Source organism: Carassius auratus, chromosome 6 (assembly GCF_003368295.1).
Source record: "Carassius auratus strain Wakin chromosome 6, ASM336829v1, whole genome shotgun sequence".
Taxonomy (NCBI): domain Eukaryota; kingdom Metazoa; phylum Chordata; class Actinopteri; order Cypriniformes; family Cyprinidae; genus Carassius; species Carassius auratus.
The window spans coordinates 27,766,727-28,028,866 of record NC_039248.1 but is presented as its reverse complement, the minus strand read 5'-3'; the positions used below and the strand labels follow the sequence as shown (position 1 = coordinate 28,028,866).

At 36.6% G+C, this 262,140-nt stretch overlaps 9 protein-coding genes and 1 pseudogene across 12 annotated transcripts; 5 read left to right on the top strand and 5 right to left on the bottom strand.

Moving 5' to 3' along the window:
- Nucleotides 1–14,912, bottom strand: part of LOC113105133 (solute carrier family 2, facilitated glucose transporter member 1-like) — an 18,934-nt pseudogene extending 4,022 nt beyond the window's left edge.
- Nucleotides 14,913–32,565: 17,653 nt separating this feature from the next.
- On the top strand, nucleotides 32,566–59,829 carry LOC113105131 (polyhomeotic-like protein 2). Of its 3 annotated transcripts, none has more exons than XM_026266264.1 (15): nucleotides 32,566–32,687; nucleotides 43,349–43,595; nucleotides 46,257–46,415; nucleotides 46,502–46,573; nucleotides 46,689–46,850; nucleotides 47,866–48,015; nucleotides 48,568–48,838; nucleotides 52,409–52,788; nucleotides 53,622–53,781; nucleotides 55,826–56,034; nucleotides 56,853–56,985; nucleotides 57,274–57,394; nucleotides 57,603–57,729; nucleotides 57,836–58,112; nucleotides 58,723–59,829. In XM_026266264.1, the coding sequence occupies exons 2-15, from the start codon at nucleotides 43,410–43,412 to the stop codon at nucleotides 58,881–58,883; spliced, it is 2,568 nt and encodes an 855-aa protein (XP_026122049.1). In that variant the 5' UTR covers nucleotides 32,566–32,687; nucleotides 43,349–43,409; the 3' UTR covers nucleotides 58,884–59,829. The 3 variants fall into 3 exon arrangements, with proteins under 3 accessions (XP_026122049.1, XP_026122048.1, XP_026122047.1); XM_026266263.1 differs by lacking the exon at nucleotides 32,566–32,687 and adding an exon at nucleotides 39,646–39,856 and having other exon boundaries at nucleotides 47,866–47,955; XM_026266262.1 differs by lacking the exon at nucleotides 32,566–32,687 and adding an exon at nucleotides 39,646–39,856.
- A 720-nt stretch (nucleotides 59,830–60,549) lies between these two features.
- On the top strand, nucleotides 60,550–73,404 carry cttnbp2nla (CTTNBP2 N-terminal like a). Its single transcript, XM_026266261.1, has 5 exons — nucleotides 60,550–60,677; nucleotides 64,023–64,130; nucleotides 70,585–70,857; nucleotides 71,013–71,120; nucleotides 71,384–73,404. The coding sequence occupies exons 1-5, from the start codon at nucleotides 60,663–60,665 to the stop codon at nucleotides 72,443–72,445; spliced, it is 1,566 nt and encodes a 521-aa protein (XP_026122046.1). The 5' UTR covers nucleotides 60,550–60,662; the 3' UTR covers nucleotides 72,446–73,404.
- Nucleotides 73,405–76,177: 2,773 nt separating this feature from the next.
- wnt2ba (wingless-type MMTV integration site family, member 2Ba) lies at nucleotides 76,178–84,736 on the top strand. The gene is made up of 5 exons (XM_026266259.1): nucleotides 76,178–76,556; nucleotides 79,932–80,152; nucleotides 81,478–81,755; nucleotides 81,861–82,125; nucleotides 83,149–84,736. The coding sequence occupies exons 1-5, from the start codon at nucleotides 76,441–76,443 to the stop codon at nucleotides 83,376–83,378; spliced, it is 1,110 nt and encodes a 369-aa protein (XP_026122044.1). The 5' UTR covers nucleotides 76,178–76,440; the 3' UTR covers nucleotides 83,379–84,736.
- An 8,996-nt stretch (nucleotides 84,737–93,732) lies between these two features.
- st7l (suppression of tumorigenicity 7 like) lies at nucleotides 93,733–108,688 on the bottom strand. The gene is made up of 15 exons (XM_026266258.1): nucleotides 108,419–108,688; nucleotides 106,825–106,907; nucleotides 106,563–106,722; nucleotides 106,424–106,478; nucleotides 106,190–106,305; nucleotides 106,021–106,099; nucleotides 105,121–105,209; nucleotides 104,939–105,039; nucleotides 103,640–103,754; nucleotides 103,468–103,540; nucleotides 103,247–103,349; nucleotides 98,264–98,414; nucleotides 97,938–98,030; nucleotides 97,383–97,522; nucleotides 93,733–93,933 (listed from the first exon to the last, which is right to left on the bottom strand). The coding sequence occupies exons 1-15, from the start codon at nucleotides 108,585–108,587 to the stop codon at nucleotides 93,838–93,840; spliced, it is 1,623 nt and encodes a 540-aa protein (XP_026122043.1). The 5' UTR covers nucleotides 108,588–108,688; the 3' UTR covers nucleotides 93,733–93,837.
- A 737-nt stretch (nucleotides 108,689–109,425) lies between these two features.
- Nucleotides 109,426–116,817, bottom strand: capza1a (capping actin protein of muscle Z-line subunit alpha 1a). Its single transcript, XM_026266257.1, has 9 exons — nucleotides 116,679–116,817; nucleotides 114,716–114,779; nucleotides 114,053–114,104; nucleotides 113,660–113,723; nucleotides 113,242–113,448; nucleotides 113,068–113,147; nucleotides 111,294–111,444; nucleotides 110,551–110,613; nucleotides 109,426–110,409 (listed from the first exon to the last, which is right to left on the bottom strand). Exons 1-9 carry the CDS (start codon nucleotides 116,715–116,717, stop codon nucleotides 110,269–110,271), a joined length of 861 nt encoding a protein of 286 aa, XP_026122042.1. The 5' UTR covers nucleotides 116,718–116,817; the 3' UTR covers nucleotides 109,426–110,268.
- Nucleotides 116,818–117,641: 824 nt separating this feature from the next.
- On the top strand, nucleotides 117,642–126,407 carry LOC113105126 (putative helicase mov-10-B.1). Its single transcript, XM_026266256.1, has 22 exons — nucleotides 117,642–117,835; nucleotides 118,098–118,203; nucleotides 118,300–118,457; nucleotides 118,616–118,857; nucleotides 118,983–119,238; nucleotides 119,959–120,099; nucleotides 120,209–120,371; nucleotides 120,476–120,627; nucleotides 121,211–121,381; nucleotides 121,563–121,710; nucleotides 121,806–121,967; nucleotides 122,478–122,581; nucleotides 122,716–122,813; nucleotides 122,896–122,994; nucleotides 123,113–123,224; nucleotides 123,309–123,426; nucleotides 123,796–123,987; nucleotides 124,193–124,255; nucleotides 124,352–124,477; nucleotides 125,277–125,365; nucleotides 125,782–125,894; nucleotides 125,978–126,407. Exons 1-22 carry the CDS (start codon nucleotides 117,717–117,719, stop codon nucleotides 126,034–126,036), a joined length of 2,991 nt encoding a protein of 996 aa, XP_026122041.1. The 5' UTR covers nucleotides 117,642–117,716; the 3' UTR covers nucleotides 126,037–126,407.
- Nucleotides 126,408–126,764: 357 nt separating this feature from the next.
- Nucleotides 126,765–140,706, bottom strand: LOC113105125 (rho-related GTP-binding protein RhoA-D-like). Its single transcript, XM_026266255.1, has 5 exons — nucleotides 140,554–140,706; nucleotides 134,982–135,139; nucleotides 131,712–131,832; nucleotides 129,244–129,374; nucleotides 126,765–128,875 (listed from the first exon to the last, which is right to left on the bottom strand). Exons 2-5 carry the CDS (start codon nucleotides 135,135–135,137, stop codon nucleotides 128,702–128,704), a joined length of 582 nt encoding a protein of 193 aa, XP_026122040.1. The 5' UTR covers nucleotides 135,138–135,139; nucleotides 140,554–140,706; the 3' UTR covers nucleotides 126,765–128,701.
- Nucleotides 140,707–141,349: 643 nt separating this feature from the next.
- LOC113105124 (protein phosphatase 1H-like) lies at nucleotides 141,350–157,593 on the bottom strand. Its single transcript, XM_026266254.1, has 10 exons — nucleotides 157,337–157,593; nucleotides 150,615–150,732; nucleotides 146,371–146,697; nucleotides 145,605–145,717; nucleotides 144,608–144,692; nucleotides 144,346–144,464; nucleotides 144,170–144,233; nucleotides 143,730–143,837; nucleotides 143,384–143,535; nucleotides 141,350–142,434 (listed from the first exon to the last, which is right to left on the bottom strand). Exons 1-10 carry the CDS (start codon nucleotides 157,591–157,593, stop codon nucleotides 142,287–142,289), a joined length of 1,491 nt encoding a protein of 496 aa, XP_026122039.1. The 3' UTR covers nucleotides 141,350–142,286.
- An 8,574-nt stretch (nucleotides 157,594–166,167) lies between these two features.
- Nucleotides 166,168–241,237, top strand: LOC113105123 (protein FAM19A2-like). Of its 2 annotated transcripts, XM_026266253.1 has the most exons (6): nucleotides 166,168–166,308; nucleotides 166,506–166,638; nucleotides 215,813–215,925; nucleotides 234,502–234,651; nucleotides 236,807–236,931; nucleotides 240,187–241,237. In XM_026266253.1, exons 3-6 carry the CDS (start codon nucleotides 215,814–215,816, stop codon nucleotides 240,196–240,198), a joined length of 399 nt encoding a protein of 132 aa, XP_026122038.1. In that variant the 5' UTR covers nucleotides 166,168–166,308; nucleotides 166,506–166,638; nucleotide 215,813; the 3' UTR covers nucleotides 240,199–241,237. The 2 variants fall into 2 exon arrangements, with proteins under 2 accessions (XP_026122038.1, XP_026122036.1); XM_026266251.1 differs by having other exon boundaries at nucleotides 166,168–166,638.
- Nucleotides 241,238–262,140: the final 20,903 nt, after the last annotated feature.

Below are 262,140 nucleotides of genomic sequence, written 5' to 3'. Positions count from 1 at the left end.
CACGCAGCTTTTTAAGCACTAAAGGCAAATGAAAACATTAGTTTACACAGATAAAAACATTCCTACGCTGGATGAATGGAGATGTTTAGGTGCTGTGGGTCTGTGCTCACCTGCTCTGGCTTTGTCTTCCTCGTTGCGCATGATGAGGAGAAATCGTGGGCTTTCGGGGCAGAAGGGCAGTAAACAGCACTGCGCCAGGGCTGGGATAAAGGTAAAGCCAAGGAGGAACGGCCACATGGTGGCATTACCCATGACTACGTCCATACCAAAGATCTACAATACAATAAACGGCACATAAATATGGAGAAACACCCAAACGGTGACTAAAGCAGCAATAACTTCCCGAGTATGTATGTACCTGAGCCATTAGGATGCCAACAACGATTCCCAGCTGATGAAGGGTGCCCAGGGCTCCTCTGAGGGCTGTGGGGACACTTCACCCACATACATGGGCACAAAGCCAGTGGACAGACCGGAGTAAAGGCCCACCACGAACCGCCCAATAATGAGCATCTCCCAGGATGCCCCAATCTTAGAGAAGCCCATCAGTGCTGCAGCGACAAAAGCCAGGACATTGGCCATGAGCATGGAGTTCCTCCTGAAATGAGAAAAATAGAACGAGATTTAGAATACAACATTAACATCAACAGAAACAAGGACTGAATAGTATACAAGGAATTAAAAAATGTAAAAGACAATGCCATAGTTAATGTTAAAACAATATCAGTGGTTACAACTGTATTTCACCTTCCAAAGCGGTTGACGAACAGCCCGACGGAGAAGGATCCAATGATGCCACCCACAGAGAAGATGGCCACAGACAGAGACCACAGGGTAGTCAAGGTTGTTTTTGAGATGCTTTCCTTATATCGATCAAACCATGTCTCATTGAGGAAGTTCTCAATGATCTACAAGACAAATACAGTCACTTATTCCCAAGGTTGATATAGTTACTAAAACTGAGACTTCCTTGAAATAAGACAAATGTTTACTCATTTTATTTTAGTTTAAGATGATTTTTTTAAATTGCAAAAACTATATAGGACTTTACAGGAAAACAAAAATATACAGGGATATACAGAGGGGGGGAGACACTACTAACAACAAAATTACAAACAACAAAAATAAAAAGAAAATGGAAAATATAAAACTAATTTGAACTAATAAAACTGATTCAAAATATGAAAAAAACATGACTGCTTATGACTGCACATAATTTACAGCAAAAACCTGTTCTTTATATATTATATAGTTATTGTTATAATTCTGACAATGTAGTTAAGAGGTTTTGTTTTTGTTAATAAAAATCTGAGAGCAAAACATCAAAATTTGAATCATCAAAAAATTGTTAAATCGCATATAAAGTATTCTGACTCTTAATCATTAAAGTGTGACTTATTAATTTTTAATTGTAAATTTAATTCTTTACTTTTTATTTATTTATTTTACGTCAGGACTAACACATCAACAAAATGTAAGTTCTGGAGAATATTGTTGTACTGAGCACTTGTGTCCAGCAGGTGGCACGGTCTCGTTCAGTGTTAGGTAACAAGGTTTTATGATGGAAACCGAGACCCATGGAGAGAGTCCGATTTCTCCGGGATCTTTGCGTCCCTGTGACTGTCTGCTGTGGAGTTAAAAGGAATGTCCCCCAGTAAGATTCAAGCTGCGTTATTAAGGGTAAGAAATTAAGTTTGTTCTGTATAATCCGTTGGCTCATTGAGGTCAGGAAGCCAGTTCTCTGTACTACTTCCTGTCTCTCCTTTCTCGTCATCAGCTGTCTGACACCTTAATTATGCAAAAAGCCCTCCAGCACATCAGCATGACTAATATCATTCATGGTTAAAGTCATGTGCCTCAAGGTCATTATACAAACCTGTTACGCAACACCTATTTGTTTGTTTTTATAGATTCACTATTAGAGTTGTCCACAGTCCCAATCCACTGCCAGTGTATGAAAAAAGAAAGCCAAATGGGTTTGGAAAAACAATGAGTGTGCCAAACAGATAACATTGTTCATTCTGATGAGACCTTTAATGGATTATTATCCGAATTAACTCCTGCATTGAGGAGTGCAGAAAGCTCCACCCGGTCAGAAATAATACAGCCTATTCATTGAGGAGTTTCACGCTAAATAGTGCATTATAACACAGTATAGTCATGCTGATTTGCGAGTGCAGTCTCAGTAAGGGACTGTGGACAACGGCAGTAATCTTATCGAAGCGATTATTTATAGAGAGGGTCTGCGTCAGACCCACACCCACACATCTTACTCCTACTAAGGCATCAGCACAGCCCTATCTCATTTGCTAAAACTATCGGTACAACCATCAGAAACGCAAACAGTAAAAGCAAACACACCATTCTTTGCAAAAGGCCAGTACGTACAGAGTCTGGTGGTATTTAAGTAGTTTAAACACCGTCTATGATAATAAAACTCTGGCAGGTATTGATAAGTCAAATTCTCCTCTGGTTTTTCTAGACAGGAAGAGGAGTGTGAGTATTTAGTAAGAATATAGGATCTATACAGTCCATATAGAGTTAAAGTCAGAAAAGCTCCATTTACATCCTAGTTCAACACGCATGTCTGAACAAGCTGTGCTATGTGTGCGAGACAGTTAGTCGATTATTATTTAACACATGTAAATTGCCTTATAATATGTGAATGAAAGGCAAAATCTCCCTGAGGAGATAGAGTAACTCTGCAGTGCCTCTGGAGTTTAGGACAGGAGACATTTGTGTTATGTTGATGTGCGTGTGTCTACTGACAGACATGGATTTGGAAACAGCTGCAGCAGTACAGACTGAGTGAAGGGGCAGCTTTTGATAATGTCAAAGTTCAAAGGCACACCTGGGATACTGGAGTGAACAGAGTTTGTGCATGTGTTTGTATGTGCTCGTCACTCACCTTTTGCGGGGCATTGATGACACCCGTGTTGTAGCCGAACTGAAGGGAGCCGATCACAGCCGTCCCGACAGTCAGCATCAGCGGCAAGGTCAGTTGCTGTTGAGGGAAGAATATAACCGAGTGAGTCATTTTGTGCTACTCAGTTAATTATTTTGAATCTCCATCATCTCTCAATGTCCAATAGAGCTCTATTAAACTCAGGACAAAAGTGAAGATTGGCCAGACCTGACTGCAATAATCTGAACTATTCTCAGAGGAGTGGCGACCTATTGTTTGACATTCTGATGATAAGTGTCATGGTAGCTGTAGAGCTTGTTTTCATTCTGTACTTCCTTAAAATTGAAAAACAGCACATCATTTTAGCCAAACTGTGCTAACTGCTAGGCTACCGCTCAGATGACAACGGTTGTCTCACAGCTGTTTGAGAGTCTTTTGTCTGAAAGATTAAAAAGAACCATATAAATATTTATTCTCCAGTATTCTCAAAAGAATTCTATTGTTCAAATATCCAGCATCACCCCCTACCTGGAGGACTTTAAAGATTTGTGTTGTGCAAAATGCCAAGCATTTCCTTTGCTTTTTAATACAATAGAAGTATTCACTCGCACGGATGCCCTCCTGAGAGGTTTTGTTTATATGTCTGAAGATTTGGAAGATTTATTTTAATACATTTTTAAGGGAAGCGCTCAGAGAATAAATAACTTTCCTCATTCCTACGGGGAAAAAACAAGCTGAATTAGATTTGTTTTCAGACTGGTTGGTTTAAAAAATGACTGGACAAAATGTGCTGAAATATGTTTGCAACCCAGGAAACTTTGAGGGTAAAAGGGAACTGAAAGTTCATTAAATCAGTATCGTCTGATAATGCAATGCTACTTAGTCATTCCGGAGTAAATCAAATGATATTATAATAAAAATAATAATAAGAATAAGAATACAAGAAAAAAAAACATTATTGATACAAATAAGATTTTTTTTTTTACAAATGTGATTTAGGATTTAATATTGTTCTACATTATTGTCATTAACTTAAGCAAATAATTTACTTACTACAAAAAAACAGGAGGTTTAATTATCATGAAAATATATGTCACAGTGCATATGTATATGTCTTCAGGTACAAAAATAGCTTTTATTTTCTTATGAAAAATATAATTACCTATTTTTAGAGGCAAAATTTGACTGGGAAATGAAAGGGTTCACATGATTCAGTCTCTTACTATATTTGTTTCAACATTATCAACCCAAGTTTGGGTGAAATGACATTAGAGCGAGGCTGTGCCTCTTGACCTGAAACAAACTGTTCCTGCAAACTACAAAGACTGAACCCGAACTTGTGAAAGTCTATGATGCAAGTCTATTAGACTACTTAGGGAAGACTTTCTAATGGTTTAATCAAATTTACAATTTGTGTAAACCCTCCTCTCCTCTGAAGGCACATCGTCATTGTTTGGGTTCCAATTACACAAAAACAAAAATCACTGGATTGGATTATTCACATGGAGAGGATTTTGGATGTACATTTTCTTCCACATGGTAAACCATCAACATCTTTAAAACAAAATCATCTAAAGCTTGCTGTTTAGTTTCCTGTTTAAAAGCCACTTGACCCATCAGCCAAGCCTTTAACAGCTTTGAAAATATGAATGTATGATGACAAACTCACGCTCAAATACTGTTGTTGCATCACTGATACATACAGAAGTCATAAAGAGCCTCGAGCACTCCTTAAAATAAAGTTTACTCAAACCTGAAAGACATAGCATCAACAGGTTCTACACTTTTTGTATTCCTTTTAAGGAAATCAACCTAAAAAGTAATTACTTAAGAATTTTAAAAGTCTAAATTTGAAAATGGGATCTGTTAAAGTTCTCTGATTCATTTAAAAAGCTAAAAGAACTCTAAAAGAAGCTTTAAATGTCAGGCTATTCTTATTCGAGCTAGCATTTAGCATGCTAGATGAGACTATAAACAGATCTCCATTCTGAAAATTTTTCAAAGCTTGTATTCCTCTTTTTATGTGATGAGAAAGCAGTTGTTCACTCCTTTCATTTGCACACGCATGCATATTGTGTACACTCCTCTGCACAAGACACAAGAGCTTACAGGAGGAGTGAAGTGGACACACCCCTTCACTTCATGTTGGTGTACAGAGCCTGCAGTTCAACAGAGGTCATGACTGTGCTGTTTAACCAGCCCTGAAACAGGAAGCCAAATACACACAATCACAAAACCTCTAGGAGGTTTTTAAATATTCATTCTGTAGTTTAAATGAAGTCAGAATCACACGCATAGGAACATGTTAACCAAGCCAAGGCCGCACAAATGAAAAGGCAACAAACAGTAGCCTCGTCACAACCGACTTCATTCAGGAGTTAACTACATCCTTCCTGCTATTGAAACATTAGTTCTGATGGCAAACACAACTCAGAACAGATGCAGGGTCTGTATCTCTTTAAGAAAGATGAAACCTCGAATTATGAAAGATTTGGCTTCGGTCTCACTTGAGGGTAGGGTGTTGGTTTGGCTATGAAACCTTTCTCTTGAGATTCCTTCCTTTACCCTATACTACTACGCAGACATGCCTAGTTACACACTGCATACCTGACTACATGAACACGGAGTAAAAAGATATATAAAGTTGGCCTGTCCCTCTCCACAAAATATATTAATGTGTGTTTTACTTGGACAATTTTGTAAAAGTTATAATGGTTAATGGTTTAGGTGCTACCTATGAAAATAATTTTAGCTTTGTCATTCTGAATTCATGCCACTCACACCATAAACAGTCACACCCTTCTGCTGATACACATACTGATAGTTGACTGGGACACATATGTTGGCTCAAGGCTTTCATTCTATGTAAGTGTATTATATTGAGGTTAGGGCAAAGTTAGGACTTATTTTCGCTGTTCAAATAATAAGAGTGAAAATTAACTATTTTAAATGTCACCATTGCATAAAATACTAAAGTGAGAAGAAGATTACATGAACAGTAGAGGCAAAATAACTTGTTCATTTCCTGTAGAAAAAGATGCAAACACAATTTTCCACAACAGGCAATTGGATGCTGGCTCTGTTGTAGCAACCAAACTGGCATGCAAATAAACCTCGCTATTCATTGAGACATTTTTCTGGGGGGGGGGGCTCTGAGTTACATAACATTTGAACTGATCTTCGCATTCCTTAAGACATTTAACGCCTTAGATTCTAGACTACAGCTGATGCTGAAGCTGGGTTCAAATTGAATTGATTAAATTTTTTTATACATTGTATTTTACATGAAAAAAAATTGAATTATACGTTTTATTTTGATTTAATTTTACCCTCTCAAAAAAGTGTGTCTTTGAGTGCTAAAATAAAACGAGGTTTAGTAAATAAATCCACGGAATGCCAAACTGCGAGACAACTATGTATTGCATAGACAATACCAGACAAATGAAAGATCACACAGCAGCAACTTAAATGCAAGACAAATAAGGGCCATAACGATGAATACCCGTGTAAATTAAATGAATTACCGTGACAACTAAAGAGTGGCGGGAAAACTGAACAATAGGAAGACATGGGACTGAAGAAAACCAATGACAAGTCCATGAAAACACAACTAAGTCCAGGATAAAACTAAACAGAACTGTGACATAACGCCCCCTCCTGGAAGGCGCAACCTTGCGCCGCTGATGAAGAGGTAAGGAAGGGATGGTGGGGGCTTTGGAGGAGTGTGAGGAGTTGGATAAGGGCTGGAAAGGAGGAGCAGGCAGAGGGGTGGTGAGAATAGGCAGGCAGATAGGCAGAAACTCCATGGTGGCACAGATGGTGGGATAGGGCTGGGCAATATAACAATATTTAAAATACATCGAGATATTTTTTAAACACAATATGGATTTTGACATATCGTATATATCGATATAGTGTTTTTATTTAATTCTGATTCCGCCACTTTGCTTGTTTGCCTTCTCTGTGTTGTGTTCGCCCCCGCCTCCTTGATTTTGTTCCCCCTCCACTCGCATGTTTTCTCATTGAACATGGCGTCATCCGCAACCACCCCGGAACTAGTCTCAAAAAAAGGGCAATTGTATCCATTATATGGAGATACTTCGGTTTTAAGGCGTCGGACAAACAGCAGGCAGATGTCTACTGTAGGGCCCTATGATTTTCCGCAATGCAGAAAACACATTTGTCAAATTTTGAATTAATTAATCAAAAGTAGGTCATTGCACTCACATCAAATCGCGATATGGACTAATATCTGTAAATACATTTATGGTGGGAGCAACCATAGGAGCATTTGATGGGAGTTGTGGCCCGATGTTGCAGCCCCAGAATTCAGCAAGAATGACGGAGTCTATGGAGGAAGGAGCCTAGGTGTTTTCCGCATGGCCGACAACATCTGCAGGATGACCGAAGGAGACAGAGCTGATGTGAGGGGATCCCAGGGCAACGACAGAGAGTTTATGGAACCAAGCGACAACGCTGGCACTAAAAACCTAGGTGGAGCCGTGGTGACGAGCATCCGAGGTGGCGCCTGAGTGCCCGAGGAATAAGGCTGAGCTGGTGTGACCGAGGACTGAGGTGTAGTCATAGGGAAGGAGGAGCACACCGAAGCCGTAGGGGTGGAGAGACAGATCACAGCGGAGGGCTTGTAATTCCGTGGCACAGGCAGAGGGATGACTGAACAAGGTGGAGCCGGAGGGACAATGGAACCCAGTGAAGTCGTAAGGCTGAGGGTCTCTGGTGGATCCGAGGGAGGGAGGAGCCATGGTGAAACCGAAAGGTTGACGGGCCAAGGTGGATGGAAGGGATCAGAGGCCAGAGGCGGAGCCAAAAGATCCACTGGCTCAACCGAGGCTGATGACTGCATGACCTGAGGCTTTACGTCCATGCAAGCCATCACTAGGGAAGACAAAGGGCTGCAGGCATCCAGCTGAGGAAGGGCTGGAGGACTGGCTGGGATTGGTGGTGGTCGTAGGAGAGTGAGGTTGGCTGGGATCCCAGATAATAATTTGCAGTTCATACCGGATGAAGAATCAGTCTTAGTGCTGGCTAAAACTGGTGGTGATGAAGAAAGTGTAGCAATATCAGGGTGGGGTAGGGTGGGAAGCAGTGCCTCTGTGTCCCAGACAATGAGCCAATCCTCCCCAGAATCAATGTCCACCAAAATTCCCACAGGGACGGCTGTTGCCGGCTCTCACCCCTGGTCAGACTTACATAGGGGCTTCGGCTCTTGTGAGAGGTTTTGGTGGGCTGTGCTCTGGGTCTGAGTTTGTGATGCCTGTGTGATTGGACAAGGCTGTTATCATCCTCCACTTCACCCACTGTGAACCTGGATCCATATGTCCACAGCGCAAAGTTAATAAGACTCAAGGGTCCAGCTGCGAGCATCGCGGGGCATGACAAAGCAGAGATCTTCATCCAGTCCACACCTAAATTCCTCCATTAGACAGACATCATCACAGGTGGCAAGATGGCAGATGTCGAGGAACTCCTCCACGTACACAGTTCCAAGACTCTACCTTGCTGGAACACAAACACTGTTCCTCCTTCCAGTAACTTGTTACCCCACGTAGGGGCAACATTAATGGAAGCAATGTCCATTGTTCTTCTCATTCTTTTGGGTCTGGTATTCTGTCACGAATATTCCAAGAATGAAGACAATGGTGAAAAGTAAACTAGGTTTATTAAATAAAGCCACAGAATGACAAACTGCGAAACAGCTGTGTATTACACAGACAATTCCAGACAAATGCAAGATCATACAGCAGCAACTTAAATGCAAGACAAGTAAAGGCCATAACGATGAACAACAAAGTAAATTAAATGAATTACCATGACAACAAGACAAGAGTGGTGGGAAAACTGAACAAAAGGAAGTCACGTGATCATGATCAAGTCCATGAAAACACAACTAAGTCCAGGATGAAACTAAACAGAACCATGACAATAGCCTCAATAACATTAATACCAGTAGCGTGAGGATCTGTGCGTTTAGTTAAACAAACAACAAAAAAAAAGTATCTTGTAGCATGTTTTGTAGCAAAAGTATCATGAAATAAAGCCACAACAACACATCTATCTCTGATCAGGTAAAGAACACAATAAACTACATACTAAGGGTATAACAGTACACCTATTCTTACAGAAAATCTGTAAGAAAATCAAACTAAAATCAAACTTCCTGAGCGCAAGGAATTGTAGCTAGATTATTAATTTTATTTTATTTAAACGTAACATTGTCCTAAAATAGTTTTTTCAACGTGTACCACTTGCATAAACACTGCATCCGTAGGCAATATTATTCGTAGGGGTTGCCATTGTTGTTTCGCTTGCTGTGTGATGTCATAACTCGGAGTACATCGATCTAGTACGAGTTCACGGGTGGGAAGTCACGGGTTTGACTGCCATTCCAGTGCACTTTCACGGGATTAAGGTTGGAAAAACACGGGTTATGGGTTGCCTGGAACACGGCATAAGTCTTTTGTTATTTTAATTGTGATGACTTTTTGCTCACATTTAACAAAAACCCACCAATTCATGATTTCAAATTAGAAACAAATTTGAAAATGATGACATGCCAATCAGCTAATCAACTAAAGTCTTCAAAATGGTCTCTGACAATCATTGACACCCTTCACAAGGAACATAGGTCCCAAAAATTAATTGCCAATAAGCTGGCTGTTCACAGAGTGATGTGCATGTTAACAAAGCTGAAAAGGGTAAAAAAAAAAAAAAAAAAAAATAGTGTGGAAGAAAAAGATGCACAACCAACCGAGAGAACCGCAGCCTTATGAGGATTGTCTAGCAAACTGGATTCAAGAATTTAAGTAAACTTCACAAGGAATGGACTGATGCTGGGGTCAAGGCATCAAGAGAAAGATTTCTTTAGAATCCCTAGTGGATTGGCTACAGTTGTCGTATTCCTCTTATTAAGCCACTCTTGTACCACAGACAATGTCAGAGGCGTCTTCCCAGGGCTAAGGACAAGAAGAACTGGACTGTTGCCCAGTGGTCCAAAGTCCTCTTTTCAGATGAGAGCAAGTTTTGTATTTCATTTGGAAACCAAGGTCCTAGAATCTGGAGGAAGGGTGAAGAAGTTCATAGCCCAAGTTGCTTGTGTCCAGTGTTGTCTGTGATGATTTGGGGTGCAATGTCATCTGCTGTTGGTCCATTGTGTTTTTGGAAAACCAAAGTCACCGCACCCATTTACAAAGAAATTTTGGAGCACTTCATGCTTCCTTCTGCTAACCAGCTTTTTGAAGATGCCGATTTCATTTCCTCAGCAGTGCCACAAACTGATCACTTCCATGCCATCCCGAATTGAGCCAGTAATTAAAGCAAAATGAGCCCCTACCAAGTATTGAGTAGATGTACAGAAAATGAACATACTTTCCAGAAGGCCAACAATTCACTAAAAAATTTTTTTTTATTGGTCTTATGAAGTATTCTAATTTGTTGAGAAGGAATTGGTCGGGTTTTGATAAATGTAGGCCAAAAAGAACCAAAGGTTTAAACGACTTCTATTTTTTCATTTATTATGCAATTGTGTGTGTGTTTGTTTGTGTGTGTGTGTATGTATGTATATGTATATGTATATGTATATGTATATGTATATGTATATATATATATATATATATATATATATATATATATATACACACACACATATATATATATATATATATATATCTATCTGTATATCATAGCTTTACTTACTCTGCACTTTTATGTATATAAAACACTATATTCTTGCACTTCTGGTTAGATGCTAACTGCATTTCATTAGCTCTGTACTTGTACTCTGCATAATGACAATAAAGTTGAATCTAATCTAATCTAATCTAATATATATATATATATATATATATATATATATATATATATATATATATATATATATGCGTGTGTGTGTGTGTAAAGCCCTCTAACACTAGCTTGTTCTATTCGGTTTTGTTTTTATTTATTTAATTATCTAAAAACCCATGCTACGTGTACTGTGTTAAACTAACTGAGACTTGTTATAGCACTTAGTGCATTGCTCTTTTTGTTGTTTTTGATTGCTTCCACTGTCCTCATTTGTAAGTCGCTGTTAGTGATGTCTTAATTATGTAATGTATACGTTTAAAGAAATACATTATGTAACAAGTTGAAACAACACAGAACAGGACACAGTGCAGGATTTTGCCAGAAATGCATTCATAGCCGATGAGAATATTAAAATATATTATGCCTGCCGGACAAGCTTTGTTTGTTCTCCCAATAAACTATGGCACAACGATTCCCATCATAACTTCAATAACATTATTATAAGCTGAACTAATCATTGTCTGTGCTGGCACTTACTGTCAATTCACCCATTTATTCTTCTATTTATTTAATGGTTAATTAATAATCATGTGTAACACACCTATGTTCATCTAGTTCGAACTTGTTCATTTGTCTGGTCTGGGTTAAACGTTTAGATTTTATCGGACTACTAAAACTTTTCAACACAATATTTTGTGCATTCTACATTATTTCTTACTTAAAGAAAGAAATATAGTTTTAAACAATGAAACAATAAATATACTGTTTAAAGTATTAGAACACTTTCTTGCTGGCAAACTTGATGTGTCAATGGGGAACTAACTTGCCACTAAAAATCACTCAAATCAACTAAGACTATTGGTGAGAAGGTATATTAGATCTGAGAAATCCAGCATTTGTCATGTCACTTTGGTTTTGCATTCCTATAACATTTTAACGAATTTAGTCAAATTAAGTGTCCAAATATATTTTGAACCAATTAATGATGAATATAGGCCTGCAAGATGAGGAAGATAAGCTGTCTGGTTCGTATTCAAGGAGAAGAGCCAGCAACAAAGATCTCTCTCTTTCTGCCTCTCTCTGAGGTGATGCTCTGACTGGCACATCCTCTTTCTCAAGCAGCATCTACTTCTGTTAAGTCTGGGAGTCACTCCACTAATATCATGGTTTCACATAAGCCACTCACGACTACACTGAATTACTTTTACATACTGCAACACATAGATTTCTGTATTTTTTTGTCAGTGCTAACAATGCTATCCTTCACTGGAATGGGGCCACTCAAGGATTTAACCCTGCTGTATTAAAAACAATATTACATAACCTACAGTAAATGACCTCAAGCAAAAACTTTGCCATCTCTTTTAAATGTCTGGTATTAAAAATAACTCTGCACCGATTCGCTCCTTGATTTTTCAAGGAAATAAATTACCTTACTAGAATTCTATCATACCATAATCCGATTCCGCTTAAAAATGCCTTTATTAGCACCCATTAGGCTGAAAGGACATTGACAGGGAAGTACATACAAGAGACGCAGTCATGCAGGGGTGAATAAGAAAATGAGACCGACCTGAGAGAGTGAAATAGAATTAAGTCTTTTGACAGTCTGATTTAGGTTTAATCCTTAATCAAAAGCATTAAATGTCTTTCCAAAAATCGTAATTTCCGCTAAAAGCTTGTTAGTTCTGCTTGATACAGTACAGGTCAACTGTACACCTGCCCCCAATTACTTGATTTTAAGTTTGTTCTGGTGCTCAGCAGTCATTTTTCAACAGTTTGAAGAGATTAGATCAAATAACATGTTTTGAACCATATCTGAAATCTGAATAACACTGCTTTCGTACAAAGTATATGATGGTAAAGATATCAAATCACGTCTCAAATTAATGTCTTTCTAACTCGGATGCCTTAATCTGGTTGGTTTAATGTTTTTAGCCAATAATATCCCACAGTCTTATGCATGCAGTTCAGTGACTGGGAGAATTAAAAGAATGAAATTCTTAAATTATCAGATCTTTACCTGGAAATAATCTTTGTTTAGTCATTAAATATTTGCTTGGTTATCTAGAATGCCTTGTAGATCATTAGATACGACATTGTGCCTGGGAAGTCTGTATGAAACAAATTTCCTGGTGAGATACATTCATAAAAGCAAAAATGCTTCCTTCAATTTAGAACACAACCACGGTATCTGGGGAAAAAGTAGTAGAAAATAAATAGATAGAATGACAAAGTTGTCCTCCTACACAAATAATAGAAACCTGACAGGTGAGTGACAGGTGTGGCACTGCTGTCTATTCATACAAGAGAGTGATAAATGTACATTAAATGTCTAAGCAAGTTTTCTATGGTCGGTTGTAATATCTAAAACCTTCCCATCAAGCCTACGTTCTTCACATGTTGTTTAATATCAGAAGCTGGTTTGGTATGAAAAGACTAAGCACGAGGGATGTCTTAACAAACAACAATGCGTGTGCATGTTTCTCTGGCATTAGAGAGGCACGCAAGTGTGCACGTTGAATGAACAGCCCTGTACAACACAGGCAATATACTAGGCAGTGTGCTGGGAACAGGTCAAGAACACGACCTTACTGGCGGGGTTATATTAAATGTTCCCTAGCTTGAAGCCAGTTGTAGCTCTCCTTTCCCTAGAGACATCTCCATTGTTTCCAGCACGTCAACCAAACACTAGACTACAACATAAAACAGCTGAATTTATTTCTTAATACTTTAGGTCTAATTTAACTAAAGAAACTTGCTACATTTACTATAAAACCAATGCATTTCAGTCATCTTCAATTCTAAAGCATCTCAATTTTTTTTTTCTTCTATGGTTTGCTTTATCATGACAAAAGAACAAATAAAACCCTCAAGATCATGTAAAGATACTGAGTGCAGGAAGACTGACAAGACACTTGATCTATCATGGGTTATCATTATGCAGCAGTGGTTAGGTTAGCCATGTATAACAGCCTACTAGTCACGTATGAGTCTCTAGATCTAGCAGTGTTAGTCACTAGTTTGGATGGTGCCCAAAATAAAGCCAGAGATGCCTTCAAATTAAAACATTATTATCAATTTTAAGGTGAATTTTAAGATGAATTTAGTCAAGAAATGCAAAATGCAAACCAATGTATTATATAGAAAATAGTATATTTTTGATTTTTATAATGTTGTAATAAATGGTAATATTGTGTGTAAACCCAAAAATGCCAACAAAGTACTTGAAATTAAAGAAAAGAAAAAAGTAAAGTAAAACAAAAGAAAAAAAAGAAAAGCGCTGGCCACTGATGGATTAAAGAGGGCACGTACACCACGGATCTCTGGCTGTGTGAAAACCCAGTATGTTACCTACAAAGACAGCACTTTAGGGCATCACAGGCGCCACCACTGATACCTAAAGATGTCTTAACAGGCAGCTCATTGTGCTACAGAGACGTAGCCAGAAAACGCGCTGCCCACAATTGCTGTCTATGTAGGCAGCTTAACTGGTTTTTAGAACACAGCCTTTGTCTTCAAACAAACGAGTTCCATGTATTGACTGATTAATTTCGACCCACACCTACTAGTATTTAGGACACTAACGCGTTGATAAGTGTTCATCACAACTCTCTTACCCACCTGACAGCTCTCGTCACGTGGTACGGGTTTATTTTGGCTTTTTTTTTGTCACGTAACTTGTTTGTCAACTTTTTTAGAGTTCGAGATTAAGGCTCGCGAACAACCGAACAACCAAACTACACAGAAATACCATTACAGACAAATAACATTTTCCACATAATGTCTTGTTAGGATATAATATGAAATAAACAAAGTTTTTTTGTTTGTTTTTGCGTTACCTTTCCGTCCCCCATCACGTCTTGTCAAATGTTCGATGTCGTCTCGACGTACGTTGACTCGGTTGAAATTTCGCCCTTTTCCCACGGTTTTCCTCAGAATTCGACTTTTAAATAAAATGAACGATAAAAAACTATAAATAAATAAATATAGCTTCGCCAAGTACGGTGTAGCTTAAAAGGGAGACCTAGTAAATGCCTTCAGATGCCTCTCTTCAACCACTTCTGACAGCTCCCTAAGTTCTTAAATAAGTTTATTTCTCCCCCTTTTTCTTATCTGGTCTATTTTAACAAAACTAAACTTATCAGCTCGGCCCGGTGAGTCTGAGATGCCGCCTGTGTTGACCGGGTATATGTATGACGCAACAAACTCGGGTGTGATGTGGGCTGGACGGGAATAGTGATCTGTGATTGGCTCATACCGAATGCGTAAAAGAGCGTGCAGAACTAACGTTACACATCAAGAATCATTCTTTTATAATAATAACTATAGTACGCTTCTGTTTTAAAACGTATAAGAGTTAGCATGCCCTTGGAGAATGCAGTCAGTATTTCTGATAATATTTTAGTTTTACATTTTTTGTTTATTTTATTATCATTATTTTCAGTGTTGGGGCTAGTTACTCAAAAAAGTAATATATTACATATTACATATTACTCTCAAAAATAGTAATGCCTTACTTTACTTTATTACTCCCTGGAGAAAGTAACTAGTTATATTACTAGTTATATTACTAGTTACATCTTTTTTTCTTAATTACTCTATGATTGCCTGAGATGCATCAGATGGAGGGAGAACATACAAAGGAGGAGTGTTCTTTAGGGTCTTTATCAGTGGCGGCTCCTGCCAATTCTCTCAGGGGGGGCAAATGTTTGCTCTATTAATGAGGATAGGTCACCCATTCAATTGATAAATTAACGGGTAGTTAAAGATGTAAAGGGAACCAAACTACTGTAGTATTAATTAAAAATAAACTGACATTAGGAATCAATCTCTTGCACTCCTTATTTTTCTATATCCGTGTTAACACTATTCAGCAGCATATGAAGACTAACACCAGGATGTGGTTTTTCCAAAAAATACTTTTTACTTTTCGATTTCAGTTTAATAAGAAATAATTGAAGTCACATAAATCACTGTTTACACAACTCACTTATATTACTGCTCGTCAGTACACCTGTTCTCTAATCAGCGGTTAATTCCATCAGGTGCGTGATTTCACATAGAGCAGCTGTTACTACACAGAGCCGTTATTAACTGAGAAGATGCGCAAATCCACGTTCATTTTCAGCGTTTATTGGCACGGTTGTATGAACATATGGTTCACGCACCTGATGGAATAAACCGCTGATTAGAGAACCGGCTTTACTGAGATGCGCATTAACGAGCGGCCGATCGTGATCGGAGCACTCCTACAAAATAATTACTGAATCTCCACCCGTCGAAACTAGCTTTCTGTTGCTGGGAACCTTCCTCTGAAAAAGAGCTTGCCGTTGTTGACGCTTCCATTTTCCCCATCTGTCTGAGCGTGCCGCTCTGCTGCCGGCTGTCGACCAATCAGTGATGGTAAATTATACCTCGTGCCAAACCCAGACCAATCACTGTTCCATTCACGCCCTCCTTCCCTTCCCTTCTGTTCTCTGTGTTGTGTGCCTTGTGTGTGATGAAGGTGCTACTGGCAAATGTAACGCAAGTAACTAGCTTGGGAAAACTGTAATAATATTACCATTTTCAGACGAGTAATGCCTTACACTACTAGTTACTGAAAAAAGTAATATTATTACAGTAACGCGTTACTTTGTAACGCGTTACACCCAACACTGATTATTTTACAAACAACTGCATTTTAAAAACTCTTGATACAAACTTCATCAATATCCACTAAGCCACGATTCAGCAGTGTTAAAAATATGCTCTCATTAATGTTGAGTTGCGTTTCATAATAAGATTTTTATAACTTAATAGACTAGAATAATATATAGAACAAAAATAATTGTGTGGCATGCTAAAAATATTTAGCAAATGCATCCCAAAATAGAACAAAAATACGGTTTCATTGCAAAAAATGCAGTGCATGATAGAAAATCTCTGATTCTTAAAAAAAAATGTTTTGTTTTTTTAAACATTTGAGGAAGTGTGTAAGGAGAAAACTCTTCGCATAATCAAAATAGAAAGAAACCTTTCATGTGTTGTTCCTTTGAAATCTAATGAAAACAAAAGTAGGTACTGGCGACAGAAAAGTCTGGGTATCCAGGAAAAAGAAAACTAAAATACAAACAAAATGCTAATTATTGCTGTTATAATTGTTGCATCCTAATATTTGATAATGGCTTAACACCTTTTCTCAACTCTTAAACTTATTTATATAGCATAGTAAAAAAAAAAAAGATTCTAAAGATAAAAAAAAATACTGATCCCAGATCCACTCTAGGTTAGAGGTGTTGGCAAATAAATATAAACAATTTTTTTTTTAAAGTCTTAGATATACAGGCTTATACGGCAGAATCATTATGCGAAGACATCATATCCTGCCAAGAGAGGAAACGGGTGTCCAGGTAACTATGTGCTGCGTGGGCTGCCTACTCAGGACCCTTTGTACCAGATCAACGATTAAACCAGTCAGACTGAACAAGTGTTTGTAGAGAAGCTCAAAGAGCGATTGTGTCTCACTCCTACAGACAATTCCTTTTGGATCGTGGGAAAGCCAGAGATGAGAGGGGGGTAATACGTAACAACTCATTACGAAACAGAGGTTTTGTTCGAGATGGTGGGGAAGTATCTGCTTATCGCATAAGTAAAATAATCAACCTGCAAGAGCAAGAAAAACAAAGCATTGGCACAGTAATCAAAAGAAATGTTACATTTCTTTGATATGCTAAGAAAAACAAAAACAGACATTTCTGAACAATCAATGATAGATGTTCTAAACCTGGGAGACAGAAAAGAAAATAAGAAAATAAGCGTGACAGTCCAGGATGTTCGTCATCTCAAGTCTTCAGAAGAGCGTAAAAGGAGTGAATCATGTTCTGAAACAATACAATGCAGGAAGGTGCTAAAATTAAAAGATTTCCAATCAGAATATACTCTTGTTACATAATGTTCATGGAATGAATGCTATTCATACTACTGAAATTTGAAAAATTATATATATATAATTATAGAATTTTGCATATATATATATATATACTTTAAATCAGAACATACAAACCCCTTGTCATTTGTTTATTTATAGCCAACTAATATTTCTAGTAACATACAGTTTAAGTTAAATGGTGACACTTAATATTTAAGTTTTAAGAATTAAAATGTTAATATTAGTTATTATTTTTTCGTTGTTCCTAAAATCTGTGCCTGCTTGGATTTCCCTTTGCAGCTATCATGCAGTGGTGTGTTGGCCTCATTCAGAAATACTGCCCAGTCAATCTGTCAAAGGCAGAACAAGCAGCCATAGGCAGGGTTTGTGGACTCCTGCACGTAAAGGGCTAGCTAATGTGCTCTTTTGTTGCGCTAATGTGCTTAGACGGCATCTACACTCATTCCATAGTGCTTATCAACTGCACCAACCAGCAACCCTGTGCTTCATTCACTAGGAGAAGTCCGGTTAGGAGTAAGCAGGGTATTTCTGGGAATTTGAACACTGTTTGTTTATCTTCGTGAGTAAACAACAGTGCTCAGTTGTAGGACAACCTTGCCTCGTATTTCATTCTCCTCGTCAAACAACAGGCAGGGCAATCTCAGACTGTTGTCAAAACAAAAAAGCTGCTCATGAGGGTGATATAACTTCATATTTTAGATAATAAACATGATCTGTGAATCAGCTGACAACTAAATGTTTCCTTACAGATCCGCAGGCCTGGATGGAGAAAGCCATGTGTTTAATATAAATCAGCTTGGGGTTGTTTTTATTTTCCACCTCATTCATGCATGTTTGGATTCATTTAACATAAATGTAAAAAAAAAATTTACAGTAGACACCATTATCTTGGAGGGATCTGAATATCTACCGTGTGTTGGGTTTTCAGTAAGTCGCAAGTGGTGAAGGGTTTCATTGACTGAGTTGTGAAAATTGACCGCTGAATACGGAAACTGGACAATAGTAAAGTATGTATCTTACAACATCGAGATACAACAGACAAATAATCATACCTTGCATCTAAGCGGGTGGTTTTCCTTCAGCTCTGCTGGAACACATGTTCTTGGGACCCCCTCAGGCCTGGGTTCAGGTCTTCAAAAGAGGATGTTTTATTATAAAACAAGTATCAAAAGGCCTTTCTCAGTCCCCCATGATAGGGCATTTTAGTTTACAATAACATGTAATGAATTAAGCAATCAAGAAGAAGATGACTTTAAGAGTTACTTAAGGAAAATATATATTTAATGCTGACTCAATCTAAACGTCATCATGACTACAGTTGAAAAGAAATGCTACACTATGCAACAGAAATACAAATAATAAAACAGAATAATGCATGTATAACTGTGAAAAAGGGTGCTCCTTGTCTGACCTTTTGCCTCCAGTCAATGCTAAAAGAAAAGCCAATACACAGTTTAGCTAGCAATCTAGTGTTACTGGCAAAGAAATGGTTCTGGTAAGTGTTAGAAACAAAGTGCTAAATTTGCACCAGTCACTTCAAAATCAGAAAGAAATAGCAAATTTTAATTATTTATTTCGGCTTGTGTAAAAATAAAAATAAATAAATCAAGTAATAAAATGTTGACCTTTTTCTCCCAAAAAAATAAAAAAAAATAAAAAAATAAAACAAATTAAAACAAATTACTGTGGCAATCCAACATCAAACAGATGCAAAAACAACAAAGTATCATAAAAGTAGTCCATAATACAATAGTCCAATAAGTAGTCCAACAGCACTATATTCCAAGTCTTCTGAAACTATACAAGATTTGTGTGAAAAACTGACATTTAAGAGGGTTTTAACCAAACATCTACATCTATCATCATGTTATTGTTTGTTTTGTGGCATTTGATATAATTTTAGAATGCAGAAGTCACTAAATGCACTGATCTTTAATGATTATTGTAAGCTTTGATAGTAGTGGTTAAGAGGTCAGAAAATAAGTGGCACTCCCCAGCCCTAAAGACAAGTGATGAAAAAGGTTCATTCATTTGGGAAATCTTAACTTTACTTTGAATCACTTCTAGCTTTGAATCACTTCTACTGTAGCTGTAGCATTTAATTGCAATTTGCAAAAAAAAAAAAAAAAAACTTTAGAGGAGGAGTTACTGGAGTGCATATAATACAGACATCTATTTTGATACGGGTAACAGCTTTATTTAGAACCAAAAACAATGTGTAGCTAAAATCAAAAGGTCGTATAGCTGAATTAGCATAGCAACATGCCAGAAAATCTGGGCGGTCAAGGCCACAGACTGACCTTTAATCTATATATTTTAGCTGTCCAAACTAATGCCCAGTCCACTGGCATCCTTTGCCTTTATGCACAGGATGGAGGAATGGCCTGGTCAGTATGTCTTTGTGTCGTTTGAGTCACTGGGAGTGAATCCAGACACAGCCCTGGCCAGCTCATACTTTGGCCTTGCATTTGCACGTTCTTACTGGTAATCTAAACTACACTCTACCTATGACATTTTAGCACCAGGACAGTTGAGGCAAGGGCTTTCATAGCTGTGAAATCTGATACATTGGTTGCAGAACTGACAAGCCTGTTACAACAGCACCAAAATGTCTAATGCCTTCTCTGCCAGTCACTGCCCCATTTAGGCCAGCTGGAGAAGGCCCGGAGTGTTTTGTGTTACTGTAGAATGTGTAATATTGCAACAAAAATTCCCACAAGACATCTCATATCCGCTGTCTGAGAGAATGCAAACCAAGCCATGCTGCATTCTCATATAGCAAAGTTCATTTCGTAGAGCTTAAAAACTCTAAAAGGGGATTTGTCACATGGTCTTGACAGGTGCCCCATTGCCAAAGTTTAATTCTATTGTAAATAATACTCATGTAAAAACATGTATAATCTAAACAGTAACCTAACAGCAGTAGTTCTATATATATAAAAAAGGTCTGAGAAAATTCTCAAATGCATTCACCCTTGACAGTTCCTATCAACAAACAGTACAGTAATCCATAAGGTCAAACAGCCTCCTAAAATGGTCCTGCTGGCTTTATGCCATTATCTATTATTATGTTATCTAATGCCAGCATACCTCAAATTCAACCAATCAGAAACTGACTGCAAAATAAATGTTGTTTTTGTACTTTGAGAAACATAGCAGTATGTTAAATATTAATACTAGTATGATTTGATTTTAAAATTCCTATGTGAAGTGTTTCACTTTGTAAACGATGACCATAACTTATTTATTAGGTCAATCTAGTGCAAATACTGAACAATGACATAACAGTAAAAGTGCTTTGCTCAAAGGATTTTTAATGGTTTAGTGAAATCCTTACACAGTTGCCAGATCTTCTCTGATTCAGAATGAATGTGGTGGAGTCCAAATAGGTGGTGCACTTTTAGTATGGTCGTTCATAACTAACTTGTTCTGAGCCACCATAGACTCAGGATTGCCTGGTATCAATAAAAAAAATGTCTGATTGTTTTACTGCCATAGTATTTCCTTGATTCAATTAAAGAGATGCAAGATAACTCAATAAGGCAGGCTTCTGCTAACAATGACTCACCTTGTATATTGATATCAGCTGGAAATGCCTGGCTGATGCAATGGTTACTTTAGTAGCTGTACAGATGTGAACTGTAATTGTATGACCCCTGAACTATAAATGACTACATTGCTTATTTACTCAATCCACTTTGAGCAGTGTCAGCCTCAGACGGCACACCAGTATGATGCACAGGTTTATCAGTTCACTGGGGTGCAAAGTTTTGTTGACAAGTTACCTGGTTGCAGTGAGCACTTCTGAGGGAGAATGACACTTTTCTGCAAGGTTCCTTTCAACAAATCCCTGAAAGATAAAGAGTTAGGAGCAAGTAAACAAGATATCCTCAAGCACAACTCTATATGACCCTGGACCACAAAATCAGTCTTAAGTCTCTGGGGTATATTTTTAGCAATAGCCAAAAAAACATTGTATGGATCAAAATGATACATTTGTCTTTTAAGGCAAAAATCATAAAATATATAAAGATAATGCTCCATGAATATATTTAGGAAGTTTTCTACTGTAAATGTATCAAAATGTAATTTTTATTAGTAATATGCATTGCTAAGAACTTCATTTGGACAACTTTAAAGGCGATTTTCTCAGTATTTAGATTTTTAAATAGTTGTATCTTGGCCAAATATTGTCCTATCCTAACAGACCATACTTCAACGAAAATCTTATTTATTCAGCTTTCAGATGATGTATAAATCTCAGTTCTGAAAAATGTACACCTAAGACTGGTTTTGTGGTCCAGGGTCACATATATTCTGCTTTGTTTTGTCCACAGACAGAGAAATATGTGAACAATTTAATAAACTGCGCTTGCCAACTTTTTCTTTCTCTCATGGAGAGTGCTGTATTTAATATGAGCTACAGCTTACAGTGCTGCCATCTGTTTATCTCTCTCTCTCTATATAAAATGTTACGAGTTTTTTTTAATGGACAAAAGCACTCATGCAGGTTTGGAATGATACAAACAAAACAAAACATTAATTTCTGGATGAACAATTCCTTTAAATAGGTTTAATGTATCATTTTTTAATAATTAATAATAATAATAATAAAACACTCCTAACTGCATATCAGCAGCTGACACCTGTCACTACAGACGAACAGTAACCCATGAGGATTACTTTTTGTGGCAGTGTAAACAGGAGCCTATAGCGACTGCAACTATGGAGGAAATACTTAACTGGAACATGCCTGGAGCAAACAGGGCCTGAATTGTTAATGATCGTCCAGGCTGGCTGATAGAAAGAAGCTTGGAAGGTGACCATGGGTTACTATATCAACTGCCTGGCGTATAATACTGGATATTGTGTTTAGAAATGTGAATTACTAAGATCATTTAGGGGCTCAGCTGTGATAAGTGTACTTGCATTCATACATCGATTGCTACTGTTGTTTATTAAAGAGCTTGTTCAGTAGGGATCTTTGTGAGACCTCAATTCCACAGATTCTTGATTATAATCCACAAATCTTCATGTGCAGAATGGTAATCCAATGACTTTCAATCCCTTGGGACCGGGGGGCCCACTTTGATTGATTGAGAGGGGTTTACAGGCAACATTTAATCTCACAGTAACTAAAAAGCGGCATTAGAAAGGGGACAGTCAGAAATAAACAGGTCTATTGTAAACATGCAACCCTTTTATAGATTTTCCCAGGGTTCCTTTGCTATGTGCAGCCATTTTTTGGGGGGTAGTGTGCCATTTTTCTTGGCTCCAACTTAAATATAAAGGATTCTGTAATACAAGCTTTCTTCAATCGGTTCATCTCCATGGAGCATCATCAGGTTCTCTGTGGATTCCTTAAGACTTTCTGGTAAAACTATAAAAAGGTAGTGCCTGGTAAGGGTGGTATACAGAAAGCCGTAACTTATTCTTGGCTGGGCCACTAAAGATCCATCCTACCTGACATTAAGTAGGTAGATGCCACCCTTCTGAAAAAGTAACCTTGGTTACAACATTTTCTATTGGCTGATGCAATTGTAAAGAGTTTTTATAGCATTTGACTGTAGAGAGGTGAGAATATATAGACACTACCAAACACAGCATTGCACACAAATTATCTTTAAAAAAGGTTTAATCTAATAAATTCCAACTTTATTTACTGTAAATTAGATTTTTAAAAATGAATTTATATATTATATAAATATTTAAATGTCAAAATACATTTATTCCTTTGTTTATTCAATGGTTAATTATTGCTAGGCCCTATTCACTGCCTTGAAATGTGAAACAGCACAGTCAGTGTCAACAGGCCTATACATTTTACCTTCACTGAAGAATGCCATTATATGCCTGTTAGCTCTGACAGGAATTTATAGACCGAAAAATGTATGAAAGTTATTGCAATGCAAAATAAAATATTAAACCAAAAGAATCCAAAAGAAACCAAAAAAAAATAAAAAGTACCACAAACCTTTCAAAACAAGAAGGTTTTACAGCTGGATAGTTTGGGGTAAATAAATAGCTTTTTTGAAAGAAATTAATAATATTATTCAGCAAGGATACATTCAATTGTTTAAAATGGACAAAGATGTTAACAATGATGCAAAAAAGTTAGGCCTAAATTTGCTGTTTTGAACTTTCTATTCATCAAAGAATCCAAAAACATGCATGACAATATCCACAAAAATATTAAGCAGCACAATTGGTTTCATGAGCACCAAATCAGCATATTGGAAGGATTTCTGAAGATCATGTGACATTAAAGACTAGAAAAATAACAATAATAATAATAATAATAAATATAATAATAATAATAAATATATTGTAATTAAGTACAAATATATCAAAACTGCTATTTTACATTTCAACAATATTTTACAACATTATTATTTTTAGTGTATTTTGTCCAAAAATCCTAGCATCGCTGAGCATTTCTTTCAAAAACATAAAAAATACTTTACCGACCCCAAACCTTTGAATCATAGTGCACTTTTCAAAAGATGATAATCTTTTTGGCACCACTGAACATCTTTATTTATTTTTAATAAAACTGAATAAGTAAAACTGATGAGGAAATAGTGAGCGAGCACTGAACCTAGTCATGTTTCATCCGCTCTGGCATTCATTATGTCCCATTAAGCATCTGCCACTCCAGCTTTTCCCTGCAACTGGGCACAATATAAAAACAGGCTGTCAGCCAGAGTTAAGCCAAAGCACTTTCAAACCAGCAGAGCATCAGCGTACCATTCTGCCTCGGTCGAAAGAACACTTTGTAGTCCAAACAACCTGGTTTTCTTAAAAGCATGCAGACAGACTAAACAAATGTAAAAAATAGTTGCATTTTCCATTCAGTTGATTGAATATTTGAATTCCACATATCTGTTTGTGTAGAGTCTATATGTTTTCTCCAGGTGTTGAGCATAATTCAAAATGCTTGTCAATGTCGCTAATAAACCAGAATTTTCATCAGATCAATTTGACAGAGGAAGATCTACAACTCCTTCCCTTTAGACAAGCACAGGACGAATGAGAGCATTTATAAGCTTTCATTACAAACATATTAGCATTCCACTAGTAAACAGAATATTTTTGTGACGTGTTTTGGATATACCAGAAAATATAAGTCAGGTTTATTAATGCAAAGTAGTCAAGTGAATATATAGGAAGTAACATACTTTATCATTTGAGTCATTAGGTGTCACCGTCTCTCCGTGTGGGAGACATAGTATTTCATTAGAACTGGGTTTGAATACGTGTGTGTTTGTGTTTGCAGTCTGGATCAGACTGGTTTAGAAGCACATGATGCTGAGGTGTAACGCTTGTGTGCCACCTATCACATCTCTTTTTCTTTTACTCTCCTTCTATTACAACCCCCAGTGATCCTACTATCTCACCATCAAAGCCTTTCAGTCTGAAATCTTCTCTCATGATGGCCCCCTCCATGGACTATGAGAGATTTAGGATTGTATTTAGAATAAAACGTGCATCTATTTTTAAGGTTACACTTTGCTGAATGTATAAAGATTTTATACATTTATACATTTATTTTATACTTTTAAGATTTTAACAATTTGTAATCCCATGTAATCCCTTTTATTTACTATATAACATGTTTAATCTTCTAATTAATATAAGAAAAAACTGCAAATACAACCAAAATAAATGACTAAAAAATATAATAAAAGTGAATCTGCATGTGGATGCATTTGATAATATGCATCACATATGTTTTTTATTCATTCAAATTGCATGTTCAATATTTATAGATTGATCAAAATACAACATTTAAAACTGTCGTAGATTTTTATTTTGCATGTGCAATGATTATAAAAGAATTAACAAAGTGCATTTTTATTAAAAATATATATTTTAATTCATAAACATTATACATTTTTTGACCAAAATGCTGACTAATTTTATCATTCTGTTTTAATTTCATTCATAAAAATTACATTTGAAATAGCTATAAACATACTTTTTTATATAAAATAAAAAAAATAAATGACACCTCCAATCATACAACTAGTTTTTTATGCATTAAGACTTACTCTATTCGCCTTGGGAAGTCAAGCGCAATTCACATTTTCTTCATAAAGAATAAAAAAAGAAAAGAAATTGCTATTATTATTTTTAGTTTTGGTTTTGGTTTACTTCCATTACTGGTCCCTCTCTTTCTTTCAGTTCTCATTAATTTGAAAAACTCTCAGCCTCTTTTATACTCTATCACACACACACTCACAAACACTCTTTCTTTCTACCTAAACCTAATTCCCATTACTGGGGAAGCGAATACTCTCTCACTGACACATAAACACCCTGAAAACCAAACCCGGTAGATGTGTGCGTGTCTGCGAGCATGCACTTCTGCCATCTGATGGCACGTCCCACCTCACATCTATTTGTTTAAACAGGAATTTGAATGAAACAGCAGCTCAGCTTCTGAAGTGCTAACCACAACCTGTTATGACTGTTAATCCTGCTTTATAGAGCCATGGAAAAATGTAATGACCTCGTAGCATCAGCCCAGCTTCAGTCAAAATCAGCTGAATGGAAACAGTGAGGTTTTCATGGTAGCATCACATACTATATCGTTCTGTTTTCTTAAAACCTTTTGTCACTGGAATAGTCAGCAGTTCTAAGCTACACTACGGCTTACAAATTAAGATTTACTGACTAAATAAAACCTTCTGCAAGTCAAGGTTCTGCATTTAATTTTACATGTGTGGCTTTCACATGCACATACATGTCTATTTCAGTTGCTTTGTTTTCATTGAAATAGCAGATTAAGTACTGTACAGTCAAAACATTGCTTTAGAGAATGAATTAAAATAATAAATTCAACCAATAATGACAATTCTGTCATAAATTACTCACCCTCATGTCGTTCCAGACTTGTATCACTGATAGGAGAAGAGACTTTAAAGATGGTGCTGGTTGCTCTTTTCCATGCAATTCTTATAAAATAAAATAAAAAGGACACAAAGCATTTTTTAAAAATAGTCACAAAAGCATTCAATACAACTTCGTTTGAGAGCATTTATTTCTTAATTAACTAAATGCTTAATTAAGACAAAAGTAAATAAATGAAATAACCATATCAATAAATAATATGATTTATAAATAATTTGCCAATTTACGATTACAGCAGCAAATAAAGAATGTGGAAAGCTATTCAGAGAAAGTATGGCAACAAAAAGCAAAAAAAAAAAAAAAAAAAAAAAATTATTTTTGTATTTGTATTTTTCATCACTATATAATTCAATAATTTCATAAATAGATTTAGTGATTTATTAAGTTCATATTTTGTTATTCAAATTAAGTAAAAGTAATATCTTTAATAATCTCATATTATTTGCAAAAGGGGATGCACAACCATAATTCATTATTGTACACAAATGTTGTCTAAGGACACAGTCACACTTCTGAAAGTGAAAATGAGAACTCAGGATGTAGAAATGCAAAACGTATAACCACCACGGGGGAAATGTGCAGCATAGTGTGTAAGACAGTCTGTGTTAGATGGCATGGGCACGAACCGCCTGATACTGGTTCAAATGCAGAATACCCTGCTCACAAACACATTCACTAGAAAGGGGAGGATTGGGTTTCGCTTTCAAGCACACAAACACATATCCAAAAAACAAACTCAAAGCTCACTGAATCTCTGCAAAACTTCACATTCAGACCAGAAGCCAAGAGACTGAATAAAAAGCATTCAGTGAGTGTTAGTACTTGCTCAATGATCCTTGCAGAAGCTTAGAGAGCATGCCGTGAATGCTTTAATACTTTGTTAATTTCCACTGTGACTGTGGAAACTGCATAGCCAGAAAAACGCAGCTTAATATTAGCTCATCATTGGCCAGTTCACATTACATCATTTTAATCTCACTCTTTGTTAATACACTGTTCTTTTTTATTTAGTGGGTAAAATGTTGCAGTGTGGACTGACTGGCTCCACAGGTACAGCGGGATCTTTTCCCTCTCCTATGCCATGTACTTTATTTATTCTATATATGATATTAATGAATTATGAATAATATTCTATATACTATAGATTTGTTTAGCTATTTATTTTGAGTTTAAAAGTCAGGAAATCTTTTACTAAGAGTCACGTAACAATATTAAATCAGTTAACAGAAATGAAAAATGTTAAAACATTGAAATAAAAATTCTAATAAAGCGTTACTCTGAAAAAACTGCAGGGTCTCATTGTAAAAAATGTGATGTGGTTCAATGATCAATAATTTTCCTAGGCAATAATTATTTAAATATTCATTCGATTTCTTGCATTTATGAATAATACATCAATATAATGTAGTATAATAACTATTATTCTCAGATCCAGGAACTTTAGTTTAATAATAGATAAGATAATATTATTTTGGTCACTTTGTGTGAATACTTTTGGTCAGCCTGCACTTGAAATAAACTCCAACACCAAATCCCACCTGGAAACAGTCCTTTCTAAATCACCATGCAAAGAATCAAACAAGCTCTTTGAAGAACATACATGGCCATTCAAGCTACAGGGAAAAGGGAACCGTCTTCTCGCGTCAGACTAAATATCCTGAATGCAAAGGTCACAAGTCAGTCACGTAACTAGACAAATAAACAAGTAACAATGAGTGAGGAATACTGACAACTATTATGTAAATATACAACCTCAGTGAATAATCCGAATCAAAGCACCATCCACACTTCCTTTGAGAGAGACTTCCTTGCAATTTTGATAAAGGAAGAGAAAACGAACTGAAATGTAATAATATGTGTTCAAATTAATGTTATTATATTTTTGCATAGATGACTGGAACTAACTTTATATGTATGTGACTTAACCACTTCCTACTGACAGATTAACCCTTTAGAGAACACACACACACACACACACACACACATACACACATATTATATTATATTAAATTAGATCAAATTATTTATAACGTATTTTTCGGACTATAAGTCGCACCTGAGTATAAGTCGCATCAGTCCAAAAATGCGTCATGAGGAAAAAAACATATATAATTCGCACTGGACTATAAGTCGCATTTATTTAGAAACAAGAGAAAACATTACCGTCTCCAGCCGCGAGAGGGCGCTCTATGCTGCTCAGTGTAGACTACAGGAACACTGAGCAGCATAGAGCGCCCTCTCGCGGCTGGAGACGGTAATGTTTTCTCTTGGTTCAGGTCTCTTAGTTAATTTCTCTTGGTTGATGTCAAATTAATTTTGAGAAATAAGTCTCACCTGACTATAAGTCGCAGGACCAGCCAAACTATGAAAAAAAAAGTGCGACTTATAGTCCGGAAAATACAGTAAGTAGTCAACATTTGAAGTGAATCAAAACCTTACAAAGTTGTCCTACAACCTAAAACCAAAACTTTTTTGATCCACTTCAAATGCGGACTACTGTATGTACACGCGCGCGCACACACACACACACACACACACACACAAATATGTACATGTATTTATATGTGTGTTTGTGTGTGTATACAGTATATATCTTATATCATATGAGCTCAGTCGGCAGGAAGAGGTTAAGTCACTGACATTAGATGAAAAGAAGGGAGAGTTTTTTCATTTGTGGTTAAATCTGATGTTTTATAGTGTTACTATTTCAAAGCGCATCTAGACGGAAACACATACACACAGATTGTCTTATTTTTTGCGGTTTTCATCTGTTCAACTAATGTTTGATTGTTTTACATTATTGTATAAATACTATACACTATACTATCTAAAAAAGCTATTGCTAAAAAGCTTTAACAGAGATTTTTATTTTATTTTATGCACAGCAACTTACAAAAGATCAAAAGTTAGAGTGTAATTTTTTCAGGCAATATTCAATAGCTTTTTTTTGTAAAATAGATGGTCAAGATACAAACAGATTCAAAATTAAACTCGTCCTGAGAAATGTTCACTGAAGTAACTATGCACCACTATTATATCCATTTCCACTGCACAGAAATGCTCACAGTTGATTACATATTTCAGTTACTGTATGAAGTCTTGGTTGTGCATAAGAACTGAAAAGGACCCATGCAAGCCCCCTTGTGGAAGAATGAGTTTTTTGTTCTTTTTTTAACAATGCCTTATTCTGCTGAACAGAATAAAGCATGTTAGGACAAATCTTTTGTTAGGATAAAAGATTCAGATCTTCAGATTCCTACAACCTCGTGAGCCAGCGGCCTTCTGAGACTTGCCTGTTCATTTCTGACCCATGTCCTCACTAACGTCACATCTTTCCTCTGTTGTACATCTGGTATTTCACACTAGACCATTAGAGGGCACAGTGTTGCCACATCCATCCCACAATGCCACAGACGGCAGAGGGAGGAGCTTAGCATGCACTACCAGACTAGAACCTGCCACATTAATGCAATGATGGATTACAGTTTTACAGAACACATGCAATATAAATAATGGCACCTGTCAGAGACCTGTCACATCCGAGAATGGGAGACAACATAATTTATCAATTAAAAAATGTTTTAAAATGAAAAACCAATGGTGTCCTCTACTATATGTAATATGGATCAAGTGAATCAGGTTAGTGGAATGTAAAAATGTTGGTTGTGATGAATGTCTAATCCAGACAGCAAAGCACAGTGGTTAAATGTATAAGTGTATTTATTTTCAAACTATACAATATTTATAATCATTATACTGTAGAAAAGCAGGCATATCAATATTCCAGCTCACTTTCTTATGAAAATAGCTCAAAATGTCAAACTAATTATGACCACTAGATGGCAGCCATAACATATTTTAAGTAAGTGTTTTCTTGCACTGACCTACTTTTGTAGGTATCACACCAATCCACACAAGACTCCATCCTTAATCAACATACAGAAAAACGATACGAATTTAAATTAGCCGACAGTGTGGAGAAGCTTTATGCTAAATAAATCGGTCTTTCTTTCAAGATTAGGAATGGCAGAACACTTTTGCTAGCTGTGATCTCATTTAATGGTACATTTCCTCTTTGCTTTGAGGTCAAATGAGGTGATGACATACCAAGCAAATAATATACCCCCGCTTGCAAAGGTTCGACCAAACAGTATAAAAATAGCTACTTACTAATTTGATTAACAAATTAAACCCGTAGTTCTCCTCAATTAAAAGCCTATTGTGTTCCACACACGATCAAACCGCGGAAAATACTCAGGGGACATCAAAGGAACCATTGCAGGTATTTCTCAGTGCTACAACAGGACATCAGCAGCACAGAGGGACCCCACATAAATATTTCATCTTCTCGCCCATGAATTATGCATATTCTATTACACGCCCACATAATATGATGCTCGTGTCAATTTGGAGGTCCATTGCTCTACAGGGTGACGGCTATGAAATCCACCTCTCAGGTGAAATGTGATATAGCGCCGGATGCCTCTGCTTCTCCGCTGTGGGGCTTATGGGAATTACTGTTTTACTGGAAAACAGGTTAAGGCGGTGGGTCACTGTGTCTGGAAGCAGAGTATCAGGGGAGCTGTTGGGGACCAGATAATTAAGTGCTGGTCAAATCAGATAAGTCATATTGCAGATTAATTATTTAAGAATAATCCTTATGATGCATGCAGAGATTTGTGAATATCAGACATCTGATGCTAGATAGGGAGGTGTGTGAAATTAAAATAAAGTGTAAAATATGGTTTGTACATAGCAATCATATTGCTGAATTATAATAATGATTTCCAAGAGAATGATAAAAAGACAAGGCATGTAATACACAAACTCTTCTCATTAGCTACAATCAATTTAATTTTATGTTAAATAAATTGCTATTTTGGATCCATCTGCTCTGCCTTATGATAAATCATAAGTGTTGAAAAATACACAAGATTTAAAAATGTTCTTAAGAACATATAAGCAGTGCTTTTTGGTCTAAAACTCAACACCTTAAGGTACAACACTAGGGTAGCAGTTGCTAAGCTGTTCATATCAGGGTATATAAATGTACTGTATTTTTTGGTAATAAAATATTGCAGCCTTGCATTTAAAAATACATGGACATGCTAGATATTTTCCAGTGGCTTCCACCTCCCCCCATGATGAGGAACAAACACATGACCACTGACATTAAGGCCAATCACCCTCTGGACCAATCAAGACACTCGGAATTAGCCTTGCAACCAATCAGCTTAACCCCAGGGCCCCGAGGACTGTGTTTTACTGTGATCTCGGTGCTCCATTATTTGAATATATTTGCATATATTGCAACCCAATTGCCTACACAGAAGCCAGCGGCTCATGGGATGTTAGCATTGTCTTTATCTAAAAAAAAACTGAGATAGAGATTGAAGAAAAAATTACTTAAGATGATACAATATCAAACATGGGATAAAGTCAAAAGATTTTATGCGTCATTATTTCATTATTTGGCAACCCTTTAAAACAAGGTTCAATTAGTTAATATTAGGACATGCATTGCGAACAAAGAACAGCTATTTTTACAGTAATTATTAATCTTTTAAATAAATAATTATTGTTATTATGCATTATGTTAATTCATAATACACTAGCTTAGGTTAGTTAACATAACTCCAGATGTTTATCTATTAGTATTTACAAAAGTAACATTAACCAAGATTAATAAATCCTTAAAATGTAACCAAACAGGTCACAGGTCAAACAATTAATGAGTAAACAGATCATTATTGAAGGCATCATTCATACACTTCTCGCTTGCGTCAGTAAACTTTTCAACATGCATTTCAAGCGAGCCGCCATGAAATCCTAAAGAGGCATTAAAGCCCTTTGTGTTGCCATGGTGCTGGTAGACTGACAGAACAAGAAGCAGGGGAGGGATTTAGGAAGAAGGGGGAGGGTCATGAAAGCATAACGTCCAGTGATTGGCTGAAGCCGTGTCACATGTGACTTTTGGAATGCTAATGCCCAGATTCACCCCCTACTTTCTCTCGCTCTGCTCTGCGGTAAAGCTTACAGCACAAACACAACCCAGAAATGGTGTAGGATAGCAGGAAAGCAGGACGTAATCCAATTCTAGGAAGAAAAGGAAAGGCAAAACCAAAGCGTAAGGTAGGGATTATTTATATGCATGTTGTGAAATTCCTTCTTTCTGGTGGTTCTTAAACAAGGCGGAAGGATTTAGGCAGAGGGAATGTGTTTGTTTTCTTACTGCATGCTTCCAGACCGGTTTCAAAGCCAGCCAGCCCAGATCTGACAGCTCGAGGGACGTCAATGTGGATGTGAGGGCACTGGCCTGCCGGCTGGCAAACCTGTACAGACAAAACACACTTTTAATAAGACAGCAATCCTATTTCGTAACACAAAACCTGCCATTCTTGTGTATAGTGATAAGCTTGAATGCATAACACATTACATACCTTAGATTAACTGCAAATGTTAAGGATGGAAGGAATATTATCAGCCTTTTCAAAAGCATAAAGAACTGGTTTCAAATCAGTCTATCTGAAGGATATTTCTTTAAAAGGTCAGTTTTCATCACACCATGTACAGTATGTATGTGAATCGAGTCTGGGGTCAGGGCCGGGTCATTGTGCCCTTGGCATTCCATGTGACCCACATTAGGACAGATTATATAGAATGGATAGCATGTGAATGAGTGCGCCAGACCACAGTGCAATTGGATGATTGTGTGCATGTGCATGTGTGTGTACGTTTAAACTGCTCCTCTCTTTAGTACTTCCAAGTTGGTGATTCAGCCAAATAACAACACAGCTGGATTAGAGCGAGAAGCGCAAAGCACTCCAAACCAGATCCTGTGACCAAAAAAAAAAAAACCAAAAAAAAAAAAAACAACTTCTGCATCGTATTAAATCCATAATGTTCTTATCTGCAGATTCCCAAACATGCAAACTCCATTCTGCCTCATGGAATTAGAATGGTGCCACTTGGTTCAGGTTGTTTGCCTTTATAATAAACAAGCTCGCCTTATTTTGATTACTTCGTTGAGAATTTATGGTAGGTGGGTTTGGGCCTTTTTTTGTTGTCGCAGTACATGAACAAGTTTCACATGGTGCAAAGCATCTGCCTCGCCATTCCATCAATCTCTGATGGGACAGTTTTATTTAAGTTTTAATTAGTGACTAATTGAGACTAAACTCATTATAAAATCATGCATATAGATTCAAAGCAACAAATCTCACAAATGAGATTGAAAATACAACATCTTTTAATAGGCTAATATGTGATTGGAGTCATCTCATGACTATAAATCTATTAACTGTAGACAAAAACAGTAAATTACTCAGTGCACCTTTAATTTAAATGCTGGTGCGTTTATTAAGGTGATGAACAAACAAAACTAGGCTAGCCAAATGAAAGAATAAAATAAACATCATTACACTGTTTTTTCAATCATAATAAGGTTTGCAGCTCCAGAGGACAGTGTTGTTTACATTCTGACTGGTTGTTGTAAAGTGAATGAAATCATTGTCTAAATGATTAAAATTACTCTTACAGATTCAAACCAATGAATTTAAACTTGCTATACATTTTCAGAAGGAAATGTGAGAGCTGATTTGCCATGCAAAACTCACCACTTTGTTGCTAGCGTGTTCTGGACTTTCACGAGGTGCATTTATACTAGTTTTGCGATATTCTATGATATTCTAGTCATTACATATGGCTCGAGTCCCTCTTAATGATTTTTCCACCCACTTTTTTTTTTGTCTGACAGATGTAAATCGTTAGTCTGAATGTTTAGAAAATAAATAGCAAACCTCTCCTCAACAAGACACGTGATTTGACGTATCATTCACGTCGATAACACAACTAATATGAGCAATAATAGCTATGCTTGTCTTAGAAAATACAGTGGAAGAATCTGTCTGTCTGCCCATCCACCCATACTTTAATACAAAAGCTTTTTCTCAAGCTGTCTGTTAAAGTGCTATTTTATTAAATAAACCATCTTACCTCCCTCCTCTGTGCAGTGACCCAGAATTCTTGTGAGTGGGACTGAAGGTTAATTGCACCGGGAGCCTGATTGTGTGCGCTTACTCTAACGTGCCGATTACTTGAAGGAATTAGAGTTTCGAGTGTCTCAGTTTTAACCCAGAGTCAAAGACGGATCCCTCGGTGTGCATATAAACGTGCATTTCCCCGGCTTAAATTATGGGTTTGTGCAGTCCATGCTGTCCCCCCAGATATGATCGCCTAGCTTAATTAAAGTAGTCCAAATGTAACTTACGTGCTCTTGGATTCACTGACAAGTCTAAGTGTCCACATGATGTCCAGTGTGTGCTGCGTTGTCTACATTCTCCAGGATAGCCATAGAGGTCTTCTGCTTTGTAGCATTGTGACACTGAAGACAACAAATGGGCTGATTTTTCAAACACTTGCCCAAAATCTTTGAAAAAAAAAAAAAGTGCTCAGTTTTTCCATAAACTACTTTTTTGGCAGGACATTTTGAATTCAAATGTATTAATACTGGCATCTTAAGTAGGACTTTTAAAAAGAGCTGCCTGGAGCAACATTTATTTATTTTTATAACTAAAAGTGCTATTTCTCACAACTGAAACACACACATACCTGCAACATCAGGCAAGAATGTTCATTTACTGTAGAAAGCCATGGCACAAATGTGGTATTTGCATGCACTGAAATTAATTTACTACAAAAGTGTCCAATAACAGGGGGGTAACTAAGACAAAGTAATATTTGGCTGCTCATATCTTCATCTTATGTTGGTTCAAATGAAATTAAAAAATACAGTAACTTTAAATAGGCTAATATGATTGGAATCTTCCTCTAATGACAGTATATTATTATTGAAAAATTACTCAAGTGTGTCTATAATTAAAATTTTGATAAATAGCCAAAACTATGCGGGCTATATTAAAAAAAAAAAAAAAAAAAAAAAAAATCAATGAATGCCTAAGAACCAATGCCAACATCATTATTCTTTTTTTTTTTTTTTGGTTCCAAAGGTGCTCATTACTGACATTCATATCCTCCTTTGTATTAATAAGTATGAGGGGCCCCCTCTGTAGCTCATCTCAGTGGTCATCATCAGTGTACTATATTCACAACCTTCTAAGGGAGAGTTAATCCATGTCTGCTGCATTGATGCTGCAGCTCTGCAGAGGGAAACAGAGTCACTTGGGAATGTCTGTCTGGGGCCGTACCGGCTCTTCTGCCACAGAACGGGGTACCAAAGGGACACCAATTAACGGCGTCTCAGAGGAGAAAGAAAAGAGAGCAGGATAGGAAGAAGGTGAAAAAGGGTTACAGTGAGACTTTTCACTGTCATGCACTGCCATTAGTCAAGTGAAGCCCACCGGCAAGTGTTCTATAGCTGTGATTTTTTGTTCAGGCCATATAGCATGGTGTACATATCTCAACTGCTTAATTGCTTGTATTGCTGCATGTAAAGTATATTATCACCCAACTCTAAACTGCTTAATGCAACTATAAAGCATGAAGATATAAACATTAACCATGATTTTTCCAAATGAAATCTTAATTGAAGTTGAATAGCATGCAACATAATGGATACAGTCAGATTGATGCTTGATTTCAATTTAATTTAAACACAGTTAATAGGTGACCATTTCTTATCCATCATTAATTTATTGGCACCAGTGTTTTTTCTTTTCTTTTTTTTTTCAGTGCAGGCTTTCATATTTGAAGTTATCTAAAATAAAATAGCTTAAGATTATAACAAAAATGTAAAACATATAATAAAAGCTACTTTTATTAAAAAACATTTACATAAACAAAAATACTAAGTATATGATTAAAGTAAAAAATATAATATAAAAATACAACTATTATAAAATATAATAAAATAAGCATACATGTAAAATATAAAAATAAAAAGTATATTTTAATCATTTATTTAATTTAAAAATTAAAAAAATCATAAAAAATAAGTAGAATTATTTTTTATAAAAATTCTGCAACTGTCAGTAAACTCACTAACCAACACAGCAGGCTGATAAAAGCATTTAAGGGATAAAGTAGCAAAAAAAAAAACTTGTTGATGAGATGCACGGTTATGAACATAATAACCGGACTAGTTACTACTGACAGACTGATTGTTACTATGAGTATTTACTGCAGTTAATTAAAATGTGCTAAATAAGGCCAAATTTAGTGATGGGAGAGACCATAAAATAAGCATTCCTCCATCTCTCAATGCTCTCGCATCTGTCCTCACCCCCTCCGCCGCTCCCGGTGGCTGCCCACCCCCGCCTCATTTCCCTGCCCCCCATTCATTTCATGCTGAGTGGATGAGTGAGTAACTAATATGGATCAGACCCAGACCAGACAGACAGCAGCACCCCCATCCCATCTCATCCCATCCCATCCCAGTTTACTGCCTCTTCCTCATCTGTCCATCTTGATTTTCCCATCTATATCTTTGCCTGTATCATCGCTTATTCCCAGTTTGTCTTTTTCTCGGTTTACTCTCATTCTTTCTGTCCTATGTCTTCTGAATGGATGAAGCACATGTGAAAATGACAATGAAACAAGAGGGAGGTGATAGACAACATAAAAAAAAGGAATGAATTAAACAATCATGCCAAAAATAATAATAAAAAAGAAATGGATAGACTAAAAACATTGACTAGAGTAAATTTTCTCTTTACTTACATCCCTTGTATATATAAAAATCTTGTGTTTGCAGTCACCTTGCTCTGTCCGTTACTTCTCTTCATGCTGTTTCCACCTTGCCTATCTTCTTTCATCCTCCCAATTCCTTCTCTAACCTTCCTTCTTCCACCTTAATTTATCCAGCCCCACCAGAAGCTAATCTATATGCTAATAAGTAGATGGCAATCAATGACGTTCATGCCCATCTGTGTGCAATCAATATGAGAGAGTACATTTCAGAATCACACAGCCCAAAGGTGTTACACGATAAGTACCTCAATTTACTTTTCAGGACAGTGCCGTTCTTATCTCCTCCTCCAAGGTCAGAAAGACCCCCTTGTATGTATATTTTCAATTTAGTAGGGCCTCTTCAGAATGACCAGAATGGTCTTTTGTTGTGCCCCGATTTAAGCGGGTCCCAAAACCCTATTTTACTTCCTGTAGCAGACACAATCTGAATAACACATCAGCCACATGCAGTCTGTTTCTCATGAGTGCGTGGTTTCATTGTGATTGCCACAGCGGTTGGGGGTTTATACCCTTTGCTAAGTGATGCTCTAAGCACTGATTATTAAGAGGCAGCCTCATCAGCACAACACTTCATCAACCAACACTGAGAACTGCAGTGTTTTCTGACTTCACTGTGTCTGTTCTTGGTGTCTTTTCTTTGTTTTTAGCACTGCCATTAAAGGTGCTGTATGTAATTATTTGACTGTACTAAAGCATAAAAATACTGTTTGCGATTTCTCTGAAAAACAATGCTATAGCCAGTTATTCTGGTTTCATACGTGTGTTCCGTTTCAGAATGTCTGTTTTTGTTTTGGTCTGTTTGACTCCACCCACTACCCATTTAACCAACAGTATTTCGACACCCCGGGTTGCCAGTTGTCTAAAAACATAGCATTTTGCTGCCATCGAAGTGAGAAAACCATCTGGATCAGAGATCGCAGATTGTACCTAGCAGCGCATTAAAACTCAATTTAAAGTTAAAATTAAAAAATTACAAAATTAATTTAAAGGGTTCATATGATGCTTTTTTAAAAGATCATTATTTTGTGTATTGGTGTAACAGAATATGTTGACATGCTTTAATGTTCAAAAAACACATTATTTTTAAATACTGTACATTATTGTAGGTCCTCTATGCCCCGCCTCTCTCAAATGCATAGTTTTCTACAAAGCCCCTCCTTCCACAAGAGCAGTCTGCTCTGATTGGCCAACTGGCCCAGTGCGTTGTGATTGGCCAAACACTGCAAGCACTCTTGGAAATGTAACACCCCTTTCCATAATGGCGAGCTTCATCTTTTAAAATAAATGTAAAGACAGTAAATTAAGTCCTTAGTTTTACCATCAGTTCAAGCTGAAAGGGGAACAGAGTTGCGTGACAGACACAGTGATGAAGCTCGTATTTGTTAGCAGTACACAAGCCACGGACGTACAGTATCTGATTCAGAAGCGCCAGATTGTCGTAGCAAAGTCAGAATGACCTCCTCTCCTAGGTTCACAAAAGGATCATCCATAAAATGCGTTGCTGTTCTGTTGTAAGTAATCTTAAAGATTCCTAAATGCATCTACTTTCGGAATGCCAAATAAAGTGCTTTTGCTTTCACCTAGATGCACACAGCATCTCCCTGACATGGCTGCTTCAACCCTTACTGTGGTTACTGAAACCATGCCTTCTTGCATGCATGAACATTTGGGCTGGCATTATACAAATAAAATTGCATCGTATGACCTCTTTATCTAATCAATTTACAGTGTAAAGCCGGTCTCCTTCTATTGTAACTTCGATCATTCCTGTTGCGTATCCTTAGTCTGGCAACCCACATGAGTGACGAGTCTGAGTGGGAGGGGACAGGAGAAACTAGGCTCTCCAATATTTCGAATTTGGACTGCAGTTCCCATTTCAACTGTCCATTTTACATACTGCACCTTTAATAACAACTTATCTTGATAAAACGTATATAAAAAAAAGATAGCTGTTGCTCCATAATTTGCTGCCGCAATGCCAGGATGTTGCTATGTGGTTGCTAGGGCTAGGGTGTTTTAATGTAGGATCATGCTACATTGATGATTTGAGCTGCCCAATTTTATTACTCAGAATTGAGGTTCATTGAAGTCCACAACCTTAAGTATCATGAAAACAGCATTTCTAAATACATTTATTACAACACTAAATATAAGTATGACTTCCATCAAAGTCTAATTTTCCGGGACTGGCCTTCTCCTCTGTTTTGGCAGGATGAGCATCACCAGTGAATATTCTGAAAGGGGGCGGTGGTGGCGCTTATAGAGGGGGATAAAAAATCATTACCATCATCCTCATTAGAGAAGAACCAATTGTCCAATCAGCACACAGCTCTGCAATAGGGCTCCAAAAGGCACCCCCAGTTGGCTGTTGCTAGGAAACCACAGAACCGGGGGTGTTCGCATGTGTGCGTTAGATGGAGAGAAACAGGGAGAGAGAGAGAGTACGTCTGTGCCTGACGACTGGGACAGTGGATGCTAGCGGTGATCTGGCAGGATTGGGGTACAGAACACACACTAGACAAAGAAGCATTAGGGTCCTGAGGCATGGGGCTCACCACGGGGCCAAACGGAGCTCGTGCTGCCCCTCAGAAAAGGTAGGAGCTGGGCTTTTGTCTGGGAGGTGGGCCCTTGGCTAACCTGGATGTCTGTGAAATCTCTCAGTGCATGCATATTGATGCACGTCTGTCTTCCATTTCCATCCTCATCCTTCCATCTTACCTAACATCCTTGTAACTTTTTTTGATTTTTGGAACAGATTGTTAGTTTGTTCTCTGTTTTGGAATTACTGACAGACTTATTTTTTTAGCTCTACTAAAGGTGACAGTGCATTTAATAGTAGTTTAAACTATACGCTGTAGAGAGCCTCTTACTGGCTGGATACATATGGTTGGTTGGACCGGAAGCCTCAGAGGGGCCCGGGACTTGGACTCAACATAAGAGCTTCCCTCTCATTAGTAGACCCACTCAAGTGCTAAATATGAACCAAGCAGGCTTTAATCATGAGTGTATGGCATTCCACGATGCATTTCCACCATAGCACATTCTAGTGTTTATAAGGAACACAGCTGGTAACATCTAAAAAGATTGCGATAGAGTACTACCATAGTACTATGTGTACTATTTATGCAGTATATAGTATGCATACAAGTATGCAGTATACAAACTCTGAAGATGCATGATATACCTACATTCTTTCCAAAATTACCCAATTTCACTTTCCAGTTTCAAATTATGAATTCATCAACATCAAATGCATGTATAAATGACACAAAAATAGATAAAAACTGATTATTTGCTGAATTAAACATGCAAAGTAGGGTGGTCATGTGACATTTAGCACACTGTTTGATATTATTGTCATTATTGTACTGTATACTTATATGAGCACAGTTTGCAGTAATCATCATTCTAGGATGCCACTGCATACACACTAAACTAAACTTGTGCAAAACCAAGTGTCTTCGCGTTTGTACAATGTTTAGTAATATTCTAATTCTGTAACCATGTTCCCAGATATCCCTATGGTCCTTCCATTAATGCATATTAATGAGACTCAGGACTTATATTTAGATTATCTAATTATAATGCTCAACTCCATTAGTTCTTTGGAGTGCAGGAAATGGCTTAGGGGGAGGGCCCATTGATATTACACCATTTCTTGGCGTAATAACAGACAGAGAAAGAGGGGAGGCATAATGGTTTGTTGTGGGTAAAGAGGGGGTGATTCGGGGTAGATAGGGAGGGGGTGAAGAGTGTGGGGTTAGTGGCTCTAAACCATGTGCGTGAGTAATTAAATGAGTATAATTGAAACCATGCCACACTTCCCCTCTAAACCCCCCCAGCCCCGTCCTTGCACTCGTTCTCTTTCTGTCCCCCATCTCAATCCCATTAACACTTTCTGTCCCTGAATAACAAACCCCAGAATACAGAAAGGAAAGGAGAGAAGTCATTTAAACATTAGTGCCTATCGAACCCTCAGCCCAGGCACCTATTTTTCATTCATTAGCCCTGATTACATGCTTCATGTTTATATGATGGGATGAACCGACATAGGACTCTTTGTACATATGTCTAAGTTTAAACAATGTTTCAGATTCAAAACAAGCTCTGTCCACCGCACTCATGCTATTGATTATCACAGAAAATTAGTTGGACTAAAAACAGGCATCATGTTTCTAGAATGCACTTATAAAATAATTCTAGAAAAGTGGGGTTGGTAGTGTTTTCAAAATACTTTTCTCTTATTTTTACCAAATCTGCATTTATCTGATCAAGTGAATCAGTAATATTGTGAAATATTATTACGATGCAAAATAACTATTATCTTTGATATTTATTAAAATGTTATTTATTCCTGTGATGCAAAGCAGAATTGTGTTGCTTCATATTATTATGTAAACTGTGATACCTTTTCAGAATTCTGATGAATAGAGTTTGAAAGAACAGATTTTACTTGGAAACTTTTGTAACAATAGTAATTGAACAACTTTTGATCAACATTCTCAACATCATCTTTCTCCAAAAATAATAATAATAATTACATACCCTAAATTATATATATAATCCTATATATATATATATATATATATATATATATATATATATATATATATATATATATATATATATATATATATATAGTGTATATATATATATATATATATATAGAGAGAGAGAGAGAGAGAGAGGGAAATAAACAAATGTGCAATTATCTTGGCCCAATGAATAAGTGCATTACTGTAAACAGAACTAAAAGATGAAATTATTGTCTGTGGCAATCAAGAGCATGCTGAAAAAGCTTAACCAATATAATTTATTTGATCACTCTGTATAAAAGCAGACTGAACCAAAAAAGAAACTGTTTTGATGCAAGTATTGTTTGACAACCTTTAGCGTGGCTCTGTATCGCATATTGACATGGGAAACTCTTCTGACTGGATGTGTAATCCATCTTCCATGGCCGTTCATGTACTGGGTAACTGGAGACTGCTGAGAAAAAAAGGTTTACTGAAATGTAACACTCAAATGTCCGGGATGAACTCAAATGCAACTATACTATCATTTACTGAAAAGTACACTATGCAAATAAAGTGATGTTTACATCTTAGGCTACCAACTTGGACCTTCTTTTATAAATTAACTTTATAAAAAAGCACTGAGATGGTATCAAATGGTAACACCATGATACTCTGCTATTTACCATGATACTGAATGACTGCTGTATTTATAGATCATGGTATTTACATGATACTTCAAAGTATTTCAAGGAACACTATGGTACTACCATTAGGGATGCACTATAAATCAGAAAGTAAAACAGAAACCCTGATATGGCTAATTGTGATTTTCAAGGACTTGATTTCATGAAAAAAAGTGTATATATAAATGATAATTGCATAGATTAGTTGTTGTTTTTTTTTTACCATTATTAAAGGGATACTCCACCCCAAAATGAAAATGTTGTAATTAATCACTTACCTCATGTCATTCCAAACCGGTAAAAGCTTTGTTTGTCTTTGTAACACAACTCAAGATACTTCGGATGAAAACCGGGAGGCTTGTGACTGTCCCATAGACTGAAGTAAATTACACTGTCAAGGTCAAAAGTATAAAAAGCATCGCCAGAATAGTCCATCTGCCATCAGTGATTCAACCGTGACATTATGAACTGACGAGAATACTCTTTGTATGTGAAGAAAAAAAATAAGGACTATTCAACAATTCGTCTCCTCTGTGTCTCTCCGCATCACCATTTTGGAGCATACCATCTGAATGCAAGCAGTGTACAATCTTCTGGCCAAAGATTCTGGCCAAATTGTGCAGCACAGTAAAAAAAAAAAAACTTGCATTTTCAATTGCTATTTAATTTTTTAATGAAAAAAAAAAAACTTTTTTCCAACCAAATCATGTAGCGATAAAAAAAAGGCATTACCTTGGTACTGTGTAAATAACATGATAGTACTTTGGTACTATTTTTGTTAACATCAAATTTCATAACTACCAGGTAGAAATTACATCAGTGTCTCAACAATATCAACAAAAGAAGGCAATTTTAGTAACTGTAATTTACCAATTCTTATTCCCAGCTTGCGTCGAGTGTGGCAGCGGGGTGGTCGTGGTTCAAAGGTGAGGCATCGGGGTGGCACAATGGAGGGCGAGCAGAGCACTCCTGCCTCCAGTGCCAGCAGCAGTACAGGTACCAGTACCTCCACCACAAACTCCACAGGCACCACCAGTGCCTCCACTGCCAGCACTGTCAGCTCCAGCAGCGGAAGAGCAGCCATTCCACAGATATCTGTATACAGCGGCATACCTGACCGACAGACTGTGCAGGTGCGCATCACACTCACACTAAAACATTACCATCACTTCAAACATTGACAACTGAGTTCAGGAGTTCAACATAGTTACTGTGTTGATAATATTGCATGCATGTTTGCGATTCACCACATATCTCTTTATCAAAATTTCTTGTATAATGACTCACTGCATTGCACCATCACTTTTTTATTGCTTAGATTTTTAATAATTGGACTTTTAATCCATACTGCCATCTGCTGGTGTGTTTATTACTACAGTCAGAAGAGGAAAGACAATGATTTCCATGCTTCATTTTCATATTTTTTCCTCAGTTGTGAAGTGTTATTTTTTATTATTGACTCAGTGATTGACCTTTGACCTCTCCCTAATAATAAATTAAGAGGCTGGGGAATCAGACACTGTTGCAAGATTCCAGTCGAATGTAATATTAATAATCTTTTATACTATTTAAACACAGTAATAGCAGTACATTTATGAGTAAGTCTTTGATTTTTTTGTTCTTTAAAAAAATTTTAAAAAATTAGAGCAATATGAAGGGTCCTATACACGTTGCTGTTGTTGTTATTATTATTAAAGGGGTCAAATGACGTTGCTAAAAAGAACATTATTTGGTGTAATGCAATGTTTATGTGGTTTAAAGTTAAAAAACACATTATTTTTCACACAATGTACATTATTGTTGCTCCTATATGCCCTGCCTTTCTGAAACGCTTTGATTTTTACAAAGCGCATCGTTTTTGAAGGGTGAAGTGTATGCTGATTGGCCAGCTTTCCAGTGCATTGTGATTGGCTTTATATCTCAAGCGTATGATGGAAATGTTATGCCCCATACTGCCATACTGTGATGCCATGTCCTGGCACGACGAGACAAAGCCAATAAAACCTGAGGCATTTGTTGTATCCAGTGGGGACATAATTCTGAATTATAATGACTTATACTGTATTTTTACGCATTGTGTTGCGTATCACACCGCGCAAACATAAAACCATGTCGCCATTATTTGTGATCGGAGAAATAACAAACGCAACTCTACACTGATTAATACTCATGTTTAAATCATCAGTGGCAAGTTCTTTAAATATGAAAACATACAGGCTGTGAGTCAGAAGTGCCACACTGTCCTTGCAAAGTTGGAATTGCCCCACTTTATAGAAACAGCCTTTGTGCACAGACGGCATTGTAGGCTACTCTACCAGGTTTGGGTTTGAGACTTTATTCTTTGCAACTTTAGGAATCTTATCTATTCACAAACAGCTTCTAACAGCATCATATGACCCCTTTAATATTAATATTGTTATTAATAATGATGATGATGTAGTATAACACACAATTGATTCGCATGACATGAGTTAATGGCAAAAATGGCAACATCCGATCAATCAAAAGTAAAGTAGTTAAATTTTTAAACTGCACCCACTTTGTTCACTTAATTGTGTAAAGAAACCTAACTACATTTCTATCTGTAAAAATTGTGGTGCATAATATGTAGTGACATAAAATGTACTGGAAAAAGGTAAGACCCAGCTGCAGTTTTCTCAGTTCGTGAAAATGATCAGACACAAGCAGCACTGCTCATTAAACTCAGTTCAAGCTGCACTTTACTCACACCAAGACCAGGGGTCAGGAATACTGTTGCCTAGCAACTGTGCGGTTGTGGGCAGTTCAGTGAGGACATAAAGGAAGTGCAGGATGACGGAGAACATATTATAGCTGGGAGAAAAAGATAGGAAGGTATCATTAGTGATGAGAGCGATGCACTTATCTACACTGTCATGTAATACAGAACATGTTTTTTTGAATGTCTGCTCTTTTTCAGGTATTCTGGCATCTCGTTTTGATTTTGTGCTGAATGTTTTCATCTTTTTATGGCATGCTAGAGCAGAATCAGTAGTAACTCTTAATCTATTCCTTGTCCAAAAGGGTTGCAATCTTTGTTAAGTAACATTATTATTAGCGATTATGACAATGCAACCTTTTATTTTTATATTGGATGCTTAAGTATCTATTTAGTTGTCATTAAACAAATACAGTGTAAAATGTAACTGTTAGCCTATACAATGTCAATGTATTATTGTTGTTATTATGCGTTATTAGACTTGCAATGGCATATGTGCATAAAGAAGCCTTGTAATATAGTGGTTAATATTAAACATCTTCTTATTAATATTAATATTATGATAATATAACCATATTAAACATCAAGGCTGACCTTGAAAGCAATATGGGAATAAAAACAACAGAATAATTCGAGATCTGCTTCTTTTTCTTGTTGCAGTTCATTTTCAGACCAAAAGGAGGAGACAAATGCATATTATGAAAGAAAAAGTTGCTAAATAAACATTAAAAGATTAGGATTGTAATCTGACCTATAACATTGAATCACAGCTTGCAACTTGCAGGTACTTATGATTTAAATATCAACTTTGTCGCATTTTTTTTTTTTATCAAAGATGAATACAATTAGAAATGTGAGACAATTGTTGACACAAAGCAAAGGTTCAGACAGAGCTATAAAAAAGCAGACACATCTCCATATATATATTGAAATCTCTGACTTTATTAGTATCTTGGCAAATATGAACAGAGTTTGAGACACTACTGATATTGCGATTACAAAAAAAAAAAAAGAGAATCAGGTTTCTCACTTTTCTTCTGTCTCTGTTGAATGGTAGGTGATCCAGCAGGCTCTACACAGGCAGCCCAGCACAGCGGCGCAGTACCTGCAGCAGATGTATGCAGCTCAGCAGCAGCATCTGATGCTGCAAACAGCAGCTCTACAGCAGCAGCACCTCAGCACAGCGCAGCTCCAGAGCCTCGCAGCAGTGCAGCAGGTCACTTAGCATCCATAGTCTCCTACAGTGAGCATAATGCTCCCAAATATACTCTTAACTCTCTCTGTCATGTTACTCCCGCGCAGGCCAGTTTAGCAGCCGGCAGACAAAACCAGAATGGGACCTCATCTACGCAGAATGGGCCATCACAGACCACAGTAAGCTTTTATTTGGAAGCAGCCTCTAAAAACGAGCACATTATAATCACTTCAAGATCTTTGTTTGCATGTGACAGAACATTCAAGCTGCTCATGTCACAACTCTGTCTCTCAGATTAATTTAACCACGTCCCCTGCCGCTGCTCAGCTGATCAGTCGTGCCCAGAGTGTAAGCTCCACCCCCTCTGGGATCTCCCAGCAAGCTGTGTTGCTAGGCAACGCCTCAAGCTCCACCCTGACAGCCAGCCAAGCTCAAATGTACCTGCGAGCACAGATGGTGAGCACACCTGTATAGCCACAAACACAAGTTGCTTTCCCTATTTTATCTATATTTAAGGAGTGAAATACTCCCTTTTAATCAGTCATTGCTTTTTTGCTAAATGCTAGAAATAAGTAGGATGAATTCAGCTAAATTAAGCCACTGATAACTGGTGTGAACATCATTTTGTCTGTGTTTTTAAAGTAACATTAAATGTACTGTCTAGATAATTACTCCAAACTTTTTCAACGTACACAATAAAACAGTACAAAATGAAAATACATTTGCAACTATTTTACATTTATTGAACAAATATAATGGCATAAACAACAGTTCTAATAATTAATAAACATATGCGTAATGCATGTTTATACTGTTGTAGTCTAATTAATGATTACATAGCTATTTTAGTGTCAAAAGGAAGAAATTTAATTTAATTTAATACTAACTAATCTACTGATTGTTAAACCTGTAGAAAATATAAAGCATTAAAACTCATGACAAACAAATCTTCAAATATTATAATGCATTTTATCTTTGGTTACAATTATTTATAAAAAGATATCATGCATTAGGATGTACATTATGAATAGCTTTATAATGTGTTACATACATAAAGGCTTTAAGTAAAGTGGTACCACAGTTTTTCTAGGGATAATCTGTTTGATCAATAATGGTGATTCCAGTTATTTTTGTGTTATAGCCAGTAACTCATGCTATCAATGTACTACAGAAAATGGCTGATATTTGGCTGTTTTCGGTAATTAATAGTTTGTTAAAAATGAAAATCCTGAAAAGGAATCCTAATATATATATATATATATATATATATATATATATTTTTTTTTTTTTTTTTTTTTTTGTAGTATTAACCAGCGGACCGTGATAATTAAAACTGCTATACATATGATGGTTGATGCTGCATAAGCATTTGTTGGCCCCTGTGAACACTCTCTCTAGACCAACCGCAGTATGATGGAGAGTTTCCTGAGGACGTGGTGTTAATGAGCGTCTTTATGTGTGATTATTTTAGGCTCAGCAGAGTAATCTTGTGCATGTAGCCAGGAGCCTGGGCCGAGCCGTTCCTCTGTCCCCTCAGCTGATCCTGGCTCCTACAGCTACAGTAACTGCTCTACAGTCTGACACTAACACAGCCAATAACACACAGTCTGCCTCTGCACAGGTACACACAGCTATGCTGATATACACTACTGTAATACATGCACATTAAAAAGTGCACCCACAATTTTACAAACATTCCTTATTTGCATTCATGAATATGCTGTGCTTAAAACTATTTATCTTCATGAAACAATCATAAATTTGTGGATTTCTTGAATCACAAATCCTAAAAGAACATTTAAATCGAACATTTATTGTACATATATTGATTCAGCAGACTTTTTATCCAGAAATACTTTAAGGAATCAACGCTAAAAGATCCTAAAAGGAATATTATACATTACCAATATACCTTAACACAAAATTATATTTTATGTTTTGATCTTTTAGTTTGTCAGAAGGATGAGATGCTTCTCATCTGATTAGGATTACAATCATTATGACTGGCTCCAAATTATAAAAACAATTCCAAAAGGAATATTGTGCATATTACTTTAGGATCTTTAACCTATGTGATTCGGTGCACAATATAACTTTAAATAGGCTACTACAGTTCAAATGTTTTGTTGTAGTCTAATTTAAAGGTTTATTGCCTGATTTATGACTGTCACAGGTGCAGAACCTTGCCCTTCGCAACCAGCAGGGGGCGTCTTCCACCTCTCAGTCCTCAGGCCTCCAGGCACTGAGTTTAAAGCAGACCCCTGTCTCCATTCAGCCCACCCCGCTCATCAAGACACCCAGCCAGAGTGCTTCCAGCTCAGACACTGGGAAAAGCAACGTGAACGCTGCTTCCTCGGATGGAGTGAAGACGGGAGAGCAAACAGAGATGAAAGCAGTTAACATGAGTCGTAATGTGTCCTCTTCACATCCCTTGATTGCACCAGGTAAGCTCAGACCCATATGGCTTATGCTGCCAAAAATATTGCAACACTTACGCTATTTACAAAACCTAAAGTAAATTATTCCACTTTGCTGAGGCATTTCTTGCAATGACGAGTGTTTTTTAGTGGATTTAAGAAGTTACAGTGACATCTCTCAGTTTGGTTAACATTTGAGCCAGTGATGTTGCCATCAAGCACCTTTTGTCAGAAGTGGTCCAGAAATTGTTGTATGCACACATTTGGCCTTTAAACAAACTAAAAAGTTTCAATCTACTTTGCACTCTAATAAGATCCAGGTTTACTCGTCTGTCCATCATGTCACACACCAAGTACTAAAGAAAGGAGAAATGCACCTAAGGCTACATTTCTTCTACATGGCTTATGCTCAGGAGCATTAAAGCATGCATTGCATTTGAAGGGCAAACACTTTCTCAGATAAGTCTTTCAGTGCATGTCAACATCTGACATACACACCATCCATCACTCCACTGGTCTCTAATCATAACAGCTCACACAGGGCAATTATCCTGCACATTTAGAAGCAGGTACTTGTGCGTGTCAAGGCCAGTAGAGACTTTGCTATGTGTTTAGTTGTACTTTGGTAAAAGCCTCAGATTTTGTTTACAAAAAATTAAAAGTATCTTAGCTCCAGGGTCTAATATTAACACTAGTCAAGTGCCAAAAGAAGTAAAAAACAAAAACAAATAAGCCTTTTGTGGAGTATTGTGTGATCAAATTAAATACAAGCCATTAAAGAACTTGTAATAAAACCTTAAAACTACTGATGCAAAATATATTTTTACATCAGTCAACACGCTTCATTTCAGTTTCTCATTAGAGAGCTGCATTTCTTTCACATTATACCATGTCAGTGATTGTTTGCAGGTTAAAGGTTTACGCCACTGTTTATACACACAAATAACCAGAATGAATGAAGTTCAAACAAGCTTCAACTTGACTGAACAAGTGTGTTTGAGAGGGTCCAAGTGAGCCTCAGTGGAGAGGAAGGGTAAAAACCTGACATGTGTGTTGGGATGTAGTTTCCATAGCAGTGTGCTCCAGAGAGTTGATGTGATGCGTGTTATGATTCACTGTTTTCCCCTTGTGCATTACCAATATTCACAAACTCATCCTGAATTATTCTCTTCGATGAATCATTTAGTTTGCTTTTAAGAAATGCCCAATGTTATAAAAATCTGAATATTAGATTAAAAATTATGTGAATGTGGATACTGGAGGAGACTGGACTGGAGATTTTGCTATAAAAAGTCTAACTACTTGCTTACACATCTCTTTAGAATATGATTCCCAACTGACTGTCAGATTTCACTCATTGCTTTTGTTTGGTAGGAACTGGCAAAGTCAAAACCAGTAAAAATAACTTGTTGTGAAGTTGAAGTTGAATGTATTCTCTATTTTGATACTTTTGTTTGTATCAAATTATTGAAATTATTCTATTGAATACAACCACACACTAGAGGGCTTGTTAAAAGAAAGTAGGAAATAAAAGAGCCACAGATATTAACATACCCAATACTGCACTGCACTCAAATTACTAAAGTAAAAGCGACATTACTTAATGTAGAGAAAATGCACCCACACAGGAAAATCTTGCTCATAAATGGCTTCTCATGGCTTAGGGAACTGATGATTGTGATTGATGAAACATATGATGAGATTTGGCCCAACGTGTGAGAAAAAAAAACAGATATTGTATGTCTTCAAGCATATATGTCATTGTTTTAATGTGTTATGTGTTGTGGCTTTGCATATAGCTGAACGTTCGGCAGGAAATTTCGGGGTTTTCCAGGGTTGCGCTATGCAAGGAGTAACTCATCAACTCCTTATTCTGAACATCCGGGAGAAAGACAGAGTGAGAGAAAGTGAGCACAGAGGATTGAGTCATCTGAACACACCATCCCACACCATTCACATTAAGATGGAAGAACATTCCCACACTGAACCTTTTCTGTTTGCTATTAAGAGTTTTAAAGAAAGACTGTAGTTGTTCCTGACGTCTGCTTCCCATATCCGGTGTGCATTTCATGTGACAGGACACACACACGTACATATATATAAACATAAAAACCACATGCTAGCTAACTTTCCAGCCAGTTGGAGTTCTTCAAATTCTTTTACCGCTCATAAACTTTGAGGTTGTGATCTCAACTTGCCCAACTCTTAAGGTTTTGTGTTTGAATGTTCTCCTGCTGAGTTAATATTATATTTTAACACACTTTCCTGCAAGTCCTCCAGTCAAACACCTAATCATAGTTTTAAAACTCATCCAGTTTCCAATGTCGTAGTCCTGGATACAGGATTTGTACTGGAAAACCCAAGCACAGAGACAAATGTTATTAGATACAGCAAAAAGGACAACTGAATTAATAAATGTATTGAGATGTAATCAAGGTTCCCACACATTGGACTCAAGGAATTGCAATGACTTTTCCATGTTCTTTACAGATGTTTTTTTGATTTCCTGCATAATTATTTTAAAGAATCATTTATATTCAGACTGATTCACAACTGAATCAATCAGATGGATTTGTGAACTGGTTCGAAATGGATTCATGGCCACGTTCACACAGCAGCAGAATACGGTTGTCAGTCCTGTATTTGAGTCCTTAATATGATTATGTTCACACACAGTTTGATTATTTACAGGTGTGACAACCGCATTCTGTAACTGAACTCACAGGTGTAAATTTTCAGGACTCACAACCACATTCTCAGAACACACGAGCTGTGTGAACGGAACAGGACTTGACAAACTGTGTGTTGTGTGTTTTCATGTGTGTTTACGGTAATTTACAGTGACAGAGAAAAGAGCTGTGAGTCATCTGAAAGTTTAATCTGAAAGTTTAATTTAGATGCCGTCAGTTTTCCACCCAAGCTGTTCCTGTCAGTTTTGTCTTCTGCACGCGATTCAAATGCTCTGCTCTCCACCCAAATTTAAAAGTGGCTGTCTGTTAATGAAGATTTGATGGATAAACTCATGGCTCGATTGGACTCTTCTAGAAAATGATAAGACTTTCAGTTTTATGGACATCACCATCTTCAATTTTACTTTGATCACTGTCGCTATGGTTAATGTTAAGGAATACAGGCTTGACTCCCATTGCACGTTCATACAGACTGTATTCTAAACACAACTGCATGCTGCTGTGTGAGCGGGACATTTCAAGACTCATACCTGAAAAGAAAATGAGGTTGTCAGTCCCAAAATCTGACAGTGAAAACGTAGCTTAAATGAATTCCCTTATGGCTTGCAATGTCATTTTAACAAGAGCATTATTTAATTAAAAATAAGAGTATACTGATAATAACGTTTAAAGAAACTGTGTTTTAGAAAACACAATTTTAATATTCCCATTACTGAGGGAAACCTGTGCAGTTTAAGGAGCTTACCTATGCAATTAAAAAAAAATATATATATTTACATATTGTCCAAATGCATGAAATTCCATGCAAACTTTACTGTCGTTTAAATTTGGAACTGTCAGTGTAATGTGTAGTCATGTCAAACAGTATATGTAATAGTAAGTGTTTGTCTGTGGTTTCTCCTTCCAGCATATGCCCAAATCCAGCCGCAGGCCCTGATCAAGCAACAGCCGCAACAGTTTGTCATTCAACCCCAAGCCCCACCCACCTCAAGAACCCAGCCTCAGTTACTGCAGACCGCCTCGGTCCAGCCCCACCAACAGACAGCCTCACTGGCCATCCAGAGCTCTGCCCAGACCTCATCGGTAGCAGGGATCATTCCGGTTTTGCCTAAACCAGCACTTCACAACCAGGGATCGGCTCAAAATCAACAGGCCACCATCTTCCATTCAACCATAAGCCACCATGCACTCAGCCAGCACTGCTCACACACAGGCCTGGCCCATGCTAAAGCTCAACCGGTCCAACTGACAGCCATCAATCTCCAAATCCAACCAGCACAACGCCAGGTAAGCGACTCACTTACTAGAGCCAGATTGTAGATTATGATGATAATGGGCCTCACAAGGGTTTCACAAGTTTGTATGCCCCGTCTTTTTTATTTAAATTTTTTTTTTGTAACCGAGAATTGAAAAGTGTTGTCACTGTCATTTACTAGCCAGCCAATCAATGTCGGAGGAGTGGGACGAACACTTCACCGACCATCTATCCTTCTGAACAACGACTGAACGTCAGTGAAGAAGCTAATTTTGCTGGTTACAGCATTTTTATACTCTGTAATATTCTTCAAAATGAGATCCTAGTAATATGTAACTGCTGTGGATATTACAAATCATAGCAACCAAAGCGCCTTGAAAAATGCGCCAACAAAGTGTTCTCAAACACCACCAACTGGCCATTTTCAGAAGAGTGCCAGGCTAAACATGATTTAGTGGACTTATGTTAATTAAATATTAATTGTTAGGCAAATGGCCTATTAGTCTTTTTTGCATTTATGAAACGTACTGGATCCAAACCTGAGAAGGGAGTCCATAATATTCTACTTAGTTCCTGGACATAACTTACGTGTAACTTGCGTAGTTGTAATTCATAGGCGGCGATTATGCTAACTGTGAATGAGCGTGCACATGCACCCCATTTACGAAGGATTGGAATTCATTAACATATGCATGTTTAACTATCAAATATGATGCTTATGAAGCATTTGTGAATCCTGGGGAGACTTTTAGGGAAGGTCTGTTTTAGGGCCGAATTACTCCGAATTTACTCATATATGTACATTTCATGAATGAGGCCCAATTTATAAAGTTCAGAAGCAACTAACTTCTTCCATAATATTTAGGCTTCAAGACTTGCTCAGGATGACAAGGAGAAGCCCACCTCTTTGGTGGTGAGAGAGATTTGTCCGCCAGTACAAATGCAGCCAACCACTGCAACCCAAGGCACGGACCCCCCTGGACAATCCAAAATCGACACTGTTAACACTACATCTCAAACTCAAGGTACAGTGGCCAAAGAGTCTAAATATGCAAGTTTACAAGTACAGTTTCATAATCAAACAATGCAGTCATAAAGAATTAAAGATACAGAGATGATGATAAATTACAAGGCGCAAGACCTCATGAAAATATACACACACAATTAATCAGTTTAGACTTCTGTGCTCATTAAAAAGGTGGATACCTCTTTAATGAGCACAGAAGTCTAAATTGATTAATTGTGTATGTTATAATCCAACAAAAAATTTTTATTATAATATATATTTTGGAGAGATCAATAAAGACTGAGTGTAATACAATAACCAGTAAAACTAAATACAGTTGGAATACAAATGTTTACATTTCAATGCATCAAATCACTTTTTGTACAGCGTTTTGCTTGAAATGTGTGCTTGTGCTGCTGTTTGACTTCAAACTGACTTTAGTGTGTTTTGTATTTCCTTCTCATCTAATATAGTGACATTCATACATTGTGTGTAGGCTATAACTTAAGTGTCCCAATATTTTCTGAGTGCACTGTATTAAATACCACGCAGCTGGCAGGAATTAAGGAATCACAGCTTCATTAAAATATGAAGCTTTTGACACCCACACTGAGAACCAGAATTGCCAAAAAAGAATGCAGTAGGATGAGGGGTGCCATGCAGTTCCCACATACAGTAATATAGACCAGAATTGACTCCGGGCCAGTCACATGACTTCCTTGCCTGGCAAAAGGCACTTGCAGCCTTGCTGTCTAATCTGTCAGTAACTTAACAGATAAACTGGTTTTGGACCAAGGTGCTTTCCTACCATCAGATAATGCCCAATATAGCCTGCATAGAAGACTCAACCGCTGCCAGCCTGTGAAAGATTTACTGAACCTCTGGTCTACAGAGTCATGTGACCTGCCTCTTCCAGGGAAAGAGTGAACCGCCTCTCTGGCAGAATGTGCCGTGCTCGTGCGTGGGAGTGGAGTGCTAGAAAAGGAGCAGCGCACACTGCATGTTGCGTAGAATCGCACGCGTGGCGGACTCTGGATATTCTGTCATTAATATAATTACAACAGGCGTGTGGGAATGAGGCTCCCCCCGTGTTTTGAGACGGAATTGAAGAGCGCCCCTGGGGGAAATGACTTTTTATTGCGCTTTGTCGGTAAGCAACAGCACGTCTTGACAGTCTTGTGTTTTGGAGCCAGTTGTTTTGGTTAACGTTAGTGGACTTGAGACAAAAACGCAGCGGTCTCTAGGCGCGTTTCTTTGAACTGTGTACGTTAGACTTGACGCGCTGTTTTAAAACGCGACGCAGTTGACGCCAACAGTGTGTACATGGTCCATTGAAACAGCGCAGACTGAATGCAGTACAAAATACAACGGGAGATGTATTCTTGTGTAAGTGATTTAAGTTTCAGACGCCTAACGATGATGGGATGTTTCTTAAAGTAACAGTTCTCACAAAATGAAATAATTTCCTCACCCTCATGTCGTTGTCCTTTCTTCACTGAACTTGGTTATGTCATTTGTCATCTTGTCCATACGGTGACGGTGGATGCCATTACAAACACTTCAAATAAGTACTCCATACTTCAAGATTTTAAGTATTCTGATGTTAGAATATACTAATAACATCTAGTTATGAAAATAATATTTAGTTTTTGTCTAAGGAACAGAAAACTTTTGTCTTTATTGGCTGATAATCTTCCCCTCAGATATCACTGCGTCAAGATATTAAAAATGGCGCGCCGCTCTAATTGGACGTCATTGACGTCAAACGCCAATTGTCATTGATTGATTTTACGCGATTTACGTTCAAAAGTCAATTGTCTGATGTTCTACATACAAAGCAACTGCATACATAAAAAAACTGTGGCATACATAGTAATAATGATGATGATGATGATGATGATAGGTTGTAATGGCATGGTAGTGTAAATAATTGCGATATTTTAGAGAGATATTATTTTTACAGCAGTATTTCCAGCAGCTGTTTTTCCCCACTGATGTTTGTGCTGCCGATGTTGTTGTTGCTATGGTGATGAGCCGACGCTTTGTTTCTGTACCGCCGCCAGGCTCTGTGGAGACAGCGCGCGAGCCCACGGGAGCACCGGTGACACCGACCATGACCTCGGCAGCCCCCAGCGAGCCGCCCCCGGCAGCTGTGACGGGAAGTGTGTCACAAAACGGCGAGAACAAGCCACCCCAAGCCATTGTGAAGCCTCACGTCCTCACCCACGTCATCGAGGGTTTTGTCATTCAGGAGGGAGCTGAGCCATTCCCTGTGAGTTGTAATAAAATTACTACTACTACTACTACTAATACTTTTAGAATAGCTGACTATTTTAGAATCATTTATAATAGTAATTCTAATATAATAATCACAGTAATAATAATAACAACAACAACAACAACTAAATAATAATAATGAATTCATTATTATTATTAATAAAAATGAATTGTTCATTATAATGTTAAATTTTAACGAATATAAATAACAATTAAATCTGATAATAATACAACACCAACAATAATAATAAATGTATTATTATTATTTGTTTAGTTTTTCTTTATGAATTATAAATATATACTCATGTAAATTTAAACAGGAAAATTCACTCAATAATTATAGCAATTGCTATTATTGTTAATAAGAATTATTGTTGTTCTAAAATATAATATTATTATTCATAATCATTTTAATGCAACACAATAAAACATTATTATTTTTTCAAAGGATTGTAAAAAAATTATACAATTGTATTAATTTAATGATAATAATAACAACTGTTATTGTTGTAGTTCCAAAATTAATATTATTCACTAATTTAGTGCTACGGTAATAATTATCATCATCATTGTATTATTATTATTATTCATTTATGAATTTATGATTTTTTATTTGTTTTTTACATCATGTATTTGATTGTATGTTAGTGTAGAAAAAAATATTGTCTCTTACAGTACATTTAGCCATTTAGCAGACACTTTTATCCAAATGATTACAAATGTCTGTTGATTTGCTTATTCCACCCAACACAAGGGCCCGCAGTATTCCAGTAATCAGCCTGACATCATTACGTTTGTATACTGTATTTTCAGGTGGAGAGACCACCGGTGCAAGCAGACAGCCCCAAGAAACCAGACATGCAGCTTCCCTCAGATCCAGAGAAAACGGCCAGCAGTAATTCCCTCAGTGCCACAAACTCAGACATGGAGGAGGCTGGACAACAAGGTAGGCATTTAATTTAGCAGATTCAAATAAATACTGTTTTTCTAAAATGCTTGACCTTTTTAAGTGTAAGGATTTCCAGTTTTGAAAGATTGAAAACCTGCATTGTTATGAACAAGGGAGTGTCATAAGATATGTAATTTCCTGTTTGTGAACTTTACCATTGAAACTTTGTGTAATCAAGGTACAGCATAGTATTGCCTCACCATTCCAACGGTTACACACAAACTCTGTTTCAGAGTCATAAATAAAATGTAACTTAATACATAAAATTGTATAATTTTTCATCAGGCACGAGGACCCAGGAGGAACCGGAGGAGCCCAAGCTCACATGTGAGCTCTGTGGATGGGTCGGTTTTGCCTACAAGTTCAAACGTTCAAAACGCTTCTGTTCCATGGTCTGTGCTAAAAGGTTAGAGATTCAAAATCATTTTTATATAATGAAAATATATAGAAATGCATCATTAATATATATATATATATATATATATATATATATATATATATATATATATACATAGACTTATTCAGTCAGCTGCTACCCAACTGATAACTAATAATACATTTCTGTGATGTGCAATATTTTTATCTGTATTGTAATTTATAACCCTCTTGAACAGATACAGTGTAAGTTGCACAAAGCGGGTTGGTCTTTTCCACCCTGATAGAACTAAAACAACCAATCAGATAAATCAGTGGAGAAGGAGGAGGTCTCATAGTCCCAGAGGCAGAGAGGCCAAAAAGCAGGTGAACAGCTACTTCAGTACAATGTGCTAGTGGTTCATCCCACAATGTTTTTGTGTAAATATATAAAGTAAATCCTCCTCATACAGTCTCTTGTTTTATCCCACAGCGGCTCTCTGTGTCTCAGCAATCTCAGGGAGAATCCATATCCTCACCGCTCCAATCTCAGCCTAGTCAAGGAGAGTCCAGCCCATGCTCGGATATCTCCAGCTATGAGGAAGCAACTTCCCCGCTCTCTGCAGCCAGTTCTGGCCCAATCGTTTCTCAAGGTGGGGTCGCTGCTAACGATCCCGAAGAGCTTCCTCTCATCAGTCAGCACTTCCTGCCAATTGACCCCACCAAATGGAATGTGCAGGAGGTGTTTGAGTTCATTCACTCTTTGCCAGGTAAGTCGCTCATATCATTTGGGTATATGTATATTCTGTACTATATTCCAAGTGCTCTTAAGACATTACTATTCAAAAGTTTGTACTCAGTTTGATCTTTCTTAAGGAAAATAAAAAAATGTTAAACAAATAAAAAAAAAATTAAAAAAATAAGCAGCACAATCGTTTTCAACATAATGATAGGAAATGTTTCTTAAGCAGCAAATCAGCATATTATAATGTTTTCTGAAGGATCATGTGACACTGAAGACTGGAGTAATGATGCTGAAAATTTTACTTTGCATCAACGGAATAAATTACATTTTAAAATATATTAAAATAGTTATTTTAAACTGTAATAATATTTCACAGTATTGCGGTTTTTACTACTGTTTTTTTTATTCAAATAAATGCAGCCTGGTGAGCATGAGAGACTCCTTATAAAAAATTGGTATATCTTTTGAACAGTAGTGTATATACACATGTATGCATGTGCACTTGATATGATATTCTTTCATTAAATATTACAATATAATATAAAGATAAATGGAAATTTATGATGAAAACCAGGTTTTAAGTGACTGAAAAATATGCTGTTTAATGGTGCAAATTTATTTGACTTCACAATTAGGTTGCCAGGAGATTGCAGATGAGTTTCGTGCTCAGGAGATTGATGGACAGGCCATGCTGCTTCTGAAGGAAGATCACCTAATGAGTGCCATGAATATTAAATTAGGACCCGCCCTCAAGATCTTTGCTCGCATAAACATGCTGAAAGATTCCAAGCCTTGAAAAGGCAGCAAGTGTGTGTGTGTGTGTGTGTGTGTCCTCTGATGTCACTGACCTCAACCTAGTGACTACAATACCCCAACTGCACTACAAAATTTTTTTTTATCAATATCAATATTTAAAAACTTAATACATATTGGGGCTAAAGCCCAAAACTGCACCTCTTCAAGAAAAGAACTGAAATAAATTCAGCTGGATCAGAAAATTACCCAACTACCTATGAAAATCATACAATAGCGACTTACACCAAAAGAAAGGCATTATGAATCAGTGATTTGGAATTCTGACTGGGACTCACAGATGACTGGACTTAACTACTAGGATCGGTTCTTGGAAGAAATCTTTGGACAATGTATCAAAACAATTCTGTCCAAACAGAACTTATATTATCATGTGGTTTTACAGTCCCACATCTCGGCCCAGATTTTTCTGGATTGAACATTTGTTGTATTCAGGTATAATTTTGTCCTATTGTACATGTGAGATGATTTTGTACAGTACAAATATGTTTAAAAGTAAGTAAATTATTCTTACCTTTGTGTGTGAGTATTTGTAACGGAGTTGAATCACAAAAAACTGGTGCTATTTCACTGTCACATTTACTTTGAGAAGACTTGAATAACAGAAGCACAGTAACCGAATATTCAACTTTAAACCTGAAAAACGATACAACCTGTCAGAAGGGATCCAGTCTGAAAAGTTCCTGTCAACAGCGCCTTAATCAATGTGTGTCCGTACAGACGCTCTGGTTTTGAGATGCACATTCAATTGTATTTGTCTTGGATATTGGGAATGACGCTACGTTTAATTTTAATTGTGCCCAGATTTGTCATTGTATGTTGCTAGAAAAGATTGTGATGATGAATTGGGTTTTTTGTACAATGCTTTGCGAAATGCCTGTATTTATCAGATGAATGAAATTTGTAATATAACATTTTTTAAGGAAGGATTCTTGTGTCCGCTTGTTTAATTTGTTGACCCTATATCACATTTTCCTTGCATGGCTTAACTTATTAATTTAATTTATTATTAACTCTTTTTTTTTTTCATAAAATACCCAACCAAGCCTGAAAAGAAATATATATTTTTGCAATTTAAAACCTAACACACTTATTTTTGTGAAACATTCTGCTTTATTTTTTCTTCAAATAAAATGTCACCCAGTTTGATATTTTAAAGGCATTTATCTACAGTAGTCAGCATTTGAAGTGGATCACAAAGTTGTCCAAAGACAAGAACGCATTTTGGTTTTAGAACAACTTTTGATCCACTTCAAATGTTTACTACTGTACTTTAAACCCTGACATGAATGTCCAAATACTTTTTGGGGCTGCCTTTATTTTGTGTGCTTGGAATTACAATAGGACACCACTAGGTGGCACACGTGCATTTCGTCAAATTTAACCAACCGTCTACATATTTTCAACATTAAGGATGAATTTAAGAGTGGTTATTCATCTTACTCGACCCTGATACCATAAAAACTTTGTTTTCACAGAAATCCGTCCAAATATGTCGTGATTAAGGCGTGTTGGTAACTCTTGACTGAAGAGTGCTTTCACCGCTGCACAAAGAATCCCATTTCATAAAACTTTTCCTGTTACGTCCCGCCTCCTATCCCTGCGTCTCGTTTCTAATTGGTCTATTGAGTTAAAACGCTTACACCCTATTGGCTACGTAGGATGTCTGTTAGCGTTCCTTTACACAGATGAGCTTCGGTGAAGCCGATCTTAAACAACGGTGCTGCTCGATGAGCGATATTGGAAACTGATCAAACCTGGCATGGCACCCACAACGGTGAGAACGTTATCTTTATATTATATCGCTTTATACTTATAAAGTAAGAAAGGTGGAGAAAATGAGCACGAGAGCAGAAAGTATTTTTTTCTTCCTATGATTGTATGAATAGGTTGAATCCATAATGCGAATTAGTTTTAAATAGCCAACAGTTCTGACAGCAGCTTAAGCCAGTAACTTACACGTCCTTACTACATGGAGTTTCTTTAGTTATATGAGAAGCATACGTAAAAAATAATACAGTCGAAAAATCGCTTTTTAAAGTAGCCTAAGCAGTATTATTTTACTGCTTTTAGCTTGTGAGGTCTGCATAAATGTAACATTTTACCAGATAGCCAGATGCTGTGTCTCAAAACGTAGTGTGACTGTTACCTAAGTAGCGTTTCTGCATCAATAGGCGTTCATCATTTTTGGGCATCATATATATTCCGCGTTCCGAGTCTGATAAACTCTAATGAGCCCAAAACTGCAGTACATTAGGTTTAGATGCATGACATCCCAGAAAGTCAGGGGAAAAATCAACCTGAAAAAAATAGGATTTTGAAATATGTAAGACAATAAAACAGAATCTATGAGAATATTCTATTTAACTGCTTAAATGCTTAAAACAGGAAAATATATGACACTTTATGAAGTCTGTCCAGCTGATCACATCAACAGGCAGTTGACTTTGGGCCATCTGTTTTGTAGCTCACAAGCAGCTTGAGGATTAAATTAATTACCCTCTGACATGTCGGGTGAGCTTGGACTCAAACACTGCCTGCTTCAGTCTAGCTCCAGGGAGAAATGCTGGGTAATTTAAGAAGCATTCAGGCCGATGTTGAATAGTGTAGCACCCTTTAATTCAGAAAGGCATGGGCACCATTACAAAGGAAATGCCAAATTAGTCAACCATGAAGAACACCATTGGCTAATCCTCAAGTGTGCACATAAAAGAAAGGGTTTGAAGACATATAATGATCTCTAAGAATGTTTTGACTCTTTTTATCACCTTTTCCTATAATGTTTCATTCTAAATCACAAGTTTTAGTAAAGAGACACATGCATGAAAAAAAAAAAAAAAAAAAAGCAAGTGTATCCACTGTATTTTTCACGTGATCTATATAACTGTTAGTTAGTTGAAAGCACTTACTGAAGCATGAAATAATTTTCTTTGGGTTTTATGAAAGGCGAAGTGAAGTTGTGAAATTAGCACGTCTATAAAGTATGGCTTTGCTTAGGAACACGCTTCAAATTAGCACGGTTTGAACGGGGAAACCACAAACCATGAAAGCTTTCTTGCATAGTCACGGCCTCAGATCTAGTACGCAGTTCCCATCGGTGCACAATACATCGATAGACATGTGACGGCTTTTTACAAGCACAGATTGACTGAAGGTTGCACGACAGCACAGATGAAAAGGAGAATTTGAATTCATTCACTGCAAAGTACAGTAATGCGATTTATTCAGCTCTGACGTGGAAGTCGAGCTTCCAAATTTCAGCTGGCGCACAGTAGCTGGACGTCTTCCGTCTCTGGCATATTATGTAACACTCTGAGACTCCTCCGCGACTTGATGATGTGGAAACTTTGGCTAACCACACAAATCTCGACACGAAGCGCCATTAAAGTGGGGTCAGAAGGCAGAAATCGAGATTGAGTTTCATAAGATTATTTCAGTTGAAGTTTGCAGCGCAGGGTCAAAGCATTTATGTTTGCGAAGGTATATGGGAAAGTGCAATTCGATACTCTCAGGGTTATCCATGCACAATTACTAGTAGTATTTAGAAGCAAGAGCTCAGGAAGGAATTTCAGTCTACCAACAAGAAGTTTCTTTCTCTAGCTGTCTATCAATAGAAAAGTCGTGGAATGCTGCTTTAGCTTTGATGTGTGACAGATGCTTTGACTCATAAGAGTAAAATGGAAAAAAATGACCTGCTTTTTCTTTTCCTGTGAACTGCACTGAAAGAAACACAACATGGGAATGGGAGTTTTTCTGAGATCACAGCTGTGATCTATAGCCATTATGTTCTCGGACAAGCCTGTTAACCCTTTGATTGCTCCAGGAGGACTGGTTTAAAATAAATAGCTTTTGATGAAGCATAATGGCTGCAAACAAACCTCTCGAAGATAAAGAGGCGAAAAATTGTGATGGGTTTAATTCAGTCTGTTGATTTAGTGCACATTGTTATGAAAGATGAAAGCAAAAATGCATTTAATCATGGCCTTATTGGTATGTAATTTTTTAATAATCAAAGCTAGTGTTTATTATGGAAGTCACTGAATAAAAAAATAAAAGTCAATTGTGACTTTTAATCTTTGCGAGATAATCTTCTTTTTTTTTTCTTTTTTTTTTACATAATTCCATAATATATATTCAGAAATACGAGAAATGGAGTCAGAATTGCAAGATAAAAATACAATACACAATACTTTATTTTCCTCACAATTATGACATATTTCCATTTTTGTTCCTCATAATTGTGAGATATAAATTAGCAATTGGCAGTTATACACCCCCCCCCCCCCCCAAAAAAAAAACGGCTGTAAAAAAATTCTACCAATTCTGACATAACTCGCAGTTGCGTGTTTTAAAGTCAGAATTGTGAGCTATAAACTCAAAATTCTAAGAAAAAATACTATTCTTAACTCTATTTTTATAGCTTTTATAACTATTTTTTACTCAGAATTGTGAGATATAAAAAGTCAGAATTGTGTGTTTGTATCATGCAATTCTGAGAAGAAAAAAAGTCCCAATTCATAGTTTGGCTGGTCCTGCGACTTATAGTCCAGTGCGACTTATATATGTTTTTTTCCTCATCATGATGTATTTTTGGATTGATGCGACTTATACTCAGGTGCGACTTATAGTCCAAAAAATACAGTATTTTTATTCTGCAAGGATGCATTAAATGTTGCTTCCAAAAACCTTAAAAAATCTTACTGACCCAAAACTTTTGAATGATAGTGTGTGTGTGTGTGTGTGTGTGTGTGTGTTTGTGCATGCATGCATGTCAAAAATGCCTGCAAGTGATATTGATGTTTAATTGCATGGTGCATCCATACTGGAAACATAAAGAAACAATTATTTACTGTGGGTTTGTATTGTTTATTTTATGATCCCATGCACTGAATAAGCAGCACACTGTATAATCAAGACAAGCACATGGAGAATACAGCAGACTGCAGTCATTTGGTCTGCAGATGGAAAGAGGGGGAGAAGATTTGTGGACATGGAGATTGTTGCCTGACTGCATGTTCTCCAAACTATTTAGAATAGACTTTGTGCTAATGTTGTGTATAGTTTGCTGAAGTTATATTTCGTATTTAGTCACCCACTCATGCTCCATTTTTTGTCTTTTCAGGAGTCGAGGCTGTATGTGGAGGCTCTGAGTAAGAGAGATGTGCTGCTGCTCTTCAGTGTTCTTGAGGGAGAGCTGGAGGCCAGAGACTTTGTCATACAGGCACTCAAGGTTAGTCCAGTCCCGTCGATGGATAATAATGTTTTTCAGAGTTTCTTTGTAAGCAGCAGTCTATAGCAGAACAGGCAAATCATGCTACTCTTGGTTCTAAAAGCAATACTTTGCCAAAATGAAGGTTCTGTCATTATTTATGCAGCCACATGTCATTCTAAACACATATGGTGTTATTTTGTTCTGTGGAAGTTTTGGAGAATCTTCATACAGCCCTTAAAAACACTTTTAAATGACCATAAGAGAGCACTACAAATGAGCTGTGCGCTACATATCTAAGTCTTACTAAGCTATAGGATAGTTTTGTGAGAAACAGAAAGAAAATTGGCTTGGTGGGCCAGTAGTGAACTTGACAAAATAAAAAGAAAATCATTCATGTGTCATGTACAATTTATTCAGGAGCATCTGGACTAATTTATCCGTTCAAGATGTTTAGATGTTCAGCTTTGTACAGCGCTGTTGCTGCATGTTTATCCAAGCAGCTGCGACCCAAGTCATACATCAGTTTACACCATTAGGGAGCTAATACGCGGCTCTTATGATCTTGTGGTGTGTATTCTTTTGGTATTCCTTGGAGAGTTCCCATCAACCAAATATATAAACAAGCCCAGATTGTCCTGAATACATTTTACAATGACCTAGATAGTTGAGATTGATTAAGTCCATCTCTGGTTCTCGTGCTGGTTTTACTGCTGGGGTTTTGCTTGTTAATGAGAAATTACATCAATGTTAATAAGTCAATACTTCAGTAATAGTATGCTTCAGTAATTGTGTACTGGCAGTCAGTAGTTTGCTGTCAAACACATTTAACTCTTTGCACAGCAGACTAGATACCCATGAGAGACATTATAGCTGTATCACTCAACGAAAGCCAGATGTCTGCTGGCTCAGAGCTCAATCGCGCACGCTAACACAATAAAAACTAGTATATTAAACACTAAGAAACCTCAGTGTACAAATCATCTTGGACAAAACTCAAGACATGTAAAGGCTATACATTTATTAAAAAAACAACAACAAAACAACTTTAGCTTTTGTAAACCTTGTCCTTATGCTAAAAATGCTGCTGCTGGTGTAAAATGATTCCGAATTCACACGTTTTAGAATTGTTGCCAAGAACCAACACTAAATGCAAAAATGATTGATATTTGATCATAACTGCTGTTAAAACTTGGTTTGTTGTACTTCCTGTGTTTTGCTATGTTCCCAGTTCAACTGCGTTCAGCAGGATTTAATTAGAGTTTACTGGATTCTCATTTACTTTGCTTTTTCAGCAAACTCTTTTCTGCTTAATTTTTATTTATTTATTTTGTTCTATGAGTCTCCTACTACATTCCAGCGCTGTTGCTGGGCCTCATCCCACACTTCTGGTGGACACCGGGCTTCCAAACGGCATACAGATCCAGCAGGCTGAACTAAACTCAGGATGAACAATCAAATCTGCCTCACTTTTTTTTAAAAAGCACTTTTGAGTACTATGTAAATACATAGCAATCATTCAGCACCATTATAATGGTGCAATTCACAAAAATCCTGTAAAGAACATGTTGAATTCTTATTTTAGTCCTCTAAATCATATTTCAGTCACAATAAGTATGAACATTTAATGCTCTAATAAATTCATTTGTTAAATTATTTAAATGAAGTTGTTAAATGAGATGTGGTGAAATGTAGCCTGAAACTATGTTTTGAGTTTTCTTTAAATTTATAAATACCACAGTTGCTTCTAAAACACTGATTTGGCAATGTAGGAGTGACTCAGAATCAGCCAGACAGTGAGCAAGACAACTTCCCTTTTGAGCATACCATTTGCGTCCATACAAACGCCAGTTCTCTGGGCCCCGACCAAGCCTTTGAATGTTGTTTGTTCTCTTCAAAGCCACACATAAACATGTCAAACATTATTACGCACATTTCCTTTTGTCTAGTTTTAGCTTTAAACTCTATTGTAGTGTCGTCTGTTCATCTGATCATGTTAGCATGGTGATAAAATACAACATCTGTGCTCTCAGATCATGTTTTTGTGGTAAATCTCTATGGAAGGCTGAACTGATATAATCTGCTGCATTCCTGTTCTTGAAAGCATTGGACTGGGGCTATGTCAGCATCACAGACTGTAGATTTGGGGTTTTAACCATTCCTCTGAAACACTTTAGGTGACTTAGGTAGAAAGCTTATATTTAACCCAACTGCATATTTCTTCTAAAGCTCTCTGTGGTTTTTAGGGGCGATGTTCTGGCATGCTGGGATTACAATCTCTGTCACTCATTGCCTGCTTTGAATGAGGTCATTAAGGCATGACTTTTCTGTTTTGACTCTCTCACACACATACACATTGCAAATTTCCCTTATGCATTTTGGTCAAACGTAAAGGGGGAAATCAACAGGAGGGCAGAAGTCACATTAGAAGGCAGCTTCTAATTTCTGTATAACTTCATTAGTCATGCTAATCGTACATGCAAACACTATTCATAATTTGTTCATGGTGCTTTTTCTGAAGATAGAGGGGAACTAAATGGTATTTTGCTCAAATAATCATTTCCATGCTTATTTCTGCCCCCCAGCAGCTGTTGACTTTTGCAGGAAAACTTGAAAACATTTAATGACTAAGAAGTGCATAGACTTTGAGTTTCAAAAGGAATGCCTTCCAGGTGTTCAGCTCAAAGTTAAGCAAGTAAATGTATTATCAAAAATAGTTTTTTATATTGTACTATCAAATGAGTGGTTAGTATGATTTTGAGAGTGCAGGTAACAGATACCAACAGTATCTCACTATTTTATCCCTGGTCTCTCTAATGTTCTCAGTGAAGATACTCTTTATGGTATCTTTATCTATCAGATAACTAACACACACACATAGAGTTTGTTTGAAGGCACCAGACTGGCTGACTTATCTTAAGTCATTAGTAAGGTTAATCTTCCCAAGGCCCCCATAATTGCTCAAGCTATTAGCCTAAACACACACACACAAAATTTAAAACATCATAAATATAGAATGGAAAGCAGACCTCCATTAACTTGATAAACAAAAGGTTTTACACACAGTACATGCAGCTGTTGATTGTTTGGGCTATTTGAAGCTTAAATTACTATGTTATTAGCTTGAATACAATACTTTTAAGTCCTTTTATTTTAGTTTACATTTTGTGCCAAATGGATCTTTTTTAAAGATCATTATTTTGTGTATTTGGTGTAACAGAATATTCTGACATGCTTTAATGTTCAAAAAACACATTATTTTTAAATACTATACATTATTGTAGGTCCTCTATGCCCCGCCTCTCTCATTGGAACCACATCTTCTTTCTTTGCGTGAACATTTGGGCAGCATTACACAAATATTTCCACATAGTGACGTATACGTGGAGGCGTGTTTAAATATGCAGTTTTTTGTTGGGGGGGGGGGGGGAGGAGGGGGGGCAGAGTCTTAACTTTGATAAAGAATATCTCTTTGGATTTGAGACTTTAGTCTTTGCAACTTTACAGATCTTCTTCATGCACCAAGAGCTTGTAACACTCCAAAGAGAAAGGAAAATACTTTAAAGAAGTTATATAATATAAAAAGATTTGACTTATTATATAACAACTCCTAGATACCTATCTTTAAGATGTCTACTTCAGAAATGCATTCCCTTAAATTATATGTTTCCCCTTGAAGTTTACTGCTTTTTTTTTTTTTTTTTTTTTTACATAATTCACAGGATGTTTCCTAAAACAAGGAATTAACTCAGTGAAAGTTTATTTATTTCCAGTTTGTCATTGGATACCTTGGTGAAAACTATGAAATCCCACAAATCCCAGGACATGCATTTTTGTTACAGGTTGCATGCAACAAATAACATTAATTTTTAAAGCTGCTGTGTGTCACTTTTACAGTGTTTTTAAAACCCCAAGCTTTCATTAAAGTATTGGTGGTAATGTCACCCACCATCATTCTCATTTTCTTGTTAAGCACCTCCAGCAGGCCTCCTCTAGACAAAAACATAGCCTTTACTCTATTTCTTTCTCACCACTTCTGCTTCAGACTATAAAACACTCATTCATTGTGTCACGTCTGCACGGCACGTTTATCTGCTCCAGCATCAGTGCCAAAGAGGTTCACAAAGAGTCAAAGTGTACTGACTTACACTCATTTACCGCTTTCATCATGGCTAATGTGTGAGTTTCTGATAATCTCAAGTTCCTGGAGAAGCAGAATCTTAGAAGATTTTATGTTGCTGAACTTGAGTAAACCATTAAACAGCAAAAACTCTAACACACACTTACCAGACGGACATGCATGTTCCAAACTGAATCTGTCACTAAAGAGCATATGAGCCGAGTGATTTGACAATGCAGTGAACCTGTGGTGTATCAGTCATTCTGTCAGGCATCTCTGTGTTAGTTTAGCATCGAGCCATGTATTCTATCTACGTTTCTTTGACTTTTTTATTTCAACATGGTATATGCACGTTATATACTAGGGCTGCTGGATTTTGGCTCAAATTTCACAATTAAATTTGGATTCACTAACTTGCGACTCTATTCGATTTCTGATTTGATGCACTATCGATTATTTGGGATATTTATCAGGTGCAGTACATGCTAAATGTTCTCAAGGAAAAAATTAACTCAACTAATGCAGTAAAATGAACATGAGAGTCAGTTTGTAGTACTGCAATTCTATTATATTGAAGTTTTAAATGAACTAATTTGTATACAAGCACTTTAATTACACTCAATTAAGTTTTTATGATAACAAAGTTAAGTAACAAAGTAAAAAAAAAAAGTAACAAAGCACAATCATTTCGTAAAAAAATGACAATCGATTTAAATGAGAGAGAAATGTTTTTTTACCCAGCCCTTGTATATACTCCCTTCTTTGGGAGTTGTCTTAACAACATCAATGCGTATAGGGTAATAATGGAAAATACAGTTTTTGTGGCTGCTAATGATTATTTACAGTCAATAAATTTTCATCCTTTATTGACCGGTGTGGCAAAACGTTAATTTTGGACCCTTAGTATGTGTTTTGATGTGTGTCCATCTGTGTGTCTTTACCCTCCTCCTGAGATTCATTTTCATACTACTATTCCCTGTAGACGTCTAGTCATTTTTTCAGAAGCTCCCAGTCTTACAGCTTTCAGCTGGACTCATAAAACCTACTCACTCATTCCAAACTACCCTGTATGAGGTTGGAGTGTTTCATCACGCCTTTCTCTTTATGTTTAAGCTTCAACCTCTTTTGTTGCAAACAAGTACATTTGTTAGTTTGAGTAATCACCCAGAACACTCAGAACTGCTCAGAACACTCTAGTAACTCCTTAGTAACCACCCAGGATACCTATGCAGCCATAACCTGGCAACACTATTTGAATGCTGTAATTTAAGACTGTCTTTAGCAATCAGCTACTCTCTCTTCACTGTTCAACAGTTCCGTTCGGTTCCTTATCCTTGTGGGGGTTTTTTCTGGGTCAAATGAGCTCTTTTAGTCATTTCAGGAGTCATTTCAGGAGTTATTAAATTACTCCAGCTGGAACTTTTTTTGGTGTCCTATTCGCTGCATTGACCCTACCTAAACTGTAGCGATTGTTTCACCTCTATATGCAACCCTTGCGTGACCTCCTACTTAAAACAACAAACACCAGGAGCTGAACATGAACACACACACACACACACACACATACACACAGAGCCTAAGAGGATGGTTTATGTTGCTTTTGGCAGGGTCATGTGCTCTGTATCATCTCATTTCCTGTTTAGAAAGCAAGTATGTAGCGAGTGTGTCTGTGAAAGAGAAAAGTGGAGGCCGCTTTACAAGGCTTGCAGAGATGTTTTGAATAGAAGCTACAAAAATGAGTCGCAAACTACCAAGACAATAAAAAAATATTGAATTATGAACATTAATTTCACATTCAATCTTCAAATTAATGTAGAAACAACATAAAGACAGTATAATTGTAGTATTTGTTTAAAGGCATCTTTTTTATGACTGAAGGCCAATATCACCGATACCGATACTACTGATGTCTCTAGGAAATTGTTATTTTTTTCATTATACAATTATACTCATTTATCATTACAGTATAATTGTGAGCTATCAATTAAAAAAAAAAAATTTCTAATTTAAATTAACTTAAAACAATCTTCACATAAAACCATTATATTAAATGTCATATTTACCTTTGCCCTTCAGCAAGTAGGAAATATTCAAAAATTGAATAAGCTTTATCAAACATTAAGTTCTAAATTAAAAATAGATGAATCCTTAAAGCTACAAAAGTTATTGATTTCCTCTTTTTTCTTTTGTTCTGTGATTTACAGACATCACATCAGCCAACCCTAGCTCCGTCCCTGTGTTAACGCACTTATTTTGACAGCACTAATCAAAATTATGCAAAATTAGATTTAATCGTTTAGAGTGAAATGTGCAGAAATCCATCTAAAATAATCCAATAAATCCCTCTTTCTACAGGCCCAGCGTAGAGATTCCTACATGTTGGAGCGATATGGCAAATACAACCTGAGCGACCCATTCCTGGCCCTGCAGAGAGACAGTGAGGTCCTCCAGAGCTCCGGCCAGACCAGGGGCGATGGAGGAAGTTCCTCCCAGAGACGAGAGGGGGTCTGTGGGGCCACGGCTCGCTCGGATCCTTTGACGGTGCTGAAACTGGTGGTCGGACACTGCAGGAGGATGCAGGAGAAGATGCTGAAACAGCTAGCAGCTGCTGAGAACAGACACAGGAGGGTGAGTTTATGCTGTATAACAACTGAAAGCCACTTACATCGATACTGATGCGAGCATCATATCATTTAAATTGGATTTATCAGGTCAAGCTGAGATTGGATTGGTTTATAGGCTAATCTTTATCTCATTCTGTCGCCCCTTTGTGGTGGTTTCAGGTCATTGCTGATCTGGAGGAGGAGAAGAGGAAGCACGCTGAGGATACTGCAGAAGGAGATGATGTCACTTACATTCTGGAGAAGGAGAGAGAGCGCCTCCTGCATCAGGTATAAAGAACTGAAAATATTATAGTGATCTTAATTTGAGGTACTATAGGGGAACGGGCTACAGTTTGTATTGTCTTAATCAAAATTAGTGTTTGCTTTGTTATTATAGCAAAGCAAAGAACAAATAAATGCATCCTTGGGGTGCATAAAATACTTAAAAACAACTCCAAACTTCCAAATCAAACATTTTAGAAATATTTTTTCTATCAGTCTATCAGTGTCTATTTCTTACTAATTTGTGTATATTTTATACTTGTGTTTAGTTGGAGTTTGAGAAGGCAAAGGTGTCCCGAATAGAGAGGGAGAACAAACGACTGAATGATCAGTTAGAAGAGCAGCGAACCCAGCATAAACAGCTCATGACGGCGCTGAGACGGGAATGCAAACGCTCCAGCACGCGGGCACACGAGGAGTCCCAGCGTGCCGGCGAACTCAGCCATCGCCTCGATCGTGAACGAGCTTCAAATCAGGCTCTGAGAGCGGAGATCGAGGAGGAAAAGAAGCGGGCTATGCAAATGGAGGCGAGGCGAGAGGAGCTGCTGGCTGAGTTTGACACTGAACGGGAGCAGCTTGGGCTGAGATTACGAAAGGAGGAAGCACGTTGTAGAGCACTACAGGAAGAACTGGAGAAACTGAGGAGAGAGAAGAACAAAGCAGAGGAGAACTCAAACAAGACCCAAATAAACGGACACCACATTCCTGCGGAGGAAGATGAAAACGTTGAGAAGCAAGGCTTGTTAACCAATGGGAGCTCTCAGACCAATCCACAAGCTCATAGCCCTACAAGCAGCAATAATTCACTCGACATACCCAGTATACAAGCGGCGTACCAGGCTGGCATCAACCAGCGCTTCCATGCAGCCCGTCACAAGTTCCAAGGCACCTTTGACCAAGATTCTCAGATCGTCTCTTCTCCTCCAAATTCTCCATGTGACCTCTCACCCTGTGCAGCCCATGTGGTTCCACTAGACAGCATTTCTAAACAAGTACCCCGCAGCACTGTCACACAAGCCCTGAATCGTCTCAGCTCTCCGCAAAGTCCCAGCAAACCAACTTCTCCCAACAGTTCCTCTTTCGGCACAGATTACCACACATTGGCCCACTCTGGGATGCTGTCTCCCACTCTCAGGTCTCCAACTATTCCCAGAGTCGACAGAGGGAACCCACCTCCCATCCCACCCAAGAAACCAGGCCTCGCCGACACGCCGCCTTCACCAGCCACACTCCGAGCTGCTCGCTTGGCTCAAACGGTGGCCAGTTGCGGACGCAGCAGCAACTCCGAGAACGGCAAAGAACCAGACCTGGTGCTGTCTTCTAGCGGCTAGCAAGCACAAATAATGAACTTGATCGTGTCAAACACTGTTGAATTTTTTGTGAGGGACATTTCAGGTTTTTAAAATAATTTTAGAAGTTTTGAAACATATTTTCGAAGTAATTTTGCAATGTTACCATATTTCAGTCAGATGCATGTTGATTGTGTGCATGAATACATTATGTATTCTGTATTTTACCATGAGAAAACTCATTTTTCATGTTTATCACTGACAATCACCAGCTTCTATAAATAGTTTTATATACTGTTATTCAGACAAATATTTATATAAAAACTGCCATTCAAAAGTTTGGGGTCTGTACAGTAAAAAAAAAATAGATTTCAGTTATTTTAAATTGTAAAAATATTTTACAATAATGCTGTTTCACTGTATTGTTAATAATATAATAAATGCAGCCATGGTGAGCATAAAAGACATGAAAACAATTTTACCAACCCCAAAATCTTGAACAATAGTTCACATGATTGTGTAACTGAACATTTTACCGTCATCTAGTTTTTACACTGAATTATATATTTAACAAATTTCATGTGCGAATAATCCTTTGCTTTCTCACATAGCAGTTTGTTTTGTATATCTAAATGTATTGGATATTTAGCCTAATATTTACATCTCGCTCAGAATCATATTACAAATGTTTGTATCACATTATAATGTTCTGTTTTGTTTATCTTTTAAGTTTGTATTCTTTTTGTGATCTGATATGAATGTTATTTTTATAACCAGTATAATTTTTAATTTTTTTGATACACTTGTAGACATGGGCTGGAGCAAAAGATTTGAATATTTGTACTGCCTAAATCCAGCCAGCAGAGGGCATAGTATCACCCATCCTCAGCCATTCATAGGCTATATTTTTGGAAAGGAATACTAGTAGACTAGCTTACTGCACAGTATACCCTGCATTTTAAAAATAGTATGTGAAATAAAGTTATTTTGAGATATAATCAATTTCTGTGTATAAATGTGGTAGTTTTGTGATAGTCTGCTCAAAAAATGGTGGTTATGTAAAAAAAAAAAAAAGAATTCAGAAACCTATTTATTTGTCACACTAAAAATGTCATTATTGCATTGCAGTATTAATTTTAACATTAAACTGACCAATCAGAATCAAGATGTCTAGTAATGAATGTTATTATAAAGTTTTAACCTTTAATGAACAGATAACATTAAATCCTAACTACAAGCTCAAAAGCACAAAAATTAGTCAATGTATGATTCTCATTTTGATGTTACAAATGAAAGCACAACCGACGCTTAGATCTTAAAGCATCTGCTGTCTCAAACTCGGGGCAAAGTGTTTGAAAAATGTGTGTGCATCACAAGCATCCATGTGAGACTAACAGGAGCGGGGATCACAGTTTAACCAGCCAGGAGCCTCTCCCTAAATCCTAAATCCCTTCTTTATGTGTGTGTATATGTGTGTGAGTGTGTGTGGCCCGGGAAACAGAGAGGCAAACACGCATGAAGTATGTGCCACTCTGCCCCCCGGTCACAATGGTCTTACCAGGTTCCAATCAAGCGCAAACTCACAGCTTACACAGTGTAGAGCTGGACTTCACTTGAAAAATCCCATTTGAATCTTTAAAAAAATATATAAATAAAATTAAAATAATATAAATTAAATATAAAATTTAAAACAAATTACTTAAAAATTTAAATTATTTTTTTATATATATAAAATAGAAAAATGAAAATTCTGTCATTATTTACATGTACTGAAAATTCACAGCAAAGTCTGATACAACAAGTGGAATAAATAATTAGGGCTAGTGTTTAACAATTTGTTATGAAAAATTATATATTATGAAATGTACATTATACAGAACATACATTATGTTCCTTAAATTCAAAATATTGGGTCAAAAAATGCCCCTATGAGTTTTTGTCACAATATATATCATATGATAAGCAATACCACAAGAGCAATATTAGTATATCGATATTGCTATAATATACAAACCTTTTCATATAATAATATATTCATGAACTTTAATCCATTTTATTACTTGTATATAATAATTATGTATTTAAATTTTTTGTGAACTACTCATTTAATGTGCCCTAAAATATCAGTGCTGCTATTTCTGCTGACTACACTGGTTTATCTGTAGATGTCCTGTGTGTCAGTGGATGGTCACCCCCTCTGGTGGATGCTGCTAATTAACATTCCTGTTTGGGACAGTAGGTCGAGGTTGCGAGGCCGACAGGGACGCATGCCTGGCCTGGTGAAATCTGTCTCCCACACACTGCTATAATCACCAGCTCCTCTAAATCAGGGGAGGGGAGGGCACTGACCTCTCAGTACAGAATGGACACTTCACTAATTATTGGTGCCAATGGGTTAAGTATTCTAGTCACACACTGTTTAGAGACAACAAAAGGTGATGCTCTCCACTGTATGAGCCCCAGTGGTGGTTAGATTTGGCATTTATTCGTGTTTAGTAATGGTTGCTAAGGCATGAATCAGTGTTACTATTAAGCACTTATTCTGCCTGACAATATTCTACATCCCTAATCCTACCCAATAACTAAACTTAACAACTACCTTACTAACTATTAATAAACAATAAATAAATAACAAAGAGTAACAGAGAGAGAGAGAGAGTATATATATGTGTGTGTCTGTTTTCAAGACTCTAAGTTCATTATTATATTAATTCAATATGAGTAAATAAATGGCAAGCAAACAAAGTGGATTCTCCGACATCTTATCTCCTAATGCGCGTATTTCCTCCTTTAATGATCTTTGGCAGGAAGCTAAAGGACAGAGTGTGAGTCAAAGTGACCAGATACATTCTTTCTGGAGCTCTTTGTTGTTTACTTTGTATTACTGTGTGAAAAGCAGTCCCCCCTCCGTCCAATACCAGTGGTCTATATTTTATGAGCAAGCTGGGGTGATTATGTACATTGACAATGTCACGTCCCAAAATATATGAGCAATGGCTTCTATCTTTGTTTAGAAGGTATTCATTGAGTTATACATAGACTAGCATAAACCAGTCTGGCATGTTGACACCTAAACAAACACTGGACATCTGGCCTGATATTATATTATAATGAAGCATGTGATAGATAGATAGATAGATAGATAGATAGATAGATAGATAGATAGATAGATAGATAGATAGATAGATAGATAGATAGATAGATAGATAGATAGATAGATAGATAGCCTATTTGTAGGCTTTTGTACAAGTACTTTAGCCTTGTATATATCGTTTTATCATTTAAAACCTATCCAACCATCAATTTTTGGCTTTAAAATTGTACTTATGCTGTCTTAAAAGTAAATGAAACCTGTTTTGATATTTTTTATGAACCTAAAACTCTTTTTAAATATAAGTGTCTAAATAGACTTTGGGACAGTTAACGTTAGCCTGTCGGAGGCATAAGTCACTGCATACCAGGGTAGAGAACAATTACCTCACTAAAATAGACATAAAATTATATATTTTTTATGTTAATCTAAGGTACTACAATAAACATGGTATTACCATCGTGTTTGTGTCCAAAAACGATGGTTTACTTCTTTGTAAGCTGTCAGAGTAATGCGTGTTGAGAAGCGCAGATTTTATCTGTGACAGCATCGCGCGCGCCGCTCATTCATCTCGTCTCCTCGTGCTGACTTCAGCCAATGAGCGCGCAGACTCCCCCACCAATCAGAGACCTGCCTCTGGATCTAATTCTGCGGGACAGATACTGTACCTCACTCACTGGACTATAAACCACCACATTCAGATTCGACCTAAAGGAACTCAATTTGGATACGCATGAATGCTCAGTATTTTATATGGATGCGTCTGTTTTCATTCTGAGTGATTTAATCGATTATATCGTGGAAAGATAAACTATTTGAATTATGAAGGATAAAGTATCTCAAGAGCTGTTATGAACCTGTGACTTTTTCTATTCTTTTCCTTTCTTTTCATTTTTTTTTTATTTATTTTTTTATTGGATGTGTTTATATACTGACCGAGTAAATCATGCGAGGCTTTGCTGGAGTTCAGTCACGCCGTGAACCTAGCGGCTCTGCTCCCAGGATCTACCTGCCCTTCATCTTACTGCTCACGTTCACTCCCAGTGTGGACTCGTCCTGGTGGTAGGTGTTTCTAAAGTGTTTTACTCATTGGCTCATCTTCATTTTCTTTTAGAAATCGAATTTAGGTGCATACAGACTTAAATTAAACCAACAGAACTGTTCCCAATAACAAGTAGCCTACGCGCATTTAATTTGTGTCCAATATGTGACTAATCATGTGATTAATGGTAATAATTAATTTCGAATCAAATAAAACACTAAAAAAAAGAGATTTCAGTGTAATAGCTCGTTTAATTCAGGTATGGTTCCAAATTATGACTGCAGATCAGATAATTTCTTATGACTGTAACTAGAAAAGCAAAGTTTTTTGGGACGAAACCATATAATTTTTTTTTACATTTGAATTTAGTTTATATAGTAAACCTACATACATTCACTTTTGTACAAGGGTGGGAAACACGTATTTTTCCTTAATGCAGTATATGGCATGGCTGAATAAACTAATTCCAACTTTTGTCCATCACTATAGATATGACTCAGGTCCCCTTTAATTATGTGATTATGATATATTTTTTCTGGCAGGAGGATCAAGCATTTGATCATCTAGAAAAGTAGAATACAAAATAAAAAAAGCATTTCAGACTACAGTAGAGAAATAATGGATTAAAAGTTTGGGGAAAAAAAGCCTATGTCAAAATAATATTATTACAAATTTTCAGCAAATATAAATATACATTTGAGATTCTAAATTGACTTTAAATTGAAAAAGTACAGTATATAATGTGTGTGTATTGTGCAGCATATATATATATATATATATATATATATATATATATATATATATATATATATATATATATATATATGTATATGTATATGTATATGTATATATATATATGTGTGTGTGTGTGTGTGTGTCATGTAATTCAGTCCTCTTTAAATATATATTTTTTCATTCATAGACCAATTTGTTACAAAGCACGATAAAAGGAATAGCAGTTAGTATTTTACAGTTAGTGAAGTATGACACAGATGAAAAGTACTAAAATAGCAAATAAATTGTAATAAATAGCAAAAAGATAAGTATAATCAGACCAATATTACTGAAAAAAAAAGATAAAATGATACAATCAGAAAGAAAAAAATAGCTCTAGATGGCAGGTGATGGCAGAAATCCATAAACCACGTTTAATCATTTCTCAGGACAATTGTTAGTAAAGACAGAGAAGTCTGATGTCTTAAAGTGACATTGATCAACACATTCTAGACTGTTCTATGACAGGTCTTGGCTGGATCAGCAGACCTACTTGTGTGCTAAACGCACCATATAAACACACTTGCTAGGGTGATAGAGATTTGAAGTGACTTAGTTCTGAAGTTATTGCTTTTCATCTCCATTTCTTCACTGCATAACACCAGACATGATGACACAATGGCAGCCTTCGCCTTTAAAAATGTCTCTAATTGCAGCATTCATAAGTTCCCCATCACGTCTCAGAGGTAGCAATATCAACATAGTCAGCGCACTGCCTAGTGCCCCACAGCTGAGTAAACAGCATAATCTCAGACCATGCTATTTTTTGATACTTTCAATTAAAATGAATGCTGGGTTTCTCTCAGGATGGACAATAATACCGTATTTCATGAATGGGGAAAGAAGGGTTATCGTTTGTATCATCTATGTTGAAATAACTATACGTATGGCCCCTTTTGCTCTCCATAAGGCAGCGGGGATTCGACGGCGTGAGTCCGCAAGACAGCCGTGGCGGCATGCCCAAAACCGTGTGAGCCAGTGGTGATAAATATCTCTAAGTTCCTACGGTAATTTATACAGTTATGGGGATTGTTGTCATCGTTGCAATCAATTCACGCATAGCGGTTTTCTGGCTCACGTGCAGTGGCCATTCCCAGTCCCAGCCGCATACAGCTGATAAGTGTTCTGGAACAGAGAGGGAGAGCGAGATTGTGTTTCTGTGTGTCAGGGATCAACAGGGCAACCGTGCAAAGCCGGCAACAGCAGGCCCTCCCATGGATGCTTTATAGCGAGAGGAATAAGTCTTTCGCTGGGCTGTATGTTTGCACTAGTATGTCAGTGTGTGTGTGTGTGTGAGAGAGATAGAGCAATAGAGACAGCCATAAGAGGAGTGGAAATTGTCTGGTAGGTTTGTACGGAGTGCTGTCGCACAAACCCAGACACGACTGACTGGATAATGAGATCCGGGAAGGAGACAACGGCGTGTGAGCACAGTGTAAACCTCACCCAGGGTGTCTGTGTGGTGCGCTTGAACAGACAGGGTCCACCAGGTTTTTGTCAGCCTAATTAACAAGAAACCTGCAACATAATGACAAATATTAATGCAAGATTGTCAATTGTTGCTGCACTCTTGTAGATATTTGTCATCAGAGAACCATGGGATGTAGGACAAATTGGGGTGTATCTAAATTATGGAGAAATAAGTAGCTCTTAAAGGGATAGTTTGTCTCAAAATGAAATTTATGTCATCATTTACTCCCTTTCTTAGAGTTCTAAGCCTGTATGACTTTTTATTCATTTCTTGAACACAAAAACAACACTGGACCTCATTGCATCTTTTGAAAAATACAGTTTTCAGAATACATTATTTTGTGTTCTACAGGAGAAAGTAAGTCACACAGGTTTTGAATGACCTGAGTTTGTGGTGAAAGAATTTTCCAATGCGACCTCATGGAAATTTGCAACTATTTTATGTTTCATAAATTTGTACGAACTGTTTGTTCACATGTTTTTGCTCCACTGACAGTTTAATGAAATGGGGTTGGGGTGGACCTTGGTATCATACAATCATATCATACAAATTCATATGAAATGGCCGTCTTGTAAAAGTTTTATGTTTTCTCATGAGATTGGGTTGGAAGTTTCATTTTTGGGCGAACTATGTATTTACAAACTAGTTTTTGCTGACACAGTAAAGTATGATAGGGGTATCATTTATTGCGAAATATCAAAAATTAAGGGACACGAAATTGATTTAAGTTGAAATTATTTTATTATGTGTGAAGAAACAGACTGAGACATGGAACTAGCACAGCTAAAGGAAATCAACTGGCTGGGAAGATGGGCAATTATTCAGTTTAGTGGTCGCTATGCAAAAATATTTATACCACAGAATGATTGACAAGACTGAATCAAGCATTCCAGAAAAATGTGTATTAAAGTTTGGCTGACATGAACTTTGAAGGTTCAGCCTCTAAAAGAGATGGACCCAGAAGAGAAGGCAGACTGGATCAACTATAAATTGGGTTTCTCATGTTCAGCGTGTTTGATTTGATAATTATGCATTCAATTGAGTTATAATCACAAGACATTGGGCAACTACTGCAACAGTAATGTATATTTATGTATTACATTTATTAATTTAGCAAATGCTAGGTCAAATAATGTGTCTGTTTCTGCAGGTACATTGGTGCTTTAGGAGCAAGGGTCATATGTGACAACATTCCAGGGCTGGTGAACAAGCAGAGGCAGCTCTGTCAGAGACACCCAGATCTCATGCAGTCCATTGGAGAAGGAGCCAAAGAGTGGATCCGAGAATGCCAGCACCAGTTCCGACACCATCGCTGGAACTGCAGCACAATGGAGCGAGACCATACTGTTTTTGGCCGCGTCATGTTGCGCAGTAAGTGTTTGTGTTACACTTTATTCCTGACAATGGCTGACATCAAAATTATACAGCATGCAACCTTGTATCATGTAAAAAAATCATATTTTATAAGCCACCAAAGCTAGTAGAACCACCCCCAAAAAGAAAGACATGAGAAAGCATATTTTGTTTTAATTTAAGTACAGTATTGTAACAAAAATATATAATAAATATATAATATTATACAAAAGTTACATGAAATATACTATTTAAATTGCTAAATATTTTACACTAGTACTGGAATGGTAATATTGGTTGTTTACGCACTGATTTAAATATAAAAATATTGTAATGAAGTAATATTTAAATGGAAATTCAATGTGAACTAGAATTGAGAATAATGGAAAAAACAAAAACACATTAAAACAATCAAACAAACAAAATCTTAAAAAAAAAAATAATAATAATAATAATCAGAATTTTGACCAAAAATGTCCTAAAATAGCCTTTTTGTCCATTGTGGAAACATTATGTTTTCATGCATATTTGCCTATAAGGTTATGCTTTAGTCAATCAGCTTGAGGTGCTGGCATATAACTGTACAGTAAAAGGTGCAACATTACAGCTTTACTTGCTGCAAGAACAAAATCGGTGTAAAGCATTAAGTCAAGACAACAATGCCGTCAATATGTCTGTTGGATAGATATCAGGGAAAAAGTGCTTTTAAGTCTCCACTTCCCAAGAATGGGCGAAAGTCTGACAGAGAGTGGATATTCTCCAAATACAAGTGGCCAGTCGGGAGGGGGGTTCGCTACAGGCTGATGTATAAACAGTAATAGGAGATGTAAATATTTGTGCAGATGACTCTGGCAGACAGACAAAGCTGCTCTTTTTGACATATCACCCTCTGTTCTGGCTCAGTGTGCGAGCTGGAGGAGGAAAATGAGCAAAATAGGGGTCATTTTGCACTACTTTGGTCAAAAAAACACACCTCAAGGCTATGAGTGCAATCGACCAAAGAAACTAAAGGTGAAGGGGTGTCAGCCTGAATCAGTCGAATGTCTGAAAGCTCTAGGGTGGCCTCCCGCACTTAGGCCAGCCAAGGGGCTTAAACCTAGGGATGATGTTAGAGAGTTGATATAACAAAAGCACAGTGGATTTAACACCATACTAAGAGCGTTACGCCTCATAAACTTGCTTGGCTCTATTAAACTACTAAAAAGCAAAGTTTTTAAAGTTAAAACATTTTCTGACAACTGCAAGCAAGCCATTTGGCTGATGCTAAAGTCAACATAAAACCCTGTGCTTAACCCAGAAATTAACACGCTATTATGAAAAATCTCTCACTTTTCTTTCATCAGGTAGCCGTGAAGCAGCATTTGTTTATGCGATCTCCTCTGCCGGGGTGGTTTATGCCATCACCAGAGCGTGCAGTCAAGGAGAGCTGAAGATCTGTGGCTGCGACATCAACAGGAGAGGCCGGGCGAGCGATGAAGAAGGCGACTTTGACTGGGGTGGCTGTAGTGACAACATCAACTATGGCATCAAGTTTGCCAAAGCTTTTGTGGATGCCAGAGAGAGGATGGTCAAAGATGCCAGAGCACTGATGAATCTGCACAACAACCGCTGTGGGAGAATGGTAAGGGTCAAGATGATCACATTTGATCGTTGCAAAATACACCCTAACAGGTAAGCATGTTATTGAGTGGTTCATAGGTCATGGGTTGAATTCTGTTTCCTTTAGGCTGTAAAGCGTTTTATGAAGACTGAATGCAAGTGTCATGGAGTAAGTGGGTCATGTGCTCTCAGGACATGCTGGCTGGCTATGTCTGATTTCCGGCAAACAGGGGACTACTTGAGAAAGAAGTACAATACTGCTGTGGAGGTCACCATGAACCAGGACGGTTCAGGCTTCATGGTCGCTGACCGAAATTACAAGAGGACGACCAAAAATGATCTAGTATACATTGAGAACTCTCCAGACTATTGTCTAATGGACCGTTTGGCAGGTAAGGAATAAAGAGCATGCTAAATGTTTTTATACCATGATAGTTGGGATATCAAAAAGTAATTGTTGTGAGTTTTAGTCTCGGGCCGGACGCAATTGTGGGTGGGGGGAGTGCATGAACCGCTCTCTCTCCACCTTCAATACCACGACTTAGGTGCCCTTGAGCAAGGCATCGAACCCCCAACTGCTCCCCGGGCGCCACAGCATAAATGGCTGCACACTGCTCCGGGTGTGTTCTCACAGTGTGTGTGTGTGTGTGTGTGTGTGTTCACTGCTCTGTGTGTGTGCATTTCGGATGGGTTAAATGCAGAGCACAAATTCTGAGTATGGGTCACCATACTTGGCTGAATGTCACTTCACTTTTATTTAGATTTTGCATTGTTACATTTCATGAAAATTAAACACATTTCTCAAATAATTTATTACTACTACAACGCAGTTTAATGCAATGCAATAAAAAGATACATTAAATTCTAAAGTATTTATACATCGTAGTATTTGCCAATAACTGATCAATTTAGATAAAACTAATTGCCTTCAAGTATATTTTTGTAATACAGTAATAATGAAAATTATTACAATTATGAGAGTAATGAGAACCACCAGATTATTGAAATACACATAGATAATTAAATATCCAAGATAAAGCACACATTAACTGCGCAACTACGCAAGACACGTGCTTAATCATCATGAAAAAAAAACTTTTATAATAGTAAGTAAAATGTGCTTCATTTGTGTGCTTCAAAAATGTTCATGTTTATTAAAAATAAATACAATTTATATTTTTATTTTATTATCATTCATTTGTGTCTTTTTTGGTTTTGAGGTGAACAACTATATGGCCCAGACTTGAAAATACCCAGTTGCCCCATGGAAAAACTATAGTTACCTTGAAATACTTTTCTAAAGCAAAAGATCTTGATCTGAATAAGTGAATGGCCTATTGACTCACAATGGAATCATTTTAGTTTAATGTAAAATAATGACCCTGATTTATAAAAATTCTGCATCTATATTTCAGGTTCCCTGGGTACAGCAGGACGGGTGTGTAACAAGTCCTCCAGAGGCATGGACGGCTGCGAGGTCATGTGCTGCGGCCGTGGGTATGACACCACGCGTGTAAACCATGTGAGCAAATGCGAGTGCAAGTTCAAGTGGTGCTGCGCTGTGGAGTGCAGGGACTGTGAGGAAACTGTGGACGTCCACACCTGTAAACCACATAAGAAACCCGACTGGCTTGATTTGACCTGACTGCCATGACCATGACCAATCAGCAGCTACTGGTGCTTTTCCGTTCTCAGGTTTTTGAAGTGGGCCAACGCATTGTGGAATGTGTAGTTTCTGACTGTAACGCTCTGATCTCCACTTGCAGAACCCTGAACTTTACCCGCCTTCAATGATGCAAGTACAGAGATTACAGGCCAGTCTGGAGCACTGGTAGACGGTTGGTGTCATGGGAAATCACACAATGGATATTGTCTGGTGTTTAATAGAACCAACTGTGAACTGTTTTCAAACTGTAAACACATGTGGCTGATAATATCTGTGTCTATATACATCAAATTATGTTTTTGGACAGCTTTGATAAATGCATAGAGTTTTAGGGAAAGAACAATATACAGCATCAGTTCAAAATTCCCAAAGAACATAGCGAGTCACATTTAGTCGCATTTCACTACAAGAACAATTCCACTTCATGGTCCAAAATAATACTTTGAAGGGTGCTGTAAAAATGTGATAACTGTACTTCTCATTTACTTCATGGACCATCATTTTGATACACAACTTATGCATGAAAGAATTTGATCAATGATCAATTTATTAGGTGCTTTCGCACCAGAATAACCTTTTCATAGTTCCTAGAACTACTGGTGGAAGTTCCCGGTTTTTGGTGTGTTCACATCACAGGAACTAGAACGTACGTTGTTTCAGGAACTTTGGCCAAACATACAAAACACAGGCTACCTGACATTTTTAAAAAGCCTTGGAAAATATTCAGGAAAACAGCCATAACGTCGTTTACCTGTTGTCTGCAGAGTTATTTTCTCAGCCTCAATGATTAACACTGCATGTTTTCATAGGAGATTTGGTCAGATTTTCATGCATTTTTAATTGCGTAAACTGTGCGTTTACATTCCATCTCTGTTATCACAAAACCCGCAATCCACAACACAGCTCCGAACACTTCATCGTCCATTCACCAGTTGTTGATGTTTGTAAATTACCATGAATAAGGACGTCACTGTTGGCCACTTCAGAATTCCTGCTGCTGGTGCAAATGCAACCAGGAAAACGGCCCGAGGGAAAAATTGGCTCTCTAGGAACCACCATGCTGGCTTGTTCCTAGAACAAAGTTCAATAGAACTATGTGACGCAAAAGTGTCTATTGTAACATCCCATTGTCATTGTATATCAGAGAAATATATCTTTCATGTTATCTTTTAAAATATCTAAGCACTTAAACATCCCTTTGAATATGAGCACTTTTTTGTTGGTTTGGTAAAGTTTGGTTCCAAAAACTTGTCTATGATCAGTATCTCAATATTTTCCCTGATGGATTTTTCGTTGACATTTGATGTTTATTTAAATAAAGAATCCAAACCATCAGATACCATGACCACAGACTGTTTGCACACAGTTAGATGAACTTTTGCACACAACATACAAAATTGCATACTAAAATCTGATAGATCCTGTGCAGTTTCTGAGAATAAAAAAGGCATAAATTTGCAACAACAAACTTGTTGAATGAAACGGTTTTCAATACGTGTTGCATCAAATCTCTGAAATGCTTTGCGTTTAGGCTGAGGTAGTTAGTAGCAACTATAAACCATATCTTCTAAATGCGTTCAAATAAATAACCATTAAAAAAAAAAAAACTCTGAAGCTAAATGGCCTCTCTGAAAGTTTTACTGCTTGCTTCATATATGTGTTCATATATATTGTATATTCATATATGTCCTTGTGTAAAACCCACACTAAATGTCAAATCATTGCTAAAATAAGACAGCAGCTTACTGAGATTGAGCAGCAAAAATAGTCAGGTAAGCATGACTGGCATTCTTCCCCATTCATTTTGCTGCACTGAATGAAGCACCTTGGTTTGACAACATGGTTGTTTCTAAATTTGCTGTTATGATGGATGAGTGAATGAAGCGCTTGAGTGGTCACAATGGTCAGTAATGCATGTCCAAAATGGTGGCACCATTAATCAAAAGCAACCTGAAACTTTGTCAGGTAAAGACTGTGGAAGTTCATTTTGTCATTGTACAAATTGCAATTGACGAAAGAGGCCCAAAAGGAAAGCCGTTGCTATATAAACAATATCCAAACAGCATATATATATATATATATATATATATATATATATATATATATATATATGAACTTCCAAAGAATTTTCTAAATCATTAGTTTACTGTATATTATTGATTATTAGAACTGAAGAAAAAAACCCTGCCATATTCAAAATTCAGATGATGTATTATGCATCACAGTCATGTATTATGTTGCAGTTCCTAAAAAACAAAACCCCAACTTGTTTAGATTTATTAATTCGCCAAAGCCAATGTTTACTCCTTTTTGGCCTTCGAAGAGTGTTAATTTTGGCCCCTGCGCACAAGCAATTCTGATCTCGAGCCATTCTAATTTGTGTCACGTTGTAAGACAGAGCTGCTTGTAGCTGTTTGACTGGATTTGCTTTCACCTCTGTAATTCTTATATCAAGATTGAAGTCTCAAAGGGCGCCAATAACTCTCTATTGTTGCTTCATTTTCAGCAGCTCATCCAAAGATACATATTTCCAATTGTGGAATGTCAGAAATTTCCCACAGCTAGTCTGATTATGTTTTCCGTTGTTCCACCTCACACCTCATCTTTGCCAGAAAAACTTGTGTTGAGAAAGACTTGTGGAAAACATGTCAGAGTATGTTTACTTTTGAACATTGTAAAATTACCCCCTTGGCAACACTAGCCACTTTGTGGTTAGTGTTGAAATTTATGTATGTTCCTAAACAGAATCGGCTAACATTTTAATTAGCGCACTAATCCGTACAAGGACGTATTGATAGAGTCAAGGCGCTGAAAGCTAACATAGCATTCAAAACTTTTGTTCTTTGGCGAAGACTTTGTGTATATTCGTTGAGTCACGTGATCATGTCCTCAGAGCCCAATATGTGTGTGGTCTTTACAACTGGATTCATTTTCAGTCAATTGTCTAAGATACTGATCTTGTTATGCTAAAAATAATAAACCAGCTGTTTCGGAAATAGATAAATAAAAAAAAAATAAAAAAAACGTGAACAACTGGATTTTAAAATATTGAGGTAAAAATTAAATGAAGCAATTTAGATGAAAAATAAAGTAGCGAATGAGCGAATTCAATCGAGGTGTGCTATTACATTTCTAAGCAATTTTAATTAAAATTTTCATATGGTAAACAATACTAAATATGACATTCACTAGATTTTTTATAAGCAAGTATTATTTTAGTTTCTTATCCTCACAATTCTCCAAACCAAGAACTGGTAACTACTACACCATTTTGAAAATAATTTTGCGTCCTTAAGAATACTCTTGCTCATACAGGAAAGCCGCATTGGGAATGGTGTACTTCCCACTGCAGGCTTTAGCCCACAGATTCGCAGCAAGTGTTTGGTCTTGAGAGAAGATTTATGGTGGAGATAAGCGTTATATATACGTGACCTTTGGGGACGAGTGTGGCTTGGCTTGCAGAAGCGGGTGGTTGGAAGCGTTAGCACGCTTGCTGTCAGACGGAGCTTACAGGCCGGCGGCGTTGGATTAACACATAAAAACTCTTATCTTGTGAGTCAGCTGGCAAGAATGTAGCTCTTCCAAAACTTCCAAAACAGAGGCACAGCAGCACTACAGGGAGTAAATACAGAGCTCTTTATTTTTGTTAAAGGCGTTTTGAGATGGAGATCTGTGAAGAGATATGAGAAACGCCTTAGCAACTGCAAATACTCCTAATAGCAGTACTCTAGCAACCAGCCAGTGGTGTGTTAACTGAAAGGAACTATGGTTGCAAGTTCCGTCATTACCTATAGAGTTCAACAGAACTAACGACCATAGCTAATTATATGCTTTTGGAATAGCAAGCAACATTTTAGCAACTACCCAAACATAGATACTAGGGTGTTGTGGGTAGTTGTCAGGGAGTTGCTATGCAGTTACAAGATGACAGGCCCATCCATAGTGTCTACAGTATTCTAGTTCTCAATATTCAATATTCTGGCTACTTTGTAGTTTTACTGATAATTAAAAATATACTTTTACTGTCTACTTGACTTGATTTTTGATGTACTCTTTACAGCAATACACTTGTGATGAGTAATGCAATTACAGGTTACATTTTACATAGTGCCTAACTATTTCTGCAACAGTGTATTTCTGCTACAAACTAGTGATATCGCCATCTATACAGCATTGAAGGTATTACATCTTGTGTTTTGCCTTTTCTGACCCAAACTGGTCAACAAGGCTGCCTTACGTGAATGCGAGTGCATTACCAGGTAGTTGCTAAATCACATGTATTTCATACAGTATGAAATGAGGACATGGCTGAGAGCTTTTGGAAGGATACTAATTTACTTACGCCCTTTTTAAAGGGGTCATCAGATGCCCATTTTCCACAAGTTGATATGATTCTTTAGGATCTTAATGAAAAGTTTATAACATACTTTGGTTAGAATTTCTCAATGGTAGTGTAAAATAACACCCTTTTTACTTTGTCAAAAACCGCATTGAAGGTATTACATCTTGTGTTTTGCCTTTACTGACCCAAACTGATCAACAAGGCTACTTTATGTGAATGCAAGTGCATTACCAGGTAGTTGCTGAATCACATGTATTTCATACAGTATGAGATGAGGACATGGCTGAGAGCTTTTAGAAGGATACTTTCAAGAAGCTTTCTTTTCACAGCAACCCATTTCGGTGCATGTCCCTTTCAATGCTAATGAGCTCTGCTCACCCCACCCTTCTCTTCCTTGGGGTGACCAGGCGTTCTCATGAGACTGTATACTTTAGCTGCATTTGTCATGGAACTGGCTAACTAGCACATTATTAGGAAAGGCGATTTGCAAAGATTCATTAAAAAGAACCTTAAACTCACTTCTTCTGTAGATAAAGCTGGATCACAAATGATTCATGTGAACATAGACTTAATTAAGTAGAACGGTGGTGCATTACCCTTAAAAGCAAAAGAAATCCACTGCATCTTCAGTGGCTCAGATGTCGAGAGTAAATACTGACTGCTATGTTCATTATTACATCCAACAACAAAACACCTCCATTGCTTAGGAGACATTCTTCTCTACACCTGCTCTGGCGTAGAAACAATGGCAGACTGTTGACAGCTCATTTAGGGTGGGTCTATGGGTGGGTCTATGCTTAAACACCAGTGTCACTCAACAATTGTGGGAGTGGCCTGGGTCTGTTTGATGTCACTCTGCCAAGAATATGTGAATGATTTGATCTGAGACTTATGATTTATTGGGATTTTTATCATTTTAGGATGGTTATGTACACACACTGCCAAGACACATTTCAGTTCAAACAACATTTCATGAGTTCGCCTTGCAGATAATAAAGCAAGAAAGAATGGTATGCGTATTTGGCGTGCTGTCCGGCAAGAGAGCTCCAAACTCGGCAAGTGCCCAGAATGCAGAATGCTCCCCACCATAGTAATGGGTCGACGGTTAGGAGTCGGGGTGGTGGAGGGATGCTGAATGACTAGAGAGAATGAAGGTAAGGTTGCTTCTATTGTTTATAGTGGTTCTCTCTCATGGTGGTTGGAAAGATGATGTGATTACTGATAGGGAATTGGCAGGACTGATTATCGGTTCATGCTACTCCCGAAATTTGATAATAAAACATCATATAATATTTAATATATTTAATTTTGCATCCGATGACCCATTTAAGTACTTGAGCTTAACCAAGACTCCGGAGTTTAAGAAGCTGTGTCGACCTTTATTTATTGCAATTTTGAGTTGTTTAAGGACTTGTGCATAGTTGACCTTACATTTAGTATGAATAAAATACTTAAGTAGGCTACTGTTAAAATCAGATACCCTAAGAATTTTACTGGGGAAAAAAACCTGTGGAAGTCTTTTTGAAGATTTTCACAAACAGATGGCAACTCTGTCAAAATGATCATTGCAAAAATGACAAAAAATGCTGTAACTGGCAATGTCAATTTTTAAATGGGTCATATGATGCAATTTCAAGGTTTCCTTACTCTTTGGACTGTTACAATCTGTTTGTGCATAGATAAGATTCCTCAACTTGTCTCAAACCCAAAAAGGAATCCTTTATAAAATTAAGACTCATCCACGCCCTCCTAAAATGCCTCATTTAAACAAGCCCACGTCACTGTGCAAGAAGATTTACATTACAGCGCCCAAATGTTCACACAAAGAAACAAGGCGTAATTTTGATCTCACTGTAGTATTGTTGCTGCTGCCACCGCCATGTCGTGGAGATGCTGTGTTTCGTTATGAAAGCAAAACTACTTGTGAAGTGATGTGACATACAGCCAAGTATGGTGGCCCATACTCAGAATTCATGCACACACACAGCAGTGAACACACACACACATAACCGTAGCAGTGGGCAGCCATTTATGCTGCGACACCCTGGGAGCTAAGTCGTGGTATTGCAGGTCTGAGACTCAAACCAACAACTTTAGGGTTAGGAGAAAAATCTCTAACCACTAGGCCATGACTTCCCTTTGTTTGGTCTTCTAAAGGAGGATGCAACTAGAAATCAGTGGTTAAGTTGTATTTACAACACTGTTCCATAACAGTTCAACCCAAATATTCAGATGTTTGCAGCGGTGGACTGTTTCCTGCCTACAAAGCTGTTGTTTCTATAAAGCGGGGCAATTCCAACTTTGCACAGTCTGGTGCTTCTGACTGACAGCCTGTAAGTACATTTTCATAATTAAAGAATTTGCCACTGCTCATCCAAATGTGAGTTTTGAGCATTGTAGAGTAGCGCTTGTTGTTTGTTGTTTCTCCGATCACAAATGCAGACATGGTTTTATGTTTACATGACGCGATACATAACGCAACGCCTAAAAACACAGTATTAGTCATTATAATCCATAATTATGTCCCCACTGGATGCATCAAATGCCTTTATTGGTTTTGTCTCATCGCACCAGGACAGAGCATCACAGTACGGTAAGATGCATAACATTTTCATCATCCGCTTGAGATATTCAGCCAATTACAATGCACTGGATATTTGGCCAAACAGCAAACACCTCGCTTTTCAGAACGATGAGCTTTGTAAAAATCAATGCATTTCAGAAAGGCAGGGCAAAGAGGAGCAACAATAATGCATGCTATGTAGAAAATAGTGTTTTTTTTTACCTTAAACCTACACTACACCAAATAATGTTCTTTTTGCCAGTGTCATATGACCCCTTTAAAGAAACACAAATGCATTCTTCAAGTACTTGACTCAACACATAATACACACATGCATGATGACACCGTTTTCACAAATTAGGATTTTTGTAGACAAGCAATAATGGTATAGTTTTCAAAAAATTGCACTTTCAAACCAGTTTTTAAACGTTTGCGCTATTGTTTTCCCCAAAAATGCAGTTGTTGTGTAAATGAATGTCCAAAACACAAGTTTTAAATTTCAGTTATGTTGTGTAAACGCCCCCTTAGTGAGCACTAAGGCAATATAAGAGAGGCATGATATGCTGTAATACAGACACAGCTTTAATACAGCAAAGACTTGCAGATGCGACAGTATCTGCTGCAAACACTATTTGCTTGGCTGTCACTAGCTTTCGTTACACTCGGAGGGTTAAACCTGCAGTAAACTGCCAACCTGAACAAATCCAGACCCCTGGAGAGCGCCAGTTAAGACAGCCCCAAATGTACTTAATCCAGCGGTAGGCCACCAGCTCTGTCAAGGCCTGTGATGATATCAAGCAAAGCATGCCCTCATCCTTCACAGGCATTCGCCAGGTTGTTTTTCTGGGACATTAACATCTTCAATTAACATCTTCAGTGTTTGTTTGTAAATATATCACTGAATAAACATTATAAACACTGGATAAACATCACCAGTCTTTTTGGCTCTTTTCTACTCTACATGCAGTACCTTATGGAGCTTCATACAGACCCTGCATGACCCCGTCTGACCGTGGTATGGATGACTGCCAAAGAAAGCAGGTGGTAGCGGGACCTTTGATGATCAGACACTATGCATTCGTCTCATATGTAGCTGTGAACATCCATGTCCATGCCAAATATGTTGAAAGGGAATAGTTGTGCTTTAAAGACACTGGAGCAAAAACTGGATTATGAACAACACCGTGTAACTTCAGCAGCCATATTTGGCAATAAAATGTATGAATTTAGCAGACGCTTTTATCCAAATGACATGCATTGCATTCAAGCTAACAGTTTTCTCCTAACATGTGTTCCCTGGTATTCGAAACCCAAACCTTACGCTTGCTAATGCAATGACCTACCCCTTGAGCTACAGGAACATAACAATAATACACATAACTTTAAGAAAATATAAAACTAATGTTTAAAAAAAAAAAAAAAACTACATGTATTTCTATTTTTGTTATTTTGCATTAGAACAGTTTTTAACATTGATAACAATAAGAAAGATTTCTTGAGCATATATATATATATATATATATATATATATATATATATATATATATATATATATATATATACTGTTGTATAAAATTAGTATGAAGCGATGTGATTTCATTCGGCTAATAACATCTAGGCTAATAAAAACTGTTATTTTGTTTTTTTATGAGTAAAACTGTAATGTTGTTAAATATTATTAAAACATTTTTTAACTAGTTTATATTTTAAAAACTAATATATTCCTGTGATGGCAAAGCTTAATTTTCTGTATTATTTCTTAAGTTTTCAGAAATAATTCTGCTGATGCAGATGATAAAATATGCTCAAGAAATCTTTCTTATTGTTATTTGCTCTTTGCCCTGCTTTTCTGAAATATATATATATGCATATGCCATATTGAGTGTATATGCCTACTGTACAATATGCAGAAAGGATTATGTAATTACCCAATTACATGAATCCATCCCCACATCAGAGGTGATAGTGCTCACAGCAGGACAGGAACTAAAGGAGAAGAGTGTTTATTTGCAGGTTGGTAAAACCCACTTAGTGATGATTACTATTTACAGTAGCCATATATACAGAATAAAAAAAATTAAACATAAGTGTAACACGTTATTTATTTGAATGTTTTGTACTGACCTACCTTCTGCATCACATGCCTCCCACCCCACGCGTAACATACTGCACATTTGCCACCTTGAAAACAAAACCCGCCAACAAACCTACCTTTAAGTATACATCTAAAAAAAAAAAAAACATTTAGGAATACAAATAACATGATTGCTGCATAAAAGATTGTAAAATTAAATTATGACTTTATCTCATTGAAGTGGATTTTCATTATAAAAAGATGATACATATAATACAATAGTACAGAATTAATTAACCATTTTATTTTTCACGTAATATGGGCGCAGCCATTTGTACATTTTATGGGTCAGGCTTCTGGTCTCCAGCTATTTATAGATTTACCAAAAACAGCTAGTTTCACTGCTTGATATTGCAAATTCCTTCTTCATATTTTAATGTACTGTCTTATTTATGAACACACTGGTTTGTAGCGCAAACAATTTAACTGCACTTTGTTATTCTTTTGGTTACTTTCCTATAGTGCAAGTCTTTTTATAAGTGTGATTGGCATGTCCTGCTCATGTTTTAACAGTATTTTGATGAAACATTCTGATAAGTCTTTTCTGCCGGCCAATTATGTGAACATATGCAACATGAATTCATCAACTGTCTCCAGAACAGATTGCCCATTAAAACCAAGAACTATAACTATAAAGAGAACTATAACAATAGTGTAACTACATTAGTGTCTACTTTAACGCACAATAATGTTGTTAATTATTAAAGTACTGAAGGTTTGCAGTCTCCCGCTTTAAATACTTGAGCTCTTTAAAGCAGGATGGATTATTAAAAGCTTTCTAACATAATGGTTTTTAAACCTTTATCTTCATTGTTATATAGTTATCATAGTGTTAACTGGCCTTAAATATCATCCAAATCTGGCCCATTTGTAGAACAACATACCATCATATATAAACAGATAGATATTCATGACCACAACCGCAATGCATGACTATAAGACTATAATAGTATTATATGAACACACAGTTTCATCTGTGCAACCAACTCAACCTCATGCTGTGGATCTGAACTTTTGTTAAGTGAGGTCCTCTAAAAACAGACACATGATTTACTGCCGAATCTTCAGGGTACACAAGGCCCGTCTTTTTCTTCAGTGATTGCATCAGCACTATATCACTGTGGCAACCTGCCCTGCGGCCATAGCAGGCATATTTAAGCGGGATTAGAGCCAGTCACGGCGCAGAGGTTGAGAATCGGCCATTTCATCAACATGTTCAGATTGACTTCTACTGTTCTACTCAACCATGTCAGAAGGCATTAATTACTACAGGAAAAGAGAAGGCAAAGTGCGTCAAAGAGCCATAACATTTTTATTGTCAGTACAGGTGGCTAACGGGCACGTTACACATGTACAGTAGTGTTTTCAAGTGCAAGTATGTCTGAGCTGTGTGTGTACGTCAGACGTTTGCTAGTTGATGCCACAGGCAGGAGGGCATAAAACTCTCCATCTTGTCTGCAAAAAAGCCCAGTGGTGCAAAGAGGGTGCTGAAGAACTGCAGAGAGAGAGAGAGAGAGAGAGAGAGAAACAGTCAGATGGATCGGAATTAATAATCACATCTTAAAGGGATACTTCACCCTAAAATGAAAATCTTGTGATTAATCACTTACCCCCATGTCGTTCCAAATCCGTAAAAGATCCGTTCGCAACACAATTTAAGATATTCTGGATGAAAACCTGGAGGCTTGAGACTGTCCCATAGACTGTCAAGTAAATAACAGTGTCAAGGTCCATAAAAGGTATGAAAAGTCTTGGTCAGACACTCCATCTGCCATCAAACGAGCAATATGAAGTGTATATGAAGTGACGGGAACACTTTTTGTAAGCGAAGAAAACAGAAATAATGACTTTATTCAATAATTCTTTTGTCAACGGTCTCCTCTGTGTCACTCCATATCAACGTGCTGCGTACGCTCTTCTGTGTCTTCTGCACCACGAGGAGGCGCTGTTACTACGTGTATTAAGCTTTGATTTGAAATAAAACAGTGCATCCTTGTGGCACGGAGGACACAGAAGAGTATACACAGCACAGTGATATGGAGTCTAAGCCTCCAGGTTTTCATCTAAAATATCTTAAATTGTGTTCTGAAGATGAACAGAACTTTTATGGGTTTGGAACAAACATGGGGTAAGGGATTAATGACAACATTTTCATTCTGGGGTGGAGTAACCCTTTAAATTCCATGCAAAATATTGAAGAAACAGACTTTTATATTTCTAAAGTAAATGGGTGTACTTTGCCAAACAAATGTTGGAGTGGAAAGCAAACATTTTTTTATATTTAAAATATAAAATTTACATTCTGTGTGTGTGTATATATATATATATATATATATATATATATATATATATATATATATATATATATATATATATATATTCAGGATTTTACATTAATCTATACAGAATAAAAACTGTTTTAATTCTGAATAAATAAACATATACATATATGGATTCACAATCATATTTTCAGATTAATTAAACTGCATTTATCCAGATTTACATCCATATAGTCATGATTAACACTGATATATTTAAATATATATCTGCAATGCAAATATGCATATATATACATAGACTTAAGCATACATTTGGATTTACAATTATACATTTAAAATGATAACTTTGTATTTAGGATTTATTTAGAAATATAACAATTTCATTTTGAAATCTAAAGTAAACTGGGATTTTGATTATTAAGAAAAACATACAGAAAAAATATATAGTTTTACATTTATTATTAACTGAATATTCAATATTTGAGATTTAATTTCCAATCTCTGGTAGCGACTGTACAGTAGTTTGGTGTTATAGTACAGTAAACACCTTTTTACCAAACAACAATTTTGTGAAATTAATGATTTTCAGTCCTAAACTTGCCGCTTTAAGCTGATGTTGAAATTAGGAAATATATGAGAAATGCATGTCCAACCTGAAGAAAAAAAAATGAAAGCAGTGCTTTTGCTCATCTTATCTACCTCACTCATAGACTATTCAGTGTTTGACTGAGCCACATGCTGTCAGAAAGTTGCCTTTAAAGTGCCTGAAGTGCTAGACATAAGTATGATAGAGCTTGTCCCTCTGGGATACTACATGGAGGTCCTGACAGACACAAACAAAAGGAGAAAAAAACTCTGGATGGCAACCAACTTCAGGACTATAAAACTGGCGAGAATCAGTCCCTTTGAAAAACACTGAAACCTCCACGATTCAATCCACCATAAACAAGCCTCAAATGTGTTTATGAAGCGATACATTTCACGGATGAACAGATGTTTATGACGGAATATGGGAAAGGAAGCCCGGGGCCGTGTGTCGCAGAGGGAGGAAGACGGGAAGAGAGGAGGCTGGAGAGGTATCATCCATTTTAACCCAGATCCAGGAAATAGATAGTGCTAGCATAAATACATGTTGTAACATGACAAACGAGGTTGATAAAAAGATAAAGACCAATGAGGCTGCATGTCTTCACATTCAGGAGTTTATTGCAATTACAAATCAGGGCATTGTTCCCCAAGGAAAACAAGATGTTTGGAGTGGACGGGGAACAAAGCTTGTGTGGATGTGCGCGGGCAAGCGAGGGAGTATAATGGAAAAAGAGCGACTTCGAATGCAAGTCAGACGCGAGGCCCTTCCGTGGCGTCTAGTGCAACAACTCAAACTTGCTCTGAAATCAATCACTCGCTTTTAATTCACCCAAATGAATGTAAACAACGATAAGAGAAGAACGCACCGCCACAGAAAAGGGCATCCTGGCCTTCGGAGAGGCTAAATGTTGTTGTACGAACAGTTCAAAGGCCCGCTTGGCTTAGCTTCTCTTCTGCTCCTTAATTTCCCTTCACCTTTCTGTTCCCTACCTCATTGACTAAGAACTGTAAATAAGTTACTGTGCAAAGTATTGTAAGTCAATCTATATACAAATTAAAAATAACAAAATATAAAATCCTTTAAACTAGTTTACATTTGTTTGTCGCTCTAGCAGTTAACAAAACAGAACTGCATGCTTCTACTTGTGGAAGGACACAGTAGCCGAAGCTACTTCTCTCTGCTTATGACGAATCACGCAGGTACTGGGCCACTCCACATAATTTTCATGTATTGATTCATCAATATGTGGTTCTTTTTTTTCTCATTTTCAAAAGTTTAACATTTACTTAATCAAATTTACCTGAGCACTATATCAAACCATGCCATTTAACTACAGATAGTGTAAGAGTTTTAGGTGAACCAGTGGTTAAATATAGCCACATATCTATGAAATTATGCATAGAGAAACTCGAAAGAATTAACTCAGAAACACAAACATGCGCCCTCTGCACTCTGGGCACTCTTGTTTTTAGGAGGTGTTCATTTGCTCTGCCACAATACTTTAGGATCGATATTTTCACGTTCTGAAGGCTTTAAGTGCCAGTAAAACCAAGTAAAAATGCAAATGCTTTTTCAAACAGCTGTAATTTTCGCTGCATTGCATGTAGGCGTTCTGCGCATGGGCAGTGTGAAACACAGGACGCTATAACAGGAAGAAGCTCCAGCGTATCAACTACCAAAGTCGTCTCTGTTTATCGAGCTTGGCATGAATGTATTTGAGAGTAAATGGGGTAAAACCTTAAGCTTCTTCTGTGTTTTCGTCGCAGCGCTCGCCGCTGTTTTTTACTATCTTGAGAATTCAGAGATCGACGACACTATATATATATATACTATATATATATATATGTGGTCTCATAACGAGCTGCACTTTGTACCATCTAGGATGCCATTGACAGACTTCATTATTATATTGCAACACAAAGAAATGTTTATCTTGGGAGTTCAGTGATTGTGTACTTTCTCTTCTAAACAAAAAAAGAAATAAATAAGGGCACAGAGGGACAAGAGGAAAACCAAAAAATAAAAAAATAAAACCCACACACACTTTTGGGCTTGGTGAGGCATGCAGATACTCACGGCTTTGACGAAGACCCCCATGAGCTCTGGAAACTGGTGTGTGAGCATGGCCAACATAGCACAGAAGGAGCACAGGCCCGCTGTGAAGAGGATGAAGAAAGGAAGCTCCTTCTTCGGATACACTGAAACCTCATGAAATGCTGGAAGAGAGAGATAAAGACATTTATTTATCTTATAACAGGTCAGTAAGTACCCTATTTTACTCTTATTTTTAATCATTTTACACTCTATCCTAATGCAAAAGGTATGGTCACATTTAGCATTGCTCAGGGAAATTTCAGGGGCGAAATCCTGTTATTCCAATGAGAATCTATACAATTTAGAGTTTGCAAAGCATGCAAAACTTGTGTCAGGCTGTGAATTTGCCACACTGACCAACAGGAAGCTGCTTTGTTTGAAAGTTACCTCTGTCTGAGCACTGCTTCTTCTCTACACTACTGACAATAGCCATTTTTTTTTGCATGTACAATTTTTATTGAAATCACTCTAATAAGACAGTCACAGCACATTAACAACATAACAACAGATATATAAAACTATATAGTGTATACTTACAAGGCAGAAGCTCTCTGTCTGCAGTTTCTGTGCATCCTGGGTAAGGATAGAAGAGATGACCCTTTTCCAGGGGGTATGGAATAATCCGGAAAGCTACAAGAGTCAAAAGGTGTCAACTGATATCAAGTGAGATGATTTACATTTTGTTTACAGTAAACAGCTTACAAAAATTACATTAGTTTTTTCAGATACAACAATAATAGCATGCCATGCTTTTAAGTACTTCTGAAGTACCTTGTAATTGTCATGGTAAATGAGTATGGTAATCATATTCTATACATGAATATGATAGCATGTAAAAAAGAACAGATGTGCACTGTACATACTGCCTTCCCAGGTACAGTGTAGCAGGTTGAGCGCCCCCTCTGCCCGTTTCCAGTGCTGCAGGTGAAAGAAAGCGTACGCCACCGCCTCACTGTCTCCCCTCTTCAGAATATGCTCAGGTGGCAAAATCAGACTCTTCATTTCTAATAAATACTGCAACGACACACAAAACAAACCTATTTTAATTACATTAACTCATTGAAACAAAAAAATTTAAATTAAGCCTTCTCAATTCTTATTACCATAAAGCAGAAAGTTATTATAGAAACAATTACTTTCAAAATATAAATAAATTATGTATAATATTACATTATTAATGTGGTAAAGTATATAAATATATACATAAAAACTATCAAAACTAATGCATTCAGGCAATTATGGCCAATTAATAAGGCAATTATGTGTCATGAAAATAATGTTACAATGGCAAAAATATTAATGGTCTTTAAAAAAATGCAAAATTATTCTTAATTTTCTTAATGCAAAATATAAGGTATTGTTTTCCCCTTTAATATTGGGGTGAAGTGTGACTCAGATATTTACACATACACGGTAAAAAATAAAAATAAAAATAAAAACTTCCTGGCAGAAAATTACTAGTACATTTTCCAGACATTCGACCATATAACACTACAAAATGCAATGCATAAATCGAAATACTGGTAAAATGTTGGCGCAGATAGCTCAGTGTGCAAGTGCAGGCGTCCCGAGTTCGAATCCCTACTTGAGGACCTTTCCCAATCCCACCCCCCTTTTCTCTCACACTTCGCTTCCTGTCTGCTTTTTATCATAATAAAAGGCAAAACACAGAAATAGATCTTTCAAAAAATAAAAAACAATAATAATAATAAAAAATAATACTGGTATAACATCTGTATAAAATATATATAAAAAATATTTCATAATAACACTATACATTATTTTTTTTATTTTGTTAAGTGTACATATGAGAGCTTTATACTCACACTGAGCCTGTATACTTAAATTCTCCCCTGCTCTGGGCCCCGGGGTGAATGTTGTGGAGGGCAATACAACAGGATTAAATGGTATTATCCAGAGGATAACCTACCCAAATGCCCCTGGCTGTGATTATGGTACATTACAGCTAAATTCGACAGATTCCCTCTGCAACGTGTCAAGTGCACCTTCTGAATTATGAGCAAATATCCAAACATATTTCAGTAACAATCACAATGTTGGATATGTCATATGCGCGCATGACATGGGTAATTTAGCTTTATGATCAGGCTGACATTCGACAGGCAGCTGTTCTACACAACACGCCCGCACACAATCACGGTCACCTCTTTTAATGGCGGATCAAGTGTCAGTGATGGGTCTCTTTTATGTGGAGGTTCCTCCTAAGCTCCTGCTGAACTCCCATAAGCCTATGTCTCAGTCTGTCTAGTATCTCTTTTCACTTGACCGTACAGACCCTGTACGATGACATTACACTATGGTGGTCTTGGAGATGCAAAGGCGAGGTACTGACAGATGACATCATGCATTATAATTTTTCTAGGATATCAAAGTTAACATTTAAGATGTTATGTTTATACCATACATTACTGTTCAAAAATTGGGGCAATTTTTTTTATTTTTTAGATTTTATAGAGCAAGGTTGCACTAAATTGTTCTCAAGTGACTGATATATATAGATATAAACATACACACACACACAAACACACACACACACACACAGGTCACTTTATTAGGTACATCTGTTCAATTGCTTGGTAACACAAATTGCTAATCAGCCAATCACATGGCAGCAACTCAATTCATTTAGGCATCTAGATGTGGTGAAGACGACTTGCTGAAGTTCAAACCGAGCATCAGAACGGGGAAGAAAGGAGATTTAAGTCTCGTGGAATGGTTGTTGGTGCAAGACGGGCTGGTCTGAGTATTTCAAAAGCTACTGATCTACTGGGATTTTCACGAACAACCATCTCTAGGGTTTACAGAGAATGGTCCAAAAAAAGAGAAAATATCCAGTGAGCGGCAGCTGTGGGAATGAAAATGCCATGTTCATGTCAGAGGTCAGAGGAGAATGGGCAGACTGGTTAGAGATGATAGAAAGGCAACAGTAACTCAAATAACCACTTGTTTCAACCAAGGTCTGCAGAATACCATCTCTGAATGCACAACACGTCGAACCCTGAAGCTGATGGGCTACAGCAGCAGAAGACCATACCCGGAGCTGCTCCTATCAGCTAAGAAGGCAAGACAAGGCATGGCTCACCAAAATTGGACAATAGAAGACTGGAAAAAGGTTGCCTGGTCTGATGAGTCTCGATTTTTGCTGCGACTTTCAGATGGTAGGGTCAGAATTTGGTGTAAAGAACATGAAAGTATGGATCCATCCTGTCTCAATAGTTCAGGCTGGTGGTGGTGTTGTAATGGTGTGGGGGATATTTTCTTGGCACACTTTGGGCCCCTTAGTACCAAATGAGCATTGTTTAAATGCCACAATATGAGTTCATTTTACTCAAATGGCCTCCACAGTCACCAGATCTCAATCCAACAGAGCAGCTTTGGGATGTGGTGGAATGGGAGATCGGCTTCATGGATGTGCAGCTGAAAGTAAAGTGGCCAGTGAGTGTGTGTGTTTGTGTGTGTGTGTGTGCGTGTGTTTTTGTGACATATCAGGACACAACTCTGTATAATGACATGGGTATGACACAGGTATTACAAGGAGAGGGTGACTTATGAGGACATAACCCATGTCCCCATTTTTTAAAACGCTTATAAACCATACAGAATAGTTTAGTAAATTTCATTGGCTTCAGTACAATGACAAAGGATTTATGAAGCATCTTTTTAGAATATCAAAGTTTGTTGTAAAGTTCGCTTTGCAGCTGATTATATATTTTATCAAGAGGGATAACATTTGGGGGAAATTTCCATCAAAAAGTTTGAAAACCACCGACATAAGCAAAAAGTAGGAGAGACCATGAATTTGAGCAAATAATCAAGTGCCTTTCACTTTTATTAAACTGTTATACATAATAAAAATATAAAGGACAGAGATTTGGGTCTCTTGTATCTTATTGCTTGTTTAATATTAGCATAAAATATTACTGCATTGCCCAAATACTACAAGTCCACATCTTTAATATTCAATACATAATGTTGGCGGTATAACCTTAGGACAGACAAGTCATTGTTTGAAATGATCACACAAATGTAATAGTAATACTACTGACATCCAACACACTCTTTGTTCATTCTGGAGAGTCTTTTTTGCTCTAGGGGCAGATCTGGCAAATGAGAGACCAGGTGTATGTGTGTTGATATTTGCTGCACATCTCAAACAGGTGCACTTTGTAGTCTGATACAGCACGTCTGAGTTGCATGCATGTGCGTAAATACTGAGACGGTATGTTTGGGTGTGAAGAGGTTAAGCGCTTTGAAGTCCGATCTAGTGTTTTGAAATGTTGCAAGTTGGAACCAGGTACAAAGAAAGAAATAGCTGATGAGAGTCAAAACATCTTTAAAGAGCAAAAAGGAAATCAAAGGTGATACAACTTTTGCCCTAAACACGGTTTACTAAAATCTATGCACGGGATTCATGGGTCGACAAGCCCACTTGCAATTATGTGTTTTAATGTAAAACTTTGAACGATGCACTTCTGATGTGAATATTAGAAAAGTTTCTGTTTAGTGAAGAGGACTGCAGTGTGCTTCAACAGCATCACCTCCTGGTCATGACAATGTGTCTCCGCACACACGAATATCAGTGGGATAATGCTGATGTGTGGGCAAGTAACTTAAAAAAATTGCATTATACATCATGATACCCTAGTAAAAAATAAATATACTTAAATGTATTTGAAATACATTTATTTCATGCTAGATATAATACAAATCCATTTATATATTTATGTACTAAATAAAAATATCCTCCAATTGTACTATAAGTATACTAATCTGGTATGATTAAAATCTGCTAAATTGGAACAAGTAATTTTGTACTTTAAGCACTTTAGTTTACTCTAAAAATATACTGAAGTATGTTTGATTGTGCTAAAGTGGAACTGTTGCAAATATGCTTCAGTTACACTTTAAATATCTTGCATGCAAAGACTGATATTATTAAAAGATCATACAATCCTGATCAAGTGACATTAAAACACATTTTAAGCTTAATATTAAGAAATGTGCATTGTGCACAAGTAGTACTCCAAATAAAGTTGAATTAGACCTTTTATATCAGTAAGTCTAAAGCGATTTCAGTAAGTATGTTAATAGATTTGAACTATACTTGGTATGAAATAAATATATTTTAAATATATTACTTTTTTACTAGGGTAAGATCACTTGAAATTGCTATTTTTTTATATTATTGGATGTTAGCAAATCCAATCAAAATTTAGTTTCAGAAATTTCGATAAAAAGTTTCGTTTTACTGTTGCAATTCCAGAACTCCGTGTGGTGACACAATAGCGATTGTATAAATGCTACTGCATATAGACTGTCGTTCAAAAGTTCTTCTTTTTTTTTTTTATTAACTGATGCTTTTATTCAGCAAGGCTCAATTAAATTTATTAAAATGGAAAGTAATTACATGTATAATGTATAAGTAATTACATGTATAATGTAACAAAAATTTAAATTTTAAATAAATGCTGTTCTTTTGCACTTTATATTCATCAAAGAAAGCAAAAAAAAAGTTTCAAGGTTTCAACATATATTAAGCAGCACAACTGTTTCCAAAATTTATAACAATAAGAAATGTTTGTTGTTTAGCAAATCAGCATATTAGAATGATTTCTGAAGGACCATGTGACCGTGAAGACTAGAGTAATGATGCTGAAAACTCAGATTTTCAATTTTCAATTGTAATCATATTTCCCTATATTACTGTTTTAATGGAAAAAACACAGCCTTGGTGGGCATGAAAGACCTCCCTTGCCAACATTAAAAGCAATCTTACTGACCCAAAATTTCTGAATAGTAGTGTATAAGAAACAAATCATTCAAACCTTTGGTACGTGTGGGTTGAACTCCACGGCTCTGTGTATGGCCTCTACTGCGTTCATCTCTGCTGTGCTGAGACCTCGTCTAGACGCTGCTTCAGGCGAAAACCTGCCATACAACACACACACAGATTCATTCAGCAAACTATAATCCATAAACATCACCTATGCTATGATACGTAATATGCTATTGAATATTAGACATTTCCAGGATGCTGAAGACTTACTTATCTGACACTGCTCTGGCTTTCAGTAAGGCAGATGTGTAGCATATAGTAGCTGATTTTGGCAAGCTGATATCTGAAGGGAAAAACATCAGACAGTTGATATAAAGGATACTAGCATCTCTTCCTGTCGTCTATGAAATGTACAGTGACACTGAGAGATGAATGAGCTTACCGTCATATTTTGCAAGGACTGCTTGTACATCAGCGTAGGCCTGCAGCTCTAATAATGCTTCTAAAAGGTTCTCGTGAATGTTTAACATTCCCAGTAAGGGGAATTCTTTCATTAACTGTGCAAGGAATCAAGAAAATGACAATATTACGCAACAGAGCATACTTCACGTGCAAGATACCACAAAAATAAAACAAAATGAAATAAAATAATGAACTGTAAAATAAAATAAAATGAAAATGTGAATTTCAAGTAAAGGCTGAGCTCCAATGTATTCATAAACAATTGTAAGTGTTCAATTATTATACCAGAAATTACTCTCTGATGATTACAGAACATAAACATTTTGGGCATAAAAGATGCAGTATATGATTTGACATTTTTACATCTATTGTTCAAATTCTAAGTTTCTCTTTCAGTAAAAAAGTATCAGTATCAAAGAAAATATTAAGGTATGTTCAGGTAAATGTTGAATGTAAACTTGCCCTGAGGATATCTATAGACATGGAGTGACAACACGTTTTAGAGTCATGTGACCAGAGTTTTATCATTTATAAAGAAAGGCTGAATTTTATTTATATCTGCACTAAAGTTATAGTTATGTTCAATCAAGTTGTGGAAAACCACAGAAAGTAATTTAGATCCTCAAAAATCTAAAACTTAAAGCTGTGGTAGGGAACCTTTGACGCTCTAGCGGTTAATAAACAGAACTGCTTGCGTCTTGCGGAAGAACATTGTAGCCGGAACTACTTCTCTCTGTTTATGTCTATGAAGAATCACAAAGGTACTGGGTTACTCCGCCGCGGTACCCCCGAAGCAATCTAAAATAGTCAGAATATAAACACTTATTATAGGTGCACCCTAGTGATTCAGGACAAGCTAAAAACACGGATCCATTTTGGAAAATGGATTCATGGTGTACTCGCTTATTGTATACATTTTTCTACATTTTGAACACAAACAAAGTTACGGACCGCAGCTCTGATTGGTTGTTTCTTGCCGGGAGCGGTTGAATTTCTGCAAATGGCAATAGGACCGCTGGGAGGAGCCAGAGGAGCTTAATTTTTTCAAAGATTTTCTGTCTCATATTTTACTGTCAGGACATAATGTATATATATAATATAATATATAATATATTTTTTACAAAGGTTACCTACTGCAGCTTTAAAACTAATTTACTGTAAAATAATTTCTTTAAAAGTCTATGTGGTAAGGGATAAGCCCATAAGATAAATCACCAAAACACCCACTTTTTACAGCCACAACACCTAAACATGGTAAGTGGTATATTGCTCCTCTTACATCTCTCATCATCTTTACAGCTTCTTTGATGCGACCCAGTTTTCTTGCACACATGGCCAGTCTGCGCTTGATGTAGACCACAAGATTGGTGTCTTTTCCGGCTGTGAAAGCAACGAGAATAAGCAACAGTGTGAGTTACTGTATGCTGAGCATACATGTGTGACAGTGTGAAAGTTTCATACCACTCTTAAGTGCTTGTTTGAAAAGCCGTTCAGCCTCTGTGATGGTTGTGGCTTCCTCCTCGGCCAGGAGCACATATGCTGCAGCACATCTGCAAAGAATGAGTCATATGCTTGAGAGTCAGAAGAAGTCAATTTGATGCCAACAGTAGAGATGCACTGATGATTAAATTCTGCCGACACAGAAAAGCCAGTAAATACTCCACTTATGTTATGTTCAATAACAATATATGGCTTATATTACAATAAGATACTGTTGTGTATTAAAATAATAAAAAAATAGGCATCAACATTATAATGCACAGTGTGAAAAATTAGTACAGTATACATTAATTTCGAAAATATTACATGAAATAGTGCTATAATTTTTTTTTACGATTATGTGATTGTTATGTGTTAAGATTAGCTTTAAGTGACAGAAAATAACATACATAATTAAATATCTAATACGATGAAATAGATATAAATAGAATCAAAAATAAAAAAAATAAAATCCATGTTCACATCTGGCTGAAACAGAAAGCGAGTCATTAAATAACGATACATGTCTTATATAGCTGTTGTATATTTAAATAATTTAAAATATAACACAAAAATGTTAAATAGATCATTTTAAAATGACAATTTACAAGTCAATTCAGGCGTCATCGTTATAATCCACATTATGAAAAATACAATTAAATTTAAATGACTAATTGTAAAAGTAAGAGCATGCATTACTAATTATCTTATATTGACTGATAAAATAAAATTAAAATAAGCAAATACGTAAAATAGTACCAATATTTTGTGCATCCCTCGTTTATGCATTTTTTTTTATTGACCATTTCAGCTGTAAAGTCTGACTGGATGAGACATCTGTGGCTATAATTGAATAAAATCACAAGGATGGATGGAACTCACTCGCGGTTCAGTTCAATTGCCTGGTAAGCTGCTCGAATTCGTGCCTGCGGGTTCCTCTCCCTCCAGGCCTTCTGCATTACTGCAGAACAAACAAGAGGGATAACAATCATGATTAAACATCAATTCTGATTAGATTTAGGTATTTCTTGTGGACGAGCATGAGACTAACCAGAGTCCTCTGGTCTAAGTTGCTGAGTGTCTCCCAAGAAGAAGGTTTGATGATCTTGTGCTGATAAATTCATGTCATAGTATGTCAGGGGCTCTTTTCCTGTCACCCAAGTGTACCTAGAATGACAGGATCATGAATGAATAGGATTTTTTTAAATAACAGAAAACTGTCATATTTAAAAAAAAATCAAATATTCAAATTAAATGAAACCTTTAGAAACGTCCAACAATATACCTGCTGTACTCTGCGCCTCTGAATAGGTTCAGTGGGTTCCTCCACACTTTACATTCTGAAAGAAAAATAAAATAAGAGCTGTATATTCCATTCACTTTATAATATTTAGAAAGATAAACATGTAGTAACTTTCAAAAACCTGCAACGTTGGTTCTCGGCTCGGCATCGCCGTTTACAGAAGAGAAGAGGCCCACAGAGCTGCTGTTCTCCACTCCTCCCAGTAGGGGGCGCAAGTGACTGACAGACACCTGCTCTATGAAGGACGTGCCGTACTTCCTGAAGTACCACCACTCAAATATCTGAAGATAAACGCAAAGATTGTGATTTTAAACAGCTTTGAAACTGAAGTTAGTATTAAGTTATCTGACAACCAATTTACCAAAGTCAAGAAAAATACTCACCAATATAAGGCCCGAGATGAGCGAGGAGGTTCCAGTCAGCGCAACATAGAATTTAGGCGTAAGAGTGTTTAAAAACACAGATGCTGTGGATGTATAACAATATAGACATTTTTACTCATATTAAGAAAAAACTGTAACACCTGTCAATCTTGAAAAACGCTTAGTGCTGTCAAGCGATTAATCGCGACTAATCACAATTAATAGCATCCAAAATAAGTGTTTGTTTACATAATGTGCGCGTGTACTGTGTACATTAATTATGGTTATCATGCATGTATATATTTCAGTCAAATATGCTGTTTATATAATAAATATTTATATATAATATAAAATATATTAATATAAATATATACATGTAAATTCATTTAAGTATTTTCTAAATCTATACTGTATGTGTGTATTTATATATACATAATAAACACACATATATTATGTAAACATAAATGTTTCTTTCGGATGCGATTAATCACGATTAATCATTTGACAGCACTAGCTTAAAGCAATGCAAAATAGCAATATATATATATATATATATATATATATATATATATATATATATATATATATATATATATATATAGTGGAAATGTATTTATAGATTTTAAATATATAATAATTTAAAAAATGGCCAGAAATGTATTGTCTTTTAAACAAATGTACAGAAATAATGATTACGCTCATATCCTGCGTAAATAACAATTACAATTTTACAATTTATACTAAAATCAATTTTTTTGTTAACTGCTGAATAATGCTTCTACTCAAACATTACATGCACACTGCACTTATAAAACATTAAACATTTTATATACGTTTTATATATTATATTTTAAACTTTTTAACTGAAAAATGAAGTAGCTTATTGGGGGTTCGATTCCCTGGGAACACATGATAGGTAAAAATTGATAGCCTGAATCTACTGTAAGTCGGTTTGGATAAAAGCGTCTGCTAAATGCATAAATTTAATCTTAATTTATTTTTAATTTAGTATAGAAAATATTGATGATAAAACCTCAACATATTTTCATTTGTTTACGGTCATAGCACACTAAGTAAATTACTTCTCTGAATAATGCTACTACACAAACACCACATGCACACCGCACTATGTACAAGTTTAAACATTTGTGGATAAACAAATATGAGACATAAGAGTGCAGCTTAAGTGCACTGATTTCAGAATTATGTTAAATGTACAAAACATAACATTTCTTAGACTTGCATTTGACAGCTGCTTTTATCTAAAGTAATCGTTAAAATTCAATGTTTCAGTAATGAATTTAAATGCAGTTCTGTTTCTCTCACAATGCTTCAAACAACTGCACGACTCGAGTGTTGTTATGATCTTTAACAGCAATTTAGAGTCATGTTGGACACTTAACATCTTCAGTCACCATTCATTGACATTGCATTGAAAACTCCGAGCAGCACTCACTTCAGAATTACTCCTTTCATATTCCACATCAAATTAAACTCACACAGGTTTACATGGAGACGAGAGAATTAGTGTATTTGTGTGAACTTTTCCTTAAACGGACAGAAAGATATCTTGTGTTGGCTGGATACATCCACACAGCTGAACATAAACACACACCTGCGTTGACGGTCTCCTGCAGCTTCAGAGGGCTCCTCAGCACGTAAACCATCGTTAAGACCATGGCGAACCAAAGCGCACATATGTACGTCCACGACCAGCACAGCCACGATTTTAATTTATCGGTGAAACCGGGTGATTGAGGATTACGGCCACTGCTGTCCGCCATCTTTCACCGACTAGCCGTAAACATTAGAATTGTGGGATAGTGGAGGAGAGAGTGCAGTAACGACGCTCTCCATCAGAGGGCGCAGCTCTCGTTCATTTGATAAATATAACTCAACTGTCTCAAACCTATACGAATTACAGAACAGCATAATGCAGTATATACTGTATACTTTTTTTTTTAAAGTGAAACTAGGCCGTTAAAATACTACAATTTTATATACACACACACACACACACAAAACCTTAATTGAAAATCTTCTGTTGTCAACCTAATTAATGGATATTCAGGTGTTAGAAAAATAATTTAAACAATAAAATAAATAGAAAAAAACAAAAAACAGAAAAAAAAAAACATTTAAATATTAAAATTTAAACTTAAAATCCATTATGATTGAAAAAAAAAAATCACCATCTGGCAAATAAAATTTAATTGGAAAATAACATGAAATAAAAATGCAATTAAAGTTAATTTCTGAGGCTTATGTTTATAGGTATAGTATATTATTTAATCTTTTTAAATTATTTTTCTAGCAAGAACCAAACAAATATCCTAGCAATTTCAGTAGGGGTGTTTAAATGCACCAGTTTAACAATTAATTTATAATGTACCAGTTACGGAATTTGTTATTTGAAATAATAATAATAATACACCATAAAAACACAGCTCAGTAATTAAAAAATAATAATTTTGACACCAAAGCAACTAATGTTAAACTGATTCAGAGCTAAATTTGAAAATTTACACCCCTCATTTTAAGTAAAACGGCATTTTAATATTATATATATATAATATGGCATTAAATGATGTTCCAATACATTAAAAATAATAGTAATGAAGTCAGTTTGGTGCAAATCATTTATTCCTCTGGGATCATATTTGTTCTTACAATTTGTAAAAAATAGTTAGCAATAAAAGCTAGGGTAGGAGGCTGACAAATATTTTGTGTAACTGCATACAGTATATATACCATTCTTAGACACCAGAGTACGACGATGGGACCATTTCCACACAGAACAGTAACCTGAAATGACTTCCTGTACAAATACAAGGCTCACTTTGGCACAACCCTCTCTGTGATCAATTGACTGAACATTCAGATGATGGCACCTACAACGCTTTAAAAAAACCAATCTTTACGTTGGAAAACAACACAGTGATGATAACTGCTGTCAAGACATTCTTTATAACCAGCTAGGGCTACGTATCTTATTTTACGACTCAACATGAAGTAAAACTTTGTTGAGTTGTTAAAAAAGTAAACAAAATGGTCTCAATTGATCATATGGGCTGAGTGCAATAAAAAGTTCAGTGTGTCAAGCATTGGGAACGCTGATCTAGAGGAGGTGTAAGGGATTTAAGGGGGGCATTAATGACGCTGTACACTGGTGTCATGGGAGGTATTTGTTCAACAGCAAAAACTTTTGCTAAACCCATTAAAACAAGCTTGCCGCCCTCCTACAATACAGAAAAGGAGGCAGTCTCTTCAGCTGAGGTCAAACCGTGGCTTCTGGAAAACAAACGAACAAAAAAAAGGACAGACACATTTTTAGCACACTTCTTGAAGGACCCTCTCGCCTTGGCCCCACCCTGGATTCAGGTGTAGGTTCAGGTTTAGATATGGGCCCGTCGTAGCTTGTCTCTTTGCTTGTGACGCGAGCAGGAGCGGAGGCATGCCGTGTGTCTAAGCGTTTTGCATCTCTTTTCCGATCTTGTAGCTGAGGATCTTGTTCCAGTCGATCTTGGTACGGGTGACGGGAAGCTGCCGGCGTAAGGCCTTGAAGGTGGTGTCAGACATGGTCTGGTAGTTCTCACTAATGGCCGTCTGGAAGGCAAACGGCAGGGGAAATCGCACTCTATGACTTTTCACACATCGTAGATATGATCAGGTGCTATAAAATACATCAAGACTAACCTGCAATTGCAGTCATGTAAAATAATGACTAACCAATCAAAATCAACAAACCTGATATTCATTCTCAGCATTTTCAATGATTTTGACAAACTCCTTGGCAGTCTGTACCTCATTCTGTCGAAAAAAAATAATAATAATAATCACTTAACTACCAAAAGTGGATATTTTGTGCACTCATAATTCCTAAAAAGAAGTTTTAAACAGTGATTGGTCCTTTTTGTGTACACATTTTTATTGTGGTCAGAATTAAATGGATTTTAAGGGCAATTTCATATTCCTTTTCTCTCAAAGCAGCAGCATATGGTGTTAGTTCAACAAAACTAAAAGGAAGAACATCAGGTGATTAACTGATGCTTTTTCTAATGCATCATTCTCATGCTGTCATAAGTGAGCATTGGGATATTGGGAAAAGAGATTTGTTGTCAAAGTTTGAGCCAGCAGGCTGACTAGATGAAGAGTAAGTTCTGGTAAGCCAAACTGTACATCCACACAAGAAATATACAAATAAAAAATAAAAACTGACACCAAACCTTTGAATGGTAGTCTAAACTTAACTAGTAAATATCATTCTGCCATGCCAGGCAGCAACAATTCAAAGTCCAGGAAACAGATGTACCAAAAAGGCATCACGTGCTTCATCTATCAAGACAGCACCACACCCACTGTCACTAGAGAAGTCATTCACAGGGCAGTCGGCTGATCCTTTATCAGGCAGGTTGTTTGTGTTGTACTGACTCATTATCAGTAAGCATACTCACTCCAAAACCCAAGCAGCTCGGGCTCAAATAACTTACAGAGATGACCAGAGACTCTTGCACATCCTTGTGGCTGACCAGCTGCACGTTGCCATCCTCATAGTAATGAACCTGGATCTTCAGCACTCCCACCACCTGAGCAGTGGCCTGAGAAATGGTGAACTTCCATTCTGATCGGCAGCGGCCGTTCCTGTATGCAGACAAATGGAGGAGGTCTTACGGACAAGAAGAACGAGACTGATGGCATTTCTAGTAGCTATATTGTACGACGAAAGCCAGTGTTGCATGCAATCCATCATAATTACTATAGTATGCAAAACCCATTCATTGTCAGGGATATAACATGACATCTTAGTGTTTGTGCACATTGCTTAAAGATGATGTTCTTTTGTGCAACTAAGCCATGTGTTTTGTTATCTGTATGTGTGGAAGAGCGAAACTAGATTGTCAGTGCTACAAGTAGGTGATCTTTGCAGTCTGGTGCACCTGTTCTCCATTCAAAGACACATAACAGTCTCTACATACAGTAGGGTCATGATCTGTGTGGGGGCAGAGCTCATTCCCCACACCTAAAGATCATATATCATACTTGGAACAAAGCCGGTAACTGTATTAAATGCATTAACTTTTTACATTTTAAAAATGATATCCATCCACCGCTTGTGTTGTGACTGAACATGTCAGAAATCAGGATCCCAAAACTAGCTCTTCAGAAGATCATCTAAACATATCAGTTTTAGCCCTGAGGAGCCATGCAAATATTTGAATAGATGCCTGCATGAGAAACGATTCCCGTCTGAATAGGGCATCATTTTTATGTGGTTTATTAAAAATGTATTAAAACAAATACATTGAATCATGAGTGTTTTTTGTTTTGTTTTTTGCAGTATCCAAACTTTTTTACTAGAGGAGCATCCCAAATCGCAGTCTTACAGTATGCACTATTTATTGATGATATGTAGCATAAATAGTGCGAGTAGTGCATTCCTGATGAAATTTCCAAAAAGAAAAAGTACACTTTAAATACCCACTTAAATAACTTTTAAAAACAAAGTTTGGAATGTTTAGCATTTCATGCACTCAACCGTTGCATGTTTAATCACATCATGAAGGGGGAGGGGCTATCAGACTCCGATGATTAAAGGATTAAAAAGCATGCAAAATGAAAATGATTTACTTAGGTGTTTATTTCTCATGTCGTTCTAAACACCTTATACCTTTGTTCATCTTCGGAACACAAAGTAAGATATTTTTGAAGAAATCGGAGTGCCATCTGACCCTCCATAGACACCAACACAACTGAAATGTTCCCAGGTCAAGAAATGTAGTAAAAACATCAATAAAACAGTTCAGGAGACATCAGTGGCCCAACTTCAGTTTTGTGATGCTATCGGAACTCTTTTAGCGCAAAAACCAAAAACAATTTACTCATCCATTCTTATATCTTTGTGTTCCAAAGATTTACAAAGGATCTTACGAATTTGGACATGAGGGTGAGTAATTAATGACATCATCTTCATTTTGGGGTGAACTAACCCTTTATGACAAAATATCCTTCATACTCTACATGTGCATAAGTGCATCATTTTGAAAGCAGTTTAGGAGTATGTGCTTGTTATTATTATTAGAAGTTATTGATTTATTTTTTATCAGAAAGATCAAAGAGGGACAGGGAATGGAGGAGGTGAGGAATGATATTGGTAGATGTTGCAGGTCAGTCTCAAACCTGAGGCACCTTCGTGAGCACCACTACTCTGATATGCGATTTAAAGCTCAAGTCATACCATTAAACAGAGAAGGATAAAGAAATTACCAGAAATTCTTGGGCTGAAACTGATGACCCTCGATACAAGCAATGATCGTTTGCTGTCCATCGATGGTTTTCCCATAAACCTAAACAACAACAACAAAAATGTTGCAAAAAACACAAAGAACTCGCTTTATTAAATGAGCCTTTCCTTTAGAAAATGAGATCTAGTGAACTCACAGTGCAGACTCCAGTGGGGTAATGATCCTTGACGTACGCCCTCAGAGCTTCGTCACAAGCATCCCTCCACGGCCTGAGGGCCGCCTCACCCTCGTGAGACTTTGGGTCAGTCGCCTCTTTCCTCAGGTGGTCAAACTTAAATGACTGTTTTTTACGAGGGTCAAAAAACCGTCCATGGCCAAGGTCTCCATGCTCTGTGATCAAAACCTGCAGATTGGAAGCAGTTTAAGTCAATTCAGTCAATAGACTCTTCTTTCCTACTAACATTATTTGAGAGGGTGAACATGTTTCTGACAAGAAGGTTTAGTTTCTTTGGAATAATGTGCACTGTTACATCTTGCACAAACTGACTATGTGAATGTATGTTAAGAAATTATTTAGGGTTTATTTTCAGTTCAAAAGTACTTGTTATAATCACCTGATCTTCACTTCCTTCAAGTTTAGCAGGTGTGAACTGATCCATGTTGTACTGGGCAAAGGCACTGTTACAAACAGGAAACCAAGTTTTTAGTGTAATGTATTCAAAATTAGCAACATCATCAGTTCAACCCTGATTAATGATTCACAGAATTTGATTCAATTTAAACAAAGGGCTTTTGATACAGCCACGGAACTAAATATACCACTTCTCCATATAACTATTCATATTGTGAAGGGGAATCTAAACTGAAAGAGACACTGAAAACGGGTTGCGTACTCATGGCATCTCTTGAAGAGAATCTCGATTTATCTATTTTGCTAGCAGAAAACCGGCAGGGAGGATAGTAATATAATACGCATTCATATACTGTAATAAATACAGACTACTCACTGAGCCGCCCCTTCCCTGAGCAGATTGTCATTATTGAGCAGTAGCCGCACATCTGAAACCAAAGAAAAGACGTCATGTGATGATATGAGAACATTCTTAAAAAAAAAAACATAATACATACATCCTCCTAACATACAATATACTACTGTTCAAAAACCTAGGGTCTGAAAGATTTTTTTTTCTTTAAAGAAAATTCAACTTTATTCAATAGGATGCAAAGTGAAAATTAAGACATTCATGCAGACTTTAAATATATATATATATATATATATATATATATATAAATAAATAATTTCAAAAACATTAAAACATCTTACATAGACCCCAAACTCTTGAACAGTAGTGTTTTTAACAGTATTTATTTGTAAATACAGCATTTATGAATTTACTATTAAATTAATTCAAATGGAAGAGTATTCAGCTCTGCATCACAGGAATACATTACATTTTTAAATATATGAAAACAAAACTGTTCAATTTTAACAGTATTTCACAATATTATTGTTCTTACTGTATTTTCAATCAAATAAATGCAACCTTGGAGAGCATAAGAGCACATTATTATATAGTAACAATAAAAAAATCTCACCAACTCCAAACTGTCTCAATAAGTCATTGTTTGATTTTTTTAATGCCTGTACATATGATGCATGAATATTTTACCATTGAAGACTTCGTTGAACTCTCCAGGTGGAGCATGGATGACAAAATTTGCAGCAATGCGGACCTGAGGAAAAACAAAAGCACTTATGAAGAAAACAAGAGAGATGTTTGCACATGCAAAACTCACAACTGAGGTGTCAGTGATTATTCAAAGCCATGCAGAAAACATCTAATATCTCAAAAATACCCAAGAAAACCTGTCAGGTCCAAGAACAGGTGGAATAGGGTGTTCTGCACATACAAGCGATTCTTATGAACCACAGGCTAATGCCACGGTCACATATTTCCAGAGACTATTTGCCAAAAGCAACTTAAAGAACACATATCAACTAAAGGAAGCTGGTATATCTTTGCGCTTCCTTTGAAACCAGGTCAAATGCTTCCTGAGATGACACTGGGCCCCTCTCTGTGCCACTCCTTAGATGGCTGCAGAATTGAGGCTTTTCTTAGCAGTGCACATGTAAGCATTAAGGGCCGTGACACTGAGTCCAGCTCTGGCTCTGCGGATGTTTCCCATTCTGGACCCATTCCAGCTCTTCTGAATGTGGAAACCTGTACAGGGTCTGTCTTCAGTAACAGAAACAGACTGACAACAAACAACAACAGTCAAGACCACCTGTAGAGCATTCTGACCACAAACAACTGTAGTCAAGCTGTAAGATAAAGAAAGAAATCACAATGGAAATGCAACATAATGGTTTAAATCAAACTGTAAGATCTTAAGAAAATGTGTCACTACTGACACATCATATAACAACTTTTAATTGATGTATTAATTTATTGTTTCAATTAATTTTTAACGGCATTAATATGACAAAACGCTTAATATGACAAAACATTTAAATATTAATTAGCGTATTTAACACTTTTGCTCAATATTATGATACATTTCGTATTTTATCCTGCACGACTAATCATTTTTTTTTGTTTTTTTTTAATCATGGAAAACCTCTGTGCTGAAGCAAAAGCCAAGTTTTTATTTTTATCTCCCACTGGAGAGCTGAATAATATAACAGTGGAATCTAAAGATCACATCTAGCCAATCTTGAGCAGTTTGCAGCTGCAACACACTTTCCATATGTAAGCATTTCTGAAATGCTTCTTCCCTCCTTCAACTGGCCTCAACACGACTGTTTCGACTTTGCAGAGGCGGAGGGGCGAGCCCACCTATTAGAACAGCCTTTGACTCGCATCAGCTCGGCGGCAGGGGGTGGGAGCGTGAGACCGGAAGAGCCGCTCGCATGTAAGAGCATGCAGAAAGAGGGCTGGGTCAGCGACACTAACTCAGCTGAGAATACAAACAAGACCAGAGCCGAGGTTGCGCCCCTGTTTAAGTGCAAGAAAAACACTTCCCCTTGATCTCATTAAATGAGTCTAATACGATAATTAAATGTAGTTATTTATATATTGGATACTATTCGAAAAATATATATTATCACGGGAAAACGATCTTAAATAAGTTTTTGTATTCAAACTAACTGTAATAATATACTAAGTTATGTGAAAAATGACGCAAATATAAACGAACATATTTTATAATGTTGTCTTAATTAAGTTGATCATTTTGATGAAGTGATTTTTCCTGATTCCTATGCACACGTCCGAACCTCTTCTAATAGTCCGTGAACTCAATAATACTTCCAATGTTCACGTGAAAACATGAATATTATCTAATAAAATACATTTTCTACATAGAGTATGTAAGTATTAATATTCATCTCCAATCTCAGTCCCGTAATATCTACATAGTCTAGCGTCTGTGAGGAGTGCGATCGATTAGATCGAGTTTCAGTTAGCTTGCTAGCTTCCTTAGCACGCTGTTCATCGCGGATTTTGTAAACTGTAAAACATCCAATGCGCGTAATAACACTTATGACACGTTCATGAAAATATATAAGTCGTACATGTCCCGGTAACAAAAGAGGGAAGATACACCAGGAAGCCTGAATTGATAATCACATACCTTATCTTCTTCGGAAAGCTGTTCCTCAAAGTCCGCCATCTTGGCTCAACTGGACCTGCCCTGTCGAATTGCATCACGGGAAAACAATCAGGAACTTGACAAAAGAGTTCAAAATTACATATTTACGTACTTAACGTTATATTTTGCCACTGAAATGTTTTTTACACTTTGTACACCATATGAGCTCTCCCACTGGCCTCTTTTCTCTTTACATATTTTGATTCAGTAAATTTTTATAACTTTAAAAGTTGTCATTCATGTTGCAAAGGCTTTGTATCAAAATATATCATCTTTACACTATTATCCAGGGATATAATATATATTTTGTATCTTATTTATGCTATTGAATTTCTATTAGCTATATATATATTGTTTCTTGCTCTAAATACAAAATATTTTTAAAAGCCTCTCTCTATAAGTAGGATATACCATATATTTATTTCGATTTATTTTATTTAGTTATTTTTATTTAGTATATTTATTTAACTTTAACTGTTCATATTTAATGCATACATTTCCTAATATATTCTACTTAATAAAAACTAAATCAGGCCATATTTGGTTACGATTTGACGGAAAAACAGATGTCTAGTTTCTAAGTTTTAGATTTACCAAACCTAACTGCGTTTTTAATTAAATAACCCCATCCAGATAAAAAGCGTTATCTCCTCTATGCATATTGTGTAAAGCAACAGATTTAGGGAGTGTCACTAAAGAGACTTTCTCATAATAAAATGTTATGACCGGTAACTGCGCAATGTTTGCAAAGCATTGCCTCATTTTGATATTTAAGTTGTTTATACACTGGTATTGTTTTAAGAATTCAGCATTCAAACAGTCAAGTAATTTATATAAGTAACGTTAGTGAAAAAAATGGTCAGGGCTCATTCGTTTGAGAGCCAATGCGATAATTTACTGATGTAGCCTACCCCTGCTTGGTCACCATTAGACTGCGTTCAGTCAGTTTCGATTCCGGAATCGCTTAGTGCAGATGACGTCCTAAACGTCCTAAACTACTGACATATAAACAACAGCACAATGCCTTTTCTCAAAAAATCATACGAAGTAGGGCTTGATTTTATGGAGTTTCTGGGGCAGAGGATCTCGAAAACAGACAGAAACGAGCTTCGGGATATTTACAACTCTGAGTTTAAAAGGTTTGCCACTAACGTTATTATGACTCAGAGTCATCCACTCAGTATCTGGCACGTCTGTTTTACACAATTCATTCATGACAAGTTTTGCTTTATTTTGTCTTTTTATCTACAAAGTTTTGAATAAAACATTGTGGCATTTGCATGCAAGTGTTGTGTGATATCACTGTCCAGGATCTGCATTGATGCAATAGCTTAACTAAGTTGCATGTCATTATTTCCCTTTTCTTTTTTTTTTTTTTTCTTTCTTTCTTTTTTTTTTCAGGGATGGAAGCCAAGAACCCAAATTTTCCAATGTGATCTATGCCTTAAAAATGTTTAATAAAGCCAGTATAAGGTCTGGAAAAGTTATATTTCATGGAAAACCAAAGGTGAAATCAACATAAATGAACATATATTGTATTTTTAAGTCCATTTGTCAAGAAACTCATATTGCATGTTTTCATTTCATCACTCCCCTCTGACAGGTGCGTGTGTACTACTGCGATCAATGGAAGTCCTTCACACAGCAGAACACCAGCACATCAGCCCCAGAAACTGTCCCAGCATCTTCTTCCCCCAAACCTGTCCTGACCCCAAAGAGGAAGCTTGCTTCAGAAATCCTCAACAAACTCAGAACGAAACGGTGATCATCAGAGATATAATTCAGCTTGTTTGAACAAAATCGCCTTTAAATGCATGATGCATGTGTGAAAAATGTATAATATGAGTGTGATCACAGGCATCACTTCCCAGTGGCACATTTTACTTTTAAAAACTTTTTGTCAAATGTTTCTCTTTCAGAGATGAACTCATCAAGGACAAAGGAGATGTTGAAATAACCTCTGACCCCAAGGCCACCAAAGGGAAAGTTATGTTCATCATCAAGGAGCAGGGGAAGGTGTTTGTGGTGACGTTTCATATCGTAAATCGGGGCGAGAACTGTGTGCACTTCACATACTACACAGCTCTGCACAAAATGCGCTGCTTCACTCTCGTAGATGAGAGGAGAGTGAACCGTGTTTCTCCTCTTCTGCTCTGTCCAGGTGAGAAAAAGGGACTGTCATCTGATAGATAGATAGATAGATAGATAGATAGATAGATAAATAGATAGATGTTCAAATGAAATTAGGATGCTCACAACATTGTCAGATTGATGTCTCTTTGCTAGGTGAGAGTTATGCCGTTGAAGTGCATTATAAAGTCCACCACCACGGACACTTTCCAGCCACCATGTACTTTGAGTTCTGTCCAGAGGCAGATCCACCAGGTTCTGCTAAGCCCTTCTGTATAGTCCGGGAACTGGAGGCAGTGGTTCAATCTGGGCTTGCTGAGACACTGGGCCCAGAGAGTCCATATAACCCCAAACAGAGCAGGAGACTCCGGCCGGAGAACAGGATCGTGGAAGAAGGGGTCCCCCCCGAGAGGTTATCTATCTATCTATCTATCTATCTATTTATCTATCTATCTATCTATCTATCTATCTATCTATCTATCTATCTATCTATCTATCTATCTATCTATCTGTCTGTCTGTCTGTCTGTCTGTCTGTCTGTCTGTCTGTCTGTCTGTCTGTCCGTCCATCTATCTGTCTGTCTGTCTGTCTATCTATTAGGGGGGTGCTCCGATCACGATCGGCTGATTCGGTGATTTCTCAAAGAAACAACACAGAGCCGTTGTTAACTGAGAAGATGCGCAAATCCACATTCCTTTTCAGCGTTTATTTGCGCATCTTCTCAGTTAACAGCGGGCTCTATGAGAAATCACGCACCTGAGGGAATTTACCGCTGATTAGAGAACCGGCTTTACTTACGAGATGCGCATAATGATTGGCCGATCGTGATCGAAGCACCCCTACTATCTATCTGTCTATCCGTCCATCTTTCCATCGATCTATCGATCCATCTGTCAATTTTTATCTGTCTGTCTGTCTGTCTGTTATCTATCTGTCTGTCTATCTATCGATCCATCTGTCAATTTGTATCTGTCTGTCTGTCTGTCTGTCTGTCTGTTATCTATCTGTCTGTCTGTCTATCTATCGATCCATCTGTCTATTTTTTATCTGTCTTCTGTCTGTCCATCCATCCGTCCTTCCGTCTGTCTACTGTGTTCAATATTGTTGAATCAGTATTTCTCCCTCTGTATAGTTTCATCACACACACTCTGAGGATTATGGTGAAGTTGAATCAATATAAGTACCCAGCCTACTTGAAAGAGTTGGCCAAACACAAGCTGGAGGACTCTGAGCGCCTTTCACCCGCAGTAAGACAGCAGCTTCCCAGAGTCAGGCAAGCAAGCATGGACTTTCTTAGAGCAAGGAAACTGTGTTGAACTGATGTACTGATGTTAAAAGTTAGCCACACAGCTCTCTATGAGTATGTATCTGTATGTTCTCAGGCAAGTTCTGGACAGCCAGCTATGCATGAAGAACTACACCGAGCGCTTTCACCTCCTCCTACACCTGGAGGAGATTCAGATGGAGGTGGACATCAAGAAGTACGATCTCTACGGCAAGACCATGACCCTCGACAAATCAAACAAAAAGTTGCTCATTCTCAAAGTGAGTGAGAAGAACAATTATCTAACACAGGTGTGTTCTTATTCATGCCAGATGGACTGAAATTTATATTTTTCTGTCAACTTTGTCTCTTGTCTTTAACTCAGGTACCAGGGGTGGCAGAGAACAGACCGTCTGTACTACGAGGAGATACACTGAACTTCTGTTTGTCAGAGGACAAGAACCAGCCCATCACTGTCTATCAAGGCTACGTCCATCGTGTAGAGCTTGACAAAGTTAAACTCGGCTTCTCCAAGAAGTAAGAAATGTGAAATATTACAAACAGTGATAACGCGATACATAGCTTTCATGGATAGTAATCTCACTGTAACATGTTTTTAACACGTTTTTGTTCTGACTACCTAATTTTATATATACACTACTGTCTAAAAGTTTGGGGTCAGTGAGATGTTTATTTATTTATTTACTTATTTTAAAGACACTAATAAGTGACAGTTAAGACTTTAATAAGGCTACAAAAGATTTCAGTTTCAAATAATGTTTTTTTTTTTTACATTCTATACTTTAAAGAATCACTGTTTCCACAAAACTATTAAGCTGTTTTCAACATTGGTAATTATGAGCATCAAATCAGTATATTAGAACGATTTCTTAAGGATCATGTGACACTGAAAACTGGAGTAATGATGCTGGATACAGGAAAACATTACATTGGAATAAATTACATTTTAAAGTAGTTATGTAACATTAACATGAATAAATGCAGTCTTTGTAAGCATAAGAGACTTAAAGAAATACTTCTTAATAATAAGTATAGGCCTATAATAATTATAAACCTTCTTTAAGGACATGATCGAATGTCTTTGGCTCTGTGTTTGTAGGCTTCTCCAGAAGTTTGTCAGCAACATGAAGTTCGATGTCGAGTTCAACATCAATCGCTTCCCCATAAGGCTTCAGCACAGGGCAGTGGAGCTCGCTGGTCAGCACGGACTGGGAGATGTGCTGTTCCCCTCTGATAAGGGCACTGGACACACTGCACTACCAGACCTCAGGTCTGAAAGCACACACACTCACACACATCTGTTCATGGACATCTACAGTACATCCGCGCACATGCACATATATTAGGAATGTCCTCTGAGATGATGATGATAGGAACACAAAGATACTCTAACCTGAGCTGTATGTTTTCCCGTGTGTTTTTTATCAAACCTTTTGGTGCTTATCCTCTAGCATGTTCAATAAAGATTTAGAGAACAACCCTGAGCAGAAGGCAGCAGTGCAGCACATCCTGTCGGGCACATCCAAACCAGCACCTTACCTGATCTTTGGACCCCCTGGCACAGGCAAAACTGTCACAGTGGTGGAAGCCATAAAGCAGGTAAAGGCAATCATAAGGACTTCTTCATTCATGTGTTTATTACAGCGTTAAACAGCCATGTGACGCATGACTTTGTGCTTGTTTATTGCTTCCAGGTGAATAAATCCAAGGCTACAACCCATATCCTGGCCTGCGCTCCCTCAAACAGTGCCTGTGACCTTCTGTGTGAGAGGTTGTTAGGATATGTGGATGGCCATCGCCTCTACCGACTCTGTGCCCCCAGTAGAGACCCACGCACTTTACCGCAGAAACTGCTGGTGAGATATCATATACATGAGGAGTGTCTGGACATAATTTTTGTATGTAGTTTAGATTACAGAAGATGCATGGAATATGCATATGGTAACAGCAGCACACTGCGCAGAATATTCTACCCCACTGCACTCAGCTTGACCTTTTGTTATAATATTATATGAATTATAATGGATTAATAATATTTACATATATAAAACAAAAATGTGTGATAATTTATATATGTAAATATCATGAATGCACTATATTATATACATGTAATGTTATTTTTGACCAAATATAGTATATTAATATTATTTAAATATGTGAAATGAAATCAGATGTGCGTATTTATTTAAAATATACTTCAACTATATTAACATAGAACATAGAATAAATAGTTCACTCACATTTACTTAATATATATTGCACAATATATTAATGTATTCCACAATATATTAATTTACTGTACTGATATATATATATGTTTTATTTAAATTACATAATTATAGATTATATATATCCATTCCCTACAGAAACACAGTAACTGGAATGAAGCCCAAGACAGCTTCCTGCTCCCATCTAGACAAGCTCTGATGGACTACAGTGTCATTGTTGTTACTCTGGTCACCGCAGGAAGGTACAGCAGTCGTAACATTGATATAACACTTGAAACTTCATTTTGGCTGTGTGCAGTACCATAATAATCCTGTCATATTCTGGGATGTTCTGCTATGCTGTCTGAAAATAAATATCTACTTGTGTGTCCTTCAGACTCGTGACAGGAGGTGTTGGTAAGGGTCACTTCACACACATCTTCATAGATGAGGCCGGACAAGCCATGGAGCCTGAGTGTATCATCGGGATCGCGGGTAAATGAGGAAAGGTTGGGAGAGGAGATGGAGAACTCAGATTAGAAGAACAGATTGTTCATTTCTACACTCTCTGCCCAAGGTTTGCTCGACCCTGAGAAGGGCCAGCTGGTTTTGGCCGGAGACCCGAAGCAGTTGGGCCCCGTTCTGAGATCTCCACTGGCACAACTACATGGACTGGGTACTCAAAGATGTCTCATGACTTCCATTGTATTTTTCATTTATTTCTTCTTCTTGAACTTCTTGAGCTGTAGTTAAGTCATAAAATTGTATTTTTAATACCATCTCATATGAAACAGGGCTGTCCCTCCTGGAGAGGCTAATGAAACAGAATGCGCTCTATCAGAAGAGCCAGGACGGTCATTCTGGATTTGACACTCGCTTCGTCACCAAACTTCTGCGCAACTACAGGTTCTAATCTTATCTCTCATCCATTTTCAATGTCTAAAGTGATGACGGATCACTTAATGTCAAGTACATCCCGCTCCATCACAGATCTCATCCCGCCATCCTCAAGATCCCCAACGAGCTCTTCTATGAGAATGAGCTGCAGGTGTTTGCAAACCAGATGGAGCGGGAGGCCTTCTGTCTCTGGGAGCATCTCCCTAACAAGGTACCAGACCACAACACAAAAACCTGTGCTGGTTTTGTAGATAACTGAATGTTTAAACAGAATCAGAGCCAATAAGAAAATATACTGAACACACTGTGACTGTGTAAGATCTTGTTTCTACATTCTTAAAAATAAAGGTTGCATTTTTAGTTCCCTAAGGAAACCTTTAAGTGAAGTTTTTAAATTTAAAGAATCTTGAAAGGTTTCATGTATGTTTTTCATGGAACCATAGATGCCATTAAAGAACCTTTATTTTTAAGAGTCTAGTTGAGTTATCTAGGTATTATATTTGTGTCAAAGGATGTGTGGAAGGTGCGAATGTTGGAGAATGAATGAAAAAAGCACTTTTCTTGTTTCTGTAATGAACAGGGATTTCCTGTCGTGTTTCATGGAGTGATGGGGAAAGACGAGAGGGAGTCCAACAGTCCTTCATTCTTCAACGTGACTGAGATCGAGGTCATCGTCAGCTACCTCAACAAGCTCATTCAATCGCAGGGCAAGAAGGGTCTGCCAAAACTCAGCACCAGTGACATTGGCATTATCACTCCTTACAGGAAACAGGCAAGACTGAGAATGGATCCTTTTACTTTGTGTTGTAAAATCTGCTTATGATGAGTAATGAATAAAATGTATAATTTGAAGTCTTAACATTTGATTAAACTCTTTTTATAGCTATTTTATTGAATTAAAAAATGTTATTTAAAAAATATTAGAAATAAATACCCTTCTATACTATTTAACAATTTTTTTTTAAAATTCATTTTAGGTGGAAAAAATTCGGAAAGCTCTGAACACTGTGGCAGAGTTGAACAATTGGAAAGACATCAAGGTTGGCCTGTGATTTTGATTTATTTATTCACTTTTTTCTCTCTCTCCGAGCTCATCGTTTTTGCTGTTGTACTTTAAATTTTTTGGGTTCTTGTAGGTGGGGTCAGTGGAAGAGTTTCAGGGGCAAGAGAGAAAAGTCATCATAGTCTCAACTGTCCGTAGTAGCGTCAACTATGTCAAGATGGACCAAGACTTCAACATTGGCTTCCTCTCAAATGAGAAGGTCTCTAGTTCATTTCTATTGGATAAGTTGGTTAAAGGGGGGGTGAAATGCTATTTCATGCATACTGAGTTTTTTATACTGTTAAAGAGTTGGATTCCCATGCTAAACATGGACAAAGTTAAAAAAATTAAGTTGTAAGTTTGAAGGAGTATTTTGTCCCCGCTCGGAGCGAGTGCGAGGAGCGTCAGAAAGGACCCGGGAGAGAGGGGTCACATAACATGTACATGCTCTCGTTCAGTTTCAGCCTCGGGATCTGATTCTGGATCATAAATAAACGGCTGAATCTGACTGTTAGCCATGGTTTGTTTTGGATGATGTTTTTTTCCACACTGTAATGTCACAGCTTCCAAATGCTTTCAACGCAAAAGCCTACTCGCACTCGTGATTCTTTAGCTCCGCCCACACGTCACGCCTCCAGCGACTCGTGTTTTTCCGAAAAAAATCGGCACAGACTATTTTTCTCTTATAAATATAATAAAACTAAAGACTTTTTGGAGATATGAAGGATGCAGTACTACTCTATAGGTCCTCAAGATTAACAGGATATTGAGTGAAAACGAGCATTTCACCCACCCTTTAACCATCTTACTGCCGTTTGTAATGCAGTAAATCAAGTATATATACATACTACTGTTCAAAAGTCTGAACAAGGGCTACTGGTTGGCATTTGTGGAATCGAATAGCAGTTGTTTTAACTACTAGAATCACAGAAGCTCATAATCAGAGCAGTGGAGGTCTGTTTGGATTTCGATTAGAGAAATGAATCCACCCTGTAGTAAAGCTCTTCTGTTGCCCACAGAGGTTTAATGTGGCCATGACCAGAGCCAAAGCCTTGCTCATTGTGGTGGGAAACCCAGTCATCCTAAACAAGGATCCTACTTGGCAGAGGTAAAGTATGTTCCTCTAAGCTTAACCTGCCACCGACCCAATGGCAAATAGTCTTAACGCCCGCAGGCCACGTACAACCCATTTTGAATTTAAAAAACCACCACTTACAAAACCATTTTGAACTTACAAACCATCTGATTGGCTGCCAACATCTTTTCTAATATGCCATATTAGCATTTCTTATGCAAAACAATGACCTCGCTTTACACTGGCCACATGCCACAGAGAAAAATCTCCCTGTTTTTCTTCCAGTTATATTTAGAAGCACTACACACCAGTTTTGGACTGGGTTTTGATTGATACTTGATTTTCTTTGTGGATTTGAAAGTGGAACAAGTTCGGTTTCATTCCAGGAAATGGTTGTCTCACTGATAGTCTGTATGGACTAGTTCATGAATGTGTATTTGTTTGTGTAGGTTTATCCGGTACTGTGAGCTCGAGCAGGGCTACACTGGCTTCGACTACAAGGATGCAGAAGGAGAAGAGGATGTGGTCAGCCGGCTGGCATCTTTAAAAATCAGCTCTGATGGTACGCAGCCTTATGTAACACTTTCAGACCTGAAGTGTAACTATATTATGTGATCGTATGACTCATTGCACATTTGTGTCTAGATATAGACGAAAGCCCACTACAGCAGCATGCACATCCAGAGTGGGGATCTGAGCAGTGAGGACCAGATTTACAACAATCAAATGAGACTTACATCAGCTTACATCCAGAGCAAATGGGAATTTGGTGTATTTTTATCAGTAAAGCAGTATTGACAGACTCATTTTATTGTTGATTTCTGCCAGTAAAACAAGGCAGATGAATGATTCAATTGGTAATGCAGCAAAATAGTCCATTTATACACTACTGAGTTAAAACTGGAGAGATTGTAGCACTTGTGCAACTTGATGTAGATTATAGATCACAGTCACATTATTGCTTTCATTAGCCAACACTATTTAATTTTTATGAATGCTTAATTTCTTTAATTTAATACATAAATCGGTTTTATTTTTCTTTATCACTGAAAATGCAGATTTACTTATTTCAAATGCCTTTTAGCCCTAATTAAAATGTTTCTTGCAAGTAAAGGGGCTTTTTTTTATTTTAAATGGCTATTAAAATAAAAAAAATAAAGAAATAAAAAAAATTGTCAATGCAAATTATTTTATTTTTTGATTAACTTTCTAGAATTATATATATATATTTGGTGTTATATTTTGAATATTAGAATGCATGACTTTATGCCTATGGTGGTATTGTTTTGTATGTTGTACTTCAAATCTAAGCAGAAAAGACTGAAAATTTAGCAAAATTAATTATTTTTAACAGTAAATGGTCCAGTATTTGTAAAATCGATGAGTTCTCATTGCATTTAATTTCACACAAAAGGAAAAAAGTGCAACATTGTTTTGTTTCGAAAAAATAGTTTATTATTAACATGGGTTGGTTTCACTTCATTCAAACAATTACTGCTAGTCTCATTTACAAAGCATTGTTACTATGAGCGCTCATAAAAATCTGGATTATTAAATCATATTTAATACTTCCAGAAAAAAGGAAGAGACCATATGAACACAGCAGATTGATCTCAGAGTCCGGAGTGGAGCTCTGTATGCTAAAGCTGGACGCTGTAGTCATTTACTCATGCAGACGATGACTTCACAACGGTCATGAGTCTGTTCTCACATCTGCATAGAGGATTTCACAAATCAGTACATTGAAAAAAAAAAAGCTAAAGAACATCTTCCTCTTTTATTAGCAGGTAGTGTTTAGTTTGTACTTGGTCTAATGGGATATTTGTGTGCACAGTCAGTGCATTACAATCAGTGTTTTAATAATGCCCAGTTTAATAACTTCAGAATCATTGCCATAGTGTTCCAGGTGTTCAAGAATTATACAGATGGTTAGCTTCATGTTCTGTGTGCTTCTGGTGGACCTAAACAAGGAAGATTTTTTTTTTGGTTGAAATATGACCCTGGACACCTTGAAATTTTTTTTGTATCTTTCACCCTCTTATTTGACATTAGCAGAAGAGGGAAACCAAGCCAATCCATGCTATTGAATTCAACACTCGTTCAAACAGTCAACACAGACAGGAAACATGGGGGTGGAGTTATGTAGTGTTGCTAATTTACTTTATGTCAGGCATCTCACGGCACCAGTAGGGGACAGCAGTGGAAGTGTCATTGTTACATGGATTTTACACAAGCAAATAAAAGCTACGGATCTTTTTCTAGATGCACAACGGTTATTCTCCCAGATGGCCCGGACACCTCTTTACTTTACTGGCATGAAACATTACAACACTGTTTGTGACAAAACTTGTGCATGCAAATAATTTTATCTCAAACAAAACGCATTAATGACAGCTAACTAAATGCACACAATTCTGTGGGAAAAGCAAAGGCACTCAAGGCCTCTTCTAGCTAATACACATTTGCTAGCAATCATCGGTGTATTTATTTGAAGTTTTGCAGTGCTAGAAACCGAATAAGTGATTCAAACTTAAAAAATGTAAAGTTTGCATTGACAATACTCAACGTGAGGACCATACAGTCAGATTATGTGACAGCTTGAGCTCACCCCAGATATTCAAGGCGGGTCAAACCAGTTTAGAGCTCCATGTGCACGCATGTATATTTATGCATGTGTGGAGGACAAATAGGATCATTCAAATGAAATGTGTCACATTCCTAATTAATCTGACTGAGCCTTCTAAGTGCATGTAATTACTATTTATTTGGGGACTGAAAGATATAAACATACTCAATATTACCTAAATACATTTAAATTCATGGTTTCTCACTACTAGAAAAGTGTGTTAACTCACAGAGAAGCTCGAAACTAGCACTTTACCAGAGTACATTCAATTTTGTGGAGGGAATGGTGATGAAGGCACTGATTTTATTACCAAATTCTGTGCTATTAAGATAATTCTACATTGTTATATTAATTACGATTACAATCATATGAAAACCAGACTTAGCTATAATAGTCGATCGATAAATGTGCAAAAAAACAATACCGTTACAACTGACATCATCCGTACAGTACAAACTGAAGGGGAAAAAAAAAATAAAAGAAAAGTGTGTTCTAAGAAACATTGTGCCATAAGGAAAACTAAATCAAGACATATCATATACTGATCTAACCTGCCTTTCTGCTCACCCTCTGTCCATTTAATTCATATTTTATTCACATTCCTCCATCTTCCACCTGTTTGTATGCATGAAATGTGACATACAGTCCAGTGTATTTGTGTTGTTTGGTCAAAAACCTTTCTTTCTTTTTTTGTGGAGTTTTTTCATTATTGAGATCATTCTGGAAAAGACCGGAAAGTTCTCTCACAACAGCAAGCACCCGCTCCTCTTCTGCCTCTTGCGGACTTGGAGTGCCGCCCTGGTGGCCATTTCAAATACTTCCCTCACACCATCCTTAGTTTTAGCTGAGCATTCGAGGTAGCCAAAGGCGCTAATGCGGTTGGCCATGTCCCTGCCCTCCTCCGGTTTAACTGGCTCCTGCAAAACAAAAAAAAAGTGGGAACTAAATCATTACATGCAATATGATTTAAAACCGAATTACGGTTACTGAATGATGGACGTCAGAATTGTGCAGCACTGTCTGTCCGACTTATGACATACGATGTTAATTCTGCCAACTAAATGGATCGATTTAACAGAGGCTGTCTGCCCAGATTACCAAACACTATTGCTGACGCATTATATCGGGGGCATCAGTCATTGGTTATTAGAGGTTGGACTGATTGTGCAATGAGTTTGACAAATGATAACCGATCAGGGCTTCTAGAGTGGCAGTAATTCTGGCTGCTAAGAGCTTTTTAATGGGACTCCCCATGGTGGAGGCATGGCCGGCCCAGGGAACACACCTGCTTCATCTTAGTCAGCTCTCTCCGTGTGTGCTCATCGTTTCGCAGATCCTTCTTGTTGCCCACAAGGATTATGGGAACGTTGGGGCAGAAGTGCTTCACCTCCGGTGTCCACTTTTCTGGAATGTTTTCTGAGAACGAACACACACACACACACACGTGTTAGATTGATTTAAATCAAATGAGAAAAAAAAAACACATTGGAAATGCTATACAAAGAGTATAACACAGACAGATTAATAAAATAAAATTTACATAAGATGGTGTTTCCAAGCTTGTAAATAAATAAATAAATAAATAAATATATATATATATATATATATATATATATATATATATATATATATATATATATATATATATATATATATTAGGGGTGTAACGGTTCACAAAATTCACGGTTCGGTTCGATACGATACACTGATGTCACGGTTCGGTTCGGTTCGGTTCGATACGTTTTAGATACAGCAAAATGTAAAAACATCTCAACTTTTCAGAATGCCGCAAGCGCACCGCGGGTCATGTGACAAGAACCAACCAATCAGCTTCATCCTTTCCCGTAACAACGTTGAGAGCTCAGCCAAGATGAAGGAACAGCTGATCATAGTTGTATATGGATTGCAATTTTGAAATAAATTCAGTAGCAGAGCTACTCCAAGCGATTTTTAGAGCTGCAAATCCATTTATCCTTCGCTGAAATTTCCGCGTCTCATGGAGAGAGCACGTCATTGTTGCTGAAGCAAAGACAGACGCCTCATGAGCGCTTCTGCCCGAGCGCTTTGGAAAGGAGGAGAAAGACGCGCTTAGCGTTTTCCATGCGTTTTTAGGCACGATATGTGAACGGCCCCTAAGGCGCTCGCTCACTCAGCACGCGCTGAAGGCTCGTTGCAAAATGTCTAATGCATTTAACAGACCAGAAATATAAGATCCTAAAATAACCAACAGGTCTGGTGTTTGGGTTGGATTCCCTGTAAGCTATAGTGTCTAAATGCTGCAGGGATAGTTTGCTGCGTGCATGTTTCTCCTTTTTTTCGTCTTTTCCCAGATAGTACTGACGCATATATCCCAGATATTCCCGCTGGTTTTTTTTTTTTTTTTTTTTTGTAATCCCGCTGGTGTACCCTGTCATGTTGCAGATGCGACATACCGTTGTTTTTTTATCCACCACTCTCTTGCCATCACCATTATAGCTTAAAGGGAATCCAAAGTGCACCCAAACACCAGACCTGTTGGTTATTGGAGGATCTTCTCATTTCTAGTCTGTTAAACGCATTGGCTATTTTGCAACGAGCCTTCAGCGCGTACTGAGTGAGCGAGCGCCTGCTGAGTAGCCTAACATAAACATATAAGATGGTGTTTTTTTCTTCTTCGGGAGTGTCAGGGGCGTTGCCTGTTACGTTGTTTGGGTTATTGGGCTACCTTGTTGAACGCATATCATTATATTTCTTTCTCTCTCTCTTTTTTTTTTTTTTCAAATATAATTAATTACTCCAACGAACCGTTCGGTATACATAATGCGTACCGCGTACCGAACCGAAAGCGTCGTACCGAACGGTTCAATACGAATACGCGTATCGTTACACCCCTATATATATATATATATATATATATATATATATATATATATATATATATATATATATATATATATATATATATATATATATATATATATATATATATACACAAACAAACAGAAAATGTACATATTATTTAGTATAGTTTATAATAATTAGTATAGTATTAGTACATTTTCATAAGTATAAAAAAAAAAGTTGACTATTGATATAAAATGTACATAATTGAAACTTTGTACATCAAGTGTTTCCACGTTCCAAACTGTAGGTACTGTATGAAGAAAAATATGGTAAAAGAAAAATATCGGTCACAAAAATATGAAAATGTTAAATAATACTTATGTATGGTCTTAAAGAACGTTGTTTTGTAATGTGAGTGTGACCCAAATAAAGTATGAGTGAAAGAAGCGATTTTCCCCAACATATCCAATCCTATTATTCATTAGTAATTCATGTTTAGAGTCTCGGAAGAATAATGGTGGTTCCATGCCAACACTCATTTCACAGTTGGATTAATTGTTATGTAATTATGATCTTATGAACTCTGCTGAATCATGCGGCTCAATCCTGACAGATAATCTCAGAACTGTCTGCAATAACCTTTATACAATGCTAGCATGACTTTAATTTGTTCAAGCTTCCAGACACAAATTGAAACAGAGAAGAGGACAAGGATGTTCTTTCGGGAAGCTGGTGGAGATAAAAGACAGTGATGTCATGGACACAAGAGATATCATGATGCGCCTCGACTATTAGGCAAAAACAGGAACTTCCTGCATACAGTAATGACCCAGTGAATCCCTTTTTCCAGTAAGAAAGGCCTTCACCTAAAGGGTAAGCCAAAATGAAAGATATGAACAAGATTTCTGGGTTTTCGGGAAATGGGATTACCTAAACTGTCAGGACTGTCAATGGAGAAACACATGAGGATGACATCTGTGTCTGGGTAAGACAAGGGCCTCAGACGATCATAGTCTTCCTGTCCTGCTGTGTCCCACAATGCCAGCTCCACCTGTGGATCATAATTGGACAGAAGGAGTCAAAGCTCAGTTGTGACAGCTAGTCAAAGCCTTCTATGATCTGTACACCATGCTGGACTGCAAATGATGACTAATTTGCAATCAAAAAACAAGTTACACAAAAGCAGAAGTGAACTTAATATATATTTCAATATGATATAAACATTGTCTGAATAGGCTATGTAAAACCCAAGAAATGAGGCAAAATAAGCGTTACACATTTGTAACAGAAAATGTTCTGGCTTAAAATGTCTAGTTGGAAATGTACATGTACAATTTTGTTGTACAATTTAAAATATATTTTAAATACATATTTAAATAAATGAATAAAGCAAGCAAAATTTAAAATTTTTGTAATATTTAAATTTCAAATATTATTTCTTCAAGATCTATTTCTGTAGATCCTTAAGGACAATGCAAATGAATTTAGAAGTATCAATCCTTTGCATATGTCACTCTTCACTCACATGTGTACAGAGCCACAGCAAGGATTGGCTCATCCAATCACAACAAGCCTAATGAACTGAATTAGTTGAACGACTGATTAGAGGGAATCAAACTCCATCCCTTCTGCTCTCCTGTAGGATTGAAGCTCAGCAATGTGGCTTTATAGCGTTGCTGAGTCATATGTTGAGCCTGATGCCACATCATTACACAACCTTTCCTTAATTCACTCAGAGACCAGAATATTTTTTCCTGTGTGCACTGTTCTGAAGCTCTACTGCATAATAATCTGTTCAGGTGAAGAATAAACAAGCCTATAATGCTTTTGATGGCTCATAGTTTTTCTAAATGTGCATTGCATCAGCCAAAAATGAACGTCAAATCGATTGTAGACCACATTTTGGAGAAAGACTATGAAGATGAATGTCTTTTTTCCCCACAAAGGACGGAAAGATTTATGCTCCATCGACACTGGGAAGCTTCTATATTTTGACAAAATAAGCAGCGTAACACTACTGAGAGAGCGAAGGGGGTTTAAAAGAGATGCCATCCTGCTCCTTAACAGCTACAGGGGGCGGGATATCTTGAGTCCAGTCAGGAAACCAGAGAGAACAGTCATTTCCTGTTTTGCAAAGTCCCCTTTAGATTTCAGAGTGGTCAGAACTGCAAAAAATCTGAACTATGAGCTAATGATTTATCTTGTTATTTATATACTATTAAAGTATTTATTTACTATTTATCATACTATTTACATGCTGTTTATTAATCTGATTTGATCATTTTTAAAGGGGGGTGAAATGCTCGTTTTCACTCAATATCCTGTTAATCTTGAGTACCTATTGAGTAGTACTGGATCCTTCATAACTCCAAAAAGTCGTTAGTTTTATTATATTCATAAGAGAAAGATAGTCTGTACCGATTTTTCCCGGAAAAACACGAGCGCCTGGAGGCTTGACGTGTGGGCGGAGCTAAAGAATCACGAGCGCCAGTTGCGTTGACAGCGTTTGGAAGCTGTGACAGCTGTGGAGGCTGAAACTGAACGAGAGCAGCAGCAGCAACGACTCGCTCCGAGGGGGGCTCGAACCCGGGTCTCTGGCATGGGAGGCGGACGCACTAACAAGGAGGCAGAGATATTTTAAGCAGTTTTACTCACAGCCTGTGGTTCCAACACACAATCGTGACCCTTTTTCGTTGAGATTGCATCATCCTTAAGAAATAAACGATACGCAAATCCGTCGTCAAACTGGGCTTTGTTTGTAAAACAAGCATTTTAGAAATGCAGGGAACAAACACAAACACTTGCACAACTCCGTTGATGCTCTGTAAAAATAAACTCCATCCACTGGTCCCTTAATGCTGTTTTTTCTTTGGTAATCTGTGCAGGGTTGTCTTGCCCTGGCAACCAAAAACACACTCCTTTTGTGACATTTCGCGACGCTCTCGCTCTGATCAGTGATTGTCTGTGCACAGCCTCTCTCTGCTCTGCTATACGGGAGCGCGCGCTCTTCTGGGAGAAGTGCCCTCAGGATCCATATAAGGAAATTCCGCTCCATCTAACGTCACACAGAGCCATACTCGAAAAAAACTTTCCGAAACTTGTGACAAACCGGAAGGAGTATTTTTGGAACAGAAATACTCCTTCAAACGTACAACTTAATTTTTGAAACTTTGTCCATGTTTAGCATGGGAATCCAACTCTTTAACAGTGTAAAAAACTCAGTATGCATGAAATAGCATTTCACCCCCCCTTTAATAGTTTAAGTTCAACACTAGCCTGACTACGTCAGACTTCGTACTTCCGCTCAATTTCAGTTCCCTTCTGTACTCAGTGCGAGATAGTGACGTATCTCCCAGTTTTCTTCGGGCCTCAAAACAGCCGGCCAATCAATGAACAGAGGGTGGGCTGAGAGCAGTGACATGGACGATAAGCACCGAATGTAAGATCGTAGTTTAGGTTAGGGAATTCGAAAACGACAGCGGACATGGAGACACGGGATGCTATTCGCAGAGCGTTTGTTTTACATTTTGAATGGAGGTGATGTTGTGGCCCTAATCGCGATGCCTCTTGCATTGGAAAAAAGTTTAATTTATCAACGGTTAATGATCGTCAGCGAGAAACTGGGGAGGCCAAAGTCCGGCAAGGTGATAATTGTGATTGTGTCCCCCTTGGTTGCTCTCATGGAGGATCAGGTTAAGGAGGCAGCGAAACTCGCTTTGTTTTTTTTTCTCTCGCAGCATATCGAGTTCTATATACATATTCTAGTTTACAGTAGAAGTTCGAGGCAGCTGCATCGGCGCATAACACACGTCATAACCAAACATTGTGTGATTGGCTTACGGGTAACCAATGATTTTAAACTTCAAACAACACAAAACAATGTTTCCAAAACAATGACTATTATTTACACTTGTTAGTTTGATTGTTTGAATAAACATCTGGACAATGGATCTAGAGGATAAATAAAATACACACTAAAATAACAGTCACACATTCTTCGCTGGTTTCAGCATGAACAAGACAGTAAACCTAAGGAAAATAACTCGCAACATGTTCTAGTTTGCGGACAGATCTCAGCTTGGCTTTCACAATCAGAGATTTTCAAAACCAACCCAAACCTCAAGGACTGGAAATATTGTTGAGAAGAGTTGTACAAAGACAGGCTGTGGGGGTTGAAGGTGACCAAGAATCAATACCAACCTGTTTGCTGTCAACTTCGATGTCTGCAATGTAGTTCTCGAACACAGTAGGCACGTAGACTTCTGGAAACTGGTCTTTGCTGAACACTATAAGGAGACAGGTCTTCCCACATGCTCCATCTCCCACGATCACCAGCTTTTTCCTGATTGCTGCCATACCTGGGAGGTAAAAACAAGATTCGCTATAACAAAAAATGGCTCCATGTCATAAAAAACTATTTTACTTTTACATTTGAAAGAGTTCAGTGTAAAATATAAAACATGTTAGGTTCCAGTCCAAAAAGACTTTGTGAATTAGTTCACAAAACTAGTCTAAATGATTCTTTCATGCATCAGTCCTCATTTTCATGAAAGATGATCAAGAAATTTCCATCTGTAAGCCACTTCAAACCATCTTATTTATTCAGAAGTCATATTTGGATCACTTTAGGATACGTTAATGGTGTTTTCCAAGGAACATCTCATAGATTCACTTTCATTCTTTATAAGAGTGGGCAGGAAATTCTTCATAAATTAAACACAAAACTACTTCGGCTTTTGATTGGTCGTTCAATGAAACATCAAAATAACTTTTTTTTTTATTATTGTAGCCCAATGTTTTTCTTTGTCATTCAGCCATATATTGTGCACCATAACACAAAACAGACCTGAAGGCACATGAACACTGCTGAATCAAAAGCAGATGAGATAAAACATTTGTAAGTAAACATGATATGAACATCTGTTTAACATAAACAATACCAAACTCACCCTGCAGACATGTTCCTCATGGCTACAAAACACACATCAAAATACAAGCAAAGGCTTCTGAACCCAACCAAACCTGTCAACAACTTTCAGACAATCATCTTTTATTTTAATCGTATACAATGTTCTTAAAGTCAGATTTCAACTCCACAAACTCAATTTTAGTCACATCTGCCATTTGGCGAGTTTTCATTTTAGACTCTGATTACACAGGTCAAATCAATTCACACTATAAATTGCAAGTTGTCAGTTTGGCGGAAGAGGAAAGCATTTATTCATAATCAACTTAGCTGAGGAGCACGTATTATCGCATTAATCTGTCATGCATTTGATCGCCAACATCAATATCCACACTAACTCGCTTGCTTATAGGAGCTAGTGGTAGTGTGATAATTCTTGGGAAGAAGTGGGAGAGGTCGTGCTTGGGTCTTTATGTGGGCGATGAGGGAGATCTGTCACGCATCCATGATGAATGTGTGCCAGTAGGAAAGCACAGCTGTGCATATCCTTCCAAGCGGCCCAACACTCATCTATCCTTCCTTAGTAATCTCACGCTCTTCTCCACTGTCTGGGCATATGTTAACACTTATCAGCAGAGCTCCATCAGATTGTGCTTCCTAGGAGCAGAAAGAACTTTATTTTTAGTATGGCCTGGGTTTCTGTCTGTCTCACATGAATCTTCATCCACCCACATGAAACACTGGGGTTTAGTTTCTACTGAAAGAGAGAGCACAGGGAAGACTTAAGAAATTACTGGAGTGCGCCGATATATACAGCACAACTGCACTCACAGCGACCAGAGTTTGATTCCCATCTCGTATTCCTGTGCCAGCCCCGCTCCCCTCTTTCTACCCAATACTTTCCTATCATCTCTCCACTGTCCTGTCTAAATGATAAAAGGAATAAAAAGCTCAATATATAATAATTACTGGAGAAAAAATAAATAAATGTCAACATTCTTTGAGTATAATTTTATTGAGAAAAAAAACTAAGTTCAATAAAACTCAAGAATTATTGATTATATAATAATAATAAATATTATGGGTGTGCAGTGAAACCAGTATTTGTATCAGTATTTGTATCTGTAACAATCACAAAATTATTTGTATCTGTATCTGTATTCGGATAAAACCGGAAGTAGGCGGAGCTTTGTTTTTTTCCATAGTTATCACTGAACAAATATGCAGTGTTTAAAAATGAATGATTATAACTTTTATTTAAATATCTTCTAACAGTCGAGGTTGATACCCTTGTATAGACAAAGTTTCGAGTGCGAGTTCGAGTCCCATTTTGGGGACCTTTCGTGATCCATAAATTGATTTTCATATTTCTATGATATTTAAATATTTAAGTAATTTCCAGGAAATGCATGGAAAAATGAGAACAGGGTATGGAAAAATATTTGTGCTTCGACTATTTGTCCTTTTCAGTGTTCTAAAGTATCAAATTAATTTCTAAAAAATAAATTGATCTCATACATTATATCAAATTTGAATATTTTTTCAAAATTTAATGAAACTATAATATATAATTCTGTACATCATATTTGATTAATCACAAGAAGTTAACATGGTAACTTTGACAACTAAACACCAATAATAATCCTAACCTTTCTCTTTTCTGTCAAGAGGGTTTCGTTATTTTAAATGTTACACAACACTACTTTAAAAAAGTGTGTGAACCATTTGATCTGAGAAAGCCATTTCTAAAATAGTCTCAGTCTTGGACGTCACGTCCACGGACCGTTGACTTATAAGCATCACATCGCTTACGTAGCAGAGTCTGAAACGCATGGAATTCCCTGCTGTTTTCCATCTTCCTGTAAACAGGCCTTTAAATAATGTAGTGATTCATGTGTTCAAAACAATCAGATGAGTCATCTGAAAAATGTCTTTACAACTATTGACAAAAGATAAGTACACAAATACAGGTAATTCAGGTTACAGAAGCAAACTGAAGGAACTCTAAGTACCTTAAACTATTGTTAAAGACTTCTTTAAAGAAGTTATTTGGAGAATAAAAGAGAAACTCAAATCCATGTGAACACAGCGCCAGCTTAAATATGTTTCCTGTGACACATCTGGACAAGTCCCAACGTTATTTTAAACAAACATCATTTTTAGTAACAAAACTAGAACAAGTTGCCAGTTGAGGACGAGAGGACTGTCCAACCAATCCCAAAAATATCTATTTTTCCATTCAAACTTCATAGCAACTTGCAATATAATATATGATTGCAGTTAAGAGACAAATACTGCCCATGACCTAGAGTAAGTTTATAAGGTTACACAACCAGAGCAAAGTGCTCAAATGCAAACTCCAACACTTGAAATGTCTCCAAAAAAAACTGTTTGTAGGAGCTTACTAATCAAAGTCCAAAACTAATGTGTGACTGGATGAAACTAAAGTCCTGTACTTACCAGTTGGCTGACAACTTTAGAAACATTTTATAGTTCAAGATGAACTGTAAGAATGACAGTGATGTAAAACGACGAGTTAAATTGACAAAACCTCTTCAAGAAAGCATCAGTCACAACTTGCATTTATAGGGATAGTTTACCCCAAAATGAAATTTCTGTCATACATTTTTCACCCTCATGTCAAGCCCATGAGTCCTTCGTTCATCTCCATAACACAAATTAAGAAATTTTTTGATGAAATCCAAGAGCTTTCTGACCCCGCATAGTTAGTTGTACACAAAAAGTATTATCATAGCTTAATTAAATGACATCATCTTTATTTTTTGGTGAACCATCCCTTTAACAAGAGAACTTTACATTAAAAATGGCATTAAACCAACAAAAATATGATAAATTATATTATCTTTTTTATGGCATGAGGGACAGATGGTCTATATATGATGCTGCGAGTAACACAACGACCACATGAACACCTCATCAATGCTGAAGATAATAAACTATCCAAAAGAGATATGGTTTAGGTAAACGGTGATAACGTTTGTCTAGGTTTGCCTTCCTTGAATCCATCAGTGTGTGTAGGAGAACCTCTCTTCTAATTCACTGCCAGGTTTTCTCATGTAATTCAACTATATTTTGATTGACTTTGGGGCTGCTGTGTGCTGTGCTATTTTGATTTGGACTAACTAATGTCTTATCCCAAAAAAAGTTTTGACAGTATGTCCTCCTGTGACTCGAAGACACCACATGGTCACTAAAAAAATAAAATGGTGTATGTGCCTTAGGGGTTGTGGACCTTAAAATGCATTTCTGCTCCAGGAAAATATTTCATTAGTGTGGCAAAGTTCACCAGATGGCAGGTTGACAAAGGCAGCCAGAAGCTTAATGAAACAGGAAGCAGGCTGAGGATTCTGGGAGCAGTTCGTAATGCAGAGCTGGTCTGAAAGCAGTCAATGAGGCATTTTCAGCAAACCTACAATCCATATTAGCTCATTTATCTCAGTCTGGGGTCAGACTCTGACTGTTGTTAATGCACCATGGGCATAATATATTTATGCCATGACTCTAAACTATTACATGAGCAGGCTTTTTCAAACTTATGATTTTTATTGCAGTCATTTAGTCTTCAGTCATTAGATCAGCAGGATGATGAATTGTCTGTCTTGACACCAACTTAATCATTGCTTCCAATATAAAATGCATTAAATAATCAGAAAAACAATGAACAAACAGAAGGTGCAAACAAACAGTTAATGAGCTTTGGATTTAGGCAGCGCTCAGTCCTCTTCATTTCCAGACAAACCTTGTTAATAGTCTTTCAATTCTACTCGTGGCAGACATTATGTCATTCATATCTGTCCTACAGTAGGTCTAAAAGTATTTTAAACTACATTTTTCAGCTTTGTTTGTAGTCAGAAAACCTGGATACGAATTAGACATTTTTGAGCCAATTTTTCTTGGTTTTTGAATAGCATTTTTCATTTTATTTCTAATTTAAGGTGTTGATAAGATTTTTACTTTTTGTCCTACAACATTAAATTACAAAAAGTCATAAACATACATTTTGAAGCAGTCCAAATTATTTAAGTTGCTAAAAAGTTAATTAGAGTGAGTGATGTCACTTTCCCTGAAATTTCTAGGTTTTCCAGAATCAAGGGAATATACTGTCAATTCTGACGCATACAAGTTTTCCCTTGTATTGTATAAAATACTGAAATCTGTGTATGAAATGTCGCTCAAGGCTATCTGAACGAGCGTAAAATGGCCTACAACACCCCAAGGATTAAAGATCAGGCCTTTCTTAAGTCTTATCCAAGCATTTGGTTGCCACAGAACACAGACTTTGGCCTAAGGCACATTTTGAGAAGGCAGTGCCATAAGACACGCCGACATGTCATTTTGACAGAAAGACTCGGTGGAACAACAGGTTAGTTAATCACTCGGCTGGGTTTAGGGGAAAAGTTTTGCACACAACTGAAGCGCTGTCGACTGCAACGCCCTTGCGTGACTGAAGGAAGCTGATTACTCACGATTAGAAACGGCACGTCGAAAGCGAGCAAACAATTAATTAGTTCGCACTATATCGAACAACAACCAAAACTCGCGCGGAGCTTTAACCGTCGCAAATGTGTTTTGTATCATTTTGAATACTTCTATAACTCACGACAGAACTGTGAATGTGAATTCTCACTGTTGTCACACACTGCCTGGTCGGTTTAAACTATGAATCTGACATAGTTCACAAATAACTCGAGTCATTAAAAACATAACCGAGCTCGTTTGAGAACTAACAGCCACCACCTAACGTTACTTTCCACACACCGCCCAAGCAAACTTGCTTTCTAGAAACATTCCTGAAGTCCGACATGTCAAATAAGATGTCATGTATGCAAATGGAAACGTAAATACCTTATTTTCTCGCGGGGTTCAAATTCCCAGTCGATCTCGTGTTCGAGTTTTAAGCGCAATGTGGAGAATTTCAAGCGATTGTTGCTAAAAGACGAGGCTCGACTCACAGAAGACCCGCCCGCTGTTTTGGGAATCACAGTCGACCGCTGCGCTGCTGAATGTTGAGGAGGCGGTTCCCAAGTAGGAGCACTGCGGTCCCTCCCTCCGCCACCGATAATAATGACATCATTCTGATCGCTGTGGAGAGCCATACACACCACACGCCACTAAATCACAATGCTCTATTGCTCTTCAGCCTGGTTCCTCTTCTGTATGTGACCCTGGACCACAGAACCAGTCATAAGGGTTAAATTCTTGAAACTGAGATGTATACATCACATCTCAAAAAAGTACAAATGCTGTTACTGGGGCAGTATCTTTTCAAAAGGTAGGCTACATTTTGTAACTTATTTACTCCTAAATGGTGCATATTGGAACCTTACGGGTACACATTAGTACCAAAAGTATATATAATAGTACAAAATAGTACATATAAGTATCTTCTGAAAGGGTACCACCGTTGTGACAGCTGGTTGTATTTATTTATTAATTTTCTTTCTAAGAGAGCTTTTTATGTTTTTATGTTATGTTTTTATATGATGGATCACTATATTGAACAGCATATATCATAATCCTTATTATAGTCTTAATAAGTATCTATTAATTGATTCTAAATGCAAGCTACTGTGCACCAGTAACACTCATTTCTCATGCACAATGGAGCAAATTAATGGAGCACAAAAAATAACAACAAAGTTATTATAAAAAGGATAGATTTATTTAGAATTAGTCACATCATTTGTAAAGAGTAATCCTTTGACAATGAATCATCATTCAAAAGGAAGAAAATCAATATATATTTACTTAATACTTTACAGACACAACACTGACATCAAGTAAAGGAAATCAGGTACATTCAAGGTGTACAAAAAGACCAATGATTGATTAAACTAATTCCAGTTTTAGGTTAGGATCTATTGGCTGTTGGATTTGACATTATTTACTGACACGGTTTTAGATCAAATGAGGTTTTATCTACAGCAAAATAAACAGGCCATTCAAGCTATGATGTTTAAATCTACAGCAGTTCAAGCAATCAGCTCGGTTGTGAATGGAAAGCCTTGTGCACGTCAGTGACATACACTGTACTAGATGTTTTGGGTTAATTGTACATGGCTTTTTGAAGGTCTAGAGACAGTCAGAGAACAGTTAGAGAAATAAAATCAGCAGTTTAAATTACAGCTCAAATGGATTCTGCTACATATAAAGTGCTTCGGTTTTTATTTCTCTGGCCATCAGGGCTTCGATTTTTTTTTAAGTATTGGCTCATTCCTTTTGCCACACTGAGATTGAGATTCAAACGGCCCACCAATGTTAACAAATACTCATGGGTTACAAGTCCTACTGTCTCTTACTGACTTGCAGAGGTGCGTTCGACTAATCGGAAAGGAAATAGAGAGCAAGAGGAATGGCACTTGATGATGTCACCTCACACCTGACATGGGCTTTGACGATATTCATGGTATGACTTGGAGGAGAAGAGGAAGGACAAGGGGAAGTTGCATTTAACGTCTCTCGTATCCGAGCCATCTGACGGATTGAAAATGGATTTCTTGGTTTTCCTAGCCCTTTCTCTGGGATGGAGCCAGGGACGTGTCCTGGTGTGCTTGTCCAGTGAAGGAGGACCAACCTGGTCATGTCTCTAACTCTCCCCCGGCCAATGGAATGACAAACACCGTGATGTCATCACCAGAGCCAAGTCTCTCATTGGGCAGGCGCCAGCCTCGCTCCTTCAGGACTCCACGTGAGCGCATCAGGAGGTCTTGTGCTGCTAAAGTGTACCTTTAAAAACACAAAATGACAAACGCCATCAGCATTTGAACATTAAAGTAAATGGAAAATAACAGTTGAGGGCCTTGGTGATGACAAACTGACATCTACTGGTCTAACTACTACAGCACACTCGATTCCGCCAATGATATTTATTAAGCTACCCTAACTATGCATAATTATACAAACTAACATAGTAACATTCAAAAGTTATTTTTTAAGAAATGAATACTTTTATTCAGCGAGAATGCATTGACCAGAAGTGACAGAAAAGACATTTGTAATGTTACACAAGATTCCTATTTCAATTATGTTTAATTATGTATATGTATATAGGCTTTATATTTAATTATTGCATCTTATAATTTTGTATTATACAATTATATTGTATCTAATAAAATATAAAATGACATAAAAATAAACAAAGAATATATATATATATATATATATATATATATATATATATATATATATATATATAACAATTAAGAATAAATAAATCAAAATTTAAAATTTAAAATGCAAAAACAATTGATCATGGTCTTCACAAAAATATTAAGAAGCACAACAGCATTGATAATAATTGTGCACAAATCAGCATATTAGAATTATTTCTAAATGATTGTGCGAAACTGATAAAATAATGTTTTGCCATAACTTAAAGCTACTTTTTACAATCTTAAATATTAAAATACAACAAAATGTGAAATATTATTTTAAACTGCAATAAAATTTCACGATATTACTCTTTTTGCTATATTTTTGATAAAATAAAAGCTGAATTCGGTAAGTATAAGAGACTATAAAGATAAAAAAATCTCCCGAACTCACACTTTTGAACGGAAGTTAGTGTTGTTTATTTTATTATTTGCATTTAGAACATTTTCGTGAGTGTGTGGGGAAAATGTGTGCTGTTCATTATGTGATCAGGTCAGTTTAGATTAAACAATCAAGGACTTACCTCAAGGGATCATTAGGCTCACGACCAGACAAGAAAGTCGATACTGCATCGGCAACATCTCTGTCAGCTGTAACGTCCCATAGTCCATCACTACCCATGATCAGGACATCATCACACCCATGTTTCTGCTCAGAGATGTTGTACACCTTGACCTGGGCATGAGATTATATTATTTTAATGCTGTTATGCTTCATATGCCATATACTTTTACTTTTTAACATCTAATAAAACATCTTGGGTGAACTGTCCATTTCAATCAAGAAGTGACCTAATAACTAGTAGCTAAATGACTATTTGAATGAGTAAATAAATGGCCTTGCATATAAATATCCAATAATATACTCACTTCTGGGCAGCAGGATAGGAAAGGTTTGATATAAATGTTGGAGTTGTACACTTTCAAGTCGTGATCTCCTAAACCACGCGTTACTCCAATTGTAGCCATGACTCGAGCCTAAGAGCACACAAACACACACACACTCTCACAGCTAGAGATTCTTGTGCCATTAGTGAAAAAAGGTTATTTTATATTAATGCAAACTTTAACAAACAGACATTATTCTGGCCCACAACTGGCAGAACATTTTAGCAATTCCCATTCGCAACACCTCAATACTCCTGCTTTGTAATAAATAGCCTTGAAAACTGCGGAAAAAAGCTTCAGACACCTTCATTAAATTATTTGCTAGGTCTGTAACAAATATTACCACTATGCAGCTTTAAATAAAATCCATTTACAGCATCTGGACCTTTTGAAGTTAAAACGAAGCAAAGTAATTCGCTTACCTTTTTCCCCTCTCCATAAATCAGCGGGAACTTGAGATCGTCTTCTACAATTGTCTTATATGCCCTGAAATAATAACATTTAATAATGATGAATGCAAAGACTTAAACTTTTATATATATTTAAATAAAATAACCATTTACTGGATGTTATAAAATTAAGCCTGCTTTAGAATTACCAGCCAGTCATTGTGTGGTCTCTAAAAAGCATCTTCTTGCCGAGTTCACTGTGTTGGATACGTCTGGGGAATTCAATATGAGTAAACTCATTCCCGAGCAGCTCTGGTTTGAGGAAGCCCTAGACAAAAACAGCACAAACACAATGGAAGGGTTACAGAATAGAAGATTTAATAGAAATGGAGCAGACACAGTAAATTAGTGAACAGGGTTTAGAATAAAGTTAGAAATAGAATGGGAACTCTAGAACACTAGATGACTCACCAGGTACTGTAGCCGCTGTCGTTCACTTTCTGGTGTGAATTCATTGGACATTGGGATGACCTCATTGTTCCGGACTATTATGGCTCTGTGGGAAAATTACATAGGGAATTGTAAAAGTGTTTCTAAGCAGCAGTTTATAAAAGGCTGGATGATACAGTCAATAGCCAGTTATATATGCTATTTAAAGTACCGTATCTACTGCAGTTATTTTCTCATTTATTGCTAAAATCCCCAAGATTATCATTATGGGTAACCATCACAGTAATTGAGTCATATGGCTGACATCTTTGCAAAAATAACATGAAATGCAATGGAAAGCAGAAGACACACCGTCTCCCTAGAGACAAATTTATGTAATCTCTTCATTTCAGGCAACAACAATTTCCTCCATTTTTCATTAGACAGATATTTCAGTGTTTACTGAGGCTAATTTAAACCTGCAGTAGGTAACCTTTGGAAAAATATATTTTTTACATATTTATTAAACCTGTCATTATGTCCTGGCAGTAGAATATGAGACAGATAATCTGTGAAAAAAATCAAGCTCCTCTGGCTCCTCCCAGTGGTCCTATGGCCATTTGCAGAAATTCATCCGCTACCGGCAAGAAACAACCAATCAGAGCTGCGGTCCGTAACTTTGTTTGTGTTCAAAATGTAGAAAAATGTATATAATAAGCGAGTAAACCATGAATCCATTTTCCAAACCGTGTTTTTAGCTTGTCCTGAATCACTAGGGTGCACCTATAATAAGTGTTTATATTCAGACTATTTTAGATTTCTTCGGGGATACCTCGGCGGAGTACCCCAGTACCTTTGTGATTCTTCATAGACATAAACAGAGAGAAGTAGTTCCGGCTACGATGTTCTTCCGCAAGACGCAAGCAGTTCTGTTTATTAACCGCTAGAGCGTCAAAAGTTACCGACTGCAGCTTTAATACAAGTCTTTTTTTTTTAACAAAAATAATGTAACATGCACATTTAATAGCTGTCCTCCTACCTGCTGTCTCCAGCATTTGCTACATAGAGTTTCCCCAACAAGTGAATTGCAATCAAGGCACAACAGCCGCCAGAGATGCTGTAAGATTCCTTCTCCTTCTCTATCAGGTCGTCCTGTAGAGTGGGACACACAGACACAGACACAGACTCGGTTTTCTCTTCTGTTTACTCACATCTGCACAACATTCAACATTCTATGTATAATGCCCAGTCTTGATGTTTAAACATCTGTGCCAGTATTATACAGATGTTAGGTCCAAAATACCTATGTGACATGAATTCATGTTTAAAATGTTAGTTAAATTCAAACTTTTAGTTTAACTCAACTGGCAAAGAGGTAAAGAAACATAGCTGGGAAATGCTTTAGAAAGATGCACTTTAAATGTTGCACTTAAAATTATATACTAATATATGATTTGCTGCATCATATGACTTCATAAATTCAATAAATTGTTTTAAATATTTGTCATTTTAAACAATGATTAGTTTTTACATGAGCATTTAAAAAAATAAATAATACATTGATCATTTATTTTATTATTTTAATGGCACTAAATACAGTATAAATGTTGCATAATTATATATCAATTTATTATTTGTTACATTTAATTACATTTAAACATGAATTAAATAATTGTTTCACATATTATTTAAAAAAAATTATTATCTAAAATTGTATTTTTGAATAAACTGCTAATTTCAATATTTAATTTTGAATTGGTACACCTAGTCCTAGTCCATTAAAAACATCCACAGGTTCATCTCACCATCTGTATGAAGGCGGTCTCTATGATCCCCATCACCAGGCTCTCCACACTGATGTCTTTCTCCATGTGGAACCGCGGCTCATCCAGGAGCCCATCCTGCTCCTCTCCATCTAGGCAGGCACCTTTCTTCGCCTCAGCCTGGAAGGGGTTCCCGTTCTTAGCCAGGCAGATAGGTGGAGAGTTGTTTTGATTTTCAAGGAGATGAGCAACATCACAAAGCCGATCACGGATGATACGATGGAGAAGTTTGGATGCCATGAGAGCAGCACCAGAGCCGGCGTGTCCATCAAACACTCCCCAGAAGTGTATGGGAATGCCTGAGGATTCCTAAAGGGATGAGAAAGAGGACAAGTTGTGTCATTTCTGCACCATTAATGGAATGGAATTAGACTTGTCTAATGCAATTGGGTTTTACATTAAAAAATAAATAATAGTGTAACAACAAAACAAACAACAACAAAAATTCAAATGTAAAAAAGTTTATATAATTTAATATAATACACCCAATTGAATAAGTTTGGGACTGGTCTACCTGATTGATTAATACATTTATTGCTCGATTATTTATCTATTACAGTAGTTAGTAACCATTTATATAATATATAATTAAAATATATAAATTATAATAAAAGTAAATGTATGTAAATAAAAAAGATATATAAAATTAATTAATTTAGAAAAAGTAAATTAATATCAGGTAGCCTATCCTAAACTTATGCAATTGGTTAATTAAATATTTGATTATTTTATTATTTATCTATAATTTATCTATTATTATTTATCTATAATGAATACATTTATTTAGTTATTTATTTGATTGTTTGTTTATATAATTGATTATTATTAGTAAAAAAAAACATATATATATATATATATATATATACATATATATATATATATATATATATATATATATATATATATATATATATATATATATATATATATATATATATATAATTAAAAAATACAAATATATTTTATACATTTATTTTATATGTTTCATAATGTGATAGTTACAATTTCTATCAGTAGGGGGCTAATTGGATCAGGCTAAATAGTTAAACCTTGACCTCTTGCATCAAACAAACAGCGTGATGTCTTGAATGAACCACAATGTTAACACTCTTTAGGAGCTCAAAATACCAGTGGTTTACTTATAGCTTGAATAGGACAAAGTATAAAAAAAAAAAAAAAAAAACACACTTCACCTTTATTAATTTGCCATAGCCAAAGCTAGTAGTAGCTAGTAGTAATTTAGCAAATGTCTGTTTTTTTTTTTTTTTTGACAATCGACCAATCAGTATTAAAACTTTAAGTATTAAAAAGTATAGAAATCATCAGAAATTATATATCAACTGAAAACTTAAAATCTCAAAATTCATCCTTTAAAACCCATTTTAAAATCAGACATTGCATTGCCATGTAAATGGTACATCAATATCATGTTACACAATCTTTTCATTCATGAATTAAAAAATTTTAAGTTTGAATCATGCACTATAAAGTCTATGTTAAAAATTGTGAGTGAACGTTAAGGGGTTTTAAAAAAGCAAAGCAAGGTGGCACAATAACATGTAAAGCCTTTTCAAAACCACATGGGGGCATCCGGACCCATTCCATAGCTTTTCTAGAAACCCTCTCCAATCTCAGTTTCCTGTCATTACCTGTTGACGAGATTAACTCCGAGAGCTTACACTCGCTCAGTCATGTAAGATCAACAGCCAGCTGGGAAGGCCCATGGCAGCAGCAAACGACTGTGGCTGGATCTCTGATTCTAAAGAGCAAGGGCTCCAGGTCAAGTGAATATGTGGCCTTGCTATCCTTTTAACGCCCCGTTTGTCTGTATATAGACTCTTGCATACAGGCAGCGCAGCAAATGACAGGATGATGTAATTGATTTAGAGGAGTTTTGAGAGGGGTATTAAGTGGGGGAGGGCAACATCACGTGATGCAAGCAGAAGCGAAGGGAAGAGAGGAGAGAGGTCAGTGTCCTGGTTAACAACCTCGCATGAGTAAACACTGCTGGAGATTACCAGCCCATTTCTGAGTGAGGTCTGTTAATGTTGCACCCTTATGGAGCCACACATGACATGCAGGGGAAAAATCATAAATCATGCACACAATCTATTAATTTGTTCCCTCAATTTACTAAAACATGCACACAATTTACAATTTTCTTTCCTTGTTTTAAGTAAACCGTGTGCATAAAATAATAATTTGTATTACTTCTTGTCTGCATTCTCATAAACTGATGTAGATACTTCTTACTTAAAGTGATTCCATGCAAATATGTGATCCCAACAAATTATTTTGTGAACATGCTTTACTGAGGGAACGAAATATTAAATTGTGTGCATGATTTAGTAAACTGAGGGAACATATTAGTAAACCGAGGGAAAGAATTAGCAAATCATTCATACAATTTACTTTTTTTCCCTGCATGTCACGTGTGGGGCTTCGTACACCCAAATGTGATGCTCATGACCTGCAAAATAAAACCAGAACATCTTGATCGCCATCTAGTTGCTGACTGCAGCATAGCTCATAAACCCCGCCCTCTCCATGTAAACCAATGGGACGTGAGCCAAACTAAATCATCAAATCATCACTTCAATTAAATTTTTACCAAATTTGGTTTTTGGTCATTTTTGGTGGTTTTTGTCATGCTAAATGCTAAATAATAAGTTCAAGTGTTCATTTTTCTAACCAGTTTGATTTTTGTTAGTTATTTAATGGTGTAAAAAAGGAGTGTGGTGTCACGATTGTGAGTTTGCGATTGGGTCTGCAGGAGTGTGGGCGGGACTTTGCTACCACGGCTCCTGAGTCAGACGCCAAATGAATCACCACTGAGCAGACTCTGGCTCCAAATGCCATAATTTTTGTTTACTGTTTAAGAGAATATCTCTTTGAATGGACTTTGAGCTTGGTTACATTGCAGAGCTATTTTATTCTCAAACAGCAACATTTAAAAAAAAGAGAAAACGCATAATAGGAACCGTTTAAGAGAGAGAAATGTAACAGGGAGGATTTCATCAGATCCCAAAATACAAAAGGCTCTTAACAGATGCCAAAATCCTCCTTATTCAATTGTCAATGGAATATTATCTAAGAGGACGTTTTCCACTTTTGCACAGGATTATATGTTATTATGGGGTGAGATGGACGTAGGGTTCAGATTGAAGATGAGGATCAGATAGATCAGTTTTATGTCCACACACTTTGAAAGTCATACGTCCAGGATTGTTGAAAACACTGCCTATACCACATCACATGATCAAAACTCTCACAAGGAAAAAAAGAAGTTTCACTTCAACATGCTTGATAAGACACAAAGTCCTTTTGAATGTCAGCTTGTATTAGAAACTTCAGCTTGATTTATATCATTCTAGATCAACACTTATGCAATGAAGCACAAGATGCTGATCCATATTTTCAAATAGTTTTAAATAATTGAGCTTCCCATGATAGCTACGAGCAGGGTACTGACCAATCAACAACTAGAACCAGAAATATACATTTTATAACCTATAAACTCCACTACGCAACTGAGTTAACAGATGTTTACTGGTGGATTGGTGCATTTCTATGGAAGCCTGTTTCTGCCACGGAATAAAACAAAAAGGGACTATTTTCTTACAAATACTAGTTTATAACATGCAATTCTGACTTTGTAACTCACAATTATAAGTTTAGATCACTCAATTCTGAGAAAAAAAAGTCAGAATTGTGAGATGTAAACTTGCATTACGAGAAGTCTGAATTGTCAGTATGCTTGTTGAAAGCTATTTTACTTTTCATAATGATCACCAAGGGATTCGGTTCAGAATTGAACTTTGGTCAATTTCAAGACCTTTATTGTTCTGTAATGTGGTTTCAAAATGCCAGGCCTTCCAAGTATATTGGGATTTTCCTTCAATTTAGATTAGGTTTCAGCAACAGATGCCTGAGCTTAATGGGATCTCCAGGATCAGTGAGTTCAGTGCTCCGTCAGCAAGCTAAATCTTTCATAATCTTACCTGAGCTCAGTTCAATTGATCCACAAGAGTTCCATTAAAAAGTAGATTAGGGATTTTTTATAGATGTTTCAGTGGATTCATAAATATTCATACCAAGAATTAAAGCGCAGTGAAGACTCACATTACCATTGATTTCAAAAGAGTTTGGCGTTTGCAATATTTTCATGCAAACAACATTCATTCAGCACTGGTCTTTACAGGATGTAGTGTCTAAAACTTACTTACCCCACCATCTTCCAGTAGCATGGAGCAGCGCTGCTGCTTACTACTTATCTTCCTGATATACAGCAGATCACAGGAAGCCTGGTCTTCATTCAGCATGCTCTTCCCAGCATTTATCACCCTGAACGAGAGACCAAATCAATAAACCATTTATTTAAAAAAAACGTAATATTATTACAACTTAAAGTGACTCCTTTTATTTGAGTATATTTTAAAATGTAATTTATTCCTGTGATGCAGAGCTGAATTTTCAGCATCATTACTCCAGTCTTCAGTGTCACATGATCCTTTAGAAATCAGTCTAAAATATTGCTCAAGAAACATTTCTTATTATTATCAATGTTGTAAAAAGTTGTGCTGCTTAATTTTAATTAATTAAAGTATCTTTTTTTTTTGGATGAATAGAAAGTTCCAAAGAACAGCATTTATTTAAATGTATTATTTTTCATTATACTAAATTATCCTCTTTAAACAGTCTAAATAATGCTATTGTATGGAGCTTTAAAATGTAAGGATTTAATTTACCAGAGAAGAGAGGGAAAAGAATATCCCAGAATGACGCAGTGATCTGACCAACCACACAGAGCTGGTCTGAGCTAGCAAACATGATCCATATATGAATGCATAAAGTGAGAGATTAATGGATTTTATACAAGAGTATAAAAGAACAAAAGATGTCAGAGTGTTCGTGATCAGTGCTACACTGCAATGCTGCGCAGTATAGTCTCATAAATTGTAGCATTAAGAGTGTATGTTATGTAATGATGAGAAAAACATGTAAAGTTTGCCTCATCAGTTGCAAGCATGAAAAAAGATTATGGTTTTACATAGAGACTAGGTAACATATGATGCAGTGAGCGACACAATGACCTTCACTGTTTGACACAACCATGCGTCAAAAAAAATAAAAAGGTAAGAAATTCCTTTGACAGGGATGTAGTAATTTATAATATTTCCGGTTCTATCTAATTTGGATAACTATAACTATTTGTTTTATATATATATATATATATATATATATATATATATATATATATATATATATATATAGGTGCATCTCGATAAATTAGAATTTCGTGGAAAAGTTCATTTATTTCAGTAATTCAACTCCAATTGTGAAACTCGTGAATTAAATAAATTCAGTGCACACAGACTGTTAGTTTTATTCTTTGGTTCTTTTAATTGTGATGATTTTGCCTCACATTTAACAAAAACCCATCAATTCAATCTCAACAAATTAGAATATGGTGACATGCCAATCAGCAAAATCAACTCAAAACACCTGCAAAGGTTTCCTGAGCCTTCAAAATGGTCCCTCAGTTTGGTTCACGAGGCAACACAATCATGGGGAAGACTGCTGATCTGACAGTTGTCCAGAAGACAATCACTGACACCCTTCACAAGGAGGATAAGCCACAAACATTCATTGCCATATAAGCAAGAGTTCACAGAGTGCTGTATCCAAGCATGTTAACAGGAAGTTGAGGAAGGAAAAAGTGTGGAAGAAAAAGATGCACATTGAATTGAATTATGATACTGTGGAAGATTTTTATTAGTAAGATTTTGATCAATCAAGAATAATCAATGTGAATCAAGCCATTTTTGTTGCTAGTTGTTTTTCCATTATAATCCTATAGGTAATGGATAGAAAGTTGCTTACGTGCTGGAATGTTCAGAACGGATGAGAAACATATGGCCAGAAAGGGCCTTTCGTTATACCAAAACAAGTAGGGGCCCTCCTCCCTAGGGAGGGATCAAAATTGCAAGCATAAGGAAAAGTTTGACTATGTGGAACCGCCCTGTGTGGGGTATATGATGAGATGCAACCTAGCATTTTGGCAGAACTCCTTGCAACGAGCTCTCGACTTTGTTTTGCTTAAAATAAAGTCTTTTCTTCTGAGAGAAAAATCCCTGACTGAGTTTGATCCTTGGGAGAACCGGCAAAATACACCACAATACACGCTTTTACGTTCAGATTCAGCCGATAAAGTCCCACTATAAGCTCCTTTCAAAAGAGGAAATGTCTCCTAGCAGCAAGTTCCTTCTTCTGAAGTTACTTCACTTCTGCCACATAAGGTTTCAAAACAGTGCAATTTCTTTAAATGAAAGTACCACTTAAAATGGAAAATTATGATTTTCAAGAGAAGCACAACCATACGTGCACTGCAAAGAAAGCAGAACTAAAGTCACTGTCTGTGCAAAATACAGAGTAGTGCAATGAGCTAAAGCCACAGACTGAACCGTTTATTAGCAAGGCTTTTACACCAGTCAAAAACTAGCATTTCCTGTCTCGGGTGACTTTGGTTTACTGACAATGGTTTCTTTCAGTATTCCTGGTGCTAAGTCTTCTAAAAGATCCCCATTTCTAACATTAGAAAGGGGCTGAAGTTCATTTTTATGAACATGTCAGCATGATGTTAACAGTTTGTGAAACTCACATTTAGTGCAAATTGATTTGTGAACCCATCACAAAAAAAAAAAAAATATATATATATATATATATATATATATATATATATATTTGTTTGGTTGGTTAGCATGGGCCTGCTCGTGGAATGGTAGAACTACAGGAAAATTAATTTCTCTCCATTGACGGCAATTAAAAACTAGTTGTATATTTTGCAGATTTTGGTTGATTATTTTTTTCTTTCGCTAGTGAATATATTATGATTTTACTGAGTGATTAATTACATAGAATTTTAAAAACTGAACCCAGAATGTTGTGCACTAAATAGTAAATTCCAATTGAGAACAATATCACGTTTCTTCACATCAAAATTCAAGGTTTGGTTGGATTGCATGAAGCAGTTATCTGCAGAACCCAGCACATAGGCTAAATCGTGTGCACAATTTACTATTTCGTTCCCTTAATTTATAAAATGTGCACACGATTAGCAAATCAAGGGAACGATTTAGAAAATCGAGGGAAAGAAATAGTTATCACGTGTAAACGATTTATACATTTTTTCTTGCAGATCACGTGCAGGGCTCCGTAGTTATCCTGCTGGGGGAATGGCAGAATTACAGGAAAAAACTACTCTCTCATTGACGTATATTATGAAAAAACGAAATATTTCCTAGAAACATTTAAAACCATACATTGTGGAAGATGTTTTGCTAGTGAACATACTATGATTTTACTGAGTGATTCATTACATGGTGTTTAAAAAAACTTAAGCTGGTATTGTGTGTAAATACCAAATGAGAAAAATATCATGTTTCCCATCATTGGTCTGACACTCTCAGAAGAGTTTCGATAATGCAGTGCATCTTCAGGCAAGACTATATAAACAAAAAGTCTTCATTTAACAACATTCAAACATCCATTTTATCAGTCACATACACTGAGTTAGCATAATCTTTGTCAAACAGGAACTGTGTGCTTAACAAATATCCTTCTTGATGCGATAAAAACGACTGTAGAGCATTCTTAATCAAACCCAATAATCACTTTCTGTATTTTTAAAGTATGCGCATCATATCATTGTGTATAGTTTTATCTTCACATAGCTATGAGCTCAGGAAAGGGATACAGCTTCAGTATAACTCAAACCTGATGAGCAATTCTTCACCTCCACCCACTGTGTTTAAGAATAGAGAATAAATGAATTCCTTTTTACGGCACGGTGTATCTTGAGTTGTGCCTGCTGACTTAGTTGTCAAGTAGATTCAGAAATCTAAAAGGCAGGGAAACTAAAGTATATCCCATTATTTGGATAATTAATAGTGTTTGCACTGACCTTCAATAGCCACAGCAATGTGCCATAAACTATTCTGGTCGAACTGAAATTATTTTTGAAGGGGATTCTTCAATGCAAACGTGCATGTTTTCAAATATGACTAGGTTTTACGATACACATTAAACAAATAGCAGTGTGAGATGCTAATTAAAGCACTTTCGCTTAAGATATCAAAACTGAAACACGAAGGGGAAAAATCTAGATAAACAAGTCTAGCTCATTATTTGACTAGTTGGATGTTGGGCGACTGAAAGATTAGTATCAACCCATCCCTACAGAAAACTAAACTTTATAATTCACTTGCAGTTGACAGGAACTCGTGTATTGTGGCGTGGGTGCTCGCTGCAGCATGAATCTGTTTAACTTTGCCAGCTTGGCAACACCACGTTCATAGAAAGCCAATCTCCTTTATCTACAGTGGATGACTCAGCAATATCTTATAGATAATAAATGTGTGTGCGTATGTGTGAGAGAGCGAGAGACAAGAGTTGGGCAATCTGAGGAGTCTAGTGCTGCCATTAATCTAAAATCTAAAGAGTCTGTCAGAATTTAAGAGGGACTTTTCACTCTCATGTTATCACAAACCTGTAGGAATTTAATTCTTTTCAGGACCCTAATTCTGAAGAATTGTGCTGGCTGTAGTTACAATAAAACTTCAAAAAGAGTGCAAAAGCACTATAAAGGTATTATAAAATTTTATTTTGTGCTGTAGTCTTACAATAGCATGTTGAGAAACAGATATTTAAAACGTTATTCGCTGGAAACTTTATTTAAAATATTTTGAATCTGAAGAAGCAGTTGATTCATTTTGAATGAGTAATTTTTGGATCTAACTGATCTGATTCTCAACCCATGATCTGGTTAACAACTCATCACAGGATAAGATCATCAATAGACTTCTGTCAGTATAGAGCCATATTCCATTTTTGACAGGCATGAAAACGAGGCTGTGAGTAACGGAAGTCCAGGGCATTCAGTGGATACCGTTATTTAACAACATAATGAAGATTTGTTCATGTCTTTCAGAAAAAGCTTTCAATACTCCATAAAGTTTTGGGAGTTAAAATGACAGGATCGAGGAACTTTGTATAGTGCGTGCCATTGTAAAAATGGCCTCATAGCCTCGTTTTCATCCATGTTAAATTCGATAAGGCATATAAATGTATTAAATTCTATGAAGACTGTATTTCGGTGCATTTAGTCTGTCTTCAAAACATATCACAGAAGATATATAGAACATGTCCATGATACTTTTATGGTGTATTGCATCTTCTTTACAGCTTCTGTTCTCGGTTCATTGGAATTACATGGAAAACGGCTAGTATGCGATCTTTTGTTTTTCTAGTTGCATATTTTATTATGAAATACATCACATTAGAACTAAAAATGATTGTGACGACTTGTTTCATGTGGATTTACACTTCCAGCTTGAAATTATCACTATCAATGTCCACTAAAACCTTTTGTATTTACCTTTCCCTATAGCGTGTCTGTGAGCACATCCTAATGAACCAGCTACAAAGTCTGTTCGTTTCGACACTTGAGAGAAAGCACTCAATTTCAAATGTTGTCATCACAAGGCCTCAAACAAAGTCCTCCTCTTGAACTGCAGTTAATAATAGATTAAATAACCAGAGGCTAACAGGACTTATTTCAGTGTCAGGGCCTGTTCTCTCTCCGTCTCTCTTCCTTAAGATAGCTCCTCCACACACTGGGCTCAGAGAAGGTCTATGTTACATAAATATGAACATTTTTCCGAACATCCCAACATTATAGTCATTACTGGCATGACTCAAAACTGCATCATCATCGTGGCTTTGATCTTGTCCACCGTTTGCAAGTATGGCCTTGATCTTCACTCGACAAACTTGGGGTTCCCGTCCCTTTTGACCATGACTTTTCTGACTCAATACTTCTATGACTTAAATAACATACAAACACAAAATCACAAAATAAAATATGCAGTTTTAAAAAATGTATCCACTGATAATGCAGTTCTAATTTTACAAAATTTTTTTTTGAAAAATGTTCTTTTTCACCCATTAATGATATTCACTTTACAGTATATCAACGCGTAACATTACTGTAACGTTTTTGCTCATGTCGTAATAAATAGTTTTATTTTTTACCTTTAATAATTAATATTTACATTTTTATTATATAAAATATCAACAATTATAAATACTAAAATGTATGATTTTTTTATAAAACAACTAGAAAAATAATAAGTTGATAAATTAGTAAATGCTTTATAGCATTTATAACATAAATATATGGTTCAGTTGCTTCTTTTTTACCAGTAGCCTGCCAGTTTGCGTCCATCTTAAATTTGAGTTATTTTCCGATGACTAGGAAAGACGTAAGACCTACGATTCCCCTTTTAATTACAACTGTAATAAGTATGCTTATCATGAGCAGAATGCAGCAATGTCATATAGGACCTTAGTGCCTCAATGCATCAGTTGAACCTGGGACAAAGCCCTAAAGCTGAGTATAACCAGAGTAATGCAATACGACTAAAGAAATTCTCATTCAAGATTTACTTTTGGGCCTGGAATCAGACATTTGCAGGTTTTTTACACTGTGTGTTCTCACAGCTGCACAGGCAGTGGGAATGCACTGTACTGTGGTACACTCTTCTTTCAGTACTATGGTAAAGATGCATTCAATGAGTGCTACAGTATCATACGGATATAAGCTACGCGTAGGCTATAACCTGACACATGCACATGCAGTTTAGATGTAACGATTAGCTCAGCAAACTGTAGCCTATGCTACGTCATCAGTGCAGGTATAACGCTTCCCGGTGAAAACATTCCAACATTCCAGCTGACTCTAGAACGCTTGGAGGAGGAGGATGATGAGCCATTGCCCTTGGTTAGACGTGACATGTAACCTTCCGGGGCAATGACGTCACTCCAGCCGTATAGTTTTAACCCGCAATCGATTTATTAAGCGCGTCTTAGACAAAAACACACGACTCACTCCGCGTATCCTGTTCGCCAGGGCAGCCTGCTGTCTCTCTTGAGCGTGATGACCGGTCTGGACGCGTGCTCGGTGGAGTACTGCAGCAGCTCCTGTGTCAGGTCCAGAAACTCGGGTCTGGTGTAGGGGAAGCGCGGCGGCAGCCCGTCCGTGCCGCCGTTCTGCGCGGCTCCGTGCTGCTGCTGATGGTGGTGGTGGCCGTGCGGGATCATTCCGCCCACAAACGAGGACATGGCATTTTTAACTTTGCTTATCATCGCAACAAAATATGTAACATCAGCGGCGCGCGAGAAACGGTTATCTTATTAACGATGCGAGCCTATACGAGCTCCAGCGGCTAAAACAAAACGCACAAACGCGTACAGTGGTTCAGTCGCGATGCAGGAAGCGATTGACCCCATGTGACGATTTGATAGAGAATGTTTTCCTCATCGAGAAAAATCCTCTCCCTGCAGAGTGTGTATCATCGCACGAGAGGCTTATATCCGCCTATAGCAGGGAAGATGGAGTGCTGTGTACTATAGCACTCTCCGCTGACCATCCAGTGAATGTACACAGCGACCACTCAGTTATACCATCACTTTCAGGGGGGCGACTGTTTTAAAAGGATTTTCGTCTTTTCAATTATTTTTTATAATAATAACAATAACAGCAACAACATAATATTATTAGATAATCTACCAAAATATGTTTTACATGTTTGATTCATATTTACATTATTATTATTTTTATATTTCTTCATTAAAATATTAATAAAAAAAATTAAGGACCATTAATAAAATAAAACTGCATTTATAAAATCATGCAAAAACATTCTGTTCTTGTAATATATATAAAACATGTTTGACATGTTTTATTGATATTTACATTATTAATATTTTCATAATTATTAATTTTGAAATTAATGTTTTTGTTTCTGTATTTTCAAGGATAATATTAATAATAATAATAATAATAATTATCATCATTAGAACAGTATAAATTAATCACTTTAAAAATCTAAATATTTATCATTAATGGAAAGCAGTTTCCATTAATAAAAACATGTAAAAAATGTATTGTAATATATGTATATATAACTTGTATATGTACTTTATAAGAGGCGTCTGTTTACTTTTTTTTGTTTGTGAACTATCCCTTTAAGATAGAATACATGATACACCCTCTATTACTGCAGTAACAGGCTATAAAACGTATCTTGCTTTAAATTGTGTTAAAGTATAAAGGGAAGTTACTTTTGTAAGGGACTGGATTAAAGATTTTAGATAGACAGACCGACGGACTGAAGAGAGACAGACTGACTGATTGATTGATTGAAAATGTAAAAAAAAGAAAAAAGAAAAAAAAAGCCTATAATGATGCCTAATGAAAGCAGAGTTATCGATGCCAGATTTTTTTGTTGGTTTGTTTTTAAGTGTACTGTCTCTTTAAGACAAAATACCTGATACACTCCCTTGGATGTGGATAGCACATGTAACACATTAACACGTGATTCAGCATCATTAAACATCTATGCAGAATCAAAGGTGTCTTTGAATAGCTCTCTTGGACTGCAGTGATTTCCATGAGATGACTTGAAAAGAAACTATGCAATAATAACTTTGAAACCCCATGGCTTTGTTTTCTCAGTAACACAATCAAAGACAAGAGAAATATGCTTAAAGTGTATAAGTGTATAATATGCAAAAATGAAAATTAACTTGTGTTTTACTCTCTTTCGAGGCATCATATGTGTATATGATATACAGGATTCTTCGAGGGTAAGTAAAACACAGTCTAATTAAAATTTCTGGGTGAACTAAAACTTTAATCAAAGTTGTCTTCAGTTGCTTGATGTGCAGCTTCTGAAGGATTCTCTCCACTCTTCTCTGTGTTCTGAGACCATAAAGCATCCATGACTCCTAACATACGGCCGCGGCCTGCCCTGCTGTTTAATGTGACACTGGTAAACATTTCAATGTCTGATACTTTTATCATGAGAACCTGTCAGGGTTTGCCACAATGGTTCTCTTTCATTTCAGCTTGACAGAGGATAAACCGAGCTATGGCATAAACTACAACAGAAAAATAAATGAATACATAATCTATAATAATAATAATAATAATAAAAATAATGTTATTTACATGTATGTTATTCAGTATTATTAATTTGTTGCTTTCTCTCCATTCATCCCCCCCCCCCCCGCTCTCTCTCTCAGGTACTCTTAAAATACAAAATGAAGCAGCTACTTGAATACAATAATCTTTGAGTGTTATCATCAGTATTATCTTTGCATTGATTGCCCATAAAAGTAATTTACATTTAGTTGCCTAGCAGGCATCTTAATTCAGGCTGACTATGCAGAGAGCAGCTCAAACCTCTTCACAGCCATATCACATACACTTATATCTCTGTGTGCATTCATCATATTAGCTTTGGCTAAGGAAATGCTGCATAGGATGCAAAATGAATGTGCATATCGGAGGAATATTTTACATAAACAAATAAAGATAGAAAGAGAATCACTCATTCATTTTTAATTAGTTTGCTGTACTTTATTACAAAACTCCAAAAGACTAAAGAGTCTTAGTCATACAATATATTTCTCTACTTTTATGGAGTTTTATGGTAGTGCATTATGATAGTTTAGTGCTTTATAAGATATCTAGGTCTTAATTCTAGGTCTTGCATAGAGTTTATAATATGGAATGAACATTGTAGTAGGCCTCTAATTAATCAACAACTTTTTTTCGGTTACATTTTCACTAAAGGATAGTTTCGTTCATATTTATAATCTGATCAGTATTTGAGCTCATATAACTATTTTGCCCAAAGAACATGCTTTTTTTTTTTTTTTTTAAACCACAGCATGATTTTGTATACATATGCTGATCTATTTATGGAGATGCTGAGCATAAGTTGGACTGTGACTACAAAAAGTACTTTTCCTTTACTTTTTTCTTTCAAATGTACTTTTAACACAGCACAACATTTACATTGCAAACAAAAAGAAAAGAAAACGATCAAATCTTCACTAAACATCACTGAAGTGTTCCTTTCTCATTCTAAGCTAAAGACTGACATCTTCTGGCTCTCACATGCAATTGCAGTTACTTTTCCATACAACCAAACCACAAATACAGGATTAGACTATAAACCTTATTGTACTGATAATTAAACATTATTATTTGTCTTTCAGTTAAAACATTAATTATGAAACATATAATTTTATCAACTAAAATAGTTCTATTTTCTTTTCCACTGGAAAACATTCATATGTGCAGAACTGGATCGAACATATACTGACCAGCTGCAGGTGCCAGATTTTATTATGAGAATCGTTTGATTATAGTGTAAACGAGCACACAATAATGTGAACATATGTCTCAGTGCTTGTGTGCTGTGAACCTGTTGCATTATGTTGGCAATAACAGGAGCTCGCACTGAATTATTGATTCACTGCTGCTTTCCTCTGAAACCATTACTTCCTCATTCTCTCTCTACATTAGCCTTCAGGTTTCTTTTTTTTATGAGCACATGACAAGCTGGACTCATCGTATTCACAGACAAGTCTTTTTAAGTTCAAACGAAGGACACTGGGGTTGTGGTCAAGCTTTCTTATTTTAGACTCATTGGATATAGCTGTACCCTGTTAGACTACAGTACACTTCTGTCTTCCTGGATGTGAGGATGTGCAAAATCTTTAAAAAATAAAAGTCTAGGTGTTTTGCGCTTACTGCCTGTTCTAAAAGGCACTTTCTAAGAAAAGTGTGAATGATGCATGAAATTAATGAAATGAGCTCCTTTAGAAAATGTTGAATGACCACATCAGGAGGTCAAATTAAATAAACTAAATTCATTTTCTATGAGGTTTGCAATATCTAAAACCCTGTTTCCATGACTTGGGATATGTATAAATAAAACTAAAAAACTGAAAAAAACTGAAACTGAAACTGAAAAACCAATAGTTGTGTGATTGCATTGCATTGCATTGCATAAAATAAAATACATTTTAAGTTTTATTAAAATGGATTTTCTACAAAAGTTTGATACAGCTTCTACAAAAGTTAAATTCAGATTAATATAGACCTTAATTTATATACCTTTGAGGTGGGACAGACCAAAATCGCTATTTTAATCAAAATGTTTTACATTTTTAGGTGTCAGACATTTGATATTTGAAACAACCTACTTTTCTAGAGATATACATTTTACATCTAATAATAGTTTTTATTTTAAAACAGTTTAAACAGTGTTTGAGAACTAAATTTGTTTTCAGACACTTAATTGCATGTCATTTAAAATTAAATGTATGTGTAGTTAAATGCAGTTGGTTAAATTTAAGATCACCATTTGACCATGTTCAACAGGACTTACGTCTTTATATATAATCTCATAATTAGATTGACTTAGAAATATAATAATTGAACTGATAAGCATTCATGGTAAACTAAAATATAATTTCTTTTGATTATTTTTATATGTATTTGTACACATTTATAATGAATATGTTGCAGTTAAATATTACATATAATTATATAATATATTATTATCAAAGGACACCACAGTTACACAACTTAAAATTAACATTAGAATAAGTAATAATGTGTTGTTTCAACTTAAAAGTAAGTGTCCATGCTTGACTTAAAATTATATGTTTAGTTTACTTTCTTTTAGTTAAATTGGTTAAATTAAGTTATAACTAATTGCTGCAATATTTTTACAGGGTATAATCAAGCATCTTAGATGTGCTTTAGTACGTTATTCAACACATCAAAATGGGTGTACTTTTTAAAAACTTGACAAAACATTATTAAACCATAATGATTAAAAAGTGTACAAGTGTGTTAGTCATGAAGTGTACCTCTTTTTATTACATTATCTACAAATGCAGTTTTTTTTAAATATACTCTTCGAAGACTACAATTACATATTCAATATCACTCAAAAAATACTGCATTCACCAGTCAGCCTTCAACAAACAGTTGAAGTCTACACTCAATGTGCTTTAAACTTTAAGAAAGCAAAGCAGTGTGATTGACTGCTTGGTCTTGAAACAATAAAGATATCTCAGGAAGCATGTAACATACATTTCATCTTAGAGGCTTGAGTTTCACCTTTAAGCAAATGACTTAATGAGATACACAAGTCCTGGCTCCCAATAAATAAGAACAAATGTGAGCAGAGTCCATATCCACAGCATAATGCAGGTATGATTCTTTAGTCATCGGCGAGTCACTTGTTACTAGTTCTCATGTGCCTTGTGACCCATTTGAATTCAGTATTTGTGCGAATGCCCCCAGTGCATGTTGTTATCGCACACATTCACATCTGTTATTTCACAATCATGTCATGCATTGCACTAACCTGGATACAGCGGAGCTCTGCTTCAATATTGTTTTGATGCACTGCCATCAATTCTTTGGGAATATTACACGGCCAGTGAAGATGAAGCATCTTCAGTGGAAAGGTTATATAACACAGACCCACAGACACACATCCATCACTGATAATGAGGACAGATTACTCCACAATGCAGCTCCGTTATGTTCTTCATCTTCTCTGGGCTACACCACCACAGCTGAGGATGCTTATATTAGATAAACTGCATTTCTGTTTACTAGTTTTGTATCGGTTTTGCTCATTGATTTTATATAGAACATATAGCATAAAACAACAGTGTTGTTCATAAGGGCTGCAAATGTTGAAAGTTTTGTAATTCATCATTTTATATAGTTAACATGCTCATCTATTTGGGTGAATTAAGGAAAGAATCCTGTCAAGAACATATTTTGTTTATATATACTTACTCTGTTTAAACTTGTTTTTAGGGGTTTTAAGTTCTATTTTTAAATCATTTAAATGTTTTTTTAATTCCTTGTTTTATTGTTGTGATTATTTTCTAAATGATTATTTTACTTTCTTTTATGTAAGGCACTTTGAATTACCATTGTGTATGAAATGTGCTATATAAATAATCTTGCCTTGCCTATATGAAAAACGAAGACTATTTTAGAACCATAAAGATTTTTGTTTTACATTATGACAGTACATTACATTATGACACTTCAGTAGCATATTCTTCCCTCATATCTGTAACTGTGAGTCAGAGGCTTTCGATCCATGTGTAGAAACTTTATTAAGAGAATGGTCATACAGGCAGAAATCAGGAACGGCGTCAGGTATGTTAGGGATATCCAGAATCTTAAACGGTAACGAGCAGAGATCAGGGCAGGCAGCAGAGAATCAGAGTCAGTTTAAACAATCCAAGATCATACACAGGAAGAACAAACACTAGGAAAACCACTCGGAAATGGCAGACAGACTAAACAAGACTTCGCCGTGAGTGAGAGTGATTGTGGTGCTTATATGTTTGTGTAAATGAGGTGCAAGTGTGGCAAGGAAATTGGCTGCTGAATGAGGTGCAGGTTGTGCAAGGTGATTGTGAGGCAGAGACTCATGGGAGATGTAGTTCGGGTGTGGTGCAACAGTATGAGAGGTGCTAGTGTCCAAGTGATGATATGGTGACATCGGGTGGTTGATGGGTGGAATGGTACTGAGTGGAGTGCCCTCTACTGAAGTTTGTGGGCACTGCAGCTAATGATCATGACAATATTCATCTACCCCCAATTTTTATTATTGCACTACAGTGATAAATAAATGATTGCAATGCAATGCAATGAAATATACATATATATATATATATATATATATATATATATATATATATATATATATATATATATATATATATATATATATATATATATATATATAAACTTTTAAATATATATGACTATATTATGTATTTATTTATTTATGTGCTGTTAATTTATCATAACCATAGTACAAAAAAAGTGAAACAATATTTTTTATTTATTTATTTGAAATATTTAACATAATGGTATTATTGTACTGTTAATTTAAGGAGGTTTAAATAATAATAATACTAATAATAATAAATTGTATTTTATATCAATAACAAGAATCACCATTGATAATAATAGGAATTGCAAACACATTTTTGTTTTGAGATTGTATTTAATTGTCATGAAAATAATGTCAAAGCAAAAATAAAAAATGTATTGTAAATAAATATTTTGTCTTCATTTTTGAACATTATCCATTGGATATTTTACTTGATGTCGGCCTGCATTTGGGTCATGAAATGCTCTGATTGATTCATCTGTTTAAAAAATATATATAATTTGAAAGTTTTTAAAATGGACCAACAATACAAAAGGCACAACAGCAGCAAAAAGCATTGATGGGTTTTGTGCAGGCCACGGCCCATCAGCGGGAGGGTTTGTTTATGATGCTAGTAGAGTGTCTGGTCATTAAAGGTGCCACTAATGTACTGTGCATCATCCCTGAGCCAAAGCAATCACTGACCTCATTGATTATTCTTCCCATCTGCTTCTTATGGAAGTGGGAAGCCAGAGCAATCTGATGAAGTCATAATAGTACTGGAATTATATGGAACCCTTTTATGATTGAGACCTAGAGATTAAGAGATTCTCTTCAAAAACATGTAAAGATGAACATTTCATTCCGGGTATCTTTGCAAAATAGATTCAGTCATGGAATATCAAACTCGTCGCAATAAAGATTCTCAGTGCAAATGACGCTGGAATTGATTGAACAAAGTGTATTAGGAATAATAAGTGATCAAAGTTCTGTGCAATCTGGGGTTCATTAACAAATGTGTTTTCAATTAATCAATCCCATCATATTTGATTCAAGTTTAAGCCACACACTTGATGTCATTGCATTACACACAACATACCACATGAAGTGGCAACTTTAAACAAATCAGGCTAGATTTTTCACATAACCACTTCTGAATAATTTCTGAAATGACCCCCACCCCTCCATTTTTCCTTCAATGTGATTTTATGAATGAACATGTTCTCAATGATCATTTTCTCTCAGGTTGTTATATTTTTAAACCACACTTAAAATGCCTTTAAATGACTGCATTATATGCAGATTATCAAAGCAGTGACATCTGCAAATAAATGATTATAGACGATAATTATTTCAACCATTTTTTTATTTATTATTTGTACCTCTAATATAAAATCTGTAAAAATTAAATATAGGCTATATTTAATATGAGTCATTCCTGTTATTCAGTATTCTTTTGTCTTTTACTCTTTAAAAATTAATATGATTTAGATTTATTGTGGAATTATTGAATAAAATAATAAAAATAATTTTCTATTTGTTTGTCCTACTTATAATAATAATACAAGTATCATTACTATTATTATTTTGAGTACGATAAACCAAATCATACATTTAAGATAACACATTTAAGTTAAATAAATATGTACAGTATGTAAATACTAATTATTTGTTATTACTATTATTCAGTAGTCTTTTGTCTTTAAAAATAATAATATGCATCTGCTTCTGAAATCATTTAATAATAATAATAATAATAATAATAATAATAATAATAATAATAATAATAATAATATAAACATACATAAAAGTATTATTATTATTATTATTTAGATAAACCAAATCGTAAAATAAATATAAATAGAAGTTTATATATATATATATATAAACATTTATCATTTCAAATATTAAATATCAAAATTAATAAGTCTTATTCATTATGAAATAGTATTTAAGTTAATTAAGTAAATTAAGATTTTTAATTAATATGTGTATGGTTTCCACTGGATATATTTTGTTTGATGTTTTGTAATGCAATGGCACTGACGTTCATTGATCACGCACAGCGAGTCATCAGCCTGCAGGGGGCGCCATCTGACCACAGCGCGGCGCGCGCGGAGCGCTCCCATGGGTTCCGAGCGGATGCTGAAGAGCTGAACACTTGAGAGGCGAGTCGAGCTCCTCACCATCCCTCTCCACACAACACAGAGAGCAGAGCAGCCATCCCGAACACAGGACTGCAGCAGCCAAAACCCCTTACCCCAGAAGCGCATGCAAGCCTATAATGGATAAAGGGATTTTGCAGGTGTGAACCCTTCGTTATAATAATTGCAACAAAAGATCTCGTCACACACGCTCATTCAGATCCGTTCTAGCGCGCAAAGTTCAGACGCATTTGAAGGAACTTTGGAGAGAGTGGGAGTTTGGAAGACTCATTTGAGACTTTCTGAACTGGTGCAGGAATCGGTTTCATTTCATTTGCGTTCTTGTTTGAATCTGTAGGTGATGCTTTTCCTGGGATCGTTTTTGTGCAAAGGGAAATTATCAGTCTTTGGCTCTGCCGGGGTTTTACTTCTGACAATGAAAAGCAAATGAGAGCGTTACCCCTTCACTTTCATTGACAGCTCAACGACAGGTAAGTCCTGGATTATTTCATATAATAAATTAGCCTGTAAAATAAGAAAAAGGCTTTGTACATCTTGCTACTGTCGAAGCATAAAACGTACGTGTTAGTGTTCGAGATCATATTCATTTTCTAATACATATTTTAAACAGATTGAATTTTTTACAAATTTAGTTCTAAATTTAAAAGACACAAAATACATCAATGAAAATGTATTTATAAATAGAATATATACAATATAGAATTACTAATAATATAACACTAAACCAGTAACACTTATAAATAACACTGTTCCAGTCATAATCATAGGTCATATCTTGAACATAATTGACTGTTGTTCTACCTTTGCTTGATTTAAAGTGTATCAGTACTAGATATACATTTATGTCTTTTTTATGAATTGTGGTAAACATCGGTTACAAAAAGATGATATAGAGCTGGTATTATGAAGATGAAGATGAAGATGGTAGTGATCCTACCGGATCTGATGGTGATGTTGATGGATTGGGTGGTTAATAGAAAGATGATGGTGCCCACTAAAGTTGGCCATTGCCTAATATGGTGGAACATCCAGCAGACTGATGCCAAATCTTCAGTGTAGGTGGGCGTTTTAAAGGAAAATCCTCTTGTTTGGACCGAATCATTGCTGATTGCTGTTGGGGTTGCAGATCAATCTGTTGCAGGCCACAGCACAAGTGAATGAATTCAACGTCTCTGTTCGAAATCTTCAAAAATAATGCCTTATCCATATAGTGATGTATGTTGGCATCCAATGTTTGTGTAAAGTGTCGACTGACATTCCTTAACTCCTTCCTCTAAAAACCAAACAGACATAGCTTTTCACAATCCCAACAATTCCCAATTCCCCAAATTAAGTCCCTCCCCCTTTTGTCTGTGAATATCCTGTTTCACCCGGAAGTACGTCACATTACAGAAGTAAAATGCATGTGCATTTTGAACATTATTTTGTGTTGATTTCAAAATTATATCTTCAGATATTGCACCATCTAGTGGTTATTAAAGCCATTATCTATTTATCCTTCGCTGACGATGAATCCCACAATTCTGTGTGTGTAGTTAAGCACTTGGTTCAAAGTATAAAAGTGGCATCTGACGGAACAGTTGAAAGCAAAACATTTAATAAATTCATTTTTTCCCCTTTAATCTCGAATTGTATTTCTTCTAAGCATTGCAGTGATTAAATATTCACTTGGTTGTCTAAAGCTCATGCACATTTGTTCTAGTTCATCAGAATTCAAAGACATCCAAGAACTGTTGAGTTTTGAAGTCGGAATTATGATATGATGATTCACAAGTGATTCTGATGTTTGTGATGATTCACGAGAGATTTTTATGCGTGTGATGATGATTCACAAGTGATTTGATTCATTGTTTGGGAGTAAATGGACATGGTTAGGCACTTTCATATAACTTGAGCTCTTTTCATATCCTGATTCTAGGAATTTTTCTTAGCGATATTGCAAAGTGGAAAGCAAAGAAGCATAACTGATGTTTTCCATGAGGATTTTATCATTCACATGCTGCCGACAGAGAATGATGGGAAATTAAGTTCCGTCACAAACACCTGTAGCCTCATAAACCATTATAAACAAGTAATATTTTCTGGCATGGTTTTAGCTATTTTTCATCAAAATTACCCCATATTCCTACAAATTTAAACTGGCTAGAACATTTCCAGATCAATGCGATCAAAACTTGGCATCTTTTACATGCCCTCTGCCTTCTGATTTATAATACATTTATACTTTAGTAAAAGACCTTTCATGTTTTTTTAATGGCATAATTGCAAGAAAAACAATTGTGCATTAATATTTCAAGATGAGAATATACTAAAGTGATGAACATTTACCGAAGATTTTTTGATTATCTATATACATCCATACATCATTATTTTATTGCAATGCATTGTATGTTTTACACAGAGATTTGATAAAAAAACTAAGACATAGAGTGATAACATCTTATGTATGTATTAGTAGTCTGCTATACTGTTATAAAAATATTGATTTACATTACAAGCTATCAAAGTGTCTTCAGTTTGATAAAAAAAAAACATCTGCACCGCATATTTTCGCTCACTTTAGGCCTCTAAGTAAAACTGAAGTGTTTTCCAAACTCAAGTGTTAGCTCCATATATAATTTTCTGATTTTAGTTCACTCAAAAATGAATATTCTGTCATCATACCAAACCTGTATGTCTTTACTTCTTCAACAAATCACAGATATTTGGACTATTCAGTGAAAGTCAGTAGGGTCCAAAACAACCCTTTAAGAGGTCTCGTCAAATTAACAATCATATCTGTTCATTTAGGTGAGTAGGCTGCTTTTGTTTCGAGAACAACCTATATATTAGTAATCAAGATCGATAGCATATTCACTTATAGTCTGTAATGAATCCTAAGTGTAAAAATGAACAAGAAGTACAGCAGCTGAAATGAAAGCGAACACCCCGGCTTATCTTGTCAGCAGGGTAGACCCTAACTTCACCAACTCTCACACAACTTCTCCTCCTTTTACATCACCCTCTTTTGTCTCCATCCTTGTCATCTGCCCTTCATCTTGCTTTTGGCGTCTCATGTTCGGTCAGCTGTTTTTTGCAATTAGCGCTATCATCGCATTTCATCCAGCCGAACAGTGGCTGTAATAACCTTACGGCTTTTGTTGCATGCTGATACTATTCGTCCTTGATTAATTGCGCTCCCGGGAGAGCGACTGGAGAGCCGCCGTAGATCTTCCCTTTCACGCCCCATGACAAGTGACCCATTACTGTGCTTTATAGATTGCCGTCAGCAGCCTTTGAAAACGCCTGTGGGCCTGTTGGGCGATGATTTTATTGTGCTGTGTTATTTGTGGGAATTGCTGACAGACGGACCAAAGGGCAGCGGGGTTTTTTTTTTTTTTTTTGGTTTGTTTTACTGAAACCCGGCGCTGATCTGTTAGTTTAAGTCAACGTGTCTGCTGGCCAACTTAAATTGGTTATGCTCTCTGGGTCACGCAAACAAAGGTCACAGCATCACAATCTGTCTCACGTCTCAGAGCATCATTTGACAGTCTGATGACAGATCACATTGCATTACTGAAACAGACGCTCGGTTTCACCCACATATTGGCATTTCAGATCATTATCTGCAGCACCACGGAAAGATTTTGTTATTTTTCTTATTAAAGGATTAGTTCACCCATAAATTCTAATTCTGCAATTCATTATTAACTCACCATGCAAACCTGTATGAATTCATATGATGAGCTTGTGCAGAATGTCCCCATACGTAAATATATTATATCATGAAGAGTCATATGTTACCTATAAGGTGATATGTAATTTTCTTACTAGATTATAATTTTATAATTTATATATAATATATAAAATCCCCATAGTAAAATTTGGATTGTTTATAATAGCTATATGATGATTTGTATATAGTATTATATGTAGCAACCATGTGTCAACTATATATATATATATATATATATATATATATATATATATATATATATATATATATACAGAAATCTGTGTTTATGTTTTTGAAATAAAAACATATTTTATATGTCATATCAACTTGTATTGACAAATTGTAAGATGAATGACATATATAACAAAAAACGTAGCACATATACATATTTGTAGGGCTAGATATATAACTTAATATTAGTGCTGTCAAATGATTAATCTTGATTAATCGCATCCAAAATAAAAGGTTTTGTTTACATAATATATGTGTGTGTACTGATTTTGTTTGAGTGCAGCCTTCGACTCTATCGTCCATGACTCGACTCAAATGTGTAGTAGGGGTTCAAGGCACGGCATTACAGTGGTTCACCTCTTATTTAAATGGTAGGACTTTTTCAGTGAATATCGGGTCATTCACCTCACCTTCTGCACCCATCCCTCATGGTGTTCCACAGGGCTCTATTCTTGGCTCTTTATTGTTCTTGCTGTACATGTTTCCCCTAGGCTCCATTCTACAGAAATATAATATTTACAATAATTGCTACACTGATGTCCTCCATCTTTACCTTCCAATCAAACTTGAAAATGATAGTTATTTACAGCATCTTTTCTCATGTTTTGACGAAGTGAAACAACATCTAGGTCGTTAAGATCTTGTAACCAGCTTATTTTATCTGTCCCTCGTTCTCTCTGTAAATCCTCTGGAGCAGTTTACCCCTCATTACCAGGGCCTCTCCATCACTCTGTGTTTTTAAATCAAATTTAAAGACTATTTTTTTTTCACCCATGCATTTGAGTGTTGCTTTATACGGTACTTTTGATGTTTGTTTTTGTGTATATATACATATTTAGATTTTATTTATTTTTATTTTTAATTTTGATCAAAATGTAATTTTGTTCTCTGCTGCTTCTTATCTAACCTTTTATTGTAAAGCACTTTGGATCACGATGGTTGTGTTAAAGTTGTGCTCTATAAATAAAATGTAACTTGTATTGATATATAAATACAAACACATGCATTTATATATAAATATGTTATGTTAATATATTACATACTGTATTTATATATAATATCAAATATAAGAATATGAATATATAAATGTATAAATGTCAATATTTTCTAAATATGTACTGTGATTATTTATATATAAATAATAAATATACACAGTACACATACATATATTATGTAAAGAAAAACTTTTATTTTGGATGCGATTAATTGTTTGACACCACATTAATATATTAAATTGTTCGTTTCTAATTGGTTTCATATACTGTATGTTCATATGACTATGTCATATGTGGAAATTTAATTGTTTTTAATATGTACATATATTACATTTGCATATAAAAATGATTGCAGCATTACAATAATACGGAATAATTTTTCAGCCATTCATGCTTGACTTAAAAATGTAACTTTAGTTAAGTTAAGTTGGATACTTAAGTTATCTCAACAAAGTTTAATCTGCTATAATTAATTACAGTATATTTTCACTCAAATAGTTACAAATAACTACATAGAAACTAAATTAAATGTAAAAGTTTTGCATAGAAAGACTGAAGTAGTGTTTTCTTGTAAAACATACTCCTATAATCATTGATTCTTATAATCGCCATATGTTGACGCAAATACCAACATTTAAATTATCATTCACTGAAATCTTTTTCAGATTTCTAGAACATCAAGACATGTCACTCTAGGTTTGAGGTTTTTAGGTGAACTATTCCTTTAAATAGAGGTTGCGGCAAAACACTGCTTTCATATATTTCAGAAGATTGCTCTTGACAAGATCCTTCCTCTTGCACAGAGCAATGTTTTTTCCTCTAATCTTACACTGAAAATGACACCATTTTAATGAAGAGTGCTTTTGCAAGCGGTTCACCTGACAAGATAGTGAAAGCCAGTTAGATATGAACAGATGTTCCTCATTTGTAGCCGTGGTCAAGCTCAGGTACTATCCGTTTGAGAGTGTGACCTTCTGATCTGTGAGATATAGATAGATGGCGTTCTGGCACGTAGGAGGAGCTCTCAGACTTTCTCTGGAAGGCAGGTCAATGCAGCAATCGTTAAAGGTAATAGGATGACAAGATACTTTTTTACAGACGTTTGCAGTAGCAATTATACAGGACTTAACATTTGCTTTTAAGGTCAGGAACGTTAGAACAAGACTAATGGATCGGTGAACTACACATGAAGCATATCTTTATCACATTTAGCTTTTGTGTGCAAGTATAGGCCCTAAGTATGTGTAAGAAGCAGGTGCATGAATCACTTCTGCTATTGCACTATGATTTCAGGAAAAGAAGTTTCCGGTAAGCAGGTGGTGTCTAGCAGCCTCTTTGTTTATTCTTACGTCAGTGGTTCTCAACTGGCGTAGAAATGAAGAAGAAGAAGAATTCTAAATGCAAATTTCAACAAGTTAAAGTTAAAACTGTTATATTACACAGTTATGAACAGCTATATAGAATATCACAAAATATACTGTATATAAAATATAAACAACTTAATATTAAATTATATTAAAAAAATTATATAAAAAAAAAAAATGAATTAATACATTAATTTACATACAGTATATACATTTTTATATAATGCATATATAACATTTTGTGTGCATTTTTCATTTGGAACAACAATTATAATCAATATATAATATATAGTGTTCACTATATAATAAATACAATAAGTAGTATGTATAAATACATACATTCTGTATACACACACACACACACACACACACTATTATTATTTGAATAGATAAGCAATTGCCTCAAATTTCTATTCTATTCAAATCTATCTATCGTTGTTATATAAAACCAGTTGAGAGCCACTGCTCTGCATCTCTCATAACGTTACAACTTATACTTCAAGCCACGCCGACCAATCATAGATCATCACTTGGGCAGATTTGTTTTAGAGGGAGGGGTGTTTAAGATCACTATACATGCATGAGATGGCAGGTGATTTATTGCGGAGGCGAGGCAGAGGTGCGAGAGGCCCGTCCAGCCTGTTTTGTTTCCTGAGGAACAGAGTGCTCTAGTCGTGTCCTCTGGCTGTAGCCTGTCGAATTCCAGAGGCTGTAATTTGGAGATATTGCTTGTGCATGCTTGCGAGAGGGAACTGCAACCGATGCCAGATGGATTCGCCATTGTCTTCCTGTCTCAGAAATGAGGCTCTGCTCAGTGCAATCACACCGTTGTTGTGTCAGATTAAAATCATGCAGCCAGTCTGGCCTCGGTTAGCAAGAAACGAATGAAATGCAGGCAGACGCTCAGGAACTATGAGGTTTTCAGTCAAAAAACGAATGTTTTATACGTTACTGTTTACATTTCTTGAATTGTTTAGTGTCTCTTAAATGTTTCACTCTCTAAATTTAGCTGCAAAGCCTATAATAGTCTTTTAATAGCAGATTCCACTGTGACAGTTTACCTCATGTATTGTGACAACATGCCCAAAGCCTTTTTTTTTTAGCAACAACTAGCTCCAATCTTCCTATTTACTGTCTTCGCTTCATGTGTTTTCACTCATTTTAGCACATCCACCTGGTTTTTACATTCTTACAGAGCTAGCATGGATAATGAAGCAGCGTTGGGGATTTTTCTTCCTTCGAATCCTAATCTTTGGGTTTGTAATTAAAAGTACTAAAGCAGTCTCAAAACAGCATGCTTGAATTACCAATTCAGAGCCACTACTGAATCTGCAAATATAGCAGCTACAGCACACATTGAGATGGATGTCACTCTCTACGTAATGTGTCCAAAGCTCAGTTGCGTAGCCGATTGAGAAAGCTGTGATGGCTCATAGGAGCCGGGGCTTATCTCACTGTTTGTGTGTGTGTGTGTGTGCAAGAACAATGACAAAGCCTTAACAAAACAACAGCAACAACAACAGTCAAGTATCAGCACAGATAGTGAGGTACAGAAGAATATTACTAATATAGGGGGTCACAGAATTATTTACCGTATTTTTCAGACTATAAGTCGTACCCGACTATAAGTCGCATTTATTTAGAACCAAGAACCAAAATAAAACATTACCATCTACTGCCGCGAGAGGGTGCTCTATGTCTTCAGGAGAACTGAGCAGCATAGAGCGCCCTCTCGCGGCTGGAGACGGTAATGTTTTCTCTTGGTTCATTTCTCTTGGTTCATGTCAAATTAATTTTGATAAATAAGTCGCACCTGACTATAAGTCGCAGGACCAGCTAAACTATGAAAAAAAGTGCGACTTATAGTTCAGAAAATACGGTACATTAATATATTAAAGTGACAGTAAAGGCGTTTATCCAATTTCTAGTCATCAAATAATAAATAATAAATAAATGCATCACGGGTTTCACAATAATATTAAGCAGTGCAACTTTTTTCAACATTATAAGAAGAAATATTAGATAATATAATAATAATATATCGCTGTCACAGGAATACATCTTAGTATATTTTGTATATAAATAAATATATATATATTTTTAATATATTAACATAAAATAAAAAAAGTATTTTTAAATGTTATTAATATTTCAGCAAATAGTTTTTACTCTATTTCTAATTTTTGAAAAAGCAACCTTGGTGAGGATAAGAAACTAATTTTAATTATTTTTTATTTTAATTTTTTAAAATCTTACTGTCCCCAAACTTTTGAACAGTATGTAGTTTCATTTATTTTATCATATATATATGTTCAAGACAACAATTGCTATAGCTGGTAGCAGACTAACATGCATATTTCCAAAAAATAAATATGAATTATTATTTATTATATTTATTAAAGGGTTAATAATATTTGTATTTATATTAAGATTATATATTTTAAAGAATTCTAACGAATTGTAGTTAATCTCCTGATTTTGTACTTTGTACAGTATTTTGAAAATAAATTAAAAAAGCAATAGTTTAAAATTAAAAAACAAACAAGCAAACACAATCATTGTGTTAAACTTAAATTTCTTATTATATTTTTTTGGAAGCACACCCTTGTGTTGAAACACTAATTCAAATGTTACTGAAAATGCTATTAAAATCCCAGTGTTATTAAACTTTCACTTTAAAAATTATAAATTAATGTTAACTCTTGGGGGGGGGGGGCTGATTGTAATAGTACTTATTTTGCTTTGTTTCATTTCTATACCTATATTGTGAAATTAAAGGTGGTTTGATACTTCTTTCTCCGTTAAAATATGTTCTCCTATTCCAGTTTAAAATGCAGAGATTATAAGTAAACTATCCATAGGTTGATTCTCATAAAAGTATGATGCTTTCACAACATTATACCATTTGCAGCCAGACATCCGCGGATCCAATAATGTAACCAACCAATTTCAAACCAATTACACGAATTTAGAATGATCTAGAGAACCTGTTTGAAAACAGTCATTATTTTGACTCCAGTGGTGCAGAAGTCACTTCACCTTTAAAATGTTTTAAGCAGAAACATCCGCAAAACTGAGTTTTATCGTTCATACATAAAGTGCAAGTTGGATATCATTACGCTAAACTTTTTTCACCTTGATTATGCAACAGCGTAACCTTGCGGATATTTTGCAAGCGATAATTCCCTGTGCCGATGTGCTCTTTGTCGAATGCAGCTCCGTGTGTGATTGGATTTAGCAGAGAGCAGGGCGGCTTTGTGAGCGCAGAGAATGTGAGTGGGCATCCTGGAAGCTTCTGTGCCGCCACATAATGCTTGACTGATGTGTGGAGTGAGAGACAAAGAGAGAGGAAGAAAACCAGTTACTGAAAGAAACAGAGGGAGGGAAGGAGAGGGAAGGGATAAAGAGATGGAGAAAGAAAAGGGGTTACAAAACGAGAGAGGGATGAGGAAGACAGGCGAAAGAGGCCGCATGTTTTATAGATGCCATTTAAAAGAGCGTGCTGGAGTGGAGGCAGACTGCAATGAACTGTAACCGCGACAATACACCAAGACAATAAACAAACAAATTGGTTGCCTAGAAGTCGTCAGTGTGCCATCGCCGCCTCCCACCAGAGCAAGAACATCCCCTCATCCTGCACGGTGTGTTCCTTTGAGATTAAAACAGGAAATACATCTCTCGCAGACTCATTCTTTCTCTCTTGGCCATCGCGTCTGGATTGGGCTCTTTTTTTTTTTGTCTCTTTACCAACTTATATCCCCAAAGGTAAAAAGTTATTGCTCAGCGGTTGCTTTTTCATGGCTCATGAGATCTCAGTTGTGTTTCATCAAAGTTCGGTCTCAAATTTTTCCTCTTAAATTACAGTTGTTGGTGAAAACCTATTCAGTATATACATTTATTCATTCGAAAATATTGTGAAATATTCTTACAATTTAAATTAACTGTTTATATATATATTTAAATGTAATTTATTCCTGTAATGCAAATGTAAATTTTGACCATAAGTTAAGTTTTCAGTGTCACATGATCCTTCTGAAATCATTCTAATACTAATAATACTATTTAATTCTAATAGTTTTCCTGTAGCTCAATTGGTAGAGCACTGCATTAACAAGCGCAAGGTTGGCGGTTCGATTCCCAGGGAACACATGATATGTAAAAATTTATACCCTGAAAGCACTGTAAGTCGCTTTGGATAAAAGCATCTGCTAAATGCATACATTTAATTTATTTTAATTTAATACACAGTGCTGATTTCTTCTTATTAAAAACTGTTTAAAACTTATTAAAAACAGTTGCTGTTTAATAATTTTTTGCAGAAATTGTTTTTTCAGGATTCTTTCATAAATACAGTTCAGAAGAACAGCATTTAGCATTAAAATACATTGCAAATGACATTTCATGACATTGCAAAGTAATTAAAAAAATGGCAAAATCAATTTAACGCATCGTTGCTGGGTAAAAGTTTTATTTCTTAAAAAAATTCTGACCTCACACTTTTTTACAGTAACTAAATGGACTTTTTCCTAAGTAAAGACCCCAGTAAACTCTTTTCAGTATGGTATATTACATTTAATAATTCTACAATGATCTCCATCTAACCTTTTAAAAATATTGAGATATTAAAAAGTTTAAATGTAGGACTTTTGTTTTCATATGTGCTTATTTCTCCAAAGGGAATTTTTATTGCTCAGAAGCAGCTTTTCTCAGATGTTTTGGTAACACTTTAATAGAGTGACAAATTCTCACTATTAACTAGTTGCTTATTAGCATGCATATTATTGGCATTTTATTAGTAGTACTTATAAAGCACATATTCTCCATGACCATATTCTACATTCATAATCGTACCCAATACCTAAACCTAAACCCAATACCTAAAGTAATTGTGTTTTACTGCAATAGCATGTGTTGCTCTCTCTATCTTGAATGTGATTCTTACAGTCTGCTTGCCGGTCTGTGTATGTCCAGCGGTTGCCCTGGGCTCCATCAGGCTGAGTTAATGTGGCAGTCTTGTTGTGAGGCGCTGTGTAAACACAGTGAAATTGCTCAGGGCCGGATTCCTCTCTCCACACTCTCTTTTCGATCCCACCGGACTTATTTTCAATATGCCACTCTCAAAGCAAACCATATTACCATAAGCTCTCTCAATATAGCAGGGTTGTGCTGAAAAATATCGTCCCAGGCTGAAATTTTGATGATCAGCTTAGCGTGACTTTTTCAATTTTCCTTCCTACCTGATTTCAGATCGCACTCTCATTAGTTTACTTTCGCTTACATTCTCGGAAAGCACGGATGGACAAATTGAGATACGGCTGGCATTTAAGTGGCAATGATGTTTCTGGAACAGCCCTGTTGTTTCAATCACTGGGTCTAACAGCAGTGTTACTCGGTGGCTTATTTTTATTCTCAAAGCCGGGGTCAGAACCGTTTTTTGTTAATTTTAATTGTTAAACGCTAGATAAGGTTGCAAGATCTATTTACATAAAAAATGCATTTCGGTCATTACAAATAAACCCTTGTGACAAGAGATTGTCGATTCTGGACACACAATCCTAAATCTTATAGTATATTATTGGCATGTGTGTGCGTGTTCTGTTGCCGGGCAAATTTCATCAACAGAAATAAACTAGATTATTGGACAATAGGTGTTAAAACATGATTCTGTAAGATATAAAACAACTTTGGTTGATTTTCCAGCACACATAAGTATATACTGTATACACTGCCATTCAAAAGTTTGGGTTTGTACGATTTGTTGTGTTTATGAAAAAGTACAAAAATGCAGTAAAAAACATGAATTTTATTGCAGTTTAAAACAATGGTTTTATATTTAAATATATTTTAAAATGTATTTTATTTTTGTAACGCAAAGTTGAATTTTCAGAATCGTTACTCCAGTCTTCAGTGTCACATGATCCTTCAGAAATCATTATTACAGTACATGCTGATTTTCTACTCAATATTTTTTTTTCTGATGAGGTTATCATAACAACAATTAGGATTTGTATATGAGAAGAAAATTTGGTTTGCACGATAATTGTGTCCTTAAACTACCTGTAGAACAACTGATTTTCTGCTGCGCTAATTTAATGCAAGTAGACAGACCGTATTTATAATGATATAATTTATATTTATAATGATATAATGTTTACAATGAGCACTACATATAATTGAGACATGAGGTGTTTGCAAATGGAGACCATACGCTGTAGAGTTCTGCTCCACCATTACAAGTCACGGATGTACCGCCCACGTTCCTGACAGCATAATCGTGGCAGAGCTGGAACCGGCCTCGGAGGCTGCCATCTAAGCTGGAGTCGTCCCACTTGCCCTCCCCTTCTGTGGGTTCCCGCTCCTGCCACACACCCATTCTACGCTTGTTGTAGCGTGTCGGCGTTTGGCAGCCTTTATTCCTTCCCCTTTCTGTTTTCCCGAATCTCCATTATCTCCAATGCCGCAGAACATCCTGAGGCCTTTACTGTCAGCTCTCGACACAGCGCTGAACGTTCGGTTGGGTTTACGGTTTCAGATAAAGCGGCAGTTGCTCTTGCGTTCTATGACGGAACAGAAGTTGTTGTCATTGGGTGTTTCTTCAACTATTGCCACTTTTGCTCCGTGGAAAATTAATTTCCTCAAAACACTTTTCAAACTCTCTGCTAAGTTTGTTTGTCCAGCAGTGTACACCAAAAAAAATTCCATCCACATCTCAGATCACCATTATTTCTGTAAATGACAGCAATGGAAATGGCATCCTATATATTTTTGAAATAAAATTAGTCTTGCTATGGATAATTTAATATTATGGATAATTATAATTTTATGAGTTCTAAATAAACAGAAAAATGGATTATAATATTTTTTAACTACTCCTCTCTTTGTCTCTCTCTCTCTCTCTCTCGCTCAGGCTGAATTCATGCATTCATTCCAGCAACCTCTGCCAGATCCGCCCCACGCCTGTAATCATTAGGCTTCAATTTGGGGCTGAAAATCGCAATTATAGGCTACGGCAATCGGTTGTTATTTTTCTCTGATGCTTGTTATTTCTTTGTCGGGGCTGAAACGACCCCTCTCTGATTGTAATTAGGGGAATACGAGACAATAAAGCGCACAATTATGTGAAAGGTTTCCACGTTTTGCGCTTGTCAGGCGGGGCTGGGGGCGGGAGTCCCCGGGTGCAAACTGCAGCAGTGAAGAGTTGACAGATTGAAATGGGCGCCCCTGGCAGTTTTTGACCCTCTCATGTCTAATAAATAAGCTGGCAGAGCAGAGATCGAAAGATCGACAGAGGAAAGATTTCGCTCTCTTTTACTCTCTCGCTTTCACCACCTGCTAGGGCACTTTCTTCTGACCTAACACAGAAAGTCTTCAAGTTACTCATCGTCAGACAATTCTTTGAAAGAACAGCGAGAACTTCAAAGGAGGTCTCTGATCATAAATTCATTCCACGCAGCCTTGTCTTGGCCTTGATCTGTGACAAAGAATATGAAACAGATATCGGAATATTCACTTTTGTTATCTCAACCCCAACCCCACCGCCCCCCGGTCCCGAACCCCACCCACGTCTTGGACTTGGCTCAAGGGCAGCTTTGGGCACATGACATTTTTATCAAGCCGTTTTCTCTCATATGTATATGTCAGAGCAATACGCAATAGCTACATGCGGATATAAGACTAGATTAGAGGATCGAAGCAATTTGTCTGTTGAAATGGAGCCGTTTGAAAACCTAACGAGTGATCACAAAAAGATTCCATATCACTGGCACATTTTGCGGGGGAGTAAAGTCAAATCATTCACGGTCCAATCAAGCCTGTCAGTTTTAGCAGTCAAACACAATATGGGCTTGTTTTCGGCATTCTTACGACCATCATGGCAGTCTAACACTGTGCTGTGATTTACAGGTCTTTCATTTACTCTTTTTTTTTTTTTTTTGCTTGGGTGCTAAAATGGAACAAATATGGTTTGGAGCACAATTGGTAAATCGTTTCACCATCTCAGGACATTATTAAAACTCGTAAGTCATTGGTCTAGGCTGTGTACTGTTGTTTTTCTCTGAACGTCAAGCCTGGAAAGTCGAGCCAAAGTGGGTTTATGTTAACAAAATGGAGGATTATTAATACATCTGCTTTGATGCAGAAGTCAGATTTTTGATGCTTAACCACTATTTCTTATCAAGTCCCTAAAGGGATGTGGTGATGGGAAAATAATATTATATTAAAATAATTTTTTTTTCATTTAAATGCCTTTGCAATCTCTTATAAAACTTTTGCATTCCCCTGAGAAACTCTGAGTTAGCTCACAAAACTTTACATTCTCTTGCACAACATTTGCTGTCCCTTGAGAAACTTTGCATTCTCTCTCCAAACTCTTGTGATGGAATAATATAAGGTGGGTTGGAAAAACTATACTATAATGCTTTATGAATCAATGTAAAGTCAATACGACAATTTTAAATGTTTTCAAATTCTCACGGCATTTCCATCCCGAGCCCATTTCCCTCAGTGATTAAAAAAAGAAGAAAGAAATATTAACGCTTGCAAAAATAGCTCACAATACTCAAAAAGACTTGTTGCGTGTCTCCATCTACTGGTGAAATCATGTAACAACACTCACTGGTCGCCATCTGCTGGTGCATTGATGTAACAACACGCACTACTGGTAAATTGCAGCATTGGCTAAAATATTGTGCTATTACTGTTAGTGACATAAGCAAAGTCTGGATGTGGTGTGTACTTAAAATTCATGGTGATTTGAAAACATTCTGTCTCCCTATTACCTTTTTTATCATAGTACAGGAATGCAAGGTAATGGAAGGACATTTGTGCCCTTTGCATATTAATTTAAATGTCTGAGTTAAAATGAGGTTTTCTGGAAATGAGCCTGAAGGAATTTTACACTTTTTAACCTGAAAGTTAAATCGCATATTCATCTCATTGATTGAGATTTTCTAGGGAACTAAGCAGCTTATAGAACAGCATCAGCCAGTCCAGCAAACTCTAAAAACACACACTCACATGCAACCCTAAAAGAACTGTTTTTTTTTCTTCTTTTTTTCTGACAGTGCTGAAATATACATAATACTTATTGAGAAAAGGTATTATAGCCAAATTGCTTTTAAAGCAATCAAACTCATATTCATCTTGCGTTGGATAAGTTGTTGAAAAATCTTCATAGCTACCATCCAGAACAACCATATAGCAATGCACTAAAAACACTCATAACACCTAAGCAACCCCTGGCAACCACATACAGTATCTTAACATCATGAAGTCGAGTTCTGCAATATGAACACCAGAAAAAAACTAGTTCTGTCACATGCTTTCATTTTATCACATGCTTTCTGGTCTCTATAAATTACGTTCTTGCTGCATGCACAGAAATATTTGGATTCTTATTTTTTTAGACACTCATTGATAGATCACCAGGCAACCAAAAATGCTGCTTTTTACAAATTAGGCCCATTAGGCACATACGGTTGGACATCTTGAATATTTATGTCATAGTCACTTTGTGCAAAAACTTTTCTGCCATTACATTCTCCAGATTTGCTTCAAGAACAGTTTATGAGCACAGTCCCACATGTTTTACTTTTGATTCAGGACATTGCGGTGGGTTGGATTTTGAAGCAACATTTTGAGACAGTGTCAAGAATTATTATGTAAGAAGAGAGAAGACAATGGCTTATCTGCAGTGCCTCTGCATCTGTGGAGGTGACTAATTTCTCCAAGCTACGGAACCATCACTTAGAGTTCAGCGGGAAAAAATGATAACGTGTGAGAGAAAGAGGCAAAGCCAAGATTGGATGAGCTCTGCTCTACTTTTCACAGGAAGGAAGAGCTGCCCACATCGCTGGAACCTGACATGCTCTCTATTCCCTCTCTATGGCCTCCTGTCTGTTTGACAGCCTGATTCGTGTTTACTTCCTCTCAAAAAATGCGGACAAATCATAGACGGACATGAACGCCCCCTCTTTCTCTCCCTCAATCTTTTTTCTTGCGTGTGAGTGTGTGTTCGAGACGCCAACCCTGATGTTCCCTCTCTCCCTGCCGGTATTTCCACTTTCTCAATGCATGTGAGCCAAGTGGAAAAGACCTGTCAATCAAGTAAAGCATGCACACAAAACAGTGTTTCCGGCAGAAATAGTTTTTTTGTTTGTTGCAAAAACCTGTGCAACACCTTTTTAATTGATCCTAACCACATGCATTTATTTATAAATGCAATTAATTTAACTCATTAATTTGGTTGCATTAAATATAAAAAAAAAAAACTTAAAAAATGCACCATGATGAGTATCTGCAGTGCCAAAATTAGTAATTTTTCTACCATCAGAGCAATTTGATTTCATGTTTGATTTATTAAAAGACTATTCTCATTAGAGTCTTCCATGCAGAGGGTTTAAAAAAAAAAAATGCATGCAGCTAGTGAAGCAAATGCAATAGAAAGATGTGTTGTCTACAATATTTTTTTCTATGCCATCAAATTCCATTCAAACTTGGGTAAAACATAATGGTGCTGTGCTGGAAACACTGGCATAAACATAATTAAATGTCAAAGAACACATGCAGATCTTTCAGTAAAAGTAATTCTGCACTTCCAAAATTACTCTGAATTTTGACAACAGACAGATGTTGCTATTGATTCATGTCTTCAACTGAACATGTTCTCCTGAACTTACATAAAACTCATTATACAAAACTTTCTAGATGATGTCTTTCCAAGAGGGCCACAATTAAATGTCAAATAATTGTTCACTACCATGTACAAGTTTGGAGTTGGAGTTTTTAAAGAAGTGTTATAAGCTCACTAAGGTTGCATTTATTAAACACAGTAAGAACAGCAATATTGTGAAATATTATTACAATTTAAAAGTTTTCTATTTGAATATCTTTTAAAATATAATTTACTGTCTTTACTGTATCTCCAAACTTTTGAATAATAGGCTGGAATGATCCATAAATCACAATGAAAACATCATGGCTTTTATTTTACATATAATGTTTTATCAGATTTTATGGAACATTAAAAATGCAGAGAGATAAAACTGAGAAAATCTTGTCTTTAATGACCACAGTGATGAATGTGTCTCACAGAAATCTGGCCATAAAGTTGTACGATCCGCATAAAAGGGCACTTAGAGGGTTTTTGGTGAGAAAAATCTTTCTAGGGCTAAATTAACTTTTAAACAGGGTTCTGACCTACAACCCACATCTCCATATTCACTGACATCACTGATATCATTTTGAAAGGATGCTTGGTTTCCAAACCATCTTGGTGTCCAAATGACTTGCGTTGGTGGTATTTTTACTTGAACAAACCCTTCTAACTATATTTTGTTCATTGAACTCTGTCTCTTGTGAAGCACAGGCCTGTTTTTAGCCTCAAACTCACCTCAAAGACTGACTGTAGCACATTATGTTAGGGGCTGTGAAGGAACATATAATTGGTTGGACATACTGAATGAATATGCCATATACACTAAACCAGTTGGTGTTTGCGGCTGAATAACTTGAGACAGCACTGAACGAACTAGGACATGATGCTTGTGAGCGCACTAACCAAATGAGGTATGCCGAATGAGAATCTGCTGACAGTGACTGAATAAACTGGATAACTGGGAAAGGAAAGTTGGTCAAGGAAAACTCTGAATGTGACTTGACGAAGTCTTCAAATTCAAAACATTTTTTTAAAAAGCCTTTACATTTGAAGGTTATACAGACCTTACAGCCTGCAAGACAGACAAGCCTAGGCTATATAGATAGATTGTTACTGATGGATTGAAAGACAGGGCCCCATTAATGCTCAGTCTTAAGCTCAAGGCCCTCAGGCTGACCGAGTGTTCGGGTTCTGGAGAAAAGTTTGAATTATTTTAATATATTGCTTTGAAAACTTTTCTATATAAGTTAGTAGTTTTTCTCGCTACAACATTATTTTGCCTGCTGATATTTTGCAGTTTAGAATCCCAGCCAGCAAAGCTGAATCAAATTAATAAACTTTTGATTGGCATAGTAACATTGTTTGAATCGGTTCTGGTCCGCTTACGCACTGAATCGTTTCCGGTTACTCATCCCATAAAACAACGCGCAATTGATTAAGCATCAGAGATTAAACAAGCGAAGTGAATGTTTACTCAGGCTATATTCTTTATCTTATTTAAAATAATAACATATCTTATTATATGTTATACCCGATATTTCCAACCAAATCAATCAGTATCAAGAAAAATGTAATGGTACAAAATAATTGACCATAATTTTATAGTGTTGTTTGCTGTTTAGCGTCTTAGCTGCTTAGCATCAGAACAAGATTTTATCATTCGTAACCGAATAATCCTTTTGAGCATGTTCTTTTCAATGACTCGACCAAATGGGAATCGGTTCATGATTCAGTTCGAATTCCAGCTCTCTGACACGCCAAAAGTCGTTTGAGTCGGTTTGTCATTCCATAAAACGTAAATAAGAAACGTTTTGAACTTATATCGCAAAAGTAGATACCTTCAATTCATGGAAACTAAACCTGGAAATATTTATTATTGTTTTGTTTACCAACGATGAAGAAGGTTCAACACCTGAACGCGCCACTCTCCAAAGGTAAATCTGAAAATGATCAAAACAGTATGCGAAATGCTTCATGTTTTCACACATGTAATGTTACTGTGGTTCTGTATAGCATGCCTTCGACTTAAAGTACACTGTAAATATTAAAGAACAAAATGACTGTAAATGGTAATCATTCTTTACCATAGTACATAGCAAACGGTATTACCATTGAAGGCAATCACTGTGCAGTGACAGCGCTGTTGTTTTGAAGGGTATTTTGAGAAACAGTATCACGTGAATAAGATGATTCGTCTTTGACAGTGTGTTCACCTTGCATCTGGCTTATTTGTTAACCACTCCTCACTTTCTCTCCTCATTAACACACCAGCTGGCAATACAGGTTTACTGGAGTAGCTTACTTTTAGAGATGCTTTTGGTTTTCTAACAACCATATTTATTTTTAAGTAACGTTACCCTATGAATTATCTTAAATTTAGTTCAGCATATAGTTTGCAATATAAGATAACAAGAATGAATCTTCTGGTGAACATTTGAAAAATATAAATCTGGAAATACCCAGCAGTAGCTGCTGCATATGCATCTACACACACGCATTCATTTAAAAGCACTATTCTCAATTATTTATGGCCTTGTATCGCAGGCTTTCAGTTCAGACAATGGAAGAGTGGATGCTTGTGTGTTCGATGAAGGCAAGAGTGTGTGTGGATGGACATGTCGTTTTGGCTTCTCATTAATGGTAGCGAGAGAGCATGAGTCCTTTCTAATGCATTCTCTTACCTTGTTCTTTCTTCTCCGTAAGCGGCCTTTGCCTTCCCCTGACAGGACAGAGCTGTTTTTTTGACACAGGTGTGATGTTCGACAGACAATTTCCCAGGCTTTTTTTCCTTCCTCCTTTTTTACCTTCATTCTCTCGGGTCCCAGGGAGCACCGCCCATGTGAGATGGAGGGATGAAGTGGAAAGAGCAGGGACGAGAGTGGGCAGGCGAGTGGATAAAAAAGCCGCTGTTCTTTTTCATTTGTGCCTATTTTTTTTCTCCTCTCATTTTCCCTCTGCTCTCAGCCAGCTTTTTCTCCGGCTGTCCTGGTTTCTGGTTCTCCAGGGCCAGGGCCTATATTCGGCCGCCAACGGTGTGGGGCTGAGGTTTCTCTCAGATTCTTGGGTTTAATCAACATTCAGCAGGCTGATAAAACAGAAAAATTCAAAGTGGAAATCCAGCTTTAGTTGCCATCTTGCGGTGATGGACTGATGTGGTTTTCAATGATCTAGAATCGAGAGCACATGGTGGTTTATTGTTGATATAATACCAATATATTAATACATTTGCAGCTGGGCTGAGCCTGTATCAAATATTTATCATGTAGTCGTGATGATTTTGATGGCAAAGTAAAATTATGCAACATCATGAATACTGTAGTGATCTTAATGCACTTTTTATTTGGTTGTTAAGTTTCTTAAAGAGTGTGTTCATAGATTGTTTGGCAGCAATTTCCCTAGGGCTGGATGAGAATATTCGATTATTCGAATTCGGTCTGTGGGTTGGCATTCAATTTTCAATTTTGAGATTTGAATATTCTTATTTATTTATTTATTTATTTTTTCGAACACCTGGCATCCCCTGCAAAACGGTTATCATTCGCCCTTGAATATGAATCGCCCCTGAGTGAACGTCATGATTCAGTTCATCTGGAAGAGAAGACAAAAAATGCAGAAGACCTCAGCTGTGTGGGAGCACTTTAAATTGAGTGAGGACCAGAAAAAGTGTGCCAAACATGAGATTTGAAGCTGGCCTACCACAACAGCACATCAGGTTTGATAAATCTGTAATCTGCAAGTAGTACACCTATAGTACTGTAGAACTGCTTTTATCAGGCATGTTAATCAGTAAATTTAAACTTAATTTCCTTGGAAAATACTTCTGAATACAGCAGTCATAAAAAATGTACTGTAGCCCAGCATAATAATAATGTGTCTGTATTAAAAGGGTAGCACTTTATTTTACAGTCCTGTTCCCCATGTACATACTATGTACTTATTATAGTAATTACAATAACTTTGTAATAACTAGGTACTAACCCTGAACCTACCCCTAAACCTAACCCTACCCAATGTAGTTACCTTGTATTACCAGAACTTTCTTAGATAAATACACTGTAAGTACACTATAAGTACATGTTAGGACACATACTGAAAAATAAAGTGCAACCATTAAAAGTATGGCTTTGAACAGACCTGTTTGATTTATATCACTAGTGCAGTGTCCGTTCTCAGAGCATATAAACTAGGGGTGTAACCTTATGCAAAAATCACGGTTCGGTACGTACCTCGGTTTTAAAGTCACGGTTCGGTTCATTTTCGGTACAGTAAGGAAAAGAAATGCAAACTGCAGTTGTTTATTACTATGAACTTTTAAAAAATACTTTTTAATAAAATGTATATCAATTAAAAAAGAATAAGAAATAAAATACTGCTGCAAAGTTCTCCACTAAATAAAATACTCTCAGTCTCAAACCATTATCATATAATAAAATATTATGAAAAATATAAATAAATAACTATGATTACAGTGCAGCATTACCAATCCCAGCTTATAGGCCTGCTCATATTTGAAATATATATATATATATATATATATATATATATATATATATATATATATATATATATATATATATATAACTTTAAAAAATGTAAAGTGCAGCATCAGCAGGTTCAGTTTTTAGACCTGCTCAGATTTCGTTATTGCGTTGGACCAATCGGAATTAGGAGCAAAGGTCTGTTTAAATGCCAACGCGAGCTGCGTTTGAATTAGTCATTTTTTTCCTAGTTGTAGTGATGTTCACACTCGCGTGATGCCTATTGAAAACATTAGGCCGGTGACACACTGGCATACTGCACCTGTCAACAGTATTGACGGCAAAATAGACTATGTTTGACAGGTGCAATATTTGAAAATCAATTTAAATTGATTAAACAAATTAATAATTTTTTTAAATTACATTTATATCTGAATATATGTCAACCTATAGACTTTCAAACATCAAAGTGTCATGAATTAATATGTATTTGTGTACAAAATGACATATAAACATATTTTCCTATTCTATTTTGCCTGGAAATGCCTGCAACACGCTTTCGAGTCGCGTGAAAAATAGGCGTTGGTTCTATTTCTAGCATGCACGCGTATTCCGCGCGGCTCGAGCCGTGCCTGAGATGCGCGTCTCACGCAGGCAGTCTGCAAGCTCTAACCTGTTAACATGGGAGCCGAATTAAAAACCGACACGCCACGCAGCTGAAACGCTTGCGCCACTCATCCAGTGTTTCACCAGCCTTAGAATCAGCTGCAGCGCTGAACGCGGAGACTTCCGCCACTTAATATGTTAGTTTGGAAACACGACAATGAAAATACGTTCAGCATACAAAATATTGCATTCGGTCATTCGGTACACACGTGCACCGTACCGAAAGCCCTGTACCGAAACGGTCCGGTACGAATACACGTACCGTTACACCCCTAATATAAACCCTTCCCGCGTGATACTGTTTCTATAGTTCATTCATAAAATAGTTTAGTGCCTTTTTCTTTTCAAGTGGTGTTCATTCTTCTTTTAAGCTTCAAATCAAAGGTTGAATTATAGTGACTCATCCCTTATCTGATTGGTTTGGTTTATGTTCATTATTAGCATCTCTGTTAAGAAGATGACTTTAAAAAAGTGAGTGAACACTTAATAAACGACCCCTGATGAGCCATCAGAGATCATGTGATCAAAAACCACACAATTACTTCCTTGAAGTGACCGTTGTATGCACATTTTGCCTTTAAATAACATTTCCTTCCTGCAGCAATTCTGCCACTTATAATTCACACCATACATATGGAATGAGCAAGAATAAATGTGAATTGCAAGTAATATAGATTACTGTTTGCAATAGGTTGCAAATTAGAATCTGCCAAACTTTATTTATGATGTTTCATCTAAGGTTTTGTATTAAGAGCTGTATTATAACATCTGTATCTGTAAACAAGTATAATGTACAGTGCCATAGTTCATTTACAACACGGCTGTTCTCCACAATTATTTGCTAAATGACAATAAATAAACACAAGAGCAAAATGATCTCCCTTGCCGCCTGGTTCTCTTCCAATCAGGCCACTATAATGAGAGTTAGACTTACGTAAGCCTTGGTAAATACCTGCAAGTATGTAAATGGCATAAAACGAGGGCTAGAGCACAATGGCTGTCAGCAGACTCTGCAGTGAGAACTGTATTAAACTTGCACAAGAAAATCAATTCGGAAAATATAGAGGCAATTATTTTGTCTCCCACACAGCCTGACAAAATAACTGCCAAGTGAAGCTGGGAGGAGAAATAAATAATGAAAGAGAGAGAATGAGAGCAAGCAGTGAGGAGATGCGACTACACGAGACACATTAAGAATCTAACAGCCACCCGCAGCCGCTCAAACCCAAACAGATGCTGGAACACATCTATAGACATATGTGAATGGCACTGTAGAAAGTTACCTTTAAAAAGTTATGTACTACATTATTGTTTGTCCTGATAAATAAAACTAGTTATGTTGTATCATAACTTATGGAAAGTGATGTTTAGCATTACTTGTCTTTGGCTGAGGGTTAAGTTTTAAAATTTAAAGTGATATTTGTGACTAGTGGTTGACCGATATTGGTTTTTTGACAGCCGATGCTGATGCTGATATCTTGGAAAGCACGGGGGCGATAGCCGATATAAAGATGATACATATACAATTTTTATTCATATTTAAGAAATTTGAAATCATTCGACAATGGGTTAAAAAATAAATGTAAAATATAAAAATATAATTTAAAAGTAACCACTGTAACCAACAGCTCACTCAGTATTCTGGGAAGTTTGTGTGCATTGGGGTATTTTTCAAATAAAGCCAAGGTAACACTCATTTTAAATACAGCACACAGAGAAAATGACATGAACATGACAGTGGGCGAATGCATAAAGCGCAGCATTCAATTCACACAGACCGACCTTCACACAGAGAACATGCGATCTTGCTGTTTAAAAATGCACACTTCACAAGATCTCCCAGCTGGAAGTTTGCAAGGGTTGTGAAATTAAATATAAATTTGCTTAATGATGATTGCAAACGAGAAAATATTATAATGTTTGCCTTTCTATTACTAATAATGAAAGTGAAGTGACATACAGCCAAGTATGGTGACCCATGCTCAGAATCCGTGCTCTGCATTTAACCCATCTTAAGTGCACACACACAGCAGTTAACACACACACACACACACACACCGTGAACACACACCCAGAGCAGTGGGCAGCCATTTATGCTGCGGCGCCCAGGGAGCAGTTGGGGGTTTGGTGCCTTGCTCAAGAGCACCTCAGTTGTGATATTGCAGAACCCACAACCTTAGGTTTAGGAGTCAAACACTCTAACCATTAATATAAAAGCAATCATTATAATACTTCTTGTGTACATTAATTCCTTTGTTTAACCATTCTATATGATTATTAGACAGTCTTCTATTCATATTAGACAGAACTGTTAACATCAACAGTAAACGAGAGAGAGAGTGTGAGACATATTTAAAAAATGTCAAATATCGGCCGATATTTCGGCCTTGCCGATATATTGGTCAACCACTATCTGTGACTATATTTTAGAAAAAAAACCAATTCTAGTATGCATGTCAATGCAAAATCAAACTTGATCCTATTTAGTGTCTTTATGCATGTTTCTTGTCTTATTAGCAATTCATCACATATTATTCCAAAGATGATTGTTGTCTTCTTATATAATATAAATTGAGATAACCTGTCTTCAAAGTATGTTATAGAAGCCATTACTCAATCAGTTTCTGATGGGAACTACATATTTTTACAATAAAAATGTTGATGTCAGTGAATGAACTTATATAGCTAGACACTGTGAATTAAAAAATAAATACATATTAAATAATTTAAATAACAAATAATTAAATAGTAATGCAAAATATTACAAAGATAATATTAAAAAAGATGATATAAAAAAATGTGAGTAAAACTTGAGTTAATAGCTGCTTAGTAGTAGATGGGACCAATTTTTGGAGGGTTTAGGTGCAAAAATGTGACAAACAAACAAACTTTCTAAATGTATATTTAAACTGAAATTTTGTTCTTGTCATTTTTAGAGTCATTTTGGGTATTACGTTCTCATTGCAGTGGAATGCTTATTCATATGCTAATATTGTCTGAGTTGTGTTTGGAGTGATTTTTTTTTTAATGTTTTTATTTATTTTTTGCTTGTTTGGAGGATTATGAGATGAGCTGTCCAGTACCTGCAGTGTGGTGTTGCAGATGTCTGTTGTGAATTATGCAATAATTAGGCTAGTTAATTTGTCAAAGACAGTTTGCATAGTTTAAAAAAGACCAGGTTTAATGTAGATCTTTTGTGAATGATACTTTATCATCTCTGAAGGTCAACATTCTTTCTGACCATATATGAACAGCAAATTCTTGCACATCATCAACATACATACAAGTGACAGTGGTCGACTGAAATGGTTTTCCGGAATGGCCAATATAGTGCAGTACATACATGGGTGTCATTTTTTTGTTGTGGATATTTTATAGACATACTCTTTTGTGAAATTATGAAATGGCTTATCTTATGAATAATGCTTAGATTATGCCCAATTAATGATTAGAAGCTTTGATAGAGTAGTTTGTCTGATCTTTTGGTAAATGCTTTGAGTGCAGGAGGTTTTGGTTTTATTATTTATCCCTAATATAATTTCTTTTTCAGTAAACCAAGATTGCATTCATATATCACCGCATCGCTTTTTTGCAGCAGTTATCAACTGTAGTAAAATGTCCTCAGAGAACTTCAGTATTTATTTTATAGCACACATAAACCTTTTGATCTACTGTATACCTAGAAGCTCAGCAGTCCCAAGTTAAAGCAAGATAAAAACAAATTTTGCTTGGAAGAACAAAGAAATGGAGTTCAAAATTGTTTGCTGTTTGTAATGTAATATAAGCTATATAACATTTTGGTGGATATTATTCAGTGTATAAAAGGCAGTGAACAGCATACTCTAAACAACTGGAACTAATCTGCTTTAACATGCAGTTTCATTGTGTAAGTGAAAGCATTTTTGCATTGGTTTTTTATAATATATCTACTGATCTTAAAGCAGAACCTACTGTACGTCCTTGGAATGAATTATGCCGTTTCTGTATAATTTCATTTTAACAGCATTGGCAATTATCAGAGAGCTTATAAGCATTTTGTTGGGTTGTTACACTTTCGGTAGAGCTGTTGGAAATTACTTTGGGCTGTCGAGCTGGACGGAGAATGAGACAGATGAATGCTTGGGATCCATCAAGATGAACTCATTAACTTACGGTCTATGGAGAGCTGATGAGTGGACGGAATGTATGATTTTGGAGGTGTGTCTTATGGACTGGCTCCTCCCATTTTCACAGGGTCTGTCTAACTGTATGTCTGATGCTCCCTCGCTCTTTTTTTATCCCTTTCTGCCTGCATTTCTGGCCCTTTGGTTTGGCTGATGTAACCGTGTGACAGAATCTTGCAAATAGAGGAAAGAAAGAAGAGGATGGAGGGATGAATCTGTCAAAGAACGAGTGGGAGTTTGTGAGGACAGAAAGACACCAAGTGGGAAGATCAGGTGATCGGATTAGACCAGGAAAGCACGACTAGTTCTCAAGGGCTTGACTGTGTTCTCAGGGGGCTGAATATTTTTGTCTACATTTCAATTTGACCTTAGTTTTTATACATGACTGGTGAACCATTCATGCAGTCAAAGACAGTGAGGCGGACTGATTAAAGTGACAGTTGTAACTTAAAAAACTGTTTTTTTGTTCACTAACCATCAACATTTCTACTAACCAGTGAATTCTTCAGCCATTAAGGTACTAAATCAAAACAGTTAGTGTGTGCAAACATAATGGTGATATTCATTCACGATTAATTTTCACCGAAGTCTACAATTTGTCCTCCCACATCTGTGGTAGGGGTTTTATTTTGAGTGATTCAGGGGTGAAGTTTGAGTGAGGTCTCTTTAAACTCAAATCATACGGTGTGTGTTTTTGTGAAGGTTGTTATTTGATTTAATAGCCAGTATGTCAGTGAGCTTTGAAATATTCATATTTTTGGTTATGACATCTCTGAGTGCTGAAATATGGGTATGCTTGCGTTCATGACAGCTGATGCAGAGATAATGATAAAGGTGAAAGAAAGAGAGGCTAAGTCGGTCAATTTGTGCCATTGAGTGACTCTTTTATTGACTTACTGCTGTTTTTGAATCAAACTGCTGTAGAAAACAGTTTGATATGTGAGTTACAGTACCATTTACAAGTAGGGCTGCATGATTAATAGAATTTCTAATTGTGATTACAATTATGGAAGCCATGATTACGTAATCGTTCAAAGCGGCAATTAATTGTTCAAAGTCCACTTATGTTATTCTGCACACTTAAGATATGTTTATTCATTCTACATGTTATCTTAAGGGTTTTTCCATTGTTTTAGTTTTAGTATAACATTATAATACCATTCGTATTTTTACTTGTTTTTATAATTTAAAGAAGAAACCAATCCGATGTATATTACACATTTGAGGCTTAATACTTTAGAAGAGCACTGAAGGTTTTTCAGTTTGTGTTTTCAGCTTGTTTATTTTTATATAAAAATACAGCATGCAGTTGCATCAAACAGTAGTATAAACATCATTCAAAGTAAATTGTGATAATCGTAGTTAATAATCGCAATTACATTTTTTAAGGAAATAATTGACAATTATGATTTTTGTCATAATCGTGCAGCCCTAGATCTGAGCAGTTAAGCTAAACTGATCTCAGTATTTTCCATCCTTTGCAAGATATTTGGTTTATTCATATTTTGAGATGCTTATCTTGATATCTAAATATTTTATTTAATATTTCAAATCGATATTAGTTTTTTATCTAAAGTGCTGGAAAAGTAGAATTAATTAATTTATTTACTTAGGAAGGTAGACTCTCTTTATCATTTAGCGATGAATGAGATTTTCAGAAATGAATTGATACATGTTTCCAACTCTAGCACCGTTTTTGCTGTTGAGCAAGAAAGAATTACATTTATACCTCACAGCATTGTTTAACATGGCATCTTTTGCGTCTTAGATCTATAGTTTGTTGAATGAATGTCTGTGAGGAGAGAGATGTGTGAAAGCATGATGTAATGAACAAATGCTCTTTGTGGTCTGTCAGTAGACGCTACACTTTCTACCGCTCATCTTCGCAGACTCTCATTTGTGTAAACTGGAACATGTTCTTGGCTTATACATTTGAAACTGCAAATGACAACGTGTCACGATAAATATATTATGTCCATTTAAACTGTAATACTGTCATGTCTTATGAATTATTTAGGGAATATGTAATAGAGCAGTGTTCACTAAATAAACAAATATTCTCAGCAGTAGTAGTGAGGTGCATTTGATTTGCGTGCCACAACAAATATTGAATCAGCTAATCCACACCTACATGTAAAATAATAATACTCTCATACTCTATGATGGTTTGTAGGGCTAGGTCATAAATACATCACACAGTATAATATTTTACCATCCCAGTATAAGGGATTTTTGATGATAAATATATTTTGTACAAAGTGGAAAGTATGCTGTGACAGTCAGCTGCACATTTTAGATTTGTTTTCACCTAGCATTATATATATTTTTTGATTAATATTATGAGTATAACACATACTTCGGATGTTCAAATCTGGTGTGTAAGTGTACTAAAACATCAAAATTACATTTAACAGCGCAGACCCTTAATTTAACTTCTGTTTCATTAGCACTAGCGTTTACCCTGTGAGTTCTGGTATCTTTGGGTATTTTTAGCAGGCATTGCCAAGCGTGTTCAGAACTGAGATGATTCTGCATCATATACTGTTGATCACCTCGTCTAAAAATACAGTAATCTACCGAGATGTCATTTGCATAGTGTGGATTCGCACAGCAACATTATTTTATTTGGTTTTATTTCCTCCGTTGTTTTTTCTTATATTTTAGCACTGTCTAGGGACTTGATTTGATCTTAATGATGTGGCATCAGATTGTATAATGATGTGTTCATTCCACCGAGCAACTTTCTTGCTTTTCTTCCTGCAGTGTAGAAGAAGAGCACTGGAGAGGCCACCCGGTAAACAAGGCTAAAAATAATAAATCCTAAGCAAGGTTTGATTCGGCCGGCTCCGTCTTCTTTTCCCACAGGAATTACTCTATGAATGTGCACAGCACAAGTTTTTTTCTTGCATTTATTTCCTTTTCTATTCCTTAGAAACATACAAAACGCCCATTCAACGGCTTTTGTTTACTGAGCTAAGCGCTGGTTTGAAAGTCCACCTGTACTTGACTATAGGGTTCCTCTCTGCGTGTGCGGCTATGTGAGTATACATACACTCCAAACAGTTTCCAAATGTTTTCTACAATTTTGTTGCTCAAACCCTGTTTTTCTGTTGGCAGGAAAAAATGTATTTAGTAGCAAAGCAAAGGCCTTGTAGAGATGAAGATGTAATATAGTAGGGGTTTGCTTTATAGTGGTTTACCATGTGATTCAAATAGTAGATTTAACAGTACATTATGGAAGCGTACGTTTTTTAACCTGGGATTTATTTTTAGGATTGCATTGATACAAATTTTTGGCCTCTGGTACTTTAGTATTGTATTAGTTACTCTGCCAAGTAATAAACACCCTTGGGTGACTGATGAAATGAAACTACTGTATTATGGTATATTTTAAGCAACAACTAAATAATGTAAGTGTTGAGTTTGGCAATTAATTTGGATAATGTTGCAGAAAGTACTGGACGAACATATTATATAAAATGCACCGGACAGACCAGATGTTTGTACAAACTGATTTTACATTTGTTGTTGGAATTGATTTTCAGATCCATTACAGATTAAAAATGTCAAATTCAGTAAATACATTAAAGGAATAGTTCACCCAAAAATTAACATAGTAATCATTTGTAAGATATTTTGAAAAATGTCTATCTTTTGAAAAAAAAAAATAATAATAATTGGCCATACAAATCAAATGTTGTTTGGTTACCATTACAAACATTCTTTAAAATATCTTTAAAGAAAGAAATGACAGGAGGATGAGTAAATGTGCTCCCAAAGTAATGATATCATAACAGGGTAAACGCTGCTACTATAAAACGGCAGCAATATCTATGCTAGCAAACTGCAGATGGGCTCTATTACAGAGACACCCTGGGTAGTGACATTTAGAATTATGATTCATAAGTGAGTACTACACACAAGTATGTGGCTTTACTTTGATAACTGTAGCTTTTGACTTGAGCTTTTAAGGGCCTTTCAAGTTTTTAAGACTTCCCTGAATTCTCACGGTAGACTGGCTAAAGCATTTCCTGTGATGTAAAAATGGAGCTGTAGGATGACAGAGTTTGCTTTTGTTGAGATGACGCTCACCTCCCTGTAGGTTTGATCCATTTGAGAGCCTGTCTCGCTCGTGTTCTCCGCTGTCGAATTGAAACGGCTTCGTTTCCCCAAAGCTGAGACATCCGCAGATCAAGCCATCTCGCCTGTGTCTCCCCTGCTGGGCCTGGGCTCTTTCACAGCTCCGGCTGAAGACTCGACAATGTCGCGCTGATGTTCGCCTTCCTGTCGTGTCAAGAGATAAAAGCCTCTCGTTTTTGTGGCATCTGAACACAGATTGTGGTGCGGTGACACTCTCCGTTCTCTGACCCCCTGCCCAGGCATCTGGCATGTTTTTGCGCTAATGAATTGCCTTTTCATAATTAGAAATGTCACGTTCTTCTCGTAGACAGCTAAGCCAAAATGACAGCTAATAAATAAAAGCCGGAGAAACCGAAAAAGCACAGGGTCTTCTGGATTAGAGAACAGATGCTAGGGCTTCTTGCGTTGTGATGTATTTTTCCCGCGCTTGGCGGAAGCCCGCGAGGACCGTTGCCAACCGATTAACAGCTTCGTTTGGCAGATTCGTTGTTTTCGCACCCTCTGATGTGAAACAAAAAAGAAGTATGACATCACAGAAAGCTTGACAGGAACATGCAGAAACCGTGGCTGAAGGCTGGTTCTGCCCGCTTTATTCGTTCCAGCTTTGTGCTGTCTAATCTTCGGCCAAACTTTTGAGAAGAATGTCAAAGTTCATTGATCTCATATCCGAGTACAGCAGCGCAGTGTCTTGAAAGAAGAATCGGATCATTAAAGGTCATTGATCCTTTTCTAACTTGAGAAAGCTCACCTCCAAACCTTTTCCAACCTCCAGCATCATCTAGACTAGCTCTCCTTCATCACATCACTGGTTAACATTCAGCTCACCGTCAGTTCTAGCCTGGCAGGTCACAGCCTAACTCAGAATAAAAAAAAATTGTTTCCCTGCAAGGATGGAGTATCTGCTTTCAAGCTAATGAGAGGGGCTCAGGGCGTTCCTGTCCTGTAGAAACATATTCAGCAGTGCCTGTGGTGTAAGCCTCGATGAACCCCTCGTGGTACCACCTGAACTTCAAGGCTGTCAAAAGCAATCCTTGAGAAAGGCCTTTCTTCAGCAGTGGATGAAGAATCGTGTGTTTTCTTTTCTTTTCTTTTTGTAATTTTTTTTTGTCAATTTTTATCCTTTATGTTTGTACTAACTTGTTTTACCAGTTGGTCTTTTTTATTTTAATTTATGCTATTTTTTTCTTTTTGTTTTCCTTTATTATTTTTCCTTTATTATAATGCTTTAATGTTATTTTATTTGACCAGTTTCTGTCTTAATTTAATTTAATTTAATTTAATTTAATTTAATTTAATTTAATTTAATTTAATTTAATTTAATTTAATTTAATTTAATTTAATTTAATTTAATTTAATTTAATTTAATTTAATTTGTTCAGCCAAAGTGTAAGTTAAGTTTAGTTTAATTGTTCGACCAAAATGTAAACTGTCAACCTTTACTCACTAATTTTCTTTCTTCTGAGTAAAGATATTTATCATCTTTATATATGATATAATATATTATCAAGTTGAACAAATTCTGTACTACTGCAGCTGACTTGCATTAATATTCTTTCTTTTTTAAGTAAATTTGGGACATTTCTAAGAAAGTAATTTACAGGTTTAAGGAGAGTACAAATTAAATTAAATTTTGGCTAAACTACAGGTATTCCTCTAAGAAGTTTTCTTTTTTGTTCTCAAATTGCAAGAATCAGCAGATGCAGTGTATTCTTTGGGAATAAACCATCTTTATATAATGTCCTGTAAGTTCAAATCAAGCTTCCTTTTCTAAAATGTGATAATTGCTGATGAATTAGTTGCTCAAAATGACAAATGTGCGGATTTTTCTCTGAACAACAGTGCTGCAAAATACAAGAGAGATACTAATTATGCTAAAAATGAACCCATGGCACACAAACTGTTCACGGCGGGAGAATGCTAAATTTGCTGCAGTCTTTTGTTTATTTGATCCATCAGTTTCCCCTGTTGTTTGCAGATGCAGTTCTGGAGGAAAAAACCCCCCTCCAAAATAGGTTGGGAATTTTGCTGCTGTGCAAAGCAACATAATGTTCTGCCTCCAATTCCAAAGAGTTAGATGTAATGCCTGATACATTCTAATGCTAGTATGCTAATATGCATGGGGTTTGTTGCTGTCAGGAAATGAAAAACGGTTGGTCACACTTTGAACTGTTTCCCTCACCTTATCTCTGAGCCTGGCCACAATACAGTAATGAAAACCGCAGGCTGTTCCTTTCAGAGCTTGGCTTTCTTACGGTGATAAGGTAGATGTGAATACAATGTGAAAGGCTAATGGATGAAGATGTCCAACAGGTTCATGCTGTCATGCGACTGAATTAAATAATGCCACCATAAATCAAGGAACGCTGCTATAAAACTATAAGTCCTTGTCATTTTTCTGACACACACAACAGAGGACTATGCAGGCTTTTTGTGTATTACGTCTTCCCTGTAATCATAACCGTGATGAATCATCTTCTTGATGAAAAAGCACAAGATGCTCCTAAAATGGTATTATTTTAAGTGAATCTTGTGAAGATAACCCTCACTATTATTTTTTGTCACAGTAGCCTAACTTGCTGTTTTGTGCCACAGACATGAATGATACCTTTGTTTTTTTTAAATGCTTTTATTCTACTTGAAGTGATCAGACTTGGTTTTTTCATGGCTGACATTAAAATGTTAAATCCCATAGACTTGCATCAGTGAAAAAACATATTTTTGGAACATGTATTTTCTGTTAAGCGAACTGCATTGCGGTGTACTAGCAACAACCCACATCATTTTAATGTCTTGCTAGCGGATTTATCATGGGCAATTACTATTTTTATTTCCTAGTTGAAATAATTTTTTATTTTATTACGTTATATATTTTCTTACATTTAGTACTGTTATCTTAGAATCTGTTCAGCTGATCATTTAAAACTTTGCCAATATGCACACAATGTATATCTTAGCTTGGACTATGGAGAGTATTTCTGATCTTGTCTACTCTTGATCTTACATAAGTCAAAAACATGAATAAATGTGTTGCAAATGTAAAAAAAAAAGGACTTTTTCAAAAGGATATTTGCCTGCTGTACATCACAGACACAGCTATGTCTTTGCATAACACAAAATAACTCATCGATGTAAGGGTATAGGAGGTAATGTTCATGAGTTCATGTACAGTAAATTGGCTTAGGGTTAGTCTAATTCTTGCATTTGTAATAATAGTAAAAAAGTTAAATGAAGGGAGGATTTGGGGTTTTACTCATCAGTTTTGTTTTGTTTTCAGGCACGGTTTATCAGGGATTATGGATCTTAACTAGGTTCTTACTCTGTCAATAAGAATGATCTTGTGCTATTTTGAGCATTTGCTCGACAAATGATTCAGGCATTCAATGAAATTCATTTACTTTATCTTTTGGATGGAAGGGCTTATCGGCTTCACATTAAATATAAAATCAGATAAACCCTCTGGAAATAAATCTGTAGAGAGCACATTATATTTATGGATTTTCAAAATACAATTTTACAGCTTCTGCCAGCACAGAGAGGAATTTACTTCAGCATTTACTGTAGTAAATATATGGCTGTACTGTTTCATGGCAGGATATCTGATGGAAATTAAATGACTTGCCATTTGCATTTCTTTAGGCCTGATATTTACTCTTTGTGAAGTCAAGCACTTCTAGATGCACAAGACTGATTAAATACAAAGGTGTTATTCTTAGCACAATTCCAAGCTGCTCTTTTCCACACAATGAAAGCTACTGGTGTTGACTATGGATTTTCAGTGAACAGTGCCTGCTCTTTATGCAAAACTCTTATATCCCTTAAGTCTTAAAATATAGTGCATAAGTCACAGTATTTATTTAGCTTTAATGGTGTGTTTTTTGGCCCGTTTCCATCCACTTTCATTGTAAAGAGCAGCTTGAACATTCTTCACAACATCTCTTTTTGTATTGCACAGAAGAAATGAAATCAAACAGGTTTGGAATGACCTTAGACTAGTTAAATGATGCCAGATATAATTTTTGGGTGAACTATTACTTTATTGGCACTGACAGGCAGTGTTTGGAATAACGCCGTTTAAAAGAACGGCGTTAGGTAACAACGTTATTTTTTCAGTAACGGGGTAATCTAACTAATTACTTTTCGCGTCGTTATAACGCGTTAACATTACTGGACGTTAAATGCGGTGCGTTACTTTGCATTGATTTAATAAACTATTAAATCCGAACGCACCCCTGCCTCACACAACAACTGAGCAGGTGAGTTAATAACGAGATAAGCGATTATTATTGGCTAAGACAGAGTCATGTGTTTCATGGTAGCCAATCAGAGCCAGTGTTTTTACGCCAGCGGCGTCAAACACACACACACACGCATACACGCACGCACGCGAGATTCGCAGCAGCAGCAGCAGAGATGGCGAGTCAGGAGTATTCCGATGAAAAGTTGGCATTTTCAAGGTGGAGATATAAGGACTAATTCAAATTCATAGTGGTCAACGGCAAGACCGTGCATATAATGTGTACATGTAATATGTGACACACGTATCTACAAAGCTAGTGGCCAAAAACACTTTTCTTACAAAGATAATACTTGGAAGTGCAGGATAAAACTCTTGCTGTCTGTTGACGTGCAATAAATATTGAAAGTTATGTACGAACACCTGTCTGTTCTACTCATTTTAACCGACTTGGAAAACTGCTCCAAAAAAAAAAAAAAAAAATCTTTAATATATAGCAACTTTTTTTTTTTTTTTTTTTTTACAGTAAAGCAAATAGTTACTTTCCCTGGTAACGAGCTACTTTTATTATAGAGTAATTCAGTTACTAACTCAGTTACTTTTTGGAACAAGTAGTGAGTAACTATAACTAATTACTTTTTTAAAGTAACGTTCCTAACAGTGCTGACAGGTAACTTTAGTGCTCCCTCTAGTAATGAGGTTTGTTACCACCACATGGATTAAACATTTGTATCTTTGTTTGCATACTTGTGTTTTCAGGCCATATGTAACTTTCTTACTAAATCTGCTTACAATACAAGGCATTTGAAGATGCATTATCTGTTTCACTTGCATTTAAGGGCAATGCAAGACACCTAAGCCTTGAACCTCAGTGTCCTGATATATTAGAAAACTCCTAAGGGCAAATTTCAATGCCACTATGTTAAAGTCTGTGTGATATTGAAAATGATGTCAAAGCTGCCTTGGAGGGAAAAGGATAGGAATGGAGGACGTGAGGAAGATGTTTCAGGACCACGGACAGCAACCTAAATAGGCACTACATATTATCAAGTGCTTAACGTCTAGACTCTGCTCGTTCCCCAGAATTATAGAATTGGTTGCAAATGGTTTATACTTTTCTTCAGTCTGCCGGAGGCACTTGTGTTTAGTGCAGTAATGAGGCTCTGTTGACAGGGCCTTGTAGTCGAGCTAATAGAGCATGGGATATATTTGACCAGCTCATCTCATTAATTGTGGCTGCGGTAGACACAAATGTGTGACATACTATTACCATCTCGACCCAGATTAAGTGGACTATATTTTAACATTCAGAGGTCAGCGGTAGTAGCTCGCTTTCTGATTGTCCCGGTCACTGTGACTTTTTAAAGTCAATGTGAAACATGATTGCAACCCATTTTGCTCCCATAATATGACATGTTTCTAAGTGAAAAAGGAAATTTAATGAGGAGAAAATGTAGGTTGATGAGTTGTTTTTATCATTTGGATCACGACTGGTGGTCAGAGTGTAGGGACTATAATGAATAATTATAAAATTACATGATTTTAAAATAATGAAGGATTATGATTACTCTTTGAAATGCTGGTGAATCGTTCATGTATTTGTATGGAGCAAATAAATAGGGACAATTCTGATGTTTTCTCTCTGTTTTTGGCATGATCTTGTGCCCCATTTTTGCATCTGGAGTGCTGAAAGGATTCCAGCAACAGTATTGCCTTGAAGAGATAATTTATGTAGATACAATTATGTAAATCAGTGTTTTGCATACACATATTAATAATTGTTCTATATTAAGTTTAAAATAATGCTCTGGGTTCAACTTAAGTTCTATTAGTAACATTACCACAGATCATTTTGTCCTTTAGTTTGTTAAATGCACTTACAATAGAAATATAAGGGACGTGATGCTCTAAATTGGTTAGAAACAGTGTTTGCATTAGCATAATAATTTCACTGTAAATTTCTTTGTGTAAAAGCACCTATTTTAATTCTTTTTGTACAAAAATGGGATATGTAAGTGGTATAAACCATTCTTTAGTTGAATTATACTGTTGTAGACAAAGGAATACTGACTTAAATCACCAATTTAAATCTTGTGGGTGGATATTTTCACCTTCAGATGGATTTGGAATGACATGAGGGCGAGTTAATGATGACAGAACTTTCATTTTATGCTGAACAAATTCTTCAACAGTTTTTTCATGATAAACTAGTTCAGTCGTTTATGTATATCCTTGGTTCAGAGAAGTTAGAAGGATAGAGAGAGTGAGAGTTTGAAATTGAATAAATAAAAGGGGACTGACAAGCGGAAAAATAATTGGGGAAAAGAGTAAACAGAAATAAATAGACATTTGGCCCTCACCTGGGTGGCCCCTGGGCTACGCCCCTGAACTCTGCGCTCTTTGGAACTGCAATTGTGGAGGCAGTGCCCTGCCCCAGGCTACCTGCAAGGGGTTAACTGGCAATTATGTCTGTTTAATGCAATGTCAAGAGCATCTATTCACAAGCGATGAGAATGCTGTTCCCCTCCCAGCTCTTCCCTCTGTTCATTTTACACATAAGCAAGCACAGGCTCATGCAGATGGCTTGCCGACAGCACAATCTTTCCCGGATTCCCTCAGTTGTTCTCTGATATTCAAAAGGAATACATTTGTTAAAGGCGTATTAGCATTTTGAAGTCCATCAAAGTTCAGTTTGTTGGTAAAAATGAAATGCATAGTGATGCCTTTTTAAATGTGACTCCTGTTGGTATCTGCATACAAGTAAGTTCATTGATTAAATATCCATATTGACTAAATAGTTATTTACAGAATATAAACTACAGTGGCATTTTTGGGCAAATAGCTCACCCGTTGATTTACTTGTTCCAGTATGTACCTGTGTGACTTCATTTCTTTTTTTAACTTATGACTTGTACATTATATTCCAGGTTTTCTGAGACCATGAAATAGATTTTTTGCGAGAAGAACAATATATAAATTGAAGTCATTTTCCAGCGCTGCTAATTTGCATATATTCAAATATGGTATGTCAAAATGTGCCTAATGTCATTGGTTCTTAAAAGTTTCATAACAAATCACAATGTGGAAAACTTGAATATGTGCTTTTTATATGTGCATATTTTCAGAAATGAGAGAAACTTTTTAATGAAAAATGATATAAAGCACAGTCTCTCCCACCACAAAGCTACTGTAATATTGTGTGCAAGTCATATGGACTTTTCTGGTGCTTTTTAGTCTATTCGTCATATTTTGTATTCGACACTAGACAGAAACGCAATTTGCAACAACATAAGAGTGATTAAATTATGACAGAATATTAATTTGTGGCTGTACTATTCAGCTGTACGTTCAAACATATATTTTTGCATATCTGCTACATATACTTTTATCTATATTTAGCACGTGGTTTCCTCACGGCTGAAATAAAGCCTTACGGTCTTAAATTATGAATAATATATTGAAAGAGTGTTTATTTCTTTAGTTATTTCAGAATGATGGTGATAACAGCAAAACATTTTGTGTCAAAAAGGCAACAACCAATTTAGTGAAGCCCTGGTAAACACAGCTTTATGTAACACGTTAATTTATGATGATATTCAGTAATGTTTTTCCATAACGCTGCAGGGGAGTGTAAATGTGCAGCAAGACAGCTATAGGCAAAATACATATTAAACTATATGCATAGCATCAAATTCAGGACTATGTGCATAAATGAAGGTGGAAAACCTGAGTGCAAAAGACTTTAAATAGAAAGATAGACCCAAAATCTTTACAAAGGGTCTTTAGAAAGAAGAAATGTTGCAGTTAGGAAGTCAAACATGCTTTTTTCTTTGAACGGTCAACTCTGAAAAAAATGCATGATCACATAATAAAGGTTCTTTATTGGCATCTGTGATTCCATTAAGAACCTTTAACATCCATGGAAACTTTTCACTGAACAAAAGCTTCTTAATAATGGAAAAAGGTTCTTTAAATTGAATCTTTAAGACAAAATGAACTGTTCACCGAAAAGTTTGAGGAACCCTAAATAGTTCTTCTATGGCATGACTCTAAACTTTTGGAACCTTCATTTTTAAGGTCGTACAGTAAATGCCTTAAATACTACTATGCCTTAAAGTATTCTGTTGCTGTTTTGGATAAATGATTGTATTTCTGATATGGTACATATAGTGACTCTGTATATGGCTTCATTATTGTGCTGGTCTGGCTGAGGAGCTGATCCGTATGCATCTGGAGTGGTCTGTGAAAACCGCGTAATGATTTGAAAGAATTCAGGATTGTGGAACTTTAACAACTGAAATAAAGGAATAAAGGCTGAAAATTGCTCTGAGGATTAGCTTGTCTAAACATGCCAGGGAACTCAATTACATATCTAATTAATGTCAGCAGCGTCTCACAAGGCTAAGAGCTGGAGCGGTTTTTATTAGCTGCCCTTAAAAGGAATTTCACATTTTGCAAACAAGCAAAAATGTTGTGCCGATTCAGTACAAATTAATGTCATTTCCGAGGCTTTGAAAATTAGTGCTGCTTGCTAAGGAACATAGCACGATTGCTATTACTCATTTCTTAGAAAAGAAAACAATAAAGCACTGGAACACTTGTCCCACCGAAGGAATGAAAGTGTAACTCATCCTTCACCATTTGTGCTCCAGACATGAATATTACCTCAATTCATGTGGCATGTTGTGTAGAGGTGTGCTATTACTTTTCTAAGTGGTCAGACTTAGATGATAAAATGGGTAAATAAATAAATAAAATCCAGAGATTCGAACCAGAGACTTGGGTTTGTATTCTTTTGACTTGATTTAAGCAACCATCCTGGGCTGAGTTTCCAAAGAGCTTCATAAGCCTAAGAAGTTCGTAAAAACGATCATGCGACTGATCTTAATATTACGGTCTGTTTCCCAAAAACACCGTAACTTAAGTAGCACTTGAAAATCATCTTAGATCTACGGGTGCTCTGGAGTAATCGTTAAGCCCTAAGTGCATCGTAAGAAGACAGATTTATGTGGTCAACCTGCAGGACAATCGGCAGATTACACATTTAACCCTTTAAGTGTCACCCCGTCCCATATACGGGACGCCTACATTTACTTCACTATATTACAATGAAATCTAATCTAATCTTGACAAACTATATATCGTTGGAAAGGTCTAAGACTCCCAAATATATATTTTACCAATGTTTTGGTAACTTCTTCGTTGCCTTTTTCTCCATCACATTTTAGAAATCATCATAAATTATATATCAACTGAAAACTTAAAATCTCAAAATTCATCCTATAAAACCCATTTTAAATCAGACATTGCATTACCATGTAAAAAAAAAAAAAAGAGATGCAGTCAGAAATGCTTCAAAGACTTGGGGGGCGGGGGGGAATATGTCAATGACTAAAGTCGATGACATGTTGAAGACTGGTTCTTTGTGGAACCAAAAATGGTCCTTCCATGGCATTGCTGTGAAGAACATTTTAAACACCTTTATTTTTAAGAGTGTATAGGATTAAATAGGGATTTGGTGATGCAAACATACAATACAGGGATGTGTGTTTTTTGGGGGGGGGGGGTAATTTTTATAATATTGACAAAATAACACATACGAGATATAACTGGAAAACAGAAAAAAAATGTAATGCAGAAAAACACGCATTTCACTGAAAGGTGATAAAAATTTTTGATTTTGACTTGAGTGTTCATGGATTGCATACACGACTTTAAATAATGTGATTTTATTTTTAGTTAAAAAGGAGGGCACTTTGATTGCACTCTATTTAGTGATTACGCCAGAAAAGAGAGTGGGCTGCAGAACGAGGTGGATTGAGTGTACTGCTCTAGAAAACCATGTCGGTTGAATATGTTTGAGTCCATAAACCATTTTAGGATATATATATATATATATAAACCTTGACCAGGACAAACACAAAAAGAAAATCCTTTCTCACTTAAATTGTTAGTGTGTAATGACTTGCTGATGCCAGAAATCAAATAATCTTTGGTGGCAAAAGTGTAGGCCGCTGTAATTCTTCTGCTTTATTTGTTGTTCTATTATTCCTTCTGCTTACTCATCAAGTGGTGTTTTTTTCCCCATGGTAGAATGGTGCAAACAGCGCCTCTTTAAACTCAGATTATCCTGCTAACCCTTTTGTGGACTCTCCTGCTCTCTCTCCCTCCCTTTGCCTGCTTCCTCTTTGCAAGCTGCATTGGTCAATAATGTAAGACTGCATGCTCGCTGCTTCTTGACAGCAGGGCAGCAAATGGAGCAGCGAAACCTGTCTGCTGGTACTGTGAATAATGCAAGGAGGCTGTTCACCAGGCAGCCCCGGTCCAGGGGCACACCGTCTTCTCTCCGCTTGCTGACTAAGACTAATGTGAAGAGAGAAAGATTCCTGATTCTAGATCAGCATTCTGGCTCTGCAGACCTTCACAGCAGGTGTTTTAAAGAGGCCTATTAACACAGCCCAAGCAGGACTGAGAGTTCGTGGTTTGCCTTCCCCTCTTTCGCTTAGATTCAGGTCTGCTGCTCTCAACCCATTAACGTGAAACATTTGTTTACTTACTAAAAGCTTAGTGTTTAATAAAACACAAGCTGATAGTAACAGTCCACCAGTTTCTGGAGAGCAAGATTACTGGTGTAGTGCTCATAAGTATTTATACTTCAGTCATGCTATGCGGCACATGTGCATGTTCCTGTCATAGTAACAATTGGGTAATTCATTAAAGATAATTTTTAAAGGTCAAATAATATTAGGCAAAACTAGTTTATTTATAGCACATTTCATACACTATGGTAATTCAAATGGCTTCATATAAACAGTAAACATGAAAAGTGAAAAGGTTTTGTAAATTAATGTTGATTTACAACCAGTGTGATAGTGTTTATTTATGTTACTATTTTGAATCACTTTATTTTTGTAAAGATTTTTTTACTAGTGTTTGTATATAAAGGTTTCAAGTAACGAAAACGTTTATTTTTATGGTTTTAATTTTTGTTAGCTATAATAATATAATGTTTGTGGAATGATCTGCCCAACTCAATCCGAGCAGTCGAGTCCTTATCTTCAAGAATCAGCTAAAAACAAATCTCTTCCATCTTTGCTTGACCCTCTGACTCTAGCACTCTCTATTCTAATTCTATTCTTAAAAAAAAACTTGCCCCTTTTAGACTTGCACACTATTCTTTTCTATTATTTTCTTTTATTTATAAAAAAAAACCTAATAGCTTGCTCTATTCTTTTTTCTATTTTTACTTGTTTTCTTTTTATTTAGTATATAATAATAATAATAATAAAAAAGCTTGCTACATGTAAGCTTGTTTCTAAAAGTGATGATCTGATCCGTATGATGCAAAAATGATGCAAAAAAAGTGCATAATTGGAGTGACATTGGCCAGTAGATTTGTGTGTCTGCTATATTGGTGAACTGCTAGGCCTACTTGTTAATTCTTATGTATTTTTCATAGGTTTAATTCGAATATATAGAGACATGTAGACATGTTGGAACCAGGTTGCCGAAAACAGTTTTTAAGACACTGTATGTCATTTATTGCATCATTCTTTCTTCTGTGGCTTACAGTAAAAATGTCTTGCTGTTATTGTCTGTACAGATGACAAGAGCAACAGAAAACACAATTATCGATGGAACACGCTGTAACAGAGTAAATATCACAGTACATCATTCTGTTTTGGGCATTTCTCTGATACAAACTCTGCAGTTTCCAACGCTTTATGGTGGTCTGCTTGTGATGGGAGAGCGTAGTGGTCTGATGTTAATTGACAGTAAAGAGTGTTTCCTGTTTTAGTCCACGAGTGAGCCGTGAGGTGATTGACACTTGCAAAGAACAACAGCATGATGTCATGTGATGCTCAGTCACTCTGTTAGCAAGGGTTTTTTTGTTTTTGTTTTTTTTTACCTCCTACATAACGCTCTACTGCAAAGCTTTACTTTGTGCCGAGAATTTCAATTCAAGACTTCTTTTAATGCCTCTTAACTCTTATCTCATGCCAATTTATGGGTTTCTGTCATCAGCATTAGAGCTTTCAGACTCCAGGGTTCACAGTTAGAAGGAGGAGTATTTTCCTATGACTGACAAAAACAGAAGCATAATTTTCTGCTCAGGCAGACACGGTGTCAGCTGAAAAGCACAGGGGGAAGCCTGGAGATCCACTCAGCATGCCTTTGATCGCATTACGGCTCTTCTGGCCTTCAATATGCTTTCAATTTGTGTCAGATTTCCCCCTCGTGCTTTAGCATTAGCATTTAGCAATCATCTGCTTGAGTGAAATCTCGGTCGGCGAAGGAGAGAACGGCTGGGCTTTGATGAGGGGAAAAATACTGGTAGTTTGCAAACAGGGAAAGTGGGTAGGTTTTTAAAATAAGCCAGAGCCAAATTTTCAGATCAAAGAAACAGTTAAAAGAAGCCTGGGTCGCATACTGATTGCATACTGATTATTCAGAAATCACTACGCTGAGGTCCTAGAGACTTTGGCTTGGAAAATGCACAAGATGACAGGTCGTATCTGAATTTACATGGGCGTGTAATTTTTCAATGTCGAATATATTTTTTTATCCTATATGTTCACGTGCAGAGAGCGCTGTTAAGTAGGCTGTTTGTAGACTGATTTGTTTCCTTTTAAAAACATTGGTCTTGGTCTGACATAGACAAAGGTGTTTTTTTTTTCACAAATACTGTAAAAATGACATATTGACACATTTAAAATCAAATGGAATAAATTGGACAGTGTTACTGTAACAAAATGTCCTAATTATAAATTTTTTCCCCTTTTCCATGGTAAATTGTTATGAAAATGTCATGATAAGGTCAGTTGTTAAACTGGTAAATGCAAAATCGAATAAAAAAATGGGGGGATACATAATTGAAATAATAGGATTAAACTCTATAATTAACTGCTAACTTTATGTAATATTTGGTTTAAAATAAAATCAGGTCAGAACATAATAAAAGGGTTATTTTCTTAATCCATCTACCATTTTCATTTTTCAGCATTACAAAAAACTAATTAAAATGTAATTCTGAGTATGTAATCTGAATGAACAACTTTGCTATTTCTTATTTAATTAATTAACCTAATTATGGCTACATATTTTGTACTGTATTTTTCACCCATAGAAAAAAATGCCCTCTGATATGACATCATATTTGAAATATTCCTCTTGTTTTCTCTTTTTGTAGTTGTGTGCTAGTTTAAAATCCAAAATCTGTGACCTCTCTTCCTCAGCAGGACCTCTGAGGAGAGGCCTGGAAAATACGAGACACTTGCAGAATGAGTCAGACGAGTCCACAGTGCAGTCTGACACAAATGTGTGTGTGTGTGTGTGTGTGGTTGTGCATGTAAGCTGTTTCATTGTACTTTGAGAATAAGACCCCTCCTATAATTACATGACATGTTCAACTGAGCCTAGGTTTAGCAATATTGGCTTATGAAGATAAGGCAACTTGATGCTAACATGTCTTTAGTTTCACCACTTCATACCAACACGACCACATCACCTTTGAAAATCATTCCACATTCACAGGCAGACTAAAGACAGATTTTCAGTGGTTCAGTGCAGAAATCATTCATCTGGAAATGAAGAGTACAGGAGTATTTGTGAGGAGTTTTTGCTGTGCCATGAAGTGGAAAGATCACCCGGAAAAACAAAGAAACCCTTTGTATTCTCAGCTCGGTGAAATACAAGAAGGTTATCAGTCTATGCTTTGACATACAGACGAGATATGCAAGACTTCGACTAGCTTTCCCTGTATTTTAACAACCACTTCTTGAAAAGCCTGTTTTGAGGCTGCAAGGAAAATGATGTTCAACTCTGACATTCATACAGGTGTGTAATCATGCAGATTGCAGAATTCTTTTCCTTCTATCTATATTGCATTCTCTCTCCTTTTTTCTCTCTTTTTTTTAACAACAAATTGCTCCAGTTGCTCAGAGTATGGCATACCTGGCAGTCAGTAAAAACCATACAGCATCAGTCGTCCTTTGAATCAGAACCAGAGTACAAACTAAGAGAACAATCTTAGTTTCTGCATGTCATGCATTTTATGTGTAAATAGAGGTCGGGTCATCTATAGGTTTTTATATTAGATGTTTAGCTAACTATGCTATATGAACATTTAAGCCGAACAGTTTGCACCACTTTAATTCCTTTAAAACAATGACAACTGAAAGCTATTGTTTTGTATATTGGTTTGAACTCAAATACAGTCGAATCCATTTGTAAAAATGTTCACATATTGCAATTGATTTCACCAACTGTCATCAAACGCTGTGCTTTGAAGTTTCCATATTGGCTGTTACAGAAGTTTTCACAGCGACTGAACCAAAAGGTTTGTTTAACATGTTTGACAGTGTCAGAAAATGCATTCTGCCCACCATATGTTGTCCTATTAACTTCAAGACAAACACATTTTTGATGCTGTTTGTCGTATTGTTGATTCAAGGATAATAATACTGTCTGTGCTCTCTGGATAAATATATTTGTGTATTGTCCACATTCATTTACTTGTTCTTTGTTTGGAGCATCAAGAAACAAAAGATCTAGTATTTAAAAATGATTTGTTGTCGAAATCCTTTCAAGAAAATAGAACATTTGGTTCACAGTAGACTAGCTCCTATGAAGTGAAAGCTTAATTTAGGCAAATTCGCAGCCATGTTATCCATTCTTATATATATATAGTCCATTTAAAGGCATAATCAACCAAATATTTAAAATGTCATCAGTTACTCTTCATCATGGTGTTCTGAGCAAGCAAGACTTACTTTCTTTTATTGAACATAAAAGGAGATATTTTGAAGAATGTTAGTAACTTATACATTTTAGGATCCCTTTGACTTCCATGGGATTAATTAAATTTGATGAATCACTATCGCTTTAATTATATTCAAATGTCCTAAATTGAACAACAAGCTCATAGGGTCCCTCATAGAAAATAAAACAGCTAATGTTAAGTACCTCGTTTGAGTGAGCATTTGTAGAAAAAGGAAACTAATTCAGTACCATTTTGAATCCTATTTGTGGAAATTGCCTAGTGCCCAAACGTCTGTTTTCCCCTCCTGGCTCTTGCTTGTCAAGGCCCATCAATGCTGCTGTGGACCCATATATACACCTGAGGCCCTCCTTTCTTCCGCTGTACACTTCTATCCCTCTCTCTTTCCTTTCAGACCTTCTCCTTCTTTGATTCCCCACTTCACCCAGCAGATGTCTAGATCTTAAGTTGCACTCCTGCGGTTGGCAAGCTGGCAGACGTGTGCCTCGCGTGCCCGGTTCCTTCGAGCCCTGTGGGGAAACGCGCCTACCTGGGCGGCTCTGTAATTTTGTTTTCTCTTCGCTTCTTTCGTATAAGCGCACTTACATCCACGCAGCAAGGTCAAGCGAGTCTGGAGAACTTGCATGACTCTACATCTGCAGGATTAAATGCATTTACCGCCTCCGTTCAGACGAAGAGGGTGAGTTTGAGAACTGGAGAAAGGAGAGATTTGACGTGAAGGACCAAAATAAATATGTCAGACATCTTGCCATCTGCACGAGGGGCATTCCAAAGGGACTAATTAGCCAGCCGTGGTGGGCTGGATTGCTCGTTTGAAAGTGATTCGCTCTTCTTGGGGAAAACAGGTGGAGGAGTTATTTTTTTTCCTTCACTTGCTTTATTGCGTTTGAGTGGTTTGGCAATTGCACTTTTACTCTTAATGCATGTTCTTCTTTGAATATTTTATAAAATGCCTTCATTGGTGTCTTTAATGCTGTCAATCAGCTGCTGTTGTTGGTGTCCCTTAGGTGTATAGTATTTTACACAGATGATGAGTCAGAGGAGAAGCCGCTTAATAACTTGTTGGTTCTTTTCTCCCTCTGGTTTATGTTTATATGCTTTAACAGTGAGTCATACTACCTTAGAGGTAGCAGAGAATTGTGGGTCCACAAAGGAAAAATGAATTTTGGATCATTTAAAAAGTATACTATACTTGTCTGTGTAGTGTATTATGATTATGATTTCAAATAGCTATTTTCTGTCTGAATATATTTTAGAATGTAATTTTTTTTCATGTGATGCTAAGCTGTATTTTCTGCATCATCACTCCAGTCTTCAATGTCACATGATCCTTCAGAAATCATTCTAATATGCTGATTTGCTAGTCAAGACATATTTTGTATTATATCAATGTTGAAAACAGTTGCGCTGCTTCATATTTTTTGTGTAATCTTTGATGATTAGAAAGTTGAAAACGACAGCGTTTGTTTGAAATAAATCTTTTGTAACAGTTTGTATTGTCTTAGCTGTCACTTTTGATTAATTTCATGCATTCTTGCTAGATAAAAGTTTAAACCTTTTTTTATTAAAATCTTACCGATCCCAAACATTTCAACAATATTGTATACATTCACTGTTTATGCATTGTATATAATGCACCTTACAGCATATCATGCATAATATTTTATTTGACCAAATGAATAACAAGATACCTCGATCATACCCATAGTAAACCATGTGTTTTGAAGCAGAGGATTTGATTGGATGACATGAGAGCTTGCCAAAGACTACATTGTTTGTTTCTTAACACGATTAAATGCAATTGAAGGTTTGCTCTGCCCTTAAACCATAACATGTCCACTCAGGAAAGGGCTGTTGCACACTTGGGTTTGTTAAAAAAACATTCTGACCTCTTTGGCTCCTATTTACCCATGTCTCTCTTCAATCAATACGCGCAAGCCCTTTGGGTGCATGCAGGGCGACGTCAGCTATTTACAGTGTGTGTTTTCAATACCTCAACTCCAGTGACTTGTCAACGACCTCATAAGCTTGTGAACCCCATCGGCTTTGTGCGGTTATTGCGGGCAGAGAGGCTAATTGTGTGTATGGGCGGGAGGAAGAAAGCACGAGGGAAAGATGGAAAGAAAAGACGTTGGCTTGATAAATGATGCTTATGAGGCTCTGAATGTGTGCAAAGACTTGCGTTTTCTAATCAATTTTGGAAAAGCTCATTTTTTGCGTGTTTGTTCTTCACTGTTTTGTTTCTCTTAGAAGTTTAGAGTCTGTTGTAGTTCTACTATATATATATATTGATGTACTGTTCATTAATATGTTTAAAGTCTTTTTTTTGGCTTGCAAAATGCAGACCAGAATTCCTCAAATCCAATAGTACTGATTCATAAAACCCCTGCCTTAATCAAATCCTCAAATTGGGTTATTAACATGCTTCTGCTGTGGCCACAAAAACCAAACCAGTGTTCTTTTAGCGTAAAACAATGAAGGACAAAGAAACCTCCAGAGTCAGACTGAATACTGAACATATGCACAGTCTCTGCCAAAGACGGAGACTCACAGCCCCTCATATGAAGCCCGCCTTTGCTGTAATTTGAGGAGGGATGCTGGCAAAAGACATGAAAAGATGGCTGTGATACTGCTGTTGTCCTCCCTCCACAATCAGAACACAAGCTTGGCGTGGTGGCACGATGATTGCTTTTGTGTGTTCTGGTCTCTCCGGACCCCTCAAAGACAGAGAGGGAATTACTGGCCTGCAGCCTCTGATAGTATATCAAGATTACTGTGTTTTCCAGACAAGAGCGGACCACCGCCAAAGAGCGAGATGGTGTCACTCGCTAACGCATTTGAAGGATGGCTGATATTTGAGGAAATTAATGGCCGTTTGGAATCGTGTCTGGAGTGTTCTAAACGATCTCGCTTTTAGAGGATTTATGGATCTTTTTGTGCTTCCGAGTCGTTCGTTTGACCATGCTGACTGTATTTCAGAATAAAGTGGGATATTTGGTCTGACATTTACATGGCAAATAGGCTATTTTCTGGGTGTTTGTGCCAATTAGAGGAAACTGTAAAATGTTTTGTTTGGCAAATAGGGTAAAATGAGAATGTTTCCCTTCAGAAAAGTTGTATGGTGTTACATTTAAGTCAACTAGAAATCAAAATTGCCGTTTCATGACCTTTTGATACAACATGCCCTGATAATCTACACGATATGAGATGATATGAAGTTATCACAACGACAATAACAGGTTTTTCAGTTACATTTTGGACTGTAATACAATTGATGAAACAATAAAAATGTTAGTGTAACATTCATAAATATCAAACCACTGTTTTGGCTATCAAATATTGTGAGTAATAAATTGAATGATGAATTATATAATTAAAAAAATGTTTCTGACAACTTTTCCAAATTTAAGACTGTATGAAATTGTTTTGTTAAAATCTACCTGTATTATACTGTTGCCTGAATACGTTTAGAAAATATCCAGTCTTTTTGTTGTTATTGTTTTCATATCCAGATGGGTTTTTCAAATCTGGACAGCCACAAAATTCATGAAACTTGAATTTTCCAAATCTGATTCTAACTACATTTGGATTTAAATCTGAATTTTACATATGCGTCTCATTCTAGATGCTCTGGCTGCTCAAATCAGATTCCAAGTCATCTTTTGCAACACTTCTAACGCGCAATGATATCATCAAAACCGCTGGCTTCTGAAATGCCAGAAGTATTCATACTGGATTCAAACGAAGCTGAAGTCAGAACATTACAATATATCCCAGCCACTTCCATCGCTGAGTTTTGTGACTCAACGGGTGCTTATTTGGAGATTATGATGATGCATCTGTTTTGAAAGCCTCATTAAAAAATATGGGAGCACCTGCATCATAACCAAAGCAGCCCATGCTGACAAGTTGGTTATGTCTGGACACATAAATCTGATTTTATCACTTGCAATGTCTTTGATTTAAAGAAAATAATTCTAATAATTTGCTTGCCCTCTGATTACAGCCTTTGTGACAACTAGCCCCAGTTTCCATCATATCAAGTACTATAGTTTTACAATTTGATAGGATTAGTAAACCACAGTACTTATTTCCATGTGTTTGATTGTGTATTCAAAATAAATTAGCTGTTTACTGACTGTTTTCTCCCAAATGTCATTAAGTCGTATGTTAATTTTTTCTCTTAAGTTTAAACAGGTATTGTGTGTGTGTGTGTGTTTGTAGGATGCGGGAGCGGGAGCTGCAGCGTGTGGGCAGGAGATTGCTGCTGTTGGGCATCTGTCTGCTGTCTCTCTGGGGTCAGTTGAGTCTGGCCTCAACACATCGCAGCCATATTGGTGAGTTGCATGCAAACATATACACATGAACTTTAATAGGAAGCATTAGCGGAAACAGGGTATCAGCTGAGATTTTGTCCACTTGGCTGCTGTGTGTAGCATTGAATGAGCTTGACCTCCAGTTTCTGAAGTCCATTTTTTCCTGGAAATTCATAGAGAGTATTTGCTGTTCGTTGTACTAGAGTTTTAAAAAACCTTGTGCCACTCATTTTCAAAACGACCCATCTGACCTTGTGGATAAATGATGTTCCATGTGGCTTTACCTTGAATAAAAACAAACGAAAAGATCCGCACTTGTTTTCTCATGTTGGAGATGCAGGAAGAATCTGCAGAATATCCAAATGCTGCTCTTTTTAAGCTCCAGAGATTTTTTCGAGGTCTCGATTATGGTTCTTTCTTTCAGATATCTTTCAGAGAATTAAAAAGAGACACAAATGGTTGACAAAGCAAGATGAAGCTATAAAAAGAAGGTGAATAATAGGTTTATGTGATAATTGTGTTAACAAATCATTTTTCAAAATCATGCAGTCTATATAAACAATGTAACAAACATTGTAAATAAGGTCTGCATAATTTAGAGAAAAAAAAAATCTAATTTTAATTGCAGTTAAAGAAAATCATTCAAATAAAAAAAAACTTTTCTTCACAGGTTTTCTGTGCTTGTTTGTATGGCTGCACAATATCAATCCTTTTTTAAAATAACAACAACTGATAAACAGTTACGGTACTATGATTATCATTAAATTAATAAATGAAATAAAAAATATTACTATTGTTACATGAGGTTACTTAAAAATGACAATACTAATATTTAATACTTAATCTTTTTTCAAACCATAAAAACATCATGCTTTTATTTTGGCAGAGACCGGGAGCCCTTAAAGATTCTCTTTATAGCATATGTGTTTATTGAATTAAATCACTGCCTTTGTGATTTGATCATTGCATTAAGCCATATCACAATTATAGATTTTAATAATCATGCAGCCCTAAGCCATTGCAGAGATCTCCTTTTTAACCCCATCACTCTTGTCTGGGAGAAACCACTGAAATATAAAAGCACTGTAAAAAGTACTGTAAAAATACATTTTGTGATGTTTCTTTCTGAAGTCTCTTGTCTTGATGGGAGGGCAGAGTTAGGTCAGTGAAGCCCAGTTTCAGGCCAACAGCGACGCCAGAGGAGAAGGTGTTAGGCTTGTCACAGAAATCTTATTGTAAGTAGAAAGCAGCAAAGTGAAAGAGAAGGAGAACCCTGGGCAAAAGGTGGAAGATGTGAATACACATCGCAATAATGAGCCCCCATCCACAGGGGCCGAGTGGCAAACAGTAGCAACCAGGAGTGAAAAGAGAAAGTCATGCTTGAACACATACACACACAGACCTGAGTATATCCTTTCTCTGTGCGCCGAAAGCCACAGAGACCCATTGGGGACAAAGCGAAGCAACAGCGACAATTAATCTCCTGTTATCGAGTCAAAGGCCGACTCTAAATAAAATCATGCAGCTTTTCAGGCACAGTGACAAAGATAGCAACAAGTTTAGGAGGCCCCATCCTTCTCCCGGTGGATGTGTATACGTGCGGTATGTCGGAGGTAGAAAGGGTGATTGATTACAGCGTGATTTGGCCATTCATTCACCCTGTGGTGGGAAGAGAGTGGCTTTCCACCCGACGCCGGTTCTTCGGCTCCAGGCTAGCACAGAACTAATCACAGAGTAACTCCCAACGGCTCGGGGAGGTCAGGCCAAGGTGTTACCCAGTAAACAAACCTCTTTAGCCCTGCTGTTTAAGAGGAGTGTGGGCCTCCTGCTGCTTTAGAGAGTCAACCTCTCAGCAAACCCTTAAGAGAGCACAGATCAGCCCAATAACACCACAGGGACAACAGCAATGCCAGGACTTATTAGGTAGTCATGAGAGGGAGAGTGAGAGAGACTCGGTAAGGTTGGGAGAGATATGGCAGCAGATGAAAATCTGGCAACTTCAAAAAAAAAAAAAAAAATTATAATTATAATTAGAAATTATTCGAAATGCCTTGAAGTTCTTGTTGGTTTGGAGGTCTTGTTATAAACATGGCCAATTTGTGATTTTAAATGTTGATCTTTTCAAGGTGTTTTTTTTTGTTTTGTTTTTGTCTCAGATATTTATTGTGGATGCTGCTTAAAAAAATGCACTGCAAAGTAATATTCTTAATTTTCTTAATTATTAAGTTATTTAAATATATTAACTTGAAAACAAAATAAACACAAATAAATAAATAATGTACATAAAATTTGTTTACATTATTTTTCACACAATATTGAGATGACACAATATGCATTACATTTTTTCTTACCCATTGTCATTTTTTGGTGACACTCAATTTGGTGAGGTGTATTTTAAGAACAAGACAAAAAAACAAATGTGCAGTGCACTTTTTGGCAAAAAATACTAGTTGTTGGAAAGAGTAAGTTCTTATTGGAAAAGCAACACTATTTTGAAATCAGTTGAGCTACTGTTATACTACTGAAAACTGTACAGTAAGAACTGTAAAACTGGCATTTATACCAATAATAGCTCTGATAATTTGGCCCTGAAAGAACATGTTGGGAAACTCCATTTGCTCATCAAGTAAACTCAGTGCTGTCTAGAAGAAACAATTGAGATGATTTTTTTTTTGTCCTATGTGGGTGATCTTGAAGGAGCCATTGCATCCGTGTAAAATCATAGAGCAATAAGATCATCTCTTACTGTTGATTAGATGGAATGTTTCCCTCCTCTTCTCTTTAAATAGATGCGTCTCTATATTAATACACAGCAATCAAGCACTTTCTGATTTGTTAGTCAGTAGCTGCAGGGGGAGATTCTGCAACGCATGCTGGAATAATGGAGGCGTGAAAACCACATTGCAAGAGCTGATTATCAGATTTAATCTGACAGCTGGTCTCTTTTCTTCAGATACAGGGCTTGAAGTGATACACTGTGCAGGTCATAAAGTTAGAGATGTAACTGTTTCTGGAAGAATGTTCTGTTGATGATAAGATGAAATACGGCTCCAAACTGAATTGAATTAAAAAGGCTATGAGATCATCCGAATATTTCACACTGCAAGGTTAACTTGCACATACCCACCTACACGTTAATGCTCGCATTTGTTTAATTACCTTCTGTAACAAACAAATCTCCATATTCATCGGGAAGAAGGAGGCGGGAACCGGCGCACAATCAAAACTCATTTTAATATTCAAAAGTAAATACAAAACGGCGCACCAGCCCCTCACGGACGACTGGTGCGCATAAATAAAAACCAAAACATAAAGTAATGTCCCAGGCCTGGTCCTCTCTCGTCCTTCGCGGTCGTCGCTCCAGTTTTATATCCTTCCATCTCCTACGTGGGACTCGATACTAGCGGTGGGGCTCAGGTGTAGCTCATCTTCAATCACTACACCTGGCCTCACTCCTCGTTCCCACGCCTCTCGGCCCCGCCCCACTCGCCACATACCCCCATCGCCCCTCGCAGGCCGGGGGGTACTCCCGAGACTGCGCTCTACTCCCCCCCCCCCCCCTTCCCTCCGGGGGAGACCGCTCACGGGGACCTGCGGGAACCTGGGGGTAGGACAGACGAGGCGAGAGAAAAGGAGATGGAAGGAGGAGCGACAGGGACGAGAGAGGGGAGAGAGGAAAAAAAAAAAAAAAAAATCCGGTTCCCAGACGCACTGCTGCTCGGCCCTCCACCAGCTGGGTGATCTCCTCCGCGGTGCCCGGCGGTGGCACTGGACGGCCCTCGGCGGACGGCACGACACTCCTCCGCCGCCCGGTGGACGGCGACGGCTCCTCCGATTTTGGGCAGCGGCAGGAGTCCCCCGTTCCCTGCCCCTCCGGATTCCGTCACGGAGGCAGCAGGCTCCGGCCCCCTGGCGAACGGCGCCGACTCCTCCGCTCCCTCACGGACGGCAGCCGCCCCTCCTTGTCGTGGGCGGTCGGCAGCAAGCTCGCCCGTCCCCGGCAACTCGCTCCAGCCCACCGCCTCGAGCGTCCATGGCGGCACACACCTCGCCAGCTCGAGGGCACCGCGGATTCACCACAGCGGCGAGGGATCTTCAGCAGCGCGTCCCTCCTTCTCCCGGGCTTCGGCACCACTGTAACAAACAAATCTCCATATTCATCGGGAAGAAGGAGGCGGGAACCGGCGCACAATCAAAACTCATTTTAATATTCAAAAGTAAATACAAAACGGCGCACCAGCCCCTCACGGACGACTGGTGCGCATAAATAAAAACCAAAACATAAAGTAATGTCCCAGGCCTGGTCCTCTCTCGTCCTTCGCGGTCGTCGCTCCAGTTTTATATCCTTCCATCTCCTACGTGGGACTCGATACTAGCGGTGGGGCTCAGGTGTAGCTCATCTTCAATCACTACACCTGGCCTCACTCCTCGTTCCCACGCCTCTCGGCCCCGCCCCACTCGCCACACCTTCTTTGTCTAAATAAATAATAGTTGACATTAAATCGTCAAGGCTTGTCTCTCCGTGTGATGCAATTAGCCCCTGCTGGTAGATTTCATAACTACACCAGAACAAGTACAGTATCAAGTACCTACACAAGAGGTTCTTGACATTACCTCACTGCAGGTATTATAGGTCTTCTTCGTTGATATTATAAATTACATAAGGTTTCTTACCAGCATTGTTCAGTTAAATTCACTTTTAAGAATCATCTTTAAAGTAATTTCCATATTGTCGTACATGTTGCCTAGCTTGACCCTGACAGCTGTATTTCAACCTAGAGTTGGCTCGCATGTCTACAAGGGAAATGATGCATGCCTCAGTGCTATAACTAGTAATAGGGAAAGAGAGGAGGAAGACATCTCGACATTCGGACTGTGACGTTCTGGTGTCTGCAGGGCAGGTCAGTGTTTCCTCCTCGTGGAACACATTTCACAGCGCACTGGGCTAAAAACATGTGTAATGTTTGAGGAGGTGGTGAAGATAGATAGATAGATAGATAGATAGATAGATAGATAGATAGATAGATAGATACTGTATGATTCAATAAATTAGATATATGTAAGATAGATACAATAGATAAGATGGATAGATACTGTACTGTAGATAGATAACAGATCAACGGATAGATAGATAGATAGATAGATAGATAGATAGATAGATAGATAGATAGATAGATAGATAGATAGATAGATAGATAGATAGATAGATAGATAGATAGATAGATAGATAGATAGATAGATACTGTTAGGATACAATAGACACTATAGTTTAGATGGTGCTATTAGGTAGATATATAATAGATACTATAATGTACAATAAACTATAGATTAGATGGATGATGGATGGATACAGATTGTATTCTATAAGATACAATAGATACTGTAAAATATGCTAGCAAGGTAATTTAGATTAGACGGTTAGTATTTAGATAAATAATATAGATACTAAACACTTGTAGATTATATGGATAGATATTATATATAGATAGACTTACAGATAAACAGATGCTAAAAGATATTATAAAATGCAGTAGATAATATAGAACAGACAGACAGACATGGTATAAATGTTTGACTCAAAGTGGTTTGACCCAAGTACTGGATGGGACATTTAAGTAATAAATGTAGATGACTGTTGCCTGACAAGGTGAAAGAAGTGAAGGAAAAGTAGCCAGCAGTTTAAAAAAACATCCAGAATTGTGCAGAGGCGAGGAGAGGGTGACTACTTTTGAAGCAGAAGTACAGTATACTGTAGATATTTTTTGGTCTCTACATAATGAACTTCCATGTTGTTATTACAGCAGTATTTTTTCTGTAGAGCTGCTTTGAACGCTGTCCATTGTAAAAAGTGCTGATATAAAAATGACTATTTTCAAATATGGAAAATAGTAATTGTTAAGCTTGACAAAGTGTGATCAAACTGGACTGAAACATCAAGTATATAAGCTAAAGCAAGCATATTGAAACATATTAAGCACTATTTTAACAATTTTACCTTTTTTCCTTTTATAGTCTGTATAAGTGAGCTTGTGTTCCTCCAGCACTAGTTTCTTGTCATTATAGCTCATCTGACTTTTCACACAGTAATCCTTGCTCATACATAAGGCTTCACCCTTGAGTAGCATCTCATTAGTAGCCATTGAGGCTCCCTGACGGTCAGTCTGTGACTCCGAGCAACATGATTTTTTCTATTTTGGTCTGGAATAAAAGGGGATCATAATGATTTTAACTGATGGAGGCAATTAGCAGGGAAGTGCTGACAGCGGTCTAGCGGGCAGTGCCGAGAACAGCGTGTTAACATCGGCATCATGAAGCTTTTAAAATTACTCACTGCAGTTTTATTTTTTTTTCTAAAGTCTCACATTCATATGTTCTAGGACCCTGCAATTTTCGCCATCAATTTAGAGACGAAATGTGTGACAGGTGGGGTTTATTCATCCTCTGGCTGAATTACTGTAAATAACTCAGCTTTGGATTTTTTGGGGGGATGAATCTCATGCAAGATTGCCTCATGCATTTCTACTTAAAGGTGAAGACCCAAGTCTGTGTTTGCTTTGCAAGACCCACTTTGCATGAAACATATTTTATTGGACTGTCCAGCTTTTATTATTAGTATACAATATATTTACGTAGAAGCTCACTTAAGATCCTGAGTAAGATTTGTCCAACAACAAAAAAATACAATATGTAAATGTAAAACGGATTGTACATTCTTAATTATAGTATTTTTCTTTTTGTTTGGATTTTAGTTTAGTTTAAGTTGGTTTAAGCTTTCTTTTTCTTTATTAAAGAGTGTTTGTAATATACCTTTAGTTTTAGTATACCATTTAATATATAGCTTGTCAGTTTTTATTACTAGATGTCAGAAATATTGATCATATTGAAAGCAATATTCCATAGTAAGGCTAAACAAGGAAACAAGCGCTTTAATTGATTTCGAATGCACACAAATACCTTTGCATGATGACATTCAATCAGAGTTTTGGATTTCACTCAGTTAACTGCGGCGCTGATAATGCAGACTATTCTTTTTTCTCACGGTTCATTTGCACACCTCCAGTAGAGTCACATTTCATGGTTTGAGCATGGTTATATTTTCACCCAGCTGAGGATATGTCAGGAAACTCAATAATTCTCTCTCAACTCTAATAAGGAATTCCTTGCTGTTATTACCAGAACAGATTGATGGCCCCAGATCGTAAATTAAAGATATTTGCTTTAATAACTGTCCCTTTGAAACTACCCACTCAATAAGTGCAAGTAATAATATGATATCAATCCTGGAAGACATTTACGAGCAGGCATGCTTCACTAAAGAAGACGAGGCGAGAGATCTATTGTGAGGGATGCTTCGAAGGGTTTGTGGATTTGTGGGTTGTTGGTTCCCTCCCTCTCTATATTAGTTTCCACTACACCTCACCCCAAACATGTTAAAGTTCTGCTAGTTACCCACAATAGGTAGTTGGGCCCAAGTGAAATTGAATGTCGTCCATGTAGGCAGTTTATAGCATGCAATGCCTCAGCAGTTATTGGTCTTATTGAACATAATTCATCTGTACACCTTGTCAAAGAAGAAATGTTTCTTGTTTTTAGTGAGTAAAACAATATGATTAAATAAATTTTCTTTTATTTTCTGGTTGCTGATAATGTTGACTTCAATTGAGGCAACTGAATTCAGAAGGCAGTTTTTCAACAGCTCCACATTTAGCAATGTCAACCAATGTGACACGACGATAAAAATGAATTATGTTTGTAATGCAAACATTTCCAGTGTTGATGCTTCATTAATAGTCCTGTATTGATGAAGTTACATTTCTATTCATATGCCTTAAATAATTGTAACCCCTGGATGCAGAATTACACCATAAGCCTCTCAGTTTGTTCAGAGAACATCTGTATGTGAGGGTTCTCCTAAAATAGAGCAGATATACAGTGCCCATTTAAATTGTAAATGTCTTTTTCTTCCCAGGAAATGAACCAAAAATATTGATGACTCATCTTGTACACTGCAATTACATTTTATTCAGCATACAGCAACCTTTTGAGTCAGAGTTGCTTAGAAATGTGAATTACCATGAATCTGCATAATAGCACATGTTAGACTAACAGTATTGCCTCAGATTGTGTCCCAACAAGCCTAAAAAGAGTCTGAACAATTTCTTGTTGAACAGTGCTACTGATTGGTTAAGGGTCTGCAAGCTCCCAGCATGCATTACTGCATGTGATTATTGTTGTGCTGTTTGCCTGAATTTTTTTTTTCTCCATCTTGCAGTCTTGATGTCCCTTAGTGAGACAATAGTTAAGTCTGAGACTGAGAATTCAACTCATGCTTCTGGATGCGTCTCAACTGGACGCATATCAGTTTTGCAGTGATTCATTTCGCATTCATATCTTACATGCAGTCTAATTCCTGACTGCTGACCCAGAGTGACCAGTGATGCTACTAGAAAATAGATGCTGGTTAAATTATGCAAAACAAAATGTTCAGTGTCGGGGAGCGATGCGGTGTTCTCAATGTGAATTAATTATGACCAGCAGCTACTATACAGTAGGTTAATGACTCTTGAACAGACCTCAGTTAAAGTAATTTAGACTATTAAGAATTCATCATTGTAATATTTCACCTCTGGCTGTCGGCAGCTTTGCTCAACACTCATTGTAATTTGGCCGATTAACAATTAGTACTTGCAATATTTCACCTTCACCCGAATTGGCGTAGTTAAATGAGTCCGAGATAGTCATGGAATGTTTTATGATGGTTTTGGTTGGCGATCTAATCCGGACCTTGGAAAAGTAACACTTTATGTGTTTGTTATGGGTGATTTAATAATTAAAATGTTATTTTTTTGATGAACCATCCTTACTTGCATTGGCTTCGGAGGTGTAGATCCTTTCGAAAATAAAAAAAAAGTTGCATTTGAAAACTTAATCAAATAAATCATCATTTAGTAAAGGCCAGGTAATGTTTGGATCATGCACTATATTTGATACCCTTCTGGATGGGATTGAGTTTGTTTATATCAGTTCATGGGCTTTTCCTTTCCACCTCAGTCTGTAGACGACAGCACAGGAAGCTGATTGGTGTTGTTTGTTACCACGGCAGCATGTGTGATGACATCTCCCCTGTCAGTCATGTTTTGCAGGCTCAGAGGAGAGTGTATGTGTTTGTGTGTGTACGTGTGCATATGTGAGATATAAAACACTACTGACACTTTGAGGGTGGGGACAGCATGCTATTTAGAGCAAACATGACTGTGTGAGAGGCAGGATGTGCTCGGAATGAATGAACACGTGGGAAAACCAACAATGATTTTTCTGCTCATGGAGGTATTAGACTGAACAAAGCTCTAAAATAACAAAAAAAAAATGCTATTAAAGTTGTCCATTTCAGCAGTATTTGTGCATATATGTTTGCTATGATATTATATGATAATTTCATTTATTTTATCAGCTTTGAGACTTTTGGACTGGCTAGAATCCACCGTACTGTAATATTAAACCGCAGCCTTTATAAACAATGCGTTTATGTTTCACACCTTCATTTTTTTTACTTCCATCATTTTCCAATAATGTCAGATGCTGTGATGCGAATGCTATTCAGGAAAGCTTCTGACCTTGGATGCTTCTCTAATGGATGGGAAAAGTAACTAAATATTGAAGCTATCATCTTGAAAGCAAAACAAAAGAAGAACACCCAGACAGGCAGGTGTAATAAAAGTCTCAGAAGTGTGAAAAGTTGAATTCTCCCTGAATAAACTACGGAGAATCCAGGGCTAAGATATATATTTTAAAATGTATATTTAAGCACTATTGCTAAAGAGTATACAGTGTGTTTAAGAACTTTGTATTACAGCACCTCTCAAAACTCACGGCTTACTGCCACCTTAAGATGAAAATAATTTGTATTTCTTATTTGCAAGTTTCTTTGGGTAAAACTATCTTCTAAATGAATAAATGGTGATATGCCTAAAATAATTGGTCAATAGCTATATTCCTTCTTGGGTGATAAATAGAAATATTAGCTCTCCATTGTGTTAGTTTCAGAACCTACCTACATCCTTTTCTATTTAAAAATATTTTGATAAATAATTGTATTTATTATTTATTGATTTAGTTTAGTACATATTACATTTATTTTAAGTTCAGCATACAGTATGTTTTTTTGTTGAATTATTTATTTAAGGAAATATTACTTTACCTTTTAATTATAATAATATTTAAACTGTTTTATGTCATACAGTGTCCCACAGACACTTTATACAGCCCTTTATACTTATTTGAATGTCTTTGTGTTATATATCAAAGTGTCATTGATCTTTAATAAAATATCCTATCCTATTTAGTGCATTCATATTTTCATTTTATACATTTAAATTATAGTGGCCATGGTTCACTTAGCTAAATTGCTAGATATTTGCCATTGAAAAGTCAATTTAAAATAGCTGCTAGTCATAATTAAACAATCAATTTGCTAAATTATTATAAGTTCAAAATCTTCTTGCATGTATCTGCATGCCATTAATGGATTTAAAGTTCCGTAATCCCAACTCTTACTGCTTTTCTCCAGACTTCGTGCCATTTCTGAAATGCTGTAAGAGCAGTATTCCTCACCTTTACTTTTATCCACCATTTGCCAAGTGCGTGTCAAATGGTGACAGCGACTCTATTAGTTTCATGGTGTTGCTCTTTTACACAAGAACCTAAATGTAATAACATTCAGAGAGCATTGACTGAGATAGGTGCGTGGTTTCTCAAGGGAGCACAATTGATCAGGGGCAGCCTTTAATGGTGCGATGTAGAGATGGATGGTGTTGGGACAGAGGTTCATTTGAGCCCTTGGCCGATGTGTTCTGAATCTGTCAGCTACAGCAATCTGTCACCAGACCTTTGGCTTGACCACTATGTGCACCCTTGTGTCTGGAAAAGGATACAGCAGGGGAAGGAAAGAGAGCCAGGGAGATCTTTCGAATGGATACCCCCATGATGAATGATATTTACAGAGGGAGAATGATAAGCAATGATCTGTGGAGTATTTTGGAATCACTATCCCTGCCTCATTAAGCGGTGTGGTTACGTGTTGACCCAGATTGCGAATGTAATATTTTTCTAAACTGTTTAAGCATTCATGTTAATACAGATTTGCTGATTATCGCATTATGGTGATCTCACATATTAGGACGAGATCACTAATTTGTTTTTAAAGAGAAACAATGGAAAGTGAACAACTCCAGTTCTGTTAAATGATTATGATGCCACTGGTGATGTCTCGAGGCTTCATCAGCGAAAATGGATTTATTAATAATGTTGACTTGTGCTTAAAGGGGTGTAATGTTTATTTGCGGAAGAAATTAAATGACTGTACCTTGAACTTGTTCTTAGCAAAAGTATAAACAATATGTATTGGCAAAACATAGAGGGTCAATCAAAGACCAGGAAAAAAGAAGAAAAACAGGGAAATACCAATTTCGCAATGTAGATTTTTAGTCTGTCAATTCTACAATTTTGTGTATTATTAAAAAAATGCTAAATAAAATCATTTGCAGTACTAATGGACATTCTGTTTGATATAGTGAAATCCATTATTTAATATATTATTATATTTTAATAATTTATTATTATTAGATATTTTCTCCTCAAAGGTGAGATTTTCTATGATAAAAAAATATTTTTTAATAAAAAAATTGTGCCATTTTATGTAATTATATATATATATATATATATATATATATATATATATATATATATATATATATATATATATATATATATAGCTCCATTTATGAATTAATTGACATGTTATATATTAATGAATGAATAATGAACTAAAATATTAAATAAAAAAATTAGAATAACTTAACAATTTATGATTATTATTAGTTATTCTTTCTCCTCCCTGGTAAGATTTCTATGATTATTTTTTACATTTTAATTTAATAAAAAATTGTGACATTATCTAATTGTGTTATGCATATTAATTTAATTATTTAATAATTCCAGGGGTGGGGGGGGGGTAAAATAATTCAAATTTAAGCTGACACAGCCAAAGACTCTCAGACTAGACAGCTAATACACAGTACAGTATAGTTCCTACCATCAAAAGCAAATGGTTATCAATTTCAGGTACTCATGCGTGTTTCTATTGTGTGCTTTTCAATTTCTGTTAACACCAGCATGAGGTTTTTGGACCTCTGCCCAGACTCGCTCTTGTTTGGGAGTGTTGACTTCATATTAGCCTTCGCTAACCACAGAGGTACTTTAGCTGTGTTTGTGTGGTGTTGTTGTTTTTCTGCAGAACCTGAACGGCCGTATCTTACAGGCGCAAATTTGCTGTCATCGCCCCAGTCTAGGCTTTCCACGGCTCGCTGGTTATCAGAGTATGTCTTGTGTCAAGAAAAAAAAAAACAGTGTATTTGTGTCAAAGATCTGACCCTGTAAAGAACATTTGATGTGACATCTATTCATTTAGACTTTTTAGAGACCCTCTCGGCCCTCCCCGCACCAAAATACTTCTGATCAGGTAACCAGTGTGGCATTGAGACAGAGCGTTTGATCTTCCATTTCTGCAGCCCGCAGATGGCTAGTTCTCTTATCGCCTCATAACAATTTCATAAGTGACTTGCTGTAAATTGCCATGGCGATGGTATGGTAATTGGGTTGCCACTCTGCTTCACTTTCTCTCTCTGGTCAAAGAAAAAAAAAGGGAGAGAAGCATTTCTCTTTCTTTTCACTGCAGTCGCACTGAGTAATAAGTGTTAGGACAGACGGAGTGAAAGTGAGCTTGATCACAGTGTCGAGGAAAAAGAGTGCACTCATTTCCTGCTGCGCAACTTGGAGAATGTGCTAGTAATGTGCATCCCGATGTAGTTTACTGAACGGCATACTGAACACCCATAATCATCTACAAATGTAGCTTCTATATTTATTTATTTTTTAATCGGCTGTAGAAGTTTGATGCTTTGATGGGTCTTCACACTAAATTTTAGTCTACAGGTTAGATGCATGGGACATTTATGTGTGTGTGTGTGTGTGTGTGTACATTAACCTTTAAATGTTTACGGTTGGTAGGATTTAAAAAAGATTTTGCTGACTAAAGCATCGTGTACACCAGGACGATTATCGCACGTGCTTATCGCCAGTGTTTTTCGAAATGTCTTGTGTGTTCAAATTCAAATTCAAATTCCCTCCCTGACATTAGATGGCGCTTAATGAAAAACAGAAATACCTGGTACACATCGAATCCTATCTGAGCTGCAAATCCTCTCCATAAAAGCTCCCTCTTATCGAGATTCTATTATCGGGAGTCGCTGTCGCGTTTGTCATCAAGCCCTTTGTGTTTAGACACCAGTGGGACCAGCAACTCTACATTCATCTTGCCTCGATGCATCTTTTTTGTCTACTTACTTCCTCTTTGTAGATAGGTATCACTTATGTGTGCTCGGCAAGACTTGAGCGCCACCAAGTCGTGTTCTATTGTAACTTCTGCTTCTCCAGGCACGTGCACAAATTTTTTTTTTTAGTTTAAAAAAAGAAATTGGCGCCCTTTGTTCAGTCACGAGGAGTTAAACGTCGGCGATAATTGCGCGTGATAATCAACCCGGTGTGCACAAGCCTTAAGGCTGCATTTGTTTTATAAAAAAATCCAATACAAAACTGTAATGTTGTGAAAAAAAAAATCTAATTATGTAGAATATATTTCAAAACATAAATGTTTCCTGTGACGGCAAAGCTGAATAATCTGCTGAATCATATGCATTTTAATATGCTGATTTGCTTCACAAAAAACATTTCTTATTATTATCAATTCTGAAAAAAGTGTTGCTTTTTTTTAAGCTAAGGTGTTCTGTGGATGTGCCTATGTGCACTGGTCAGTGCACCATTAATGAATACTTCATGATGTTATTTAACTCTTGGATGACTTAATCAATATTACCCTTCCTTCTTCATTGAGCATAGAACATTCATGGAGGAACAGTTGGTTCTTTACAGCCATGAAGAGTCAGTCCGTCTTGGATGTATCAGACTTTGTACATCATGCAACGCACACACACACACATACACACACACACACACACACCATCCCTGCTCCATTGAACCGGTGAGGCTGATACTGTCTGTCAAGCGCCTTGGGTTGGAGAGACTACCAAGACTCTGGTGATGAATGTGTGTTTGGCTCCAGAATGGACCTACCGACTTCATGAATGCTTTAATGAATGCTTTTAAGCATTGTTGCATTAGGCATGTTTCAGGACATCTTCCAAGTCACTATTTGGATGCTTCAGCCTTACTTCAAAATATCAGAAGTTTCTGCTTAGCCGCCTTCTTTTTTTTTTTTGTAAAACCCTATATTATATAATGCAATGACATTTAACAATTTTTACATGGTTTAGTACTTTGTTGTGATACAGGATCATATCTGGTCTCCAATGGTTTATTTTTTTTTCTCTTGGTTAAACAGACACTGTCACTGTAGTTATTAGCCTTGAGGATGCAAACAGAGCTTTGCGTTTGAAACATATGAGGGGAGTTAACAGATATGAAGAGGCTTTGTTATTGCTCATGAGTAATTGTTGCCTGTCACATGAAACGAAAGCAGACTGTACGGTTAAGTATCCCTTTATGCCTTTGTTTAGCATGGCAACATAATAGCTGTTTTGATGTGTCCTCGGCTAATGGCGGTTTAATCATTTGTTTACTATGAAGTATATGGTGATATTTAGTCATTGTTTGCTTTAACGGTTACGCACCTCACTCTTATTTTTTCATCCAGCATCTTCATCACAGTGTTTGTGGGGGGAAAAACAGCCTTTGAATAGCAATTTTGTCAGCACAAAGTCTGTCATCTCTCTCTCTCATGCACCAAAGCAGAGGGTGGCTGTGTTATGCTAATTCAATAGGAGCTTAGTAGGAACATTTTATATGTTTTCTCTCCTTTTTTTGTTATTCGTCAATATGTTCGATGTTTGTAGAAAAAGAGCTTCTTGGCTCCAAAAAGCCCATCAATGACAGACTGAAAAAGCACAGAAGTAAGGCAAAAGGGTAAAAAATGCCTGCTTAATGCTCATACTTGCATCTGAGGCAGCAATCTGTTCTGTTTTATTTTTAAAATGGCCTTTACCCTTGTGGAGAATGTCACACATCCCAATGTTAGATGATTTTACCCTTCAACTCACATTAATGAGAAACTGCATGGAGACTCTTAGATCCTAACCACATCTGACAAGTGCCAGCACATTTGCAAATCCTGTGAAATAACCATATGTTTGTCATTGCTTGAAAAACTGTTTGGGCTGTTGGAAAAACCATATGTTTGGTTTTTGTCATCTTTATTGGATTTGGAAAGGTATTTGATATTTCTAACAAAAATATCTGGACTATTTCCACACTTTAAATACAGGTGCATCTCAATAAATTAGAATGTCGTGGAAAAGTTCATTTATTTCAGTAATTCAACTCAAATTGTGAAACTCGAGTATTAAATAAATTCAATGCACACAGAATAAAGTCTTTGGTTCTTTTAATTGTGATGATTCTGGCTCACATTTAACAGAAACCCACCAAATCACTATCTCAACAAATTATTGATGAATATTGTGACATGTCAATCAGCTAATCAGCTCAAAACACCTGCAAAGGTTCCCTGAGCCTTCAAAATGGTCTCTCAGTTGGGTTCACTAGGCTACACAATCATGGGGAAGACTGTTGATCTGACAGTTGTCCAGAAGACAATCATTGACACCATTCACAAGGATGGTAAGCCACAAACATTCATTGCCAAAGAAGCTGGCTGTTCACAGAGTGCTGTATCCAAGCATGGTGAGTTTGCTGGCCAGTCAAGCACACCAACACCATGGCCATTTAACCAACTTTTGGTGCTTTTGGCAGTGTGGGCAGGTATATCAATTGCATATCAAAAAGGCTCCTTTTATTTTGCCTCCATCTAGTTCATCCATATCTTCACAGTCTTCATTGGGATGATGCTGCTTGTCAATGTGGGATCAATGGATGTGATTGTGGTGTTGAAAGCAGTGCCTAAGAGCCGTGCCAGCTCCCATTACTGTTAGCGCCTGGATCGCACCCCCTCCCGCTGTTGAGGCAGACGTTCCCTGACTCTGCCAGACGACCAGCCTGCACACCTTAAGTGAAACATATCGATTGCAGCTATTGCAAGTCCATGTAAATTTTGCACAGATGTCCAGAGAAAGACACAATGCCTTCTTAGAAAAGGTCTCACATCAGTTGAGTATACAGAGCCAAGAAGTAGCTGTTTAATTCTCTTTGTTGGTCTTCAGGCACCTTGCTAAACGCTGCAGCTTAATCTTCACAGGAGCCAATCGCTCATGTACACACACATACTGCCTATAGATTTGGTTGACTTGTGTATGACCTCGGTGAAAGGGTTATGGTTTAATTAGTAGTTTCTCCAGGCCCTGCCAACCTGCCTGCTACCCAGAGAGAAGCTTTCCCACAGCAGGTCGAGGGCTGATCTGGGATCAGGTGCTCCTGTGTTGGTACTGATCTCTGTGGTTGTGCCAAAAACATTCTGTTCCAGGAGCATGACACTTCCTTTATTTCACGAGTTTGATTGGATTTCAGCGTGACCTCGAGTCAAGGAACAGATTTTGATCAGTGCCAAACATAGAAACATAATTTTCACTGCCAAAATTAAAAGCTTTTGAGTTTTCACAGAAGCTCTTGAGTGCGTAGATAATATCATTTACATTTATGCACTTGGCAGACACTTTTAACCAAAGAAACTTGCACTTCGCTCAAGGTACATAAGTATGTGTGTTCTTAAGAAATGAATCAATGACATTGGCATTGCTGGAGTCTTCTTCTTCTTCTTCTTCTTCTTCTTCTTCTTCTTCTTCTTCTTCATACCGTACCCATTATTACAATGGTTTTTAAGAACAGTTTGAATTATTAATTTTAGAATATTTATTTTTTATTTTTAAGAAATTGCTTTCTTTTTATGCTTATTATTATTATTTTTTTTACAATATATGAATTTATGAAAAATACTAAAATAGGATTACAGAATAAAAATACAACTTTTTATTTTTATAATTTATTTTTATTATTATATCATATAGAAATATGCAAAATAAATGTAAATTTAAATTTCAGCAGTTGTTATACATGTGCTTTTATTTACCTTTAAATTAATTTGTGTTATATCATATGTATTGGCTTCATATCGGTCACCCTGCTCAGATATCGGCATCACAAAATCACTAGTTACGAAGAAATGTATTGTTAAAAAAAGTTTAATGAATCCAACCCCTGGATTATATTGGTTTATGTCTGGTTTTGTGTCTATGTTTGGTTTTAAGTGTAATCTTGAAGTAATACATCCAGGAGCAGTAAATGGTTCTCTTTTTTTCTACTTCTCCATCAGCTCTGAGAGCATTAAATCAATTTTAATCAATCTGCACATTTTTAATGTAATCATTTAATGGCCAATTTATGAAAAGCTAAATTTTTGAATATGATGAATATATCACGCCAGTAAATGTATGCAAATGTTATTTAGCATAGACTTTTTAATTCTTAAACCATTTTTCACATCGTTGCTCTACCAGAGAAGCCAAACACATGACAAACTCAAGCTTGTGGAGTAACCCATCCCAGTTTGTTTCTCTTATAGATTTTTACAAGCACTGTGCAGTTGGAAGGTACACAAATAAAGGTGGTAATGCACATTGAATGAGTCAAAGCAATCATTTTCTATAAGATGTTGGAACAAACTCCACCAATGAATATTCAATTTGCATCCGCTCAAACTTTTTGAAATTAACTTTGGCCCTGGAGTGTGTTGGGGCTGAGATAATCACACAAAGGGGCTTCAGCCCTTCACCTGCCGGCGTTTGCATCGGTAAATCTCTGTTTTTCTTTCTCAAGCCCACAATCGGCCTACCGCTCGACAGAGCCTTTTGTGTGCACGTTAAAGGCTCTTTATTGATCGGAGGCAAAATGTTTTTAATGTTGTTGATGAGATTTTGAGATTGGCCAGCTAATGGGAAAACGGAGGCCCCTTTTTCAATCAATTTTTAACTCAAGTCTTAAATTGAAAATCTTTACCAATGCAATTAAGGCTGATTTGAAAGGTACACTAAAACTTTCGAAATGTTTTTATACTCTTCTTTTTTAAACTCCTCAATTTAGAGCTTCAAAGTGATGTGTGAATACACGCTTTTAAATGCTACGAGACGTTGCTCCCCGCCGTTGTTCAGTCATAGGTGAAGGATAAACAAAACAAAATGAGAATAAATCATTTGCCTGAAAGATGCTTCTAGATGCATAAAGGTCCATGATGATCAATTAACCGTTTTACTTGTAATTACTAAAGTGAAGCATAAAACCCAACCCGTTGATCACAGGCAATGTTTTTTCTGATTTCTGACCTGAGACAAATCAAACCGCTTGCATTAGCATTCATTAAATCGTACGCTGCCTCCACGTCAACAGATTCATTTCCATTGCAGCCACCGGCAGCAACAGAATATGCATTAGTGCCTCATCGTTTCCTTTGTCGGCGAGGAGAGTTTGAAACAGCTGGCTGATTTTAATAGACTCGGTGTCCTTGTTGTTTTTCCTCAGTACACGTCAAAGCGGGAACCTGTGAGGTCATTGCAGCCCACCGCTGCTGTAACAAGAACAAAATCGAGGAGCGCTCCCAAACTGTCAAGTGTTCTTGCTTCCCTGGGCAAGTTGCTGGGACAACAAGAGCGGCTCCTTCCTGTGTGGACGGTAAGACATTTGTTTGTGTCTGTGTGTGCGTGTGTGTGTGTGTCTGTGTGTGTGGTTTCTGATTTGATTCTATAAAGCAAAGTAGTTTATTATTTACGTTATACTTGATAAATAGATAAAATATTAGACTTTTATATTATATTTTTATTATCTATACTAATTAGGATAAAATTAATATATTTTATCTTTTTTTTAACTAAATTAACTGTATTATTTAATAGAAAAAAAGTGGTGGTACAGTGATGTAAACAACAAGAAAAGCCATTCTAATGTAATGTAGTACCTGCTCTTAAATTAAACCATCATTTTAAAGTCTAGCCGCCGTCTTTATCTCAGTTTCATCTCTCTGGGCTGTCACTTCTGAGTCAGGGTCCGTTTGAGTGTGACACCGTCATCCTGCTGTTTGCTCGAGTGCAGCGTGGGCTGCTTGTCTAATAACATGTCAGCGCCCCCTCACTGGACAGGTCAATCGATCTTGATCTTCTTTTCTGCCCTCTAATGCATCTGACAGGTGCTGCCACCCCCTGCTGAGCACCGAGACCACAGCACATGATTCTACCTCCTGAATGAGGACAAAAGCCACTACACTTAAGACTGAAAGACACTTGACCTCCTTACACTGTTTTTATGCGGTAGATTGTGTCTACGTACTGTAGGTTATGAAAGTCTGACACAAGACTGGAAATGTGAATTTTTTTTAAAAATATATTTTCACTTATCTGTTGATAATATAATTTTTATTGGAAAAAAAAATCATTGGTGGTCTCAGATTTTTGGACAACAAAAACACAATTCAAATGTTCAAAGAAGCACTTGTAGAAGATCTAGCCTTTTTAATTATAGTTGCTATATTAAATACTCTTGTTATTACTTGAGAATGAGAATATCAGTGGTGGCCAGTTACCACGTTTAATTATAGTAAAACGATTATTTTGGTAGGTTTGTGGGAGTGAATACATATTTAACTACACATGTATGTCTACATTTTTAAAAACGTCATAAAATAGTGCTCTTTTTACGTTATTACTGTGTTTGAAATTGAAACACAGTTGGGACGGAAATTGCTGATTGCAATTTTTTTTTTCTCGGAAGACAGGACTTTAATAATAAAATCTCCATAATCATCGGGAAGAAGGAGGCGGGAACCGGCGCACAATCAAAATGAAACTTTAATAATTAAAAATAAACACAAAACAGCGCATCAGCCCCTAACGGACGACTGATGCACGCAAATAAAAAGCAAAACATAAACTAAAGCCCAGGCCTGGTCCTCTCTCGTCCTTCACGGTCGTCGCTCCAGTTTTATATCCTTCCATCTCCTACGTGGGACTCGAGACCGGTGGTGGGTGGCAGGTGTTGCTCATCTCCAATCATTACACCGGCCTCACTCCTCGTTCCCACGTCCCTCGGCCCCGCCCCACTCGTCACAATGACATTCTCATTTTTAGAAAGCATTGTATTGGGTGTTTTCCTAAATGCACATCTGGTAAAAGTTTCACCCAGGATCATTAAAAAGTGTGCCTGTGGTGATTTTTCTGCAGAATGAAATCGTTTCTGCTTGCATGTTTTCAAACTATGAAAAAAAGTGCGACTTATAGTCCGGAAAATACGGTAGTAGGATTCAGCTGATAGATGTGGACTTAAATCCACATCTATGATTTTGATATCCTGCGATTTTAAAAAGTTTATAGCTCCTTCCTCTCTGCCCCATATTAAAAGCCTCAAGCTTGACAATGTCTTCCATCTGCTTCTCAGTTCCCCTTAACCCTCAACGTTGTGCCAATCCCCAAGACCGCAACCCTTGTCATCTTGACATGAAGGAAGTACTTTATCCCGAAAGACATACTGTGAGCATCGAGCCCACATCGGATTGATGGATTCAAACCGTCAGCTTTGAATCAAAGACCTCCTCCCTGACTAGCCTCATTGTTTTCGGGAGAAAGAGATACAAAGACGTAGTTTCATTTCATTTGACAGTGGACGTGAGTGAGATATTCTGAGGTTTTCTCCTCCTCTCAATCTTCATTGCTTCATCCTTCAAAGTCTTGGATGCGTGGTGATTTGGGCTTGTTTCTTTCCCGTTTTGGCAGTTGACACAGAGTGAGCAGAGTGTTGAGATTCTCTCTTCTTTCTTTCTTTCTCTCTGTCTGCGCAGCTTCTATCGTAGCACAGAAGTGGTGGTGCCAGATGCACCCGTGTATGGAGGGCGAGGAGTGTAAGGTGTTGCCGGATCTAAAAGGTTGGAGCTGCAGCACGGGAAACAAAGTCAAGACGACCAAGGTGAGAGGGAGCCCATCCAATTACAGCACAGTCGTATACCCATCATAATAATGCCAATACCAGCTTTAGAAATGTTCCAAAATATCTGTAACAGGACAACAATGATTCCGATAAAGTGGGCTAATGCATATATATATGTCAAATGATTAATCATGTTTAATCGCATCCAGAATAAAGGTTTTTGTTTACATAATATATGTGTTTGTATTGTGTATATTTATTATGTATATATAAATACACACCAATACAGTATATAATTTGAAATGTTATATATATTATATTATAATATTATAACAGTATTATAATATATACACCACATTTATAAAACTAAATGCTAAAAACTTTTTAATTTACATTTAATAATTATAATAATATCAGTATATTTTAGTAAATATACAGGTAATTTTATATTTGCTAAATGTGACCATGCTCCACAAAACCTATGTAAAGGTCTATTTTATTTAAATTGAGATTTATACATTTATATTTGGCCAAGACTACTTAGTGGTCCTTGCATATGACACTGTCTTGAAAAACACTGGGATTTTAGACAACTTTATTGTTCAACAAAAGCCTAGACAAAAGAAACACAATGTGGCATTGCATTTAGAAAAGTCAGCGCGGGCGATGATGCGCTTCCGCAGGTTAATGTGACTTATTGTTTTTATGTTTGCCACCGCATGTTTGCGAGCCGCTGTGTATGTTTGGTTGACACACAGGGCTTGTAGCCATCCATCAGACTGAGAAGTTTGACTCACCAAATGCCTGTGCTTCAGTCGAGTCCTCCATTATTCATGGGGCAGAGGGGCCGGCGTGAGGCAGATCTTTTTTATTTTAGCCCTTTTAATAATTCATGTGGCTGCACTCACGTCAACAGCAGGCAGACCTCTGAGGTGTTGGGAGCTACTCTCAAACCTGGGCTTGATTTTTGGGGCCCTCTAGGCCACTGTCCGTGGATGTGGACATGCAATATAACCGCAAGAAGAGATCCCAGGAATGATGAGGGCATGATGGGATTGTTTAATCTGAGGTTCTGATCTCTTTGATCATTACTTTTGAACTTTTCACCACTTCCCTTGATCGGATTCAATTGGACATATATTGCATTTTTTTTTCCATGTTCTGAAGTGCTAATTATGATTTATATATTTTAAATATATATTCTAAATTGTGGTTGAAAGTGGTCTGTTCTGGAAAAATAGCACGACACTGAACTTTCTAGAGTCTATGACAAGAAAAAAATATGTAATTCTTAAAACCACAGCAAAAAATTAAGGTATATGCTAATTTGTAAATGGGGGGAAAAGGGGAAAACAGTTATCAGATAAAACATGCACTACCATAATTTGGGGCCAGTGCAATTTTTAAGAAGTTTATACTTTTATTTAGCAAGGATGCATTGCATTTATCAAAAATGAAAGTAAAGACAATATTATAAAAGTGTTTGATTTCAAATAAATCATGTTCACTGGGATTTATAATCTTTATAATGTATCAGTTTCAATTAAGCAGAGCGACTTTTTCTAACATTGATGATAATAAATGATTTTGGAGCGATGATGCAACACTGAAGACTGGAGTAATGATGCTGACAATTCAGCTTTGCATCACAGAAATAAATAATATTTTAAAATATAGAAAACAGTTATTTTAAATTGTAATAATATTTCACAATATTACTGTATTTTTTATTAAATAAATGCAGCTTTGTTTAGCATAAGAGACCTCTTTTTAAATTTTAAATACAGACTCTAAATCCGGTAGTGTAATATAGTTATTTTATTGTATTATATTAACACAAAGTTTTGAATAAAGTTTTGTGCAGTATTAGAAATTTGAATATACACTCAGGAATATCCTGACCTGTTTCCTTCATACTCTCAGTAGCTCAGTCTGAACTTGTTTCTATTGAATGGTGGTCTAGTGAGTCCATGTCTGAACCAGAGAGGGAGGTGGGACGTTAAGGAGACGGCAGCCAGGACACCTTCCACTTCCTCTGTGTGTCCTCCGGCTGCCTGCTGGCAATGACCTGAAGGTGTAGATTACACTGGGCTTCCGTTAGCAGCCTGCCAGCCAGGCCTCGTTCACAACTATAGAGACCTGCCCTACCCTGGCCTCTGAACCCAGAGCCTTGCTTTTGTGTTTCAGAGCTGGAACAGGACCAGACTTGCATGCTAAACCCTTCCAGATCCAGAGGAGCTAGCGGTTCCGGTCCCTCAGTGTGCTGCTCTCTATTTCGGGCCGCTACCGCTGAGCTCCTGCTGGTGGTGTGGTTAATGACACTTGTAGGTGACAATACAATGTGCCTGCGTGAGCATGTGTCAGTCCCCATATTAACACCTCATGCCTTAGAGGAAACTTCTAATTGAAGAAATTTCCATTTTTATAGCGCTGAAGGCCCTCTAATGATCAAGAGATAATTAGTTAACACTCTGTGATTGTTGTCGTTGTTTTATGATGATATATACAAGTGTTGTGATGTTTAGTCTACAGCAATGACACCTCACATTAACGTTTCAGTGGGCGGCATGAAATCATTGTAGAAATGGCACAAACAAACAAACAAATACATAAAAATAGTACCTAAAAACCATATAGCTCGAATATTATCATAATATTATTTGTGGTTTTATCGTGATCTAAATGTGTGCCACTTTGGACGACCAATGATTAATTAGAATAAACCTCGACCAATCAGAATAATTGAATTTCGCCAAGTAAAACTGAGGTTGTTACAGTTATTACAGATCTTACTTTTTCTATAATGAATATAAATTTACATCTCAAGCTGCTGTCAATTGTGCATTTCAAAGAGAAGATTAATGTTTTACTGTTATTAATATTGTAGCTTGCACTGTGAAGATAACTGTGAAGATAAACGTCATCAAAGTCATTCAACACAAACCGGTTTTTATGATTTGAAACAATGTCACTCAATAGAACATGCACAAACTAAGAAATTCATTGTTCTATTAAGACATTTATTTTGTTATGGAAAAATGACTGGAAAAGTATGAGTAAGAATTAAAAAATGTGAAGTGTTTGTCATGTTTTTATCTCAATGTATAATAAAACATTTTTTCCTCAATATGTATCCTATAATAAACAGTATATGAGTCCTGCACATGCAAATACTGTATATATATCCACTGGTATAAATGGTATTTCAGTGGTTTGATGCAGATTTTTATCCTGTACAGCTTTACAGAAATCACATGCAGACATAAAATGATAACTTGGACTCCTCTTTTTCAGGTCACGCGATAGTCTGGGACCGATATACATATGGGACTAGCAGTTTTTTTTTTTTTTTTTTTGATCAAAGCAATGGAAATTAAGTTTCATTGACTTCAAACTACTTCACAACTATTGGGATCAAGTTGTTGGACCTCTGTTGAATACTAATGTCACTTGGAATGGACCATTTAAACACATGGAATTTTCCTCTCTTTTTTCACCCCCTCTTCTATTTTCGCTCTGCCAAACTGCCGTCTTTGCTTTCTAACAGTGTCGGACAAGATCATACACCGTGTATAGTAAATACTCCATAAAAATCAACATGTGGACCAGTTCAGAGACAATTCTGTGATTTCAGAACAATGGATTACATTTCCTTTTTGTGAAGCGAATGTGGACTTGAAAGGTTGGCTTATTACTTGAATCATATGTTCCAGAGGCACTAATATTCAGTCCCCTATCCTTTGGTGCCAATATTTTATTTGATTTTTTGATCAATGTGAAGTGTATGATTTTTGGGTATGGTTTTGGGGGCACTCAGCTCCATTTTGAAACAGACTTGTGAAAGAGCAAGAGGCAAGTATGACGCTTAGAATTACCACTATTGGTAATGGATGGTATGGATGAAAAAGTTGAAGTGGTCTATGGGAGCTTGTGAAAAAGAATATAGCAAAAAGATTTATTGTTTGTTTTTAAAAGCCTTGGTGGCCAATATTGAGTCAAAGTGTCAGTATTATCTCAAATAAAAGTATCTCTATGGGAAATCTCGTCCAATTGTAACTTTGAAGCATGATTACTCTGCCATCATAAAAGAGATAACGCATTTAAACGTAACATCCACCCACCAACAGAACAAAAAGAATAAACAATCAGACATCTTTCATTATCCATATGTCACGACGCATTCGCCAGCTTTGATAAAATCTTCAAGAGCATCAAGATGTCACATGACTATGCTAATGTTCGCATTGAAATTGACGTGTAGCCTGTGTCTTTGATATACAGATTTATGTGCAGATGCCACGTTATTAGCATTCAGTCAGTGAGTCACATAACGCTTTTGCAGCTGTCACAGAACACTTCAGACTGACTTGTACAGGGCAGGGCTAATGCTATTAGCATAATACCATTTGCCAGCGATTTTTGTCTGGCTAATTTACCATTAGCAATATCAACAGCAGAGCAAGGAGGGGCATGGCGAGGTTAGTCAAGATGTCATTTGCTTTGAGAAGTAAGTCACACAAAGGCTTGCTCCGAACATGTCATAAACATAATGTTCAGACACTGGAGCGTTCATAATGATGGACTAATGTTCTAATGTGTTTAGCTAATTGCAGATTGAGCTTTCAACTGAAAGAATGTGTCATTAGCCAAGACTAGGAGATAAAAGCATTTAGGCTTGTATGTGTGTGTTGAGGCAGTTTTGAGTGCTTTGACTGTGTTTTCAGGACATTGTGCTACAGTTCATGGCATTGGGACAAAGGGTCGGTCAACTGAAATGGAGAACTCAAAGACCTTCCTTGCCCTTGAATCACGGTAGGTGTTTGAAGTATTCATAACAGTATTGAGGAGTGAATAACACAGTGACACTAGAAACGTAACCACATTTTTAGTAGCAACCCATTAATAAAGTACTTTTTCTAAACAAGTGTTAGCCTTAAAGCTGAACTGAGGCAGTAATCAAACGTTTCTAGAAGATTCAGAAGTATGCTTCTTTTTAGTGAATCAGCTCATTTGATAATTCGATTGATCAATTCAGGCGCAAAATTTTACATTTTTATTTTAATAGTTGAATTTTGCATTGTTTTGTTACCTGCTTAGATATGTGTATTTTGTCACTTTCTGGGTGTGTCGAGTGAGTGAACCATCTGGATGATCACTGAGTCAGTTTGTTTATGAATCAGAGATCACTATTTTTTGTTCCTTATATACATTGATTGTCAAAATTATGCTTTGTCAGTGGTATATTTGGACGTTTGGCCCATTCAATTCATCTTGTGAATGAATCGTTCCGTCCTGATTCACTGAAACGATCCGAATCAAAACAACAATTTGTTTAGGAGTCAGAAATCACAACTACTTTTTTTACCCCAATGTACACTGATTTTAAAAAGAAATACTTCCTCAAAGTGATAAAACATATCTTCCATGTAGCTGTTGTTTGTTGGTAGTTTATAGCTAACGTATTCCATACAAGGATTCTTTGACTATAATTTAACTTATGAGTTGCATGTTTCAAATATACATACAGTATAGTATGCAGAGAGTGTAGTTAAAAGCACAATGTATAAAAACCCCAGCTGTGGAGTCTAATGAGTGGTATCAGACTGAGGACAATGCCAGATATGGGACAGTGATGATACCTCATAGAGCGACTAGGATTAACCAGACTTCTCCATGCTGGGTCTCTCAGCCGTTAATCCGTCGGGCCAAGGGCAGTCACAGCAGCCCCGGAATTCTCAAGGCTTTCCAGAAGAATCCTGAATGAACCCTTAAGAATTATCATGCCTAGCATTCTTATCTACATGCGGAGTGCGCTCCCGCCTCTGTAGAGGAAGCTGTGAGGGGGATTGAGTCCACAGGCGTCCGGCCTCATTAGGGTGCAGGGAAGACACAGGTAGGAATCGGTTTGTTTGCCTCATGTCGCATCACCCAACACCGACCACTGCTTTCATCAGCATCACCCGCATCTGAATGGTAATGGGGACATTAGAAAAGAGTCACAATACAAAAGATTGGAGGAATGCCAGAGCGTGTGCTGTGAGAGTTAAAAAATGCAGGGTTTTTATTTGGATTTGTTTTAAATATTTGTCATTTTAAGGATTTCTGGTAATTGAGACAAGGATTTGCATAATGTTCAACAACCTAAATTAGGTTAATGGATGGTGTGGAAAGGGCTGAAATGTAAGGAAACTTGCTGTGTTTTTCCTCCTCATTGACACTTCTGTATGATGCCAGATGAGAGGGAAGAATGTGAAACAGGAGAGAAAAAGATTTATGTAAATTAAGATTATCATATTCCATGTTTATAAAGTAGCATCCAGAATGTCCCATCAGTTCCAAAATCCTGGAAAAGGATTGCATTCATGTGCATTGTGTGGCTTAAGTGTGGGGTTTTGGTACTAACTGCACATGGATTTGGTATGTCGCATGCATCAGTGCCTGTTGTTCATCAAACATGATGGCCAGATGGTATGTGGAAGATTTTAAAGGAGTAATCCTCCCAAAAAATTAACATTCTATCATTATTTACTCACGCTCATGTCATTCTAAACTTGTATGACTTTGTTTTCTATGTGAAGGCCAAAAGAACCTTCATACAGCTCTTTGAAATGATGACAATTAATAGTGATCTCATCCAACCAAAAATCATCATAGAAACGGTTTGTACAATTAAAACTAATGGCTTTTTGGCTCAAGGACATCAAACCAGATGTTCCAAACATTTCAGAGTTTCAGGGCACTGAAAAACCATTTTCACTCAGAAATGGCTAGCAAATTTCTGAATTCACTCTCAGAAATAAAGGTACAAAAGCTGTCACTGGAGTGGTACCTTTTTTGGACAGTTTATTTTCTGAGAGTGGAAGTACAAAGAAAGAGCAAGTAAAACACTGAATTAAATGTAAAATTAGAGAGACTTTTATATATATATATATATATATATATATATATATATATATATATATATATATATATATATATATGCTCTCAGATTATTAATTGCAATTAATCGCATTGCAATTAATCGCAAAATAAAAGTTTTTATTTACATAATATGTGTGTTCTGTGTATATTTATTATGTATATATAAATACAGACACATACAGTAGATATTTTGAAAATATTTACATTTATTTACATGTTAATATTTATATTCATATATTTTATATTATATATAAATATATGTAATATAAAACATAAATTATTTTTCTTAAATATGTACATGCATGGGTACACACATATACTATGTAAACAAAAACTTTTATTTTTTTGTGTGTGCGTGTATAAATTACAAGTGCATCCTCAAATTCTCATATTTACATGAAAGTGTAATTTTTGATCTTGTAGAGTTGCAAGTAAAGAAATGTGGCACCCATTTTTTTCTTTGGCATTTTGTTAAGTCCACCTAGCATGCATCATTACTTATTGGTGTCAGTTGGCGCATTGGAAGATCCATAATCAAGGGTGAAGAAAGCAGACAAGGTGCGCGTCAATTGCACCCTGAGTGGTCACACATATGGCGCACAAAGGCCACAGCAAGGTCCTCCAAAAAGCCATTAGATCAAGGAGACTCTGTAGTGGCATGAGTGTTGCAATTTGACTTTAATATGAAAGCTGTCTGTTGGCATTTTCTTCTGAGCATGACAGCGCATTGATAAGCATATCGGCATTATGCTTTGAATATGAAATCACGCATTAGAATGAATGCTACACGCTAGATGTTTCATAATCCTTGGACATTCTGATTGAAATGCACAAGCTGTCATTTGTAGGATACATGAAGAGGCAGCTAATATAATCTATTGGAGCTGTCATCTCGCTGTAGTTTTATAGTCCAAATTAACCCGTCCTCATCTATAGCATTTCAGCCCACGTGCAAATTGTTATCCAAATCCCCTCATAATCCTTAGATTTGTGCCTTATATCACGTTTATGGAGATAAGCAGTGTTGCTGGCACCTTTTGATGGGCGCTTTGAAGTGAATCGTGTACGCAATTATATTTAAAAGCGTCGATAATGTTTCTCTTATCAATGGAATGACTCACGCTTAGTAAAGCGCAGCTCTTGATTAGGTCCTGTCCTGAAACGTGCGTGAAAATGTGCGGAAGAGTTCTTCACAGAGTAATAAATACATACTTGAGCTCACTCGGTCAATAGAAACTTCCAGAATCTCTAGCTGAGCGTTCGTCAAGGCCTTTTTGCATTGTTATGTCAGTTTTCCCATCGTAATCGAAACCGCGCTCTCACCACAGGGTAGTCATGATAACAAACATAATTAATTAAGTAGAAATTAAGGAGACATACTCCCAAAGATCAGACCCTTGGGATGCCAGGAAGGAGGGTTCGGGTTACGCTTAGTAATCTAGACCGCAGTCTTGTTTGGTTTGAAGTCATTAAATTACAGTAATGACTAATTTCTTATTCGTGCGTGCATCCCGCCAGAGACCGCCGTGAGTTTTTATTAAAGGAACGCGACTGAATGAGAAAGATTGCGGTGCGTGCGAGTGAGAAGGAGAGGGAGCTTTGTAATTGTGCGAAGTAATTCAAAAGCGCATTAATAAAACAATACAGAAACATTCTGAAATCGCTTGAGATAAAGCACATTTGCATAATTCATTAAGATTAATCAGACCGCAATACATTCAGCTGCTCTGTGGTGGAGACAGCAAACATGTGAGGAACGTTCCCTGGAAAGCCCTCTTTAATCTACAAACAGTAATGTAAATCTAGGCTTGGATACTGGAATTAACCTCTCTGCACCTCCTAACCCCAGTAGTACTAAAACAAACCTTTTGTGGTTCACTTTACATCTATAATGCATTAATATTAAACACTTTATTCATATTATTCCTCTGAATGTTATCTTATGTTCTTTGTAGTTGAAAGAAGTCAATTAAGACCATATTAGATATCTGCTGATTGGGTATTAGACGTATGGTGGTCTCATCAGTTAAATTGATTGTTAAATATGTTCATTATGGTCTATTTGACTGCTATATGATGGATTCTTTTTTTTTTTTTTGCATGGCATTTCATCACAAAAACTGCTGTCTTAACGAATCAGCCATCAAGCAGATTATATACTTTCCCCATAGAACACACAATTTAGTCGAATGCTGAAAAACGTATTAATAAGAGATTAAGTATTATTTGTATTATTGTATTATTTATATACATTATTTATTAATATTTTGAATTTGCTTTTAGTTTTTTTCCAGTTATTTACATTAAGTTTTCTATAATTCCTTTGTTCAGAAAATGAATAATATTAATATAATTTTTTAAGATTGTATTTTTCTTTAATACTTCTATAACTTAAATTATTATTATTATAATATTATTTTACATTGAATACTTCAACTTTAACTTATTTCATTAAGTTGCCATGGTTATTTCTAATTTTTGGGTTGTCATCAAATTTTATTTTATTTTATTTACCAAAAAAAAAAAAAAAAAAAAAAAAATATATATATATATATATATATATATATATATATATATATATATATATATATATATATATATATATATATATATATATATATATATTTGTTAACATTAACAACACTGGTTTTGGAACGTTTTCTATTGATCATGGCTACCATAATTTATCAATTGATGATCAATGCATAGAAAAGAGAGTTATAATAGACATCTGGACAATAAAACAGCTGAAAAAAATAATTTAAAAAAATTACCCAAAGACTGCCAATGAAGAATGGAACCGGGTCATATCTAGAGACCTTCAAAGAAATTTGAGTGGGTACACTCAACTACTGGACCTCACAAACCTTCTCTTTCAGTTTTAAAAATAGTACATGGTGTATTATGAGATCTCTAGAACAATCCAGCAACACTTACTATATGTTTGTTTTTCTTTTTCTGGCACCAGTGAAGCAGAGAAGATTTGCTTTGAGGCGTGAAATGAGACTGGAAGATGACTGTAACGAAGAGCAAATCTCAAGGACTGTTTTTGTAGGTAATGGCGCCCTTTAAGAACCTAGTGGGCAAGTATCATGGTTTCGTCTTACGCAAACACCATCTGCTGGGCTTGTCGAGCCTGCACCTTGACAAGATGAATTAGTTTGAAATACTGTCAGATACACAGAACCAAATTAGATTTTCCAGTTAGTAATGAAACCTGACAGAGCTTAATAAAAAAGCATTGGATCCGGAGTACGCTCCAGTCAAATTGGGTAAAAAGTCGGACCCGGAAACTTTGGCGACAGATTGATCTAATTGCTCAATATCCGGGTGGCTTTCATCTTCAGACTGTATGTTGTAACTTGGTTAAGGGTGAATTTATTCTTGTGTGTTGTTTTTGGTTGCATGTCCCTGAGCTGTTCGTTGTGAAGAGGCTGTTTCAAGGGCTACTTCACCATGACTTCGAGCAAAATGGGATTCTCTGGAGAGAGACAGAATTTTAATAAAAGTTTTCGTCTCCATCTGAAACTTCATCCGACTCCCCTAGACGTTATTTTGCAGTGACTCAGAGAGGTGTTTTAGACTAAAATAAAACTGAGAATTCTCTTAAGTCTGTTAAACCAAGTGCAACAAACTATTGTTTACACCTTATAGAAAATCTAGCAAAGGAATTATTGTCTTTGTTGGGAAAAAAGCCAGAAAGGTGTTTGTCACGTGTGATGTGCTGTGTTGACTGAAAGTTGTGAGGTACCTCGGGTCAGCCTTGGGGGTCAACTGATTAAAGCTGTAAATGTTAACTTTGTTGTCATTCAGTATTTATACAGATGTATAAGGGAGAATCAAATATAGTTTCACCACTGGAACACAGAATTGGGCAAAAATTTGAAGTAATAGTGTTTTTTAAGCATACTCCTTTTGAAAAGTTTGGGGTTGGTAAGTTTTTATTATGTTTTGAAAGAACTCTCTTATGCTTGAAGGAACATTTATTTTTATTGTAAGTTTTTAGATTTTGAGCATCATCGCTCCAGTCTTCGTATCCTTCAGAAATAATTTTAATATGCTTTGTGGAAACTCAGAATTTTGAGAGAATTTCCAGATTCTTGCAATGTTTTTTCTCAACTCGAAGCGCCAGCATTTACATGGATTAGTCCACAATCAGTTAAGGGCTTATGAAAGGGGTCTCGTTTTAAAGCATTTCAGACATCTTGCTTTAAATGAGTAGCATCTTGTAGTGTAGGGTTAGAGTTAGGGTTAGGGTTAGGGTTAGGGTTAGCGAACAGCATCGCATTGGTTCCCATCAGGTGTACGGGATTGTGTCCTCTGAGCCCCATTTATGTAGCATGACTACGTCAGACTTCCTACTTCCGCTCAACTTCATTTCGCTTCTGTACTCAGTCTGATACAGCGTCAGAGCTTTCTGTTTGCCACCGGTCTGGAAACAGCCGGGCCAATCAACGAACAGAGGGCGGGCTGAGAGCCGTGACGTAGATGCTAAAAGCCGAGTTTTACATTGTAGGTTAGAGAAATCGAAAACCGAAACGACCGCGGAAATGGGAAACGAGTCACGGGATGCAATTCGCTCTGTTATGGAGAACATTCAACTCTTTTTCAAACTGAAGCCAGAACAAGAAAAGTGTTTAACAACAGGTTTACAGTGGAAGTTCAATCATAGATTTGAGTTCGATGCATGATGTCTGTGCTTCGATGCGGCTGTACAGGCGCATAACATACGTCATAACTAAACGTATCTGATTGGCTTACGGGTAACCAATGATTTTAAACTTCAGACAAGCGCCCCTAGCAAGAGAGAAGACACTTCTCTATTATGCCATTCCAGACTCTGTCTACGAAGCAAAGTGAAGTAGCAGAGTCTGGTATTACCAGGCTACCATTTATGCTCACTCCACACCAGATGTCGCATACTGTTTGAGAATATAACCCTTGCATACCTGCATGAATACTCTTCTTCCTTGATTCTTTCCTATCAGCCTTATTTCCGCGGATAATGAATGCAGTGTTTTGTGAGGTTTCCACCATCCGGCGTGCCTGAGAAAGTTATCCTCAGAACCTCATTCTCTGCTCCCTCTCTGCATTGCCTCAATGCCCAGGGGTCAGCTGAGGGGGCCACAGTCATTTGAAAAGGAAATTATCTTTTGTGATTCTTACCAAAAGAGATGGAAAGTGGGACCGCGAATGAAGAGGAGAGACAGAGCTACTGCGAGGGGGGAGAGAAAAAAAACACCACCTTTCTTTTGCAACCTGTGAACAGGTTAATGGGAGCTAGTGCTGGAATGAGTTGATACCTATCTACTCCGAGAAAGAGAGCGAGATACACGTAGAATGACTATTTGATGGCTTCCTAACAGCTTCTTTCTCCTTGGCCCCATTTCTTGATGTGTGCGCATTTATTTATTTATTTCTTCTGCTGTGGTAAATAGCTTCTCGGGGAGAGAGCCAATTTTGCCTAATGGGCAAGTTTCCATAAGGTGGGTCAGAACATTGATAGCAAGGCTGATGAGTTGGCAGGAAAGGTGAGTGCTCTCATTCGACAAGCCTCTCATTATAAGGCTCCCTCAAGAGGATGTTGATGCTTCTTGTGAGGAAGGACGAAAGGTTGGGATGAGAGTACTTTTTGATGACTGTCAGAGTTTACATTATCCTTAATGACACTCATCTCTGCATCTTATTTGTCAAGATGTATATGTACATATATGTTGTGTTTGATGTGTCTTTGAGCTTCTGCTTCGTCATCACATTGTACCAAAAGAACAACCCTCAGAGAAAGTATTATTTTCCTTTGTGGATCTCAAAGGGATTGGAGGAATGTGGAGCATTCCAGATTGAACTGAAATTGCCTTTTTAAATTCCAGATCAGGTTTTGGATTTGAATTGCATGATGCAGGACTGCGATTTGAATTTGAATGTAGGAAAATAGAATTAAAATGAGTAGATTCAGAATTCTTCAAGACAAACTTTGAATGTTGGATTGAAAAGGTTGGTTTGAAAAGCCTTGAATTTTGAAAGATTATAGGCATTACAGAGAGAGATGCTGAGAAATTTTGTCAGATTTAGCAACAATATCTGCTTTATTATTCAATGTATATTTTATTTTATTTTTTAAAAATGTAAAACGCAATTATTCTACTACATAAATAAATACTACTTTCAAGATATTTTAGCTTTAATACAAAAATTGGTTGAATTGTTTATCTATATGTAAATCTTAATGTACAATAAATATATACATAAATAAATGGTATGATAGATAGATAGAAACATAGAATTATTTTTTTAACTAAAATAATTCTTTAAATATATAGACAGACACTTTCATTTTATGTTGATAATCTTTGAATTCTGTGAATCACTTCATGACAAATGGGCCTGAAGAAGATACATGAGAAATAATGGTGAAATTCTAATATTTTTTAGACCTTCACCTATAATGACTTCAAATTGCATATCTTAAAAATAAAGGTTCTTTAATGGCATTGATGGTTCCATGAAGAACCTTTAACATCCACAGAAACTTTTCATTCCATTAAAGGTTCTTTATATTGGAAAATCTTATTTAGATTTGAACATGTTCATAACACTAAGAAAAAAAGAGTTCTTTGAAAGGGTCTTTGAGGAACCTAAAATGGTTGTTCTGTGGCATTACTGCTAAAACCTCCTTATCCATAAGCTCGTTTATATCTATAATCGTACTGTTAAATCTGCTGAGATGCACAACAGAACCAACAAGGACACCGAATCAGACCCCTTCATTTGTGCCCCATTTCCACTCTGCATAACGCTAGTGTCTCAACACACCGCAGAACATACTTGATCTGTATTCGTTACCATAATCACCGTCAAGTCCCTCAACAGGCAGCAAAGTGCAATTCATCATCCAAAGCAATAAAGGGTACAGCATCCACCAAAGGCCAGAGGCTTATTCAAGCTCTCCAAGCCCTCTGAGTTTGGAGGAACCTTCTAGAACAGATGCTCCTCACTAATTATGTGTTGTAGTGCAGTACCCAAATGCCCACTGCTGCCTTCTTGCGAGAGACCTGGTCATCCATGTCTCATATGCTGTCTCCAGTTACTGGAGGGCACTCCCCTCCATCTGTGTGGGACCAGACGAGTGCCAGCGGAGGTGCCGAGCCCAGCCCAACCAGTGCAGTCTGGGTCTCTCTTTAAGCCCAGGGCCCTCGGTGCAAGGAAGGGGATGGCTGTTAACATTCATGGGTAATTAGCAGATGAGATTCCCATGCCTGGAGCGGCAAACACTGCTGGCACCTCCTCCTCATCAACAACATGTTTTTCTTGTTATGACATTGGGTTAGTGTCATTACTGAATTTTTCCTCCGCCATCTACTCCACAAATACACGGTGTAACAGAAAATCAGAATACTGTTAATAAAGACGTGATGTTGTCATAACATTGACTTGTATTAGCAGTGGTTTACTACTGATTGGGACATACAGTAAAAATTCGAATTGCGCTCTAATCAATGATCACCAACACGTCAGTCAGTAGAAATCTATAACACCCTAGCAACTGTACCTTGTAGGTATTTAGGGATTTAGGACCAGTTTTACTAAACAGGGCAAATTAGCGCAAAATAATAAAAAAAAGCAATATACCAAGCGCAGCACAAATTAGCCCAGTCGTAAAAAAAGAATAAAGAAATGAAGAAGTCACAGTACATTGACAAGAACTGGAGGACAACAAATGAGGGTTTGCTAGAAGCTTAGATAGACCTAGTATTGTGTGACTCCTAATTGAGGGTTCCAAGTCATCTTTTATTAACTGAAGTAAATTAAAAATAACATGTCTTGGCAAATGATATGTTCCGATAATGTGTTCTTTTGGCATTCAAAATAAATGAATAGCCTACATGTGGAAAAAATCCTCTCCCTTACCACGTGCTCTATGTTCTTTGCAGTGCCTTGTTTTAGCAACAATAATTCCAGCCATTTCAAGCGCAAAATAGTTTAAGACATGCTTTTTTGGGTCTTAAAATAATGGTGCAAATGCTTTGATGAGTGCAAACGTTAATTAAACGCATTGAGTGATTTATTTGAATACTCTCCTCTCATAAATATTGCGTCTGAAAGGGAAACTTCTAGAAATGCATATTCAGTATAAGGTCAAATGCAAAAATAATTGTGTCCACACCGTTTCAGTGCTAATTCATCACTATGCATCTTTAGTAAAATCTGACAGTACAATTTTAGCAGAACTAAACATGTAGCGTGGTCCCAGAGCTCTCTAATAATAGACGTCTGAATTTAAACCTAACACCAGCTTTTTCTGCTCTTAACACTGTGCTCTCTGCTGAGGTTGTTAGCTCATTTAGGGATGTGAATAATTCAAGAAAAAAAGCATTTACATCTCCAGCAGCTAGTGGGCTCATATGCATATGTGTGTTTAACTAGAAAAAAATATTTAATAATAAGAGAGAGCAGGGGGTGAGAGAGGTTTATATGGAAAAACTGTGGACGATGTGTTTGTTGGTATGTGTGTTCATGCATGTGTGCAAGCCCAAAGCTAACGCACATGCTATCAAAAACCTCTGAAGGCACAGGTTAAATAAGGGCGTGAGGAATTCACAATGCCAGACCTAAAGCTGCTTACTGTAAAATGCCAGAGAAAACTCAATGGACACAATGTCAGATGTTCTCCTTTTCAGTGTGAAGCAGTAATATAGCAGTCAGAGGTGGTGAGAGAGCCAGCTGACAAGCTATTGTGATGACGTTAGGAGAAATGTTGGACCTTCTAGTGTCTGTGGTTTGTGTGTGTGTGTGTGTGTCTAGAACTCTTCTACAAACAGGGTACAGTCTTTTGTTCATTTTTGGCAGCTGTTCAGTGAAAACAAATGTTTTAACTATGAAAAAATATAGTTTGAACACATTTGGAAGTCAAACTAAAAATTACAAAACCTGTTTCTTTCTATTTTTCTATATGTTGTGCAATTTTGTCCTTTTTTGCCAATTCAAATATCAATTTTTACCTATCATGTGTTCCCGGGTAATCGAACCCCCAACCTTGCACTAGCTTGCTTGCTAACGCAACACTCTACCAGTTGAGCTACAGGAACACAATAAGAAATGTTTCTTAAAGGGATAGTTCACCTTTAGTCTCTGGTCCCCATTGACTTGCATATATATATAGTGTTTTTAACATACTATGGGAGTCAAAGGGGACCAGCAACTGAAGGTGAACTACTGTTTGGGGAAGTCGTGGCCTAATGGTTAGAGGGTTGGACTCCCAATCGAAAGGTTGTGGGTTCTAGTCTCAGGCTGGACGGAATTGTGGGTGGGGGTAGTGCATGAACAGCTCTCTCTCCACCTTCAATATCATGACTTAGGTGCCCTTGAGCAAGACATCGAACGCCCAACTGCTCCCTGGGTGCCGCAGCATAAATGGCTGCCCACTGCTCCGGGTGTGTGCTCACAGTGTGTGTGTGTGTGTGTGTTCACTGCTCTGTGTGTGTGCATTTCGGATGGGTTAAATGCAGAGCACAAATTCTGAGTATGGGTCACCATACTTGGCTGAATGTCACTTCACTCACTGTATCCCTTTAAGCAGCAAATCAGCATGTTTGAATGATTTCTGGATGTAAAAAAAAAACAGAACATTTGTAAAGTTCCTGTTTTTTTTTTTCATCCAGAAATTTTTCCAGAAACACTTTACAAATGTTCTGCTTTTTTTTTTTACACTGGTAAAAATTGTCTCAGAAATTGTTAGGAAATTTCTCAAACAATTACAAAGAAATGGCAAGTAACTGAATTAAATGTGAAATAAAAACTGAAACAGTTCATTCTGATTTCAGTGTGCTTGCTTTTTTTCTTTTCTTTTCATTTTACCCTGTTAAATTTCACATTTGGTCATTAAAATGTTTTGTAAAAAAAAAATTCTGCAATTAAATGAAATTAAATTATTTTCAGGGGTGCTCTGCAGCATGTTTTAAAATTTTTATGTTCTATAATGGTTCATCATTTTGAATCCTCTTAGTGGAAAGAACCTTTTTTTCTGTGTGCATGAGAGAGAAAGAGAAAGGGTAGCAGCAAAAAGAAAAGGCTGCCTTATTTTTGGCTCACACTGCCTCAACTCAGCCTCGAACACATTCAGCATGTCACTGTCCCTGTCAGTTGTTAGTGAGGAATCCTGATCGGACAGGATGTCCTGCGATTCACAATGCAAAATCACAGGTAAACACATTGCGTGACATAGCAACATCTGGCTGGCTGCCGTTTTGTAGAGCACCTATTGCAAAAATAGTCAATTTTCAGATGTGCTATTATTCTTATTCATGACTGCCTAGACTCCTAGAAGCCCCCTCATCCTTCTTTTCTTTTCTGTAATGACCCGATCACTCATTAAATCAGATATTTGATCATAATGTCAAATATCAACGTGATCCAAATTACGATTACTAGTATATATGGACTGTTTTCTCACGGTACACGTGTGACATTCAGTTTATCAGGCTGAAACATATGACAGGAGCTCTATAATGAGTGGAGGCCAGGGCTGTGGAGGCCTGCAGGAAAAATGATATATGTGCCTTCAAAGTCTCAAATCTATGTGACCAGACTGGGATCCCACACTGCCGAATGGCTGCTGCTGTATCTAATCACATCCTGTGGGACAACATAGACAGAAGAAAAGAGTAAGTGTGTGTATGTCTGTGTGTATGTGAGGAGGTAGAGGGAGGAAGAGTGAGGTGTTTTTTACTATGTGTGTGTGTGTGTGTGTGTGTATGGGTATGTGGGTGTGTTTGTGTCTTTGAGATTTTCTCAAAATGGCTGTGGCAGCAGCCTCACTCTTGCTTGGCACGATTCAGTATCGGTAACCATTTTTAATTTCCCATTAGACCCTGTGCAGAGATCGATTTGTGCTCACTGCGCAAGTCATTAATTAGTTGTGATGCATTTGTGACTATGAGGAAAGGCCAAATGGTGGTTTGCACAAATGTATGTATATTCACAGCTGAGCAGATGGTCACAAGAAGAGAGGGGGAAAAATATTTCTTTTAATATCAGAGGTAGAGTGGGAGTGTGAATGCCAGTTGTGACCGGGACACTGAGGTACACCTTGCATCATATTATGCATATCAAGACTAATTATATGCAAAGGAATCAGTTACAAAATATACAGTACTTGACATCTTATATATTTTGTACAAAAATTAATTGGAAATATATAGTTTTATATGAACTATATATTGTGCTAACAAATATATACATAAATAAACTATGTATGAAATATATGAACTCTTTAAAAGTCTATTCAAAATATATTTGCATATTTTAAACAACGGCGCAAACAAGTCATTGTGTCGCTTATGCATCATATAGCTGCTAAACAGATATTGGCATAGTATAACCATTATAATGTCACCTGCCACAACACATTTAAACCAGCGCTTCTCAACTAGGGGCCTCTCTAGATATATACAGTAGATCTCTAAATATTTAAATTAGTATATTAATATGTGTTATACATATTTGGTGTGGGTGATATATTTATGTCTAAAATCGGTCTATAGTTCTCATAAACACAGTAATTTTGGTCTTAAGTGAAAGCAAACAGCTGAGGAAGAAAAATTCTGTAGCAGTATATTGGATCCGGGCAGCTCTTAAAGTGACAGCAGTCTAATATACCTGCTGTCTTAATCAAACAACAAATTATATATATATATATATATATATATATATATATATATATATATATATATATATATATATATATATATATATATATATATACAGTTATCAGGAGCAGAATTTTAAACCAAGGAACCGAAAGGCTATTTTCAATTACTGCTCACCATGACTCAGTTATTTTACATTTGGTATAAACAGCATATTTTATTTTTGTTTACACTTTAAGGGATTAGCATCTATCAGTTTTTACAATTAGTGTAAACAAGATGGTATTTGTTGCACTTATTCTTAGTGCAAACAGTATCAACCACAATTACCACATTTATTTATTTTATTTATTTATTTTTGACACTGTACAAGTGTAAATAGTTGCTGCTCAAATAGAAATCATAATGAAATGACCTTTTTGGTTGTGCTTACAGCAGGCTAGGAAAAGGTTTATGTTGGAGAAACATATTTTATTATTTGTTGCAGATCTTACTGCTTTATGATGGGGTGTTAAATTATGCATTATGCTGGACATTTTCTATATATATTTTTTTTCTCATTGTTAGCACCTAATTGTTAATTTTGGATCCTAGTTGCACGTACACTTTAAAAATGAAGGTGCTTCACGTCTAAATGGTTCCATAAAAAAACTTTAACATCTGAAGAACCTTTCTGTTTCACAAAAGGTTCTTTGTGGCAGAAGAAGGTTCTTCAGATTATATAAAGGTAAGAAAGAGATGGTTCTTTGTTGAATCAAAAATGGCTCTTCTATGGCATCGCTGTGAAGAAACTTTTAAATGTAAGAATTTAAATGTACAGGACCCATCACACATTTTTGTTTCAAAATCTAGCACAACTTCAACTTTAAGTGAAGGGGCACAAGATGAGCTGCATGCATTACAATCCAGACCTCTTCAATGTGAGGCTCAACACTACTAACAATTATGTTGACTATTGACTTTTCACTCCGAAGGTGTGATCAATTGCCGTGAAAGTAATGACATCGCTTGTTGTTGTGACCCGTTCAGTGAGCAGGCAATTTATTTTTGGTGACAGAGGACTCATGAGAGAAGACAGGTCGTCAGAGGTTTGGCAGCGATCAGAGAACAGAGAAATCTCTCGGGCCGAGCGACGGGGCGCACCTATTAGACACAATTACTTCTTCTGATTGACTTGCTGAAGTACACTCTTCCAAGCGCAGCCATTAAACGCAAGACTATTCACATATCGGTGTGAATGGACAGTCTGGCACTCCACTACAAGAGCGGTGTGAAAGCATCACATTTTATTTTTCGCTAACAGATCTCAAGAATGAAAGTGTCTTGAAACCCTTATATATTATATGGGATGTCAGATTAACGTGTTATTTTTGTGTAATTGACTATATACCATTCCATTATGGTGTTCTGCCACACTTCTTCCAGTGAAAAAGTCTGTCCCTTTTTTCCTCTTTTCAAAATCCTCCAACATATTTGTGTAGTAATGTTTTGGTCTGTTTTTGTTTGTAAATGGTGTTTTTTGTCTGTGCATATTTCTCTCCTGATTCAGATGAGACGACGTTTTCACTGGAGAAAGCGATAATATGGCTAGAGGACTATTTTGGCCAGAGCAACAATTTAAAGTTAAAATGCAATGATGGATTTGGCACACAAAATTTTAACTTCACTAGACATTAATTGATGGACTGCAGTTGTGTGGATTACTTGTGGATAATTGGGATGTTTTATCATCTGTTGACGGCACCCATTCGCTGCAGTGAATCCATAGCTGGGAAAGTGATGCAATGCTCAGTTCTCCAAACCTGTTCTGATAAACTAAACAGACTAACTAAAAAAGAAAATACATCTTGAATGGCCTGTAAACTTTCATTTTTAGTGAACTTTGCCTTTAAATACAAAAAAAAAAAAAATCCTTCAAATTTTCCACAAGCAGTCTATAACAAAAAATGAGCGAACATAAGAGAGATAAAAGGAACTCTTACAGCAATGTGGCCTTCATGCGTGACAAGTAAAGGTTGAGTGGGCGAGAAATAATTTTTTTTTTTTTATTTCATCAGGAGATTGTATTTCTCCGATAACTGGCTCGGAGTAAGCGGGATAATAGATTAGATTGATGAGCACTGAGATACAGAGTTTCCTCACTGAGAGCCGCTTTAAAATGAACTCTTCTCTCTCCTTTCCCCTCTCACATCTGCGTCGGCTGTGACACAGATGAATAGGCTGGTTGAGGACGGGGAAAAAGTCTCCCTTAGTTCTCATGCAGCTCTGGAGAACAGAAAACAATCTGTCTCCGTTCCCACTCCCACCGTCCCCTTTGCTCAGACAACCACTTGATTCCTTCATTTTCTGTCTTTTTACTACTTTTCCCTGTTACCCTCAGCACACTCATGTAGTGGAGGCAACTTTTAGAACTTTCTATTGTGATTGTGCAATGATGTGACACTATACCATATCAGCGTAAGCACGAATTACCTTAGTTTAATATCTATGACCACATCCCAGTTTGCATAGTATGAGTCAACAGAAATGACATTTATAACCCATTTTAATTCATGTTGACTTAAAAGCATACATTTATTTAACTGGTGATGGCAACATACACTACTGTTCAAAAGTTTGGAGTTTGGAGTTTTTTTTATGTTTTGAAAATGTGTTTTTTAAAATACAGCAAGGATCCATTTAATTGATCAAAGTATCAGTAATAAGTAATTGATATTTCAAACAATTTCTATTTCAAATAATTGTTTAATTTCAAATCATTGTTTGAACTTTCTGCTCATTAAGGTATCCTAAAAAATCTAAACAGTTCTGTATTTTTGATCAAATAATTGCTGCCTTGGTGGTAGGGCAGCACGATTATCACAAAAATCATAATTGTTGATTACTCCCTCGAAATAGTAATTGAGATTATTAATTACGATTATCACAACTTACATTGAATGATGTTTATAACATTGTTTGATGCAACTGCATGCTGTATTTTTATATGAAAATAAGCTGGAAACACTCTAACTGAAAAACTTTTAGTGCTTTTCTATAGTATTAAGCCTCAAATGACAACTATAAATTGGATTGGTTTCTTCTTTAAATAATAATAGCCTAATAATAAAAAAAGTGACTGGTGTTATAGTGTTTTACTAAAACTAAAATTAAAAAAATGGGAAAAAACCTTAAGATAATATGTAGAAAGAAGTGCACAAAATAACATAAGTGGACTTAGAACGCTTAATTGGCGCTCTGAACTAGGGCTGGGCGATATATCTAACGATATGATCATGCGCATCTAATCAGTAAAGCTGCTTCCGTGATCACCGCTAAAATTGCCATCACCTGCTTATAATTGGAGTGGCATTTAATAGACAGAGCCGTAGATCGCTGACAAGCTACGCAATATCGCGTTCATTATCGAAGGCGATTCATCTGCGATAATGAACGCGATATTGCGTAGCTTGTCAGCGATCTACGGCTCTGTCTATTAAATGCCACTCCAATTATAAGCAGGTGATGGCGATTTTAGCGGTGATCACGGAAGCAGCTTTACTGATTAGATGCGCATGATCATATCGTTAGATATATCGCCCAGCCCTACTTTGAACGATATATAACTGTGGCATCCATAATTGTAATCGCGATTAAAAATTTGTTTAATTGTGCAGCCCTACTTGGTAAGCATAAGAGACTTACAGACATAACATTTTCTTGTAGAGTACACACATTTTAAGTATTTATATTTATTTATGCATGTTTTATGACAAAACCAGCTACTGAAAAGGACGGTATTAAGACAGATGTCACTGGATCAAAAGATTGATAATTACAAAAGTAATAACACTCTATTAGCACAATCAATGATGTGATTTCATGTAGTGTTTTTATTCGTATGACATAATGCTCATAATGCTCAGCTATTGTAAGTAATGCAGGAAAGAGTGAAGTCTCACCATACAGTGTTTTTGTTTTAATTAGATATCAGGAAGGCACAATACGCAAGACAGAAGAGGACGAAAGATGGGGGCTGACGTTCAGAAAGTGTAGAGGGGCGAAAAAAAGGAGGTTTTGTTAATTCCATCGCTGTCTGCTTACATTTTTATCCTCATTACTCTGCATGAGAATACGTGAGCGCGCACCCTGTTGTGTTCACGAGCTGACAGGGAATGTTTCGAGTGAGAACGCAATGGTTTGTGTGGCTCTGCAGAAATTGCAGATGCTGTGGTGGTGGGTGAGAGAGCGAGAGAGAGGAGAGGAGAGCGCCATGCTGCTGGAATGCTAACGACACCTCGCCTCACCCTCCGAACCAATGTTTCAAAACAAAAAAAGAGGAGTATGCGGCACTTTGGAACGCTGGCAAAGGAATTGAAATGAATGGTTTGCCCCAGAGCTCTTAAGCTTGTGACCTTCAGTGTTCTGTCATGTACTTTTCACATGAGATGGGCTTTTGAATCCTAATATTTGAGAATAAAGTATTGCGCTCTCTGAATTAAAATTAGGACGGGGAAAAAAATCTGGAGCGGATGGTTTATTTAATTCTTTATTAAAGAGGTGGTCTGACCTTGTTGTACTGGTGAAAAGGCATTTCTGAAAACTATGGTGTAGATTTTATACTCTTCGTTGCAGGACGCTGCATCCACAAACACAGAAATGCCGATCCCACTCATGAAATAAACATTAGTAGTAGAAATAATTCACCTAAATTTACTAATTTTGAATGATGGGCTCTCTCTATACAGTGACATTTATTGTGACCATTGGCTGTTAAGCTCCAAATGGGGGTATAAAAGCCCCATGAAAGTAATAGTTAATTCAACTCAACTACTACATTACAAGTTTTCTGAAGTCATGCATTAGCTTTATACAGAAGGAGAAACAGACCAAAACTGAGATTGTTTTTCTGACTACAACAATTGCTTTTTGACAGTATTTGATGCCAAACCATTTTGATTAGTGGTGGCATATTTCAGAGATGATTTTTATAGGAAAATGCATGTTTTCATTTTCGAGGTGATAATTTATATGATATATTTTGTAATCTCCATTTGATTTGTTATGATCAGTTAAATATCAAAAGTATAAAAATCTGGGATTAAATCAGTTTTTAAACAATATTTTTAAAGTCTTCTATACTCACCAAAGCAACATTTATTTGATCGAAATCACAGTAAAACAGGAATATTGTGAAATATTATTACGACAAAAAATATATATATAAATGTAGGTTTCTTGAAGCACCTTGGAGACGTTTCCACAGTTCCTTTGGATTTAGTCTGTCTCAGTTTGTTCTGTTTCAACTGAATGATGAGATCAGATCTTTGTGTGGAGCACTGGCTGTTGCCAGAATCCTTGTGCAAACAAAAATCAATGGCAAAATGAGTGTTTGGAAATGTAAACTGATATTTCCTATGGACACACTACAGCAGAAGATAGAAATAACTCCATAAAAAATTTTTTAGCTGATAAAAAATACTAGTGTTCCAATAATTGTGGCTACTCCTGTATGTAACACCCGCCAAATGAGGGTAAAAAGATATGGCTTAATGTGTTGACTTCATAAGGCTATGAATTCATTGAATAAAAATAAGCACTGCATGTTTCAAAGTCAGCTACTGTGCTGTGCAGCTGTTACTGGGGAAAACGCTATTATCTGCCGCTTCAAGAGCGCCTCCTGCTGGCAGAGAATATGAATGTGCATTTTCAATAAGCCTTCTGCTCTTTTTGGTCAGACCATTGCAAAAATCAACCTATATTTTTGTGCAACAAATTTGAACCAGTGGATCGATAGACATTAAGACTAACGCTATATTTATATGTTATTAAATTCATATAATAATTGAATGGTAATAACTTTTTTAATTAATATAATACATTCTTTCACCAGCCAATTTGGCTACAAAATGTAAAAGAACTGAAAAAGAGTGACCATTGGATTCTTCAATCTTCCAAACAAGAACTAAGAATTCACATGGGTTTGTAACAACATGAGGGTGAGTAAATGACTGGATACCTTCACCATTTGACCACCTGACCGGCCCACACAAAAGCAGTCCCATCACAGAGCCAAGGGATGAGCCGATCTACAGGTCCTCAAGCTGTCAACACAACAGCGCACAATAAAGTCACAGAAAGCATCTACCTCCTGAAGAAACCGTCGATACATCACGCACACATGCCCAGACGCACCCTGCCCAAGGGGATGGCCACAGCGCCGGACCCAGCTGTCACCTCTCCACCATTAATCCACTTCTCTGGCCCGACAAAATCCATCTCCCTCTAGCAGGGGTTTGACAGAGGGTAAAAGCACCACTGAGATAGCCAGGTTCGGATCAATCGCTTCGATCCCAGCTCCTATGCCAAGACCCATTCATCAGCCTCTGGTTGTTATTGTTTGTTTCTTGCTTTCCTCAACAACCTGTCTCTGGAGTTTTAGAAGCAGCAGGTTCGGGGTAGGGAGCAGGGATGTGAAAAACTGTGGCATGAAGTCAAGAAATCAAGCCCTTGAGCTTTCACTTCCTTAGCTGTCTTTTAAGGGATGTTTGAGAGATGAGAGAGAAGGGAATTATCAGGGTTGTGTATAGCAGTTGACAGGTATGGGTTTATCTAGAGATGCTGATTTCTAGAGAGCAGTGTGGTGCAAATGTGCTTCTTTGCATTGAGATCTAGGGGGAAAAAATAGGCGCAGAACATATAT

Coding starts and splice junctions, on each gene's coding strand:
- LOC113105131 (XM_026266262.1), top strand. CDS start 39,807: ATGGGGCTCACCACGGGGCCAAACGGAGCTCGTGCTGCCCCTCAGAAA. Junction 48,016..48,567: donor CACAGTCTGCCTCTGCACAG/GTACACACAGCT, acceptor TGACTGTCACAG/GTGCAGAACCTTGCCCTTCG. Junction 57,395..57,602: donor TCCATGGTCTGTGCTAAAAG/GTTAGAGATTCA, acceptor CCTCTTGAACAG/ATACAGTGTAAGTTGCACAA.
- cttnbp2nla (XM_026266261.1), top strand. Junction 64,131..70,584: donor TTGTCATACAGGCACTCAAG/GTTAGTCCAGTC, acceptor CTCTTTCTACAG/GCCCAGCGTAGAGATTCCTA. Junction 71,121..71,383: donor GAGAGCGCCTCCTGCATCAG/GTATAAAGAACT, acceptor ACTTGTGTTTAG/TTGGAGTTTGAGAAGGCAAA.
- wnt2ba (XM_026266259.1), top strand. CDS start 76,441: ATGCGAGGCTTTGCTGGAGTTCAGTCACGCCGTGAACCTAGCGGCTCT. Junction 80,153..81,477: donor TGGCCGCGTCATGTTGCGCA/GTAAGTGTTTGT, acceptor TTCTTTCATCAG/GTAGCCGTGAAGCAGCATTT. Junction 82,126..83,148: donor TCTAATGGACCGTTTGGCAG/GTAAGGAATAAA, acceptor TCTATATTTCAG/GTTCCCTGGGTACAGCAGGA.
- st7l (XM_026266258.1), bottom strand. CDS start 108,587: ATGGCGGACAGCAGTGGCCGTAATCCTCAATCACCCGGTTTCACCGAT. Junction 106,723..106,824: donor TCATCTCGGGCCTTATATTG/GTGAGTATTTTT, acceptor GTTTATCTTCAG/ATATTTGAGTGGTGGTACTT. Junction 106,479..106,562: donor GCCGAGAACCAACGTTGCAG/GTTTTTGAAAGT, acceptor TTTTTCTTTCAG/AATGTAAAGTGTGGAGGAAC.
- capza1a (XM_026266257.1), bottom strand. CDS start 116,717: ATGGCGGACTTTGAGGAACAGCTTTCCGAAGAAGATAAG. Junction 114,780..116,678: donor AGCTTTCCGAAGAAGATAAG/GTATGTGATTAT, acceptor GTTTTTCCTCAG/GTCCGCATTGCTGCAAATTT. Junction 113,148..113,241: donor ACCCCACTGGAGTCTGCACT/GTGAGTTCACTA, acceptor GTTGTTGTTTAG/GTTTATGGGAAAACCATCGA.
- LOC113105126 (XM_026266256.1), top strand. CDS start 117,717: ATGCCTTTTCTCAAAAAATCATACGAAGTAGGGCTTGATTTTATGGAG. Junction 120,628..121,210: donor AAACTCGGCTTCTCCAAGAA/GTAAGAAATGTG, acceptor CTGTGTTTGTAG/GCTTCTCCAGAAGTTTGTCA. Junction 122,814..122,895: donor GTGTATCATCGGGATCGCGG/GTAAATGAGGAA, acceptor TCTCTGCCCAAG/GTTTGCTCGACCCTGAGAAG.
- LOC113105125 (XM_026266255.1), bottom strand. CDS start 135,137: ATGGCAGCAATCAGGAAAAAGCTGGTGATCGTGGGAGATGGAGCATGT. Junction 129,375..131,711: donor TGACAGTCCTGACAGTTTAG/GTAATCCCATTT, acceptor GTTCGTTCTCAG/AAAACATTCCAGAAAAGTGG. Junction 128,876..129,243: donor AGCTGACTAAGATGAAGCAG/GTGTGTTCCCTG, acceptor TTTGTTTTGCAG/GAGCCAGTTAAACCGGAGGA.
- LOC113105124 (XM_026266254.1), bottom strand. CDS start 157,593: ATGATAAGCAAAGTTAAAAATGCCATGTCCTCGTTTGTGGGCGGAATG. Junction 143,838..144,169: donor TTTATGGAGAGGGGAAAAAG/GTAAGCGAATTA, acceptor GTGTGCTCTTAG/GCTCGAGTCATGGCTACAAT. Junction 142,435..143,383: donor GAGCCTAATGATCCCTTGAG/GTAAGTCCTTGA, acceptor GTGTTTTTAAAG/GTACACTTTAGCAGCACAAG.
- LOC113105123 (XM_026266253.1), top strand. CDS start 215,814: ATGCGGGAGCGGGAGCTGCAGCGTGTGGGCAGGAGATTGCTGCTGTTG. Junction 215,926..234,501: donor AACACATCGCAGCCATATTG/GTGAGTTGCATG, acceptor GTTTTTCCTCAG/TACACGTCAAAGCGGGAACC. Junction 234,652..236,806: donor GGCTCCTTCCTGTGTGGACG/GTAAGACATTTG, acceptor CTGTCTGCGCAG/CTTCTATCGTAGCACAGAAG.